Here is a 288,358-nt window from a genome sequence, read left to right as displayed (position 1 = left end):
TAAAGTAATTTGACAAGTCAGAATGGCGATACTGTCTTCTGGTTTCACAAATCATGTAAAACTACACACATACATATCACCTCATTAAGAAATCATGCATATCTTTAGAACGGGTGAAAACAACAACAAAACGTGGTACCCACTATACCAATCAATTTCCCACTCTCAACGCATACTTACTATTTGTAAGCCATAGCAATATCGGCAAAGTACTTCCGCCTTTGTCTATACACTTTGTCTTTAAAACCCTGAAAAGTATACAGATGAAAACTTTGTAACCTGTATGACGCATTTAAATGCATGTCATTAGTGGCACGGTTCATGTATTCTGGACGTTGTTTTGAAGTCATGTCATTAGTGGCACGGTTCATGTATTCTGGACGTTGTTTTGAAGTCATGTCATTAGTGGCACGGTTCATGTATTCTGGACGTTGTTTTGAAGTCATGCCATTAGTGGCACGGTTCATGTATTCTGGACGTTGTTTTGAAGTCATGCCATTAGTGGCACGGTTCATGTATTCTGGACGTTGTTTTGAAGTCATGTCATTAGTGGCACGGTTCATGTATTCTGGACGTTGTTTTGAAGTCATGTCATTAGTGGCACGGTTCATGTATTCTGGACGTTGTTTTGAAGTCATGTCATTAGTGGCACGGTTCATGTATTCTGGACGTTGTTTTGAAGTCATGTCATTAGTGGCACGGTTCATGTATTCTGGACGTTGTTTTGAAGTCATGTCATTAGTGGCACGGTTCATATATTCTGGACGTTGTTTTGAAGTCATGCCATTAGTGGCACGGTTCATGTATTCTGGACGTTGTTTTGAAGTCATGCCATTAGTGGCACGGTTCATGTATTCTGGACGTTGTTTTGAAGTCATGTCATTAGTGGCACGGTTCATGTATTCTGGACGTTGTTTTGAAGTCATGCCATTAGTGGCACGGTTCATGTATTCTGGACGTTGTTTTGAAGTCATGTCATTAGTGGCACGGTTCATGTATTCTGGACGTTGTTTTGAAGTCATGTCATTAGTGGCACGGTTCATGTATTCTGGACGTTGTTTTGAAGTCATGTCATTAGTGGCACGGTTCATGTATTCTGGACGTTGTTTTGAAGTCATGTCATTAGTGGCACGGTTCATGTATTCTGGACGTTGTTTTGAAGTCATGTCATTAGTGGCACGGTTCATGTATTCTGGACGTTGTTTTGAAGTCATGTCATTAGTGGCACGGTTCATGTATTCTGGACGTTGTTTTGAAGTCATGTCATTAGTGGCACGGTTCATGTATTCTGGACGTTGTTTTGAAGTCATGCCATTAGTGGCACGGTTCATGTATTCTGGACGTTGTTTTGAAGTCATGCCATTAGTGGCACGGTTCATGTATTCTGGACGTTGTTTTGAAGTCATGTCATTAGTGGCACGGTTCATGTATTCTGGACGTTGTTTTGAAGTCATGTCATTAGTGGCACGGTTCATGTATTCTGGACGTTGTTTTGAAGTCATGCCATTAGTGGCACGGTTCATGTATTCTGGACGTTGTTTTGAAGTCATGTCATTAGTGGCACGGTTCATGTATTCTGGACGTTGTTTTGAAGTCATGCCATTAGTGGCACGGTTCATGTATTCTGGACGTTGTTTTGAAGTCATGCCATTAGTGGCACGGTTCATGTATTCTGGACGTTGTTTTGAAGTCATGCCATTAGTGGCACGGTTCATGTATTCTGGACGTTGTTTTGAAGTCATGTCATTAGTGGCACGGTTCATGTATTCTGGACGTTGTTTTGAAGTCATGTCATTAGTGGCACGGTTCATGTATTCTGGACGTTGTTTTGAAGTCATGTCATTAGTGGCACGGTTCATGTATTCTGGACGTTCTGTTGAAGTCATATACTATTTGAAAATTACAAACTGTTTGAATTGTTCGTCTAATGCACCTCCTCGTCTAGATTTTGACAAGTTTTGATATTCCTCTGCCGTCCTAAGGTTTTAACACTTTACACCATTAACATCACCAATACTTATAAGTTACAGAACAGTTGTATGATGCAATCCAATTATTTGGTTTTACATTACGTAAGATTCTGAATTAATGATGAAGAGAGCTATTGACTTGTGTGTCTTTGTGTAAACCATGGGTTATCAGAGCTCTGTCACAGTTAAACGGGTTCAAGACTATCATAGCAGGTAGCATCATTATTACAGATATATATAGCATGGCCATTTGATTTAAAGTTTACTTACCGGGTGGTCAGCATCCAATTCAATACCGTACATGAGGACACGATTGGCTGAATGGTCTAGATCAGAAATCTTCCTGGGAAACCATGGTGCATCAAGGAGTAGGTCTTCCGCTAAAAAACCAAAACATCTTGTTCTTAATAGTAGCATACCATATATCGTCGATCATAAATAGAGGCTTTTGTGTTCATCTCCAACTATAATTGTGTACGTATAATGGCCTACATATTTATTGTGAGACATGACGGGATGCTTTTTCATTTATTTTTCAGAATTCATATATCCAATTATTGATACAAAATATTCATTTGCTGTGGGTTTTTTTAAACACAACCAATCCTTGGCTAACAATGATAGATGTCAAGTTAACAAGCGATAAACACACTTCACCTTCGTCTGACCTGTCTAGATGTCAAGTTAACAAGCGATAAACACACTTCACCTTCGTCTGACCTGTCTAGATGTCAAGTTAACAAGCGATAAACACACTTCACCTTCGTCTGACCTGTCTAGATGTCAAGTTAACAAGCGATAAACACACTTCACCTTCGTCTGACCTGTCTAAATGTCAAGTTAACAAGCGATAAACCTTTGTCTGACCTGTTTAGATGTCAAGTTAACAAGCGATAAACACACTTCACCTTCGTCTGACCTGTCTAGATGTCAAGTTAACAAGCGATAAACACACTTCACCTTCGTCTGACCTGTCTAGATGTCAAGTTAACAAGCGATAAACACACTTCACCTTCGTCTGACCTGTCTAAATGTCAAGTTAACAAGCGATAAACCTTTGTCTGACCTGTTTAGATGTCAAGTTAACAAGCGATAAACACACTTCACCTTCGTCTGACCTGTCTAGATGTCAAAGTAACGAAATACTTCACTATTGAATGTCGAGGGATATGTGTCATGATAACATATTTCATCAATTGCTTAAGACTGCAGGTGCTGTGGTAACTGAACACGTTTCCTCAGTGGCTGACGAGGTTAGGTGTCATTGTAACTAAACACACTTTACCATTGGCTGACGAAGTTAGGTGTCATTGTAACTAAACACATTTTACCATTGGCTGACGAAGTTAGGTGTCATTGTAACAAAACACATTTTACCATTGGCTATTGAGAGTAGGTGTCATGGTAACTACAAAAAAATCACCAATTGCTCAAGAGAGAAGGCGTCATGGTAACTACACATATTTCACCATTGGCTGTCGAGGATACGCGTTATGGTAACTACACATATTTCACCAATGACTCACGAGAGAAGGCGTCATGGTAACAAAATAATCTTTACCCTACGATTGATGAAGACAGATATCATAGTAAATAAATACACCCCATCTTTGACTGACAAGGGTGAAAAATGATAATTCAAGTATTGAATTCATGCCTGGTGAGGGCAAGTGACACATTAACTTCACCAAAACAAAAAGTACAAGTTACAAATCTATGAATTATAAATCGACGAATCAAGAGAAACGCTGCCAGCGAAATAACGATTTACATGGCGATCACAGAAGTACAAGGAGGAAGAGACGTGAAGTAAGCTGGGGGCACCGCCATATAAACATCCTGGTCAGTCATGTAAGTGATGTCGCGTTCTGAAACTAGCTGAAATCGCTGGGCTTAAACACGATATTCGAACATATGAGACTACATATTTCACAAGGAAATGCCATAGCCTTTAGTGACGACCTTTACACTTCTCTTTAGTCAAACAACCTTCACCTTTCGAAACCCGTGTTGTAAATTTTTCTGTCAACTTTCGTCATCTTTTACGGAAATTGTGATATTGGCAACAAGTGCTTGGGTATCAAATATTTAGTAAGCAGAATTGTTCTTATCTAGTAACGAAAACATCACAACAGAAAATTGTGAAAAACCACGATTATCATGCATCTCATTGGAATGTAGGTAAGTCTGTTATATCAACGATTTTTAATTTTCGTAAGAATATAGGAACTGTATTGTCAACATATTTCTTTTTTGTAAAGACAAAATATTTTTTCACATATCTAAAAGTAATGCATTTTATCTAAATGATCTCATTGGGATGAAGGTAGGTTCTGTGGAAACTGAACACGCTCATTCTCAACCGATTAGAGAAGATGTCTTGGCAATGCTACATTCCGCTAGAAATAGCTATGGGTAGAAATCATGATAACTCCTCTAATGAATTGGTATAAGAGTGAATCTTACCTGAAGGGGGTAGTCGTAAAGACGGTGCAGGAGAAGGGGGTACAGGCAAGTCGTTGTAGCTGATACTGGCAACCTCTTGTTTTAGACGTTTGATTAATTCCTCCAGACGAATGTTATCTGTTTCCAAATCCACATAAATGTCAAACTCGGAATCACTGCGCTTTGATTTCCGCGATTCTATATGTACAACGTTGATATGGTTTTCCTGGAACATTTTATATCAAGTTATTAAAATACATTCAGAAACATCATAGTCTCACATAGGAACTCTTCGTGTGTGCCTATTCTCCTTTTTATTGACGGGAATGTTACAGGTTTTCTCGGTTTGGTTTTAAACTGACGAGAAAATCAAATTAAATTATATGTAAGGCAAAAATTCATGCTGAAGAGATAGTTGTAATACATTGCACATTGTACAATGAAAACAAGTACAAGAATGAAATCATGTTCATCATGAAGTGTGAGATAAAATATGTGTTTTAAAAATTACATCACTACAGTTTCAATAAAAAGAAAATAAAAACAATCTGTGAGATCCTACACCCACACACTATTACTATGGCAGTAAAGTCTTCATGAAAGTTCACCTCATTAAGACCCCCCCAACTTTTAAAACAAATTTTTTATCCTTCATTCTATAAAAAAAAACTCTATATATCGTTTGCTTCAATATTAAGGCCATCTCGCAATAAGGCCATCTTCCATTTATCCCACATCGCAATAAGGCCACCTATCATTTATACCACACAAAAATAAGGCAATCTCTCATTTTATACCACATCGCAATAAGGCCATCTCTCATTTATACCACTTCGCAATAAGGCAATTTCTCATTCATACCACCTCGCATTAATGCTTTTTCTCATTAATACCACCTCGCAATAAGGCCATCTCTCATTGATACGACCTCGCAATAAGACCAGATCATTTGTACATAGAATGTCGCTTCATTTAAAATACCACTAACCAGACACAAAGTTACCTGGCGCTTATCCATCATCTACAACTTCCGTCCGTCGGTTCAGTTAGCTATATCTTGGTATCAAATGGCTACTCAGAAAATGTCAACAAAATCATGATCCAAACTCAATCAAAGACCTCCGAAAAAGCACAGTGAGAATAAGACCAGGTGCTTCGGCCGAATAAGCGTCTTCTAATTCTGGGTAATTCCATCCAAGAACGTTTTACAAAGTTCACAAATAGGAACAAGATTATCAACAGCAAACATTCCGACAAACATGTACTAACGAGCTTCGAACATGTCTACAAGCCAGCTCACCTGGAATATTCGCAGTGCCTTGATCAGGCATCCCACCTGGTTTTGGAGGGTGAACACAATAGATGTGGTCTTGCCTAAACCGGACGGGCTATATATGCCGTCGATCTTCTTCAAGTTTTCCTGATGACAAAATGATAAAAAATAATATTATAATTAATAATGAGGATAACATATTGTGGTAAAATACACTGACATAATATCTTACACGACAAATTAAAATGGAGGGAACACTGCAGACTTTATTTCACTAATTAGCATTAAGGGAGATATTGAACTACAGAACCTGTCAAGTTGTGACAGGTCTGCTGGTTTGACGAAGTGAACCATCGACCTAGATGTAAGGTTAGGTTTAGATTTATACCTTGGGTGAATGAAACAAAACCACTATAAATACTTTCTAGGTGTGAATCACAGAGGAGATGGAGTGGCTCACGGGTTCAATATCTTAATAGAAGAAGGTGATTACATTAATAAACAGATATAAAAGTGCGCCTGGATTAATACAACAACAATAGGTACAAAGGTATATCACATATGATATATTGAAACGGGCAGATATACTACAGAAGGTGCTGACATTTATTGGACGAAGTAAATACTTACATACCTATATGTAACACCTAATCAAGTGGCGTGTATAGCTTGTAGAGACAGTACAATAATACATTGAATTCATTATGTAACGATCGTTCGACGCACAGTGATTGCTGGTAGGTCGCCATAGTAACAATTAACCACCAATTTATTGACTACGATGACACTATAAATTCATTTCAGTTGAAATGGTTATTATGCATTCTCCATGTCCCGTGTTGGTTATTTTCATCATCTATTAATATATGTTCCTTTGTTGAATGAATATCAATAAAAACACGATAGAAAGAGCGATGAAACAGTATGTAGATAAACTACCTATAATCAGACCGCAACAATCAATGTGACTGATGATGTTGAGGGTATTTACAGAAACTGAGCTTGTAAGATCGTAGCCAACCAGGAACGTAAAGAAAGAAACATTGATTGTGAAATATAATTACATGTGCTAAATACATGTATCATTAGAAATATTTTAATAATATGATCACGTATGTGGCAGCAATAACTGTCAGTATAGAAAAAGACACAAAGACACAATAACTGTTAGTATAGAAAAAAACATAAAGACACAATAACTGCCAGTATAGAAAAAGACACAAACACACAATAACTGTTAGTATAGAAAAAGACACAAAGACACAATAACTGTTAGTATAGAAAAAAAACATAAAGACACAATAACTGCCAGTATAGAAAAAGACACAAAGACACAATAACTGTTAGTATAGAAAAAGACACAAAGACACAATAACTGTTAGTATAGAAAAAGACACAGACACAATAACTGTTAGTATAGAAAAAGACACAGACACAATAACTGCCAGTATAGAAAAAGACACAGACACAATAACTGTCAGTATAGAAAAAGACACAAAGACACAATAACTGTTAGTATAGAAAAAGACACAGACACAATAACTGTCAGTATAGAAAAAGACACAAAGACACAATAACTGTTAGTATAGAAAAAGACACAAAGACACAATAACTGTTAGTATAGAAAAAGACACAGACACAATAACTGTCAGTATAGAAAAAGACACAGACACAATAACTGTCAGTATAGAAAAAGACACAAAGACACAATAACTGCCAGTATAGAAAAAGACACAAACACACAATAACTGCCAGTATAGAAAAAAACATAAAGACACAATAACTGCCAGTATAGAAAAAGACACAAACACACAATAACTGTTAGTATAGAAAAAGACACAAAGACACAATAACTGCCAGTATAGAAAAAGACACAAAGACACAATAACTGTTAGTATAGAAAAAGACACAAAGACACAATAACTGTTAGTATAGAAAAAAAAAACATAAAGACACAATAACTGCCAGTATAGAAAAAGACACAAACACACAATAACTGCCAGTATAGAAAAAACATAAAGACACAATAACTGCCAGTATAGAAAAAGACACAAAGACACAATAACTGTCAGTACAGAAAAAGACACAAAGACACAATAACTGTCAGTATAGAATAAGACACAAAGACACAATAACTGCAAGTATAGAAAAAGACACAAAGACACAATAACTGTCAGTACAGAAAAAGACACAATTTTGTAATAAACCTTCGTGTATAAAACGATCTACCTGTAAGGATGTTAGTTGTGTGAAATATGGCAGGTTACCTTTACTTTAGACATATACGAGTGTATTGTAAAACATTGGTTTTAATTACTTAAAATAACTATGAACGGTGTTTACCACATTAGTGGAGTCCATGGAATATATGAGTTGTGGTAATGGATAATCCTATCACGTTAATTAGTTACCGGTTACCTGACAGGTACACCGCATCTAATTAGCCTATTATCCTACTCTCATCAACCTTTACAGACTTGTATATCTTTTATACAATATTTAAGATAGCAGGAAGTAGACACAGCTGGTGGGTTTTAGGTCCTGCACCGACCCGTCTAGATTTTAACTTTCCTTTCGATGGCTTTAGATTTTCCTCAGTCGCCTCCTAGGCTTCAAAATTTATGCCATTAACGCCACTGTATCTAACTCTAAGATTGTACAAAAGAAGAGCTCTTTTTCATGATTTAGATATGAGATACAGTAGAACCAAGCAATGAATTAGACTACATCATACAGCTGTTTCGTCCTCTTAGGACTCACCAGTGATGCTACATCATACAGCTGTTTCGTCCTCTTAGGACTCGTCAGTGATGTCACATCATACAGCGGTTTCGTCCTTCTAGGACTCGTCAGTGATGCTACATCATACAGCGTTTTCGTCCTTCTAGGACTCGTCAGTGATGCTACATCATACAGCTGTTTCGTCCTTTTAGGACTCGTCGGTGATGCTAAATTTTTATGCCTAGGAGGCAACTAAGGAAAATCCAAAGAGATCGAAAGAAAAGTCACAATCTAGACGGGGAGGTACAGCAGCCCCATAATTAGGTAAATTTCGTTATTTTCGTACATCAGATAATTTTTAGAATCGTGTCAAGTACATGTGTATTTTCTGAATCTTGCCACTATCATATAATCAAAAGGTGTTATTCACTTGTGTGTCTTTTGTACAATCTTCGTAATGGTTTGGATCAGTTAAATCCAACTAAATTATAATGAAAATATCGCAACGTGTTACAGGATTATGATTTTTTGCATATGATTTACAAGTAGAGGCGGGAGGCGATGATAACGGAACGATACAGCGGACATAGCACGGACGTCAAACTTACCTAACACCATAGGCCGTTATCATTCGTAACAATCGGAATTTCTAACAGAAATCTTATACAGCACACAACACTACTGTTGTGTATAAATGTACATTATTTGCAAAATGGTTGATCATCTGTTACAATGTGGAGGTATAACAAAAAGAAAAAAAAACAAAAACAAAAACAAAACAAAATTTAAATAGATAAATAAAACAAACATATCTATAACGTTGGTTAACATAGACTTCGATCAATTATAATAATGATCTTGTGATTAAATTCATGACTATTGCGTTAAAACAACCGTGAACATTATAATCCTCCTTGCTGTGTGTTTTCTATATATTTTTTTTAAATATCTTAACTCAACTTGAACGAAAAAAAATGTTTCAGCGAATGATGGGACCGTCATATTTTGCTACAATATTTCCCGTTTTTTTAATCTGAGTAACAGACGTCGTGGCTGGTCTGTATGAAGTTTCACTCTTTATGGTCTCTGGTTATGTATAACAGAATGTGCTGATTTCGACCTACACTTTAAATCTCATCCTATCTTACATATTTTAAATTTTGATAAAGTACAATGGGATTTATTCTTCGACGTGACTATCGAACTATTATTCCACACTTCGTCACCTACTATCAATGAGGAGAATTTAAAGGGAACGACATAAGTATATAACAGTTTGGTATCTTCTCTTTGTATTGTGTAACTGTACAATTATTCACATGAGTGTTTTTAATACGTTAAGTAAATGTGATGTCGCTATTTGTTTTCAACCCTTTCCAGCGATTATTGAACTTTTACAGCTATCACTGCACAACATTAAAACTTATTACAGTGGCTCCTTACAACATGAGAGTTTTGACAATTTAGTTTCTTAAAACTCAGTCACACGAGTACTGTCATATAATCATTTTCTGTTAACGTTACGTTCTCCATGCTCTTACAGCTTATAAATATGAGCAATTTACAGAGACTAAATAGAGTCTTTATTAAGTATAAAAGGTACGTGTCGTGACAGCTGAAATTCACATATTTCCTAACACACCTCTTTTCATTGGAAAATACGAAACCAGTCCAAATTCTCCATACCACACATTGTGCCTTGATAGGCTTCATTGAATGCAAAAGTTGCTCTAAAAACAAAATTGGTTATACAATGATAGCTTTGGTGAAACTGTAAGATCACTTTACCTCTAACTCGGCTATCTCGTTGACTGATGGCGCTGATATGCTTTTACATCTCCGTTTCTGTCGAAACTGTTCCGCTTTACAAACATCACGTTTTTCTGTCTTGGTATTGGATATTTCTGAAGTTCGACGTTCTGTCTCTAATCGTCGATCCATGTCTGTCCGACGGTCCATTTCAGTCCGTCCACAGATGGCTGTCGTCCGTAACGCGGCCTTGTAGGCTTCCACACAGTTACCCAGTTTGACGAGTAAGTAGTACAATACAACGATACAATGCTGAGAAAGGACAGAGTTGGATGTTAAGGCTAATACAGGCTCCTAACTACAGGTCTGTCCAATGAAAGTGATCCTCGAAAACAGACAAAAATACCTTGTCTTTGGATCTGTAAATAAAAAAAAACATGTTCTTAAATTTATATTTTACTGGTTAGGAAGAAAGAAATTAACAAGACAACATATTTTGCAAAATGGTACGGAATGAAATTCAATTTTGGCAGCAGATATTTGCTAAAAGAAAAACAAGATCTAACACAAGATCTGAGTCCTTATAGCACAACCATTAGAAGATTTGAGCGTGACGTTTAGATGACTACACGGTCACCTTAATCAGTTTTGAAATACTCTATACTCTTATTCACAGAATGGTGAAATTCTAATATGACTTTTTTGTTTTAAACGATTTCGAAATATAAAAATGCAACATATAAAAAGTCTTGTATACTTACATGAATGAAATCTCACAGCGTGAACTATTGGTCTGTTCTGGTAGCTGTCCGTATCTGACGAAGTCCCTCTAACGCTTCATCGACAGGGTGCTGCTGCTCATTTGTATTTAGAGCAGTGCTCAGTGTCGTTGGTTGGTGAACGAGGAGGCGTGTTTATATTGACTCGCATGGTGCAGGTGTATGACGTGTGTTTCACGAGTGGTGGACGTAAGCAATAGAACGTAGATATTTTTTATTGTTGACAAGGTTTTGTTTGTCTGCGGGAATGAGTTTTAAATAAGTCCAATGGGATTGCAGCCAGAGGTTGATTTTGTACAATGTCATGTTTGTAGTAGATATCAAGTTTGGTGCTGTAAACATGTCTTTAACACCAAGATTTTGGTCTAATTATCAATATTTCCCCTTTGTTTTTACCCGTTATTATGTTTACCTTTATCCAAACAATCTTAAATAACTGTCATGAAGTCCAGTTACTGTTTTCCTCAAACATTTATTTATGTTGACTGTTGATTCAGAGTGACACTCGAGCTCTCGCCGCGTGTCAATGTTTTGTAGTCAGAATACCGACACAAGACCATAACATTGATTTAAAAATATTTTTATTGTCATCAAACAACCGGGATTAGGCACAAGTTATAACAATTTAGTGATGCCTTCTTCCGAAAACAGTACATTAATCAACATATTTACAATATAATAAACTTAAAGTTTGGTAATAAAAAAAAATTATATCAAAACAGAGGAGATACGAAAAATGGAAAAGAATAGAATAGAGAAAGACAAACAGAGCCTGGGAAGAAGCAAAGATGAGAATGTGATTATGAACAACGTATAAGCATATCTTTATCTGCCATTGACCTTAAAACCGATTTGTGTTTTTAATAAAAGTTTGAACTGACCGAAAGATGTTTCCGTTTTGTTCATCAGGCAGGGTTTGAGAACTGTTAAGAAGAATATTAATTGTGACATTACAGTAACAAGATACATCATTGAATAAGACTTCACGTTGTCTTAAGTACAACCTACATTCAAAATAGTAATGCATTACATTTTACATTAACAAAGTTTATATGTTATTGTTTGTGTTTATTACAAGCTTTCTCTCTTTCTTATGTTTTAGGACCTGAATTTGTGAAAAAGATTGATTTTTTCAACATCCCAAAGTGATAATTTTTAACAATGACATTGAGTTAACCTACAATTTGTAATTCAAATTCTTTGTAATTATTTTCGTGGCTCAATAGCAACCAAGAAATCACGATTGTTTATACACAACCAACATTTCTTGTTATGTAGTATATGAATGAGTTGTATAAGTCTCATACCACAAAATGAAGTAAATCTTGCATCAACCACTAGGTTTCTATTAAAGACTCACTAAATGCTGTTTTACAACACGAGACTCACAGTCTTCTCAATACTTTGATTATGGATGGAATTAACAAGGATTTGATATACCGGATCTTACACCAGTTCAATTATATATGTCACGAGTCACTGGGGTCGATGTATCAAATTAGAGATTGATAAAATCAGTATAACATTGCTATGAATGATACTAACAATCATATAACTAATAAAAATGAAAAGCGAAAATTATCAAATTAATTTCCCTATCGAACATGTTTCGATGCGCTTGTTCCTTTTTTCACTGCCAAGCGACAATCATGTGACGTCATCAAGACGTGACTCATTTATGACGTCACAAAGCGTCATAATAAATCACACAGGTAGCATATGACGTCATTACACAGTCATTATACGATATTTATAACATGAACGTATGACATGACATGACAAGCCATTTATATGATAAAGATTTATATACATTAATTTTCAATACTAATTTCGTTTTCAAATAAAACAATAAAAATAAAACTGATGTACATGTGTATACCTATATTAATATAAATTCTGTTGTCATACACAGCACGTGTATCTAGACTGGTATCACTTATATACATGTGTATATCTATATTAATATAAATTCTGTTGTCATACACAGCACCTGTATCTAGGCTGGTATCACAGACAGTATCCTTGTCTGGAGGCTGTCTCAATGGATTCCAGCAGCAAAGACAGTATCATTGTCTGGTGGCTGTCGCAATGGTTTCCAGCAGCAAAGACAGTATCATTGTCTGGAGGCTGTAACCATGGTTGTCAGTAGCAAAGACAGTTTCCTTGTCTGGATGCTGTAACCATGGTTTCCAGCATCTCAGATTGTATCAATGTCTGGAGGCTGTCGCAATGGTTTTCTGCTGATAAGACAGTATCCTTGTCTGGAGACTGTCACAATGGTTTTCTGCTGATAAGACAGTATCCTTGTCTGGAGACTGTCACAATGGTTTTCTGCTGATAAGACAGTATCATTGTCTGGAGGCTGTCACAATGGTTTTCTGCTGATAAGACAGTATCCTTGTCTGGAGACTGTCACAATGGTTTTCTGCTGATAAGACAGTATCATTGTCTGGAGGCTGTCACAATGGTTTTCTGCTGATAAGACAGTATCATTGTCTGGAGGCTGTCACAATGGTTTTCTGCTGATAAGACAGTATCCTTGTCTGGAGACTGTCACAATGGTTTTCTGCTGATAAGACAGTATCATTGTCTGGAGGCTGTCACAATGGTTTTCTGCTGATAAGACAGTATCCTTGTCTGGAGACTGTCACAATGGTTTTCTGCTGATAAGACAGCATCTTTGTCTGGAGGCTTTAACCATGGTTTTCTGCTGATAAGACAGTATCCTTGTCTGGAGACTGTCACAATGGTTTTCTGCTGATAAGACAGTATCCTTGTCTGGAGACTGTCACAATGGTTTTCTGCTGATAAGACAGTATCTTTGTCTGGAGACTGTCACAATGGTTTTCTGCTGATAAGACAGTATCATTGTCTGGAGGCTGTCACAATTATTTTCTGCTGATAAGACAGTATCCTTGTCTGCAGACTGTCACAATTGTTTCCAGCAGCAAAGACAGTACCTTTGTCTGGATGCTGTAACCATGGTTTTCTGCTGATAAGACAGTATCTTTGTCTGGAGACTGTCACAATGGTTTTCTGCTGATAAGACAGTATCATTGTCTGGAGGCTGTCACAATTATTTTCTGCTGATAAGACAGTATCCTTGTCTGCGGACTGTCACAATGGTTTCCAGCAGCAAAGACAGTACCTTTGTCTGGATGCTGTAACCATGGTTTCCAGCATCTCAGATTGTATCAATGTCTGGAGGCTGTCACAATGGTTTTCTGCTGATAAGACAGTATCCTTGTCTGGAGACTGTCACAATGGTTTTCTGCTGATAAGACAGTATCTTTGTCTGGAGGCTTTAACCATGGTTTTCTGCTGATTAGACAGTATCCTTGTCTGGAGACTGTCACCATGGTGTTCTGCTGATAAGATATTTTACTTTGTTTATTTTTGTTGATAAAGATCTATTTGTTTGGATATATGTTAAAATGTAGAACTTGCTTAACCTTGAAGCATGCAATCAATTGGTCTTTTCATCACGAGGCAATATTTGGGTTGGCTAACCTCGTTCTCAAATGCAAACGTGCATATTATAAAACCATTATTTACATAATCTAACGATCACTTCGATTGGATGTGGTTGTGTTAACATTATATAGTTCATCTACTGGTAGCATACTCTAACTTTCCAATTGGCTCATTTCTAAGAGTTAGTGTCTTAGAGACACGATGAATTAAATTTTCGGTAATACAGGTTTAATTTTCGAAAAAGGTGAATGCAGATGTGATCTGTGAATTTCGTAAAAACACACGTGTACAATGGCATCATTAATGACCTACCAAATTGTAATTCCTTTAAATTGAATTTTGAAAATTACTATGTTTTTTTTTTACAAATACTATCAGACTATATGGCTATAGATCTTTGACTTAATTTGGTAAAATATCAACATCGCTCATTTAATGAATGTCAGCTTGGCTTACCATCAGAATATGCCCGTTTGAGCTGAATCAAATATTGCCTCGTGACGAAAAGGTCAATATTGATTGGCTGCTTCAGGGTTAAGTACTAAATCCCCGTCATTTCTTTATTCTTAAACGGTTTCCAAATATGAATAGAAAATGACCTATGCAAAAATGTCAGATATGGTTTCCATGGTGACGTTATGGTTGGGATGGACCTGTGACGTGCGTCGTGCCTGGCAGTCAGCGGAGGATTATAAACCGCGATAAAGAATCACGTGATCGGGGAAATGACTTTCGCTTTGCCTTGCTGTTGTCAAAGACAAATGGATGTTGCTCATTGCCAGTTTTGTGTTAATGAGCAGACCGCGTTTAGCGTCATGTACCTATACAGATACTAATTTTCAACATGTGATTTATAGTGAGAAAATCAAGGGAATTTGGATTTTTGTAAAAAGCTCCTTCATCGAAAACACTTTATAATTTGAGTAATGTTACGCTCAAAAATCAGAATTTTCTGCCAAGAATACCTTTAACGATAACATGAACTTCAACATCGCATAATTAATTGTTTTGCCTTTGACTACCTATTGCTCCCGAAACTCTGCGATGTTCATTTTTCTCGACGGGAAGTAAAAAGCTCTTTCATTTATAATTTCTTTCTTTCAAAAAACTCATTTAGGTCAGATCGATTAGGATAATAGAAAAAATCCGATCGGTCGAAATTCAACATTTAGATAGAGATACAATTGTGGACCTACAGTTTTTTGAGAGTGTGGTACATAGAGTCCTAAGAACTGAAGTGAGGAATCAGGGTTGATGACAGTAACCTATCGTTATCCGTCCCAGCCAATAAGGGTGATTCATGTTGGTCGATAGCTTGTGTCGCAGGTTTTGCTTATATACATTAAGTTCATGGTTTAGTTAATATGTTATCAGACGTGAGAAGGGTTACCTACTGAAATGAAGCTAAGTACTCTTGGCCTTGCTCACATTATCTTATATTCAACAAACCGTTAAAAAAAAGACAATAGGTCTGTTGACGGAAAATCTATATTGGATCGACCTTACCTGTCAAAAATAAGTTCTAGAACGATGGCGCAAAAAGAAAATAACACAAGATCAAAATCCACACGTCACAATTAACAACTCATTAATGATTGGTTGATAAACAACTCGTTAATGACTGGTTGATAAACAACTCGTTAATGATTGGTTGATTAACAACTCGTTAATGATTGGTGGATTAACAACTCGTTAATGATTGGTTGATGAACAACTCATTAATGATTGGTTGATTAACAAATCGTTAATGATTGGTTGATTAACAACTCATTAAATGTTGCTTGATTAACAGCTTATTAATGATTGGTTGATTAATAACTCATTAATGATTGGTGGATTAACAAATCATTAATTATTGGTGGATTTGTAGCACAGTCGGAATTTAGGGGTTTATTTTCTTCAATAACCAGCTGAACGAGACGATGTTATTCCATATTTATTCATCATACACTCATAGCTTTCGAAATCCCTAAAACAAAACAAATGACATATTATGTTACTTGGTAAAACTCGTATTAGAACGCACCCTAAAGCAAACACACTTACGAACAACACACAGTAACATTCACACTCACGTTACTGACAATACATATTTTCACTGTAGTACAAATCAAAGTACTGAAAGTACTGAGAGGCTAAACGTATTGAAAAATGTTCACAAATAACCGCAAAGCTATATTACTTTCCCCATACTCCTACACTTTGGAATGCAAAAATTACTGAAATAAGAGGACCAGAGGCTATTTTTCTTAATTTTAAGCGATTTTATATCTTCTTTAATTCTTATTTCAAATTTGACGACAATAATGTGAACAAATCAAAATAGGTAAAAAAAGAAACAACAAAATACACACAACCATATATATATCGCCAACAAGCCAAATGATAAATAGCTCTATGATAAAGCTAAATAAAACCTTTGAAATACCCAAGATGTTGCAATTACTATCCTATCAATATGAGGATTTAGACAAATCGAAAGGACTTAATACTTACTTCTTTATTTTAAAGTAATAGTCCTTACTTATTATAATTATATTTGTAGTTGAGGAAAGTAGACAAGTGTACACAGCATTTCAGATAGATAAAAGTGTAAGAAATTACATTAAATGTATTTATATGCCTATCTTCCTTGAAGTATCATGGTTAGACTTTTCTTCCATTAATTATATCTATAAAGACATAATTCTATGAGATTAAACCAGACTTCCATATGTATATAAAATTTACAACATTGTCACTATAGCTACTACTATTTTTGATCTCCAATGTCACCATGACACGCAAAATGAATAAATATGTTATGGAAATTTTTCGTTCTAGTTAATTAATAATTATAAACATGAATATTTTGGGTATTTTTATACGCGCTTTGTTTGAAGGAATATTGTCATTTCAAGGAACTTTGATACACATTAACAAACCTTGAGAAATCAGCATCAAATAAAACTAAAAGACAAAAAATATAAGTTATAACAAAGTCAACATCATGATCAGTACAGTATTAAAAATACATCATTCATAAATCATGAGCACCAAATGTACCTTGCCTTGCCTATCTTCAAAAACTTGAAAAGGGGCATGGCGATGGGTATGAAAAACCTGAAAAAGTGTCTTATCGGCGGGTGTGCGAGTGGGACGAACAGTCCAATTTTGTGACATCTAATGAGGTAAAGTGATGTTAAATATTAAGACGATCTTGCCACAACGACACGGATTAAAGCAAAATTGATGTTCTGTTTGTAAGTTTTGTTTGTTTATAAGTGCAGTTAGTTGATAATTCAAACCAAACCCCCAGACTAGCTTCTTACCATGGCGCCAACTCGCACGTACAGTATTCTGTACGCTTACGTCATGTCGAGAAGGATTCATAAGCCCCGCCATACAGTAAACACACTGTAAATCAAGTCATGCAGTTACAATAAACTTTGAAGATACATTTTTTGCTTACTTACGGTAAATATGGTTGTTTTCTAGGAATATTCACAGCAGGCGATAAGAATCACGTCAGCTCGATCTTCTTCAGCAGCAGAGGTCGGGAATGTCCGTGAGCAAATTCCGTAAAGTATATTGTTCAAAATTTATCAATAGTTCAACCACACTGTGCTTCTTTTTTGAAATATATAGTAATCGTATTGTTATTTAAAAATAAACTAATTGTGGATGCTTTTAAAATAGCGATTTGAAAAATCGCGGCATTATTTACGCAGAAAATTGCCGCTAGAGGGCTCTAACTCTTTTCGATATTTCAGCCAATGAGAGGGCCAGGATCGGTAAATTTTGTCTGAAAGGTCATCGCAATAGGCTATACGTACTACGTACCGAGTACGTTTAGCCTAAAAACTGAACAATAACTCTAAATAGTAGATTACATATCGTACTCTTAAAAAAGATATTGCTCTCATCCTGATCGATCAGGTGAAAATATAGATTAATCTGAAATAATTGAATTGCTACTTTGAAATAGATAAAGAAATGATCTTTATGAATAATTTTTATAGATAAAAACAATTTGCAATATAAATGGAAGACTTACCCCGTATATGACATGACGGACATCACGGATGGGTGACGATGTATGATATAAAGTGTTTAAAACAGGACCTAGAAAAGAGGGAATTGATGACGATGTATGTGATAAATTCATGCTAAAGACTAGTCATTACCAAAATGTTTGTATTTATATTATACCAGTAATTGGGGAGAAACTATGTATTAATCAATTCAATTTGTTTTCTTTTCTAGTTACTATAACGTCAGAGACTGGATCTACTGGAGTAGGTATTGCTACATATTTAGTCAAACGTTTGAAAAAGCTCTTATATGGTTTCGGACTGAAGGATGAAACCCATCAATGATATTACCACCATTGCAGTGACACGTGTATGCTTTTTATCAACTTTATTACAATGTAATTTAAATATTATTAATATCTAGGGACTCTTCGCTATTTTATGCAACCTGTCCTGAGTTTTTAAAGTTCAGAGGTCACTCACGGCTTGTCATTTGACCATATATACTTCTTCATTAGGAATATTCTCAATAGCAAAATTTCAGAAAACGTCATTAAAACAGTCACATGCTATGTTAAAGGGATATTCCGCCCTAGCTGCAAAATTCCTGGCAGTTCTGAACCTTTTAACTCATTCTAATGACTTTTAAAACTATTGTCGGTATCAAAACATCTCTCCCTTGGTAAGTTTGGACAGGTGAAATTGGTGGGAATAGTCCAGGCCAATATCAATTTTACCGTCTAGTACAGACATCTGTATCTGGACAGTAAACAACACAAAACAAAAAACCAAAAACTGGTTGATTGGGGTGTACGATTTCCATAGGAACATAAGTAGATATTTTTTGTTCAAATTTCTTTAAAAGCATGTCATGAAATTCAAACTTGTGCGGAATATCTAATTAGTAGTAGAAATGTAGGTATCGATAAGGTTATTTATCGTAATCTGCTCCCTTATAAAGCTAGATCATACGCTTATTCATGGGTTTGAAATAACAATGGATATTAACACAAGCAGTACAACCATTTAGTTATTGTGTCGTAATCAGGACTGTGTGGTGATTGTCGGAAGATCTGAAGAACAAAAATATGATTACATTTGCTTTATATAACCTGAATTTTATCAGGAGAGTGAACTTAACAATTATGTATATCTGTGTATTTGGATATTCAACATATTTTATGTGCACGTACCAAGGGTTCCGAAATCCGTTAATAAAGAAATTGATGTTGGATTGAATATCTCGTCTGCCCACAGGACCTAACTAGGGGAGTACAATAGCTGATATTAATTGACTTTCAAAGGAACCATATACTTTTTTGTACCAAATCATTCGTTTGTATTCTATCAGAAACATTCTAATTTAAATGTAAGACAAATTAAAGAAAAAAATGCCATCTTGTCTTTTCAAGAACAGGAACGTTCCTCTCTGTTTCTGTTTGTCTGATCTCGATTCATTTGTATCGGACGCGTGGTAATGCATATTCACCAGGGACTGTAAAACATTGGGCCTATATCGTCAGAGGAATATGGGGTCAGCAGCCATTACTGTCATTCTCCGGTCTCGTTTATAACTACATTGTCAATCACAGAACTTACTACATCTGGTCAACTCGGGGTTTATATCAGATCTCGGTTGGCGGATTAATGACATTAATACTACATTGAACTTGGCAATTGGCATGCTGAATAAATATTGATAGTGTTAGCAACTCACTACAGGAGATCACGTGCAGCTGAGCACGACAGGGGTGTGTAACACCTAAAGCAATGTTATTCAATGGTACCGCTGATAGTGACAGATCTCTTGCGAACAGTCTCAATGGTACTGATGATAGCGACAGATTCCTTCCAAAGAGTCTCAATGGTACCGCTGATAGTGACGGATCCCTTGCGAACAGTCTTAATGGTACCGATGATAGTGACAGATCTCTTCCGAACAGTCTCAATGGTACCGATGATAGTGACAGATCTCTTGCGAACAGTCTCAATGGTACTGATGATAGCGACAGATTACTTCCAAAGAGTCTCAATGGTACCGCTGATAGTGACGGATCCCTTGCGAACAGTCTTAATGGTACCGATGATAGTGACAGATCTCTTCCGAACAGTCTCAATGGTACCGCTGATAGTGACGGATCCCTTGCGAACAGTCTCAATGGTACTGATGATAGCGACAGATTCCTTCCAAAGAGTCTCAATGGTACCGCTGATAGTGACGGATCCCTTGCGAACAGTCTTAATGGTACCGATGATAGTGACAGATCTCTTCCGAACAGTCTCAATGGTACCGATGATAGTGACAGATCTCTTGCGAACAGTCTCAATGGTATTGATGATAGCGACAGATTCCTTCCAAAGAGTCTCAATGGTACCGCTGATAGTGACGGATCCCTTGCGAACAGTCTTAATGGTACCGATGATAAGTGACAGATCTCTTCCGAACAGTCTCAATGGTACCGATGATAGTGACAGATCCCTTGCGAACAGTCTTAATGGTACCGATGATAGTGACAGATCTCTTCCGAACAGTCTCAATGGTACCGATGATAGTGACAGATCTCTTGCGAACAGTCTCAATGGTACTGATGATAGCGACAGATTCCTTCCAAAGAGTCTCAATGGTACCGCTGATAGTGACGGATCCCTTGCGAACAGTCTTAATGGTACCGGTGATAGTGACAGATCTCTTCCGAACAGTCTCAATGGTACCGATGATAGTGACAGATCTCTTGCGAACAGTCTCAATGGTACTGATGATAGCGACAGATTCCTTCCAAAGAGTCTCAATGGTACCGCTGATAGTGACGGATCCCTTGCGAACAGTCTTAATGGTACCGATGATAAGTGACAGATCTCTTCCGAACAGTCTCAATGGTACCGATGATAGTGACAGATCTCTTGCGAACAGTCTCAATGGTACTGATGATAGCGACAGATTACTTCCAAAGAGTCTCAATGGTACCGCTGATAGTGACGGATCCCTTGCGAACAGTCTTAATGGTACCGATGATAGTGACAGATCTCTTCCGAACAGTCTCAATGGTACCGCTGATAGTGACAGGGTATCCCTTGCGAACAGTCTCCGATGATAGTGACAGATCTCTTCCGACAGTCTCAATGGTACCGCTGATAGTGACGACAGATAATGGTACCGCTGATAGTGATCCCTTGCGAACAGTCTTAATGGTACCGATGATAAGTGACAGATCTCTTCCGAACAGTCTCAATGGTACCGATGATAGTGACAGATCCCTTGCGAACAGTCTTAATGGTACCGATAATAGTGACAGATCTCTTCCGAACAGTCTCAATGGTACCGCTGATAGTGACGGATCCCTTGCGAACAGTCTTAATGGTACCGATGATAGTGACAGATCTCTTCCGAACAGTCTCAATGGTACCGATGATAGTGACAGATCTCTTGCGAACAGTCTCAATGGTACTGATGATAGCGACAGATTCCTTCCAAAGAGTCTTAATGGTACCGATGATAGGGACAGATCTCCAGACATCGCTTCGAAAATACAATAACAATTCAGGACGATCAATCCTCTCATTCTGATTGGCTGATATTTATATGAGTCATGGGCTGTTCCTTTCCACGATGGCGATTTTTAGGATTTTCGAGGAAAAATGCAAATGTCTGTATTCCAATATTTCTACAATATAGGCAAACATGGATTTTTACAATATTGTACAACATGACTGGGGTGTTTATTTGACGATTTCCGCTTCAGGCAGACGCTTGACGTGTCCGTTATTTTTAATATCACGTCACTGAGACTTAGGCAAGTTATCTGAAACGATATTTTCACGAGTTAGTTTCTATTGAAATTAAACTAATCTGTTTTCAACTGTTTATCATTCGTCGTTTATAAAATCAGAGAAATACACCGTGTTACACTTCTATGTCTTATCTGTAATGAGTTCCACTAACATCAGCGTTTTCCATACAAATGTGATATAGATGTTACTTATCAGCGATTTTGATCGAGATCGAACTTTTTTTACCAAGTCAGTAGAAACGCTTTCTTTTTCGACCTTCCCAAATGATGAACTGACCATCGTGGACATCGGATACTTGTGGTTTTATTACGATATATTTACCATTATTTGGCATTTCCACTATATGACATTACGAAACTCAGTTGTGCGTTATCAAATGATATCAGCCAACTGGCGTATGAATTTTAACTGTAATGTCAACAAATTTAGGTTACCTCCCCTTGTACAGTTACATTGCGAGATTTGACAGTTGTCCATAATTTTAACAGATGTTTTTTTCCCATTTAATAAATCATTCATGATATTAAAATAGAAATGTAACATGAAATTTATTCATAAATTTAAATTGTAAAACGCCACCTAGCTTCGAATTATTCCATCGTCTGCTCGCGATCACTGTCGCCCTCTGACACGGTGCAGCCTAAATGTGATACTGTAGCACTTCATTAAAACAGCCAAGTGAATGTGAACACAAATAATGTTATGGCAACACCAGGTTTTTTCATCAGTTCTTCGTTTGAACACTGTGTATTCAACTTTCACAGCTCGTAAACCGTAAACACGTGGAGGCTTGGGACTCTCCGTTATACAGCTAGTACTAGCGGTATGCACACAACCGCGGTTTCTCAAAATATTTTGTAAAATTATCTCTTGCAGAAGAAACTTAACTTAAATATTGTATTATGCATTATAGTGTTGTTGATGTGTATTAAAATGTTTTATTTGCACAGATTTTTTTCGACGTGTAGGCTATTATTCAATGTACTATTTTTTACGCGGAAGTATACGATAAGTCTGTTTATAGGTCTCGTAGACTATAAAGGCGGGAAATTTTGAATTTTAAAAAATAGTGAATATGGAAAAAGAGGAAAAAGGAAAATGGGAATATGGATGGATATCCTAAATGGCAAAAAGCGTCTAGAATACAGCTTAGTCTTTATTCAGAGGAAACCGACCGATTGTTACAGATAAACTCCCAAGAGTCTTCTGCATCACGTTGTAGCTCGGCACTCATAGACGGCTATCTTGAAGGTGTTGTAAGTGTTATGAAGATGGCATCTGCGGTGAACATTCCTGTTGGATCATTTAAAACATATTTGAACCCATACTGGAAGAAATGTCAATTCAACGATCACCATTGCAATGCGTCAAGCAAGGCGGTAATGGAAAGCCGAGGGGAAACCGCGGGCAGAATCTGATGCAACAACATACAAACTATACAAAGAGGGAAGAAGAGAGAATTTCGTAAACAAAAACGTTTCGCAAAAAAGAAATGGAAAAAGGAAAGAGAGGATGAAATTCTGAAGTCCGCAGACATGGACATTCAGGATTTCTATAAGACAGTTAGAAAACAACGTGGTAAGACGCCAAATGACAAACCTCTCATTTACAAGGAGAATGTGGCAACAGATGACCTGGATAAGTGCGCATTATGGGCCCAATACTACGGTGATCTCTTATCTCCAGATCCGGATGACGTGTTTGATGAAAACTTTAAACCTGCAGTTGATGAAATAATCCTACAATATCTTACATCGTCTCATTCCCAAAATACTATTGAAAATGAAATATCGGTAAAGGAACTACAGTTACAGCTAGCAAAATTAAAAATGGGTAAATCCCCAGGGCCTGACGGTATATGCAATGAACATATAAAATATGGCAGGAAAGAGATCGTCAAATCCTTATGCGTTCTCTTCAATCTCATATTGTCTTCAGAATATGTACCAGAATCGTTTAAGGAAGGAATTGTGATACCAGTATTCAAAGGAGGGAATGAAAATCCTTCGGACCCATCAAGCTTTAGAGGAATCACGCTGACGTCATCAATTAGCAAACTATTCGAAAAAGTTCTGTTGGAAAGGATGGAGCAATGGATTATACAGTCAAAAATTAATTTTCCAAATTCATTACAGTTCGGATTCAGAAAAGAAATGGGCTCGATTCCTGCAATTTTCACGCTAAAAGAAACTATATCATTCTTTACTGAAAGGAAATCCCCACTCTATATCGTTTTCCTAGATAACGAAAAGGCATTCGACAGGATATGGCTGAATGGATTATTTCATAAATTGTATGAACTTGGTATTAGAGGAAAATTATGGAAAGTTATTTTTAGTTCATATATGAACACAAAAGTACGTATTCGTCTAAAAGGTGAACTTAGCGACTGCGTAGAAGTGACGCGTGGGGTCGGTCAAGGAAAAGTTCTCAGCGCGTTTATGTTCAAATTATCTATTGCTGGATTAATGACTAACTTGTGTGAGACAAAATGTGGAATTAATTTCATAGACAGACATATTCCTGGTCTTTTGTTGGCTGACGATACATGTTTGATATCATCAACTAAATCCGGCCTACAGACCCTTCTAGAAACTACAAGAGCATATGCCTACAAATGGCAATTAAAATATAATGCCGCGAAAAGTGCTGTAGTCGTGTTTAACAACGGGAACCAACAAGGTAACACAGAATTCGACATTGGGGAAAGTAAAATCAAAATGAAAGAAAGTGTTATCTACGCAGGACCTGTTATATCTAATGTGAATCCTCAAAATAAATGCATTGAAAGGGCTTGCTGAAAACTACAAAAATCTTTCCACTCGCTGCGGGATATCGGTCCTCGGTTCGGGGAAATTCACCCGATAGCGTCTACGGTTATTTGGAAACGCGTTATTTTGCCCACTGGTGTGTACGCTTGTGAGATGTGGGGTGAGACCTGAGTGAGAAATGTAGATAAAATAGAGGTTGTACAAAGAAAATGTTGTCGCATCCTGCAAGGTTTAGATAAAAACTCGCCGTCTGATAGCACAATTGAAACTCTTGGAATTGACAGAATGATTCACTATATAGATAGACACCGGTTACTGGTTTTTGGAAGACTGTCTAACTGATACCTCGAAAATACATAAACAGTTGCTTAACTTTAACATAGCAATATTTCTCATGTTTGGATTGACAGAATGTACAGAAATATTCCGGTCATTTGTTACGACACTTTATAAATACGGTCTGGAAGAATGTCTATACAGTTTTATCAAATATGGATGTTTTCCAAGCAAACTCTCGTGGAAATACACAGTGAGAAATGTTATTTTGAATGTATCTGAACGAGACTGGAAAGAACTTGTAATAAGGCGGGCAGACCTAAATCGTTTTCGAAATATACATGCAAGGATCGTGTTACCGGCTCGCTTGGCTGTGGTATGGATTACTAATTACTAAGATTTCTCCAACACGTGCTTTTATTTTTTTCTATCTACGGTATTTATAATATTCGGAATGCTATAATTTAATCGGCCGCTGCCTGCATTACCAGCAATTTTGCCTGTTTAAGGGAGATCACTCATACTGCACCTTAAATCCTTAAATCATTGGTACAATGCTAACAATGAAGTTGACTGTAGAAATACATACATGAAAATAAATAGAGCTTTAAGAATACAATACAAAATGTAGCCTACACATAAATCAAAGTTTCAAATTTATGTCGGCGGCGATCAAAAAGTGTAATAACAATATCAATAGATGTCAAGGTCAAAATCTAATGATAATTTGTTAATTCGTGAACAGAGCCATTGTTTAATTTATGTGGCGCGATTGTTATGTTTATAGTTACTGGTCGGACCAGTATAACATAACAATCGCGCCACATAAACTCTGGTCGCTGAGCTTAGAGGAACCAGAGACGTCTCTGGAGGAACCTAACATGACTCAATAGTTTGGATTTCTAGTTAAGCTTGGATCACTATCAATTTCCAGTTGTGTGTGTGACTCATGTAAAAAGATGTCAGTGACATTGTGAATCATTTAATAATAGACTGCCTGGTGTGTTTTGACGTTTTGACTACAAACGTTCATGGTAATCTTACCTCCGGTTCATCAAAGCGTTAATATTCTAAATGACGATGAGAGACTTTCAGAATTTCTACTTGGAGGAGAAACTATGGGACTAACTGTAAGTTCAGAACACTGGAAACTAATCATGGTCGATAAAAGGATAAAAACTTAAAGGTCAACTGATGTAAATATGAAACATAACATTTATCAAAAATATTCATTACTATATGTTTATATAACATTTTCCCCCGGTGTCGGGTCATTTCGCCCAGATTACCGTTTCGCTCTGGGTCGTTTCGCACAGGTTCATTCGCCCAGGTAATGGGGGTGAGTTGGTTCGCCCATGACATGCAGGGTCGGTTCTCCCAGGTAAGTTTTACAAGTTTACATGTGTTAGTGTGATCAACTACTTTACATTGAATGATTGATGATGTGGACAGTGCAATAATTGGTTAATTACGATAACTGGATTGCAGGTGACACTCCTGCCAGGATCGTGTGTATAGAAATTTCGAAATCTGTGTACACATCGCGGCATTCGTTTGATTTGACACTTTGAGCAGTGCAGAATGAATCCTTCCTGGCTGCATTGTTTTAACAACGAAATGGGAGCAACTATATATATTTTTTTTGCTGATCTTCACTTGTTGGAGGAAATAAAGATATTCAATTCAATTCAATTCAATTCAATTCATGCTAAATATTCAGATATTGTATGAAAATTAACTTACATTGTACAAGACCAGAAGAAAAAAGACAGATAGGCGGACAGTTGAGTACACATACAAAAGTATAATAGAAGGACAATCATTATTTGAATGATAACATCATGTTATGTAGCATGTCTGTGACTTAATTGAAGAGGTAGTATCTGTTTCGGTATTTTTTTTATTTGTTGTGTTTGGCTTGTGGTAATCCAGTAAACCCAGCCTGGATCTAATTAATGTATTAAATGTGTTTTTCATGTGAATCAAACTTATCTTGCGGCTTTAGAAATAAAGATTACAAACCTGCCAGTGTTGCAGGTAATAATGCTCAGTTTGTATTGTTTTATCGTGCCGAGTTTTGATGTATAGATGTTTATACATGTATATGTGTATGATGATATTGTTTGGACATGCAGAAATTGGATTGACAAACCATCTATTAAGGGTTTTAGCATTGATTTGAAATACTAAGAAAATATAGTTGACACGAATTCTACTTTCACTTTCGATATGCAACAAAATGTGAAAATGGAACGTTCATCATATTCGTATAGATATGTACTTCATAAAGAATTGGTCCACTACATATAAGACATTTCTATAAACTCCGCATAACCGAGAACATGCAGTTAAGGACATATGAAAATATTTAGCGTGTAGTATCAACTATCGTAACGAACCGGCCGCTATTTTATATTGGAGCTATTCGTTTCGAACGTCTTGCAGAAACGAAAGTTGTAGACTCCATAAACTTGTATTTCTGTCATACTGGAAACAGAATATATAAGAATCCAGTAGGAAAAAAATTGTCTTTATGATTCGTTTATCGATTTTACATCTTCATACGATATTAAATACCAGAACCCTGACCCGACATCACAACGTAAGGAGTCGAACGCACCGAACCTAGTTTACAAATTAAAAATATAAAGTTCAAGGCGAGGATAGGAAAATATTCCAAGAATTAGAGTTGGATTTTACTAATATAATTAGAGTGTTTTATTCATAAAACATTGTTACTTACGTGGAATGTTGATAATTTTTACATGATTAGTCGTGCAGTATATATTAGTGTCCAGCATATGCTAGCGACGATGACAACTAGCAGAAAGCGAAAGTAGAACACTCTCATTTCTCAACTTTCCGAAAAATGTCTTCTAATTTTGACGAAGTATTGGGTCTGCTGCTATGAAATGGCTCTCTTTGGGACATCTACAAATCGAAGGTTTGTAAGATTGAACCTATACGTTTGTTACAGATTGGGCTAACTCCAAAGTCTTTGTGACTTAGACATCGTGTGGTGTACTACAGGTAGTGCCATATAGTTGAGTGTAGACTTATCATTACACCCTAGTTCACTTCTTGTGAACGATGAGGTGACTTAAAGTTCACACGAAAAATACTACAGGTAAACTAGAAGTGCACTGAGGTCCACACAGGTAGAGTGAAAAATCTCCAATAAATAGGGCTTACTCCAATTTCGCCTTAGCTGTCAATTTCACGGTAAAAAATTATTCCCATTTCGCCTTAGTGCCAAAACCAGATAGGAAGAAGTCAGCTAAGGTGAAAAGGGACCTTGTATATACAACTTAAGGAAGTCAAGTAATTAATTTAATAATGTTTATTTAGCTATATACGAGTATTCTTCTTGCAATGTCATCAATACAAACATAATAAACATTACAGATATATAATATATATTGATACAGACAAGTATACATTTCATGCAACAAAATGTCACAACACTGTATAACTAGTCACTGAGTTTCAGAATGTAGGATGCTGCGTCTCCAAACTGGATGAAGTCTTTGGTCCACTTCATTAGATCAGCCTTTAGGTTTGCTAGACGTTCTTCTACTTCTCTGTACTTAATCTGTGAGTTTCAGGCAGTCTTCTCTCTGTGGGGCATCATCTAGGTCATGTAGCCAGTAATCTTCAACTTGGTGAAGTGGAAGAAGTGGCAAAGCTACTGCACGGCGGACAAGTTTCTGGACTTGGGGAAGGTTCTTGTAGTCAGTCTGAAATCCATATTCTTGCGTCTTTTTCCAGATAGCTTTTGTGTAGTGGAATAGGTATCCTTTGAGTTCTGCTGCTGGAAATGTCTGAGTGACGGCATTATGGGAAGGACATTCCAAATCAAGGCTAACTGTGCTTGGTGAGAAGTTCAGGTTGTGTCGAACAGCAATGTTTTTCAGAAGCGTGAATAATCTGTTGTAGGTGTTAGTATCTCTCTTTGGCAGTAATGAATACACAGGCAGAAACATAACAGTACCAACAAAAGCATGGATGGTGAAGATACTGTCAAACATCTGTGGGGCTGTATAAAAGGTTCCATCGCAGTAGACGGTCTCAGCAGAGCATAGATGTACTAGGTTCTCGTCAGTAGTGAATATCAGTATTTTGTCTACACGTAGCATAACTCCTGCCATGTTGATTGTGAAACTGATACTTTAGCATACTGTTAAAGGTCTTTTATATATAACATGTAAGCTGAGATGAGGAGTTATTCCAAGCTGTTCAGTCTGTAAAAGTCTACTATGAATATTTTTGTATACATATATCCCCAAGAAAAACTATCTAAAAATATAACTAAAAATATAAGTTGCTTATAAACATACATTTCTTAGAAAAACTAGGGTTTTAGAATAAGATTTGTTCCTTCTTTGAATTATAAAAGAAATAAGAAATAAATTCAATATATATTTAGATATATTTAATTGATTTAGTATCAAAATGTACAAGTTCCAATACAAAATGTAGTTATTTTCATTTCTTCATATATATTTTATATATTATATACCAGGTATATCTTAAATCTATGTGGCCTTTGGTCAATTATAATTAAGATTTAACTGTAGAATGAATTATTGTAAAAACAACATGTAATTGGTTTGTTTATCTTTCCACACTTTTCTTAAATTCCCACTTTGCCTTAGCCCTATTCTCATTTCGCCTTAGCACATTTCCACCTGTTTTATACCAATATATGTAACTAAGGCGAAATGGGAACACACCATAAATAGTAGGTAGAGCCCGTCGCCTCATTGTGTACAGCCCAGAGACTATACAACCCAAGGCTACCTGTGATTTTACCAGTACAACTGTAGAGACATTTTGTGCCTCATGTAACAGCACTACCTGTTTAGCAGCATATCATTACATATATTGAATAAATATATATTAAAAAAATTCATAATTATCCAATGGACCATAAAACTCTTAAATTCTAAATATCTTTTTTCAAAACATACTTCTTATAAGTAAGAGTGAATGTTTTATATAATCCTTTTACAAATAAATAAAAATATTACATTTGATTTCACAAAATAAGACTTAGATATACCTGTGAGGTGTTGTTCTGCAATCTTGTATCAGTATTTACAATTAATATTTTCTTGACAGTGGCAAAACAGACAATTATCTGAAATTTAGATTGGTATATAAGTTATCTAACATTTAAAAAAGAAAATTTACATTAATGCTAAATAACTATTTCTTTTAAACTGTGTATTCTTACATTTGTCACACTCTCTCCACACAATTCAATGTTCAACTAGTAAATATTATTGCTTTATTTCTTTGGCGCTGGGACCCAGATTAATTGGCTTATTACTTCCTTTACCTGGATTTATCTCTCATGAAATTACATGTTGTTTCACTAATTAAAGTCTGTTCTACCGAATGTATTTCATATTCTGGTTGTTATCAATCCATCAATTAAACCTATTGAAATATATCAATTTTTTTGACTGAATAAGGTCATTATCAATTTTATCCATAGCAGAACTTCTGTCATAACATGTATAACACATTTCATTTCTTTTGTTCATTTTGGAGGCAATAAAGAGAATAATGATAATTAAATATAGAGGTCAGTGTCAGTATGCGTAGCTGTAACGTTATATAGGAATTATATTCCAGATGTATTGAAATAAATGTGTCAGTATGCGTAGCTGTAACGTTATATAGGAATTATATTCCAGATGTATTGAAATAAATGAATTTTATCAAAATGATCAAACTTGGAAAATTATCCAATTTGAATACTAAGACAAAGCAGCGATTTCTAGATATAAACTTTTGACCATAACACAAATAATATATCTAAAGAAGTAGATAATTCTTTCAATTCATTAATTTCCTAGCAATGTTGTCTGCAATTTGTATAATTTCTCCAAATAGTATGGCTTTCATTCATCACAGATCTTTTGTTCCTATTAAGTCTATGTTTTTGCAACTATTAATTATAATTGCAAAATTGTAGCTTTTCAATTTCTTTTCATTTTGAGTTATGAAATGTATATGAATTAATATTAGAATAAAAAGGGCATCGACACAACTGTTAGATAAGTATACAGGAAAGGACTTTAGACATCACACAGGTAAAATCACAGGTAGCCTTAGGCTTATCCATACTAGGGGAGATACCTCCATCATCTTCTAGTGCACAAAAAGTTTACCTGTAGTCTAAACCTCATCTATACCTAAAGTTAATCATGTGTACTAAGTGTAAAGATCAGTCTACACTCAATAGGGATATGTAATGATATAGGGGTGTGTGTTTATTTAGGGAGGTGTACTGATATAGGGGTGTGTGTTTATATAGGGAGGTGTAATGATATAGGGGTGTGTGTTTATATAGGGAGGTGTAATGATATAGGGGTGTGTGTTTATATAGGGAGGTGTAATGATATAGGGGTGTGTGTTTATATAGGGAGGTGTAGTCGTATTGGTTTGTGTTGATATAGGGAGGTATAATGATACAGGGGTGTGTGTTTATATAGGGATATGTAATGATATAGGGGTGTGTGTTTATATAGGGAGGTGTAATGATATAGGGGTGTGTGTTTATATAGGGAGGTGTACTGATATAGGGGTGTGTGTTTATATAGGGAGGTGTAATGATATAGGGGTGTGTGTTTATATAGGGAGGTGTAATGATATAGGTGTGTGTTTATATAGGGAGCTGTAATGATATAGGTGTGTGTTTATATAGGGAGGAGTAAAGATAAAGAGTTGTGTGTTTATATAGGGAGGTGAAATGATATAGGTGTGTGTGTTTATAAAGGGAGGTGTATTGATATAGGTGTGTGTTTACATAGGGAGGGGTAAAGATATATAGATGTGTGTTTATATGGGGAGGTGTAATGATATAGGTGTGTGTTTATATAGGGAGGTGTAATTATATAGGTGTGTGTTTATATAGGGAGGTGAAATGATATAGGTGTGTGTGTGTTTATATAGGGAGGAGTAAAGATAAATAGTTGTGTGTTTATATAGGGAGGTGAAATGATATAGGTGTGTGTGTTGATATAGGGAGGTGTAGTGATATAGGTGTGTGTTTATATAGGGAGGTGTAATGATATAGGTGTGTGTTTATATAGGGAGGTGTAATGATATAGGTTTGTGTTTATATAGGGAGGTGTAATGATATAGGGGTGTGTTTATATAGGGAGCTGTAATGATATAGGTGTGTGTTTATATAGGGAGGTGTAATGATATAGGTGTGTGTTTATATAGGGAGGTGTAATGATATAGGTGTGTGTTTATATAGGGAGGTGTAATGATATAGGTGTGTGTGTTTATATAGGGAGGTGTAATGATATAGGGGTGTGTTTACATAGGGAGGGGTAAAGATATATAGATGTATTATATAGGGAGGTGTAGTGATATAGGTGTGTGTTTATATAGGGAGGTGTAGTGATATAGGTGTGTGTTGATATAGGGAGGTGTAATGATATAGGTGTGTGTTTATATAGGGAGGTGTAGTGTTGATATAGGGAGGTGTAATGATACAGGGGTGTGTTTATATAGGGAGCTGTAATGATATAGGTGTGTGTTTATATAGGGAGGTGTAATGATATAGGTGTGTGTTTATATAGGGAGGTGTAATGATATAGGGGTGTGTGTTTATATAGGGAGGTGTAATGATATAGGTGTGTGTTTATATAGGGAGGTGTAATGATATAGGTGTGTGTTTATATAGGGAGGTGTAATGATATAGGTGTGTGTTTATATAGGGAGGTGTAATGATATAGGTGTGTGTTTGTATAGGGAGGTGTAGTGATACAGGTGCGTGTTGATATAGGGAGGTGTTATGATAAAGGGCTGTGTGTTTATATGGGGAGGTGTAATGATATAGGTGCGTGTTTATATAGGGAGGTGTAATTATATAGGTGTGTGTTTATATAGGGAAGTGTAATGATTTAGGGGTGTGTGTTTATATAGGAAGGTGTAATGATATAGGTGTGTGTTTATATAGGGAGGTGTAATGATATAGAGTTGTAATGATATAGGTGTGTGTTTATATAGGGAGGTGTAATGATATAGAGGTGTGTATAGGTGTGTGTTTATATAGGGAGGTGTAATGATATAGAGGTGTGTGTTTATATAGGGAGGTGTAATGATATGGGTGTGTGTTTATATAGGGAGGTGTAATTATATAGGTGTGTGTTTATATAGGGAGGTGAAATGATATAGGTGTGTGTGTTTATATAGGGAGGTGTAATGATATAGTGGTGTGTTTATATAGGGGTGTGTTTATATAGGGAGGTGTAATGATATAGGTGTGTTTGGTTATTAGCCCTTTGGACCAGGTGAGCTTATGCCATAGCGTTGCATCCATTTTGCGTTTGTCCGTCTGTCTGTCATCCATCCGTCCTGTGTCCGTCAACTTTTCATTTAAACAACTTCTTCTGAAATACCGAAAACGGTAGAGTTATCGTATTTGGCTGGGACATTCCTTTAATGAAACCCAAGAAAGTTTGCAAAAAGAAATGACCTTGACCCATATTCAAGGTCACAGAGGCAGATGTGTTAAAACTTTAAACGATTTCTACCCATATACTGGAAGGCCTAGAATCATTATATATGGCTTGAAGGTTCCTTTGATGAAGCCCAAGAAAGTTTGACCCATATTCAAGGTCACAGATGTCAAATGTGTGAAAACCTTTAAACAACTTTTTGTGATTAACCAAATATCTAGGATAGTGATATTATGCCAAATTAGGTTCTCAATGATGCCCGATTATAGAAAAAGAAATAACCTTGATCCATACTCAAGATCACAATGATCAAATGCGTTGAACCTTTGAACAACTTCTGCTTAACCAAATGGCCTAAAATCATAATATTTGCCCAAAAGGTTCCCTTTATGGTGCCCACATAGTGTGTGAAAAAATAGCTTGACCCATAAAAATATCTAAGGTCACTGGGGTTAGATTGCGTAAAATCATTAACAACTTCTGATTGACCAGGCTATCATATTTGGCCAGTAAAAGTTTCACAAAGGCTTATATACAAATATGTAGAACCTTCCAATGACTTATTAAAGGAATATATTTGGCTGAGAATTTTCTTGGCATAATTTGGAATAAATTATAAAGACCTTTCACAGTGATGCCACACTGTTCCAAAAAAATAGATTAGGCCAAGCCTCCTGGAGGTCTGAGAGGCTTGAGCTAAGTAATGTGAAAAACTACATGTTAGCCATTTACTTATGTTCTATTCACAGCATTGAAATACAGAAAAAATGACCGGAAAGACAATTACAAGAGTTTAATTTTGATTTAAAATTCTTCATAATCATAGCATAAATAAATAAGAAATTCTAAGTTGATCCCATTTGCTATGCAGTGTTTATAGGCCTACAGTAAACTGTTATTAGTATATCTCCAGTAACCGGGGCTTAACTTACCATGGTGACATTACAAATGATGTGCATGAAACATTTTATTATTGGTTTTGAGTTAGGATTATGGTTTATAATTACAAGTACCTTAATTTTTCCAGTCTTTATATTTAATTGTTGCTATATATTGTTGACTTGTGCAAGTCTCAAATATGTTGTATCTGTGTTTGTAAACAATGATCTAAAGGGCAAGTAAGTTTCTGCTGCCCAGGGTGATCTGTCTAGCTATAACTAAGAGTTTTTCTGCTATATTGTTTGACCATCTTCTTTCCTTGATTTAAAAGAAAGCTATCAATTATATTTAACTGGAAACATTGCACAGATGAGGAGGCTGACTACTAAGGGACAGAACCCATATGGAGTAATTTGTTATATTGCTTTAGGCATCTACTTTGGAACATATGCACAGATATAGTAACGTTGGTCATAAAGATCCAGATGAGCGATACAGGCCCTCTGGGCCTCTTGTATAGGGAGGGTTTAATGAAAAATGGTTGTGTTCTTTTATAGGTGACCTGAAGGTATACAACTAATAAAAAAGGATGGCAATGGTTGAGGGTGAAGGCTCTATAGGGAGGACAACTGACGTCCAGCCCTGGGACATTATCAGACATGACCTCATTGGAGAGTTTGACTCCAGTCCTGATGTCTTCAATAGTGTCCTTCAGTATTCACAAAGCTATCTCGCTGGTGGAAATCAGCCTCAAAATGGAAGAGAATACTTTGAAAGGCTTGAGAACAATATGCTTCCAACAGATATGTTAGATTTTCTGATTGTGGTGATGGAACAGCTACAGTTACATGTAGACCTTGGGACAGTGTCAGTGCCTGGAGTCCTTCGGCAATTCAAAGAAAATCTGCAGGTGTACAGGAAAGCTGAGATGGAGGATGAACAAAGTGATAGAAACTTTGTTGGCAGAAAGAAGTACATCGATGAAATTAGAAATTTGTTTGAGGGGGACAATAGAATCTTCAAAGGTAGGAAGACAGAATTAAGTGTACAACATAGGGGAAAACCTTTGTTCTTATTGAGTTTAAATCCTGGTGACTGTTGTTGTTCACTGTTACCCAGCATTGATCACTTTGACTATCTCAAGGGATGACACCAAGATCACCATTTCAACAAACTTATTTTGTGACTAAAATAGAAATTCTTATAACAAAATCAGTAGAGGATTAGATATGATGTTTCAATGATTACATGGTCACTGTCATCAGACAAATGTGTGGAGCATACAAGCCCTGACACACATCTATGACCAAGTGGCAGAGTATAGCCGATTTAACTACAGTTCATTGTTACCATCATGTGTATTTTTTGGTCTATAATCTGTTTACTATCTCAACACAGGATTTTCAACCTTAGTGTTCATAGGATCATAGTACAACCAAAAAAGTTGGTCGATTCTCTGCCATCTCCTACACTACACACATCAGTGCTAGTACTCTCCACACTGATCATTCATCTGATGTAGGTGAATGTGTAGTCATTAAAACATCACACTCTAATCATCTACTGGTTGTGTTATAAAGTGAAGGTGACTGTGTGGTCATTGAAGCGTCACACTCTAATCTTCTACTGGTTGTGTTACAAGATAAAGGTGACTGTGTGGTCATTAAAACATCACACTCTAATCATCTACTGGTTGTGTTATAAAGTGAAGGTGACTGTGTGGTCATTGAAGCATCACACTCTAATCTTCTACTGGTTATAAAAAACTGCTATTCTATTAATATTACTTAACTGAAGAAAAGTTCCAAAATGTTTTTGTGACACAGTGACACTGATTGTTATGGAGACAGGAGCTGGTGCAGTATCAACTTTTGTTCTTCAAATGCCATGTGATTGATATGTTAATCCTAAATCAGCTTTCCTGTATATCCATTGACTAAGAATAATGAGCAACAGCGTTTCTACAGAAGGATATCCATTTAATGTCACAATGGCAAAAACGATTTCTTCTTAATGACATAGATTTCAATGGTCAAGATGCATAGTTAGGGAGTTATCACTTTTAAAGTCACAAATGTGTCAAATCATTGAAACAATTTCTTTTGAAAATCGAGAAGCACATTAAGATGGATCTTTTTAAATATTATATGTAGCTTCCTCTAGGCCTCTTATTGCTCCATTTTGATTTTTGACTGCATTAGAAGAACAAACTCTAGAATTAGATAATTTTAGATTGTTGCCACAATTGCTGAAGTGGAATTTTCAAACTTCATATAATTTAGAAGATGAACAGATGAAAGAGAATAAAAGGAAGGTTAGACAGTGGTGGAAGCTGGGATCCTTCTTGGATCTCTTGTGTGATTTATTGTTAAACTACTTTGATTTATAGGTGTTTGTATCTGTGGTATGGGAGGACTAGGGAAGACAACCCTGGCAAGTCACATCTGTAGACTCTTAAAACCTCGATGGAAAATCATCACTGTGGATCTGAGGTAATGTTTTTACCAGTGTGTAACAGAGATTATTATTTATTTTAATGCCTCTGCTAGGAATCGAACCAGGGACCCCTAACTTACTAGTCTAATGCTCAACTGATTGAGCTAAAGAGAAGTTCTCTCTAGCCGAGTGGTATGTCGCAGCTAGTATTGATCAGGGCTTCATGTAAAATGTATCAATATTATTTTTAAGAGGATGGTACTTATATTTGTATTTATATATCTGTGATCTGATTGGCTGAAATATATTACAATATAACAGGGAAGTGACCTTGTTAAAAGATCTACTGAGGGAGATTTTTATAAAACTCGGCTGTCCAGGATTCATTCAAGAATCTGAAGAAGATATTCTAGACCAGATAATCCAGTTTCTCTTGGAGAAGGACAGAATAAAACAAAGTAAGTAAACTTGAAAGATATTAGTGTAGGAAATCAACTTTGTCTATTCTTATGTAGACACATATCAGATATACTTAGTGATGACTGAGGCACTTGATCTTATAGCTGGTCACAGAAAGGAAAACTGAGGTATATTTATTCTACATCAATTGTCAATATTTCAATACAACATGACTAACATCTTTCTACCTAGCTGTGTTTAAACATTATTATTGCAATTTATTATAGATGTTCTATTTCCCCTGCTTTACATACATTCTGTAAAGACACATTGAATCTGCTTGTTTTCCTATTTGGCTGGATCCATGGTAGGTGAAAACTGTTGATAAACAAATGGAAACCTTTGAATGGTTGTCATCAGAACCTCACAGGGAAGTATTCTATCTCATTGTATGGTATACTGGTGATGTTATATACGTAACTAACTCTGGAGTCTGATGATAAAACATTACAACAAATCTTTATAAACAGTAATATCTCTAAATACCAAAGTGAAGTGTATTTATACTTTAACCTGCAGTATCTGTTACCACCTGTGCTGGGTTTACAAGACTCACATGTTGACTGTATGTCAGGATATTGTTATACAGTTGATTTTCTTAAGTTTGGGAGCATAGCTTGGAAGAGTAAGTCACACCAAGATGCCATCCATTGTCAAATGGTGGACCACACTTCAAAATGATCCAACTATTACAAACACCTTCATAGATATAATATTTCATCAGTTTTTCATGATGTTAATCTAGAGACATGATGCCGGTCTGTACCTTGATATTAATAAATCCATGATTCCTCTATAAAAGTCAGTATCCCCATGCCCACTTATATCATATCCCAGTCTCTCAATGCAGTCACACAGCACTTTGACTTTTAGGATTGCCTGGCATGAAGGGCATGAGAATTGTATCTGCTGTCTCATGATTCTTAAAAGGCAATTAGATTTCAGAAAGATCTTTTTTCTTCTTTCTAAATGTCTTCTTTGACACTGCCTCATTTTTGTCTTTATTTGAGTGTTTGCCTCTGTGAGGAAAGTTTTAGGTTCTGACCCCGAGATGAGACATATATAACAGAGTTTTTTTAATGGTTGTATTTACTAATCCTACAAACACATGTACTCACTTCATATTAGTTGGAAAAGTTTTAATCAGTGACTTTGTCTGTTGATAGGTCATTCAGTATGATAGCACTGTAAAATCAACATCAATGGTTCTACACTATCACAGGCTCCCACAAACACATGTACTCACCTCATGTTAGTGGGATCCTTGGTTTTAATATGTCCTACATCATATTCATACTGTAACATTTCTTAGATTTAATGGATTCTAGTTCTCTTCATTTTTGAGAATAAAATCATTGAAAATAAATATCTAGAAAATGATCTCTGATAAAGAAAACCAGGGTCCCTCACAAATTCTATGAAAAGTGTGTCATTACTTTTAGTTTTTGTGGAAAATATTTACCTAAAGAGATACATTTTACTATATACGATAAGATCAGCCCACAGTTCCTGGAGACTGGTCCACATGAATCATTATAAACAAACAGTGGAGATATATTAAGGAATGTGATAAAGACAAATGCACTCTATCTATATTGATAAAGATTGAGTCAGACGAGTGAGACCTCCTCCTCCATCCCCCAAAAGACTTTGTTCTTAGGCCTTACTACATTTCCATGGACAAAATGATTTTCACAATCAGATTTGCTTCCAATACATACTTGACTGCAATTTTTGATAATAGATAAATGTAGAGAGTTGTAGTTGTGTTTGGAGCTTACTTAGAGGAAGCTTATGCATTGCCTAGTTTGCTTTAATTCAATCAAAGTGACATGTTTGAATCACTCTTTTTGCTTTTGAATTCTAACGTTATAGAAAATAAAGGTGTCATCCCCTTCATGCAAAAAAGGGGCCCAAGAAAAAAACGATTTTAACAAAATCAGAATTGATGGGAGTACTTATGTACCTCTTACTCCTTATTTCCTGTTTTTAGGCTTTCATTCACACCATTGACAGAATATCTGGAGTTTGATTTCTTAAGGAAAAAAAAAAGAGATTGTATGTTGTTACTTTTCAGCCTGATCAAATCTTCAACCTCAGTAAACATTTTGTAACATGATTGCAAAACTGTTTTTCATCTACAGAACATATCATTTATGAGTTTCTTATACTTTTAAGTAATGTTCAGAATTTGAATTCATCAGATTTGTCAGATCACCATCTGCTGATTCTGTGGTTTTTCCATCCATTTATCGATTGTCAGATGACATGTAAGGGCCATGGTCCTCTTGTTGTATAATAACTTGCAAAGAGAAAATGTTGGAAGTAAGATATTTTAAGAGACGTTGTTAAGATAAGAAATTTGTTTGAATACGGTCAGTGTGATTATCATCAAGTGGTACTGCTTCAAGAAACCTTTTGGCACAATGTGTTTATAAATCAGATCAGCCACATGTGGCATATTTGTCAAAAACTACACAAGATGTGCGAGTTATATCATCAGATATTTGTCAAAAACTACACAAGATGTGCAAGTTATATCATCAGATATTTGTCAAAAACTACACAAGATGTGCGAGTTATATCATCAGATATTTGTCAAGTATTATCTGTATAGCACTGCAAAGTTTAAGCAAATAAGCGATTGTTTAACACAGAGATTTAAAGAGAAGGAAAAACATTGTTTACCAGTTTTAACAGGTGCAGTTTATAAGCATATATCTTTTATTAGGGAGCATTCTAATGCTGGACAATATTGAGGATATCATTAATAATGAGGGCACAGACAGGTTCAAGGAGGGATTTCTATCCAAGTTTGGTGAACTCCTGCAGGAAGATGACGATTACAAAGTAAGAAGGAGTTTACTATGACAACTTTCTCTTCTTTCTCCCAATGGGGGATTCTTCTTATGAAACACTGTTAAAAATCTTACCCAGGTATTCCATAAACAAGTTTTAGAGAAGGTGTTCATAATAATTAGGGACATGTGTGACATATGGTAACAATCTTTTAGGATTGAATGTTAGCTCTAGTTGGTTCAACTTGGTGATTTTTTATGCTTTTGATTAAAAGTTGGCCATATCAAATTACTTGAGTTTATCAAAGACAGAAATTTTCTGCTATTGTAACAACAAGCCCTGTTTAGAAAAGCTACATCTACTCAGCTTTTGCTATTGTGAAAAATCAAATCCTCTTCGTAGCCCCTACACAACTCAATTTTTGCTGTTGTAAAACAACCCTGTTTAAAACTTCTAAAATACCCCAATTTTTCTATTGTAACAACAAACCCTGGTCATAGCCCTTTGCTGCTGTTTTTTTTATCATACTATACTATTTGTTGATAATGTACTTTCCAGATGCGTTTGCTGTTGACATCCCGTGTGAAGCTGTCAAAGCTGGTCAAGGGAAGGACTGGCAATAGGTCCTTACCATCGCGACAGGACAGTGGTATTGGTGTGATATTGGAAAAAGAATTGTCTCCCATGGAACCAAGTGATGCTCATGAACTCTTTAGAAGATCTATTTGTGGGGTAATCTTTTATTCTAATTTCCATGAGTTTGACATCATGTGAGGTGAATGAAAAAGTTCTTTTTTATTAAACAACCATTTTCTTATGCTCCATGAAGGGAGAACATATAGTCGCCACTTTGTCAGTCCATTTGTCAGTCCAGTTGTCCGTCCATTTGTCCGTCCATCTGTTTGTCCATCTGTCATAATTTTGTCTGGAACATGACACAAAATCTATAAGAGGTATCAACATAAAACTTCATAGGTAGATAGATCACAACAAGGAGAAGTGCAATGCACTAGAACCATCACTCTCTTTTGTATAATTTAGGAGTTATTGCCCTTTGCTACTTTCCATACTTAAATTTTGTCTGGAGCATGACACTAAACTATAAGAGGTATCAACATATAACTTCCTAGCAGATAGATCTCAACAAGGAGAAGTGCAGTGCACAAGAACCATCACTCTCTTACCGTTATTTTTTATATTTCAATTTTGTCATAATTGAGGAACCATCTTTGACGGCCCATTTTTCTCCATGACAACACATGTGGATAACAAAGAAGTCAAACTAGGATTACCATATAACGATGACTTAATCAAGAAATATTATTGGAAATAATGACATGATTTTTGCAAACCTCTGTGTCATATTATTTCATCTATTCATTTTATACGATAACAATGCACAATCATATCTTAGCATGTTGATATATTTCTAAAGTAAAGATATCTTGAGCAAATTTCATCTGGCATACAGGGCATCTAATCTCACCATTGTCACATCAAGATATGTCACAATTTAATGTATTTTAATAGTCTATATAGCAAGTTAGCTGATATTGTATACTAAACACCATCACACTATTATTTTATGGATCAACTTGACAAGACCTAAAAGATTTTGTCTCATTTTAGCTGCAAAGTTGGTAAAGGTTACTTGTTCTACTGTTTAGCATGTTATTGTTCATGTAGCAATTTTACTGCCTATTTGACCTCTGTCACAGAGTGAAGTGAATTCACACCTGCAAGTAACAGGTGTAGATAACTAAAACCTGCAAGTAACAGATGTAGGTGATTAACACCTGCCAGTTAAAAGTGAAGGTAAATCACACCTGCCACTTACAGGTGAAGGTAATTAACACCTACCAGTTAAAAGTGAAGGTAAGTCACACCTGCTAGTTAAAAGTGAAGGTAAATCACACCTGCCAGTTAAAAGTGAAGGTAAATCACACCTGCCAGTTACAGGTGAAGGTAATTCACCACTGCCAGTTACAGGTGAAGGTAATTCACAACTGCCAGTTACAGGTGAAGGTAATTAACACCTGCCAGTTAAAAGTGAAGGTAAATCACACCTGCCAGTTACAGGTGAAGGTAATTAACACCTGCCAGTTAAAAGTGAAGGTAATTCACACCTGCCAGTTAAAAGTGAAGGTAAATCACACCTGCCAGTTACAGGTGAAGGTAATTCACATCTGCCAATTAAAAGTGAAGGTAAATCACACCTGCCAGTTACAGATGTAGGTAATTAACACCTGCTCGTTAAAAGTGAAGGTAAATCACACCTGCCAGTTACAGGTGAAGGTAAATCACACCTGCCAATTACAGGTGAATGTAATGCACAACTGCCAGTTACAGGTGAAGGTAAATCACAACTGCCAGTTACAGGTGAAGGTAATTAACACCTGCCCATTATGGGTGAATGTAATGCACAACTGCCCAGGTGAAGGTAATTAACACCTGCCCATTATGGGTGAAGTAAATCACAACTGCAGTTACAGGTGAAGGTAATTAACACCTGCCCATTATGGGTGAAGTAAATCACAACTGCCAGTTACAGGTGAAGGTAATTAACACCTGCCCATTATGGGTGAAGTAAATCACAACTGCAGTTACAGGTGAAGGTAATTAACACCTGCCCATTATGGGTGAAGTAAATCACAACTGTCAGTTACAGGTGAAGGTAATGCACACCTGCGTGTTACAGGAGAAGTATAATTACCTGCTTCTTTTGTTTGATCACATGTGGCAATTATTCATCCTAGCCTAGCTTTTCTAGACCTTGTAGTTGTAAGGTCATCATACCATAGGTCATGGTGACCTATTATATTCATTCTACATCCATTGTCTTGTGGCATGCTTTAAGGTTTTTTTTTACTGAACAAGATAACTTCACAGTTATGGTCAATTGTATTACTTCGGAGCTACCGAAAATGATGACTTGAGAAAATATTGATCAATTGCAATTAAACTTGGTGTGCAGCCTTATGTTAAGTCTCAGATGAATTGGACATTGGCACTTATTTGATCTTTATTAAAAGACTTATGATCCTTTGCTCTTTTACTGATATTGAACCTTTATAATACGATAATTTTGGGGAATATGAACACATTTTGATGACATTTGGTATGTCGCCTTACATCAATAAAAAGTAGGTAAAATCTGGGATGAGTTTGACAAAGGGTCTGGTTCCAAGGTTATTTGATTAGCGGTGGCCCTTGCAGTTTTATAACTATTGAACCTTGTAAAGATGAGTTTTGAGTTACTATGAATATGGACTATGAAGTATGATTTAGTATGCAGCCTTATATTATTAAGATCTAAGACAAGTTCAACAATGCGACCGATTTGATGTTACTTACAGAGTTATGGCTTTTTGTAATCTTGTGAACACAATAATGTAAGTTAACACTTTCAGGTTTTGATAGATTTTGTATGCAGCTTAAATCAATATCATCTTTGACGAGTTCCACTACATGTTCAATTGAGGTCATTCAGGTGACCGTTCAGGCCCATTGGTCTTTTGTTCTGAAGATCTCTAACTTCTCAAAGTATCTGGATCCTGTGACAAATTAAATTAGTCATGGTAATTCATTTGACCTTGCTACTGATAAATATAATTCACTAGACCTTAGAATAAGTTGTACGATCAAACAAGAAAAAAACATTTTGTGTCATTTCGACTAAAAAGTAATTGGTCCGTTTATGGCTTGAAGCCAAGAATGAAACAAGGGTCAGCCCTATTTCTACTCAGCAACATTTGCTTTGGGATCAAATATTTTGTTTTATAGCTCTGGATTTGTGTAAACTTCTGCATAGCACAATTACATTCGTTGTTTTTAAAGCTAGTATGGTACCACAAAAATGCTTATGCCTCTACAGTGCATGTCCGCTCTGTAAGTTTTTTTATTGAAGTTTTATATGTTGCAGAAAAAAGTAGAAAGCTCAAAGATAGAGAAGATATTGAAGCTTTGTGGATATAGCCCTTTGGCCATAACTACATTATGTGGTTCAATTCGCTATGGTCTCCTCAACCCATATACCATCATTGAAAACCTGAAACCAGAATCACGGTTCGGGTCTATAGAAGAGACTGCTGCTGTCACCCAGTGCCTAGAAAAGACTTTTGATTTACTTGGAGACAAAGAAAAACAGTATCTGGTTCGACTGTCCATATTTCACACTGCTTCATTTGACCTAGAAGCAGCTGCAACTGTCCTTGGTGAAACCAGTTTGCGGGGCGAACAAACATCACTGAAATTATTTAACCTGCGATCTCGACATCTTCTAGAGTCAACTGAAGCTTCTTATTCTGATCATCCTGGGAGAGTGGAGACCAGATTTTCTCTTCATCCTCTTGTATTTCATCTCTTAAAGAGTAAAGCACAGTCTCAACCTTTCCTTCAAGCCATGAAGATTGCTAAATATAAGTTTGTACAACATTTTCGAAGGGTCGTTTGTAAGATTGCAGAGGAAATGGAGATAAACTGTTTGCAAGGTCAAAGGAAATTAGGAATTGACCGTGTCCATGTATCGAATTTCTATGAGATCTTGGCAGGACCAGATGCTTCTGAAACAACGGACAACTTCCAAACTATAGTGGAGAGTAGAAGAATTTCTGAAATATCCGATGAACTTCTTTATGATGATACAAGATGGGGCCTTGTGAAAAACTTTATCGCTAAAACAAAGGGTAAGGAGACGAGCCAGCTAGAATATATCTTCTGGAGAGTCTACCAGGCCACTATGGTGATGGACATGGATAGAAATCAGGAAGCAAAAACCATATTGGAAGATGCTGACGTTTTACTGCACAAAGTAAGAGGAGAGGAATTTGCAATGGCTGCTGTCATTGGCAGTTTCTTCTATGCTAAAGGCAGGCTTTTCCTCCGAGAATATCAATGTGAAGAATCAATTGAATGCCTTAAACAGGCATCGCATATGTTTAGAATCAGAGGTATGAAGAAAGACTATCAAGCATACCTGGCTAAGATTTTCAATGCTTTGGGTGTGGCTCACCTTAGGCAAAGTGAGGCAAATTTAGAGAAGGCTCGTGAATACCATCAGAGAGCATTAAAATTAATCACAAAATGTTCCCAAAAATGGTTCAATGTTGAAGTTCCTGGGTATATACAAAACTTGGGAACATGTCTGTTCAAAGAAGGCCAAGTTCTTTCTAAATCTGGAAAAACAGAGGAAGCAAAATCAAAATACCAAGAAGCCATTCAGTACTATGATAATGGAATAAAACTCAGCTTTCAGATGAACCTTCACAAACAGGACGGACATGCTCAGATTCTTCATAATAGAGGGGAAGCACATGCTGCACTGGAAAATTTTGAGAAAGCAGAAAAGGATGTTGAAGATGCGATGATGTTGAGGCGGAAATTAATGAGTCCACCGCATTTACAACTCACATTGGTTACCTTCAAGATGGCCAAAGTTCGGTACCAGAAGGCCGTCTGCTTATTCCATCGGAATAATAGGGGTAAATACTGCTGGTCGCATAAAAAAGAAAGATGATCTTATCTAGTTTGGTTTATGACTTAATCGAAAGTATGATATGTAATTCGTGAAATGAACATAAAATTGATCTAAAAGTCTCTTCTAAAGACACGTGGCTTATTAATGTTAATAACAGTTGTGACTATCCTTTCTAGTGACAGCAATCAACACGATGTTTGAGGCAAAGACACGATGTGATGAGGTCGTTGACTTCATTACTTGGGGAGGTCTACCAATCACTCACAGATTGTACCCAGAAGTCAAAGAACTTATCTTCAAAGTTCTGGTATCGCTTCAGGAGTGGAAGCAGCTGCAGAAACTTCTGAAAAAAATTCAGGTTTGTATTTTAACGAAAAGTTCTATCTAGTTTCAACGTTGTAAGCTCAAAGTATAGAGTGACTTTTGTCTCCTTTGAAAAGAGTTGCAGATAAAATCCTGAACGATAATACCAGACAGTAAACAACTGGGCGATATTGGCAGACAGGAACTAGAAAATGTTGCAGACGATAGATGCTTGCAGCTTGAAACTGAATAATGAAAATCATAAATGTTTGTATGCCGGTATTTGCATACTTTATAAATCAAATTCTTGTGTCTTGTAGAAATTTGAAGATGGAGTTTACCAGAAAGATATTGATAGAAGGCGGAGCATAAAAACAACGACAAAGCCTCGCTTAACACAGAATGAGCTGTATGCTTTGATAAACTCAAGGGGAGCCACTCTTATGCCAGCTAATGCGGGGTCAGATGATTCTGACATCGAGTTGCCGGAATCCTCTTCTTCCTCAGACGATGACAGTGATGAATACAATCCACTTAAACAACAGAAGCAGTATATGTTGGTTAAGGATAAAATCCCATCTGATTTGTTTGATGAAAAACAACGAGTCGTTGATTTCACCAGTATCTTGGATGGGTCCTATTTTAAAAATACGCAACCAATGGAAAATATGCCTGATTCAGGAATGTCTGTTGATGTTCCCGATGTGGATCTCTCCACGAGGATGGAAGTAGATGAAGAAGATGACACTGAAGACGTTGAATCGTCATTATCAAACAAAAATGTGTGCTATGAAGATTTGGTCACTCATGAACATCAAACTGAGCCCAACGAAGAGAATATGGAGAGAAAAACACACAATCCTCCAATTCGGCGACAATCAAGTTCTCAAGAAATGGATGTATTTGGTAAACTGGAACTATTACCACGTCAAAGCATCGAGATGCCAGAAGATATGAAGATTTTACAAGACAATTTGCTTCACAATGGAGCAGAGAGGCGCAGGGCTTGGCAAGGATCGAGTATGGAGTCAGCGTCACTAGAATACAGCATGGACAAGGAAGGAATTATCTCTGCCACCGAACAACTACAAAAAGTGGAATTGAGTGTGAAAAAGAGAAATTTGCTGAAAATGGGTGAAGCGGAAACCATTTTGGAAGAAGGTAACGTCCTTTGATTGGAAAAAGAACAATTATATTTATTTTTTGTTGGCGTATTTTTCAATCCTTACCGTAACTGATCTTTCGGGATCAAATCAGGTTATGAGCAGACAATACAAGTATATGTTTTCATATTACTTTTTTGATTTCAGAAATCAAATAGATTGTACGAAAGACACAAGAGAACAGCAACTTCTAATACATATTTATAGAGCTAGATAAGTAGAGCCAAAGACAAATAACTTCGTCATACAGCTATTTCATCTTTCTAGGACTTGTCAGTGATAGATCTGTTGTTCCTCCACGCAGTTACTCTAATTTGTTCCACTATTCAGCAACTTTTACTTATTTTGTCCCTTTTATCTGGTATAGGTCAATGGTACCGTTTTTTGTACAACCAATGCTTTTAAAGCTCATGTACACCTACCACTCTACCTAATTGTTCAAACCAGCGATTCAATATGTCTGATAATCTATTAGGGTATTTCCTGAACTAATTTAACACGTACTTCTGTTATCCTCTGCTTTTCAAGAAAAAAGGGAGCTCTCAGTCAAGGTGTCCGTCTGTCTGTGATAACTTCGCCATTATGATTTCGATACGGTTTAAATGTGTATTACTATGAGGTCTGATGACATATCTTATAAGGTTTCTGGTTTCTGATCGGCCATTTGATATTCGTTGATAACTTCGTTTGCTATAAATAGATTTCAATCAATTTTTGTTTACAGGCATATCTCACTATCTTTCAATTTTAGTTCGACTACCAATGTCATTCGCTGTCCTTTCGCATAATTTATCGGGATCTTCACTGATAATTGGTTTCTTTGCTAAGTGTCAGTAGATTTCAAGAGAATTCAGTTTACATGTGCATTTTTTTTCATCCTTTAGCCAGACTTTCGAATAATTCATTGAGAGAATGGTATATATTTCCAACAAATTTGCATGTGGGTTTTCCTATGGATGTGATATTCAATTTTGATATTCTTTTGTCCTTATGGAAATCATGCGCATTAAACTTGAAACACAAAAAACCGCCTTACCATATTTAATCCACGAAAATTCTGTAAGGATTTATAGAGCAGACATGACCAGTGACTTTATATATACATAAGCAGTATTTCGGTGAAGGAAGAGAGAAGTGATGAGGTTTTGTTTGTCCTGCAAAACTCGCAGAAAATTCAGACTATCAATTCAATACTTTCATTTGTATGGAACTATGAAGAAAAAAATAGAAATTGAACCTGTTGATTATGTAACCATTGTATTTGTGGATGATGCCAAACTATACTTCAAACATCCACAGTAAAAGATGATCTACATCAAAATATCAGTGGAATGGACTTAATGCCTGTTATTGTTAAATTAACATACATATAGAATTGTGCTATCTTGTTCAGTCTTTATTAGAATGAAGTAAAGAATTAATTGCCGTGTGGTTAACTGTCTCTCACTAATTCGTTGCTAGTGAGTTCCACTCACTCCTCTGTACTGATAATTGTGGCGACGAGTTTTGATCTTATTGATTGTTGATGTTGATACAAATGGCCAATCAACTTTGTATTTATATTACTAATTTGCTACTAACTCTTGATGCTTATTTAATTGTCACATCTAATTGTTACTTCTGATTCTATTTTTTTTTTGTTTAATGAAGATTCTGATACGGAAGATAATGTCCCTGTGGTTGAAAATACAAAAGAGATCGAGCAGACAAGGGAGCGAAGGAGAAGGAAGGCAAGAATCTCACGCCAGACTAGTGTTTCAGACGACACTCCAGTTTTGCATGCAAAACGCCAATTCCAAGAAGGAAACTAGAATGCAACAACTTATTGTATGAATTAAAATATCTGCTGTATCGACATAAATGGGGATCCTACAACACAGCTTGAGACATTTGTTCGAGTGCCAGTGCGAGTACGTCAGACTTTTTTCTCGAACATTAGGTGAGTCTATTGAATAGTGATATATGTTATTCTTGCATGTCAAGACGGCAATGGATCACCTCATTGCAAGAAGAGGAATAAAAAAACGAGTATAGATTTATTTTCATTTCATTAATTGCTTGAGCTGAAAACGAAGATAGAAGAAATGTAACAAGGGAAATGAAAGTACATGTGAACAGGGATTCAAATCTCGCCATGGAAAACGGCGAGTGCTCACAAATTAAAAGCAGTTTTTGCTTTAAATCTGAGTCTATCAACAGCTTACAATTTCTGCTCGCTTTTCTTTATAAATCCACAAAAAAAAAAAAAAAAAAAAACAAAAACAAAAAACAAAAACAAAAATAAATAAAAAAAAAATTGTTATGTTTTAGATGTTTTACAACTTTGCTAGCACTGTGATATGACGAAAATAAATACAGCCTTAGATCCATGACCTGTTTATACATCTTGAAAAAAACGCTCTCAAACAGGAGAACGTCATCTTCAGACTCGTAATCGAAATGAATTAATGTTCGTATTTAAAACACTATTAATATGAAAGTTAAGTCTTTTTCCATAACTACGGGTCTTGTGAGAGTCACACCTCTTTTTTCGACGACGCGTTTCTGCAGATCGGGGTTAAGGAACACTCCATTATTATAAATAAAGCTAACATTAAAACGTGTAATTATTAAAAGTTGATAACATTACATTGACAATGTCTAAGTCTCGAAATAATCATAAATATTTTATAAATTGCAGAACATTTAAATTTTAGGCCTGAAGTATGCATGTTACCTGTGAATGTAGACACTGTTTATATATAATATATGTATTTCCTGTACAATTTTCACGCTAATGTCACCAGGAAAAATGTAACCCTCTTTAGGAATTGATTTAAAAACCAATAAAATATGTTGGAATGTGAAGTGATTTTGCCTTTAAAATTTAACTGATACGTGTAAAGTGATGTATAAAGGTATAAGTATGGACCGACATTAGACAGAATTGTCTGTGTTATTCAATGTTGAAGTATTCAATACGTTTAGAAATTCTGCCACTGTATTGCAACATGATTTAATGTCTTTTCAGTATTATGTGTTTCTGCAATGATTTTTTATATTAATTATGTCACCTGATCTGATAATCAATTAATCATGCCCATGTATCGATGAAATATTTATATTGATAATCATAGAACCTATAATTATATAACCAAGCGTTTGACAATGGTCAACATTTCGACAACCTTTCACTTAGATCTTGAATCTCAGTATCTACGTCTTACAATTGCACGTACAAGTCTTTATTCGTAATGTATGGAAACTTAATACAGCATGTCAATCGTCGAAATAACGATTAAATGACATGTGATAATTCCTGCTTGTTTTAGTATAATTTTCACAAGAAAATCAAACTCGCTTAATTAAGTCAGGCCCTGTTGATGGTAGATAGTGTTAGCACTTGCTTCTCCAAGCAATAAACTGATCACAGTGAACAATATCTACGAATACCAGAATTATCTTCAAATACAGGAACGCTTAATTTTAGTAATGTGTTAAGCCTGTTTCGAATTGGTCAGTTGACTATAGTGTCTCTTCGGTGTAGATATGTTAATGATTTATATATAATTCAATCTACTGTCAATAAGCAGTTATCAAATTTATCTAAAAACAGACACGCTGTTTCCAAAAATCATTTGTCTTTTCTTGTTCATTATATATAAAACTGTATTTGAAAGAATGATCAAATATTGAATTAAGGTGACATATTTTATAATTACTATTGTCAATATACAATGTAGTATGAATCGTGCAACATCTTCTTATCCAGTAGCTGGAAATGACGAACCGTAAAACATTAATCGATGCACAAGGTTTAAAAGTGCCTTTCATTGTGTAGGGACCAAATTGTGTTATTAATTTTTTTTAAACAATTTTTTTATTTCTTAAATAAAAGTTTGTTAAAGCAGCTGGTGTTAATTTATTATGTTGTTGGTTTTCTGCCCCTATCGAAACTAAATATGTAAAATATCATGATTGATTATAAAACTTTTTAAATAATGTGAATGGATCAGGGTATTGGAAAATGGGTGGAATGGAGAAGATCTTCGACGCAGTTGAATAAAAATGGATTCAAAGGTATTTAGAGAAATTTGGTTTTGGTGGCAATATGATTTGATGGATCGGAATGGCATACATCAATTCTTGATAGTCAAATATTAGCAAATGGTTTCTTTCAAAGTTGTTTTAGATGAGCCGCTCAGTAAAACAAGGCTGACCACTCGCAGGTTGATCTATTTCATACAAACGGAGCCCTTAGCCTGTGTCATACTTAAAAATAAAACCGTATCTGGTATAAGTGTTTCATGTTTAAACAGTGGAAACATTGTAGCTTAAGTAAGCATGTTTGCAGATGACTTCCAATTATTTGTAGTTACAGAAAAGAAATCTTTTAAACTTATCAACTCTAAGCAAATGTTATAATATGCTGGAACAAAACTTAATTATCAGAAAACCAAGGTAATGTACATAGTTCAATGATCACAAAGGGTAAAATGGATAGAAAACATTAAGGATAACTCATGGGCATAACACTGACCATGACTTACTTTAGGAAGTAAAAGTACTTGAGATGTTGCTAGGGAAACCTTACTCTGTAAGGTAAAATAACAATAATTAAATCCTTTATATTATCGAAAATTGCATACGAGATGACTCAGGCATAGATAACTTTTAAGTACAGTTAATAAACAAACTTTTGGAAAGGAAAATAAAGGTTAATAATGTTTCCAAACATGTTACAGAGATATATCAAAGGATTGAACATTACAGATATTGATCAGCAGGCAAGGAAGTATATAGCACATATAAAATGATTAACACGGAGTTACAAATCTGTAATGCCTTTGGCAGATATTGGCTACAGAAATGTGATATCAACATTTTTTTAATTGGTTTCATTCTTATTACAAAATCTCTTGACATATCTCAAATACCAAAATCATATAAATCGCAATTACATATAAAGCATTATTAAAAAGTCGTTTATGTGATTCATTGTTGCAAGGGGATATTAACAACAAATATTTTTTCGAAAATGATGAAATAGTCTTCAAAAGAAATCCTTTAAGAATTGGACTAAAACTGTTATGACTGCGTTAATGGATATACAGAATGAACCAAACAAACAATTTTTATCACCACTTATATTACAACAAAAATTAAAGATAAAAAAAGATTGGATATCCCGAGAATTAAATAAGTAATATCTTTGAACTGAGGAACAAGTCTAAGGACTAACGATCTTGCACAAATTGAAAATTATTATGTAATAAAAAAACAAACAAAAAATGATCTAACATAAGATGAAAATTATCATGTAATGAAAACATAAAAAAATAAAATAGAATAAAGAATGAGAACATACCAATACGGTAATATAATCATAATTCAAACAAAAATGCATTAGGCTAAAATATGAACAAAAGAAAATTATCACGAATGCTTCTGAAAAAGTACAATGAGAAGAAGACCTGGTGTTTTGGAAGAGTAAATCTCCTGCTTCATCGACGACACCCGCCATGTAAACCTTGGTCAATCCAAGTAAGTAATGTCACGTTCTCAAATGAGAACAAGGTATATAACAACGGAACCAACTTGCAAATTAATGAGCATCAAATACGTCCAGCTTGATTCTCAAATTCTAAATATCAATATAGAACAAAAAAAAAACAAACAAAAAAAACCACAAAAACAAAATAAAAAAAACCTAGTTCACAACAAAACTGGCAATAATTATATGAATATGATTTTTGAATTAGAAAACCATAGGGAAAACATTAAAAACATCTGTTGGAAACAGAAAATGTAAAGAATTCCATTGGCAATGTTTACATAACAACTACTAAATATTAACTAAATAAATGACAATGGGACTGTTGTAAGGTCTGTAAGGATAACCTGGAAGTTTACGACATTTATGTTACAGATGAGTTTTTGCCATTAATTTTAAATCAGTCATTAAATTATTATGCTAAGTTGTCATTCTAATAGTTCTTTAAATTAAAATTGAAAATAAAGTTGATACTAAACAATGTATAGTCAAAAATGTCAATCAGTCTTAAAAATATATATTTTGATACTAAAACAATTAAACAAGTTTTCCTATGCATAGGATTCATTAAAAACATTGAAGACTCTTAAAAATGGTATACTACGATATTTTCTTACAGCTTTTTAAAATTATATCTACTGGTTAGTTTTGCATTAGAACAGTTAGTGATTGCTGAGCATCATGTTTATTTCTTCATGTTCAAGTCAGGTGTGAAATTGAAGAGCATGATTTTCAAATGACTTTTTATTAATTTATGAATAAAAAAGGAAATAGTGTGAATCAGAATTAACATCCAAAAACATTGACATAATTTGACAAAACTAAGTTTAAAATGAACAATTCTATATCAAAATTCAAATGCAAGAAAGAAAACAGCCTGCATGGCAGTAATTGCGAAAAAAGTAAGAAATTATGTTTGAGAGTTGGATTTAAGTAACTGTAATATCATAAAGCTGAGGGAAGATACCAGAAGTCCTCAACTCTGGCCTTCCTCCTTGGTTTAAATGTGGTGAAGAAATTAAGATAGGAAACAAATTAAAACAGTTCACAATGTTTCATTGATAATGCAGAAACATTTGATTAGTTGGTTACAGAGATATCACAACATGTTGTCATGCATTAGGTGCCTTCATTTGCCCCGGCGTATCATTTCTTCTTTTCTCGTCACCCTGTTTGTACCTCCGTTTTCCCCGACTCATCATTTCATACTCTTCCTGTTGTGGGAGTGATGGTAAAAGTTCGCTTCCTTGTCATCTCTTTGTTTGGTGTAAACTCCACATCGTCTCTTTTAGTAACTGTAACAAAATAGCGATAACAGAACAATAATAAGGTAACAACATAACAACAAGTGTAGACACGACCTTTAAGAAAATGCAAGAGTACAACTTCTCCTAACGACTTGCTTTGCTGGATGCATCTGTACTCCTTAATGTCAAGGTATAAGAAAATTCGGCAAATGACAGTATATCACCGACTGTAAAATTATATTGTTAAAATAAACTTTTCCTTTGATCTAGGTCAAACAGTAGGCTAGAGCGACCTTATTTAACACATGCCAATAGAGCCCGGACACATTAACGGAAGGACGGGCGGACAAAACGTGCAACTATACTCTTACTCCCGCCTCTGTTCCCGGAGGAGAAATGAAAAAGCATTTACATCACCATTTCGACTTAGTCAATCTTTTTATAGAGCTTTGGCTTTAAATGATGATTAACAAAAGTAAAAGTAGAAGTCTCTTTGTTTAAATTACTGAGGCAAGATCTTTTGAAAATAGTTCTGTACTCTCAAGCCCAGTTTTTGGTATAGAACGACAACTAAATTTCTTATTTCTGATTAAAACTGGAGGTCATATTCCTCCAGAATGAAATCCTTGTTGTTATTCAGACAACGTTGCAGTTTAATTGAAAACAAGACACGTTACCAATTTTGCAAGAAATAAATATTTGTATTGTTATAATTGAGACAACGTTGCAGTTTTAATATGCAGAAGAAATGTTACCCCTTTCGCAAAATTTTAATGTTGTAATTAAGATAAAGTTGCGTTTTAAATGTTCAGAAATCTTCACATTTTCCTCAAGAATTAAAGCGGCGTTCTGCAGATCATCATTGCTGTTGTTGAATTTGGCATGATTTTCTCTGAAAGAACAAATACTGGAAAGCTGGACGACTCTAAGTTCTGGTCTCTTTGGGAATCCGTAAAAAGCTACATTCGTGTTTCTACTTTTTGTATGGATTAGTGACTTCTACTCGAGCAGAACGCAGTTAGCTCCCTCTGTTGAACTAGATAAATTCACGCGTCTTCCTAGTTCATCTGTGTCGCCACTGTCCCCGTCATCATAATAATCGATGATATCCCTACGCGGGTTGACTTCTGAAATGTTGAAATTGTCGATTAGCGATGAGATCAAGTCCCCGATCTAAATATCCTCATTATATTTAACGTCCTCCTTCTTGATATCCTCATCATATTTAACGTCCTCCTTCTCGTTTTCCTCATCATATTTAACAGTCTTTTAAGGTGCGTGAAAGAATGGACACTTTTTCAGTCAATATAGCGGGCATATCGATGATATCCCTATGCGGGTTGACTTCTGAAATGTTGAAATTGTCGATTAGCGATGAGATCAAACCCCGATCTAAATATCCTCATCATATTTAACGTCCTCCTTCTTGATATCCTCATCATATTTAACAGTCTTTTAAGGTGCGTGAAAGAATGGACACTTTTTCAGTCAATATAGCGGGCATCTCCAACATAAATGACACTAGTTAAGGCTACAGCCCTCTCTCGCTCACTCATGTCATAAGGGGAATCATTTGTGTTCTATGTGTTTACTTTGGGATCGTTGTGATCATTACATGGATTCGATCCACTCTGAGAGTCTAAATCACAGTCTGCCTCATCCACTGCTTCCTTCCGTGTTCTACGGTATCTCAGGTTTCGCGTAAAGTGAGACTTTCCAATACTATGGAAAATCCATATTCGTTAATCGAAGTTCCCTGCTTCTAATCTCTGGAACAAATATGCGGAATTAAGAATAAAATTTATAAGTTTTTAAAATATGAAGATTTTTGATGTTGCTTTAATGGTAAATACATTTTTGTATGGCGAATAGTCAATAAGTATGAAAGACAGCTCGATGATTTCAAATGCCCATCAGTTGAAGTGCATTCATGTCATCTCCATATCTACTTTACCGAAGGCGGTATTTTAAACCTAGTAATACAGCATTAGGTGGCCATAGTTTTAATATATATAGACGGTAAGTAATATTGCACACCGTACACATTTCCACATACGAATGAAACAAAATATTTAAGACTTTTTCCCGTTTACATTGAACTTGATATTTTGCCAAATTGATTGGGATGATAGCGTGAAGAGTGTATAGTAGTTTGAAGGTGAGTTTCTTGACCTTTGGATAGTTAAAATCTGTCTTTGGTAAACCTCCACTAACGGTCAAATCAGCTATCTTTTCACACAACATTTTGCTCATTAACATTCATGCTAGCGCATGATCTGAAAAGGCAAGGTTTATGGGTTTACCAAGTATATCAACACGAAATTATCAAAATATACAATACAAGTGAGTCTTTGAATAAAGTAAATAAAATGTCTACATCTAAAACCTCATTAAGGACATTGAAAAATAATTTCAGCCATTAACAAGTTTGACAGAAAGAAAAACCTGCAAAAAAGTAATTGTCGATATCAAAAAGCTAATGATTTATTTCATGAAGGATGTAGCATAAGTGGGGTGCTTTCTTAGTTTCAAGAGTTCTTCTGGAGTTACAAATACCAGTATAAATGAAACATTTTGACATAATCAGGGTTGTACAACGAAAGGGAAAACTAAACATTTACCTCGATTTACGGAAATGTATTATTCTGATGTGTTAAAAAGGCTTAGATTGCTAATACTTGCCTTCAGACAAATCGTAGAGGTTGAGTGGTAAGGGGTATGATGGAAGTAATTAGAATAATGAGCAATACCTGCGATAACGTTGCATCGGATTTTCTTAAAATTCTGGAAAGACATGGTCCACAGACAGGGAACAAGAAAAAAGTGCGAAAAAGCTAAAAGCTATTTCCGCAGCATTGTAAACTAGATATCAGGAAAAACTTTTTTGTCTGAGAAAAAAAATATCGAACAGTCTTCCAGAACAAGTAATCTCGGCACCAATAGTATATTATTTAAAAAAAATAGATCAGATACGCATCGGTAATATCAGGAATCGATAAAATTATAAGCCCGAAATTACATAGGAATTGGAAATTGAAAATTGAATTGTAATTACTGTGTATATGTCCTTGACTGGTTATAAACTTTTCAAGTATCATGCAAACCTTCAGTTGATTGAAACTCAAAGCCGAAGTCAAATTGAAATGGTTATCGTTTAGATTAGTTTTAAAAACATAATTCTGAAAAAAATAGATTTAGGAGAAGATTAAACTGAAATTACTGTTATTTAGATCTTCACACACATTTTCAAAAGTAGTTCGAAAGCAGTAAATATTCAGAAAAAAATATTAGTGAGGATATCAGCTTAATCCTAATGATAGTAATAGAATCTTCCCCTACCCTGAGAGTGTGATAGAGAAATCTCCAACGCGAGGGGTAATTGTTTTGTTGTCTAACCCGAGGCTCTACAAGAAAATCATCCCGAGGATTGGAAATTTCTCTGTCACATCCTCTGAGGGTAGGGGTTGATTATTTTTCTCCCACCCCATTATTTCCGCCACTACGTATAAAAAAAAATCCCACGGTAGTGTCTGAATGGCGCATCAATATCACCATTCACGTTTCATGACGTCCATGTTTGCATGTAAATCATTAGGCAACATAATATAGGTCGTAAAAAAAATCAATGATATTTGTTAATTATTCATTTACAATATAGTATTTCTGATATTTTATATCAATAGATCGATCAACATATCCTATATATACCACATTCATATATAAACAGTCGTTTTTCTCCCTGTCACTTCAAAGCGTACGTTATAGGTCGTGATCAGTGTAGCCGACCGCGACCAGTGCACATGGCGGGGAATTTCGAGTCTTTCATCGCCAGGTAGATGCGTGACATATTGTTGAAGTTTGGTCGGAAGAATTATTCGTCACTATCGCTGTTGTAAATAACGCGAGGTCGTCGACGTGTCAAATTTATTTCAGGAGCCTGTGGCACGGTGGTGATGGGAAACGTGTGGTTGTGGATTTGAATGTTAAAGTTTCCTCCACTAATTGTGGATCCATAGAATATGGACCGTGTAACATAAGTTGGATCAGAACACATGGATATGCTGTTGTGTTGTTGTGTTTGGGAATTATTATTCTTTTGCGAAGAGGTTAGTGTTTTGAAATCTCTCAGCCATTTTGATTTTTGAGCAGACGATCGCAGGAGTTGTCTCCCTTTTTTTACAAAAGAAAAATAGTCCCTCGAGCGAGGTCACCGAGTGCAGTCATGTGGGATAGATTTATCCTACATGGTTGTTCCACATGGGACATGTCTATCCTACATGGGCAGAGATGGGAGAAAAAACGATCTTCATTTAACGAATCATTCATTTACAAACAATGTTTGAGTAAATTTTAAAAGTTAAACATGATAAGGATTGTACGAAGGACACATAAGTATAATTGAAGTTCTAATAATACAACCAGTGGAACAGAGTGTGACGTTTCGATGACTACAAAGTCACCTTCATCAGGCAAACGACTAGAATGGAGCGTGCAAGCACTGACGTACTCTGTGATCGAAAGAAACGGCAAAACCTTGTTTTTTTTTCGAAAAAGTTATCCGTTACATTTTAGCACAGAAAACGAGAACAGTGCAAACAGTTTCAGTATTTGATTTTGGATTTAACAGAATATTGCTAAATCTCTGCCCAGCTTAAACAATCAAATCGATACGAAGTAATGTATTTTATAGAAACAGGAAGGTAAGAAGATGTATATGTAAGAATGAAGTGAGAAAACGTACAATTTAAGACGCGTTTCTACAAAACTTTAAAGTAAAATTTTGAAACTTAATTCTTAAATAAACAGCATGTCCAGACCTCTAATTTTCGATTAATCTTAAAAAAGGAGAAAAAACTTAATACCTTTGTCCCCTTTGTGATAAAGGAAAACACTTTCCTGGTACAGCACTGTGGTCATTTTGAATATTCCTATAGTGATATGTCGGTTTGGAGGTGATAAAATCTTTTCCCGCAATATCATATTTCGTCCTCTTCAGCCTTTGACCAATGTTCCATTTCGCCGTAAGCCTCTTCTCTGTTCTAAAGAATTTGTACATGAATGAACATATTATCCATTTTCATAATTTTATCAAGCTTAATTCCAACGTCATACCTCTTAATTGCTTCTTCGTATTTTGATTTAGCTTCGTTTTCTTTTCCGTTCTTGCGGAAAGCCTCCCCTTCTTTAAAGAAACATGTTCCAATGTTTTGCAAATATTCTGGAGTTTCAACATTGTTGTATGTGCCATTTTTACATTCTCCAATTTTGACCAATGCCTGTTCTTGGTAATGTCTCGCCAAACTTTAGTCTGATTTCTTCTGTCTGAATTTTGATTCATCGATAACGTTATAAACCATTGACAAAAGAATGCTGTGATCTGCCTCCACCATTTTTGATTTGCCAGCAGCACGCTCAAGGTTGTATATAGCTTCATAACAAAGATATTCCTTACGGAAGTATTGCCCCATCTGGAAGTAAAAGCCAGCGCCCACTGCTGCCATCTCCATATCATCGCCATTTGTCCTCATTGTGTCAAATAATTTTTCTACAACGTCAGTTTTCCTTTTGGCTTCTTGATTTCTATCCAAGTCCAACAAAACCGCAATCACACATACCTGCCAAAAGGCTTTGACCGCTGGCTTATTAGGAACTTCTGTATGGGATTCCACTTTGTATCGTCATATAACAGTAGGTCTCCAATTTCATCAATTCTCCTACTCTCCATTATATTAGTAGCCATGTTTCTGCAAGTCATCAATTGTCATAATTTCATAAAAGTGCTTTACATGTTTCCTGGCACGCCCTATTATTCCATGTCCTTCTCTACACTCTTTATCCATTTCTTTAGCAACATCACATATGACCTTTCTGAAGTGTTGAACAAATCTTTCTTTTGCAATGGCATTTTCTTTTTGAAACGTGTTTGATCTTGCTTTGGCCTTTAAAAGGTAGAAAACTAGCGGATGGAGAGAAAATCTCGCCAGTGGCTCATCGCCTGAAATTTCAATAAAGTTACTTAATTTAAGGGCCACCAGTTTCTGTTGAATGTCATTCCTTGACGTCATCTCCAAGACAGCTGCAGCAGCACCAATATTAAACGATGCCGAATGGAACACAGAGAGTCTTATCAAATTCTGCCTTGCGTTTTGATTTAGTATTTGAAATGATTTTTCCAGACACTTTGTAATATTTGGCGTTCTGGATGTATACCAAAGCCAGAAGTTTGGCTGCAGTTCTTGAATAATTGATTTAGGGGTTAAAGATTCATTACGTATGACACTACATAGTATAGTAATGGCCAATGGACTGCACACACAGAGTTTCACAATCTTTCCCACTTGTTTTATGTCAATATGTTTCTGCAAGAAATAGAAAACACAAGGACGATACATGTAAGAACAAGATAGGCTTGATAAACATAATTCCCACCACGGGGTGTCATTTCTGAAGGATAAGTAAACATGTGGGCCACGACATGCAAATTGAAAATATGTCTTCATGACATTGAAGGTGTCAAGGTTTTTAAGTTCCGTAACTGTGGAAAAAAATGACGAATCAAACTCTTTCGAGTTCTTGCGGGGATATATTGATTTACCAAATTTGGTTCCAATCTGAGTTATTTATACCAAATTTAGTTCAAAACAAAAAAAATGTAGCTATTGAATAAAAACAAAGAAAGCATCTGTTTTAAGGATCTTAAATTCTCTAAACTCTGTTACCTGTTGACGGATTTTGACCATTGTTAACATATTTGAGATCTCACTAATATAAAGCAATGAAATCAATTTGGTTCAAATATGACACTAAGGCTTAAAGTTATTAAACAGAAACAAAGAAATGGATTTTAAAGCTCCGTAACTCTGGCAAATATATATGGATTAGGAATAATATCTACGTCATCTGAGATCTTATTGATATAAAGAATTACAGGACGATTGGCTCAAGTCTGATGAAGAAATCTGAAATCATTCGACGCGACAACCCTTAAACAGATTGACAGATAGACTGACTAAATATAATAAGCCCTTCGAATTTGGAAGCATAAAAATATGCAAAAGACGGTTGGTTTATATGAATGGATAAAAAATCACCCTTTGAAATAATATAATTTTGTATCACCATTTTCCAGATTTCCCCGTATCAAATTAATGTGTTGAACTAATAGGAATAGATTTTAACATTTTCCCACCTCCCGCGTGCATTTCTTGAAGAGTTCCACCGCTTCACTGTTCTCAGATGGTGGTATTTCTTTTTCCAGCATCTAACCATATGCTATATGGTGTCATTTTATTATTCTCTAAAATCTCTCTGGTAAAAATGGATGACGGGTCAACAAAAGGCGGGACGTCAGTAAAAGCCGAATCTATAAGGAACAGATTTGATCGAAATGGTCTACAGACAGCTTTAATGTTTCTTGAGGATCGTTATGTATATATATTGTATCTTGAGAAGTACTAGATGGATCGTTATTAATATTTCTTATGTAGATACCTTACTTTGTAGTTATATATTGTTCATTTGGGACAGATTAGAATATTAAAATGGCCGACAGACAACCATATATTATCATAACAGTTGCATTTTGTTGTCACTGTATCTTTAGAGACATTTGGTCGATGTATCTGAAATTTTATATGGAAACGTTCTCTAGCTTGTAGTTATGAAAATCAGACTGAGAGATGGAAAAGAAGACAAAAAAGGAGAAACAAAATGCCAATAATGTATGACTGAATAATGAATAGTAAGTAAAGAATAAGATTTCTGTTATCTTCAGTGATTTATTGAACAGTTGCTAAAACACGAGAAGAAAAATTACCAACATATCAACATGGACATAATTCAAACTTCAATTCAATAAAACATTTAGTCGGAGCCCCCTGAAAAAGTACAGGAAGAATAAGACTCAAAGTTCCTGAAGAATAAGCGTTTTCTGCTACAATGACGAAACCCGCCATGTAAATCTTGGTCAATCTAAGTAAGTCATATCGGGTTTTCAAGACAAGGCATACAACAATGGAGCAAACAGGAAAACACGTACAGCTTCAAATCTCACAAAGAAATAGAACAATGAGTTCACCATGACAACCATTAAACATCGCCATAATATCCATCGCTTTTGACACCCTATCAACTTTTTGCACGCAAATCATGATAATGGGAACAGACCATCGAGTATCGTATTAAATGCGACATGTAAACATTATATGATGGAGATGCATGATTGTTGGTATCAATAAATTATCCACAAATTAAAAAAGACAATAGGGATATTGAAATCATCACGCTTATATTACAGCTTGAATGAAGATGAGCGACTGATGTAAAAGACCCTATAGTGTCCTTAATTACCAATTCTGGTGCGTATATATGATGTAGGTGGTCACGAAATATCTTGTTATTAAAAGACATAAGGTCATCTGTCAACAACATACATGAAAGTGAAATTAAACGAGTTTGAAAGTCAGCCATCAAAAGGTCGCAATTAGTTCCCATGGGTATGCCATTTTGTCTCTTGGGAGAGCCATCAGACTCGATGAAGATGTTGTCCACCAGAGACTCGATCCGTTTTTTTTTATTTCGTCCTGCGTATATTACTTCTTTGATTCGGACGTATTTTGCCCTAAATACGCTTCAGTATAATTCACAACCAAATATTTGTCCGGCCGTTAACCGTTCAGGGAAAAGAAAGCTACGAATATCAGATAAGAGTAGAATATATTTGTCATGTTTAATTGTAAGCACAATGGTGCGTTCATTTCATTCTATATTTAACAAAGATGTTTGATTTTGAGTATAACAACAATATTGTTAAATTGAACAATCATAACGTTACCCGAGCACAAAAAGCTGCTCGATAGGGGGAAAAGGGTGATTTTGACGGCAAATCTTGTCGGTGTGTATATCTGTCTGTGTGTGTGTAAGTTCACTGTATTTATATTTGTGTAAGAAATGTGTTATTTAAATGACTACAGATGCAAGCTTGGACTATTCCATGATAGTGTTGTGCACAAATCTATGTAGCTGAGGTACAGTATGGGGAAATCAAGTGTCACGCCTGAACAGTCGCCAGGTAAACCTATTTTTACCTGTATACTACTGGGGATTACCTTGGCTATTGTGTGTTGTGAATGCTCCTGAGGTACCCCACTGTCCACCTGTAGTGATATGTTTTTACCTATACAAACTTATGTACAATGCTTCCCTGATGATCTGTTTACTGGAAATACTCTTGCACATATTTACAATGGCAATTCCCAGAACTTCTTTGATCACACATTGCCCGCTGGTCTCCGATTTTTTTCGTGGAATATAAGGAACATGTACAATAAAATGCCTGAACTTTCTTATCATGTAACAAGCAACAACTTTGGTGTTGTTTGTCTTCAAGAGACTTGGTTAAATTCTCAAATTAGTGATGAAGAAATATCCATTAAAGGTCTAACACTGGAACGTTCCGACAGGTCTGATGGTCAGCGCCATGGTGGTGTTGCTACCTAAGTAAAGTCTGCCATCCCATTTGTTAGGAGACATGACATTGAAACTCCTGACATGGAAACTGTCTGTCTCGAGATGAAGTTCATAAACTCCAAACCACTACTTATAGCAAATATTTATAGGCCACCAGCATCTCCTGTTTCATGGATGGAGAACTTTTAGTTGTTTCTTGATAAATTATTTGACTTAAATCTTGAAGTAATAATCGTGGGGGATTTCAACATTGACCTTGTAAAGACCAATCAAATGACTGATATCACCTCCGGCCACTATTTATCTCCGATGGTAAAAGATCCTACTAGGGTCTTTGAATCAGAAACCTTACTTGATCATGTGTATACATCGTCACCAGAGTTCATTAGAGCCACACATGTAATACAAAATGGGCTAAGTGACCATTACCCCATTTGTTTCGTCCGCAAATGGAGTTTTGGTTCCAAATTCTCCCATACAGATAACCGTTACCGATCATTCAAGGGTTTCGACGAGGAGACTTTTCTCTCTGACATCGCATCAGCCCCATGGACGGTCATTGAAATGTTTGACGATGTAGACGATGCTCTCTATGCGTGGACTAAATTATTTACTGACATTCTTACCAACATGCACCTTATCGCACGCGTCGAGTTAAGAAACCTGCCTAACCTGAATGGATGACTGATGAAATAATCCAACGCGACTGTTTAAAGGCCGCTCGTGACATGGTAAACTACCGTGTTCAACGTAACAAGGTTACATCTATGATTCAGGAGGCAAAATCCACACAATATCAATCTGTCATCGAAAGTAACCTAGACAATCCTAGTAAACTATGGAAATTTGTTAAGGATCTTGCTCCAATAAAGAATAGTTCAACACCAGGCATGGTCCTAAACGGAAATTGTGAAACATTTGACAGATGTGAAATAGCTGAAACTTTTAACCATTATTTCTCTACTATTGCTAGTAAATTAAGAGAATCCCTTTCTAAAGTTTCGTCAAGTTTGTGAAAGAAAAACTTGATAACGACTGCATATCTTCTATCCAACTAATTACTGATAAATTTGTTCAAAACTTTCTGAAAGGTCTTGACAAGCATAAGTCCGTTGGTCAAAGTAATCAAAGTATAATATGCTCATGTTTCTAGGCCTCTTACATATATTTGTAACCTGAGTATAAAGTCTGGTAAGTTCCCTAGTAATTGGAAACTTGCAAAAATTTTACCAATTCATAAAAGTGGGTATAAATCAGATGTGTCAAATTTTAACCCATATCTGTCTTAAATGCATTATCTAAGATTCTTGAGAGGCATGTACACACTTAATTTTACAAATAACTATGTGCAAATAACCTGTTGGTGTCCTCTCAATCTGGTTTTAGAAAAGATCACTCCTGTGAAATTGCCTTATTGAAAATTATTAACTCATGGACACAGGACGCTGATCAAGGTAATATAAATGGTGTTGTATTTTTAGACTTTAGAAAAACGTTTGACTGCGTTGATCATCATGTTTTAATCCAAAAGTTTAAGCTCTACCAGTGCAATGAGTTATCGGTGAGCTGGTTTAAATCCTATCTCACCAATAGACTACAAAAAGTAAGTATTTCAGGTGAATTGTCCCAAAGCATGACTATTACTCAGGGATCTATATTGGGACCTGTTTTATTTTTAACTTTTATAAATGATCTTCCCTTAGAAAAACAGTGTAAAACTACGTCCGTGAAGTTGATTCCCTATTCCCTATTCCTTATTCCATTACTTATTCGACGGTGCAGTTGATTACTTATTCCTTATTTAATTACCTATTCGAAATTTTCATTCCGAATTCAATACCTATTATTTATTCATTTAAAAATTATGAAATAACACAATGAATGTTTCTAAATAATTATTAAACGTGCTCATTCTATTATTCCTCTTTTCTATTACAGTATACATATTCAGTACACTTTTCTTAATCCATTTCCTCATTTCTTATTCGATATTCCCATTACTTATAAACAATAAAAAATAGTTTTAAATGAATGAATAAACGTTTTAATTGCATTTTCCACCTGAACAACATATGTAAAGTGCTCATTACTTATTCCAATCCTTCATTAATTATTCGATTTTCTCATTACTTATTCGATTTATTATCATTTATAAATAATGCAGATAGTTTTAAATGAAGAATTAGACGATTTCATTCTATTTTCGACCTGTTTATCGGAGATACTGTACTCATTATGTATTAGAATCTGATATTTCTTTAGAATCTATTGTCAAAATGAACGGTGAAATACGTATCAATTATCATATCCATAACTTATTCATACTTTCATTTCTTATTCTGAAACTGGTATTACTGAATTGAATTCTCACTTTTCTTACTCTTTACCCTTTGTCCACTTTTCTGTCCATACTTGGTTAAAACAAATCATTGGGTATTTCTATTACTTATATGAGTTTTATATGTCGAAACCAATGTTCACTTCCTGCTCGAATCCTTTACAATGAATAATTTTCTTATTTTCTTTTATTTTAATATATCAGTTTGCTGTATCTTGTACGTTTATTTTGACTGTAGTCCAAAGTTTATTTACCGACTGGCATTACTGACAATATAAATGAAAACGTTAATCAATTATTAGTACTCCTAATAATCCTATTAGTCCATGTTTCTATCATTTCGCAGCCATTTAGCTACAAAAAACATGATGGAAGATTAAATGGAAACTTTAGAAATTCTCGTCAGGTCATGTGAATACGGTCCATATCGTGTTTATGTAATGTAAAAATTGAATAATTAATGAAGAAATCGAATAAGTAATGAGGAAATCGAATAAGTAATGAAGGTTTCGAATAAGTAATCAGCATTCTACATGTGTTGTATAGGTCGAAGAAAGGAATTAAAACATTTATGCATTCATTTAAAATGATCTTTATTGTCTATAAGTAATGAGGGGAGGAATAACGAAAAGGAACTGAATACATAATAGAAAGGAGGAAAAATAGAATGGGCACGTTTGATAATTATTCTGAAGCATTGAATTAGGAATGAAAGTGTCGAATTGGTAATTGAATAAGGAATAAGGAATAAGTAATCAACTGCTACGTCGAATAAGTAAAGGAATAGAGAATAGGGAATCAACTTCACGGAGGTTGTAAAACTGATATGTACGCTGATGACACAACTCTATCAGCTTCTGATTCTTCTATTTTAAATGTCCAAAATAAATTACGATGTGACCTAAATGCAGTCGAAAATTGGTGTACTGAAAATAGAATGATTATTAATGCTGACAAAACAAAATGTATGGTTATAACCACAAAGCAGAAACATAGTAGAAAATATTATGTCTTGGATCTGTCTTTAAACAATACAGAGCTTGCCCAGGTACAGTCTGCTAAACTGCTGGGTGTAAAAATTGATAAGTGTTTATGCTGGGAAGATCATGTCAACTATGTATTAGGAAAAATTAATAAAGGTTTGTGTCTCTTGAGAAGAATTAAGAAATACCTTCCAAGGAACGCTGGAATCAAATATTTTAATGCATGCGTTTTTCTCCACTTCCTGTATTGTTCAACAGTCTGGAGTGGATGTTCAAAAATCTGTCGCAAAAGCTTTTTTTGTGTTTTAAACTGGTTGCCTTTAGCTGATTTTTATCGTTACAGGACAGGTTCAATGGTATACAAATGTGTCCATCACCTTGTTCCAGAATATTTATGTAGTTTGTTTAACCTGAAGTCTGATATCCAAACCAGATGTACAAGATCAAGCCATAGCAATATTATACATATTCCTAAATATCTTACCAAGTTTTATGGCAATAATTTTGTAGTTGCAGGAAGCCAACTCTGGAACAATTTGCTGAATGAGATAAGGACGACAACACGTTTTGCCTCTTTTAAACGTTCCCTCAGCAATCACGTCAAGGAGCATGGATGATCAGATTTCATAATAAAATTCTCTAAAGAACTGTTTTAAGTCTATTCAATATTTTAGCAGATTATTATCCTATTGTCTTACCTATAAAGCTTTTAACCCGAAATTAACTGTTTATCCTCCAGCGTATTTCTTGTCAACATTGTAAACACACATTTTTATATTATTGGTATTTTCTTATGTCATTTTACTTTTTCTTTGATGCACTATTATATATATGTACAAAGCTGGAGCTGTTTAAATTGATTTAATATTATGTATAATATTTATGCATAACGTGATATTCCAATCCAAATTATTATCTGTAATATCTTGCTTTCTTACTACAGGTTTACTATGTATATACAATATGTAACTTTTAACTAACACATATATACTGTATTTTACCAGGGCTAGCTCTGAAACTATGTATCACTACATACTTTCAATATCATTTTCTGGCTGTACTCTATAACTGGATTTGGATATGTGTATCAATACGTGTTATTAACAACTGTGTATAGATAAGATAAAAAGAATCGTTAGTCACACGGATAAGTTATAAATGACTAGCGACACAGCTATGTTATTATCGTGTTTAAAACTGATCTGTACTTTATGGTTATGTAATACTCCAGACACCTTGGGAGACAAAACTCACACAATGAATCCGGTAGTTACAGTTTTCATACCTGTAATTACAAAGTTGAAAGCAATCGAAATACCCAAAAAGCCACAGGTTTATTTATAATTGTTTGAAACTTTTTGCACGTGACATGGTTCAGTATTAGTCATACCATACTTTAAAGTAGGTACCCGAACACTGTATTCTTGTTACATAATGTACAATTACTGTCTGATGTCACTTCAGTAATTATAGTCTTTATAATAGCCGTATGCTTTGATCAAACCTTATTTGGAAGTATTCCAACCTAACACAGTGACTTCGGAACTGTGTACTATACGTATGTATTATTGAACTATTTACAACACATCACAGTGTTTGATTTCCTCTTGCAAATTATTACCACAAAATATCATAAGCGACACCACTATCTTACTCGAGGTTTAAGAACTGGTCTGAAAGTCATACTAAGTATTTTAATACTTAGTGCTGAGATAACGAAACGATAAGATATTACAGAACCGGAACAAGACCGTGGTATTCAATTAACACTGGTCATGTCAGTCTTTGTATATTGTAGAGCACTGTTAAAGAAAAACCTTGATTTGTGAAATAATTGGTTTTCTCTCACAAATGGAGCCGTGATGAGCAATATCCTATGTAAATGTAGATATAGCGTGCGGGTTTGTTACAGTAACATTTAACAAATATTGGGATACATTAAACAGGATAAAATGGGCCATTTTGCTGCATTCGATCAGATTTAATGTTTAAAACAAGAACTAGGAAGAAATAACAAGTGATGAATATCCATACTATAGTCTTAAAAAAGTGTCAGAAATACTCTGTGTAGAAAACCTAGCTGTTTATAGTTGTATAACTTCTAGGGGAGTCATGTCATTATTCCTTACTTATCATTGCTTACACACACGTACCCGTCATGATTTGTATAAGTTAGGAGAAAAAGTTCGCCGTCCCTTTCTAATAAAAGTTGCGAATGCCATACACCCCTTGGCTGAAAGTTGACCCGTAGACAAAAAAAATAAATAGAGAACAGATATAATTCTTCGAACTAGGCCATGGCAAACTGACGCAACCTGCGCTTGAAAACTGTTTTGTTACGATACGATCAATAACCACAAGAATTTGGTCACAGCACAGTTTATTTAGGTACTTATGTCAGTTTTAAAATTTAGACATCGAGTGAATGATCTAGCATGTACACCTCTTCATATCATCAAGGTTAAAGAAAAATGGTGTCTTTATTACATTTAATGTTGTTTTTTTTCCCATATTTCTCGAAATCTGTTACTTTTCCTTAAAACACAATAAGTGGTTACATTACGCAAAATTATCAAACTGTCGAGGTCTAGATCCTACATTTACTAGCTACAACACATGATTGGCCCAAAGTTGGTTGGCCTAGCACTGTAAAATTTAACAAAAAACTGGACAATTACCTTTCAACTGTAAAAGTGTGGATGAAATCGGAATAGGAAAAGAGTGTTTTAATTGCCTCGCATAGATAAAGTAAATTACTAACAAGAGGACCATATGGAAGATAAGCCGTTGGCTAAATATGTAATCCTCCGAAAATAAAGTTTATTATTATTATTATTATTATTATCATTATTATTACAACTATTTTTGTGTAATGTACTTCACTATGTATATATATTTTTGTGTAAAAGTGTCATTACGTGTATGCGTCAGTACGCATTTTGGTGTAATAAGTATCTGAATGTATATTGATATACAGCTATAATTGTAGTATTCAGTGTTACTATATTTAACTGTGTGACGTCTATGTAGTCTGTGTATCGACGTAAACAACAGCAGTGTGAGCTATTACCGTATGTTATTATGACTATAAAGTGTTTTTTTTCTAGTATATTAGTATGGCGGTTTTTATATTGTTTCTATTAATTATTCCACTTACAATATCCCATAAACAGGATTCTTACAATCGATCAACTTTACATACCTACACCTTTAACGTTGATCTCGTTATATGGTATAAGTAACCAGAGCACATGTTTGTCACAGTGTGTATCGAATGCGCCTTTTTGAATTTAAACTAGGACAATAAACACAGCTACGCGCGTATCATTGTTAAAATCAATGGATGGAACGAACAAACATTACCGTACCGCTGATTCAAACCAACCATTATGTCCGTTTACATAGTAAGTATGTCATTTACTTACAAGTGGAAACATTATTTACCAACTAAGGTATTATTACTTGTAAACATCAAGCTCAATTTATCTAGTGGGAAATAACGGAGCCATGCACATTAGATATATTCCTAAGACAGGACGAAAAATCAACACACTGAACAGATTATGTCAAGCCTCAGTCCACCAGTTCGACAAATGTCTCGTGTTATTATATACAAATAATCAAGGATATAAACACCACTGTGGTATACCGATACATAAACAACACTGTGATATACCGATACATAAACACCACTATGATATACCGATACCTAAACATTAATGTGATATACCGATACCTAAACATTAATGTGGTATACCAATACATAGACATCACTGTTATATACCTACACATAAACATTACTGTGATATACCAATACATAGACATTACTGTGATATACCGATACATAAACATTACTGTGATATACCGATACATAAACATTACTGTGATATACCGATACATAAACATTACTGTGATATACCGATACATAAACAACACTGTGATATACCGATACCTAAACATTAATGTGGTATACCAATACATAGACATTACTGTTATATACCTACACATAAACATTACTGTGATATACCAATACATAGACATTACTGTTATATACCTACACATAAACATTACTGTGATATACCAATACATAGACATTACTGTGATATACCGATACATAAACATTACTGTGATATACCGATACATAGACATTACTGTTATATACCTACACATAAACATTACTGTGATATACCGATACATAAACACCACTGTGGTATACCGATACATAAACAACACTGTGATATACCGATACATAAACACCACTATGATATACCGATACCTAAACATTAATGTGATATACCGATACCTAAACATTAATGTGGTATACCAATACATAGACATTACTGTTATATACCTACACATAAACATTACTGTGATATACCAATACATAGACATTACTGTTATATACCTACACATAAACATTACTGTGATATACCACACATACATTACTGATATACATACATACACCACTGTGGTATATACATAAACAACACTGTGACACATAAACATTACTGTGATATACCGATACATATACACACACATTACTGTGATATACCGTATACCCACTGTGGTATACATACAACACTGTGATATACCGATACATAAACACCACTATGATATACCGATACCTAAACATTAATGTGATATACCGATACCTAAACATTAATGTGGTATACCAATACATAGACATTACTGTTATATACCTACACATAAACATTACTGTGATATACCGATACATAAACATTAATGTGGTATACCAATACATAGACATTACTGTTATATACCTACACATAAACATTACTGTGATATACCGATACATAAACATTACTGTGATATACCGATACATAAACATTACTGTGATATACCGATAATGTTACCGTTTTCACTTGGATTATGCAGTTCTTGCACTATCGAGAAGGTACAATCTTGTCGACTTCAGGATCAGTAGCTACACTCATAGTATATATCTGGTGTTTAAAAGTATTTGTGGTAGATGTTTTTCATGTTTGCGTTCCCGTTTCGGACAGTATAGAAGGAAATGTTCTCTATTTTATAGTTCGTGACAGAACAAACAGGTAGGGGACCCAGTCTGAAACTTCATCTATTGGCTTGTAATGTATAGGTGCTTGTCGGAGCTGTAGCCTGAATAATTGCTGAAGAAGTCTCTCTAGGAGACCCAATAGCCGTAGTCAAAACGGGAAGGCCTTGATGTCGGAGGTTGATTTGCAGGTAAACATGTATCAGTGATAGTTTCGAGCGACGCTCTCGAGGCATGTCATATAGACATTATTGTAATTTACTAACACCTGGGAAATTATTTGGTATGTAGGCTGTACTTACCTGGGAAATCACCTGTTATGTAGGCTGTACTTACCTGAAAATCACCTGGTATGTAGGCTGTACTTACCTGAAAACCCCCTGGTATGTAGTCTGTATTTACCTGGTAAATCACTGGTACGTAAACGGTGTTTTCCTGGGAAATCAACCGGTATGTAAACGGTACTTACCTGGGAAATCAACCGGTATGTAAACGGTACTTACCTGGGAAATCACCTGGTATGTAGGCGGTACTTACCTGGGAAATCAACTGGTATGTAGACGGTACATACCTGAGAAATCACCTGGTATGTAGAATATATTTACCTGGGAAATCATCTGGTATGTAAACGGTACTTCTCCGGGTAATCACCTGGCATGTAGACGGTACTTACCTGGGAAATCACCTGGTATGAAGAAGTACTTACCTGGAAAATCACCTGGTATGTAGACGGTACATACCTGGAAAATCACCTGTGTATGTAGACGGTACTTACCTGGTAAATCATTTGGTATGTAGGCTGTACATACCTGGGAAATCATCTGGTATGTAGACTGTACTTATCTGGGAAAGCACCTGGTATGTAGACTGTTCTTACCTGGGAAATCACCTGGTATGATTATGGTACTTACCTGGGGAATCAAATGGTATGATTATGGTACTTACCTGGGGAATCAACTGGTATGTAGAATGTACTTATCTGGGAAAGCACCTGGTATGTAGACTGTATTTACCTAGGAAATCACCTGGTATGTAGACTGTATATATATATATACAATATTGTTACCTACAATTCATGATAAAAATAGTAGTCAGAAATATATAAGGTAACTACGTTTAACATATACAGTCGAGGGTGTTAAAAGAAAAACCGCGATCTTTTTGAGGACACCCTTTGAAATGTAATCTTTTTCAGCCCAAGTTCAAATGCTGGACAAGTCGCTTATCGTCCGTAGTCTATCGTCGGTCTGTAAACAATTTTTTTCATCGCTTAACGTTTAAAGAACAAGTAAAGACCTTAAAATGTGTCAATCAGATCGGATATCATTTTTACCGAATGCAGATTAAACCCCCTTTGCATAAAAGCTGAAATGATCAGAACTCTATGAAAGTGTCTAGTCCTACACTTACCGAGGATATTATAAACATGCAAACTACGTAAACAGGAGAAATGTCATATTCATTCAGGCCAATGTGATCACAGAACCTTGGAAGGTGAGGTTTGATTAGTAGATTAAAGTAGAGATAATGGGACTGCAATGATAAGTATGAGTGATATACATATATGAAACCTGGTAAGTAATATTAACGGTTATGGTCTAATATCCGTACTGGATCCTAACAAACAATTGTTCTTTGGATGCGTGTTACTGGAGTAGATATATGATGGCTGAAGTAATATCGACAGTACGGACAAGCGAATTGTCATATTTTCACATAGAACATCAAAATAAATAGAAAGTTATAAACCACCTCCCAAACGTGATATTTCATATGCCATGATTGATAAGGCACTTCTGACCGAGGTCCAGGACTCTGGGATACAAACTGACCCAGCTGTTGTATCTGGCGGTCTTGGTGAGCCTGTGTCCCAGGTGAGGGTGGCTGTGCAACGGCTAAACCTTGACCATGAAATGAAGGAAAGGTAAGAGGACACTGTCAGCGATGAAGAAGATTCTGAATGGGACGATGCCTTTTAAACATTGTGTTATTCATGGTCATTTAATTAAGCCATGTTAGCACCGACAGGCTTCTTTGTTTACAATTTTTTCCAGGAGCCCTCACCCCACCTCCTGAGTCCCCTGGAGGGGGCCAGTGCCCCCTCCTCAAACCATCCCCGCCTCGCCGCGTTACGGCTCAGTCGGCTGGCTTCGCCAGACTCCTACTCCATTTTACAGCCTATTATTAAAATATTTATAGAAAACCCTGGATACATAAACATCACTGTTATATAACGATACACATACACATCTGTGTGTTACCGTTATTGTTGAAGTGCGTGTCTTTTTTTTGGATTTCGTCAAATGATTGGTGGATTTTTGTATATCCTGTCTCATTTGTGTCTTGACCTTGCAATCCAACGCCCTGGATATTGAAGTTCTATCAATTTTTTAAAGTGTTATTCCTACATACTGGGATGTAAGCAGATAAATATGTAAGTGCAGCTCATTTTTTCAATTTTTTGTGTCGGTCGTCATAATTTAGCTGAAACTTAAAACTGGATTTGTACCCCAGTTTAGAAATGGGTAATGCACATTAACGCATGAAAATTAATTGATGCACACGTCAACGCTGCGCACATCACGGAAAGATTAAATGCGCAGTCATACAAATTGTATGTTAGAAGAGGAAGTTACATTAAATCAACATATCCCCTACTTGGACTCATAATAGTAACTGACATTTGTTATAGTACACTGAAGTGGTTAGCTTCAATTTGGAGACCATCAAACTTGATCTTTGCAGATGAAGGTAATATTCCAGAAATAGGCTGATTCTTTCGATTTTGCTCGTGTCGTTTTCACTTGGATTATACAATTCTTGCACTATCGGGAAGGTACAATCTTGTCGACTTCAGGATCAGTAGCTACACTCATAGTATATATCTGGTGTTTAAAAGTATTTGTGGTAGATGTTTTTCATGTTTGCGTTCCCGTTTCGGACAGTATAGAAGGAAATGTTCTCTATTTTATAGTTCGTGACAGAACAAACAGGTAGGGGACCCAGTCTGAAACTTCATCTATTGGCTTGTAATGTATAGGTGCTTGTCGGAGCTGTAGCCTGAATAATTGCTGAAGAAGTCTCTCTAGGAGACCCAATAGCCGTAGTCAAAACGGGAAGGCCTTGATGTCGGAGGTTGATTTGCAGGTAAACATGTATCAGTGATAGTTTCGAGCGACGCTCTCGAGGCATGTCATATAGACATTATTGTAATTTACTAACACCTGGGAAATTATTTGGTATGTAGGCTGTACTTACCTGGGAAATCACCTGTTATGTAGGCTGTACTTACCTGAAAATCACCTGGTATGTAGGCTGTACTTACCTGAAAACCCCCTGGTATGTAGTCTGTATTTACCTGGTAAATCACTGGTACGTAAACGGTGTTTTCCTGGGAAATCAACCGGTATGTAAACGGTACTTACCTGGGAAATCAACCGGTATGTAAACGGTACTTACCTGGGAAATCACCTGGTATGTAGGCGGTACTTACCTGGGAAATCAACTGGTATGTAGACGGTACATACCTGAGAAATCACCTGGTATGTAGAATATATTTACCTGGGAAATCATGTGGTATGTAGAATATATTTACCTGGGAAATCATCTGGTATGTAAACGGTACTTCTCCGGGTAATCACCTGGCATGTAGACGGTACTTACCTGGGAAATCACCTGGTATGAAGAAGTACTTACCTGGAAAATCACCTGGTATGTAGACGGTACATACCTGGAAAATCACCTGTGTATGTAGACGGTACTTACCTGGTAAATCATTTGGTATGTAGGCTGTACATACCTGGGAAATCATCTGGTATGTAGACTGTACTTATCTGGGAAAGCACCTGGTATGTAGACTGTTCTTACCTGGGAAATCACCTGGTATGATTATGGTACTTACCTGGGGAATCAAATGGTATGATTATGGTACTTACCTGGGGAATCAACTGGTATGTAGAATGTACTTATCTGGGAAAGCACCTGGTATGTAGACTGTATTTACCTAGGAAATCACCTGGTATGTAGACTGTATATATATATATACAATATTGTTACCTACAATTCATGATAAAAATAGTAGTCAGAAATATATAAGGTAACTACGTTTAACATATACAGTCGAGGGTGTTAAAAGAAAAACCGCGATCTTTTTGAGGACACCCTTTGAAATGTAATCTTTTTCAGCCCAAGTTCAAATGCTGGACAAGTCGCTTATCGTCCGTAGTCTATCGTCGGTCTGTAAACAATTTTTTCATCGCTTAACGTTTAAAGAACAAGTAAAGACCTTAAAATGTGTCAATCAGATCGGATATCATTTTTACCGAATGCAGATTAAACCCCCTTTGCATAAAAGCTGAAATGATCAGAACTCTATGAAAGTGTCTAGTCCTACACTTACCGAGGATATTATAAACATGCAAACTACGTAAACAGGAGAAATGTCATATTCATTCAGGCCAATGTGATCACAGAACCTTGGAAGGTGAGGTTTGATTAGTAGATTAAAGTAGAGATAATGGGACTGCAATGATAAGTATGAGTGATATACATATATGAAACCTGGTAAGTAATATTAACGGTTATGGTCTAATATCCGTACTGGATCCTAACAAACAATTGTTCTTTGGATGCGTGTTACTGGAGTAGATATATGATGGCTGAAGTAATATCGACAGTACGGGCAAGCGAATTGTCATATTTTCACATAGAACATCAAAATAAATAGAAAGTTATAAACCACCTCCCAAACGTGATATTTCATATGCCATGATTGATAAGGCACTTCTGACCGAGGTCCAGGACTCTGGGATACAAACTGACCCAGCTGTTGTATCTGGCGGTCTTGGTGAGCCTGTGTCCCAGGTGAGGGTGGCTGTGCAACGGCTAAACCTTGACCATGAAATGAAGGAAAGGTAAGAGGACACTGTCAGCGATGAAGAAGATTCTGAATGGGACGATGCCTTTTAAACATTGTGTTATTCATGGTCATTTAATTAAGCCATGTTAGCACCGACAGGCTTCTTTGTTTACAATTTTTTCCAGGAGCCCTCACCCCACCTCCTGAGTCCCCCTGGAGGGGGCCAGTGCCCCCTCCTCAAACCATCCCCGCCTCGCCGCGTTACGGCTCAGTCGGCTGGCTTCGCCAGACTCCTACTCCATTTTACAGCCTATTATTAAAATATTTATAGAAAACCCTGGATACATAAACATCACTGTTATATAACGATACACATACACATCTGTGTGTTACCGTTATTGTTGAAGTGCGTGTCTTTTTTTTTGGATTTCGTCAAATGATTGGTGGATTTTTGTATATCCTGTCTCATTTGTGTCTTGACCTTGCAATCCAACGCCCTGGATATTGAAGTTCTATCAATTTTTTAAAGTGTTATTCCTACATACTGGGATGTAAGCAGATAAATATGTAAGTGCAGCTCATTTTTTCAATTTTTTGTGTCGGTCGTCATAATTTAGCTGAAACTTAAAACTGGATTTGTACCCCAGTTTAGAAATGGGTAATGCACATTAACGCATGAAAATTAATTGATGCACACGTCAACGCTGCGCACATCACGGAAAGATTAAATGCGCAGTCATACAAATTGTATGCTAGAAGAGGAAGTTACATTAAATCAACATATCCCCTACTTGGACTCATAATAGTAACTGACATTTGTTATAGTACACTGAAGTGGTTAGCTTCAATTTGGAGACCATCAAACTTGATCTTTGCAGATGAAGGTAATATTCCAGAAATAGGCTGATTCTTTCGATTTTGCTCGTGTCGTTTTCACTTGGATTATACAATTCTTGCACTATCGGGAAGGTACAATCTTGTCGACTTCAGGATCAGTAGCTACACTCATAGTATATATCTGGTGTTTAAAAGTATTTGTGGTAGATGTTTTTCATGTTTGCGTTCCCGTTTCGGACAGTATAGAAGGAAATGTTCTCTATTTTATAGTTCGTGACAGAACAAACAGGTAGGGGACCCAGTCTGAAACTTCATCTATTGGCTTGTAATGTATAGGTGCTTGTCGGAGCTGTAGCCTGAATAATTGCTGAAGAAGTCTCTCTAGGAGACCCAATAGCCGTAGTCAAAACGGGAAGGCCTTGATGTCGGAGGTTGATTTGCAGGTAAACATGTATCAGTGATAGTTTCGAGCGACGCTCTCGAGGCATGTCATATAGACATTATTGTAATTTACTAACACCTGGGAAATTATTTGGTATGTAGGCTGTACTTACCTGGGAAATCACCTGTTATGTAGGCTGTACTTACCTGAAAATCACCTGGTATGTAGGCTGTACTTACCTGAAAACCCCCTGGTATGTAGTCTGTATTTACCTGGTAAATCACTGGTACGTAAACGGTGTTTTCCTGGGAAATCAACCGGTATGTAAACGGTACTTACCTGGGAAATCAACCGGTATGTAAACGGTACTTACCTGGGAAATCACCTGGTATGTAGGCGGTACTTACCTGGGAAATCAACTGGTATGTAGACGGTACATACCTGAGAAATCACCTGGTATGTAGAATATATTTACCTGGGAAATCATGTGGTATGTAGAATATATTTACCTGGGAAATCATCTGGTATGTAAACGGTACTTCTCCGGGTAATCACCTGGCATGTAGACGGTACTTACCTGGGAAATCACCTGGTATGAAGAAGTACTTACCTGGAAAATCACCTGGTATGTAGACGGTACATACCTGGAAAATCACCTGTGTATGTAGACGGTACTTACCTGGTAAATCATTTGGTATGTAGGCTGTACATACCTGGGAAATCATCTGGTATGTAGACTGTACTTATCTGGGAAAGCACCTGGTATGTAGACTGTTCTTACCTGGGAAATCACCTGGTATGATTATGGTACTTACCTGGGGAATCAAATGGTATGATTATGGTACTTACCTGGGGAATCAACTGGTATGTAGAATGTACTTATCTGGGAAAGCACCTGGTATGTAGACTGTATTTACCTAGGAAATCACCTGGTATGTAGACTGTATATATATATATACAATATTGTTACCTACAATTCATGATAAAAATAGTAGTCAGAAATATATAAGGTAACTACGTTTAACATATACAGTCGAGGGTGTTAAAAGAAAAACCGCGATCTTTTTGAGGACACCCTTTGAAATGTAATCTTTTTCAGCCCAAGTTCAAATGCTGGACAAGTCGCTTATCGTCCGTAGTCTATCGTCGGTCTGTAAACAATTTTTTCATCGCTTAACGTTTAAAGAACAAGTAAAGACCTTAAAATGTGTCAATCAGATCGGATATCATTTTTACCGAATGCAGATTAAACCCCCTTTGCATAAAAGCTGAAATGATCAGAACTCTATGAAAGTGTCTAGTCCTACACTTACCGAGGATATTATAAACATGCAAACTACGTAAACAGGAGAAATGTCATATTCATTCAGGCCAATGTGATCACAGAACCTTGGAAGGTGAGGTTTGATTAGTAGATTAAAGTAGAGATAATGGGACTGCAATGATAAGTATGAGTGATATACATATATGAAACCTGGTAAGTAATATTAACGGTTATGGTCTAATATCCGTACTGGATCCTAACAAACAATTGTTCTTTGGATGCGTGTTACTGGAGTAGATATATGATGGCTGAAGTAATATCGACAGTACGGGCAAGCGAATTGTCATATTTTCACATAGAACATCAAAATAAATAGAAAGTTATAAACCACCTCCCAAACGTGATATTTCATATGCCATGATTGATAAGGCACTTCTGACCGAGGTCCAGGACTCTGGGATACAAACTGACCCAGCTGTTGTATCTGGCGGTCTTGGTGAGCCTGTGTCCCAGGTGAGGGTGGCTGTGCAACGGCTAAACCTTGACCATGAAATGAAGGAAAGGTAAGAGGACACTGTCAGCGATGAAGAAGATTCTGAATGGGACGATGCCTTTTAAACATTGTGTTATTCATGGTCATTTAATTAAGCCATGTTAGCACCGACAGGCTTCTTTGTTTACAATTTTTTCCAGGAGCCCTCACCCCACCTCCTGAGTCCCCCTGGAGGGGGCCAGTGCCCCCTCCTCAAACCATCCCCGCCTCGCCGCGTTACGGCTCAGTCGGCTGGCTTCGCCAGACTCCTACTCCATTTTACAGCCTATTATTAAAATATTTATAGAAAACCCTGGATACATAAACATCACTGTTATATAACGATACACATACACATCTGTGTGTTACCGTTATTGTTGAAGTGCGTGTCTTTTTTTTTGGATTTCGTCAAATGATTGGTGGATTTTTGTATATCCTGTCTCATTTGTGTCTTGACCTTGCAATCCAACGCCCTGGATATTGAAGTTCTATCAATTTTTTAAAGTGTTATTCCTACATACTGGGATGTAAGCAGATAAATATGTAAGTGCAGCTCATTTTTTCAATTTTTTGTGTCGGTCGTCATAATTTAGCTGAAACTTAAAACTGGATTTGTACCCCAGTTTAGAAATGGGTAATGCACATTAACGCATGAAAATTAATTGATGCACACGTCAACGCTGCGCACATCACGGAAAGATTAAATGCGCAGTCATACAAATTGTATGCTAGAAGAGGAAGTTACATTAAATCAACATATCCCCTACTTGGACTCATAATAGTAACTGACATTTGTTATAGTACACTGAAGTGGTTAGCTTCAATTTGGAGACCATCAAACTTGATCTTTGCAGATGAAGGTAATATTCCAGAAATAGGCTGATTCTTTCGATTTTGCTCGTGTCGTTTTCACTTGGATTATACAATTCTTGCACTATCGGGAAGGTACAATCTTGTCGACTTCAGGATCAGTAGCTACACTCATAGTATATATCTGGTGTTTAAAAGTATTTGTGGTAGATGTTTTTCATGTTTGCGTTCCCGTTTCGGACAGTATAGAAGGAAATGTTCTCTATTTTATAGTTCGTGACAGAACAAACAGGTAGGGGACCCAGTCTGAAACTTCATCTATTGGCTTGTAATGTATAGGTGCTTGTCGGAGCTGTAGCCTGAATAATTGCTGAAGAAGTCTCTCTAGGAGACCCAATAGCCGTAGTCAAAACGGGAAGGCCTTGATGTCGGAGGTTGATTTGCAGGTAAACATGTATCAGTGATAGTTTCGAGCGACGCTCTCGAGGCATGTCATATAGACATTATTGTAATTTACTAACACCTGGGAAATTATTTGGTATGTAGGCTGTACTTACCTGGGAAATCACCTGTTATGTAGGCTGTACTTACCTGAAAATCACCTGGTATGTAGGCTGTACTTACCTGAAAACCCCCTGGTATGTAGTCTGTATTTACCTGGTAAATCACTGGTACGTAAACGGTGTTTTCCTGGGAAATCAACCGGTATGTAAACGGTACTTACCTGGGAAATCAACCGGTATGTAAACGGTACTTACCTGGGAAATCACCTGGTATGTAGGCGGTACTTACCTGGGAAATCAACTGGTATGTAGACGGTACATACCTGAGAAATCACCTGGTATGTAGAATATATTTACCTGGGAAATCATGTGGTATGTAGAATATATTTACCTGGGAAATCATCTGGTATGTAAACGGTACTTCTCCGGGTAATCACCTGGCATGTAGACGGTACTTACCTGGGAAATCACCTGGTATGAAGAAGTACTTACCTGGAAAATCACCTGGTATGTAGACGGTACATACCTGGAAAATCACCTGTGTATGTAGACGGTACTTACCTGGTAAATCATTTGGTATGTAGGCTGTACATACCTGGGAAATCATCTGGTATGTAGACTGTACTTATCTGGGAAAGCACCTGGTATGTAGACTGTTCTTACCTGGGAAATCACCTGGTATGATTATGGTACTTACCTGGGGAATCAAATGGTATGATTATGGTACTTACCTGGGGAATCAACTGGTATGTAGAATGTACTTATCTGGGAAAGCACCTGGTATGTAGACTGTATTTACCTAGGAAATCACCTGGTATGTAGACTGTATATATATATATACAATATTGTTACCTACAATTCATGATAAAAATAGTAGTCAGAAATATATAAGGTAACTACGTTTAACATATACAGTCGAGGGTGTTAAAAGAAAAACCGCGATCTTTTTGAGGACACCCTTTGAAATGTAATCTTTTTCAGCCCAAGTTCAAATGCTGGACAAGTCGCTTATCGTCCGTAGTCTATCGTCGGTCTGTAAACAATTTTTTCATCGCTTAACGTTTAAAGAACAAGTAAAGACCTTAAAATGTGTCAATCAGATCGGATATCATTTTTACCGAATGCAGATTAAACCCCCTTTGCATAAAAGCTGAAATGATCAGAACTCTATGAAAGTGTCTAGTCCTACACTTACCGAGGATATTATAAACATGCAAACTACGTAAACAGGAGAAATGTCATATTCATTCAGGCCAATGTGATCACAGAACCTTGGAAGGTGAGGTTTGATTAGTAGATTAAAGTAGAGATAATGGGACTGCAATGATAAGTATGAGTGATATACATATATGAAACCTGGTAAGTAATATTAACGGTTATGGTCTAATATCCGTACTGGATCCTAACAAACAATTGTTCTTTGGATGCGTGTTACTGGAGTAGATATATGATGGCTGAAGTAATATCGACAGTACGGGCAAGCGAATTGTCATATTTTCACATAGAACATCAAAATAAATAGAAAGTTATAAACCACCTCCCAAACGTGATATTTCATATGCCATGATTGATAAGGCACTTCTGACCGAGGTCCAGGACTCTGGGATACAAACTGACCCAGCTGTTGTATCTGGCGGTCTTGGTGAGCCTGTGTCCCAGGTGAGGGTGGCTGTGCAACGGCTAAACCTTGACCATGAAATGAAGGAAAGGTAAGAGGACACTGTCAGCGATGAAGAAGATTCTGAATGGGACGATGCCTTTTAAACATTGTGTTATTCATGGTCATTTAATTAAGCCATGTTAGCACCGACAGGCTTCTTTGTTTACAATTTTTTCCAGGAGCCCTCACCCCACCTCCTGAGTCCCCTGGAGGGGGCCAGTGCCCCCTCCTCAAACCATCCCCGCCTCGCCGCGTTACGGCTCAGTCGGCTGGCTTCGCCAGACTCCTACTCCATTTTACAGCCTATTATTAAAATATTTATAGAAAACCCTGGATACATAAACATCACTGTTATATAACGATACACATACACATCTGTGTGTTACCGTTATTGTTGAAGTGCGTGTCTTTTTTTTTGGATTTCGTCAAATGATTGGTGGATTTTTGTATATCCTGTCTCATTTGTGTCTTGACCTTGCAATCCAACGCCCTGGATATTGAAGTTCTATCAATTTTTTAAAGTGTTATTCCTACATACTGGGATGTAAGCAGATAAATATGTAAGTGCAGCTCATTTTTTCAATTTTTTGTGTCGGTCGTCATAATTTAGCTGAAACTTAAAACTGGATTTGTACCCCAGTTTAGAAATGGGTAATGCACATTAACGCATGAAAATTAATTGATGCACACGTCAACGCTGCGCACATCACGGAAAGATTAAATGCGCAGTCATACAAATTGTATGCTAGAAGAGGAAGTTACATTAAATCAACATATCCCCTACTTGGACTCATAATAGTAACTGACATTTGTTATAGTACACTGAAGTGGTTAGCTTCAATTTGGAGACCATCAAACTTGATCTTTGCAGATGAAGGTAATATTCCAGAAATAGGCTGATTCTTTCGATTTTGCTCGTGTCGTTTTCACTTGGATTATACAATTCTTGCACTATCGGGAAGGTACAATCTTGTCGACTTCAGGATCAGTAGCTACACTCATAGTATATATCTGGTGTTTAAAAGTATTTGTGGTAGATGTTTTTCATGTTTGCGTTCCCGTTTCGGACAGTATAGAAGGAAATGTTCTCTATTTTATAGTTCGTGACAGAACAAACAGGTAGGGGACCCAGTCTGAAACTTCATCTATTGGCTTGTAATGTATAGGTGCTTGTCGGAGCTGTAGCCTGAATAATTGCTGAAGAAGTCTCTCTAGGAGACCCAATAGCCGTAGTCAAAACGGGAAGGCCTTGATGTCGGAGGTTGATTTGCAGGTAAACATGTATCAGTGATAGTTTCGAGCGACGCTCTCGAGGCATGTCATATAGACATTATTGTAATTTACTAACACCTGGGAAATTACCTGGTATGTAGGCTGTACTTACCTGAAAATCACCTGGTATGTGGGCTGTACTTACCTGAAAATCACCTGGTATGTAGTCTGTATTTACCTGGTAAATCACTGGTACGTAAACGGTGCTTTCCTGGGAAATCAACCGGTATGTAAACGGTACTTACCTGGGAAATCACCTGGTATGTAGGCGGTACTTACCTGGGAAATCAACTGGTATGTAGACGGTACATACCTGAGAAATCACCTGGTATGTAGAATATATTTACCTGGGAAATCATGTGGTATGTAGAATATATTTACCTGGGAAATCATCTGGTATGTAAACGGTACTTCTCCGGGTAATCACCTGGCATGTAGACGGTACTTACCTGGGAAATCACCTGGTATGAAGAAGTACTTACCTGGAAAATCACCTGGTATGTAGACGGTACATACCTGGAAAATCACCTGTGTATGTAGACGGTACTTACCTGGTAAATCATTTGGTATGTAGGCTGTACATACCTGGGAAATCATCTGGTATGTAGACTGTACTTATCTGGGAAAGCACCTGGTATGTAGACTGTTCTTACCTGGGAAATCACCTGGTATGATTATGGTACTTACCTGGGGAATCAAATGGTATGATTATGGTACTTACCTGGGGAATCAACTGGTATGTAGAATGTACTTATCTGGGAAAGCACCTGGTATGTAGACTGTATTTACCTAGGAAATCACCTGGTATGTAGACTGTATATATATATATACAATATTGTTACCTACAATTCATGATAAAAATAGTAGTCAGAAATATATAAGGTAACTACGTTTAACATATACAGTCGAGGGTGTTAAAAGAAAAACCGCGATCTTTTTGAGGACACCCTTTGATATGTAATCTTTTTCAGCCCAAGTTCAAATGCTGGACAGTCGCCTTACGTCCGTAGTCTATCGTCGGTCTGTAAACAATTTTTTCATCGCTTAACGTTTAAAGAACAAGTAAAGACCATAAAATGTGTCAATAAGATCGGATATCATTTTTACCGAATGCAGATTAAACCCCCTTTGCATAAAAGCTGAAATGATCAGAACTCTATGAAAGTGTCTAGTCCTACACTTACCGAGGATATTATAAACATGTAAACTACGTAAACAGGAGAAATGTCATATTCATTCAGGCCAATGTGATCACAGAACCTTGGAAGGTGAGGTTTGATTAGTAGATTAAAGTAGAGATAATGGGACTGCAATGATAAGTATGAGTGATATACATATATGAAACCTGGTAAGTAATATTAACGGTTATGGTCTAATATCCGTACTGGATCCTAACAAACAATTGTTCTTTGGATGCGTGTTACTGGAATAGATATATGATGGCTGAAGTAATATCGACAGTACGGACAAGCGAATTGTCAAGTTTTCACATAGAACATCAAAATAAATAGAAAGTTATAAACCACCTCCCAAACGTGATATTTCATATGCCATGATTGATAAGGCACTTCTGACCGAGGTCCAGGACTCTGGGATACAAACTGACCCAGCTGTTGTATCTGGCGGTCTTGGTGAGCCTGTGTCCCAGGTGAGGGTGGCTGTGCAACGGCTAAACCTTGACCATGAAATGAAGGAAAGGTAAGAGGACACTGTCAGCGATGAAGAAGATTCTGAATGGGACGATGCCTTTTAAACATTGTGTTATTCATGGTCATTTAATTAAGCCATGTTAGCACCGACAGGCTTCTTTGTTTACAATTTTTTCCAGGAGCCCTTACCCCACCTCCTGAGTCCCCCTGGAGGGGGCCAGTGCCCCCTCCTCAAACCATCCCCGCCTCGCCGCGTTACGGCTCAGTCGGCTGGCTTCGCCAGACTCCTACTCCATTTTACAGCCTATTATTAAAATATTTATAGAAAACCCTGGATACATAAACATCACTGTTATATAACGATACACATACACATCTGTGTGTTACCGTTATTGTTGAAGTGCGTGTCTTTTTTTTTGGATTTCGTCAAATGATTGGTGGATTTTTGTATATCCTGTCTCATTTGTGTCTTGACCTTGCAATCCAACGCCCTGGATATTGAAGTTCTATCAATTTTTTAAAGTGTTATTCCTACATACTGGGATGTAAGCAGATAAATATGTAAGTGCAGCTCATTTTTTCAATTTTTTGTGTCGGTCGTCATAATTTAGCTGAAACTTAAAACTGGATTTGTACCCCAGTTTAGAAATGGGTAATGCACATTAACGCATGAAAATTAATTGATGCACACGTCAACGCTGCGCACATCACGGAAAGATTAAATGCGCAGTCATACAAATTGTATGTTAGAAGAGGAAGTTACATTAAATCAACATATCCCCTACTTGGACTCATAATAGTAACTGACATTTGTTATAGTACACTGAAGTGGTTAGCTTCAATTTGGAGACCATCAAACTTGATCTTTGCAGATGAAGGTAATATTCCAGAAATAGGCTGATTCTTTCGATTTTGCTCGTGTCGTTTTCACTTGGATTATACAATTCTTGCACTATCGGGAAGGTACAATCTTGTCGACTTCAGGATCAGTAGCTACACTCATAGTATATATCTGGTGTTTAAAAGTATTTGTGGTAGATGTTTTTCATGTTTGCGTTCCCGTTTCGGACAGTATAGAAGGAAATGTTCTCTATTTTATAGTTCGTGACAGAACAAACAGGTAGGGGACCCAGTCTGAAACTTCATCTATTGGCTTGTAATGTATAGGTGCTTGTCGGAGCTGTAGCCTGAATAATTGCTGAAGAAGTCTCTCTAGGAGACCCAATAGCCGTAGTCAAAACGGGAAGGCCTTGATGTCGGAGGTTGATTTGCAGGTAAACATGTATCAGTGATAGTTTCGAGCAACGCTCTCGAGGCATGTCATATAGACATTATTGTAATTTACTAACACCTGGGAAATTATTTGGTATGTAGGCTGTACTTACCTGGGAAATCACCTGTTATGTAGGCTGTACTTACCTGAAAATCACCTGTGTATGTAGACGGTACTTACCTGGTAAATCATTTGGTATGTAGGCTGTACATACCTGGGAAATCATCTGGTATGTAGACTGTACTTATCTGGGAAAGCACCTGGTATGTAGACTGTTCTTACCTGGGAAATCACCTGGTATGATTATGGTACTTACCTAGGGAATCAAATGGTATGATTATGGTACTTACCTGGGGAATCAACTGGTATGTAGAATGTACTTATCTGGGAAAGCACCTGGTATGTAGACTGTATTTACCTAGGAAATCACCTGATATGTAGACTGTATATATATATACAATATTGTTACCTACAATTCATGATAAAAATAGTAGTCAGAAATATATAAGGTAACTACGTTTAACATATACAGTCGAGGGTGTTAAAAGAAAAACCGCGATCTTTTTGAGAACATCCTTTGATATGTAATCTTTTTCAGCCCAAGTTCAAATGCTGGACAGTCGCCTTACGTCCGTAGTCTATCGTCGGTCTGTAAACAATTTTTTTCATCGCTTAACGTTTAAAGAACAAGTAAAGACCATAAAATGTGTCAATAAGATCGGATATCATTTTTACCGAATGCAGATTAAACCCCCTTTGCATAAAAACTGAATGATCAGAATTCTACGAAAGCGTCTAGTCCTACACTTACCGAGGATGTTATAAACATGTAAACTACGTAAAAAGGAGAAATGTCATATTCATTCAGGCCAATGTGATCACAGAACCTTGGAAGGTGAGGTTTGATTAGTAGATTAAAGTAGAGATAATGGGACTGCAATGATAAGTATGAGTGATATACATATATGAAACCTGGTAAGTAATATTAACGGTTATGGTCTAATATCCGTACTGGATCCTAACAAACAATTGTTCTTTGGATGCGTGTTACTGGAATAGATATATGATGGCTGAAGTAATATCGACAGTACGGACAAGCGAATTGTCAAGTTTTCACATAGAACATCAAATAAATAGAAAGTTATAAACCACCTCCCAAACGTGATATTTCATATGCCATGATTGATAAGGAACTTCTGACCGAGGTCCAGGACTCCGGGATACAAACTGACCCAGCTGTTGTATCTGGCAGTCTTGGTGAGCCTGTGTCCCAGGTGAGGGTGGCTGTGCAACGGCTAAACCTTGACCATGAAATGAAGGAAAGGTAAGAGGACACTGTCAGCGATGAAGAAGATTCTGAATGGGACGATGCCTTTTAGCCACCCACTTTTATTTCTTGTTTCTAACAACAATTAAACATTGTGTTATTCATGGTCATTTAATTAAGCCATGTTAGCACCGACAGGCTTCTTTGTTTACAAATTTTTCCAGGAGCCCTCACCCCACCTCCTGAGTCCCCCTGGAGGGGGCCACTGCCATTGTCATATTTTCACATAGAACATCAAATAAATACAAAGTTATAAACTAAAATCGAAAAAAGTGGTGTAAATTTTGGTGTCTCGATAATCCTTTCGGCCGATGGACGCCGAAGGCCCGTGATAAGGGACAAAATCTCATTGTATATATCAGAGCTGTCATTACCTGCCTGTTTTTTTATTTTCTTGGTAGATGGATATTCCATAGTTCTTGGTCCAGATATAGACGTTTGTCAAAATATATGAATCCACCTCTGGGGCAAAGAGAAATACCTACAGAGCCGAGCTGAATCTGACCACAATGGCTTACACAAAAGATGACCGTATTGCGTTTGGAGATCAAACTAGGTTAGATCCCTTTGATGTGATTGTAAATGATCTCATCTCAGATTTGGATGGCGATGACTTGACATTTGACGAGATTATCAATCTGTCGAGGACTTCACTCGGCGGGTTGTCCAAAAACAATATACAAAATGCGACCCATTATTTCCAAATTCTGAAGAATAATTTCGGAGAAGAAGACATGCTTGATTTTCTGATCAATGTGACAGATTTTCAAAACTGGCATCGTGACCTAGGCCGTAACAGAGTAGCGGATATGTTAAAAAAGTACAAAACGAAGTTTGTGGAACACAAACGAAGATGTATGCAGATGGACATATTTGATGTAAACTTCGTTGGACGGGAAAATCAAATCAAGGATTTCATCGAAAGCACCGTTCCTGGTAAGAAGAGTTCTTCCGGTTGGAGTACTATAACTAATTATTATATCTAGTGTATAATGTTAAATTAGTATTCAAAGGTAGAATGATATCTTTAATAAGTAATCAAAGTTATAGCATAATGTTTAGTAATTATAGTTAATTTGATATGCTTAATTAGTGACCTCCTGCATCGATACCCCCACCTCAAAATTGAAACACGTTTTAAAAGTTTCAGTGCTAATATTTTGTCTGGCTGGTTGCATCATTAGAGATTAATTGGAAAAGTGATAATTGATATCTGGCTAATTCCGTAAACGTACGTATTTAACGCTCTTTTCATGATCAACATTTTAATCACATACATAAATGATTTAAATTGAAGGGCCATACACTTTTTACTGTTCAGACCAGAGTGTAAAGCGTTCATTTGAGTATCACTTATTTATAATTAGAAAGTTTTTCAGTGACGTAGAAATCATAACTTTTTTAAAAACTCATACGTAATGTTTTATTTGATCTTATTTACAGCTGTGAGCATTTCGGGCGCCGGAGGCATAGGAAAGACTGCTATTGGCAATGAAATTTGTCGTAGACTATGGTCTTCTAAAAAGCACTGGCAGGTTATCAAAATTGATCTAAGGTAAACTAACCCATTGTTTAATAGATTATATTTTGATCAAAATAAATTCTGATGTGGTATGAAATCTCACGTCAGAAAAATAACTTAATTAAGACATTACGGCATTGTTGAGACAATCTGTGATTGAATCGAGAATATCTTACACAAACAATTTTAAATGAATGCAAACATATAACATTTATATAGAAACTTATTAAAGCCTTCTATGTATTCCCAACTTTATCACCATTTTCTTGCATTTTATTACAGAGAGAAAGATTCTATGGGGGATTTGTTGAAGGACATTGTCTTGGAGCTCCAATTGAAAGACGACGGCATGTCATCCGATGACCTATTAAACAGTCTTAAGGATACCAAGGACAGCAAGATGCAAGCCAACATTTTAGACCACCTTAGTAAAATCACTCGCAGTAAGTATTATCAGATGTGTCAAAGTGTTTACCTATATTTATAACGATATGAATAATATAAATAATCATATTTCAAAACATGGCAGAAAAATTCTTTGTCAGAAGATGTTCGTGTCATTTTTTTGTTTATTTTGTTTTAATTATAAAACACCACAATATATTTATCAGGTTTAATTTTTGCTAATGAAATATAGGAATCTATCAATTTCATTTAAGATATAAGATATCGTATATGATAACACTTTTCTAGCAATGATATCACCTTTTTTAGTTTTGGCCAATCAGAGCGATGTTTTTGGTCACTGCATTGAAGTTGGTATGTTTTGCTGTTCTGTCGCAAACGAGGCAAAGGTTAACTAAGCTGGTTTTCTAACAAATATTTTTCATGTGCCTATTTGGTTATCTCTAATTTGGTGTATAAAGCAGATCTGTAAGCGATTACCAAAGAAAAAAAGCACGAGATGTTGAAATACCACGTAAATTCAAAATTTCGTTGTCAAGCGTTACGTGCAACTATCTGACGTCAAAGAACATTTCAATATTTCCCCAACTCTTTTAAACAAATCATTTGTTATTTAGATTTATTTTAATTTGTTCACACTATTATATCCTCCTTAAATCTAATAAAATATTTTTTGGTTTTCTATTCGGGATCATATATACGTTACTTCGGTTTGCTGTAACCTGCATGCTACATTTTAATTAATTCAATAGTCACATGATTCAGAATGCACACATATACTAGACATTGTTATTAAGTTATTATCAGATACATGAAAATTGCGAAATTTCTGGAATCATGGGGCTAGTGCACCTCCCCGTCAAGAGTTTGAATGTTCTTTCGATCACTTTGGAGTTTCCTCAATCGTCTTTAAAATGGATGTCCTTAATATTACTGGCGAGTCCTAGAAGAACGAAACAAAGGTATAGTGCAGTTCAATATTAATGATAATAGTGAAATCGATCAAGACGATAAGTGAAATGGGTGTTCAGATATCGTTAATCATTATACCTATTTAACACCATTGTTATCTCTACAGGAACAATTGTCATGCTGGATAATGTGGACGATATCATTCACAAAAATGAAAATCAGTTTCTACAATTCGTCCAAAAGATATTGGAGAAGTTACGAGATACTTGTAAGGTAAGATTATTTGACATTTCCTTTTACCATCAGAATGATGTAAATGTTAATACTTTGTGAACCCTTTTGTCCTTAAACATGTACCGCACAGCTATGTAAGTATTAAGATTCAAGCGTATTACATTTACAGACCTGTGTAATATGTTATTGATAAGCTAATGAAATATATGGATACTCATTTGATGCAATTCACTGTCGGTGTTTGTACACCGAATTTGGCGTTTTATAAATGGCTTATAATGGTCATTTCAATATAATGGACAAATACAATAACATGAGGTTAACAACTGTAATGTACAGAGTGTTCAGAATACCAATGGAACGCCTTACACGTATTGCACATTTCTAATCTTCATTATGATCTTTTATGATTTTACAGTATTTCTAAACATGTGTTCATTTCTTTTGTTAGTATGGTGAATGTTAATTAAGATACATATCAATTCTTCTTCATACATAGATAAAATTTATACTAAAAGTGACAAGAAAAAGGACATACTTCAGAGCACGAACTATGCGTAGAGCCGTTTCATCATAAGTTGATTGTATGTGCTAGTAGATTTGAACTTGTGTTATCAAAGTTTTGTTCAAACATATTTGTATAATAACATACGCATACTATTCTCATGATAACACGGGTTTATCTCCCACTTCTATTCACCCTCTTTCTGGTGTTAGATACTGCACATGTTGTCTAGATGGAAAGCAAATCACTGTATCTTTGTCCTGATTGATTCAGTGCCTTATTACCTTTAATTATGTACCAAAATATTTTTCTAATTATAAAAAGTAAATTTAATGTATGTTCATTAAAAACTCGTGATTATACAATCACTATACAGAAATTATTCACACTCACATACCGCTACACTTTCAACCATGATGCGGGTAAATTGTCCGTCTTCCAAATTATGTATACATTCAGTACTTTCGGTTTTAAAAAGAGGGTACCATTTACACACGTGAGAGCAGCAATTTGCAGATAAGCCATCTTTAGCTTGGTATTTTGTTTGATACATGAATATGTTGATTACTGACACTGTTTATAAAAACGCAAATATCTTTAGCTGTAGTTCTCGATGTTTGACGTAACCTTCATGCCACGTTTAAATTCACTCGAATAGTGACACGGTTCAGAGCAAAACATGTACTTGACTATATTCTAAATTTATCTGATGTATCAAAATTACGAAATTTTTCTAATTATGGGGCTGCTGCACATTCCCGTCTAGATTTTTACTTTTCTTTTGATCACTTTTGATTTTCCTTAATCGTCTTCTAGGCTTCAAATTTATGCTCTTAACATCACTGAAGAGTCCTAGAAAGACGAAACAGCTGTATGATGCAGTTTAATTCAGTGTTTGGCTCTGCTGTGTCTCACTCTAGATTATGGAAAGGTGTTTTTCACTTGTGTGTTTTTGTACAACCTAAGATAAAAAACAACAATAACAAAAAACAAGGAGACGAAGAAAATACCAACATGTCAACATAAACATAGAAGATAAAAAAAGTAGAGTAAGTCCAGGTGTTCCGGGAAAGTAAGCGTCATGTATACAAATCATTCAACAACAGAACCAAAAGGCAAATTTACGAGTATCAAACACGTCCAACTTCATATCGATCGCACATAGAAATATTTCTCAATTAAATCACTACTAATTAGTACCTTATATCCTTCATTTTGCACTTGTGTTTATATTCCATATACCAGGACCTCTATCTATCTTTCTAATTTAAGATATACAGCTTGAGATCTGTTGAAAACTACACTTTTGACCATGTTAATTGTATCATTACTTACTCAGAATTAATCAATTCTGCTGGCTTTTTGTTACGTCGCCACGTATACTGTACTTTCGTGATGATTTCTCTGAAAATCTCCGACAAGTAAAAACCTACTTTATTGGATATTATTTGCTTTTGTTTGTTGTAAAAAAAGTTTCCAGTTTGCTCGCAATTTATCGCATACACATTCACGATAAAAAAGAGTATATCATTAATGTCACCGTGAAATAAAATGCAACTTCCTTTTCCATCAATGATTTCCTTCTGTAAATCACATTGATGAGTGTGTTCCTGATTATTGTTACACCTCTGCTGTTGTTTTCTCAGAAACTACCATTCAAACACTTGTTTCGAAGACCTCGGTGACATTAGTATTGGTACTTTTTCTTCGATAAGATATTGCCTTGTTTGTGAATTCTTGTTAAGACACCTGTGTTTGTCGTTCATTTGTCATGTATTTTTTTTATTTTCATGAAGTCTTCGTAAGGTGTTGGTAGATACCGTTCGTCTTACTGGGGTGGAAGTAGTATATCAGGAGTTCATTACGGTCGCAATGTTTTATTGATGAATGGCATATCTTGGTCTTTGCGTCTGGTCAAAATGCAACGAGCATGTCGCTAACCAGCTATTTTGTCGACAGGTTGTCCTTGAGTACGCTTTTCGTCATGTTGTCGTTAGGTTCATAATATGTTGAATAATTTGTCGTCCTGTCCTGGTACGACTGTGTTTACCTCGTCAACGTTGACTGCGTCTCTCGTGTTAGCGCACTTGCTTGTATTATCAGGTTTGAGAATGGAGTGTAGACTTGTTAAATGAACTTACTGTCCGTTTGTTCGTGTTCAGTATCCCCACAGACCCAACACTTCCAATCTTTTGGACATTCCAAGAATGTGTGACCTTCTTGTACGCATTTTGAATTTCTTATCGGATATGTCTTTGTTTTGTGACACAATTTATCCCTTATAAAATACCATTGTTCATTTTCCCATTTGAAACTTTCGGAGGATAGGGGTTTTGAGTGAAATGACTTCAATTATACCAAAGCGATCCCCCTGGTCACAGTTCACTAATTTGCCTCTAAAGCGTAAGGCGCATTACATAGCCAGTTGTATCAGCACCTTGCTGTTCAAAGGTTTGGTTTTAATTCTTACCTCTGTGGTGTTCTATGTCAAGCCTATTCGGATGGGTTTTTAAAATGTCCAATGTGAAGTCAGGAAGGGGAATTCCATGCGGTATTGTGGATCTGTCCGTCTTTCTCAAAAGAAAGACACTTCTCAGAAAAACACCATAGGGATTCCGCCATATTTGATCCTAACTGTCGGTTCATTTCTAAAGTTTTGTTAAAATTCTTCATGTTACAACAAAGTTACCTGTCACTTATTTGGTTTTTTTCCTGAATTGTTTTCTGTCCTTGGGTTGATTTCATTAAAGCATTTCATTTTTAAACCCTAAATATCCACCTTTATTTACAGTTTTTTGGTACTGTTGAAAATCCGCCTGAGATGATTTTTAACGTTTGCGCTAGGTTCCTCGAATGATCGTGGTATTTTTGGGAACATGTCTAGTTTTGCTATCAAACATGTATCATTACCGGGAGCAGGTATTGTGTTTCTCACTGTCTAATGTCATTTCAGGGAAGTGCTTTGGTGTTGCTCACAACCCTATGTCATTTCTATTCACGATTCTGGGCCATTTTCGTGCCAACATATAGTGTTATTGACAACCCTCCTTAAGTAATAGCTCTGGCTTGTTTCATAGTTCGTTGGTGTTGATAATATAAGGATGAGTGGGATCATAGTCCACTGGTGTTATTCTTTTGACAGGTCCGTATCATCGTTACAAACCGTGTAAACCTGCGTGACATCTTCGAAAGAACAATGCCTCACATGAGGGATTTAATACGTAATTTGGAAGTTGGACCGTTAGACAGGCATCCCGCAAAGGAGCTAATCAGAAAGTGTACTCCCAAGGTATAAAGACAATTTGGGCACGATGAATGACTTCATCAGCAAGATATTTCACTGCCCTTATAGCTTGAACGTTCGTTTCTTTATATAATCAAATATGTTATTAGATATTCCAAAATGGTTATCAAAACATTGTGAGAAATTGAAGAAAAAGTCTAGAAAGCTTGAAAATGTAATAAATATTCAACACAATTTTAACGTATTAAATTTATTCATAAACTTGATTTGATGTTTGGTAGCTGTCTGTGTAGAGCACAATCGCATAAAAATATACTCAACCAAAAAAGAAACGCACAATTAAAATATATGAAGGGACAAGTCTACTATTTACAATATTGCAGAAGAAAAGTCTGTGTGACGTCGCTCGTGTCGTCAGTAGTTACTCAAAGTGGGATATCCGCAAAAAACAAAATGACAATTAAGTACCAGGTGTGGAGACACGATTCTCTACACGGAGTCTCTTATGTATTGAATTCATGAGAACATTAATTCGCCTCAAGGGAATTTTGTTCCATTCTTGTGTTAATGCTGCGATCAACTGGACGTTTCCTACTACGCCTGTCCAGATCACCCCACAGATGCTCGATGGGAGACATGTCGGGGTTATTTTGGGGCAATTCTAGAGGCTGAACGTAGTTGCCATGAGTAAAGTACGTCAGAATCTGGCAATATGCAACACTTGCCATTACAGAAGCCCCACCGAATACATCGCGTTCAACCACGCATGCGTCGGCAACACGCTCAACGCGTCTGCGATATGCTTTTTTTTCTTCCGTCTGACCGATACAGACAGTATCTAGACTCGTCAGTGAACATCACACGCCTCCACCGACGCATCCAAACCCTATTCGGGTCATATCTGCGCATTCAGTCAAGACGCACTTGCCGCCTCCGTGGAGTCAGAGGTGACCTGACATAAGGTCAGCACGCAATGATTATATCGGCACTCAAGCGGTTCCTGGAAGTTTGAGCACTAATAAGTATGCCATGAGTACCTTAGGTACGCGACACAGTCTCTATAGCAGTTCTGAATCTGTTGTGCAAATGCGGCAATCGAATCGTCCTCTCTTGTCGTGCGGTCGTTACACGCGGAAGACCACTCCTGTGACGATGGGAAACTAACCCAGTAGCATGGAAAAGTGTATAGACGGTTAATTGTACACGGGGTATTGCCAAACTACCGTGCGACAGCAGTTTGGCTATGACCATCCATCAACATCGCAGTTGTGCTACCCTTCTGAATTTGCGTTAAGCATAGCATTTCGGTCAATGGAGAAATCAAAATGCCAACGTGGCTGAACTTAGAGTATCCGTTGAAATTATTCGTTTGAAAAACCAATTAGGCTTGGTTTGATCACGCCGCGTGATTTGGACTTAGGTAGCTCATTAAATCAGACAATGACATCGTCATGCTTGGATGATTCAAGGGTAGAATGATGAGAAGGGTGATAATTCTTGATGTAATATCTGACCAAATATTTCAGTATTTCCTTCCAGCTAAGGTGAACTGCAGGGGGACTTTGAGCGTTTCTTTTTTGTTGAGCATATTAAGTAACAAATAAAAGATGTTATCCAGTAAATAAGTGTTGCCTTTAACACCAATTTGATACTTATTCTGATTTGAATTAATTTGCATGTAAAGGTAAGGACTGAAATGTGCTCAGTTTAGTACGGTTGACAGTAAAATGCACTTAATTCATGTCTCTTCAGGACTTAGTCTCAGAAGCAGAATGCGACAGTCTTGTTACACTGACTGATGGCATTCCTCTAGCTTTACGAACAATATGTAGTATTCTGAGAAGCTGCTGTAGACAGGTGAAACCAGTTGAAATTATTAATCATCTGAGAAAAAATAGAGTAATCAACATGGACAGAATGGAGAAATGCCTCCAGGAGAGTTATGATAGACTTGACGAAAACATGAAGAACATTCTGATGCAGCTTACTTTGTTCAAGACCTCATCCTTTGACATTGATGCAGCCGATGCCGTTCTGAAGGAAGACAATGCTCCATATTCACCAGTTCTTAATACAAAGATGAATCTATTCCACTTGAAAAGCCGTCATCTCATTGAAATCCACGATATGACTGTTCAGACAGAGGGAAACTTGGAGCGGAACACAACACAAGAAAGACCTCCAGGTTTGGGAGACAGTGACAGAAACATCCTGTACTCTCTTCATCCTCGAATGTTTGAATTTCTAATTCAACGTAAAAGTGAGTTTTCAAATGTCATGGAGCCCGCCAGAATAAGGTTTGTGGAGTACATGGAAAATATCATTGGAATTATAGGAAAGGAACAAGAAAATTCTTACTACAGTGTTGGATCTTACATGAGAGAGTATAACGTACATGTCCAGAGCTATTTTGATATGATACAGGAAATTACAGATGATTATGACACTGGCCGGTCAAACATCCAAGCGTCAAACAGAATATTGGCGATAGGAAGACGTACCCTTACACAAAACAGACAGCTGCGATGGCTTGAGTGGGTAACACACAAAGCGGAGCAAAATAACGAAATCGATAAATTGTTCTTTTTCCGTGGCTACATGATACAGTTGCTGACTGAAATGGATGATACTACACGCATATCTGACATTATACATGTTACCGAAGAAAAACTTGATGAGGCCAACAGCAGATCCGACACCGCCATAAAAGTAGCTCTAGGAAACTACTACTACAGGAAAGCTATTTACTTCAGAAAAATTGAAAGACGACATGATATCTTAAAAAGCTTGGACAGAGCAAAGAAGTATTTAGAGGACAAAGAACTCCAACAGGTAATGGAGAGGAATGAAAATCTAAATATGATTCTTGCCAATGTCTTTAATGACCTTGGTTGTTATTTCTATCTCTACGACAATGACAAATGCAGAAAGTATCATGAAGAGGCAATAGAAAGGGCATCTCTATGGAGACGTTTTACTGAAGAAGAGCATCCAGATGTAGATCGGTTCAGGAACAACCGCGCTGTTTGTTTGTTAAAAGAAATATTGGATAATACTTCAAAAGATTCATCACGTGATCAGTACATTAACGAGACTCTGGAACATTTCGACAGGGCAATAGCAGAGGGAAGAAGGCGTGGCACAGATAACACAGACGATCATGCTGAAGCTTTGAGAAACAGATCAATCTTGTACCTTCAATTAAAAAGGTATGAGGAAGCAAAAGCTGATGCAAAAAAAAGTCTTGAAGTACGAGAAAAGATTCTGAAGGAGCCCCATGTGTATTTGACATTAAGTTATAGCCTTATTGCCCGTATCCTGTTTAACTGGGGAGACCAGAGGATCCGTGACGATAAAATAGGTTCGTATTCATGTTACACTTAATCAATGGTTTGTTTCGTGTCCATAGTTAGGTTATGTGACCATTTGGTTTTGTCGGCTTAACACGTTGTCTACTTCTTCAAACTCGCTGGAATTGACCAGAGAAATTCAGAGTGTTGCTGATACTGGTCAAAATGGGGAGCACTGGATTAAGGCATCAATTTTCTAATTCCGAAATCCTTACATAACGGGGTCGAATATCTGATGGTAAAAAGATAGAAACCTTATACAGAAGTGGAAAATTTTTATTGTCCGGTGGCCAGAGCTCGCCATGCAATAATATGACAAAATCTCAGGGTGACTTATTGCGATCCCGGCGACGTGCGTCGTAAACTTTTAATATTTCGGACTTCTTCTGGAAAACGCCGGAACCGATTTCAATGAAATTTAACAAAAATCATCCATGGCTAAAGGCTTCCCAAACTCTAATTGGTATGGTCCCCAAACCCAAGGAGCCTGAGGGGCGGGGCAAAAAATGGGTAGGAATGATTGAAACAGGGGTTAAATTTAATATATTTTATATAGGAAAATTATATTTTTGAACATTTTGAATTTGTTTATTTTCTATTGGAAATATTTTAGACTAAGTAGGAATTATAAGTGTAAGATGGCAATTTAAAATGCTTATAGTGACCCCGGCTGACTGGCGGGGTCAAAAACGGGTCAATTTGACTGAATTCTTTTAAATCTTCTTCTCAATACCCAGAGAAAAATATAACCAAATACTCTTCATGCATGGACGTGTCTTACGGTGCGTTACCAAAATAGTAAATTTCATAATCCTAGGGTCTCTAATTTCCACTTGGGGAGGGGATAGAATTTACAATATTTTATGTAGGAAAATTTTATTTTTGAGCATTTTTTTTATTTTCTTTCAGAAATAGTTCAAATTTGGTTAGAATTATAAGAAAAACTGACAGTTTGATGAGAAGCATATATTGACCTCGGTTGACCCCAGGGGCTGATGGGCGGAGCCAAAAATCGGTCAAATTGAATGTAGTTCAAGTTATCGTACTTTTTATCCCCCGCCCGACGAATATGGAGGGGGTATTCAAATGGGTCCCTTTCGTCCATCCGACCGTCCGTCCGGATACTGCTTTCTGCATGATATCTTTTGAGGGACTGTTTTTATGGAACTGGGTTGTTACGCTTGTTACCTTTATCCATTGATTATCGGCAAATTCTGCACATATTTAATGAGACTGCTGTGACCTGATTGGCTCATTTTCGACCGGCATCGTGCATCGTGGGCTGTGCACCGTGCGTCCGTAAACAATTTTTGAATTTTTCTCAAAAACCTCTGATCAGTTTCAGTGAAATTTTTCAGAAACCTTCTCAGGCCTAATATGAGCGAAAATGTGAATTATACATTCCCAACCCCACAGTGGCCCGAGGACGGGGCTTATCTGATAAGACCATCAAGTCCACTAGGACTCTTGTTATCTATGTACGCCCATAGTTATTACTGTTGTGAAAGTAAAATATTGGTTTCTATGCATGAGTGAAGATCATGGCAGTTTCTTTGGTTCTAATGTATCTCGTTCTAAATCTGTATTAAAAAGTGTTATTCACTTGTGTGTCTTTTATAAGTCTTCCAGATCACATGCGGTAGACAATGCAGATTGATATTGATGCTCTTTTGAAGTGATCAGATACATGAAAACAATAAGAGAGGTTGCCTATATCAGTGACTTTGTGCAAAGTTAAAGTTCACTATCAAAGATGATATGGAACAAATGTTTGAATTGTTCTACATCATCTCTGAAAGTGAACGTAATGTTAAATTAGTGATGGATCACAGACCAATGATCATATATCACAAAGTCTTAACTTTTTTATAAAATATTTGTGTCTTAAACAGCTGAAGGTTATAGCCTCCTTCAACAATCTGTCACTTACTATGACAAAACAATGGAAAAGATGATGGAAGGAGGGATGCCCACAGATCATGATGAATATCCTGACATCAAGAGATTCCACCTACTAGCTGTCAAAAGAACAGACGCAAACAGGAAATCCCGGTTACAACAGGAGTATTCGGTAAGAAGAAGACATATAACATCCAAGGCGTCACGGGAACATCTGGATAGTCGACACCATCCTGTAGTTGTATGTCGTAGACACATCAAGAGAGTCGACTCAATCCTATAGTTGTAGGTCATAGACACATCAGGAGAGTCGACACCATCCTGTAATTGTAGGTCATAGACACATCAAGAGAGTTCGACACCTTCCTGTAGTTGTAGGTCATAGACACATCAGGAGAGTCGACACCATCCTATAGTTGTATGTCATAGACACATCAAGAGAGTCGACTCAATCCTACAGTTGTAGGTCATAGACATCAAGAGAGTCGACACCATCCTGTAGTTGTATGTCATAGACACCTCAAGAGAGTCGACACCATCCTATAGTTGTAGGTCATAGACATCAGGAGAGTCGACACCATCCTATAGTTGTAGGTCATAGACATCAGGAGAGTCGACACCATCCTATAGTTGTAAGTCATAGACATCAGGAGAGTCGACACCATCCTATAGTTGTAGGTCATAGACATCAGGAGAGTCGACACCATCCTATAGTTGTAAGTCATAGACATCAGGAGAGTCGACACCATCCTACAGTTGTAGATCATAGACACATCAAGAAAGTCGACACCTTTCTATAGTTGTAGGCCATAGACACATCAGGAGAGTCGACACCATCCTATAGTTGTAGGTCATAGACACATCAGGAGAGTCGACACCTTCCTGTAGTTGTAGGTCAGACACTTTAGGAGGGTCAACACCATCATAAAGTTGTAGGTCATATACACATCAGGAGAGATGACACCATCCTATAGTTGTAGGTCATACACATCAGAAGAGTCGACACCATCATACAGTTGTAGGTCGTAGACACATCAAGAGAGCTTACACCATCCTATAGTTGTAGGTCATAGACACATCAAGAGAGCTTACACCATCCTATAGTTGTAGGTCATACACATCAGCAGAGTCGACACCATCCTATATTTGTAGGTCATAGACACATCAAGAGAGCTTACACCATCCTATAGTTGTAGGTCATAGACATCAGGAGAGTCGACACCATCCTATAGTTGTAGGTCATAGACACATCAGCAGAGTCGACACCATCCTATAGTTGTAGGTCATAGACACATCAGCAGAGTCGACACCATCCTATAGTTGTAGGTCATAGACATCAGGAGAGTCGACACCATCCTGTAGTTGTAGGTCATAGACACATCAAGAGAGTCGACACCATCCTATAGTTGTAGGTCATACACATCAGAAGAGTCGACACCATCATACAGTTGTAGGTCATAGACACATCAAGAGAGTCGACACCATCCTATAGTTGTAGGTCATAGACATCAGGAGAGTCGACACCATCATATATTTGTAGGTCATAGACACATCAGGAGAGTCGACACCATCCTATAGTTGTAGGTCAGAGACATCAGGAGAGTCGACACCATCCTATAGTTGTAGGTCATAAACACATCAGGAGAGTCGACACCTTTCTATAGTTGTAGGTCATAGACACATCAGGAAGGTTGACTTATGTTTTTTTTCATTTTCATGTTGCGGGACTGAAACGAAACTCGTTAAATGATTAGAAAGAAAAATAAAGAACAAATGAATAAATACATTTACATGATAGGAATTCACAGACTTAATTAGAATTTTATATATTTCATTCACATATGGCACGATCTTACGAAAATGCATGTTTATGTTCTACATTTACAGAGATTTGAATGTATACCATCGACTATTGTATCCAACTGTAGCGTGAGTTCTGAAGATTCTGATAGTTTGCTTGATAGTGCAGAGGAGAGTTACAGCAGTGACGATCTGACAAATGAAAAAGAGACGGACAGTTCTCAGTACTCTTCTGATTCCAAAAAGAATAAGGAGTTACAAGTAGATGTAAGGAAGACTATTGATGACACCCAGCACTTCCCAACTCCAGTTTACCGAAATAAAGAAAGATATGAACGCCAGGAGTCCGGATACGTCAGTGGAGCAAGTGTACGCTCTCGACGTTTGTCCAGACAAGAATCATTTGAGATTCTTGAACGACCTAGACTAACATCAAATACTTCAGGGTCTTCAGAAGATGTCTTTTCAAGGAAACCAAGTTCACTGGAAATGTCAATGGAAGAAATAATGGCCAGTACAAGCAAGCGTAAGTTCATAAGGAATGGTCGGATTCTAGACATCTGTCCATACTGACAAGTCAGTGTTGTTTTATATCTAGACATCTGTCCATACCGACAAGTCAGTGTTGTTTTATATCTATACATTTGTCCATACTGATGAGTTTGTGTTGTTATATATCTATATATCTGTCCATACCGACAAGTCAGTGTTGTTTTATATCTAGACATCTGTCCATACTGACAAGTCAGTGTTGTTTTATATCTAGACATCTGTCCATACCGACAAGTCAGTGTTGTTTTATATCTAGACATCTGTCCATACTGATGAGTTTGTGTTGTTTTATATCTAGACATCTGTCCATACTGACAAGTCAGTGTTGTTTTATATCTAGACATCTGTCCATACTGACAAGTCAGTGTTGTTTTATATCTATATATCTGTCCATACTGACAAGTCAGTGTTGTTTTATATCAATAGACTAGACATCTGTCCATACTGACAAGTCAGTGTTGTTTTATATCTATAAATCTGTCCATACTGACAAGTCAGTGTTGTTTTATATCTAGACATCTGTCCATACTGACAAGTCAGTGTTGTTTTATATCTATATATCTGTCCATACTGACAAGTCAGTGTTGTTTTATATCTATATATCTGTCCATACTGACAAGTCTGTGTTGTTTTATATCTATATATCTGTCCATACTGACAAGTCTGTGTTGTTTTATATCTATATATCTGTCCATACTGACAAGTCAGTGTTGTTTTATATCTATATATCTGTCCATACTGACAAGTCAGTGTTGTTTTATATCTAGACATCTGTCCATACTGACAAGTCAGTGTTGTTTTATATCTATATATCTGTCCATACTGACAAGTCAGTGTTGTTTTATATCTATACATCTGTCCATACTGACAAGTCAGTGTTGTTTTATATCTAGACATCTGTCCATACTGACAAGTCAGTGTTGTTTTATATCTATATATCTGTCCATACCGACAAGTCAGTGTTGTTTTATATCTAGACATCTGTCCATACTGACAAGTCAGTGTAGTTTTATATCTAGATATCTGTCCATACTGACAAGTCAGTGTTGTTTTATATCTAGACATCTGTCCATACTGACAAGTCAGTGTTGTTTTATATCTAGACATCTGTCCATACTGACAAGTCAGTGTTGTTTTATATCTAGACATCTGTCCATACTGTGTTGTTTTATATCTAGACATCTGTCCATACTGACAAGTCAGTGTTGTTTTATATCTAGACATCTGTCCATACTGACAAGTCAGTGTTGTTTTATATCTATATATCTGTCCATACTGACAAGTCAGTGTTGTTTTATATCTATATATCTGTCCATACTGACAAGTCTGTGTTGTTTTATATCTATATATCTGTCCATACTGACAAGTCAGTGTTGTTTTATATCTATATATCTGTCCATACTGACAAGTCAGTGTTGTTTTATATCTATATATCTGTCCATACTGACAGGTCAGTGTTGTTTTATATCTATATATCAGTCCATACTGACAAGTCAGTGTTGTTTTATATCTATATATCTGTCCATACTGACAAGTCTGTGTTGTTTTATATCTAGACATCTGTCCATACTGACAAGTCAGTGTTGTTTTATATCTATCTGTCCATATACTGACAAGTCAGTGTTGTTTTATATCTAGACATCTGTCCATACTGACAAGTCAGTGTTGTTTTATATCTATATATCTGTCCATACTGACAAGTCAGTGTTGTTTTATATCTATATATCTGTCCATACTGACAAGTCAGTGTTGTTTTATATCTATATATCTGTCCATACTGACAAGTCAGTGTTGTTTTATATCTAGACATCTGTCCATACTGACAAGTCAGTGTTTTTTTTTATATCTAGACATCTGTCCATACTGACAAGTCAGTGTTGTTTTATATCTAGACATCTGTCCATACTGACAAGTCAGTGTTGTTTTATATCTAGACATCTGTCCATACTGACAAGTCAGTGTTGTTTTATATCTAGACATCTGTCCATACTGACAAGTCAGTGTTGTTTTATATCTAGACATCTGTCCATACTGACAAGTCAGTGTTGTTTTATATCTATACATCTGTCCATACTGACAAGTCAGTGTTGTTTTATATCTATATATCTGTCCATACTGATGAGTTTGTGTTGTTTTATATCTAGACATCTGTCCATACTGATGAGTCAGTGTTGTTTTATATCTAGACATCTGTCCATACTGACAAGTCAGTGTTGTTTTATATCTAGACATCTGTCCATACTGAAAAGTCTGTGTTGTTTTATATCTAGACATCTGTCCATACTGACAAGTCAGTGTTGTTTTATATCTATATATCATCTGTCCATACTGACAAGTTCTAGACATCTGTCCATACTGACAAGTCAGTGTTGTTTTATATCTAGACATCTGTCCATACTGACAAGTCAGTGTTGTTTTATATCTAGACATCTGTCCATACTGACAAGTCTGTGTTGTTTTATATCTAGACATCTGTCCATACTGACAAGTCAGTGTTGTTTTATATCTAGACATATGTCCATATATCTAGACATATGTCCATACTGACACGTCTGTGTTGTTTTATATCTAGACATCTATCCATACTGACAATTCAGTGTTGTTTTATATCTAGACATCTGTCCATACCGACAAGTCAGTGTTGTTTTATATCTAGACATCTGTCCATACTGACAAGTCAGTGTTGTTTTATATCTAGACATCTGTCCATACTGATCAGTCAGTGTTTTTTTTTATATCTAGACATCTGTCCATACTGACAAGTCAGTGTTGTTTTATATCTATATATCTGTCCATACTGACAAGTCAGTGTTGTTTTATATCTAGACATCTGTCCATACTGACAAGTCAGTGTTGTTTTATATCTAGACATCTGTCCATACTGACAAGTCAGTGTTGTTTTATATCTAGACATCTGTCCATACTGACAAGTCAGTGTTGTTTTATATCTATATATCTGTCCATACTGATCAGTCAGTGTGTTTTATATCTAGACATCTGTCCATACTGATAAGTCAGTGTTGTTTTATATCTAGACATCTGTCCATACTGACAAGTCAGTGTTGTTTTATATCTAGACATCTGTCCATACTGACAAGTCAGTGTTGTTTTATATCTAGACATCTGTCCATACTGACAAGTCAGTGTTTTTTTATATCTAGACTGTCCATACTGACAAGTCAGTGTTTTTGTTTTATATCTAGACATCTGTCCATACTGACAAGTCAGTGTTGTTTTATATCTAGTTTTATATCTAGACATCTGTCCATACGACAAGTCAGTGTTGTTTTATATCTAGACATCTGTCCATACTGACAAGTCAATATCTAGACATCTGTCCATACTGTCAGTGTTGTTTTATATCTAGACATCTGTCCATACTGACAAGTCAGTGTTGTTTTATATCTAGACATCTGTCCATACTGACAAGTCAGTGTTGTTTTATATCTAGACATCTGTCCATACTGACAAGTCAGTGTTGTTTTATATCTAGACATCTGTCCATACTGACAAGTCAGTGTTGTTTTATATCTAGACATCTGTCCATACTGACAAGTCAGTGTTGTTTTATATCTAGACATCTGTCCATACTGACAAGTCAGTGTTGTTTTATATCTAGACATCTGTCCATACTGACAAGTCAGTGTTGTTTTATATCTATATATCTGTCCATACTGATGAGTCTGTGTTGTTTTATATCTAGACATCTGTCCATACTGACAAGTCAGTGTTGTTTTATATCTAGACATCTGTCCATACTGACAAGTCAGTGTTGTTTTATATCTAGACATCTGTCCATACTGACAAGTCAGTGTTGTTTTATATCTAGACATCTGTCCACACTGACAAGTCAGTGTTGTTTTATATCTATATATCTGTCCATACTGACAAGTCAGTGTTGTTTTATATCTAGACATCTGTCCGTACTGACAAGTCAGTGTTGTTTTATATCTAGACATCTGTCCATACTGACAAGTCAGTGTTGTTTTATATCTATACATTTGTCCATACTGTGTTGTTTTATATCTAGACATCTGTCCATACTGACAAGTCAGTGTTGTTTTATATCTAGACATCTGTCCATACTGACAAGTCAGTGTTGTTTTATATCTAGACATCTGTCCATACTGACAAGTCTGTGTTGTTTTATATCAAGACATCTGTCCATACTGACAAGTCAGTGTTGTTTTATATCTAAACATCTGTCCATACTGACAAGTCAGTGTTTTTTTTTATATCTAGACATCTGTCCATACTGACAAGTCAGTGTTGTTTTATATCTAGACATCTGACCATAATGACAGGTCAGTGTTGTTTTATATCTAGACATCTGTCCATACTGACAAGTCAGTGTTGTTTTATATCTAGACATCTGTCCATACTGACAAGTCAGTGTTGTTTTATATCTAGACATCTGTCCATACTGACAAGTCAGTGTTGTTTTATATCTAGACATCTGTCCATACTGACAAGTCAGTGTTGTTTTATATCTAGACATCTGTCCATACTGACAAGTCAGTGTTGTTTTATATCTAGACATCTGTCCATACCGACAAGTCAGTGTTGTTTTATATCTAGACATCTGTCCATACATGTCCTATACTGACAAGTCAGTGTTGTTTTATATCTAGACATCTGTCCATACTGACAAGTCAGTGTTGTTTTATATCTAGTCTGTCCATACTGACAAGTCAGTGTTGTTTTATATCTAGACATCTGTCCATACTGACAAGTCAGTGTTGTTTTATATCTAGACATCTGTCCATACTGACAAGTCAGTGTTGTTTTATATCTAGACATCTGTCCATACTGACAAGTCAGTGTTGTTTTATATCTAGTGTGTTTTATATCTAGACATCTGTCCATACTGACAAGTCAGTGTTGTTTTATATCTAGACATCTGTCCATACAGACAAGTCAGTGTTGTTTTATATCTAGACATCTGTCCATACTGACAAGTCAGTGTTGTTTTATATCTAGACATCTGTCCATACTGACAAGTCAGTGTTGTTTTATATATCTACAAGTCAGTGTTGTTTTATATCTAGACATCTGTCCATACAAGTCAGTGTGATATCTATATATCTGTCCATACTGACAAGTCAGTGTTGTTTTATATCTAGACATATGTCTACACTGACACGTGTTGTTTTATATCTAGACATCTGTCCATACTGACAAGTCAGTGTTGTTTTATATCTATACATCTGTCCATACTGACAAGTCTGTGTTGTTTTATATCTAGACATCTGTCCATACTGACAAGTCAGTGTTGTTTTATATCTAGACATCTGTCCATACTGACAAGTCAGTGTTGTTTTATATCTAGACATCTGTCCATACTGACAAGTCAGTGTTGTTTTATATCTAGACATCTGTCCATACTGACAAGTCAGTGTTGTTTTATATCTAGACATCTGTCCATACTGACAAGTCAGTGTTGTTTTATATCTAGACATCTGTCCATACTGACAAGTCAGTGTTGTTTTATATCTAGACATCTGTCCATACTGACAAGTCAGTGTTGTTTTATATCTAGACATCTGTCCATACTGACAAGTCAGTGTTGTTTTATATCTAGACATCTGTCCATACTGACAAGTCTGTGTTGTTTTGTGTTGTTTTATATCTAGACATCTGTCCATACTGACAAGTCAGTGTTGTTTTATATCTAGACATCTGTCCATACCGACAAGTCAGTGTTGTTTTATATCTAGACATCTGTCCATACCGACAAGTCAGTGTTGTTTTATATCTAGACATCTGTCCATACTGACAAGTCAGTGTTGTTTTATATCTAGACATCTGTCCATACTGACAAGTCAGTGTTGTTTTATATCTAGACATCTGTCCATACTGACAAGTCAGTGTTGTTTTATATCTAGACATCTGTCCATACTGACAAGTCAGTGTTGTTTTATATCTAGACATCTGTCCATACTGACAAGTCAGTGTTGTTTTATATCTAGACATCTGTCCATACTGATGAGTCTGAGTTGTTTTACAAACATCGGGAATGAAGACTAATCAATTATGGATGCTGATAGAGATTTCAGTAGGAACCGTGGATATATCTTGATTGCAATATTTAAATACCTATATCTACAGAAAAGTTTACCTTATACTAATCTGGTAGGCTCTATCCAGAAATTATGTAATACACATATCTTAAGTCAAAGGCAGAACCTACTCTTTATCTAGAAGATTCAGGGCTTATGAAAAGTATGTCATACTAATGAGTGCTGTGAGAAACCAAAGTGAGGGAGAGTCCAGTGGTTTTACTACTTTCACATTTAAACAGTAACTGTCTTTGGTCTAGTTATGAGTTCCTTTATCAATGACGTCACATGTCTTTCTTAGTAACAGGTTACAAAGTAACATGATGGACCGAATCACTGTATTGATAATAATATTTGTCTTCCAATCATGCATGTGATCTTTCCACACGGTAACAATAATAATCTGATGTTAAAAATAAGATAGTAAAAAGCTTAGCACACAACAATGTTTCTGTTGACAGGAAGAAGCCGTATTCACCAGGTCGATAAACACCAGGGGAAGCGGTTAAGCAGAGATAGCAGTGATAGGGGGACCCTTCACGTTACAGGGCGGAAAAAAGACAACACACCTGAAGATCACAGCAGAGAAGGTGACTCAGAACCAGTGGTCAAGGTTAGAAAGAAGGACAGGTGTCAGCGTGAAACTGATGTTTGTAATTCTGATAGCGACAGTTAAAATAAGTAAGCTTCTCAACTCATTTTGTCTCAAGGATCATATTAGGTGTTGGGGATATGATGTTTCTGACAAACTCTTTGTCATTAAAGTAATCATTTTCATTTTGAAAATTGTTTCTTTCAGATACACTTCTTTAAGTGGATATTGGTTAATGAACAGCCATCAATGTATTGAGTGATACCATCTTTTGAGTTGTATTGTGTGAGGCTATCTCTAGAATTATATCAAATGATTCCATCCCTAGAATTATATTTCAAGATATCATTCCTTGAATAATACTTAGTGATACCACCTCAGAATGATATGTATTGCCACATTCCTTAGAGTAATTTGTGAAGTGATATCATTCCTAGAGTTATGTTTGGTGAAACCATCCATAGAATAATATTTAATCATAACACTTTTAGCATTATTTGGAGTGTACTACTCCCTACCATTACATTTTGCAGTATCATCCCTAGATTTATGTTAAATGATATCATCTGTCGAACTACACTTAGTGACATGATACCTAGAATCACATTTTGTGACATGATCCGTAGAATAACATTTAGTGACGTTATCTCTAGAATTATATTTAGTGACATGATCCCTACAATCATATTTAGTGACATGATCCCTATAATTATATTTAGTGACATGATCCCTTGAATAACATTTAGTGACATGATACCTAGAATTACATTTAGTGACATGATCCGTAGAATAACATTTAGTGACATGATCTCTAGAATTATGTTTAGTGACATGATCCCTACAACTATATTTAGTGACATGATCCCTAGAATAACATTTAGTGTCATGATACCTAGAATTACATTTAGTGACATGATCCCTAGAATTATATTTAGTGACAAGATCTCTGAAATTGCATTTTGTTACATGATCTCTAGAATTCTGTTAAGTGATCTCATTAATAAAATTATATCTAGATATATCATTCCAAGAAGTGTTAACTGAAGGGTAGCATCATTGATATAAAAACCAGAAATAATGTTTATTTTTATATAATAATGATGATTACGTTTGACATATAGTTTGGCGATATTGATTTTCTATAATATCGTTAATTTTAACAGATCCATATATCGTGTTTAACAAATGATAACATCTGTTTTTCTAGCACAATAAGATAATCACTATCGGGACACATGGCTTATTGGATAATTAAAACATTAACATGAATCGTTATCAATATACCCAAGTTTAAATCGGGAACTTCTGTTAATAGAAGTTGAGAGCAAGTCTTGCTTTAAAAATATAGCGATTCAAGCTGGATTACAAATGTCAAGAGACTGTTTATCAATGCGTCAAAGCATATTGTTCGTATTCTTGGGTGTCCACTGTAAACTTGAAGGTATACACTCTACACCAGTATATGTACACTTTACAGCAGTATATGTACACTCTACACCAGTATATGTACACTCTACACCAGTATATGTACGCTCTACACCAGTATTTGTACACTCTACACCAGTATATGTACACTTTACACCATATATGTACATTCTACACCAGTATATGTACACTCTACACCAGTATATGTACACTTTACACCAGTATATGTACACTCTACACCAGTATATGTACACTCTACAGCAGTATATGTACACTTCACAGCAGTATATGTACACTCTACAGCAGTATGTGTACACTCTACACCAGTATATGTACGCTCTACACCAGTATATGTACACTTTACAGCAGTATATGTACACTCTACACCAGTATATGTACACTCTACACCAGTATATGAACGCTCTACACCAGTATTTGTACACTCTACACCAGTATATGTACACTTTACAGCAGTATATGTACACTCTACACCAGTATATATACACTCTACACCAGTATATGTACACTCTACACCAGTATATGTACACTTTACAGCAGTATATGTACACTCTACAGCAGTATATGTACACTTCACAGCAGTATATGTACACTCTACACCAGTATATGCACACTCTACACCAGTATATGTACACTTTACAGCAGTATATGTACACTCTACACCAGTATATGTACACTTTACAGCAGTATATGTACACTTTACAGCAGTATATGTACACTCTACACCAGTATATGAACGCTCTACACCAGTATATGTACACTTTACAGCAGTATATGTACACTTCACAGCAGTATATGTACACTTTACACCAGTATATGTTCACTCTACACCAGTATATGTACACTTTACAGCAGTATATGTACACTCTACAGCAGTATAAGTACACTTCACAGCAGTATATGTACACTCTACACCAGTATATGTACACTCTACACCAGTATATGTACACTTTACAGCTGTATCTGTACACTTTACAGCAGTATGTATATACTTTACACCAGTATAAACAGTATGTGTACACTCTACACCAGTGTAAACAGTATGTGTACTCTTACCAGCAGAGGTACGTTAAGTATTCTCTCTGAGACTTTGCCATGACTTTTAACAAATTTCCCGTGAGTGGAATATGTTTCATACACACGTGAAAGTTGTTTCTTTTATTTTTCGTTTTCGGTCATCTATTCTCCGTATCATTTTTTTGTGTGTTTTGCTTTTGTTAATTGCTTCTTGATATAGTAATTGAAAAAAAAAGATATTCTGAAAAGTTATACCCCTATTTTGCAGACTTAAAGTTGACGCAAAACGGTCCTTTCAGTCTTGTTTTACTACATTGCTAAATTAGTTTTACTGTTTTATCACATTGCTAAATTAGTTTTACTGTTTTATCACATTGCTAAGTTAGTTTTACTGTTTTATCACACTGCTGAATGAGTGTTACTGTTTTATCACACTGCTGAATGAGTGTTACTGTTTTGTTACACTGCTGAATGAGTGTTACTGTTTTGTTACACTGCTGAATGAGTGTTACTGTTTTATCACACTGCTGAATGAGTGTTACTGTTTTGTTACACTGCTGAATTAGTGTTACTGTTTTATCACACTGCTGAATGAGTGTTACTGTTTTGTTACACTGCTGAATGAGTGTTACTGTTTTATTACACTGCTGAATGAGTTTTACTGTTTTATTACACTGCTGAATGAGTGTTACTGTTTTATTACACTGCTGAATGAGTGTTACTGTTTTGTTACACTGCTGAATGAGTGTTACCGTTTTATTACATTGCTGAATGAGTGTTACTGTTTTATTACATTGCTGAATGAGTGTTACTGTTTTATTACACTGCTGAATGAGTGTTACTGTTTTATTACACTGCTAAATGAGTTTTACTGTTTTATTACATTGCTGAATGAGTGTTACTGTTTTATTACATTGCTGAATGAGTGTTACTGTTTTATTACACTGCTGAATGAGTGTTACTGTTTTATTACACTGCTAAATGAGTTTTACTGTTTTATTACACTGCTGAATGAGTGTTACTGTTTTATTACATTGCTGAATGAGTGTTACTGTTTTATTACACTGCTAAATGAGTGTTACTGTTTTATTACACTGCTGAATGAGTGTTACTGTTTTATTACACTGCTAAATGAGTGTTACTGTTTTATCACACTGCTGAATGAGTGTTACTGTTTTATTACATTGCTGAATGAGTGTTACTGTTTTATTACATTGCTGCTGAATTAGCTAAATGAGTTTTACTGTTTTATTACACTGCTAAATGAGTTTTACTGTTTTATTACACTGCTAAATGAGCTTTACTGTTTTATTACACTGCTGAATGAGTGTTACTGTTTTATTACACTGCTGAATGAGTGTTACTGTTTTATTACACTGCTGAATGAGTGTTACTGTTTTATTACACTGCTAAATGAGTGTTACTGTTTTATTACACTGCTGAATGAGTTTTACTGTTTTATTACACTGCTAAATGAGTGTTACTGTTTTATTACACTGCTAAATGAGTTTTACTGTTTTATTACACTGCTGAATGAGTTTTACTGTTTTATCACACTGCTGAATGAGTGTTACTGTTTTATTACACTGCTAAATGAGTGTTACTGTTTTATTGCACTGCTAAACGAGTGTTACTGTTTTATTACATTGCTGAATGAGTGTTACTGTTTTATTACACTGCTGAATGAGTTTTACTGTTTTATTACACTGCTGAATGAGTGTTACTGTTTTATTACACTGCTAAATGAGTGTTACTGTTTTATTGCACTGCTAAATGAGTGTTACTGTTTTATTACATTGCTGAATGAGTGTATGAAAATTGACCTACAATTGGTGTGTGTTAAAATCTCTGATATATTTCTCCTGAAATGATGACATGGTTTTACATATAATTACGTTTCAATTAAGTAACCTCTGAGTATTTGAACGAATACAGTCTCCTTCGCATGCTGGGATGAAGGGCTACCAAGTTTGTTCAAATTAATAACCTTGACTGACTTTCGAGGTTACAGGGGTAAAATGTTTTAGTATTTGTATTCATTTCCAGTTGGAATCACAAAGCAGGTTCGATGTTTTGAAAACTTGTTGGATTTTTCAAATTTCTGCAATGTTCTTTAAATCTACACTTGTTACAAACAACATTCTGCAGACATACATTTATTTGCTAGATATTGGATAAGGCAGTTTTGTTAAGTTTGTGCTTGTCATTCGTACAAAACAAAAAATCATCTCAGTTGACCGTTAAGGATGCATCCTATGATTAGTAAACTGTAAGAATGGTTCCATCCTACTGTTTACCAACTCATTGATCTGTAACACTATAATTGCAGTCCTTTGTTTTCTTTAATACATAGTAACGGTGTCCCTTTTTGATCGACTTGTTTTTTGTTTTGTTTTTGAATAACAAGAAATTTATTTGTTATGTCCACCGTATATACCTACCTGAATTGAAAACAAGATAACACAAGGTTTGACATTGTCCTCTGATTCCCGCTGTTACAAGACACGCACAATCCTATACATATGTTACTATGACAATGTCAGTCATTAAGTCCATTCTACTGGTAATTCTATGTAGATCCTCTTTTACTGTTCTTTCAGTAGTGTTTTTTGTTTGTAAATAAAATTATAACATCAATAACATTCGTTATATCATTTGTCATGAGATAAATAGGAGGATGACCTATCAAACCGGAAAATTTTGCCAAGGATTGATGCGATTCCTTGACAGACAATAAAGACATCTAAAATGAACCCTCCTCCAGTAGCAAAATGCTTAAGTATATTTTTTCTAAATCTTCAATGAATACACTTATTATCAGTTAGCCTGCAATAATAATAATAAAGTATTTACATATTAACCAGTCTTTTTTAAATATTTATTACTGTAGTCACGATACAACAACTGATCTGAGTACTTCTTGGCTGAATTAGATTATCTGACCACACGTGGACATAGGTTACATGTATTTAAATTACATACTGTTTTGAGTTATCTCCCTTTAAACACTTTTATTTGTATTGAATACTATTAAAGAACTAATAGTATTTTCAGTTTGATAAAAATCAAAGTTACCAGAACATACTACTAATCACATCAAATTAAAATATACATTGTTACTTCAAGTATGTTACAAAATGCTTCTTGATTATTGAATAAATGATGATGTAAGTAACCGCGTGAATAATTGCAAAAAGTGTGGGAATTTTCACACTAGTTAAAAGAAATGCCGGTGAGATAGACATTCATATTACAGCACGTTATGCCTATTTTTTACCTATTAACTTGTATCAATAACAAAACAGCTAATTGAACAACCATGTGATCGTCGAAGCCTCGTGTTGCTATCCCAATGTGGCCGATAGCTAATTAAGTTTCTCAACATGAGAATAAGGTTTAAACTATTTTTGAAATTACTGTTATTTTGGATTTAAAGACCGACCTGTAAAATAAGAATACATGGTCTGAATTATCTCAAGTTCATTCCATATGTGAACTTTTCCTTACCGCGGAACTTACAAAGTTGAAAATATGAAACTTTACGCATGGCTGAAATCGGAGGATCTAAACCTGATTCAATGGAATACTTCATCCAGCTTCTCAAGACGGAAATTCGAATCCTCTAAAGGACTTTGATTAGAAGACAAACTTATTTACTGTGAGATGACATGGACTGATGGGTAGATAACGGGACGTCTGCAAAAAACAGCTTTGTTACGTCATAATGAAATTACATGTAGCTTGTCCAAAGTTCGACGTCATAAATACATCAACGTCACTAGAGAGCAGCACTTAGCGACAGTTAACTACCAAAGCTATAGGGACGTCGAATACTACGAGCGCTGACAACAATGTTCATTAACGTGGAATACGGAGGTAGGTTTACGTAACATTCTATTGGTAATATACATGCAGAAACTGCTAATCAAGTCCGATAGTTGTGTAAGTCATACATAGTATAGGGGTCTATACAAATTTATATGATTGAAGTTGAAACGTCGCATCACCACATATGAGCGGTACAAATTGTACTTCATATATATATATATAATTTTCTTACAATTTTGGCTAAGTTTAAGATAATGCATTGACTCGTGGAAAGCACATGGATTTGACACGAATTCCTAACCCGCGGACCATATATATATATTGTCAAATATTCAAGGCAATCTACCCCTTTATCAAGACAAAAAAAAAAAAAAAAAACACATAAATTACGTCGCATAAAACAGATACAAAGTTATAAACTGAAGTCGAAAACGGTAGTGTAAATTTAGGTGTCTCGATCCACATTTGGAACTTTCCAATCAACACCATTACTATATATGATGCATTGTGTTAATTTTTTGATATTTAGGACATATATATCTAAACATAGAGTCACTATAATAAATACACACACACATATTACATATATATATATATATATATATATATATATATATATATATATAAAGTCCGCGGGTTAGGAATTCGTGTCAAGTCCATGTGCTTTCCACGAGTCAATGCGTTATCTTAAACTTAGCCAAAATTTAAGAACATTATATATATATATGTGTGTATGCTATATATTATGTACTGAGATGGAACTCATCCGATGTTTCTTCTGTTTAAGACGGCAAAACCTTGTTGGTGAACCCCGACTGTAATGCTGTGGTGTTACAGGATTATGTAAGGAGGGCGTGTGGTATCCGCCCAAAAGGCAAGTCAGATTTTACAATGCAGCATTTCAGACTCTGGTTTATCCACCTTGAGATTGAAAAGTCTTATTCATATGTTTTATGCCTTGTTACTGTAAACTTAAAGCCAACGGACCGGACTTTACTGCAAACGATATTTATAGTTTTTATACAAGATTTCTCAATTGACTTTCATGAAAAAATGATTGTTTAATTACGAAAATGATAACGATGTATCAAATATCAACATTGATAATTCTTTTCTGTCCAAAAGGTATCTTCTGCTTTTTGAACTTCACTCTTTAATGATATTTACCGCATGGTTGTTGTGTTACAGTGGTCGTAGACTTGAGTGATGAACATGCCAGTCTAGTGGAACTGTTCAACAAACCCCCACACGAGAATATGTTCGACTACTTCATGCCACGAAGTACATTTGTGTTGGTACAAATTGATAGTGAGTTTCACTGCTTTTTAACTCGTCAATCGACTTATTTGTTTAGGAGATAGGAATGATAAATAATGTAAATGTCTAATTAACAGTCATTTCGTATTAAAAATACTAGTAACTGTAATAGAACCGGATAAGATTGAATCCAAAAAGATACTTTTAATTTCCACATAGTACCGGCATTCCGAGTCCTTATGATTCCTACCAAGTATTGTGCAATGTCCTGATGTAGAAGTCTCTATTAATCAGATGCTTAAGTGAGAATTTGATCTGTTGGCGATGAATGTTTGACACAATTAATGGACCTTTACACTAAGAAGTTTGAGAAATTAATGGACACTTACATAAAGACGTTTGACACAATTAATGGACACTTAACTAAGAAATTTGACACAATTAATAGACACTTACACAAAGGCGTTTGACACAATTAATGGACACTTAACTAAGACGTTGGCACAATTAATGGACACTTAACTAATAAATCTGACACAATTAATGGACACTTACACTAAAACGTTTGACACAATTAATTGACACACTAAGACGTTTGACACAATTAAAGGCTACTTACACAAAGACGTTTGACACAATTAATGGACACTTAACTAAGACGTTGGCACAATTAATGGACATTAACTAAGAAATTTGACACAATGGACACTTACACAAAGACGTTTGACACAATTAATGGACACTTAACTAAGACGTTTGACACAATTAATGGACATTAACTAAGAAATTTGACACAATTAATGGACACTTTCACTAAGACATTTGACACAATTAATGGACACTTACACAAAGACGTTTGACACAATTAATGGACACTTAACTAAGACGTTTGACACAATTAATGGACACTTAACTAAGAAATTTGACACAATTAATGGACACTTAACTAAGAAATTTGACACAATTAATGGACACTTACACTAAGACGTTTGACATAATTAATGGACACTTTCACTAAGACGTTTGACACAATTAATGGACACTTAACTAAGAAATTTGACACAATTATTGGACATTTACACCAAGACGTTTGACATAATTAATGGACACTTTCACTAAGACGTTTGACACAATTAATTGACACGCTAAGACGTTTGACACAATTAATGGACACTTACCTAAGACGTTTGACACAATTAATGGACACTTAACTAAGAAATTTGACACAATTAATGGACACTTAACTAAGAAATTTGACACAATTAATGGACACTTACACTAAGACGTTTGACATAATTAATGGACACTTTCACTAAGACGTTTGACACAATTAATGGACACTTAACTAAGAAATTTGACACAATTATTGGACATTTACACCAAGACGTTTGACATAATTAATGGACACTTTCACTAAGACGTTTGACACAATTAATGGACACTTACACTAAGACGTTTGACACAAGTAATGGACACTTACACTAAGACGTTTGAGGTCACTCGAGGATTTCACTCAGATTCGTTCGTATACTTACTATAACCAATTTGAAAATGTTTTTCTAGAAGGCGCTGATGGCAGCATCTCAAAGGTAACTCCTCTACTGACAGACTGGGAGAAGAAATATCCTTTTATGGAGAGTAAGTTTGATCGAAATATATGTGATATTACGAAATATATCTCGGCCATAAGTTTAAGGCTTATCCATATCTTTGATTTGGCTTATTATTTTCGCTGTATTCAAGAAACATATTCAATAACAACTCAACAGGATGGACGACTGTTTTAAACAGCTAACAAAGCTATATACAATCGACGGGAAAAGAAAGTTACCGAACCGGAAGTGCTGTATCATGTTAAAAAGACATACCCAAAGTCTAGAAAAAGGTCCAACTTTAAATGTATCTTACTAACAGATACATGATCAAATCACAACGTTACTTTGTAAAGCAGATTAACTGACCAGCAAGTTCTGTTGGGTTTGAAAAAGTCAATACCGGTTATAGCCACCATGCTCCCGGTACAATTCTATTGTCCGTCACCTCATACCATTGACCAGACGCAGGAACTTGCTCTGAAGAAACCTCCGCCATCCTGAACCAATACAGCCCGTAATTCTCCGATTGTATAGCATTTTGGATCCCATGCATTGATTTTATTGCCCGAGATAGTCCCACACATGCTCATTTGGATTCATGTCTGGTGACATTGCAGGCCATAGAAGCGTCCCTATCACTTTTTGTTGAAGATAGCCTTGCACTCGGCGAGCTTTGTGTGGTTTGAAATTGTCATCCATTAGGGCAGGCCGACCTGCCAATAGATGGACATCAAAATGCGGAATGACTTAAGGTCTAAGGTCTAAGGATCTGATCACCAAGAAAATGCAAACCAAGCTTAGAGTTTAGAGACAAGTTTCCTCAAACAGTAACATCGCCAGCGCCAAATGATGTGCCTAGAATGTGACTGTGATGGTGTGCCTTATTTCTTAGTCTCCAAACACGTCTGTCAGACTAAGTAAAAAGTGGTTTCCATCTAATCAGTGAACTTTTCGCTAAGACCTTATACTCCATGTCCGGTGATCACGTGTCCATTGCAGTCTTGTTTTGCTTTCTTGTGACTGTCAGCAGAGGACTGGTCGCCTGTTGTTAACGCATTGACGTTCCACTATCTAAGTCTGTTAGCAGTAGTAACTTTGGTTCACCTTGTCTGTCTACACAGAGAAGTCTATTTCTCTATCTTTAGTCTTTCAAGGTCTGTCAGACCTGTCAACATGCCTGATTTTGTTCATATCAAGAAATACCAAATGGGCATTAAAATTTACAGCTACCTGCCCGTACGTTATACATCCTTGAACCATTCCAGAAGCTTGTCATCTTTCAGCTATTGTCAGATTTAGACGTGTCGTCTTTCAGCTATTGTAAGATTTAGACTGTCATCTTTCAGCTATTGTCAGATTTAGACTGTCATCTTTCAGCTATTGTCAGGTTAAGACTGTCATCTTTCAGCTATTGTCAGGTTTAGACTGTCATCTTTCAGCTATTGTCAGGTTAAGACTGTCATCTTTCAGCTATTGTCAGATTTAGACTGTCATCTTTCAGCTATTGTCAGGTTTAGACGTGTCGTCTTTCAGCTATTGTCAGATTTAGACTGTCATCTTTCAGCTATTGTCAGATTTAGACTGTCATCTTTCAGCTATTGTCAGATTTAGACGTGTCGTCTTTCAGCTATTGTCAGATTTAGACGTGTCGTCTTTCAGCTATTGTCAGGTTTAGACGTGTCGTCTTTCAGCTATTGTCAGGTTTAGACGTGTCATCTTTCAGCTATTGTCAGGTTAAGACTGTCATCTTTCAGCTATTGTCAGATTTAGACTGTCATCTTTCAGCTATTGTCAGATTTAGACTGTCATCTTTCAGCTATTGTCAGATTTAGACTGTCATCTTTCAGCTATTGTCAGGTTAAGACTGTCATCTTTCAGCTATTGTCAGGTTTAGAAGTGTCGTCTTTCAGCTATTGTCAGATTTAGACTGTCATCTTTCAGCTATTGTCAGGTTAAGACTGTCATCTTTCAGCTATTGTCAGATTTAGACTGTCATCTTTCAGCTGTTGTCAGATTTAGACTGTCATCTTTCAGCTATTGTCAGGTTTAGACGTGTCGTCTTTCAGCTATTGTCAGGTTTAGACTGTCATCTTTCAGCTATTGTCAGGTTTAGACGTGTCATCTTTCAGCTATTGTCAGATTTAGACTGTCATCTTTCAGCTGTTGTCAGATTTAGACTGTCATCTTTCAGCTATTGTCAGGTTAAGACTGTCATCTTTCAGCTATTGTCAGATTTAGACTGTCATCTTTCAGCTATTGTCAGATTTAGACTGTCATCTTTCAGCTATTGTCAGGTTAAGACTGTCATCTTTCAGCTATTGTCAGGTTTAGACGTGTCGTCTTTCAGCTATTGTCAGGTTTAGACGTGTCGTCTTTCAGCTATTGTCAGGTTAAGACTGTCATCTTTCAGCTATTGTCAGGTTTAGACGTGTCATCTTTCAGCTGTTGTCAGTTTTTAGAAGTGCCATCTTTCAGCTATTGTCAGGTTTAGACTGTCATCTTTCAGCTGTTGTCAGTTTTTAGAAGTGTCATCTTTCAGCTGCTGTCAGTTTTTAGAAGTGCCATCTTTCAGCTATTGTCAGGTTTAGACTGTCATCTTTCAGCTGTTGTCAGTTTTTAGAAGTGTCATCTTTCAGCTATTGTCAGTTTTTAGAAGTGCCATCTTTCAGCTATTGTCAGGTTTAGACTGTCATCTTTCAGCTGTTGTCAGTTTTTAGAAGTGTCATCTTTCAGCTATTGTCAGTTTTTAGAAGTGCCATCTTTAAATACAGTATGAGCATGGTTATGATTTAAAACAAGAGAAAATGGTGCCTGAGTAAGAGTACGGGATATCTCTGTTTAACCCTGGTTGTCCTCATGTTGGATTATCGTATGTAACATATGGCACCAAACACAAAGGACACTGCAAGGAGTACGACAAGGTTTATATGTTTGTAAAAATCCGTTTTGATACTGAAATTCATGGTCTTCAACTTATGACGAAGTGTATATATGGGGAGAAAACGGCACAATGTTGTGGTATACAAATATATATTTATCTAACATGCATGTTGTTCATGTATGTAGTGTCACTTCTGGTAAATTTGCTGACTTGAAGAGCTTCTTATGTTCAAAAGAATGATACTGACCGATCTTTAAAGTTTTTAGTTTGATCCAGTCTCGAAAGAACTCATTTGTTCGTGACGTTTGGCTTGTTGAGATATTGGCCAGAAGCATGTAAGGGTATTGGATAAAACATCTGTTGAAATGAATTTCCTTCCGTGACTTGAATAATTAAGGGAACCAATTGTATCAAATTATGATTTTTGGACTTAAGCACACTTTAATATCATTTTGCAGTTTTCAACCAAATTATATGATGCCTTGGTACCTTGTATTTGTGTCCTAATTTAAGATGCATATATTTTATACTATTTAGGAAAGCTGAGACAGCGCGACAAAAAAGCCAAACAGATTATCGCTCAAGAGAAGGATAACAAGGGAGGCCGGGGCAGTAAGCTGTGTGTTAAAAGTGATTCTCCCACATGTACGTATATGAAATTATACCGAGGTCAGGAAATCGGCTAGTGTCCTAAAACACTATAAATATCTGTTCTTCCATTTCTGGTTGTCCAGGTGAAAGTTTCAGATATCAAACAAATGAAAGCAGGTATAAAGAACTCTGGTAAATTATGATGGCTGTCGCTGTCCCATTACAAAAGTGCTTAACTTAACAGACCAATATAAATGAAGTAAGAAAGCGTCCCATCAATCTATAGATACTACACCTGACCTAAACAAAATGACCACGTTTTTGACATCCAGCAATATGACCAGTTCTAAATCTGAGCTTAACTGAAAGACTACCTTCAATAGAATCATTACTAATATACTTCGAAAACAAAGGATATTTGGTATATCTATAGACCGTTCATCGCATTCCAAACATGTTTTATGGTATTAACATGTTGGTAACTATGAAGTAATTAACATCACTGGTATTGAGGGTCATGTGCTTTATTTCTTGTCGGCTACGACTACATTCAGAATTTTTTTGTTTAAATGGTTTCAAACAAGATTGTGATTGTATCAGTGATGTTCTTTTTCTACTTTTAATGGATAATTTAGAAGGAATTGTGTTCTTTACTGTATTACATTATCTGAAAGCTTATTCTGATCTCTGTGAACCATTCATGCTGACGTATGTAAATGTGATAACGATGGAATCCTTAACTGTCTGGATAGACGTTTTGGAATATATATATATGTAAACGACTACACACTCTCCATTTGTAACCCATTGAAACCAAAGCAAGACGTTTTTCAGTCATTCTGAATAAATTCTCCTCTTTTACAACAGGCAGATGTATGATTACATTATTTTTAAATGTGTATTTTTGTTTAATTGCAATCACAGCCCAAACTCCAAGCAAACATAATCTCAGAAACGGAAAGAACTCCGCTAAGGGAGACAACCGTACCCTTAATGTAACACATGATGATACTCCACCTCCAAAGAAAACCAGTAGCAAAGGCAAGAAAAAGCAGCTACACTAAGGAGTTTTACAAAGAGCCTGTCTTCAATGTGGCAAATAATCGAAGATTATATACACCAATCAAACCAGCAAATGTTAGAATCTGACATTAAAATAACCTACTGGGCATTGTGATATAGTTTTTCCTTGTTTTTGTTATTTTTCAATTTGTTGACACTAAACAAATTCAAATTTGACTTCACTGGTTTTTGTTCAAGGTCAAACTGCAAACCTGGATTTTGATGTTTCAAACCTTTTAATAGCTCAATGGCAGACTTACTCTCGTGACCTCCAGTATTTTATTAGTATTAACTGATTCTATATTAACACACAAAGAAAGAGGAGATTTGTGACTCTTTATTCACATTTACACAATATATAATGTAGGTCATTATATATGTAATATGTACAAGAGATGTTCTTATTCTATCACCATACATTACAGGGGGACATTTGGCACAACAATAACTTACTGATGTGCTCGGCCAAAAGTAAATATTTACAAAGGTAACCTCCCTTTACAATATCAAAATATAATAATGTAATATATATTGTAATGAACCTTATGTAAAAAGTGTAAATATAATATCAATTATATTAAACTCATTCATTATCTAGAATCGTGCTACAATAAGAAGTATATCAAGGCACTATCATGTCCTCTGAAGCTCTGCCTATTACATATTTTGTATTATCTGTTTTACTTAACTTAAGGAATCCTTTTTCTAAACAATGGGGATTTTTGAATGATCTAGTGAAAATTGTTTCATCCCCAGTGGTAGGTCCAGGAAGGCTTCAGAGGGCACATGGCAACATGGATTGGTTACATTTTCTCCCTGACAAATAAAATCCTCTCCCATAAGAAAACTACAATGTATAAAGGTTACTTCTCCCTGACTCAGAATACTACACAGCATAACCATTCTTTTAAACAACAAAAGAACCTTGCGGGGTTACAATATATGCCTGTCCCATGACAAAGAAATATTCACAATTTAATGACATGGTTGTAAATCCTTCAAAGTTTAAAAAAGATAAAATGAAAACTAGAGAGATCTCCTGACATTATTTAGACCATGAAGAATGAAGGAATTACCATTAAATCAAACTGCCAGTCAGGAAAACACAGCTTCATGCCATGGGGATTAAGCCTATCAAGCTTGATAGAAATTGATTGAGAACTAAGACAGGAGACCTCTGGACAAAATTATTATCAGGAAAATAACAATGGGCAGTAACTCCTGAAAATACAATCCAATCATACTGCTGTTTGGGGAAACTCAGTTTCATGTCAAGATGATTGAGTCTACCAAGTTTGAAAGAGATCAGTTGAAAACTATGGGAAGAGATCTCTGGACAGAGAAAAGTTTATGAAAGACAGACAGTGTGACACCTTAATACGTCCTATCAGACAGTGTGACACCTTAATACGTCCTATCAGACAGTGTGACACCTTAATACGTCCTATCAGACAGTGTGACACCTTAATACGTCCTATCAGACAGTGTGACACCTTAATACGTCCTATCAGACAATGTGACACCTTAATACGTCCTATCAGGCAGTGTGACACCTTAATACGTCCTATCAGACAGTGTGACACCTTAATACGTCCTATCAGACAGTGTGACACCTTATTACGTCCTATCAGACAGTGTGACACCTTAATACATCCTATCAAGAAAACTTCTTTCCTCTTACTATTGATTTCATTTTCAACATATCTATTTTTCTGTATTTGTAATAATTAATACTGAAACCCTTGAAAAAAACCTTTACAGCAGGTTCAGTTAATCAATCCTCCATGTCAGATGTAGAGTGAATCGTTTAACAAACAGACGCTGATTACTGAGATAAAATACCAGTTTCCACATTTGTGATGATCAACAGGCTGGATAACTAGTCAATATTACCATTTTTCTCAGAGTTTGCTGATACCGTCAATTCCATCACTTCACCTAGGTCTAGTAAAACATCACAACCTTTACAGATACATAATGTTAGAGCTTGGATGCTTTCTTCTTCTTTAGTTTTTTCTTTGAGCTATCGAAGGCCTTCTTCTGGTCGTTAAGGTTGTCCAAGGGCGAGGGCCATCCCAGGAAATATCTCCTTCCCGCAACAGAGGAATCTTCTGAAGACATGTCTACAGAAAGGAAACCAATGGAACAATTCTTCAGTTCAAACTTCAGACAGACATTTACTGTTGATAACATTAAAAAGCCTAGGCTTAAACAATGTACCTGGAATCACAGAACAAAATTAAAAATAGAACAATTATACTGGGACATACAAACATGAATAATGCTTAAAGAAACATACTTCATATGACTGAAGAGGAAAATGGATAAAATTCATGGCTGTGAGACCAGAGGAGGATTGTACATGGAACCAATAATAAGAATAATTAGCCAACATGACTGTACCTGTTGAGTTCCATTTGCAGAAGAATTCTCTCCATACTGCCAACATCTCTCCCTTCTCATGACCAGCAATGTTGAACATCACCTCATTCAAATTTATCAAAGTATGATTCAAATCAGGTCTAACACAAGAATCAGAGTCTATATAAATCTTGTCACCAGTGATGTTGTACAGTGCATTATAAATCTGTAGGAGACATCTCACCAATTCCTTCTGATCTGTTTCCCTTAAATGTTTGACCAGAGATCCTTTGTAAAAATGTAGGTGTATCCAAGTCACAATGCTATCCATTGTCTCATAACTCATATATGGAAGACTAGTTATAAAGAAGGAAATCACTGCCATGGCAACAGTACATGTGACCTGAACAACATCACTACCTGGATCATCAAGAAGATCTGGATTCCAGTGTAACAACAAGTCTACACTTAACAAACTAATCTTTTTATCTGTTTCACTTTCTTCTAATTGTCTGTCAGTCTTTTCTGATGTCACTTCTTTTTCAATAATGACTTTTGCATCCTTTTTGTGTTTCCCATCTTGTCTTGCTGTCCCCATGCTTCTGTTCTTTACATTCAAGAGTTTAAAGGCATGTGTACAGGTTGTTTCAATGTCTTTGTTGTTGATGACTCTTGCCGAGTTGACTAGGATGTGACAGACATCGTGTGTAGTGAGAGGTGTAACTCTAACATGTCCCTTGTCTTGTAGGTGCACCACTGTTTCCTTCAGGTGATTCAGCACTGACACAAGGGTCTCCAAGCATTTTTGGTATACTTCATCGTCTGTTTCTTCCCTAGAAAAAGTCAATGTTTTATGTCAGACTATGAAATCTGTGGTTTGGTGGCACAGTGGTAATGCACTTGCCTTTCACCTTGCCATCCGGGGGTTCCATTCCCGGAATGGACATGGAAAGGTAAAGGGTCACCTGTCCGACCATGTGGGTTTTCCCAGGGTAATCCAGCTTCCTCCCACAATATGACCTATCATGTGCTTACATCCAGGCCAACAAGAGTGATAAGTATAATTTGAAATAACTTGATTTGTAATTATTGTAAAATAAATAAAGTTTATGTTTATGAAATCTCTTATAAAATTGGTCATGATTCAATACAATAAAAGAGACTTTCTAACAGGGGAATTTGTAAGTCTTTTTTTTCTGACATTTTTTTATGTTTTAGAGCCATAATAGAACAATTTCTTATACTCTGAATTAACTGCAAAACAGTATAAGGCAAGAATACACTAACATTTTTGTTTTTCTTTTATAATTACTTACATTATATATCTACACTTACCCAAAGCACTTCACTAGGGACAGGAGACATGTCAACACCTCCCTGGATATGGCCAGTGGCAAACATTTGGTGACTTGTCCTTCCTTGTTAATTTCATAGTTGTTTCCCCTGATAGATCGGTGGCGTACCATAGAAAACCACAAGCCATAGAGTATATCACACACCATGACCAGTTTGCTACCACCAATATTTCTGTGAAAGTAATAAAATGCTGAATAATCCTAGTGCAGAAGTATACAAGGCCTGTTAAGTGTGAATTATTAAAGAATTGTGAGGATGGATGGAGTGTATGAGGATGGATGGAGTGTGTGAGGATGGGCGGAGTGTGCGAGGATGGGCGGAGTGTGTGAGGATGGGCAGAGTGTATGAGGATGGGCAGAGTGTGTGAGGATGGGCTGAGTGTGTGAGGATGGGTAGAGGATAGGTGGAGTGTATGAAAATGGGTGGAGTGTGTGAGGTTGGGTGAAGTGTGTTTCGTATTTTAGTTTAGATGATAATCCCTATTTCGGCAGAAAAAAAGGAAAGAAAAAAAAACCATCCAGATTCTAAAGGACTGAATGAGATATAGGTATTTCATCAACATTTAATTCTCATTTTTTGAAAGAATTCCATATTTCATATCTTTAAGAATTATTTTTTTTGATTCATTTGGAGTTATAAGGGTGATGTTTATATTAAAGTAAATAGGATACCTGCTAATCATGCCAGACAGCCAACTCAACATTCCGTGCTGCTTCACAAGGTAAAAGGTCACCGTCCTTTGGAGAGAGGCTGACTTCAGAATGTCCAATACTTGTAACTGCTCAATAAAAATGTTTCAAATTACCATAGTTGATCTCCTTATGTTACTGCATATGACAAGATTAATTAAGAGTAGGTTTTTAGAAAGTAAAGGTGTTGAGAAGACCTTACCTGAGTCGAGGCATCGCTGATACCAGAGTCATGAAAACTTAACAGAAGCTTGAAGACATAGCGAGACTCAAACAGCTTGTAGTCCAGAGTCTCCCTCAAACCATCTCTACATAAATCCAAAATCCAAGATCTTTCTACATTAAACTGTGAAAACAAAAATACAAATTTATTTACTTCACAGCTATTCTGCCATATTGTGTTATGTTGTACATAGGAAAGGAATTCTAATTTACTCCAATACAGAGATCCCAGGTTAAGCCCTGGTGGTATTGACAAAATATAGAAATGAAAGTCCTTTAAAAAATGACTGAATTCAATGTTCAGAAATGATCTGATAATGACATAATTTTTTATCATTATTTACATCTGTTCTTCGTAAATCACTGGCAATGTTCTTTTACCTCAAAGGCTGAGCTGTTGAACAGTTTATAGAACTCTGGCACTGTGGTGATGTCCATGGCAGGTTTCAAGAGCAGGAAGTAGTTCATCACCTTGTACATGTGGTCGTCTGTAGTAAACATTGGAAATCATCATTTCTCAACTCCTTTCATATAGAACTGCTCACCTGTAAACATCTCACCTTGCATAAATTCAAGATTTAGAATATAAACTTTGAAGTTGAAAAAACTTGACCTGTCAAATTTGCCCTTCGACTGTCATCAATCACATGATCTTTTAACTCCCAGCTTTTATTTCTAACTCTTTAGTTCATAAAGTAGAGAACATTTAAAAAGGCCATTTAGAAACTTCTGAACTTTGACCTACCATGCAGGAACATGAGTGGCACCATCCTTGCCAGAAACACTGTTATGATACAGGCTAGTTTGGTGTTTGGGCGTGTCACACTGTCTCTCAGTAGGCTAACCAGATACAACACTTGCTGTTGTTCTGGGAAACGTGCACCCTCCAGATGGTGAAGGTATCGTGCTAGTACATGGTAGGCAACACCTCTGACACCATTGTCATGGCAACTCAAAGCAGCAATGGTGTATCCTAGACATAAAGTCTCTGCAAACTTCCGGCAGTCCACAAAGGATTCTATGATGAACAAAATAAAGGCACTTTATCATTTATTCTACCGTCTCAATTGACTTCATATGAAGCACAACAGATATCTTTTTAAAGGAAACATCACTGTGAAATGATATGAAATAACTGTGACCTTACCTGGAGACAATAGATTACTGAACAATGGCAGAATAAAGCAGGGGTCATAGAGGTCATCAGTGACTCCATACACAGACAAATCCTGTATCAAGCCCGGCTAGTCAACATAAACAATACACAAAACTTCACAAACAGTAGACAGAAGTAAGAAATTACCAAAAACAACAATTTACAAAGTCTCTGACTGAAATCAATATTTTAACCAAGAAAAATGGAATGTATACACAGGTAAGGACGTGTTATCATCAACACTGTTATAGATTGAGACTATGAAACATAATAACAAGCATAAAAAAATGTATGGCAATTCAGATTTTGTCTTTCTTAAATGAGACAGATATATTTACAAGAAAATCATTAGATGGACATGTCGCTGGTTTCTACTTTGATGTCACATTGAATCATCAAAGTCAGAATGCCAAAGCACTACTATAATTTAGTTATAGACAAGGATTAATCAGTTCATACCTGGAGTTTCCTCAGCAATGGAAATTTTAAAATGGACCTCTCTAGCCGGCCACGGTCAATGTACTCTAACACCTGATCTGTGGATGGCTGTTTCCATAGCGATGACCCCATGGACTTCCTAATAGTGTGCTGCTCAGTTGCCTTTGGTCCCCACAGGTAAGGCCTAATGAAATTATTGTGGTGACAGTGAGCAGTGAAAAAAAAAGAGAGAGAAACTACACCATCTCTGTTCATATTCTGAATGCAGTCATAAACCAGATAAGATTTTTTTTCTAAATTGTAAAAGCAGTGAGACTTTTTGTAAACACAACCTGGTTTGTAAGACATGATTGTTATGATGCATTCAAGTATGAATGTTTGATAACTTTGCAGAAGTCAAATGTGACCTTTCACCTTTTAACCTTTACCAATGACCATCTTAATATGATTGGTGAAAAACTTGAAGTTGGTATATTACTGAGTAAATATAGACCAAATCTGCAGACTGGTTCTCAAGATATGTCATTGATTCTGAATGGGACAGGACTCAACAGGACAGGGCAGGATGCATAGGGACAGACAAACATGGGATCCATCTAAACTTTATGGTTATAGGGCAGTGCTTTTCAATTCCAGGGTCACATAAATTGGTAAAACCCCAGGCCCTGCTAAGGGGTTTAATACATTCTGGTGACCCCAAGGATAGATCATTCCTATAACTTTGGACATGAACAATGAAATGGAGTTCTGATTTGTTATGAGCCAAAAATTTAAATACATATTTGTTTTCATTACGCATCTTTTCAAAATCAAACCATCACTTAACAAACACATTGATGTATTTGAATTTTTCTGAAGTATTTCTGAAAAAAGTATCATAACTACATCTTAATTCATATTAATGCAAGGCTGTATTACCCCACCAGACATTTTATACATAGCCAGTAAACATGAATGTATAGCCCTGAACAGTGCAATATCACACACTGAGGTGATCAAATGTATACAAGTGACTGTATCATGGTTTTTATGTGTATTAACACTCCTTCATATACACATATATGTCAGTACAATACTTACTTGTACTCTTTCATAGAGACCTCATAGTTCTCATACAGATGGAGAAGTCTCAACAACTTCTGGTCTGAAAACCAAAGACACTTATTTATATAACTGTTGACACACATCATCTGTATTGACACACATCACATGTATCAACATAGTATTAAATATAAACAGACAATGACACGTGATAAAGTAGTGACACATGTCGTAAGTATTGACACATGTAATTGAGTAGTGACACATGTCATAATTATTGACACATGCTATAAAGTAGTGTTATTTTTGACACATGCTATAAAGTAGTGACACATGTAATTAAGTAGTGACACATGTCGTAAGTATTGACACATGTAATTGAGTAGTGACACATGTCATAATTATTGACACATGCTATAAAGTAGTGACACATGTAATTAAGTAGTGACACATGTCGTAATTATTGACACATGTAATAAACTAGTGACACATGCCGTAAGTAGTGACACACGTAATAAAGTATTGACACATACAATAAAGTAGTGATACATGTCGTAAATATTGACCCACGTAATAAAGTAGTGACACAAGTTGTATGTATTGACACATGTAATTAAGTAGTGACACATGTCGTTATTTTTGACACATGCTATAAAGTAGTGACACATGTAATTAAGTAGTGACACATGTCGTTATTATTGACACATGTAATAAAGTAATGACACATGTTGTAATTATTGACACATATAATAAAGTAGTGACACATGCCATAAGTATTGACACATGCCATAAGTAGTGACACACATAATAAAGTAGTGACACATACATTTAAGTAGTGACACATGTTGTAATTATTGACACACATAATAAACTAGTGACACATGCCGTAAGTAGTGACACACGTAATAAAGTATTGACACATACAATAAAGTAGTGATACATGTCGTAAGTATTGATCCACGTAATAAAGTAGTGACACAAGTTGTAAGTATTTACACATTTCATTAAGTAGTGACACATGTCGTTATTTTTGACACATGCTATAAAGTAGTGACACATGTAATTAAGTAGTGACACATGTCGTTATTATTGACACATGTAATAAAGTAATGACACATGTTGTAATTATTGACACATACAATAAAGTAGTGACACATGCCATAAGTATTGACACACATAATAAGGTAGTGACACATGCCGTAAGTAGTGACACACATAATAAAGTAGTGACACATACAATAAAGTAGTGACACATGTTGTAATTATTGACACATGTAATAAAGTAGTGACACATGCCGTAAGTAGTGACACACATAATAAAGTAGTGACACACGTCAAAAATATTGACACATACAATAAAGTAGTGACACATGTCATAAGTATTGACCCACATAATAAAGAAGTGACACAAGTTGTAAGTATTGACACATATAATAAAGTAGTGACACATGTCATAAGTATTGACACACAAATCAATCAACAGATTTGGTCCTGTAGCAAAAGCATCATCTATATTGACAATATCATCATCTATATTGACAACATCATCATCATATGTATTGACTACATCATCATATTTACGGACAACCTCATTATAAGTACATACCTGTTTGTGACAGAGTTGCACTGTAAGCACCAAGGTATATGCCTATGTGGCTGGAGGTACAGCAGTTCGGGCAGATTTCAACCAGCATCAACAACAGATCCACCAAACACTCTACAACATTCCGATTCAAACCTTATAATTGTTGGTTATTTTATGGAACTCATATAAAATTACTGACAGTGTTTTGTTGTATTTTACTAAACATCTATCAAACATTAAAAAACATCCACTGTAAAATCAAAATGATTCCTGGAAATATCTAATATTGTAAGGTTTTCCTGTGTCTTCACTCTTATGATTAATTTTAACAAAATATCAATAATAAAAAAAAACAAAAAAGACAAAAAGGAACTAATGCATGCCAGTTGTCATCATACTGTCTGAATACAACTCAGGTAAATATATTGTACCAAATCATTGTCCAACTCTGTCTGTTTACCTTTGACCTCTGATCCTTCCTCGTTCAGTATGATGGACAAAAACATGGAATGACTGAGCACCATATCAAAGACCATGTTAGGAGTAAGATCAAGAGTCATTCCATTTGAGTACACAGTCTTCATCAGAGTGTTGAGGATCTTATGAGTACTGGCACAGGCGTACTGTGATCGTAAACAAGCTTTCACAAAGGAGGAGAAGTCTTTACGGAGTTCAGAGGGCTTCACTTGTTCAATCACATCCTGTGTAAAATCACAAATAAGTTTAAATTCATTAGTCTAGATACCTTGTGGCTACTCACTTTTATTTCTGAACATGACCTGTGGTAGAAAACTTCAGTTTCCTTTTAAATAATAAAGCACTTCTCTATCCATAGACAGCTGTGTGCCAACATGACCAGATGTCTTACATTAGGGTTGAGACAAGCTACACACACACTACAAAAAAGGTAAAATATGATTTCTGTATGTACTTTTCTATCTGTTCTGTTGTTAACATTGAAAAGTTCTATATTTTACTGTTACTTTTGAAATCTAAACAATGAAATGCATTTATCGACACTAGATGGAAAATATAAGTGAACTCTATTCTCGTCAACATATTATCATGATGAATCATGGTACTAGTCATTCCTTAAGCAATGCCAGGGTAAATCATGGTGTGGAGCAACCTTTCCTAGCCTCTAATGTGCCCCCTTTCAGAGAGCAGCTACTAGTAGGCGAACTTTAATTCTCAAAAATTATTTGGCGCCTTTGAAGGAAACTATCAGTCCAATATCATGCCTCTAGGCATTTCAGTATTTTAGGTTGTTTTAAGGTTTTGACATATTTGAGCCCCGGGACCAAGGTAGGTCAACATCATCTTTGACCGTTTTGACCTTGAAAGTAGGTCAAAGACCTTTTTTATTTTTTTTTTTTCAAACATTGTCAGACTCCATCAAAGAAAGCTACAAACCAAACATCACAACTTTGTCTTTTGGTTCTTCAGAAAAAGTTGTTCAAAGGAAAGTTGATGAAACCAAATGTCAAATGCTGCACCATAACATAAGCTCAGAAACAGAAATGATTAACCCTCAGGATGGAATTCCTGAATTCCAACCTTGAATGGTCCCATCCTGAGAACTGAGATTCATTTCTTCAGATAAATTCAGTTTCTACATGAACTCTTACCTGAGTGGTTTTAGAAAGAAAATGGAGAAGGTATTCAACGAGGTCTCCATCCAGTCTCTCCTTTTTCTGTAGACAATACATTAAACATCGTCGACACACGTTGTACACTTGTGGTTCAGAAATGACAGGCTCTGAGCTGTCCCCTAGTGGAGCAGAGGAGAGGTAGATAAGCACCTGGATGTGATCCTTTTGGACTACCTTTTTGGTCTTTATAGCACTGGTAATGTTCTGACAAACATTTTTCTGTTTTTCCTTGTCTAAAAAACAAAGCAGAATCTAATGACTTGACTTATATATGATGTATCCCTAATAATCAGTACATCTCCTTGTTTTAACATCAGAATGGCCACTCTCTGCTTCTGTGATGAATACCTATAACCTGTTAATCTTAAGTGTAAATACAAAATTCTGAATCCAATTATAACTAAATCAAAAACAATCAACAGCATCTGACTGCATCTTAAAGGACTTTTGTTTAACCTAAAGACTATTACCATTCCCCTAATACTGACACTGGGGTTACTGGTTCTGTTTATTACTACATTTTTCAAATTATCTCAGAAGTCCCCCATCCAAAAAGTCTCCAAGTCAAAAGCTGTAGTTTTCTTTTCTAAAGCAAATATTCCTTAATTCATTGAACTTATTGCAGACTTACCAATAACTTGGAGCTTACACAGCAAGATAAGCATTTTACACACATGTCCTGTAAACTCTGGGTGGAGGTTAGATGTAGCCATCAAGTCTCCAAGGCAATCATTATAGTCTTTAGAGATTTTGTGGACAGCTTCCCCACCTTCAGCTGGAAAACAATTTAATAAACAAAAGATCATTTTAACCTCTTAGAACTGGGTTGTTTTTGAACATATGTCTGTCAAATTACGATTTACATTAGTGACACACACAAGACGAGAAATAATAAAACCATAATAATGTTTTGTAATTCTTGATAGCATATCTGTCAGTACTCAATAACCCAATCTGGACACTCTGTCAGTTGTCAATAACCCAATCTGGACACTCTGTCTCATTCATACATTCAATATTACTCACTTTTTCTGTTCAGAACACACTGTAGGTACAAGTTCAGTAAAGGAATGCTCCCAAACATCTGTTCCCCGTCAATATTTGTTTCCATAATCCAGTCCTCTAGAAAGGACCTAGCTACTGAATTATGTTTAACCACTATCATGGCAATCCCTTGTTTCACACTAGAGGAGCTATTCAGCAGGCGCCACATGGTTGACTTAGTAATTGCAACAGAGAAATGAGGAAATATTTGCAGAAGATTTTGACAATTAATGTCAAGAACTGTTGAGTCTATGTTGCACATCATGTCTAATAACACTTTAAAATCACTGATATGTAGAAGTGCGAGGCTGTGGTGGTGAGTGGTCAGATTATTACACATTTCCTCTAGCAGATTCATGAGGAAATTTCCCAAGGGTGACAACTCTGATGACAAGCCAATCAGCAAAGATTTTGGTAGATAGAGGACTGTGTGTAGGAGTGAAAATTGTGTCTCTTTCTCTAAGAATTTGGTAAATAATCCTAAATTATTCTGGATCAATCCAACCAATTCTTGGTAGGTGGAACTTGGTTCCTTTCCCTTTTTGATGGAGTCCATGAAATTTGTAATTTTCTCAACATATCTTTTGAGAACTAGTGCCAAATCACTGAGATCCTGTTCTGCAATGGACAAGAAGAGCTTGCTCAAGTGAGATGTGACAAGATGTCGAAGACAACTGGCTGTCAGAGCCGGGTAAGCAGGATCCACTAGCTTATCAGCTGGATTATACAGAAACCATTGGAGCAGCACCGGGTGGGTAAAAACTGTTCGTAGCACTTCAATCAGAGGCTCTGTCCTTGAGTTCTGACCAAGGTCAGACAGAAGATTGAAATCATTTTCAGTCAAGTGATCATCACATTCTTTTGAAACTGTGGCTTGTCTTGTTGTACTTGAGTGTATTAATGCAATGAGGGTTTCTAAAAGTACTTTTAAAGCATCACTGGATTTTGTGCCCATCTGAAAAAAATTATCATTAGTTGTATCAGAGGAAAAAAGATGGAAAAATTTGTCATCTTATAATAGTTTCTTCATATTTGAGTTATATTTTCTCTTCGACAATGAGTACTGTTATGTGTGTGCTAATACATTCAATGTTTAACAATTTAAGAATTGACCGTAACAACAATCGATAATTTCTAGAATTCTTAACAGATTAATCAGCATACCTTGCTGCAAGTTTTCTCAAGAGTAACAAAATACAGCAGCAGTTGCTTGGCAACAAGAAGCATGACTTCCACATCCAAGTCATCCAGACTCTTTGATAATTCTGCGACCTTGACCTCTTCTGTTGTAGCACACAACCTAATGAAGCCATGCATCATTGTTCTACTGGATAACATCTGTACACCTTCACTAGGTATTTTTGTCTTCTTGAGCTACAATAAACCATAATTCTTGTGAGGTTGTGATCTCAGTGATCTGCAGTCGCACCATTTATATCAGTCATAGTAAAAAGGTTCAACCTAGCAATATTTCTAAATCTGATCCTATACAATGTTTACCTACAGCTATCATTCCAAACACCCACTTACACCTCTGTCAACAGCTAAATGCCAAGAATATTGACTGTGTCTTGAAAGCATAATTTTGATGAAACTAAAACATATCACTATAAGACAAACTACAATACAAAACAGATATTTATCTGTGTGTAATACAGGATGGCATCTACCTCATAAAACTAAACCACAAATTTTAGTGCAATATGGATTCAAGATGAAAAGGAGAGACAATTGTATTGAACTTTCTCCAAAATAATGTCTTCTCCAATAGTAATCATAAAAAGACAAAAATTGTATGGTTTGCAGAAAGATATCAACTAACATGTAACCATTGTGGACTAATTTTGAGTGTGACAGTGGTGTGATTGTGTGAGGAATGACGTTTATTTGTAAGGATACATCAATTATAGCAGGTATGAAAAATGTAATTAATCAGGGTCTTTCATAATCGAAATGCAGGACTTCAAGGAATATAGCTATATTTACTAACTACCTGAAGTACTAAAGCTAATTATCCATGACCTCTGTAAGAAACAATGAATTTTGTTCTAAACATTCCTTTCTGATCATTTAGATACCTTTTGTGATGGTAACCATGACAATATGTAACTGGTGACTCCACTGTCCAGCTGGTCTCCATGACAAGCATTCAGCATACACACCAAAGGGAGAGGTTGTATTTGGGAGTGGAAAAGATCCAGGACAATACCAGACACAAAGTTTGTTACACCTATTAATTAGATACAGACACAAAGTTTGTTACACCTATTAATTAGATATAGACACAAAGTTTGTTACACCTATTAATTAGATATAGACACAAAGTTTGTTACACCTATTAATTAGATATAGACACAAAGTTTGTTACACCTATTAATTAGATATAGACACAAAGTTTGTTACACCTATTAATTAGATATAGACACAAAGTTTGTTACACCTATTAATTAGATATAAACAGGTAAATAAATTAAACTTAAATTAACTCAAATTTTATCATCCATCATCAGAGCTAGGATAGTTTTGAAAACTGTTATAAGTATTGTTAAGTTTGAAGTATAGATTGGTCATAGATTCCCCACTGGGCTATTATACAACTGTAGGTGGCAATATCATCTCAGAAGGTTACAAATTTTTTAAGTATTAGTGACTTGTACGGATGTATATGTCTTTTGTCCTCATCACATCACCAATTATACTCACTCAGTGCCCAATCCTTTGTCCTCACATCACTAGATATACTCACTTAGTGGCCAATCTTTTGTCCTCATCACATCACCAATTATACCCACTCAGTGCCCAATCCTTTGTCCTACTCACATCACTAGATATACTCGCTTAGTGCCAATCTTTTGTCCTCATCACATCACCAATTATACTCACTTAGTGGCCAATCATTTGTCCTACTCACATCACCAGTTATACTCACTCAGTGCCCAATCCTTTGTCCTACTCACATCACCAGATATACTCACTTAGTGGCCAATCTTTTGTCCTCATCACATCACCAATTATACTCACTCAGTGGCCAAGCATTTGTCCTACTCACATCACTAGATATACTCGCTTAGTGCCAATCTTTTGTCCTCATCACATCACCAGTTATACTCACTCAGTGCCCAATCCTTTGTCCTACTCACATCACTAGATATACTCGCTTAGTGGCCAATCTTTTGTCCTCATCACATCACTAATTATACTCACTCAGTGCCCAATCCTTTGTCCTACTCACATCACTAGATATACTCACTTAGTGGCCAATCTTTTGTCCTCATCACATCACCAATCATACTCACTCAGTGGCCAAGCATTTGTCCTACTCACATCACCAATTATACTCACTTAGTGGCTAATCGTTTTTCCTCGTCACATCACCAATTATACTCACTCAATGCCCAATCCTTTGTCCTACTCACATCACTAGATATACTCACTTAGTGCCAATCTTTTGTCCTCATCACATCACCAATTATACTCACTTAGTGGCCAATCTTTTGTCCTTATCACATCACCAATTATACTCACTCAGTGGCCAAGCATTTGTCCTACTCACATCACCAATTATACTCACTTAGTGGCCAATCATTTGTCCTACTCACATCACTAGATATACTCGCTTAGTGCCAATCTTTTGTCCTCATCACATCACCAGTTATACTCACTCAGTGGCCGAGCATTTGTCCTACTCACATCACCAATTATACTCACTTAGTGGCCAATCTTTTGTCCTACTCACATCACCAATTATACTCACTTAGTGGCTAATCATTTTTCCTCGTCACATCACCAATTATACTCACTCAGTGCCCAATCTTTTGTCCTTGTCAGATGCTCCAGAGCAATCACCATCATTGGGCTGTAGGGAAACCTGCAAAGAAAGGAAAAATAAAAAGTAATTTACCGCACATTAGATATGTGAGCTTATAAATTTACATAACGTATGTAGAAAGGACAAAAAGATTCCTTCATTACAAAGTATCACAATATACAAGCTTGATTCCTTTATTACAAAGTATCACAATATACAAGCTTGATTCCTTTATTACAAAAGTGTCACAATATACAAGCTTGATTCCTTTCTATTACAAAGTATCACAATATACAAGCTTGATTCCTTTATTACAAAAGTATCACAATATACAAGCTTTATTCCTTTATTACAAAAGTATCACAATATACATGCTTGATTCATTTATTACAAAAGTATCACAATATACAAGCTTGATTCCTTTATTACAAAAGTATCACAATATACAAGCTTGATTCCTTTATTACAAAGTATCACAATATACAAGCTTGATTCCTTTATTACAAAAGTGTCACAATATACAAGCTTGATTCCTTTCTATTACAAAGTATCACAATATACAAGCTTGATTCCTTTATTACAAAAGTGTCACAATATACAAGCTTGATTCCTTTCTATTACAAAGTATCACAATATACAAGCTTGATTCCTTTATTACAAAAGTATCACAATATACAAGCTTGATTCCTTTATTACAAAAGTATCACAATATACAAGCTTGATTCCTTTATTAAAATAGTATCACAATATACAAGCTTGATTCCTTTATTACAAAGTATCACAATATACAAGCTTGATTCCTTTATTACAAAAGTGTCACAATATACAAGCTTGATTCCTTTCTATTACAAAGTAACACAATATACAAGCTTGATTCCTTTATTACAAAAGTATCACAATATACAAGCTTGATTCCTTTATTACAAAAGTATCACAATATACAAGCTTGATTCCTTTATTACAAAAGTGTCACAATATACAAGCTTGATTCCTTTCTATTACAAAGTGTCACAATATACAAGCTTGATTCCTTTCTATTACAAAGTATCACAATATACAAGCTTGATTCCTTTCTATTACAAAGTATCACAATATACATGCTTGATTCATTTCTATTAAAATGTATAACATGTTAACTTTGACTGTACTCAGAACAGCTAACAATGAAAGTCCCTACTTCTAAGCATAAAAATATCAACATTTAACAAATTTCTCTAAACAGTACCTTCAACTGATAACCATGAAGCCGGAATCCATTTGGATGTAGTCATAACTGATCTTTTTGGACAATGCTAGATCAAAATCCCTTAAGAAACAAGGAGATTCCTTTTCTTCAGATGAGGGGTTAGAAATTTTAAATATTGCAATTCAAAATGGTCACTAACAGCCATCTTGAAAATCTAATGAAGTTAAAATTATGACATGCACAAGTGCTTGGACTATTCATTACAATGATATCATTAACTTGAGACAAGATGAGATGGTGTGGTACAAGACAAGGACCAGATTGACACGATTACCTAACCCAGAAAATGGTGGAGGTATATTCTTAATTTCATTGACAAATGGAATTTGACTACCTAAAGGCATCCTCATTGACATCTGCTGTAGTAACAGAATCAGTGGTATCCTCTGGCTCCATATCCTCATCCATGTCCAGTATTCCTTAAAAAAGTAGTTAGGTTCTCTTAACATGAACTTAGTACACAATGCATTAATTGTATTACATTATTCCCAGGTGAATGGTTGTTAATCATGTTCTCAAAATGTGGATATACTAGGGGATGGAAAAAATGTGAAAACTACTTTCTATATACAACATCAGGTTATAATCAATGAATCAAAATACCACTGAGAAAATACAAATTCATGTCATTATAATAAAGACTACCAAGCTTGAAAAACATGAATGGAGTACTGACTGAGGAAGATGACCTCCAGGTAAGATTTGACAAGGTCAAAATATGGAAGAAAAGGTATATTGGCCATAATGATATTTACCATCAATAATGCTGTCATGAGTTCCAACACTAATATTGTCTAAGTTACTTCCCCCTGTTGTCTCCATGGTGATGGCCTCTGATACGAAGTCACTGACCTTGTCAACATAGGGATAGGGGTTCTTGATGAAGGTAGTAAAAACATGAGCCAATAGTTTGATAACTTCGACCTTGTCTTCATTAGTAGTGAGGTTCTTCATGGACACACTGAACTGTCTGATCCATAACTGTAGCTCTCCCTGGTGGTACTCAAATAAACCGGTGCTAAACAGCAACTGTTAGAAAGGAAAACATATTGTAATAAAAAATATATACACAAAATATGGCTGTAAAATACTATGATTTTTACAGTGTTTGTTATACCTGATCTCCTACACAGTATTTGTTTAGAGAGTCTGCCTTTCTACCTAGCTAAAATCTTATAACACCACTACCCTGTAAGGGGAAGGCTGTCAGAAAAAGAAATCCTACGAGAGAAGTGATAGCGTACATCCTTTCCTACACAAAAAAGCTTGGTACTATACCTCAACACAGAGAAATTTAAGGACATAATATGAAACTATTGACAGAAAAGAGGGTATTTTCTTAACCCATGCTTTACCTGTGCAATGTGTCTGTAAACAATATCTTTACTTGGGAGTTAATTAAGGCCACTTGCATCGACAAGAGTCTGTAAATATTTACCTGGGAGATGTATGTATTAATATGTGAATTAAAGTCCCTGGTAATGACATGGGTCTGTATGTATTTACCTGTGAATTAAGGTCCCTGGTAGTGACATGAGTCTGTAAATATTTACCTGTGATATAAGGTCCCTGGTAGAGACACAGGTCTGTAAATAATTACCTGGGAGATGTATGTATTTACCTGTTATCTAAGGTCCCTGGTAGAGACACAGGTCTGTAAATATTTACCTGGGAGATGTATGTATTTACCTGTTATCTAAGGTTCCTTGTAGAGACACAGGTCTGTAAATAATTACCCGGGAGATGTATGTATTTACCTGTTATCTAAGGTCCCTTGTAGAGACACAGGTCTGTAAATAATTACCTGGGAGATGTATGTATTTACCTGTGAATTAAGGTCCCTGGTAGTGACATGGGTCTGTAAATATTTACCTGGGATATAAGGTCCCTGGTAGTGACATGGGTCTGTAAATATTTACCTGGGATATAAGGTCCCTTGTTGTGAGTGTCAAATCATTCTGGCAGATAGAACTGACCTCCATCATTATCTCTAATAATATGTGCATCAGGGAGCGACCATCTTGACTCTAGAAATATGCATAAATTTTTTTTCAAACGAAAATCAACCATCTTAAATTAGTTAACTTAAAATTCTACATTATCACAATAACAAATTTATTGATATACAAGTTTCTCGAGTGATCATTAAGCACAATAACATTTTTTTTCTAGAGAGTCAATAAGAATAGCCATATTGAATGATTAGTGACCAAATATAAATTATATATATCATACGGAACCAAATTTAAGATCCATTTCATCACAGCAGTGACTATTCAGGGAAATATTGTAGAAACATTTCCACCTCAAACTTCAAGTCATAGATACGGTCTCTATTGTTATGCCATAATGCAAACAGTGTGTGTGATGTCATTCATTACCTAAATCTTATGTCAGAACAGGGTAGTACACATCACACTTCACTCTTTCAAGTTGTTTTGAAAATGACAGCATACAATGGGACCTGAACTACTATGTGATGAAGGATTACTGGTTTACATTAAATTTGATTTTACTGACAGAACAATAATACCCTCGTAATCATAAATATTTCTAATCTTCTCTAACCTCCATATATACTGACAATGCTGTCAACACAAGTTAAAACCTAAAATGTGTCATACATACATCTTTACCCCAGGGCAGCTTGCGTGCATCTGTCCTAGATAAAAGTTTGAGAAGGTATAACTGAGGAAGCATGTGATCAAATGTTTTGGAATCTGATTGGTCAATCGTTTCAGCTGATTTTTCTGATTGGTCATGGTGATCATTAGCTTCTGTTGATTGGTCACTTTTAGTATCATTCTTTTCTGACTGGTTGCCATTGTCATCTGTATCCATCTTTAGCTCATCATTTTTCACGGCAGTTTTCTGGGACAATTTTTTGACACCACCCAGGAGCTTATAGATAATAACAGGGTCATCCACAAGCACAGAGGGCACAAGGTCTTGATATAGGCACAGTGTCTGTTGTATCTTGATCATGTGTTGAAGAGGGGTCACAAAGGTCACATCTGCAGAAAGATCACATTTCATTTTAACAATTATTATGATTTATTTCTAAAAGGATCAAATTAGCTACCAAGTCAACATTTTATCTAATGATGTCACAAATGATAAAAAAATTCTTCCATCATGTAAACAAGTGGCCAAATGGACTTTAACTACACCTGAATTTTGACAAAAACTCCCACAACAACTGTTAATTGACAACACTATGAAAGACGTCACTTTGATTTCAACAAATAACTATTGACGACCTATAGAACTTTTACCTGTGATTTTGCTTTCATCGTTATCAAGCTCCTGTGTCTTGACCTCGGAACCAAGTGTTGTCGCATGGTCCCAACACACCAACAGAGATTTAATCTCAGGGACAGCCTACAATGTATAGACAAGTGCACTGGTGTATTTTGATAAAGAATCCTATACTATGCTTGTGAATTTTTAATAATTCACTTTTTCAGACCCTAAGATTAATTGATAAAGTCATAAAACCATGTGAGGGTCAATAATAAAGAAGAGTATTTAATTAAAACTATACCATTTATTATCATATATATTTCAGGAGTATGACAGAATATTTTTTTCACAAGTGCAAAGCACTTTTCAGTATAATGTCACCTGCTGGATTGTCATGGTAACATGTCCAGATTACAGGCTGTCAACCAAATCTTCTTTAAAATATAGGAGGAATATAGGAACATTTTTTCAACAAATATTGGAGCTTTTTGCTAGTTTTGAGGCAAGACATATAAGTTTTTCAAACGAAAATTGTTTCATTCAAAGGCATATATGCTAACAATTTTTACCTTCACTTACTGTTTCTATAATAATCAATGATTGAAAACTACGTTAAAGTAACCATTCACTTCAACAGCATCACAATCCAGGCAGAGAGCTGCTGTATAGCTCATCATCATCATCATCATCATCATCATCATCTGAATGGGCACCTAAAAGGCCAATATCCTGTTGCACTGCCTTGCAAGGTGCCCATACAGGTGATAAAGAGATGCACTGAATCATTTTCTGGTGGCTGGTGATGCTGTTAAAGACTTAGGAATTCTCTAACTTGTAAAAGAAGCCAATAGCAGTATCAAAGAAATATTTACAATCTTTACATTTATCAGCAACAAATTTCCTGAAAATTATAGTAATATTTTTCATAAACTAGGAAAATATAGGAAATATGGGATTTCTTTCAAAATACAGGTTTTTGAACCAAAATATAGGAAAATAAAGGAATATAGGAATCGGTTGACAGTCAGAGATTATGACAGTGTGATGACATCCTAAAGTGGTTATGTTTGCCTCAAACGTCTGTAAATAATGCATTCACATAAAAAAAAAACCCAAGTAAAGTCTTGTATAGACCTTGACCACATTGTGATTGATCTTAAACATCCGAGAATGACCTTAAGCCAATGAGACTGACCTTGATGACCTTTTCTCTGTAGTCCTGTTTTATGTCATCCCTCTCTGTGTGTGAGTACCAATGCCCTAGATTCTCCTCCGTCACACATGCTAGTGCAGTCATCGCTCTTTTCAGCATCATATTAATGAAGTCCAGAACCGTGTCACGAGGCACTATATGTCTGTGCTAAAACAATTAAATGATGTCTTTGTTTTACTATCCTATTTTCACTTCTACCTATCAAATTCTTTCTGAGTTTGCCATCTCTGGTGTCAGATTTGTGATTTACATCACGACTACATCAAATGATCTTTGATAACAAAATCGGGGCTTTTGACTTTAGCACATACACAATATGTATTCATATCAATATGAAACTGACCTTAGAGCTAGAGAGTGATGTATTTTTCTTGCCATGAAAAGATGAGTGTCAGTGACCTAATGAGTGATGTGTGACACTGACCTTCAGATTGATGTGACCCCGACACTGAATGATGTGAGTGACCCTAACCCTGAGTGATTTTAGTGGCACAAACTCTGAGTGATGTATGTTACCCTGACACTGAATGATGTGAGTGACCCTAACTCTGAGTGATTTTAGTGGCACAAACTCGGAGTGATGTATGTGACCCCGACACTGAATGATGTGAGTGACCCTAACCCTGAGTGATTTTAGTGGCACAAACTCTGAGTGATGTATGTGACCCTGACACTGAATGATGTGAGTGACCTAACCCTGAGTGATTTTAGTGACCAAGACTCTGAGTGATGTATGTGACCCTGACCTTGAATGATTTGAGTGACCCTAACCCTGAGTGATTTTAGTGACCAAGACTCTGAGCGATGTATGTGACCCTGACCTTGTATGATTTTAGTGACCAAGACTCTGAGTGATGTATGTGACCCTGACCTTGAGAGCCTGCAGTACAGTGTATAACATCTCCTGTGGAGGTAAGGTGTCCACCATCAACATATCCACAAATTTATGGGCATTCACTCTTTCCTTGATCTTGAACACAGCTGGTAGGTCTGACTGTTTTTCAAAAATCTGAAGAAGCAAATATTTAATATTACCTTGTCTGCTATATTGACTTTTTCTGCAGTGAAATAAAAATCAACCTAAATTTTGTAATCATTTTTCTGATAATGAATTTCATAAAAAATACATTCCCATTTCAGCTATCACTATGGTAATGATTAATCTTGTGTTAGATTAAGCTTTGATACAGAACTGTCTGATCATGACCTTGCAGAGAAACGCCATTGAAGCCCGCCACTTAGGAGAAGGTCGTGGTGACAGGATGTTTAACATGGAGGGCAGGAAATGACACAGCTGGTCTGGGCATGCCCGAAGTGTCTTTATAACCAATTCCTGGATCAGTGGTGATTCTGTTACTTTGGTCAGTGATGTCAAGAAACTGGTCAAAATGTGGTTTTGATTTCTGGGGAAAAAAAATCAAAGTTTAGAAGTGTATTACTACTGTTTTTCATGCCCTTGACTTTAGTTTCCAATATTTTTTCTGTGAACAAACATCTTGATTTTCCCCTCGAGGATTTTACAGAATCTTTGTAATACAATGTAACCTAGTGTTCTATTCATGTTGCTTACACAAACACTTTCACAGTGAAACCAATAAGAAAAGCGAAAGTACTTTATGAAATATTACTTTCTACACTAGTCTGATACTCAAATCCCACTCAGAGTTAGAATTCAATTTTAGATGTTCAAATCCTATATTAGTAAGGTATTGGTAGTGTTTCCAGAGTAACACCTGTCCAGCTCTAATTTCCTTGATACTGAAGTTACAGAATATTTCTTACTGTCCAGTAGTGCCCAGTGATTTGTCGTAGAAGTTGATTCCATATCTGTGAGAGGAACACAACTCTACCAAGAGCTGGTGTGTAGCCTCTGACACGGTTTTCTGGTCCTCAGTTTGATTGGCATCACCCACCTGTGAGATAAGTTTCCTTTAGCTTTGTAAACAGAATGCACTCTTTATTGATGTGTGATAATATAAATGCCAACATTTCATTGAACCGCAAAAAAATGCTATGCCTGGAAAAAGCTATACATATTACATAACTGCTAAAGGTTATTACCATCAAGTTAGTGGAGAAAATGTTTAAATCTATTCATATACTTCTCCCACCCCATACAAGAATATCCACTCTTTTAACTGTATGGCAATGCTTTGTTATATCTCAAATAAAAAATACCAACTACACTACACCTTAAATTTTTGTTGTTACCTGGAAATTGAAATTGACTGAAAGTCATGTTAAGATTTGAGACTTCAACCTCCGATGCCTTCATGTTGGGGAATCATTCTACTGGTATATTAAATGTTTATATATCATAATTTAATACCATGTAAAGGGTATGATATATTTTCATTAAAACTTAAATTTCTAAACTATCGCTGCAATTTAAGGATTTCATATGATCACATAAAGACAAACTAATCTTATAATAATGAAACTTTTATGCGAAGTTTCTCAGAATGGTGAAGATTTTTACTAACCTCTATCTGATCCTCTGCTGGCCGGTTCTGCCAGGTGCTAGGACCAGTCCAGTGGTACATCTGACCCAAAAGTCTCATGTTGGACTCGGTAAACAGTCGCACCTTTAATGTCTTACTAACTGCAGGATTCTGGACAACCTGAATATAAGAACAGTGACTGTATATTGACAAAACCTAAACAAGCTAATACAATGTGATATGGGGAACCTGGCATATCTTAAATCTTCTTTTAACACTGAACATATATATAAAGCTTGTTGTTAACATCACTAGTATGTGAGATTGGGTTTATGTGTATCATTTCAATCTCAGAAAATCTCAACTTAGGTATGTCAAAAATAACAAAAAAATACTGTCATGTGAACAGAATCATATTTCAAACACAGAATGAGTATGTCAACATACATATTAGTCCAATGTATCTGCCACACAGAATGAGTATGTCAACGTACATGTTAGTCCAATGTATCTAAGACACAGAATGAGTGTGTCAACATTCATATTAGTCCAATGTATCTACAACACAGAATGAGTATGTCAACATACATGTTAGTACAATGTATCTACCACACAGAATGAGAATGTCAAAATACATATTAGTCCAATGTATCTGCCACACAGAATGGGTATGTCAACATACATATTAGTCCAATGTATCTGCCACACAGAATGAGAATGTCAAAATACATATTAGTCCATTGTATCTGCCACACAGAATGAGTGTGCCAACATACATATTAGTCCAATGTATCTGCCACACAGAATGAGAATGTCAACATACATATTAGTCCAATGTATCTGCCACACAGAATGGGTATGTCAACATACATATTAGTCCAATGCATAAGCCACATTTTAATGGTATGTTTATATATAAATTTGGAAATATCTCTAGCAGATGATATCAAATCCAACATCCTTTAGTTTCAGTTTACATTATCTTTACCTTGTGAAGTAATGTAGACATTACCATCTGTATGTTACCCACACTATCAGATTGGAGCCCAGGTATCAAGCTACCAAGGAAACCTGAAATCAAACATGAAGCTTGTCTAAATGATATGAAAATTTATCATTTATTACAATTTTACCCTAGGTTCATGCAGCATGTGGAACGTATAAATGGACAAAAATTATGTTGAAAACATACTTTTTATCAGCAAAGCTTATAAGATCAAAGTAAACCTGCAAACCCTGTTACACTACGGAGCACACAGGTACACAACTATATCAGGTTTATGGGTACTAAGTTTCCATCAAAACTTTGTATAAAATGAAAATGTAGCGCAACACAATTACTTATTACAGGAAGATAGGAGCGTGCCGTTCTTCCAATACACCTTCCTTCAAAAATGGTAAAAGGATCCAGGGTCTTAACAAATGTGGACTAGACAAAATCCTTTTGATCAATATGTAAATAATTATTGCTAACAAATTTCTATTGATGGTTATGATGACATTTTTCTCATTTCCCAATTTTGAAACACATCTAAATCCTACCTCTTTGTTCCATTAGTTGTTTGACAACATCATCACTCCCAGTGATCAGAAAAGACATCATAAAGTGAATCAAGCATGTACGTACATCTTTAGGATCCTGGAACACAACAGGGTACAACCATGACTGAGTATTTCAATAACTTGGCCAAAGAGCTATACAAAACAAGAATACTGCAGGGCAGAACAATATAAGCCTGTCCCATGTAAAAGAGAGATACTATTATGCATTGAAATATGACAATCAGTTAACAGTTTAATCAAAATGCTCTTGAGAAAGCACAATGTCATGTCAGTAAAATTAAGTCTACCAAGCTTAAAAGAAAGTAGCTGAAAAATGAGAGAATAAAGGGCAATGATTTTCAAAAACTTGTTAAGTCAAAATGCCACCTTATAAAGAGGTCTCAAGAGAAAATAAAGATGATCGAAAAAAAGGGCAGTAACTCTTTTTAAAACATCAAATCAAAATGCTGTTCAGAGAGGCACAACTTCATGTCTGTCTGTAACGTTTGAAACATTATGTGTAAAAACTGTGGGAGGAGATCTCAGGAAAAGCACAAGTTTACAAATGGACAAACAGATGGACAAAAAGATGGACAGACAGATGGATAGACAGATGGACAACATCAGAACATAATACAACCCCTAAAAATTTTTCATGATCATATAAAAATTTGATCAATTTTATTTCAATCACCAACAGTTCAATAATTCGCCCAATGAACACAGATGATAATTTTTTTTCACTCAACATTCTTTACCAAAAGGATTACACATGAATTTTTTTTGCATTATCCTACCTTTTTGTCTCTGCGATTCAATAATGGTGGTAGGACTGGATTGTTGAAATCAAACTGAGCAAGAACCATCCGGGCTGACCGGTCTCCCAACATCACCATAGCTGTCAGAAGCTTGAGGGTAACCTTGATGTGACCAGACTTGTTAGTCACCAGCAGGGTAAAGTATACTGTAGCCATTTGTGAAGATAACAGTCTTTGAACGATGTTCTGGCCAACCATGGTAAACTTCTCAAGGTCATCTGCAATCCTTAGTAATATAGCCTCCAACACACCGAAAATAGCTGCCAACTGGTCAAATGACAAACTTAGGATGAATATGCATTTGAATTAATGAAGTTTGACTATAGTAATAAAACAGTTATATCATTATTTAATCACAATCTTCTTCTCATAACTGATTTTTTTTTCCTTTTCGTTGAAAGTCTACTGTATGACTCACTTTTACCTGTACATGTCTACTGTATGACTCACTTTTACCAGTTCATGTCTACTGTATGACACATTTTTACCTGTACATGTCTACTGTATGACTCACTTTTACCTGTATATGTCTACTGTATGACTCAATCTTACCTGTACATGTCTACTGTATGACTCACTTTTACCTGTACATGTCTACGATATGACTCACTTTTACCTGTACATGTCTACTGTATGACACATTTTTACCTGTACATGTCTACTGTATGACTCACTTTTACCTGTACATGTCTACTGTATGACTCACTTTTACCTGTACATGTCTACTGTATGACTCACTTTTACCTGTACATGTCTACTGTATGACTCACTTTTACCTGTACATGTCTACTGTATGACTAACTTTACCTGTATATGTCTACGATATGACTCACTTTTACCTGTACATGTCTACTGTATGACACATTTTTACCTGTACATGTCTACTGTATGACTCACTTTTACCTGTACATGTCTACTGTATGACTCACTTTAACCTGTACATGTCTACTGTATGACTCAATCTTACCTGTACATGTCTACTGTATGACTCACTTTTACCTGTACATGTCTACTGTATGACTAACTTTACCTGTATATGACTATGATATGACTCACTTTTACCTGTACATGTCTACTGTATGACACATTTTTACCTGTACATGTCTACTGTATGACTCACTTTTACCTGTACATGTCTACTGTATGACTCACTTTTACCTGTACATGTCTACTGTATGACTCAATCTTACCTGTACATGTCTACTGTATGACTCACTTTTACCTGTACATGTCTACTGTATGACTAACTTTACCTGTACATGTCTACTGTATGAATTACTTTTACCTGTACATGTCTACTGTATGACTAACTTTACCTGTATATGTCTACGATATGACTCACTTTTACCTGTACATATCTACTGTATGACTTACTTTACCTGTACATATCTACTGTATGACTCACTTTTACCTGTACATATCTACTGTATGACTCACTTTTACCTGTACATGTCTACTGTATGAATTACTTCTACATTTTTTTTCTATGAATGTTTATCGCATATGGATTTACAGAAAGTATAGACATTACTAAAGTAAATAGTATGTTTAGGGGCAGATCACCCTACCAGCACCTTACTAACATCTAACCACTAACCCAAAGTCCGCGGAATGATGGCCCGAATAAAAAAATATCCAACTCTCGTGACAAAGATCCCTCTGTGGTTTTTCAAAAAAGAGCAGGCATGATAACACCAGCCCAGAGGTCAGGGTTAAGTTAGCAATAAGGATTATTTATTAAGTAATTCTGACTGCCTCCCAATATACTACCAACATACAGAAATTTACTCAGTGTAGGATCCCCTTCCTCTTCCACTCTGTCCTTAACCAGTCCTCTGGCTGTGACATGCTCAGTTTAGGCTAGGTCTACAATTCTCCCATCATTCTTTTACTAAGAAAGTCTACTGTATGATTCACTTAACATTATATTAGGATTTTGTAATGTCTATGTCAGCAAGGACTCATTAACCAGCATGAATAAATAAATATATAAGAAATGAACATACTTAAGATGGAGTGATGTATTTTCATCATAAAGACTGAGATTACCTCTCCTGGTTTTCTTTTCCCTGCTTCAAGTACTTTAAATATTTCACTGCATTCTGCTGAAGATCGACAGTATCCAGCAATGATATCATATCCATGCTCCTCTGACCACTGACGTGCAGTCTCAGAAAATTGTTCAAAAGCTGAAATAAGATACAAAAACTTTTAATACTGATAAGACCAGAATCCAGATAGGATGTGAGCTATGACTTGTTTAAATGTTACTTTCTTTATATTTACATCTAAAATGCCATTAAATGGCTACCCCTGATTTACATAGTTTAACTTGTGTGCTTCCTTAAATACTTTATTGAAAATCTTTTTTTTTAAATTGTTGTAATCAGACAAGCACATGATTCAATGCCTGATACAATACAGGCTATCTGAAGTGGACTATTGTAACAATCAAACATCATATTAACTCACAGTTCCAAACTATGTCCAGTGTTTAAATGTTGATTATAAGCAAAATATTAGATATGGGTAATTTTATCACAGTAAACATGTGATCAAAAAACTTAACAATCAGTATTTGAATTATCACAAAATTTACTGAAATACACCAATACATTTGTCATTTTCTCCCTATACTAGACAACATTCATGACTTCCCAACAGCAATGAAATTGAAAGTTTTTTCCCTCTGAGTTTTTGGGGAAAAAGCCTTTTATCTCATTTTTGGAAGAAAATTTGTTAGTTGGGATGAAAATTGAAAGAGTAAAGGACAAATTTAGGAAATTGGCCATATCATGAAATAAATCAAAATGGATATTGATGTTCTGATGGTAAAGCATACCAAGTATTACAGAGAAAAGTTGAAATTTGAGAGAATAATTCGGGACAATACTGTAATGCTGAAAGAAGAAGCGAAAACTTGAAAAAATATTAAATCTCATTACAGGTTTCTCAATATTACAGAGGAAAACATGCCCATTTATCATACTTATAATGCCTACAAAGTTTAATAGAAAATAGTTGTAAACTGAGGAAGATAGTGCCAAAAAAATTCTTAATGCTGAAAAAGAGAAAGGGCAATAACTCTTTAAAAAACCTATTTCATGATGTAGCCAGAGAGCCAACAAAGTTTCAAGACGCAATCTGAATCTTATCTGTAAACCAATTTGAGATTTCTTATTATGACAAAAAGCTGTTCAGACATACAAAACTTTGCACCCTGGGGAGTTTGAAAGTGATTGGTTGTCATCGAACAGAAAACGACATACTATATATGTTCCATTACAATCGTTGACAATGTATAAAAATGTCAGCAGTCATGATGTGTGTGAGAACGAACTTGGACATATTTAAGTCTGTTATTCGTGTGAATGCATGACCATAAATAGCCTTTTTCTTAGACACGGTAACATTGAAGAATTTCTTCGATCTCACATTGCACAAACATATCAACCGATTAATACTGTAATAAAACTGCAAGTGCCAAAACTGTTTGTCACTACAATATTCAAACTTCTGGTCGGAACAAGTGACATTAGAATTTTCAGGCCTGCGAATCTGCTAGTACCGGTAGTTTTTTTTAAGTTGATGCAAAATAAATCGGCCGACTGCAGAACCGAACCTGAAAAAGCTGTCGATGGATCTCTCAGAAGGTATTTAAATGTGATCTCTGTAAAATCTTCTGTCCTTTTCTTTTTATTTGGTGACTCAGCATCTTGTTTTTCTTCCGCAGACTTCTTCTTTTTCCTCTTTAACGGTGTATTATTATCCTCCGTCATGTTTACTGAAACCCATGTGCTCTTCTCCAAGTCGGAAGTCCTCGTATTTTTACATTACCCAATGCAACATGCACTCAAGTAAAGGATCGATTCAAAGGTGTTCCGATATCCAAATAATACACAAATACCGATGACGTTTTACAATGAGCTCATTTTCCATTAAACATCACAAGGGAAGTAGTCATTTCTCAATCACAACTCTTGCAGACAGATCTTAAACACAAACACAGGGAAACTTAATCTGAGGAAAACAGAAACGAAAGATGTCGATGGACAGTATCCTTTAAACTATTAATGAAAACATTCTGATGCTTAAAAATGGGTGAGATGTTGATTCTCAAGATCTGTTTGCTTGATGGAAGCAGAAAATGTAAACATTGGAAGTCACGATTTCCTGATTACACATGGAATTGTTTATTGGAAATATTAGGATTCTTAAACATTGTACCATTTAGGGGATTTCTACTGAAGTGCCATTCAAGGTAGTGAATATGGCCCATGTCATAAACCCTCATGTTGTAAAATAAATAAGTGATGTTGATTGTGATATTTACTATAAAGTACTGTTAGCTCTGAACTTAAATATAGATATACAGATACAAAATTTGTTTTCAGCAAAGCGAGTGCTTTAATTTTAGTTTGTTCATGTATATATGATTAAACTGAATCCAGATTCATGTTACAAAATTGTGACGGGGTTTATCACTCTTACCAGGTTCGGGATAGAATTAACTGTATAGATGCATAGACATGTCCTATATGTATCATAGACTTAAATGTGTATGTCTATAATTATAAGTTTGTGGTCCTGTGTTATCTGTATACGTTATACATATCCTCCATCAAAAAGATTGTTAGATGCTATAAGATGTCATCATTATGATTATTAGCATGTTATAGGTTTTTTAACAATATTCAACAAAAATCTGCATATTGGAATTGTCATAGACGTATGTAACACGTTATATATGTCTCTGGAATTATGAATTTATTCTAAGTTTATATGTTTATCATCATAAAAGTATATCATACCTTTCCAATAAGATATATATAGCTGTATATTAAGCGTCCTTAATCTTAATTGTGTATAGTTTTTTATATATATGACTGTGTTTTTATGTATATTGATATATATACCTATTGCATGCTTTGACTGATATACCTTAACAGTCTAGAACATCTCTTTAATCTCAAATTTGCTGCAAAGGACTTGGAACGCAATGCAAAACGAAGTGAAAAGTCAGAAAAAGAAGAAAAAACCAAATTAAAAAAGGTAACGTTGCTCATATACCTTTTAATGAGCTTGTAAGTAAGTATAACTCAGAAATTTATGCATTGATTACCAGTAATTATAAGGTAAGTATTTTACAAATAATTAGTTACATATGTATGTAATTATAAGGTAAGTATTGACTAGTGTACCACATATAACTTGAAACAATTATATGTTTAAGATATTACCAATATAAAATATTACATCGTATAGCACTTATTGTAATGCACTTATTCTATTACACATATCTTATATTATACAAGCATAGAATGACATTGACAATAGGAAATGAGTTGTAAAAACAAACTTGTAATTCTTGTTGATTCTCCTTAACCTTAGGTCTGGTCTAGGTATACTTCAATCTTACTAGAATCTTCACCTTTTGCCTTGTCAAGAGAAACTTGGAACTGACTAGAATATTAACTGTAGGCCTAGTCAAGGGAAACTAAGAAATTTGGAATCATGATCTTGGGCTTGGTCAAGGTAAACTTAGAGCTTACAAGAATCTTAACTTTAGGCTCGGTCAAGAGAAGCCTAGAACTTACTGGTTACTGACATCTTAAAGTATAATTAAGAAAAACTATAACTGATCAGTATGATAGAATTTGATCTAAACCGTTTTTACTGTAACATGTAAAGGACAAATGTTACTGATGTGCCAAATGGCGATTATGTATTTAAAATAGAGGTACTTAACACAATCTGTATAAACACAATTATATGTACCATTTCATCTCTACAGCAATGATGTAAGGCTGTAGCAGCATTTGATTACTTATTACTATCATAAACACAGTTCTGATCCTCCAAGGTAATTGTTGTGTGAGGTATTGCTAGTAAATTTTCTGGCAGTTCAGTTGTTTTATAATGACTGCCCTATGAAGTGAATGATGGGATTTATAATGGATATTAGATAAAACAATTTGCAACCAAATTTTACATAATCTCAATTATACACAAGGAATCACAAACTTAACCTTGTTATTTCATTTTGCTGATAAGCCTAGTCATCGGAGCATAATTCATACATGTTTCTAATTCTTTAGGATATATCTGTATGCATTACTTTTCTATAACTGACATAATCTTTGACCTATACCTAAGCTTTTGTATAACACACTTAGCACACAGATCTAAACCTTAACACACTGCAGGACAACTCTTCAATTTGAAATATAGTGCTAGGTCACTGCTGCGTTTTGCTAACAAATGTGATAAGGAAGAAAGATCAGAAAAAAGAAAATTGAAAAAGGTGAGTTTATTGTAACACAGAAATATTGGAATTGTCAATCATATGTACAGGTGATGATGATATTCTGTAACATTATACTGGTAAAATGAAATTATAATTGTAAATGTACATCTTTAAGTTCAATTTTTTGTTTTAAAAACTGTACATATATGTAAAGAAATAAGATGTACAACTTGTTTTAAATACAAGTCTAGTCAAGCAGGGCCTCCATATTCATGTGCATTAATAAGAAGGCTAATTTAGATCACTGGTGAAGATCATATTGGTACAACTAGTGCCATCTTGCACATGGTTTCTCTTTTCTTCCAGTTACCTTAATGAAATTTAGAACACAATATGATTTAGAAAATGCCTTCAGACAGTGTGTCATGTACCACCAAAGGGGTAGGACACTGCTGGAAGTCAACATTTGGCAAGAAATAGTTTGTCTAGTTCTTAACACTGTCATTGTTACAATCAGACACTTTAATGAAACCTCATATTGCTTTTGATATTAGTGCTCTCTGATAATCTTACAGCCTTGGTCTATGTCAGATCAGTGTAGAATTTATACGAAATTTGATCATAATTTCTAAATTAAATCTCATTTTGATGTTATTAGAGTCTCAGGTTGTGTATTCAGATTCTTTCTAAAAAATAAGAATTTACTTGTTACAGGCTATCCAGAAAGGTAACCTGGAGGGAGCCAGAATACATGCAGAGAATTCAATCCGCCAGAAAAACCAGGCCCTTAATTACAGACGTATGAGTGCAAGGATCGATGCTGTAGCAGCTCGAGTTCAAACTGCTGTCACCATGAAACAGGTACATAATATCTTACTCATTCATCATTTATAGAGTTTGCTTGGTAACTTCAGTCAAGGTTACCTCAGATTTATGTTATTTTCTGACATGTTCACTAAGTCTTAAACATATTTATTTCGGCACAGTTCATTTTAAATTTTAAACAAATAAGTTCTATGTTGAATTTTTGCCTTTACAATAATTGCTCTATTGACAAGGTACAGAAATTGGAAATTCTCAAAGCCATTTTTGTGCGATATCCTTAACATGAAAAACACTAAAATAATATTACTTCTACAGCATGTACCTTTACAATATTGAACTGTATTGTTACAGACCAACAACCAACTTTATATATAGTGAATTTCATAAAATGTCACTGGGATTTCTGTAAATATTGCTTCTTTAAAGAATACAGATCTATTTTGTTAGAAATATATGAAGGTGAATTGATAAATTAGATTTCTAGATATGAATAAAATATGTAAATGTCTATGATCGGCAGGTCACAGGTTCCATGGCAGGTGTGGTCAAGTCAATGGAATCAGCAATGAAGAGTATGAATCTGGAGAAGGTAAATTTATTTTTGTTATAATGAAACTTCACCTGGAGAATGATGAGATATATTGATGTATTTTGAAGTGTTCATCTATGATGCTTTTCAGAATTCAAAAATCTAATCTTTATCAAATTTAGTATGTACATATGTAGTGTTCCTTGGGCCTGTAAATACTACTCCAGACTATATATCATATTGATCGTGTTAGAAAGCAGTTAATTATTGGTGTCAAGTTGTAGTTAAGCAGGGTGTGAAGGGCACCTCTTCATTTTATGATACTGTACATAACTTGATATCTTCCGACAAGTGTTGTGTTATCCATCAGATTTTGAAATGAATGTGATTCCTCCTTTTTACAGATCTCCCAGTTGATGGATAGATTTGAACAGCAGTTTGAGAATCTAGATGTGCAGTCACAGGTAATGGAGGATACAATGAATGCTTCGTCCACCCTCAACACACCACAGACACAGGTGGAAGGCCTTATGCAGGAAGTTGCTGATGAGGCTGGGTATGTCAATCAGTAAAACCTTCAATATTTGTTTTTGATGAACTATAATTTCACATATTTTTGTTCAGTTATCTGTCAACTTTGTCTATGGAAGACCATCAACAGATTTCAATGATGTATTATGAAAACAGGATGTTTGTTGATGTACTAGAGATACACAATGAACATATGTATATATGAAATGGATTATCTATTGTAGTTTACTTGTTGTGTATACAATTGCACAAGCTGTCCTACTCGATTGTATGAAGTGATGTACCACTTCTATACTTGTGGTAATTCCTTTGGTGTTCATTTTGCTAACTTATGAGACTTTAGAATCAATTCTCTTTTGATCATAGATACATTGTATGTGTCCTGTGTTACAGATTGGAATTAAACATGGATCTACCATCAGCACAGTCCACTTTACCATCAGGGGTCGCATCATCAACTGCTAGTAGTGAACAGGTAGGTTTCTGTATTAAGTGGTGACAGCATCAGCTGTTAGTATTGGACAGGTAAGTTTTTGTGTTAAGTGGTGACAGCATCAGCTGTTAGTATTGGACAGGTAAGTTTCTGGGTTAAGTGGTAGCATCATCAACTATTTTGTGAACAAGCATGAAGTTTAATAGAATTCAAGTGGCTCTTTGGCCTGATCTTGTTCAGGAATAAGTTGGTTAGGGGTAGTTGACTTTTTAGATGTGATTTTAAAAAAAATTTTAGTTAATTAAAATTTTCATCTGATGAGTAGTCTGTGTATTAGTCATTGGTTTTCTGTAACTTCTTAAGAAAATATAAGTAGTGATCCAGGAATCTGACATTTTAATTGCAGGAAAGTTTAGTATGTTACATTTTATTCAGTTCTCTTTTTGATAGTGATTAGTATTCTGGAGAGTGATGTAGATGTTAAGTGCAATTTATGGAGTGATTTTAAATATATTCAACAATTTGCATTTTTACAAATTATACTTTATCTGTAAAACCTGTTAGTATATTGACATCTACAAAGAAATGTTCTAACTGCTTATGGAAATTCTTTGTAAAATACACAGCTAAAGTAATTGTTTTCTTTTTCTTCAGGATGAGTTAACGCAGAGACTTGCAAAGTTACGGAATTGATCAATCATCTAGCTCATTGTGATGCAGAAACTTCACTTCTTTAACGTATGCCTTGGAATAGAAAAAAGTTTAAACTGTAAGAGAATAACTTCACCTTGATCAGATGAGAAAGATGATTGCTACCCTACTGTTGCTGTGAAACATTAAAACATTTTGTACCATGTAGAAAAGGCAGGACATAATTGTCTAAACTCTAGTACAGATGTATAAACAGAAGGGATTGTGATGCTCAGAGTTGAGAGGAAGTAGTTGAGACAACTCTGATAGGAACTTTTACTATAAACTAGCACTCAGCTTTTAATTAAACCTTTCGCTTTGTGTTAATCATGTTATAAGGATATTGTACTGGACAGGTATAAACATTTGTGATAGCTATTAAGACATGTAACCATAACATAAGTCATGTAAACATAGTTCATGATTGTTAGTAAATAAGGAAAGAGTGGTGTTATGCCACAGATCTGTGGTGACTTCAGTTAGAGTTAGGTGTTGTGTGAAGGATAAACCCACCTTTGTTTATGGCTATAGAAAGAGAGACATTTTACTTTTCCATATTTCATTAAAATCTGCAATAGGAATAAGACAATTGTTAAATATCACCACTGTTGTTCATTGATGTTCTTCACACACTTAGAATCTAACAATGTACAATGGTCAAAGGGAGGTAATCATGTGGTGACGTTACAAGGCCTCTGATACTGATATTTCTGTTATCTTTTATCGATATTTATATACATATACACATTGATATGAATTAACATATTCTACTGTGACATTATTAGTCATTGAGTGTATTTTGCAGTCACATTTCTATCTTGGTATAAATTTTAAATAATTATAGGAATTTGAATAATCAAATTTTAATTACAATTACATTTAAGTGCAGTAGGTTCTATCTAATTATAATGTGACACATATTCTATACACTGAAGAACAAATAAAATATCCATGTTATCAAGGCTTTTGTTTGACTTTTAACAATTTCAGAAGTTGAATAACATCTCGCCATAAAGACACCTGCCAAATAAATTAATCGTCTGTTGAAAGTCCTTACATTTATTTCATGTATGAAACTTATAGATTGATTTGTGTAAATAGTATGTATTGATCAAAAATAGAACCAATGTACTAAATGATGAATTGATGATCCTCAATAAGAAATGACATATTATTAAGCCACTAAAGTTTCTAATTTTATTACAAGCTTCCTTTGAATGTGACATGAAAAAAGAGTCAGGAATGTAATGATTAATGAGGTGGTGATTTGACAATAGTATGCTTTTTAGATGTGTGAAAAGGATGACACTAAATGTCACGCAATTCTCCTTATTTTATTACTTAGCTTGAAGAAAATATGGAAATCAAAAGTACAAGAATTCCCAAGTTGTTTTCATAAATACTGATGAAGTTTGACAAATTGAAGGGAGACAACTTTCAGGATATTGTAGTTTTGCAAGTAGGACTAGAAAATAATCATTTCTTTCAACTTGTTTAATGTTATAAGTGTTTTATGATCATACATACAATTGTGTATGTAGGGAATTATGTATTATAAATTATTGAATTGAAATTGTTGAATAAACCTTCATACTAAGTTATTATGTTGTTGAAATCTTTATACATTGCATTAATGTTACAGAAATGTAATACCATTAACTTTGACTGAAGATATTGATTATTGGAAGTTTTCTAGGTATTTTCATTCATTTTTTTCATTACATGAAAATATGCTTGTAAAGAATGCATCTGCAGAATAGGGCCATAAGGGCTTATGGCATAGCATACATTGTGTGTCCCTTAACTTTTTTCTACAAATCCCCACTAATCATAAAGAGGACAGCTGATTTTGACCAAATTGTCAGCAGAGGAAACAGTTTTGTAACTGAGAGGTAAGGCTCCATAGAAATTGATTTTATATCCTTTTCCTTGTGTTAGAACGAAGGTATTTTTACCAAATTTGGTTAGGTGCATTGTTAGAAGGAGAACCAGATTTGTATAGATGGGAGGTTTACCAGCCCCAGGTCTGATAAGTGGGCAAAATAAAGGATTAATCAATTCCTTTAAAATTGCTTCCTCATTTTTGAAAATGACAGAAATTTCATCCAACTTGGTTTAAAGCATCTTGGGATGAAGAGATTTCAATTTTGTGTTATAATATTTACAGGAAAAACTGCAAAATTAGTTTTGATTCTACTTTGTAATTTTCAATAGAAATATACAGAATCAGATGGATTAAGGAGATAAAGAAATACATGAAGTACATTGAATAATCAGTAAAGTAAATGATTACCTCAAATATGGTATTTAAATGTATTAATAACATGATTTTAACTTGCTTGTCACATGGGGGCTGCAGAAGCTCAGAGCATTATCCTATCTAACCTCAAGTGAGGATCTGAGAGGCATGGTTTGACACTTCATACTCACAGTCATATGCGCTCCCTTAGGAAGCTCAGAAATGGACAGTCTGTGCACGATGAAGTAGTTGTGCTCAAATCGTTTTTACCTCAGTTTCTCTGTATGGCATGTGATGGGTTTCCCACATGTTGTTCAGTGGTTAATCCACCTTAACTACATAGAGACCCTGTCTCAAAAGGATCCTGGGTATTCATGGGACGATAAACTAGACGAACTAATCACATGGGGCATAGTGCCAGTGATATAACTTATGGCATTTGAACAAGTCCATTTTGCCAGCATGTGACTATAAAGATGGGGTATTATAAATCCTATTTTCAATTAAAGTCACTGAGGTAAGATATGTTAAAAGGAGCCGAAGGATTGTTTTGAAGTCTTCTCATATTTATGGCCTTGAACATTTTTATTTAATTCAGTGGCATTTGCTCACCGACTTGTTTTCGTCAGTGATGTCCTCAGATGTAACAGGAATGTGAAGCCACCTGTTCATCAATCCAAACCATTATAGTGACATCACGTACCTATTTGAAACAGCTTTATCATGTACCAATTTACTAGGTTTAATTAACTTAAGTTAGTAATTAAACTGCCTTGCTGTTGTGACGAATTCTGATTTTTATAAATGATTAATAGTTTTCTCATCACTAATTCAAATATCATCAGTGCTATAACTTTGAGTTACCTTAAACAGTATTTTTATTTAATAATTCAACAATGTATAATACATACCAACATGTACACTTAAAGATGTCACTAGCATTTATAGACTGTTTGTTATCTATTGTAAACGTGGAATGAGGAACTCCAGCGTCTTTTGAATCATTTCTAAAATTAGAAAGGTGATGCCCAACACGCATGCGCTTTTGTGAATATTGCTGGAGTTCTGGACTGACAGGAGGAAGTACTTGACACAATTCACAGGTATGACTTCGTTTAAATTTGTTATTAGAATGCTTTGACAACAATATCTAGAATATTTTTGGAACAGATAAAGCCTTGACATGCGTTTAAGTCAAATTTAAATTTACGATTGCTGTTTAAGTTAGGGTTAATCGTGCGCACATTTTGCCGACAAGGTGTTGTGATCACGCGGTGTTTGTTTACACTATCTTGGCTGGATTTTATACGGTGTATAACTCATACTGGCGACAGTCTTATAGTCAAACATTGTAATATGTGAGTATATGGTATTCTCAATCAGGTACTGTGTCAAAATCATCATCATCTTTTGTGGGATAGCGATTTAGTGATTAGGAAATGGAATTTATGAATAAAAATCTTTAGCATGATTAAATCAACATGGGCGATAACCTCAGTGTAATGCAATGGATAGGTTTTATGTAACAGGGTGTACTCAATGTGCTCAATGCACTAAGCTATTTATGTTTACGTACATAATATCTGTCCTGTGCTCGTGTCATAACTAGTACGAAGTTTGTATGAAGAGTGTATGTTGCACGGGTATTTACGTACTCACGCCACCCTGCACACATACCAAAGCCCTGTTCACGTCCACTACCAGTCACTTTCCATCTGACTGCTGGACGATCATAATCAAGACTCTTAGAGACAGCTGTGCCACGTACCTCATGGGTCTCTGGTTTTCTTAATTATTGATTAAATGGAAGTACCAAACTTTTGAGTCGTCTCATCACTAAAGAGCTGAGGGGTTACATTTATACACAGGTTCCCGAGAAACATAAATTGTCAAAGGTAGGGAGTATCAGACTACAGCATGGATCTTTTACCTGAGGTTGTAGTTGTATTGAAAGACGACTGTGACCCCACAATGAAGAGAGAAAAAAGTACTGAAAAGCGATTGTAAATAAAAAAAATACCCAAAGGGAAAGCAGGAAATATATTGTAATCCAGGTAAAATACTAGCCACAATATACTACTCGGCTGGAGAGAACTTCTCTTCAGCTTGATTGGTTAGACGTCAGACTAGTGAGCCAGGGTTCTCGGGTTCGATTCCTAGAGGAGGCATTGAGATGAGTTACAATATAATACAACTTTTTTATAAACACAAGTGCCTGTAAAGATAACAAAACATACATAATGAAACCTATTCCTAAGTATTTATAATAATATCTGTCATGTACTGTACTAACAAATATAATGGAAGTGTTCACAAAAGCAGGTTGTTGGGAAAAGTACTCCTTTTATTCATCAACTTTAACAGCAGGTTTTATAGCATTATGAAGATTCAGGAAGCTGTTGCTAAGATCGGTCATTCTATGTGAGTAAACACTGTGGTGATATATATTGAACATCTGACATCAGTTCATGCTTTATCTTTCAGATTTACCCTATCAACAATACAAAGAGAAACATTCGATGTTTGGTTAAACATTAGATGCAGTTAGTGTACACCTAAGCATTTGTCACTGAGACTTTAATGTACTGACGAGGAGGCCCTCAGTGAGACAAATATCACCATGACAACAGTATTTCGTGGTTGTCATGTTGTCCTTGATCTGACAACTAGTGTCAGTTTCAAAAAGAAACAGGAAATCCGAAAGAAGATAACAGAAAATGATGGTGTTGTTTCCTACATTGTCACAAAGAAGGTAGGGATCTTTCAAGCAGAAAAAGAACAACTTACTTAAATTGTTGAATTCTGTCAGTATTCAATTGTTTATAGTCTGTGTAGATTTATCACTTATTAACAGCTTTTTCATTATTCATGACTAAGTACATGATAGATTATTTAGAAACTAGATTTATTAAATCATATCATCTTATTTTTTAGTAAAACATAGATGACTGATTTGTAAATGATAACGGAATGTCATCATAGATTAATGTGTTCAGGTTGGCATCTCAGCATATAAAGGTTTACTTGTAGTCCAAATTAAAATGAACTTTTTTCATGATATCTTCATTGACATCAAGATGTTATCAACATAAATATGCTAATTAGGAGTAAAAATAAGTTTCAGATTTAAACTGAATTATGAAATTTATTTATTGTTTCTAGAGTACTCATGTTGTATGCAATGATCCTGCCAAAACAGACTTTAGCTACAAGTGTAAGATGGCCCAGAAGTACGGCATTCCTGTTGTATCCATCTCTTTCCTGTATGACTGTGTGGATAAAGGGAGACTACTCAGTTCTGATGATTACTTAATGGTTGGCAAATCAACGTCTCAGAAACTTGGCTCTGGTAAAATTGCAGGTGAGGTTGATGAAACATGTTGTTTACCTAGGGGTGTCTGCTACAACTAATGATTCACTGTTGTAGATGTATTTCATACAGCATAGAAGCCATGGCATGGAATACTTAAACAAGTACACAAAAATACACTATTAAGATCAATTTATTTCCTAATTTATCAGAAAATAAGCATGGTAATAAGCCCAGGCATACATATTACTGTTCATTGAAATCATAAACAAATACAGTTTCCTTGTTCTGTAATAATTGTATTAATAAATGCATTGATCAGATCTCAAATTTTTGTGGAAGTAAATATGTACACTTAAGCCAATGATAAATTATTTGTAATAGCTACAAAGTACCAGATACTTGGTAAGAGGAGGAAGTCATACTTCTATCCAGCGGGAGTGAAGGCATGGCCGCTACAGGAAAAACACACTCCAATTTTCAACCACACCAAATATCAGGTGGCAAAGTATGCAGTATTACAGGTGAGAATGTTAGCACAAGAGATCCCTGTTGACTTTTATCACTGGTTGTAGAATCAGCTTGGATATAGGAGTCTGTTATTTATCAAATTCCTTGCTGTATCGTTCTTCCATTAAAGATAGCAAAAAAATAATTTTGTTGGTCATGCATGATAATTTATGGACTCAATGAAAATTGTTGGTACAATGAAGCAAGATCCAAACTCAAATTCTGTAGGAAAACTCAATCTTTTTCTTTAATTATTTTGTATGGTTTGTATTGCAGAAATATGTGAAGAGTGCAGGACGAACATTTTTCTGTGTGCTTGAAGTTCATGTTACAGAAGAATGTGATCTTCTGCCTCGACAAATTCACAGATTCAGGGTGTCCAAACACCATGGAAACCTTAAAAATATACAGGTACATTTTTATGTATATATTTTTCATATTGGAAAGTTGAAGTTAATGTTTTTGATAAAATAAATGTCCTGTATGCCAAGTTTTTTTTTATGATGTTGATATAAAAAGGATATTGTTCATTAAACTTCATAACTTTCTCCATAGGAAGGAAAACCTGAAAAAATGGAGTGTTATTATGTTGAGACTTCGGAGGAAGCCACAAAGATGTACAGTTTCCTGTACAAACAGGAGACAGACCACCCAAACCTAATGGAGGTCTCCCATGATGCACCACCAAGGGGAGTAGGCACCTTGAATTTTCAAAAGGTCAGCTAATATTTGAACTAAAAAAAATTAAACCAGTAAGTGTTTGGATCTCTATTTTACATCCTCCTTGGTACTCCAGGGATCACTGTTGCTCTCTGAACCCCTGAAACATCTTATTGAAAAACCGAAGGTTCCCCATGTACTGTACCATGTGGATAAGACAAGAATACAGATTTTATACTGTACATAAAATGAATCTCAAGGTCACATTAACGTATGTTGTACTGGCTTAGAAGTTTGATGTCGCTCCTTTGTAAGATTCAAAGGAGCGTATCAGTTTGTGATTTGTCAGTTTTTTTCCTCATGAAACTTTCTCTAGACCAATCAAATTACCTCATGTATGCTTTCAATTTTGCCGTAAAATACTCCAGGAGTGCAGAAAGTGGTAGTGATTTTATTTCTTGCATTATCGAGGATGTCTATTCTATGTTTAAAATTGAAACTTTAACTTACATCAGCTTTGCGTAAGGACTTCTGTTATCAAAGTAAAATTCATATCACAGAATGTGAATGTTCACATGAAGTTTTCCTGAACAGGTGATGGTCTCATTTGGACTGGAGAAAGCAGAGTTATCCACCCCTGTCTGTGAATTGGTGGAGGGAATATGGAAGGAAGCATATTCAGACCTGTCGGACACCTTGACCTCACCGAGCTCTGTCAAACTAGAACAGGTCAATGTTATCCAAGCACAACATCAAGATGATAACGTATTGTGGTATATAGCTGAAAAATAACATAAAAAGGCGAACATGCTGTAACTTCTCTGTTCCATGAAAAGATGTATTATATCCTGAAAGTATTCACAAATTGTGATTTAGATAACTTACTGCAGTTCTTCAGATTACACTAGTCTTAACGTCAATCTCTCAGTCGATTTTACCTTCTTCAAGCTGATATGGCAATCAATGTTTTTTAGTGAAATGAGTCAATAACAAGTTGAGGTAAGAAACCATGAGTGTTTGTTGTGGTCCTTACATTGAACTTATTACCATGGGGAATACTTTGTATGGTTGTTTTAGATTGAGAAGGCTGAAGCATTGTTAATGAAGCTGAGAGGTCAACCAGAGGACAAGCAATCTGTCCTTGATGATTATTACTCTGCCCTTCCACACAATACCAAGGTGTCTGTCAGCAGTGTAAACAACTCCTGGTTGTCTTGCGAGCAAGATATTTGTCAGGTATGTATAATTATTTCACTGATGCTGAGCAGATTAAATCATATGAAGTATGACATCATCTCACTTTAAGGTTATTGCATTGTTTGAGGTTTACAGCAGTCATGTGTAGGCTGTTCCTGAAAAGAAGGTGAATGATACAGACTCTTTTAGCCCTCTTTGGGTTTCTGCAAATCCAAGAGAAGAAAATTTTGGCAATAAATAATTTCCTATTAACCAGGTTTTTCTGTAAATGTTTGGTAGGTGATGAAGGACATGCTGACAGTCAGTGAAGCCACTGGCTGGTCACTGCGAGGATCAACTGAGTCCAAGTACAGGGCTCTTAGGTGCCAGATAGATCACAGAGGCCCTGATCATCACGTATACAAGACAGTGAAGGCCCTCATCAACAAGTCTATGGAGGGGTAAGTATGCCTCTGTCTATAGTACTACCTTTAGCAAATAGATTCAGAATCACTTAGCTTTAATCTTTATTTTACTTTTAGCAAATAGATTCAGGATCAGCTTTACTCTTTATTTTACTTTAAGCAAATAGACTCAGGATCAGTTTTGCTCTTTATTTTACTTTTAGCAAATAGATTCAGGATCAGTTTTGCTCTTTATTTTACTTTTAGCAAATAGATTCAGGATCAGCTTTGCTCTTTATCTTACTTTTAGCAAATAGACTCAGGATCAGCTTTGCTCTTTATTTTACTTTTAGCTAATAGATTCAGGATCAGCTTTACTCTTTATTTTACTTCTAGCAAATAGATTCAGGATCAGTTTTGCTCTTTATTTTACTTTTAGTTAATAGATTCAGGATCAGCTTTGGTCGTTATTTTACTTTTAGCAAATAGATTCAGGATCAGCTTTGCTCTATATTTTACTTTTAGCAAATAGATTCAGGGTCAGCTTTACTCTTTATTTTACTTCTAGCAAATAGATTCAGGATCAGCTTTGCTCTTTATTTTACTTTTAGCAAATAGACTCAGGATCAGCTTTGGTCGTTATTTTACTTTTAGCAAATAGATTCAGGATCAGCTTTGCTCTATATTTTACTTTTAGCAAATAAATTCAGGGTCAGCTTTGCTCTTTATTTTACTTTTAGCAAATAGATTCAGGATCAGCTTTGCTCTTTATTTTACTTTTAGCAAATAGATTCAGGTTCAATTTTACTCTTTATTTTACTTTTAGCTAATAGATTCAGGATCAGCGTTACTCTTTATTTTACTTTTAGCAAATAGATTCAGGATCAGTTTTACTCTTTATTTTACTTTTAGCAAATAGATTCAGGATCAGTTTTACTCTTTATTTTACTTTTAGCTAATAGATTCAGGATCAGTTTTACTCTTTATTTTACTTTTAGCTAATAGATTCAGGATCAGCTTTGCTCTTTATTTTACTTTTAGCAAATAGATTCAGGATCAGTTTTACTCTTTATTTTACTTTTAGCTAATAGATTCAGGATCAGCTTTGCTCTTTATTTTACTTTTAGCAAATAGATTCAGGATCAGTTTTACTCTTTATTTTACTTTTAGCTAATAGATTCAGGATCAGCTTTGCTCTTTATTTTACTTTTAGCAAATAGATTCAGGATCAGTTTTGCTCTTTATTTTACTTTTAGCTAATAGATTCAGGATCAGCTTTGCTCTTTATTTTACTTTTAGCAAATAGATTCAGGATCAGTTTTACTCTTTATTTTACTTTTAGCAAATAGATTCAGGATCAGTTTTACTCTTTATTTTACTTTTAGCAAATAGACTCAGGATCAGCTTTGCTCTTTATTTTACTTTTAGCAAATAGATTCAGGATCAGTTTTACTCTTTATTTTACTACTAATTACATTTTGGAAACACATAAAATTGGTGTAAGCAACTCTTTACAAACAAAAGTTGTTGAAATCAATGATTGCAGAAGCAGTTACATTTACTGGTGACAAGTTTATAGCGTTAAATGTAAACTTGCTTCTAAGTAGAAGTGGTCTATGACAATAAAAGTGAAGCTGTGAACATTGTAGACTGGTTGTGATCTGTTTTAATGGGCTCGTTATTCAAAGTATGGGTTATTTTAGGTGAAGTAATCTGAATTTTTTATGATACATATAGAAAGAACATGTTGTGATCTGAACATGCTCCTACCACTTGTTGGTTGTAAACAAAGTAATCAAACTTTTCTATTTTCTGTACATTAGGAACACCAGACTGAACATAATTAACGTGTTTGAGGTACAAAGACAGATGGAAGAGGATAACTTTACCAAGGAACTATTTGGTCAGAATCTCCTGTTTCATGCTTCAAAACCAAACAACTTTGTTGGGATTTTGTCTAGGTAAGCTCATCACCAAAGTGTTTAAACTTTACTGGTTGGGATTTTGTCTAGGTAAGCTCATCACCTAAGTGTTTATACTTTACTGGTTGGGATTTTGTCTAGGTAAGCTCATCACCAAAGTGTTTATACTTTACTGGTTGGGATTTTGTCTAGGTAAGCTCATCACCAAAGTGTTTAAACTTTACTGGTTGGGATTTTGTCTAGGTAAGCTCATCACCAAAGTGTTTATACTTTACTGGTTGGGATTTTGTCTAGGTAAGCTCATCACCTAAGTGTTTATACTTTACTGGTTGGGATTTTGTCTAGGTAAGCTCATCACCAAAGTGTTTATACTTTACTGGTTGGGATTTTGTCTAGGTAAGCTCATCACCAAAGTGTTTAAACTTTACTGGTTGGGATTTTGTCTAGGTAAGCTCATCACCAAAGTGTTTATACTTTACTGGTTGGGATTTTGTCTAGGTAAGCTCATCACCTAAGTGTTTATACTTTACTGGTTGGGATTTTGTCTAGGTAAGCTCATCACCAAAGTGTTTATACTTTACTGGTTGGGATTTTGTCTAGGTAAGCTCATCACCAAAGTGTTTAAACTTTACTGGTTGGGATTTTGTCTAGGTAAGCTCATCACCAAAGTGTTTATACTTAACTGGTTGGGATTTTGTCTAGGTAAGCTCATCACCTAAGTGTTTATACTTTACTGGTTGGGATTTTGTCTAGGTAAGCTCATCACCAAAGTGTTTATACTTTACTGGTTGGGATTTTGTCTAGGTAAGCTCATCACCAAAGTGTTTATACTTTACTGGTTGGGATTTTGTCTAGGTAAGCTCATCACCAAAGTGTTTATACTTTACTGTAGTTAATGATATACTCTGGGAACAAGCCTAATGTATGGAACATCTGCACTGGACTTAACACATAACTTGGACCCCCTGTTACAGTACATGACAGTCGTAGACAATCCAACATCAGACTTCCTTTTGGTAACAGATGGAGATATTCTCTATTAATGTCTGTATTTGTTTGGTGGTATTTAAGACAACATGAGGAAATGTTTTGAAAACTGATAAAGTTTTATTTTGTTCCCACTCAAATCTGGACAAGTGAATGAAGGGGGTGGACTCTGTGTCCTGAAAGTTTAATTTGTATCAGTATGATTATATTGGGTTCCCAAGGGGTCTTCTGATGCCAAAGGTTGTTGTGGATGACTTTGGAGGGAAGAGGACAGATGCCGGAATGTTAGGAGCCGGAATCTATTTTGCAAGTGCTGCAAGGTAAGAAAATAAAGATACATATTTACCAGGCTTCTAATGCTTGTAACTATAAGTTATGTTATTGTGTCTAGTTTACATTTCTTTTTGTAATGATGTGAGAATAGGAGAAAAATTTAATTTGATTTTGAGAGTTTCAGGTTTGAATACATACTGGTATACATGTTTAAATGTTTTCTTTCAATATTTGTGAGCACAAAGAACCAAAATCTGTATGTTTGATAATGTAATGGAGAACTGTGTATAGTAAATGTGGTTGAAAGTTTTCACACTATAACCAGGAGATAATTATGTAATACATTTCACACTATAACAAGGAGATAATGACTTATCTCACACTATAACAAGGAGATAATTACTTATCTCACACTATAACAAGGAGATAATGACTTATCTCACACTATAACAAGGAGATAATGACTTATCTCACACTATAACAAGGAGATAATTACTTATCTCACACTATAACAAGGAGATAATTACTTATCTCACACTATAACAACGAGATAATTACTTATCTCACACTATAACCAGGAGATAATTACTTATCTCACACTATAACAACGAGATAATTACTTATCTCACACTATAACAACGAGATAATTACTTATCTCACACTATAACCAGGAGATAATTACTTATCTCACACTATAACAAGGAGATAATTACTTATCTCACACTATAACAATGAGATAATTACTTATCTCACACTATAACCAGGAGATAATTACTTATCTCACACTATAACAAGGAGATAATTACTTATCTCACACTATAACAAGGAGATAATTACTTATCTCACACTATAACAAGGGGATAATTACTTATCTCACACTATAACAAGGAGATAATTACTTATCTCACACTATAACAATGAGATACTTACTTAGCTCACACTATAACCAGGAGATAATTACTTATCTCACACTATAACAATGAGATAATTACTTATCTCACACTATAACAACGAGATAATTACTTATCTCACACTATAACAACGAGATAATTACTTATCTCACACTATAACCAGGAGATAATTACTTATCTCACACTATAACAATGAGATAATTACTTATCTCACACTATAACCAGGAGATAATTACTTATCTCACACTATAACCAGGAGATAATTACTTATCTCACACTATAACCAGGAGATAATTACTTATCTCACACTATAACAATGAGATAATTACTTATCTCACACTATAACAACGAGATAATTACTTATCTCACACTATAACAACGAGATAATTACTTATCTCACACTTTGTTGATGCACCTTTTCACCAGCAGTCAGTTATTGTATTGTTTTTCCAGCACCAGTGTGAAGTACTCACAGGTCAGTAAGAGTCGGGGCACAAGGATGATGCTGGTTAATAAGGTTGCTCTAGGCAAGTGTATGGACCTATACACACATGACAAGACCCTTGAGCATGCCCCAGATGGGTACTCTAGTGTCCATGGTGTGGCCAGCACATCCAACAAAGCATCTGACTTTACGGTAAGATATTGTTAAGATTTTACAATTACGATTTAAATTTTGTCAAAATATAGTGCCGGGAGGGAGATTCTTTTGCTCCTCTGGTGATTATGTGCCATAAGGAATGATTCCAAAGTTATCTTCACGCTGGTAAAAAGTATGTCTCCTGTCCAGTCATATATTCCTTTTTCCTGTAATTTCTGTCAAAATATTGAAGGCAGTAAATATCTAAGTGAGAAAGGTGAGTGAGGACATTATTAGCAGGGAAAGGGAATTTGTATTTATGTTTTAGGAGGATGAGTATGTAGTATACTCTCAGAATCAACAGAAGATGTGCTACCTGGTGGAGTTCACCATCGGCAGTGAGACCCCTATACCTATGGAAATTGTACCCACAGACAACAGTGTTGATACTTATACTGACTCAACAACAAAAATGGACAAAATCAGTATGTATTAAATTTAAATAAAATCAGTTTGGAAACTGTAATTTGTTAAAAGATATATAATTGATTTATAGCTTTCTGATGTTTGACAATAATTTGGAGAATATGTTATAGATTTGAAGAATAAGAAGAATGTTTCTTTAGCATGATAAGTGCTCCTTTTAGTGTATTTTTGTGTATTTTGGTGTTAATTGTTTTCTGATAGTCAGGAAAATTGCCTGGTGTTGCAAAGTTTTCCTTTATAATCACTAGTAATTTGTATAATGACTGAGTCTTTAAAATATTACAGCTATTTCAATAAACCAAAAAATATTTGGATGGAATGAACATTCTTTAAGTTTGTGAATTTCTGTGATCATGACATAAAATCCTTGTTTCAGATTTAGCAGATGTGAAAGATGTCTTAGATCCCATGACAAAGGTGAAATCAGGACTGGTGGCTGATGGGAAAGACATTAATCCTGTTGAACTAACCAGTGTAAATGTGTTTGGCAAACTGAAGGACTTGGTGGCTGAGGTATTTTGATGTGAATGATATTATGTTTGACTAATTGTTTGTCAAATTCTTCCCTGTAGTTGTTTTGTTAATAGAATGAATATCAATCGCATACTTAAAGGACAGGTTACTACAGTATTTATTGTACAATTATTTTGTAAAAAATTTGTTTTATTTTCATAGTTTTTTGGCAAGCAAGATGTGTTCCAAAAAATCTTGTATGAAATGAGAATACATTTGATCACACAGGTGATTGAAGTTTTCACAGTTGTTAATACAGAAGGAGGAAAATCCAACAAAGACAGCCATTTTGTTGTTCCATTTTCTGTTCATGACATTACATCATCATCCATGATATAACATCACGATTCAATTCTGAATGAAACAGCCAATGAAAAATGCTCTAGGGTAAATTACACTAGTGACATTGAAGTAAAAATATTACATGGATGAATGCATGGAACAACAGCCAGATTATCTGATAAAGTAAAATATTGCTGTGTTTTCTACAAGTAGTGACATGACTTTTTTGATTGCTTCATAATATTTACAAGATTTTCCATTTTTGTGAAATAATTAATAATGGTACTAGTGTATTATTAATAAACAAAGTTAGTATAATTGTTACAGTAGGTAATTGTGACCTTGACATAGTGTAATTGTAACAGTAGGTAATTGTGACCTTGACATAGTGTAATTGCAACAGTAGATAATTGTGACCTTGACATAGTGCAATTGTAACAGTAGATAATTGTGACCTTGACATAGTGTAATTGTAACAGTAGGTAATTGTGACCTTGACATAGTGTAATTGTAACAGTAGGTAATTGTGACCTTGACATAGTGTAATTGTTACAGTAGGTAATTGTGACCTTGACATAGTGTAATTGTTATAGTAGATAATTGTGACCTTGACATAGTGTAATTGTTACAGCAGGTAATTGTGACCTTGACATAGTGTAATTGTTACAGTAGATAATTGTGACCTTGACATAGTGTAATTGTTACAGTAGGTAATTGTGGCCTTGATATAGTGTAATTGTTACAGTAGGTAATTGTGGCCTTGACATAGTGTAATTGTTACAGTAGGTAATTGTGACCTTGACATAGTGTAATTGTTACAGTAGATAATTGTGACCTTGACATAGTGTAATTGTTACAGTAGATAATTGTGGCCTTGATATAGTGTAATTGTTACAGTAGGTAATTGTGGCCTTGACATAGTGTAATTGTTACAGTAGGTAATTGTGGCCTTGACATAGTGTAATTGTAACAGTAGGTAATTGTGACCTTGACATAGTGTAATTGTAACAGTAGATAATTGTGACCTTGACGAGTTTGACAAAGTTTTGACTAATTTAAACTGTTGAACCTTGACATATCAGGTGAGGATTAGTTATGTCAAAACATTTATGTGACACATTATGTTCAAAACTGCAAAATAAGGTTAATTTGAGCTGATACATCCTGTCTCCTCATTTATATGGAGATTGGTGTAGTTATAACTTTAAACAGTGAGTTGTGACCTTAACCTTGTCAGGTGAAGGTTTTACAACATTACCATAACAACAGTGAGGAAATGTTGGAGGGCAAGTATGTCTTTCCCCTTGATGAGATGGCTGCAGTGTGTGGATTTGAAGCATACATCAATGACAAGCATGTGGTCGGGGAGGTGAAAGAAAAAGAGACGGCTCACCAAGAGTACAAAAAGGCTATCAGTGAGGGCCATGGGGCCTACCTGATGGATCAGGATGAAGAATCACCGGTATGTCAAACAGCTTGTTAGAATTACTATTTCAAAACAAACTTTTGTGAAAGAGTTTTAAGTATTGATTCAATGAAAGGAAAACCGAAATTCAATTTGAATTCTGATCTGAATCTATAAGGTGTTCAATCCAAATTATGTACCAGTTACAAAGGCATTAATGACTTACACAGATAAAATCTATAAAGTGTTCAATCTAAATTATGTATCAGTTACAAGGGCATTAATGACTTTAACGGATAAAATCTACAAGCAGAAGGAACCAGATAACAGAAAGTGTCAAACAGTATTATACACAAGGCGGACTCCTATGTTTTTTCCTGATGTTAGTTTTTACACCATTGTTTAATCATGAATTAATGAAAAATTAACGACAGATACGTTCAGCACTTCATTGTCCAAACACTAAATCTTACAAAGTTACCGATCACAGTCCTTTAGTAAACAAGCTTAAAATTAGTTTCTTTTGGAATTGTTGGGATCAGATTTCGTCAAAAAGTTTATACTGGTTTGACAGTTTCGTTTTTATTGTTCCTGAAGATGCACGCAACCAAGCTAAATGTTTTCATGTTTTGTGTTAACATGCTACTTTTTTAATGTACAGGTAAGTCACTTCTACAAGATGGTGACACTAATTAAGAAGCCAAACTTTAATTGGATAATTAAACTGGTAACTAATCGCCAGTGACCAAGTTTTGTGTGTACGATGGACCACAGATATGCTGTAATTAGCCATGTGTTACACATATGTGACTTTCTACTTTGTGTATGTATTTGTCGATTTGGTCAGAAGACAAACCATTGTTTTGACAAAAATCAATTTCAAGACAATAAATGAGTTTTCCCTTGCTTTCCAATGGAAGGGACTGAAAAATTGCTTTGACTCAACCGAAATTTCGACTCAATGAAATTCGAGTCATCCAAACTGAAATTACAAAGATATGATAGGAAAAAGTTCATGACTTGAAAATTATTTAAACTCTAACAGAATTTGGATTTGGATTTTTGAGACAAGTTTCAACAGTATAAGGTACATGTTCATCTTCAGCAAATCTTGAAGCTGAGGTTCTGATGATTTGACAGTTTTCATTTTCTTAACAGGATGTGTTTACAGTCAGTGTGGGAAATGTTCCGGCCAATGCAGATGTTGTTATCAAGATAACCTATGTCACAGAATTACAGGTTGAAGATGATCTTGTCAGTTTCCGTCTTCCAGGTACCTTAGCACCATGGAAAAAGAGCTCTCAGGACAGCAATGTAAGAATATAATCACCACCAGTCTATCATAAAGATTGACAGGAAGTGACAGATACACAGCCTCTTCATACTATCACAGACATTGACAGGAAGTAACAGATACACAGCCTCTTCATACCATCACAGACATTGACAGGAAGTGACAGATACACAGCCTCTTCATACTATCACAGACATTGACAGGAAGTGACAGATACACAGCCTCTTCATACTATCACAGACATTGACAGGAAGTCACAGATACACAGCCTCTTCATACTATCACAGACATTGACAGGAAGTCACAGATACACAGCCTCTTCATACTATCACAGACATTGACAGGAAGTGACAGATACACAGCCTCTTCATACTATCACAGACATTGACAGGAAGTGACAGATACACAGCCTCTTCATACTATCACAGACATTGACAGGAAGTGACAGATACACAGCCTCTTCATACTATCACAGACATTGACAGGAAGTGACAGATACACAGCCTCAACATACTATCACAGACATTGACAGGAAGTGACAGATACACAGCCTCTTCATACTATCACAGACATTGACAGGAAGTGACAGATACACAGCCTCAATAGACTATCACAGACATTGACAGGAAGTGACAGATACACAGCCTCTTCATACTATCACAGACATTGACAGGAAGTGACAGATACAAACCCTCAACATACTATCACAAACATTAACAGGACGTGACAGATACACAGCCTCAATAGACTATCACAGACATTGACAGGAAGTGACAGATACACAGCCTCTTCATACTATCACAGACATTGACAGGAAGTGACAGATACAAACCCTCAACATACTATCACAAACATTAACAGGAAGTGACAGATATACAGCCTCAATAGACTATCACAGACATTGACAGGGAGTGACAGATACACAGCCTCTTCATACTATCACAGACATTGACAGGGAGTGACAGATACACAGCCTCTTCATACTATCACAGACATTGACAGGGAGTGACAGATACACAGCCTCTTCACACTATCACAGACATTGACAGGAAGTCACAGATACACAGCCACCACAGACTATCACAAACATTGAAAGGAAGTCACAGTTTCACAGCCTTAACAGACTATCACAAACATTGACAGGAAGTCACAGATACACAGCCTCAATAGACTATCACATACATTGACAGGGAGTGACAGATACACAGCCTCAACAGACTATCACAGATATTGACAGGAAGTCACAGTTACACAGCCTCAACAGACTATCACAAACATTGACAGGAAGTCACAGTTACACAGCCTCAACAGACTATCACAAACATTGACAGGAAGTCACAGATACACAGCCACCACAGACTATCACAAACATTGACAGGAAGTCACAGTTACACAGCCTCAACAGACTATCACAAACATTGACAGGAAGTCACAGATACACAGCCTCCACAGACTATCACAAACATTGACAGGAAGTCACAGTTACACAGCCTCAACAGACTATCACAAACATTGACAGGAAGCCACAGATACACAGCTTCAACAGACCATCACAAACATTGACAGGAAGTCACAGATACACAGCCTTAACAGACTTTCACAGACATTGACAGGAAGTCACAGATGCACAGCCTCAACAGACTATCACAAACGTTGACAGGAAGTCACAGATACACAGCCTCAACAGACTATCACAAACATTGACAGGAAGTCACAGATACACAGCCTCCACAGACCATCACAGACATTGACAGGAAGTCACAGATACACAGCCTCCACAGACCATCACAAACATTGACAGGAAGCCACAGATACACAGCTTCAACAGTCCATCACAAACATTGACAGGAAGTCACAGATACACAGCCTCAATAGACTATCACATACATTGACAGGGAGTGACAGATACACAGCCTCAACAGACTATCACAGATATTGACAGGAAGTCACAGTTACACAGCCTCAACAGACTATCACAAACATTGACAGGAAGTCACAGTTACACAGCCTCAACAGACTATCACAAACATTGACAGGAAGTCACAGATACACAGCCACCACAGACTATCACAAACATTGACAGGAAGTCACAGTTACACAGCCTCAACAGACTATCACAAACATTGACAGGAAGTCACAGATACACAGCCTCCACAGACTATCACAAACATTGACAGGAAGTCACAGTCCTCACAGACTATACACAGCCTCACACAGACTATCACAAACATTGACAGGAAGTCACAGATGCACAGCCTCAACAGACTATACACACAGCCTCAACAGACTATCACAAACATTGACAGGAAGTCACAGATACACAGCCTCCACAGACCATATCACAAACATTGACAGGAAGTCACAGATACACAGCCTCAATAGACAGACTATCACAAACATTGACAGGAAGTCACAGCCTCAACAGACTATCACAAACATTGACAGGAAGTCACAGTTACACAGCAGACAGGAAGTCACAGATACACAGCCACCACAGACTATCACAAACATTGACAGGAAGTCACAGTTACACAGCCTCAACAGACTATCACAAACATTGACAGGAAGTCACAGATACACAGCCTCCACAGACTATCACAAACATTGACAGGAAGTCACAGTTACACAGCCTCAACAGACTATCACAAACATTGACAGGAAGCCACAGATACACAGCTTCAACAGACCATCACAAACATTGACAGGAAGTCACAGATACACAGCCTTAACAGACTTTCACAGACATTGACAGGAAGTCACAGATGCACAGCCTCAACAGACTATCACAAACGTTGATAGGAAGTCACAGATACACAGCCTCCACAGACTATCACAAACATTGACAGGAAGTCACAGTTACACAGCCTCAACAGACTATCACAAACATTGACAGGAAGTCACAGATACACAGCCTCAACAGACTATCACAAACATTGACAGGAAGTCACAGATACACAGCCTCCACAGACCATCACAGACATTGACAGGAAGTCACAGATACACAGCCTCCACAGACCATCACAAACATTGACAGGAAGCCACAGATACACAGCTTCAACAGTCCATCACAAACATTGACAGGAAGTCACAGATACACAGCCTTAACAGATTTTCACAGACATTGACAGGAAGTCACAGATGCACAGCCTCAACAGACTATCACAAACGTTGATAGGAAGTCACAGATACACAGCCTCCACAGACCATGACAAACATTAACTGAAAATCACAAATATTTTTTTACACTAAGACTGAGATCAAAATTGCAAGCATTAAGATGAATTTTTATGTAACAAAACTTCAAATTTAATCAAGTTTTGTAATGTTTAGATTTTTCCCCACCATCATCTGATGGTGGGCTTTTAAAACTGCCTGATGTCCATTTTTTATGACCATCCATAAATAATTTCAATTATCACTTTCTCCTGAGAATTAGAGGATGGATCTTTTCTCAAAGTTCATTTGTAGGTTTCCCTCAGTCCCTAATTGAGCCCCTTTGATTTTGGGACTGATCAGAAAAACACCATGGTCAACAGTTGACTTGTCTAGAATTTTGACATTGAAAAATTAGTATCACTATACAGTGCTTGATGGATCTTTCTCCAATTTCATATGTAGGTGCCCTTTGGTCCTTAGTTGTGCATTTTGATTTTGTATTTTGGGATAGATAAAAAATCTAATTGGCTGACAGGTGGCCATCTTTGATTTTGACAATATAACTTTGTTATTTCTTGAGTAGGACTGGATCTTTCTCAAATTTCAGAATTATGTAGATTTCTCTTGGAACCTAGTTGTGCCTTTTGGTTGTGAAACTGATTAGAAAAACAATAATGGCTAGCAACCATCATTGATTTGATAGTTAAAGGTTATCACTATTTCTTCAAAAGAATTTTTAAATTTCCTTCAGTTTAGAGCAAAAACAGGGATAAAAGAAGTGAAAAAATATTCCCAACTTTTGAAGAACAAATAGAGGTAAACTGGTGCCAACATCCCGTTTGGATCCCTGGTGTATATTTCTGACTGTTGATAAAACTGGTTTTGTTTCCTTCCCCAAGGACATTGAATGCTGTGTAGAGGTGGCAGTGGACATGCCCTTCGACATAAGAAGTGTCCATAGCCCAACCCATGAAATTATGATTGCGGTATGTATTTCATAGTTTGATTCTCAAATCACTTAAGTAAGTCACAGACAGAAATAATTATACCACTCACTTTAGTAAGGGAAGGGTGTGTATAAAGTAAGCAATTTGTCCAATTGTCCATGGTAAACTGTGCACAATATATCTCATGACCCCTTACAATTTTACTTTATGTTCAAACTATATCTTAACCCCACCAGGGTTTACCTTGGAGCTTTCAGTGATCTTTGGTCATGGTTAAAGGTCAAAGTTCACCCTTGACTACTTCTGATGTAAAAAGTTTGTGTACAAGATGCCTCATGAACCCCACCAAGATCTATACCCGACTAGAATTTGGTTGTCATCAATCAAAGTGGAAGGTCAAAAGTCATTCTTGTGTACAAGCTGTGCATGTTACTTTATATTCACACCAGACCTGTCAGGGTGTGCACCTGGTTAGATTTCAGTGCCCACATAGATTAAGGTCAGAAGAAAATCACATTTAGATTTTCGGTTGAGAAATGTTGACTAAATATATTATTGTTTCTTTTTACCACTTAATTAATGTGGAACATTTAACAACTGTTCAAAATGGAGGAAAACTATATTTAACAATAATTTTGCAGGGCTAATGTTTCCCAGATGTCCAAGCTTAGGCAAGTTCACATATATCAAATATCAGGCATGTCTCTACATTGTTACCAACATAGGCATGGTAACATAAATTTTGGGACATTTGGATTAAGTGTGAAAACATTTGCTGGGTAATTAAATTTACACTATCTTTAATGACTATTTATATATAGAATTATAAACCCCTGCATATTACCTTACGTTTCTGTTAGCATAATCCTGCACTCAAATCCATTAAACAGATCACTCTAGTGAACATATTAAAGAGGTATTATGCAGTCATGTTGTAATTTGTATTTATTTTACAAAGTAAACAAGCATTATATGATACGTAGTATTTTAAACAATTTTTTAATGCTGAAATGTATATCTGTTTTACAAACTAAGTAAGCATTCGGCAACTCCATGGCACTGAGACATTTATTATTGAGTTAGCAACCTCTTTTTTCAATTTTCAAATTGATTTTAATCACTTTTACATCAAAGTTATATTAAAAATAAATATCAACTCATTTACTTGATTTGTAATTTTGTAATAAAAAAGGACATTTTTAGTTTATTTTTTTCGAACTGTCAATAACACACCATTTTGAAAGCTTTGTGATAAAGTGAGTAAGTAAGGGCACTGAATGTATAATACAAAAAGGCAACTACTTACGGCAGAAATGTTCAATGTGTTACATCTATAAATATCAAATTGGGTGTTGATTTTATTTTGTAGAGCATTGATGATAAAGGTCAAGTGAAGAAGATAAAGAATGGCAAGGTAACATTTTCTTCATCACAGTTATGTCTGTTGAGTGAGCCTTACGCTGCGACATAGATAATATGTTAACATCGTATAGCTTCATCATCACAGTTATGTCTGTTGAGTGAGCCTTACATTGCGACATAGATAATATGTTAACATCGTATAGCTTCATCATCACAGTTATGTCTGTTGAGTGAGCCTTACACTGCGACATAGATGTTAACATCGTATAGTAGCTTCATCATCACAGTTATGTCTGTTGAGTGAGCCTTACACTGCGACATAGATGTTAACATCGTATAGCTTCATCATCACAGTTATGTCTGTTGAGTGAGCCTTACACTGCGACATAGATAATATGTTAACATCGTATAGCTTCATCATCACAGTTATGTCTGTTGAGTGAGCCTTACACTGCGACATAGATAATATGTTAACATCGTATAGCTTCATCATCACAGTTATGTCTGTTGAGTGAGCCTTACACTGCGACATAGATAATATGTTAACATCGTATAGCTTCATCATCACAGTTATGTCTGTTGAGTGAGCCTTACACTGCGACATAGATAATATGTTAACATCGTATAGCTTCATCATCACAGTTATGTCTGTTGAGTGAGCCTTACACTGCGACATAGATCATATGTTAACATCGTATAGCTTCATCATCACAGTTATGTCTGTTGAGTGAGCCTTACACTGCGACATAGATGTTAACATCGTATAGCTTCATCATCACAGTTATGTCTGTTGAGTGAGCCTTACACTGCGACATAGATAATATGTTAACATCGTATAGCTTCATCATCACAGTTATGTCTGTTGAGTGAGCCTTACACTGCGACATAGATGTTAACATCGTATAGCTTCATCATCACAGTATTTATTTAGGGGTAATTATTTTACATTGCAAATGTAGCACACTATTTTTGTAAACTTTAGTTGTCGGTTTTACATTGGAATATTGTTATGTATAAGTGCCTATCATTATAGCACATCTGTTGTTTGTCCTTTTGTGGCTCAAAATGTTCTTTGTCTCTCTCTGTCTTAAATCAGGCAGTCCTCAATGTGTCTGTGTGTACTGTAGTGTCTTGTAGTCTCTTCAGTCTGTATTTCTAGTGAGAGGTTAGCCTATCTTCAGTCTGTCTATCTGTCCTTGGGTGACTCAAGCTGCCCTAAGTTTGTCAGTTCTGTGGTGGGTCAAACTGTCCTCAGTCTGTCTGTTTTGTGATAGATCAAATTGTCCCCAGGAAGACTATTTGTCCAGTGATGGATAGAACTGTTCTAACTTTGCCTGTTTTGTGGTGAGTCAATCTGTCCTCGGTTTGTTTATCTGTCCTTTTTGCACCAAGGACCCTATTGGACCTCTTGAATTAGTTGATCATAATTTATATTTTAAATGCTGTCGTTTCCAAATTTTTGTCACTAATCTGTATATGATGAGAAAGCAAAGCAGGTCAATGTTACAGTCAGATGTACCTTGGTTATATTGTAGCCTGAACAATCTACAGTCCTTGTGGTGATGGAACCAAATCTAAATATTGGTGATGGCTTTCAACTTCTTTTGGAGTTAGCAGAGGCTCATGTCCCTCGTATGTGGGTAGAACAGAGTGAAGATGATCCAACAAAGCAGGTGAGAGATCAGTATGGGAATCTTAATACAACTTCTTCCTCAAGAAGTTTTTAATTCATTTTAATTTGTAAGAAGTTCACATGAAATTTGGTAGGAGAGAAGCAGCAGTCAAGCTTGGTTTTCAACTGTTTTATCCTAGGCCTGTATGTTGACATTGTACTGTTTTATCCTAGGCCTGTATGTTGACATTGTACTGTTTATCCTTGCCCTATATGTTGACATTGTACTGTTTTATCCTAGGCCTGTACGTTGACATTGTTCTGTTTATACTAGGCCTGTGTGTTGACATTGTACTGTTTATCCTTGCCCTATATGTTGACATTGTACTGTTTTATCCTAGGCCTGTATGTTGACATTGAACTGTTTATACTAGGCTTGTGTGTTGACATTGTACTGTTTTATCCTAGACCTGTATGTTGACATTGTACTGTTTTATCCTAGGCCTGTATGTTGACATTCTACTGTTTTATCCTAGGCCTGTATGTTGACATTCTAATGTTTTATCCTAGACCTGTACGTTGGCATCGTAATGTTCACTCTAGACCTGTATGTTGACATGTTGACATTTTATTATTCACCCTAGACCTGTATGTTTAGATTCTAATGTTCACCCAAGACCTATATATTGACATTCTACTGTTTATACTAGACCTGTATGTTGACATTGTACTGTTTATATTAGGCCTGTATGTTGACATTTTACTGTTTATCCTAGCCCTGTATGTTGACATTTTACTGTTTATACTAGGCCTGTATGTTTAGATTCTAATGTTCACTCTAGCCCTATATGTTGACATTTTACTGTTTAAACTAGGCCTGTACGTTGACATTGTACTGTTTATATTAGGCCTGTATGTTGACATTTTACTGTTTATCCTAGCCCTGTATGTTGACATTTTACTGTTTATACTAGGCCTGTATGTTGACATTCTAATGTTCACTCTAGCCCTATATGTTGACATTGAACTGTTTATACTAGGCCTGTGTGTTGACATTGTACTGTTTATCCTTGCCCTATATGTTGACATTCTACTGTTTTATCCTAGGCCTGTATGTTGACGTTTTACCCCGAGTTTGAGGCCTGTGAGGACAATGAGTCAGAGGTCATCCTCATGCTTGACTTGTCCAACTCCATGACAGACAAGGGTTTGAATGAGGCCAAGAAGATTCTGCTTCTTATCCTCCACTTCCTGCCTAAAACCTGGAAATTCAATGTTGTCATTTTTGGGACAGGTAAGTACATTGGTTAAACTTCAGATTGTAGCTTTCACATATAAATTTTTAGAAGCTTTGTTATCTCTGAAGTGAAACTGAAGTGTAATGGTTTCCTTGAATTGGGACATTGAATGGTTGCTGGAGAATTTAGTTGTGTTCATATAGGGATGTTTTTGTGTGTCTGCTGGATTTACATAGCATTTTTTAAATTATGACTTGTCTGTTGTCTTCATCAGCTTTCCGTGAACTTTTCCCTTCAAGCCAACCGAAGAACAAGTCCAGTGTCTCTACAGCTGAAGTTCTAATACAGGTCAGTAACATGAGGTACCTCCACCATATCATAAGTGGTTGTTGTCCATTTGTAAACCACTCTCATCATCACTATTACTTTGAAACAGCTACAGGGATCTTCTTGGAATTTATTAGAAATAATTGTTATTTAGCGGTAATTAATGATGATAAGGGATATTACAGGAATTTATTAGAAATAATTGTTATTTAGCGGTAATTAATGATGATAAGGGATATTACAGGAATTTATTAGAAATAATTGTTATTTAGCGGTAATTAATGATGATAAGGGATATTACAGGAATTTATTAGAAATAATTGTTATTTAGCGGTAATTAATGATGATAAGGGATATTACAGGAATTTATTAGAAATAATTGTTATTTAGCGGTAATTAATGATGATAAGGGATATTACAGGAATTTATTAGAAATAATTGTTATTTAGCGGTAATTAATGATGATAAGGGATATTACAGGAATTTATTAGAAATAATTGTTATTTAGCGGTAATTAATGATGATAAGGGATATTACAGAGCCATTGATAAGGAAAATGTTTCACTCTTTGCTGATCCAATCAGCATCACTCAACAGTGTAATTGACTATTTAATGTTGAAAGTCACCTTTATCATTACAGTCTGTAGATGCAAACATGGGAAATACAGATTTGTACCGACCTTTACATTCATTCTACCTGCTCAAACCAGAGAGTGCATTACGGAATATTTTCCTTGTGTCTGATGGGCATATTAACAATCAGGACATCACCATGGACACTGTACACAAGAATTCCCAGCACACGCGAGTGTTTACCTTTGGTGTTAGGTATGTAATCTTCTTAACTCCCATATTTTGTACTTACCAATTTAAATTTGCAAATTTTCTTGAAATAATTTTAAGTAGACCTCTTTAAGAAGATTAATCAAAATATTGATACAATGATTATTTCCTCCCACCTTGTGTAACATCACTGTCCTTGTTTATTCTTTTATTAATCTATATATATTTGTAAGGTCATCTAACCCTAAGGGTCATGATCAGGCTTCGTCAATTGTCATTCACCGTGCATAAACTTCTGACATTTTAACTTCTTCTGAAGTTCCAACAGAGGAATTGAGCTCAAACTTGCATGAAATGATCCTGAGATGGTCCTGACAAAGGATTGTTATTTTTTGGGTCTCTCTGAAATCCAAGATGGCCACCATGACTGCCATCTTGAAAATCATACTTTTAGAAAGATTTCATTCAAAATAGAAAAAATATCCCTTCTCCCTGCTGTTAAAGACCATTAACGACTGTGGGCTTCATTCTTTTCTATTTATTACAGCAGTATGATGAACCGTCACGTGCTTGGAGCACTGGCTCGTGTTGGAGCTGGAGTATTCGAAGGATTTGATAGTAAAGCAAAGTCAAAGTGGGAAGAAAAGGTAAAACACATTATTAACGAGATACTTTTATAAGATAGGTAATCTGAATACATTAAAACAAGTTGTTTTGTTATGGTTTCATGATTTGGATATGTAACAGAGGTCATTATTTGTTTTAAAGCCTCTGGTAATGATCAACTCCAGATGCTCTGGTTTACTTGTCATGCCCCAGTCAAACCAAAAATCTCTCCAGCTTACCAGTATACTGTGGCTAGTATTTTACCAGGGTTACTTACTCTCCCTTTAGGAAAGAACTTGTCCTTGAGTGTCTAGTGGTTAAAGCAATGCAAAGTATCATTCCCAAGTCTCTATACAAGTGTTAAACTTGTAATCAAGATCATAATTGATTTCAATGCCTCCTTTACAATTCGAACTCGTGACCTTTGGCTTACTAGTCTTTTGCTGAACCAATCTAACTAAGAAGATGTATCAAGCCCAGCGGTACAAACGACTTGATGATATTTGTTTCTTGGTCATATTAGCATGTTTAATTGTAGAGAGTGTTAACAGTTGTATGGAGGGGGGATGATCTCCCAGTTTTCAAATGAATGTTCTCGGATTTTCCAAGGTGAAGTCCCAGATTGCTAAAGCAGGTCAACCTGGACTGACATCAGTGGCTGTCTCCTGGCAACAGGAATATGGTGCTCCGCCTCCAAAACAGGCACCCAATCAAATTACAGCTGTATTTAGTGGATCAAGGATAGTAGTTTATGGATTTGTTCAGAACTGTGCCAGCGTAAGTGCTTCTATATGTCCTTCATGTCAAATCTTCATATTAACTTCATTTTACAACTATTGCAAAAACACTTGTAGCTAAAAATATGAATCACTGTTGTTAGCCTGGAGTAAGTGTGGGGTCTTAATGAGGGAGGAAACCAGAGTATTGAGGAAAACCCAGGTATTGTTGGGTTGGTGTATATGACCATTTCAATTTGCAGGAACATAAAAAACCTTAGTGATGGGAATTTATGGGAAATGTTATGTCAGTCCTGTAATAGCCATGTACTATCTTTTGATGGCTAATGTATCATATTTATTGATTGTATTGAAATTTCAATCTAAGCATGTTTATGTGAAGCTCTCTTAATTCAAAGAATGAAGTGGAAGTTTTCATAGGCTGGTGTCAGATTGTTTTGTGGCATTATAGTTAAAAGCTATACTAGTAGTTAAACTTAACTTTCTTCACATCAAAGTGATCCATGAGGGAATAGAACTCATCTGACTGGAATTTCTCAGGAAATCACTGCCATGTGATCTGTGATACATTCTGACAATTTTCCATGTATGTAAGTTTGATTGTGCCAACTTTATGTATAATTTTGCTAGATTGATATTTAGGCACAATATTTCAAATCTCTTGACTTACTTTTATACTCATGGGCTTATGATGGCAAAATACAGGTCTGCTCTTTGTGACTTGAGGAAATGACTATATAACAACGCTGTATTACTTCACAGGCAACCCTGACCGCTGAAATAGGTGACCAAGAAATATCGGCTGTAGTGACCAAATCTGACCGCTATGTATCTAAAGGAAAGGTAAAACTCACATAATCAAATTGTTTGTTACTTTGGATATTTGTCCAAATTAATATCGTTGGATCTCATGTAAATTGATTTCAGAAAGTGGTCCTTTTACCAATATGATCACCAATACATCTCAAGGTGTTGAATCTCCTCTATCCCTCACTTTATTTATGTTACGACAGATTTTGCACCAGCTGGCAGCCAAAGCTATCATCCGTGACTGGGAGGATGGACTCTTGTCATCAGACGGTCTCAATCAACAGGTGAGATTTGTATTTTAAGAACATCATCTTTGGTCAAATATGAGAAAAGCTGGACATTGTTTGTATTTCAAGGTCAAATTTTAAGGATTGTACTTCAAGGTCAAACTTTAAAATAAAACTTCAGGTTTTTTGTAAATGTAGTGGTGTTGCATCATTTCTGATGTGTTTTTGTGCAGTCACCTTTATCCTTTCACCTTGACAGAGGATGAAGATGGACATGAAGGATTACATTATCAGACTGAGCAAGGAGTTCTCCATCGTCACTCAGCTGACAAGCTTCATAGCTGTTGAGAAGCGTGACAAGGTTTGATTGAGGGAAAGAACAAATAATTTAATTGAAACTCTGAATTGGACATATGTTATGTTAACTGTATTGTTACAAAAATTCATTTCTTTTTTTTAACTTTGCTGCCAGGTATTGAGGGAGAAATTGGTTAACATTTGATTTAAAATTTTGCGCACAGAAAAACTTTTCTAGTTTGTCATATATTTGACTATCATATGTTGAATCTCACACATTTGACTTTGAGGGTCAGATATCACATTTTTGGTCTGTACTGTCAATCATATTAGTCCAATGATAAAATAAAATGTCTGTATGCTTGTCTGATTAGTTTGTTCTGTATACATATAAAATTTATGATGACCAGTGTTTCTTTCAGGATGAAGAGGTGACCTCACCAGATATTGATGACCTGCTAATGTTGGAACATACTGAAATTTGTACATATCTTGGCCCTCATGTTGTTCTAGATGAATTGTGGGAAGTTATCGCACCAGATGTAAGAATTTTAGTTCACCTGAGACAGAGTTTTATGCTGACCAATTACAATCATTGCTTTGTATCTGGCATTCTGCATCTTAAAATCCTCCAAACTGTTTTCAGTGAAATTTTGCGGAAGCCTGCCCTGGCCAATGATGAAAAAATTTAGTGAATTATATGGTCACCTGTTAGCAGGGGCCTGAGGGGTGGGTCCAAAAGGGGTCCAATTGACTCAAATTTCAAAAATCTTTCTCTTCTCATGGTAGAATCAAATGCTCTTCCTGTATGGATAGGTCTTAGGGTAACCAAAATTGGTAACCTTGGTACCCCCTCCCCAGGGTCTCACATTTTCCCCTATGGAGGAGTAAAGCTTGCTACAGTTTGTATATGTAAAGTGCATTTTTGAGCTTAATTTGTTTCATTTCCATTGGAAATATTTCAAACTTGGTTAAAATTATTTTCAAAGGATGACAGCTTGATGATATGCACATATTGATCCTGGCTAACCTCCAGGGGCTGATGGATGGGGCTAAATTTACTAAAATTTCAAAAATCATCTTCTCAACACCTAGATACGCTCTTCATGGATGGAAAGGTTTTAAGGTGGCTTTACCAAAATTATGAATTTCTTAACCCCAGGGTCTCACATTCCTCCTTTGGGAAGGGAAGAAGTTTACTATTTTGTTTTTTTTTTAGGAAAATTGTATTTTTATTATTATTTATTTTCCACTGGAAATAACTTAATAAGAATTTTTAGTAAAGGATTACAGTTTTGACTGTATGCATATATTGACCCTCAAGAACTTGAATCTTATCAATTAAGACTTACTATCATTAATATCTCAATATCTTTTTCATCACACTTAAAAGCTACTTACCCTTTAACCTTTATATTCAGTATTGCTTACATCATGTGGCAGTCAAGGCTTCAGGCCTGAGGTTGAATTTAATTTAGATTTTAGGACTGTTCTTCTTGGCTTTTATAAAAGGTCATGTATGTGCTAAATTAAATTTCATCAAAGTAGTACCAAAATCCAGCAATGAAACATGATGATACTAAATCTAAGGCATCTTAAACAATTAGAACTGGTTTTTGATGCTGTCCTATATTCATCAGGAGATCACTAACAACTAGACATTTTACAGTAAATTGTCACCTATTCAGAATTGTTTCCATCGAGTCAGTAAAAATGTCCTGTCACTACGTCACTCTTGTTTGTTAATAGGAGGAGTCTTCTAATGCTGATTCAGCCGAGTATTCTCCTGACAATGTGAGTCTTTACCATCATAATATCTATAATGGTGTGAGTCTTTACCATCGTAATATCTATAATGGTGTGAGTCTTTACCATCGTAATATCTATAATGGTGTGAGTCTTTACCATCGTAATATCTATAATGGTGTGAGTCTTTACCATCGTAATATCTATAATGGTGTGAGTCTTTACCATCGTAATATCTATAATGGTGTGAGTCTTTACCATCGTAATATCTATAATGTTGTGAGTCTTTACCATCGTAATATCTATAATGGTGTGAGTGAGTCTTTACCATCGTAATATCTATAATGGTGTGAGTCTTTACCATCATAATATCTATAATGGTGTGAGTCTTTACCATCGTAATATCTATAATGGTGTGAGTCTTTACCATCGTAATATCTATAATGGTGTGAGTCTTTACCATCGTAATATCTATAATGGTGTGAGTCTTTACCATCGTAATATCTATAATGGTGTGAGTCTTTACCATCATAATATCTCTGATTTCCTGTTTGCCTAACTACCTCACAACATGATGATAATTTCAGTAACTATACATTTGAATTTCCACCCTTACTTATTGAAGGCTAATATTATGCACAAGTTAAGGCCTGTGTACAAGATAACTACGATATTGTTAATCAGTGAGACCTTTATATGGTTATATTTTGGTCAATAGTCAATGTATTTTAGGTAACATCTAACCCGTTGTTGAAATCAAAAGGATTGTGGATAGGGTGTATATCTTAATGAACCTTGTTGATTTTTAAAAAAAATTTAATTATTACATGTTTTTGTTTTTTTTTTCCTTTTGTTTTTTTTTAATTTTATATTCTAATAACAGCCAGTTCTTTACACATAACATAATTATCTTTATTTGATTTGTTAGGAAATATTGGAAAAGAAACTGTTCTATCCTGTAAGTTTTTTCTTTAGTAGTTAAAAGGAATTTAACTGGGTGTATCTCTTGATTCACCATGTGTGAGATATGATACTGTTAGCAAATGTTTTGAAGTTAAGTGTAAGAGAGAAGTTTAAATATTGGTTCACCATGTGTGAGATATGATACTGTCAGCAAATGTTTTGAAGTTAAGTGTAAGAGAGAAGTTTAACTTTTGGTTCACCATGTGTGAGATATGATACTGTCAGCAAATGTTTTGAAGTTAAGTGTAAGAGAGAAATTTAACTTTTGGTTCACCATGTGTGGGATATGATACTGTCAGCAAATGTTTTGAAGTTAAGTGGAAGAGAGAATTTTAACTTTTGGTTCACCATGTGTGAGATATGATACTGTCAGCAAATGTTTTGAAGTTAAGTGGAAGAGAGAAGTTTAACTTTTGGTTCACCATGTGTGAGATATGATACTGTCAGCAAATGTTTTGAAGTTAAGTGTAAGAGAGAAGTTTAACTTTTGGTTCACCATGTGTGAGATATGATACTGTCAGCAAATGTTTTGAAGTTAAGTGGAAGAGAGTAGTTTAACTTTTGGTTCACCATGTGTGAGATATGATACTGTCAGCAAATGTTTTGAAGTTAAGTGTAAGAGAGAAGTTTAAATATTGGTTCACCATGTGTGAGATATGATACTGTCAGCAAATGTTTTGAAGTTAAGTGTAAGAGAGAAGTTTAACTTTTGGTTCACCATGTGTGGGATATGATACTGTCAGCATTTGTTTTGAAGTTAAGTGTAAGAGAGAAGTTTAACTTTTGGTTCACCATGTGTGAGATATGATACTGTCAGCAAATGTTTTGAAGTTAAGTGTAAGAGAGAAGTTTAACTTTTGGTTCACCATGTGTGAGATATGATACTGTCAGCATTTGTTTTGAAGTTAAGTGTAAGAGAGAAGTTTAAATATTGGTTCACCATGTGTGAGATATGATACTGTCAGCAAATGTTTTGAAGTTAAGTGTAAGAGAGAAGTTTAACTTTTGGTTCACCATGTGTGGGATATGATACTGTCAGCATTTGTTTTGAAGTTAAGTGTAAGAGAGAAGTTTAACTTTTGGTTCACCATGTGTGAGATATGATACTGTCAGCATTTGTTTTGAAGTTAAGTGTAAGAGAGAAGTTTAACTTTTGGTTCACCATGTGTGAGATATGATACTGTCAGCAAATGTTTTGAAGTTAAGTTGAAGAGAGTAGTTTAACTTTTGGTTCACCATGTGTGAGATATGATACTGTCAGCAAATGTTTTGAAGTTAAGTGTAAGAGAGAAGTTTAAATATTGGTTCACCATGTGTGAGATATGATACTGTCAGCAAATGTTTTGAAGTTAAGTGTAAGAGAGAAGTTTAAATATTGGTTCACCATGTGTGGGATATGATACTGTCAGCATTTGTTTTGAAGTTAAGTGTAAGAGAGAAGTTTAACTTTTGGTTCACCATGTGTGGGATATGATACTGTCAGTGTTTCTTAAGTAGTTAGAAGAGGGAATTATAACGTTGAGTTCTTCCCATATCCCTTATGACTGTGTCTTTTTTTATGATTAACTTTTGAGAAGTGTTTAATGCACCGGGATCTCTGCTATAGTAACTACTTTGATCTAATTAGATAATTGTGAGAGAATTAACTTAAACACCAAATGAAAATATCAAATTTTCATGAAACCTGGTTGGTACCCTTGTTAAATTAATCCCTTGACCAAGTTTGATAAACAGCAAATTCTGCACATAGATAATGAGGCTACTGTGACCTGATCAAGATAATGAGGCTACTGTGACATGATTGAAATAATGAGGCTACTGTGACCTGATTGAGATAATGAGGCTGATGTGACCTGATTGAGATAATGAGGCTGATGTGACCTGATTGAGATAATGAGGCTACTGTGACCTGATTGAGATAATGAGGCTGATGTGACCTGATTGAGATAATGAGGCTGCTGTGACCTGATTGAGTGTTTTCTTTAATTTCTCTCCACACGATATTTTTAGAAGGACTGGTAGAATTTTGAAGAAACTTGGTTGGTTCACTTGTTACCTTAATCCCTCTCCCAATTTTGACTAACGGTGAATTCTGCTCATATTTAATGAGGCTGCTGTGACTTGGTTGATTTCTTTAATCACTCTATGGGAAATCTTTCTGCACCTTATCTTAAGAAGAAATGATAAGAATTTTTAGGAAACTTGCTTTACAGACTTATTACATTAATTCCTTCTTCAGGTTTGAGTATCTGCAAACTCTATGCATACTTGATGAGACTGCTGTGACCTGATTGGCTGATATTTTGTGACACTCTAACTGAATGCTTTCCACGTGTTATCTTTTGTAGGAACAAATGAATTATGAGGAGGCTTGGTTGGTAGACTTGTTACCTTAATCTCTTGTTAAAGTGTGATTATTGGCAAATTCTGTGCATATTTAATGAGGCTGGTGTAACCTGATTGGCTGATATTTTTTCCAGTTTTCCATGTTGATCTTGACTATGGATACACAAGCTCATCAACGTACTAATTTGCCAGAGTAATGATGCACTAAAATTTGATCACACAAATTTAGTATATTTACATAAAATACCCTAATATCCCAACTGTTGATCACTGCTAGTGTTTATCATATTAGAAAACAACACTTTCAAACAGGTTAATAGATTGAGAAATTAAGATGAAGGATTTTTTTCATTGACAGTCAATTTTATCACCTGGAAATTCATACTGGTCCCATAATTCAAAGATGAGGAAAACCACATTTCTTAAGACTTTTGACAAGGGTTATGCTGATAAGGGAATGATTTCTTAACAATATCTGACAAAAACTTCTGCTTGATACAGCTCTGATTAATATCAAATTCTAATCAAGTCTTCAGAATTGGATAGAGAAGGGAAGGAGGAATTGGCCTTGGAAATGAGTTGTGAAGTAGAAGACCAGTATGAGGTGTTAGATTGTTTACAGTTAGAGCAGTACAAGTAAGTACTACAGCATCAGATGTTAGATTGTTTACAGTCAGAGCAGTATAAGTAAGTACTACAGCATCAGATGTTAGATTGTTTACAGTCAGAGCAGTACTACAGCATCAGATGTTAGATTGTTTACAGTCAGAGCAGTACTACAGCATCAGATGTTAGATTGTTTACAGTCAGAGCAGTACTACAGCATCAGATGTTAGATTGTTTACAGTCAGAGCAGTACTACAGCATCAGATGTTAGATTGTGTACAGTCAGAGCAGTACTACAGCATCAGATGTTAGATTGTTTACAGTCAGAGCAGTACTACAGCATCAGATGTTAGATTGTGTACAGTCAGAGCAGTATAAGTAAGTACTACAGCATCAGATGTTAGATTGTTTACAGTCAGAGCAGTATAAGTAAGTACTACAGCATCAGATGTTAGATTGTGTACAGTCAGAGCAGTATAAGTAAGTACTACAGCATCAGATGTTAGATTGTGTACAGAGCAGTACTACAGCATCAGATGTTAGATTGTGTACAGTCAGAGCAGTATAAGTAAGTACTACAGCATCAGATGTTAGATTGTGTACAGTCAGAGCAGTATAAGTAAGTACTACAGCATCAGATGTTAGATTGTGTACAGTCAGAGCAGTACTACAGCATCAGATGTTAGATTGTTTACAGTCAGAGCAGTATAAGTAAGTACTACAGCATCAGATGTTAGATTGTGTACAGTCAGAGCAGTACTACAGCATCAGATGTTAGATTGTGTACAGTCAGAGCAGTATAAGTAAGTACTACAGCATCAGATGTTAGATTGTGTACAGTCATTGTGTACAGTCAGAGCAGTATAAGTAAGTACTACAGCATCAGATGTTAGATTGTGTACAGTCAGAGCAGTATAAGCATCAGATGTTAGATTGTGTACAGTCAGAGCAGCTATCAGATGTTAGATTGTTTACAGTCAGAGCAGTATAAGTAAGTACTACAGCATCAGATGTTAGATTGTGTACAGTCAGAGCAGTATAAGTAAGTACTACAGCATCAGATGTTAGATTGTGTACAGTCAGAGCAGTACTACAGCATCAGATGTTAGATTGTGTACAGTCAGAGCAGTACAGCATCAGATGTTAGATTGTGTACAGTCAGAGCAGTATAAGTAAGTACTACAGCATCAGATGTTAGATTGTGTACAGTCAGAGCAGTATAAGTAGATGTTAGATTGTGTACAGTACTACAGCATCAGATGTTAGATTGTGTACAGTCAGAGCAGTATAAGTAAGTACTACAGCATCAGATGTTAGATTGTGTACAGTCAGAGCAGTACTACAGCATCAGATGTTAGATTGTGTACAGTCAGAGCAGTATAAGTAAGTACTACAGTCAGATGTTAGATTGTGTACAGTCAGAGCAGTACAGCATCAGATGTTAGATTGTGTACAGTCAGAGCAGTACTACAGCATCAGATGTTAGATTGTTTACAGTCAGAGCAGTACTACAGCATCAGATGTTAGATTGTGTACAGTCAGAGCAGTACTACAGCATCAGATGTTAGATTGTGTACAGTCAGAGCAGTACTACAGCATCAGATGTTAGATTGTGTACAGTCAGAGCAGTATAAGTAAGTACTACAGCATCAGATGTTAGATTGTTAGATTACAGTCAGAGCAGTATAAGTAAGTACTACAGCATCAGATGTTAGATTGTGTACAGTCAGAGCAGTATAAGTAAGCTACAGCATCAGATGTTAGATTGTGTACAGTCAGAGCAGTATATAGTAAGTACAGCATCAGATGTTAAATTCTACATGTTGTAAGTAGGCATCAGAGCAGTATTGTTTACAGTCAGTAAGTACTACAGCATCAGATGTTAGATTGTGTACAGTCAGAGCAGTATAAGTAAGTACTACAGCATCAGATGTTAGATTGTGTACAGTCAGAGCAGTATATGTTAGATGTTAGATTGTGTACAGTCAGAGCAGTTTAAGTACTACAGCATCAGAGTTAGTCAGAGCAGTACAGTCAGAGCAGTTATAAGTTGTACTACAGCATCAGATGTTAGATATTGTTCAGATGTTAGTCTACCATAAGAGTTATATGTTGTCTACCATAACCTGGAGTTAATGTTGTACTACAGTTGTCTACCATAACCTGGAGTTATATGTTGTCTACCATAACCTGAGTTATATGTTGTCTACATAGTCTGGAGTATATGTTGTCTACCATAACCTGGAGTTATATGTTGTCTACCATAACCTTGAGTTATATGTTGTCTGCAATAACCTGGAGCTATATGTTGTCTACCATAACCTGGAGTTATATGTTGTCTATCATAGCCTGAAGTTATATGTTGTCTACCATAATCTGGAGTTATATGTTGTCTACCATAACCTGGAGCTATATGTTGTCTGCAATAACCTGGAGCTATATGTTGTCTACCATAATCTGGAGTTATATGTTGTCTACTATAACCTCAGAGTTATATGTTGTCTACAGTCTGGAGTTATATGATGTGTACTCCAATGTTTGTTATAAAACAATTGTTGAATAATTTGTTGTATAGATGTTAAAATGGATTGTCAATCCTGAAATAATTTCTAAATGGTCATCATTCTTGATTTGAAGGGCTCCTGTGGTACAGTTTTCCAAAGATAGAATATTACCAATACCTTCTAAGGTGAGTATATCCAATAAAAGCTTGAATCTTATCAACTAGATATGTGATTTGGTACAGTGACCTGATTGAGATATGTGTGACCTGATTGAGATAATGAGGCTACTGTGACCTGATTGAGATAATGTGTACTGTGACCTGATTGAGATAATGAGGCTGCTGTGACCTGTATTGAGATAATGAGGCTACTTGTGACCTGATTGAGATAATGACTGTGACCTGATTGAGATAATGAGGCTGCTGTGACCTGATTGAGATAATGAGGCTGCTGTGACCTGATTGAGATAATGAGGCTGCTGTGAACTGATTGAGATAATGAGGCTACTGTGATGATTGAGATAATGTGTGACCTGATTGAGATAATGAGGCTGCTGTGACCTGATTGAGTGTTTTCTTTAATTTCTCTCCACTCGATATTTTTAGAAGGACTGGTAGAATTTTGAAGAAACTTGGTTGGTTCACTTGTTACCTTAATCCCTCTCCCAATTTTGACATACGGTGAATTCTGCTCATATTTAATGAGGCTGCTGTGACTTGGTTGATTTCTTTAATCACTCTATGGGAAATCTTTCTGCACCTTATCTTAAGAAGAAATGATAAGAATTTTTAGGAAACTTGCTTTATAGACTTATTACATTAATTCCTTCTTCAGGTTTGAGTATCTGCAAACTCTATGCATACTTGATGAGACTGCTGTGACCTGATTGGCTGATATTTTGTGACACTCTAACTGAATGCTTTCCACATGTTATCTTTTGTAGGAACAAATGAATTATGAGGAGGCTTGGTTGGTAGACTTGTTACCTTAATCTCTTGTTAAAGTGTGATTATTGGCAAATTCTGTGCATATTTAATGAGGCTGGTGTGACCTGATTAGCTGATATTTTTTCCAGTTTTCCATGTTGATCTTGACTATGGATACACAAGCTCATCAACGTACTAATTTGCCAGAGTAATGATGCACTAAAATTTGATCACACAAATTTAGTATATTTACATAAAATACCCTAATATCCCAACTGTTGATCACTGCTAGTGTTTATCATATTAGAAAACAACACTTTCAAACAGGTTAATAGATTGAGAAATTAAGATGAAGGATTTTTTTCATTGACAGTCAATTTTATCACCTGGAAATTCATACTGGTCCCATAATTCAAAGATGAGGAAAACCACATTTCTTAAGACTTTTGACAAGGGTTATGCTGATAAGGGAATGATTTCTTAACAATATCTGACAAAAACTTCTGCTTGATACAGCTCTGATTAATATCAAATTCTAATCAAGTCTTCAGAATTGGATAGAGAAGGGACAGGAGGAATTGGCCTTGGAAATGAGTTGTGAAGTAGAAGACCAGTATGAGGTGTTAGATTGTTTACAGTTAGAGCAGTACAAGTAAGTACTACAGCATCAGATGTTAGATTGTTTACAGTCAGAGCAGTATAAGTAAGTACTACAGCATCAGATGTTAGATTGTGTACAGTCAGAGCAGTACTACAGCATCAGATGTTAGATTGTTTACAGTCAGAGCAGTATAAGTAAGTACTACAGCATCAGATGTTAGATTGTTTACAGTCAGAGCAGTACTACAGCATCAGATGTTAGATTGTGTACAGTCAGAGCAGTATAAGTAAGTCTACAGCATCAGATGTTAGATTGTGTACAGTCAGAGCAGTATAAGTAAGTACTACAGCATCAGATGTTAGATTGTGTACAGTCAGAGCAGTACTACAGCATCAGATGTTAGATTGTGTACAGTCAGAGCAGTACTACAGCATCAGATGTTAGATTGTTTACAGTCAGAGCAGTACTCTGTTGTTAGATTGTGTACAGTCAGAGCAGTACTACAGCATCAGATGTTAGATTGTGTACAGTCAGAGCAGTATAATTTGTAGATGTTAGATTGTGTACAGTCAGAGCAGTATAAGTAAGTACATCAGATGTTAGATTGTGTACAGTCAGAGCAGTATAAGTAAGTACTACAGCATCAGATGTTAGATTATTTACAGTCAGAGCAGTACTACAGCATCAGATGTTAGATTGTGTACAGTCAGAGCAGTACTAGAGCAGTACTACAGCATCAGATGTTAGATTGTGTACAGTCAGAGCAGTACTACAGCATCAGATGTTAGATTGTGTACAGTCAGAGCAGTACTACAGCATCAGATGTTAGATTGTTTACAGTCAGAGCAGTACTACAGCATCAGATGTTAGATTGTTTACAGTCAGAGCAGTACTACAGCATCAGATGTTAGATTGTGTACAGTCAGAGCAGTATAAGTAAGTACTACAGCATCAGATGTTAGATTGTTTACAGTCAGAGCAGTAATACAGCATCAGATGTTAGATTGTGTACAGTCAGAGCAGTATAAGTAAGTACTACAGCATCAGATGTTAGATTGTGTACAGTCAGAGCAGTATTACAGCATCAGATGTTAGATTGTTTACAGTCAGAGCAGTACTACAGCATCAGATGTTAGATTGTGTACAGTCAGAGCAGTATAAGTAAGTACTACAGCATCAGATGTTAGATTGTGTACAGTCAGAGCAGTATATGTAAGTACTAGAGCTTCAGATGTTAGATTGTGTACAGTCAGAGCAGTACTACAGCATCAGATGTTAGATTGTGTACAGTCAGAGCAGTATAAGTAAGTACTACAGCATCAGATGTTAGATTGTGTACAGTCAGAGCAGTATAAGTAAGTACTACAGCATCAGATGTTAGATTGTGTACAGTCAGAGCAGTACTACAGCATCAGATGTTAGATTGTTTACAGTCAGAGCAGTACTACAGCATCAGATGTTAGATTGTGTACAGTCAGAGCAGTATAAGTAAGTACTACAGCATCAGATGTTAGATTGTGTACAGTCAGAGCAGTATAAGTAAGTACTACAGCATCAGATGTTAGATTGTGTACAGTCAGAACAGTATAAGTAAGTACTACAGCATCAGATGTTAGATTGTGTACATCTGTACAGTCAGAGCAGTATAAGTAAGTACTACAGCATCAGATGTTAGATTGTTTACAGTCAGAGCAGTATAAGTAAGTACTACAGCATCAGATGTTAGATTGTTTACAGTCAGAGCAGTATAAGTAAGTACTACAGCATCAGATGTTAGATTGTGTACAGTCAGAGCAGTATAAGTAAGTACTACAGCATCAGATGTTAGATTGTTTACAGTCAGAGCAGTATAAGTAAGTACTACAGCATCAGATGTTAGATTGTTTACAGTCAGAGCAGTACTACAGCATCAGATGTTAGATTGTTTACAGTCAGAGCAGTATAAGTAAGTACTACAGCATCAGATGTTAGATTGTTTACAGTCAGAGCAGTATAAGTAAGTACTACAGCATCAGATGTTAGATTGTTACATAATTTAATGTTTAATCAAGCAAATTAGCACTATTTGATGTTACAAATGTGATATATATTACTCTGAAAATATTTTGCAAACTTCTCATGTTTATAAATTAGGCATATCCTAGACAAATTTGCTCTTATTTTTTTTCAGAAGACCAGGGGGTATTAATTTGACTGACCAAATACATGGTCTGTAAAATTATGTTGAATCACCACCTTTCAAAGTGAAACACCTTAGTCTCAACCTAGAGTTATATGTTGTCTACCATAACCTGGAGTTATATGTTGTCTACCATAACCTGGAGTTATATGTTGTCTACCATAACCTGGAGTTATATGTTGTCTACCATAACCTGGAGTTATATGTTGTCTACCATAACCTGGAGTTATATGTTGTCTACCATAACCTTGAGTTATATGTTATCTACCATAGCCTGGAGTTCAATGTTGTCTACCATAACCTGGAGTTCAATGTTGTCTACCATAACCTGGAGTTATATGTTGTCTACCATAACCTGGAGTTATATGTTATCTACCATAGCCTGGAGTTATATGTTGTCTACCATAACCTGGAGTTATATGTTGTCTACCATAACCTGGAGTTATATGTTGTCTTATCTTAGTCTGGAGTTCAATGATGTCTACCATAACCTGGAGATATGTGGAGGTATATGTTGTCTACCATAACATTGAGTTATATGTTGTCTACCATAGTCTGGAGTTCAATGATGTCTACCATAACCTGGAGCTATATGTTGTCTACCATAACCTTGAGTTATATGTTGTCTACCGTAACCTGGAGTTATATGTTGTCTTCCATAACCTGGAGTTATATGTTGTCTACCATAACCTGGAGGTATATGTTGTCTACCATAGCCTGGAGTTCATTGATGTCTACCATAGCCTGAAGTTATATGTTGTCTACCATAACCTGGAGTTATATGTTGTCTATCATAGTCTGGAGCTATATGTTGTCTACCATAACCTGGAGTTATATGTTTTCTACCATAACCTTGAGTTATATGTTGTCTGCAATAACCTGGAGCTATATGTTGTCTACCATAACCTGGAGTTATATGTTGTCTACCATAACCTGGAGTTATATGTTGTCTATCATAGTCTGGAGGTATATGTTGTCTTTCATAGCCTGAAGTTATGTGTTGTCTACCATAACCTGGAGTTATATGTTGTCTATCATAGTCTGGAGATATATGTTGTCTACCATAACCTGGAGTTATATGTTGTCTACCATAACCTTGAGTTATATGTTGTCTGCAATAACCTGGAGCTATATGTTGTCTACCATAACCTGGAGTTATATGTTGTCTACCATAACCTGGAGTTATATGTTGTCTACTATAGCCTGAAGTTATATGTTGTCTACCATAATCTGGAGTTATATGTTGTCTACCATAACCTGGAGCTATATGTTGTCTGCAATAACCTGGAGCTATATGTTGTCTACCATAATCTGGAGTTATATGTTGTCTACCATAACCTTGAGTTATATGTTGTCTACAATAGTCTGGAGTTATATGATGTGTACTCCAATGTTTGTTATAAAACAATTGTTGAATAATTTGTTGTATAGATGTTAAAATGGATTGTCAATCCTGAAATAATTTCTAAATGGTCATCATTCTTGATTTGAAGGGCTCCTGTGGTACAGTTTTCCAAAGATAGAATATTACCAATACCTTCTAAGGTGAGTATATCCAATAAAAGCTTGAATCTTATCAACTAGATATGTGATTTGGTACTGTGACCTGATTGAGATAATGAGGCTACTGTGACCTGATTGAGATAATGAGGCTGCTGTGACCTGATTGAGATAATGAGGCTACTGTGACCTGATTGAAAAATGAGGCTGCTGTGACCTGATTGAGATAATGAGGCTGCTGTGACCTGATTGAGATAATGAGGCTACTGTGACCTGATTGAGATAATGAGGCTGCTGTGACCTGATTGAGATAATGAGGCTGCTGTGACCTGATTGAGATAATGAGGCTGCTGTGACCTGATTGAGATAATGAGGCTGCTGTGAACTGATTGAGATAATGAGGCTACTGTGACCTGATTGAGATAATGAGACTGCTGTGACCTGATTGAGATAATGAGGCTGCTGTGACCTGATTGAGTGTTTTCTTTAATTTCTCTCCACACGATATTTTTAGAAGGACTGGTAGAATTTTGAAGAAACTTGGTTGGTTCACTTGTTACCTTAATCCCTCTCCCAATTTTGACTAACGGTGAATTCTGCTCATATTTAATGAGGCTGCTGTGACTTGGTTGATTTCTTTAATCACTCTATGGGAAATCTTTCTGCACCTTATCTTAAGAAGAAATGATAAGAATTTTTAGGAAACTTGCTTTATAGACTTATTACATTAATTCCTTCTTCAGGTTTGAGTATCTGCAAACTCTATGCATACTTGATGAGACTGCTGTGACCTGATTGGCTGATATTTTGTGACACTCTAACTGAATGCTTTCCACATGTTATCTTTTGTAGGAACAAATGAATTATGAGGAGGCTTGGTTGGTAGACTTGTTACCTTAATCTCTTGTTAAAGTGTGATTATTGGCAAATTCTGTGCATATTTAATGAGGCTGGTGTGACCTGATTAGCTGATATTTTTTCCAGTTTTCCATGTTGATCTTGACTATGGATACACAAGCTCATCAACGTACTAATTTGCCAGAGTAATGATGCACTAAAATTTGATCACACAAATTTAGTATATTTACATAAAATACCCTAATATCCCAACTGTTGATCACTGCTAGTGTTTATCATATTAGAAAACAACACTTTCAAACAGGTTAATAGATTGAGAAATTAAGATGAAGGATTTTTTTCATTGACAGTCAATTTTATCACCTGGAAATTCATACTGGTCCCATAATTCAAAGATGAGGAAAACCACATTTCTTAAGACTTTTGACAAGGGTTATGCTGATAAGGGAATGATTTCTTAACAATATCTGACAAAAACTTCTGCTTGATACAGCTCTGATTAATATCAAATTCTAATCAAGTCTTCAGAATTGGATAGAGAAGTGGAGGAGGAATTGGCCTTGGAAATGAGTTGTGAAGTAGAAGACCAGTATGAGGTGTTAGATTGTTTACAGTTAGAGCAGTACAAGTAAGTACTACAGCATCAGATGTTAGATTGTTTACAGTCAGAGCAGTATAAGTAAGTACTACAGCATCAGATGTTAGATTGTTTACAGTCAGAGCAGTACTACAGCATCAGATGTTAGATTGTGTACAGTCAGAGCAGTACTACAGCATCAGATGTTAGATTGTGTACAGTCAGAGCAGTATTACAGCATCAGATGTTAGATTGTTTACAGTCAGAGCAGTACTACAGCATCAGATGTTAGATTGTGTACAGTCAGAGCAGTATAAGTAAGTACTACAGCATCAGATGTTAGATTGTTTACAGTCAGAGCAGTACTACAGCATCAGATATTAGATTGTGTACAGTCAGAGCAGTATAAGTAAGTACTACAGCATCAGATGTTAGATTGTTTACAGTCAGAGCAGTACTACAGCATCAGATGTTAGATTGTGTACAGTCAGAGCAGTATAAGTAAGTACTACAGCATCAGATGTTAGATTGTGTACAGTCAGAGCAGTATAAGTAAGTACTACAGCATCAGATGTTAGATTGTTTACAGTCAGAGCAGTACTACAGCATCAGATGTTAGATTGTGTACAGTCAGAGCAGTATAAGTAAGTACTACAGCATCAGATGTTAGATTGTTTACAGTCAGAGCAGTACTACAGCATCAGATGTTAGATTGTGTACAGTCAGAGCAGTATAAGTAAGTACTACAGCATCAGATGTTAGATTGTTTACAGTCAGAGCAGTACTACAGCATCAGATGTTAGATTGTGTACAGTCAGAGCAGTATAAGTAAGTACTACAGCATCAGATGTTAGATTGTGTACAGTCAGAGCAGTATAAGTAAGTACTACAGCATCAGATGTTAGATTGTGTACAGTCAGAGCAGTATAAGTAAGTACTACAGCATCAGATGTTAGATTGTGTACAGTCAGAGCAGTACTACAGCATCAGATGTTAGATTGTTTACAGTCAGAGCAGTATAAGTAAGTACTACAGCATCAGATGTTAGATTGTGTACAGTCAGAGCAGTATAAGTAAGTACTACAGCATCAGATGTTAGATTGTTTACAGTCAGAGCAGTATAAGTAAGTACTACAGCATCAGATGTTAGATTGTGTACAGTCAGAGCAGTACTACAGCATCAGATGTTAGATTGTGTACAGTCAGAGCAGTATAAGTAAGTACTACAGCATCAGATGTTAGATACAGCAGTAGTAAGTACTACAGCATAGATGTTAGTTGTGTACAGATTGTTACTACAGTCAGAGCAGTATAAGTAAGTACTACAGCATCAGATGTTAGATTGTGTACAGTCAGAGCAGTATAAGTAAGTACTACAGCATCAGATGTTAGATTGTGTACAGTCAGAGCAGTATAAGTAAGTACTACAGCATCAGATGTTAGATTGTGTACAGTCAGAGCAGTATAAGTAAGTACTACAGCATCAGATGTTAGATTGTGTACAGTCAGAGCAGTATAAGTAAGTACTACAGCATCAGATGTTAGATTGTGTACAGTCAGAGCAGTATAAGTAAGTACTACAGCATCAGATGTTAGATTGTGTACAGTCAGAGCAGTATAAGTAAGTACTACAGCATCAGATGTTAGATTGTGTACAGTCAGAGCAGTACTACAGCATCAGATGTTAGATTGTGTACAGTCAGAGCAGTATAAGTAAGTACTACAGCATCAGATGTTAGATTGTGTACAGTCAGAGCAGTACTACAGCATCAGATGTTAGATTGTGTACAGTCAGAGCAGTACTACAGCATCAGATGTTAGATTGTGTACAGTCAGAGCAGTATAAGTAAGTACTACAGCATCAGATGTTAGATTGTGTACAGTCAGAGCAGTACTACAGCATCAGATGTTAGATTGTGTACAGTCAGAGCAGTACTACAGCATCAGATGTTAGATTGTGTACAGTCAGAGCAGTACTACAGCATCAGATGTTAGATTGTGTACAGTCAGAGCAGTACTACAGCATCAGATGTTAGATTGTGTACAGTCAGAGCAGTATAAGTAAGTACTACAGCATCAGATGTTAGATTGTTTACAGTCAGAGCAGTATAAGTAAGTACTACAGCATCAGATGTTAGATTGTGTACAGTCAGAGCAGTATAAGTAAGTACTACAGCATCAGATGTTAGATTGTGTACAGTCAGAGCAGTATAAGTAAGTACTACAGCATCAGATGTTAGATTGTGTACAGTCAGAGCAGTATAAGTAAGTACTACAGCATCAGATGTTAGATTGTGTACAGTCAGAGCAGTATAAGTAAGTACTACAGCATCAGATGTTAGATTGTGTACAGTCAGAGCAGTATAATCAGTGTTAGATTGTGTCAGTCAGATCAGATGTTAGATTGTGTACAGTCAGAGCAGTATAAGTAAGTACTACAGCATCAGATGTTGTTAGATTGTGTACAGTCAGAGCAGTATAAGTAAGTACTACAGCATCAGATGTTAGATTGTGTACAGTCAGAGCAGTATAAGTAAGTACTACAGCATCAGATGTTAGATTGTGTACAGTCAGAGCAGTACTACAGCATCAGATGTTAGATTGTGTACAGTCAGAGCAGTACTACAGCACAGTCAGAGCAGTATAAGTAAGTACATCAGATGTTAGATTGTGTACAGTCAGAGCAGTATAAGTAAGTACTACAGCATCAGATGTTAGATTGTGTACAGTCAGAGCAGTACTACAGCATCAGATGTTAGATTGTGTACAGTCAGAGCAGTATAAGTAAGTACTACAGCATCAGATGTTAGATTGTGTACAGTCAGAGCAGTATAAGTAAGTACTACAGCATCAGATGTTAGATTGTGTACAGTCAGAGCAGTATAAGTAAGTACTACAGCATCAGATGTTAGATTGTGTACAGTCAGAGCAGTACTACAGCATCAGATGTAAGATTGTGTACAGTCAGAGCAGTATAAGTAAGTACTACAGCATCAGATGTTAGATTGTTACATCATTTAATGTTTAATCAAGTAAATTAGCACTATTTGATGTTACAAATGTGATATATATTACTCTGAAAATATTTTGCAAACTTCTCATGTTTATAAATTAGGCATATCCTGGACAAATTTGCTCTTATTTTTTTTCAGAAGACCAGGGGGTATTAATTTGACTGACCAAATACATGGTCTGTAAAATTATGTTGAATCACCACCTTTCAAAGTGAAACACCTTAGTCTCAACTTAGAGTTATATGTTGTCTACCATAACCTGGAGTTATATGTTGTCTACCATAACCTGGAGTTATATGTTGTCTACCATAACCTGGAGTTATATGTTGTCTACCATAACCTGGAGTTATATGTTATCTACCATAGCCTGGAGTTAAATGTTATCTAACATAGCCTGGAGTTCAATGTTGTCTACCATAACCTGGAGTTATATGTTGTCTACCATAACCTGGAGTTATATGTTATTTACCATAGCCTGGAGTTATATGTTGTCTACCATAACCTGGAGTTATATGTTGTCTATCTTAGTCTGGAGTTCAATGATGTCTACCATAACCTGGAGATATGTGGAGGTATATGTTGTCTACCATAACATTGAGTTATATGTTGTTTACCATAACCTGAAGTTTTATGTTGTCTATCATATCCTTAAGTTATATGTTGTCTATCATAACCTGGAGTTCAATCATGTCTACCATAGCCTGAAGTGATATGTTGTCTGCCATAACCTGGAGCTATATGTTGTCTACCATAATCTGGAGTTATATGTTGTCTACCATAACCTGGAGCTATATGTTGTCTGCAATAACCTGGAGCTATATGTTGTCTACCATAATCTGGAGTTATATGTTGTCTACCATAACCTTGAGTTATATGTTGTCTACCATAGTCTGGAGTTATATGATGTGTACTCCAATGTTTGTTATAAAACAATTGTTGAATAATTTGTTGTATAGATGTTAAAATGGATTGTCAATCCTGAAATAATTTCTAAATGGTCATCATTCTTGATTTGAAGGGCTCCTGTGGTACAGTTTTCCAAAGATAGAATATTACCAATACCTTCTAAGGTGAGTATATCCAATAAAAGCTTGAATCTTATCAACTAGATATGTGATTTGGTATTATTACATTTTTAGCAGTGAAATATAGGGATATCTCAAACTGATGAAAGTGATATTTTTCACTATATAACCTTTTTATATTTTTCACTAGTGAAAAATATCACTTTGAGGATTGAATAATCAGAGAGCCCAATACAAATCTACTCCAATTCTAGGCACTGGGAACACAACCTTCAACTCCACCGTAAATTTCCATTTTCTTGGCAGTCAGCAGACGATGCAAGCCAATTACTCTATGTTATCAGTGGTCAAACCCATCCCGGTTCTGAGAGTCTTGACAGTGAACCAAGGCATTTAAAAGAATCTTATCTTTGTCATTGATAGTGACAGCGACTAGGAGGGCGCCATACTTTACGTTTAAACCATTTTATTGTGTATAAGTGACATCAATAAATTACAAAATCCATGTCCAAACACAAATAAACATTCATTATGATTTATTCATGAGTCTGTATATTTTTACTGATTTTTCATAAAATGGACTGTTTTTTGCCGCACACAACATCGTTGTATAATGAGTGAGTTGTATCTGGAAAAAGCATGGTCAACTTACCCATTTTATAGTTATCGTAAGTTTGCCATTTTTTTGGTTTATTTTTGCAATGAAAATGTAATAAACAGAATATTTGATAGTGTCTTCAGAAATAACAAATATATTTCACTCGTGTGGCTAATATTTTGGTATCTTTCACAAGTGTGTAGCAATATATAAAGTAAAATTTGTTATTACTGAAGACACTATTAAATATCCTATATTTATTTTGTAATCCCACACCCCTACTAAATAAGAGGGGGTGGAGGGAGATATAGACACTTTGTGTGTATAATCTCTGTTATCATAGTGTCTCCACACCCTACTTAATAGAGGGGGTGGAGAGTGATATAGACACTTTGTATGTATAACCTCTGTTATCATAGTGTCCCCACACCCCTACTTAATAGATGGGGTGGAGAGAGATATAGACACTTTGTGTGTATAATCTGTTATAGTGTCCCCACACCCCTACTTACTAGATGGGGTGGAGAGATATAGACACTTTGTGTGTATAATCTCTGTTATAGTGTCCCCACACACCTACTTGATAGAGGGGGTGGAGAGAGATATAGACACTTTGTGTGTATAATCTCTGTTATCATAGTGTCCCCACACCCCTACTTGATAGAGGGGGTGGAGAGAGATATAGACACTTTGTGTGTATAATCTCTGTTATCATAGTGTCCCCACACCCCTACTTGATAGAGGGGGTGGAGAGAGATGTAGACACTTTGTGTGTATAATCTCTATTATCATAGTGTCCCCACACCCCTACTTGATAGAGGGGGTGGAGAGAGATATAGACACTTTGTGTGTATAATCTCTGTTATCATAGTGTCCCCACACCCCTACTTGATAGAGGGGGTGGAGAGAGATGTAGACACTTTGTGTGTATAATCTCTATTATCATAGTGTCCCCACACCCCTACTTGATAGAGGGGGTGGAGAGAGATATAGACACCTTGTGTGTATAATCTCTGTTATCATAGTGTCTCCACACCCCTACTTAATAGAGGGGGTGGAGGGAAATATAGACAGTTTGTGTGTATAATCTCTGTTATCATAGTGTCCCCACACACCTACTTGATAGAGGGGGTGGAGAGAGATATAGACACTTTGTGTGTATAATCTGTTATAGTGTCCCCACACCCCTACTTAATAGAGGGGGTGTCACTTTGTGTGTATAATCTGTTATAGTGTCACACCCCTACTTGATAGAGGGGGTGGAGAGAGATATAGACAGTTTGTGTGTATAATCTCTATTATCATAGTGTCCCCACACCCCTACTTAATAGAGGGGGTGGAGAGAGATGTAGACACTTTGTGTGTATAATCTGTTATAGTGTCCCCACACCCCTACTTGATAGAGGGGGTGGAGAGAGATATAGACAGTTTGTGTGTATAATCTCTATTATCATAGTGTCCCCACACCCCTACTTGATAGAGGGGGTGGAGAGAGATATAGACAGTTTGTGTGTATAATCTCTGTTATCATAGTGTCCCCACACCCCTACTTGATAGAGGGGGTGGAGAGAGATATAGACACTTTGTGTGTATAACCTCTGTTATTATAGTGTCCCCACACCCCTACTTGATAGAGGGGGTGGAGGGAGATATAGACACTTTGTGTCTATAATCTCTGTTATCATAGTGTCCCCACACCCCTACTTGATAGAGGGGGTGGAGAGAGATATAGACACTTTGTGTGTATAATCTGTTATAGTGTCCCCACACCCCTACTTAATAGAGGGGGTGGAGAGAGATGTAGACACTTTGTGTGTATAATCTCTGTTATCATAGTGTCCCCACACCCCTACTTGATAGAGGGGGTGGAGGGAGATATAGAATGCTTGAATTAATTTCAACCAAATTTGGCCTGAAACATCATTGAATGTAGGAATTGTTTTGATAAATTCATGATTTGATTCATCCCCAAAGGACTTTTGGGCAGGGCTCCAAAAGGGGAAGTTAAGCGATGTTTTGCTTCAAAATACTACGCTTTCTTAATGCTTGGATGTGTTTCCACCAAATTTTGTTTCAAACATCATGGTGAGTGGGGAATGATTTCTTAAATTCAAAAAGTTGGATCAACCCCTAGTTAATAGGAATGACCTTTATCTGCTTGAAAGGTCATAGGAATCAAATATATTGAAATGCTTAAGCAACTTCATCTCAATAACCAAAAGGCTCAGGATAATGATATTAGTCCTGTAGCATGTTAGGATGGAGAGCTACCAACTTTGTTAATATGAATGACATTGACCCACTTTCAATGTCACAGATTTCAAATATGTTAAAATGTTTAAATGACTGCTCAATAACCAAAAGGCCCAGGGAGCTGATATAGGGCCATCTTTCATGGTCACAGGGGTAAAATATAATAAAATGCTTAAGCAACTTCTTTTCAATAACCGAAAGGCCAAGGGTCTTGATACTTGGCCTGTAGCTTGCTTTTTCAACAAGTAATACATCTGGAATAGTGGCAATTATGTAGTGCATGTATAAAAAAATATAATTTCAAGTTTGCAGAAAGTGTCTTTCATATCCAACCAATGTCTTCTATGTAAGCTGTATTTAGAGTAGCTGAGTAATTTATTTTAGACCTTTTTTGCCTCTTTCATATATAGGTCTTTATAGTTGGATGACTGTAAAGGCCCATGGGCCTCTTGTTAAATCTGTTATCATAAGATCATAAGATCTAGTTCATAACTAGGGTATATGTTTACCTACTTTGAAATCTATTATTGATCTTGTGTTACAGGTTTTAATGAACTCAGGGAAGACTTCGGAGTCGGAATCGGATCAAGACACGTACTTTGACAGTACAATTAAATATCAGCAAAGGTATGGGTACTTAATGTTAAAATACATTCATACTGAAGTTACAAGTAATGCGTATTGTGTATTTATTGGTTTTAGTTATTCTAGTTTGAAGGATGAGCATAATACAGAACAATATAATAGCCTGTGTTGTCTACTGAACAGTATAGGCATGTAACACTGAGATCAAAAGTTCCTCCCAAAGGTTTTATTGAGGTCAAATGTCAAACTAAGTCTGTGAAAGTAGATACTTGATTCTGGAGTCACATGGTTGTATGACTATATCAAAGTCATTTTAATTCAAAGGTCAAAGTTATGCTTAACCCTTGTATTGCTGAAAGAAAATGAACCAGATTATGTGCTATATACAACAAACACAAGAGTTTAAATGAGTGGTCAAACAGGATAATTTATCATGTTTAATGCTGAGCTTTATTTTGATTCAGAAATGAGGATGTCATAGCAAAGAAAACAATGTCTAAAATGGTAAGTTCACATCCATGTATCAGCAGGAACACTGTATAGCAGGGTAAGTTCACATCAATGTATCAGCAGGAACACTGTATAGCAGGGTAAGTTCACATCCATGTATCAGCAGGAACACTGTATAGCAGGGTAAGTTCACATCCATGTATCAGCAGGAACACTGTATAGCAGGGTAAGTTCACATCCATGTATCAGCAGGAACACTGTATAGCAGGGTAAGTTCACATCCATGTATCAGCAGGAACACTGTATAGCAGGGTAAGTTCACATCCATGTATCAGCAGGAACACTGTATAGCAGGGTAAGTTCACATCAATGTATCAGCAGGAACACTGTATAGCAGGGTAAGTTCACATCAATGTATCAGCAGGAACACTGTATAGCAGGGTAAGTTCACATCCATGTATCAGCAGGAACACTGTATAGCAGGGTAAGTTCACATCCATGTATCAGCAGGAACACTGTATAGCAGGGTAAGTTCACATCAATGTATCAGCAGGAACACTGTATAGCAGGGTAAGTTCACATCAATGTATCAGCAGGAACACTGTATAGCAGGGTAAGTTCACATCCATGTATCAGCAGGAACACTGTATAGCAGGGTAAGTTCACATCAATGTATCAGCAGGAACACTGTATAGCAGGGTAAGTTCACATCCATGTATCAGCAGGAACACTGTATAGCAGGGTAAGTTCACATCAATGTATCAGCAGGAACACTGTATAGCAGGGTAAGTTCACATCCATGTATCAGCAGGAACACTGTATAGCAGGGTAAGTTCACATCAATGTATCAGCAGGAACACTGTATAGCAGGGTAAGTTCACATCAATGTATCAGCAGGAACACTGTATAGCAGGGTAAGTTCACATCAATGTATCAGCAGGAACACTGTATAGCAGGGTAAGTTCACATCAATGTATCAGCAGGAACACTGTATAGCAGGGTAAGTTCACATCAATGTATCAGCAGGAACACTGTATAGCAGGGTAAGTTCACATCCATGTATCAGCAGGAACACTGTATAGCAGGGTAAGTTCACATCCATGTATCAGCAGGAACACTGTATAGCAGGGTAAGTTCACATCCATGTATCAGCAGGAACACTGTATAGCAGGGTAAGTTCACATCCATGTATCAGCAGGAACACTGTATAGCAGGGTAAGTTCACATCCATGTATCAGCAGGAACACTGTATAGCAGGGTAAGTCACATCCATGTATCAGCAGGAACACTGTATAGCAGGGTAAGTTCACATCCATGTATCAGCAGGAACACTGTATAGCAGGGTAAGTTCACATCCATGTATCAGCAGGAACACTGTATAGCAGGGTAAGTTCACATCCATGTATCAGCAGGAACACTGTATAGCAGGGTAAGTTCACATCAATGTATCAGCAGGAACACTGTATAGCAGGGTAAGTTCACATCAATGTATCAGCAGGAACACTGTATAGCAGGGTAAGTTCACATCAGTATCAGCAGGAACACTGTATAGCAGGGTAAGTTCACATCAATGTATCAGCAGGAACACTGTATAGCAGGGTAAGTTCACATCCATGTATCAGCAGGAACACTGTATAGCAGGGTAAGTTCACATCCATGTATCAGCAGGAACACTGTATAGCAGGGTAAGTTCACATCAATGTATCAGCAGGAACACTGTATAGCAGGGTAAGTTCACATCAATGTATCAGCAGGAACACTGTATAGCAGGGTAAGTTCACATCCATGTATCAGCAGGAACACTGTATAGCAGGGTAAGTTCACATCCATGTATCAGCAGGAACACTGTATAGCAGGGTAAGTTCACATCCATGTATCAGCAGGAACACTGTATAGCAGGGTAAGTTCACATCAATGTATCAGCAGGAACACTGTATAGCAGGGTAAGTTCACATCAATGTATCAGCAGGAACACTGTATAGCAGGGTAAGTTCACATCAATGTATCAGCAGGAACACTGTATAGCAGGGTAAGTTCACATCAATGTATCAGCAGGAACACTGTATAGCAGGGTAAGTTCACATCAATGTATCAGCAGGAACACTGTATAGCAGGGTAAGTTCACATCCATGTATCAGCAGGAACACTGTATAGCAGGGTAAGTTCACATCAATGTATCAGCAGGAACACTGTATAGCAGGGTAATTCACAGATATAACCAGGATGTATCAGCAGGAATCACATCAATGTATCAGCAGGAACACTGTATAGCAGGGTAAGTTCACATCAATGTATAAAAATGATGGACTAATGATACAGATTCGAAATCTCTCTTATATGTGTCATTCATTTCCTCTCTTCCATACTTTTTCTTAATGAGGGTAAAATGATAGGTGCTGTAACTAATCTTGGTATAATGTAAATTGAATAATTACTCTCTAGGATTATGTTTATCTGTCACAGATATAACCAGGAGTGTATTATTACCCCTAGGGATCTAGTATCTATCTGTCACAGATATAACCAGGAGTGTATTATTACCCCTAGGGATCTAGTATCTATCTGTTACAGATATAACCAGGAGTGTATTATTACCCCTAGGGATCTAGTATGTTAATCTGTTACAGATATAACCAGGAGTGTATTATTACCCCTAGGGATCTAGTATGTTAATCTGTTACAGATATAACCAGGAGTGTATTATTACCCCTAGGGATCTAGTATGTTAATCTGTTTACAGATATAACCAGGAGTGTATTATTACCCCTAGGGATCTAGTATGTTAATCTGTTTACAGATATAACCAGGAGTGTATTATTACCCCTAGGGATCTAGTATGTTAATCTGTTTACAGATATAACCAGGAGTGTATTATTACCCCTAGGGATCTAGTATGTTAATCTGTTTACAGATATAACCAGGAGTGTATTATTACCCCTAGGGATCTAGTATGTTAATCTGTTTACAGATATAACCAGGAGTGTATTATTACCCCTAGGGATCTAGTATCTATCTGTTACAGATATAACCAGGAGTGTATTATTACCCCTAGGGATCTAGTATGTTAATCTGTTACAGATATAACCAGGAGTGTTTATTACAGATCTGTTTACAGATATAACCAGGAGTGTATTATTACCCCTAGGGATCTATTATGTTAATCTGTTTACAGATATAACCAGGAGTGTATTATTACCCCTAGGGATCTAGTATGTTAATCTGTTTACAGATATAACCAGGAGTGTATTATTACCCCTAGGGATCTAGTATGTTAATCTGTTACAGATATAACCAGGAGTGTATTATTACCCCTAGGGATCTAGTATGTTAATCTGTTTACAGATATAACCAGGAGTGTATTATTACCCCTAGGGATCTAGTATGTTAATCTGTTTACAGATATAACCAGGAGTGTATTATTACCCCTAGGGATCTAGTATGTTAATCTGTTTACAGATATAACCAGGAGTGTATTATTACCCCTAGGGATCTAGTATGTTAATCTGTTTACAGATATAACCAGGAGTGTATTATTACCCCTAGGGATCTAGTATGTTAATCTGTTACAGATATAACCAGGAGTGTATTATTACCCCTAGGGATCTAGTATGTTAATCTGTTTACAGATATAACCAGGAGTGTATTATTACCCCTAGGGATCTAGTATGTTAATCTGTTACAGATATAACCAGGAGTGTATTATTACCCCTAGGGATCTAGTATGTTAATCTGTTTACAGATATAACCAGGAGTGTATTATTACCCCTAGGGATCTAGTATGTTAATCTGTTTACAGATATAACCAGGAGTGTATTATTACCCCTAGGGATCTAGTATGTTAATCTGTTTACAGATATAACCAGGAGTGTATTATTACCCCTAGGGATCTAGTATGTTAATCTGTTACAGATATAACCAGGAGTGTATTATTACCCCTAGGGATCTAGTATGTTATATATAACAGGAGTGTATTATTACCCCTAGGGATCTAGTATGTTAATCTGTTACAGATATAACCAGGAGTGTATTATTACCCCTAGGGATCTATTATGTTAATCTGTTTACAGATATAACCAGGAGTGTATTATTACCCCTAGGGATCTAGTATCCTATTGTTCCAGATATAACCAGGAGTGTATTATTACCCCTAGGGATCTAGTATGTTAATCTGTTTACAGATATAACCAGGAGTGTATTATTACCCCTAGGGATCTAGTATGTTAATCTGTTTACAGATATAACCAGGAGTGTATTATTACCCCTAGGGATCTAGTATGTTAATCTGTTACAGATATAACCAGGAGTGTATTATTACCCCTAGGGATCTAGTATGTTAATCTGTTTACAGATATAACCAGGAGTGTATTATTACCCCTAGGGATCTAGTATGTTAATCTGTTACAGATATAACCAGGAGTGTATTATTACCCCTAGGGATCTAGTATGTTAATCTGTTTACAGATATAACCAGGAGTGTATTATTACCCCTAGGGATCTAGTATCCTATTGTTACAGATATAACCAGGAGTGTATTATTACCCCTAGGGATCTAGTATGTTAATCTGTTACAGATATAATCTGGAGTGTATTATTACCCCTAGGGATCTAGTATGTTAATCTGTTTACAGATATAACCTGGAGTGTATTATTACCCCTAGGGATCTAGTATGTTAATCTGTTACAGATATAACCAGGAGTGTATTATTACCCCTAGGGATCTAGTATGTTAATCTGTTTACAGATATAACCAGGAGTGTATTATTACCCCTAGGGATCTAGTATGTTAATCTGTTTACAGATATAACCAGGAGTGTATTATTACCCCTAGGGATCTAGTATCCTACTGTTCCAGATATAACCAGGAGTGTATTATTACCCCTAGGGATCTAGTATGTTAATCTGTTACAGATATAACCAGGAGTGTATTATTACCCCTAGGGATCTAGTATGTTAATCTGTTTACAGATATAACCAGGAGTGTATTATTACCCCTAGGGATCTAGTATGTTAATCTGTTTACAGATATAACCAGGAGTGTATTATTACCCCTAGGGATCTAGTATCTATGTTAATCTGTTTACAGATATAACCAGGAGTGTATTATTACCCCTAGGGATCTAGTATGTTAATCTGTTACAGATATAACCAGGAGTGTATTATTACCCCTAGGGATCTAGTATGTTAATCTGTTACAGATATAACCAGGAGTGTATTATTACCCCTAGGGATCTAGTATCTATCTGTTACAGATATAACCAGGAGTGTATTATTACCCCTAGGGATCTAGTATGTTAATCTGTTTACAGATATAACCAGGAGTGTATTATTACCCCTAGGGATCTAGTATGTTAATCTGTTTACAGATATAACCAGGAGTGTATTATTACCCCTAGGGATCTAGTATGTTAATCTGTTTACAGATATAACCAGGAGTGTATTATTACCCCTAGGGATCTAGTATGTTAATCTGTTTACAGATATAACCAGGAGTGTATTATTACCCCTAGGGATCTAGTATGTTAATCTGTTACAGATATAACCAGGAGTGTATTATTACCCCTAGGGATCTAGTATCTATCTGTTACAGATATAACCAGGAGTGTATTATTACCCCTAGGGATCTAGTATCTATCTGTTACAGATATAACCAGGAGTGTATTATTACCCCTAGGGATCTATATGTTAATCTGTTTACAGATATAACCAGGAGTGTATTATTACCCCTCTAGGGATCTGTTTACTAGTATAACCAGTAATATTTAATCTGTTTACAGATATAACCAGGAGTGTATTATTACCCCTAGGGATCTAGTATGTTAATCTGTTACAGATATAACCAGGAGTGTATTATTACCCCTAGGGATCTAGTATGTTAATCTGTTTACAGATATAACCAGGAGTGTATTATTACCCCTAGGGATCTAGTATCTATCTGTTACAGATATAACCAGGAGTGTATTATTACCCCTAGGGATCTAGTATGTTAATCTGTTTACAGATATAACCAGGAGTGTATTATTACCCCTAGGGATCTAGTATGTTAATCTGTTACAGATATAACCAGGAGTGTATTATTACCCCTAGGGATCTAGTATGTTAATCTGTTACAGATATAACCAGGAGTGTATTATTACCCCTAGGGATCTAGTATGTTAATCTGTTTACAGATATAACCAGGAGTGTATTATTACCCCTAGGGATCTAGTTGTACACAGTTAACCAGGAGTGTTATTGTCTAGTATGTTCTGTTTAGATATAACCAGGAGTGTTATTATTACTGGTTACAGATATAACCAGGAGTGTATTATTACCCCTAGGGATCTAGTATGTTAATCTGTTTACAGATATAACCTGGAGTGTATTATTACCCCTAGGGATCTAGTATGTTAATCTGTTACAGATATAACCAGGAGTGTATTATTACCCCTAGGGATCTAGTATGTTAATGATATAACCAGTATGTTAATCTGTTTACAGATATAACCACAGCATTATTACCCCTAGGGATCCTAGTATTAATCTGTGTTACAAAATAACAGGATGTACCAGTTATACAGCTTGTTAATCTGTATTAACTAGTGTATTATTACCAAAGATATAATTTGGATTACTGTCTAGGGATCTAGCATTATGTTAATCTGTTACAGCATATGGATGTGAAACAGGTGTATAGTTAATCTGTATCAGTATATAACCATTGTCAGATACATGTGGTCTTAAAGGAATGACTCAAATAACCAAAATATGTTAGTAAATATAGTTTCAGATTAGCCACTTGTGAAACCTTATCAAAGTGCAGCCAAAGTATTATAGACTTTTTGGAAGAGATTTCAGTGAAGACAGTGCAATGTTCTATAGGAACACAGTTATAGCAACAGCATAAGTCAAAACACCTCCTCATCGTACAAAATTACAGGAATAATTGTTATTGCTTTTAGTATTTCTAATATTAAAAAATTCTGCTGAAGAAGCCTAGATAGATACAATTATGGCAACAATCTGTATCTAGATATATACTTGATCAGATACAGCATTGGAACAGTTGAACTAGATCAGATCAGATACAGCATTGGAAAAGTCAAACTAGATCAGATCAAATACAGCATTGGGACAGTGAAACTAGATCAGATCAGATACAGCATTGGACAGTGTGTTAAACTAGATCAGATGACAGACATTGGAAAAATGATATTCAGAGTTCATTGGAACAGTCAAACTAGATCAGATACAGTTAATGTGTTTGGTTGAAGAAGTCAAAACTAGATCAGATCAGATACAGCATTGGGACAGTCAAACTAGATCAGATACAACGGTGGAACAGTGAATATAGATCAGAACAGATACAGCATTGGAACAGTCAAACTAGATCAGATACAGCATTGGAACAGTCAAACTAGATCAGATACAATGTTGGATCAGATACAGCATTGGAAAAGTCAAACTAGATCAGATCAGATACAGCATTGGAAAAGTCAAACTAGATCAGATCAAATACAGCATTGGGACAGTGAAACTAGATCAGATTAGATACAGCATTGGGACAATCAAACTAGATCAGATACAACGTTGGAACAGTGAAACTAGATCAGATCAGATACAGTATTGGAACAGTCAAACTAGATCAGATACAGCATTGGAACAGTGAAACTAGATCAGATCAGATACAGCATTGGAACAGTGAAACTAGATCAGATCAGATACAGCATTGGAACACTCAAACTAGATCAGATACAGCATTGGAACAGTGAAACTAGATCAGATCAGATACAGCATTGGAACAGTCAAACTAGATCAGATCAGATACAGTATTGGAACAGTCAAACTAGATCAGATACAGCATTGGAACAGTGAAACTAGATCAGATCAGATACAGCATTGGAACAGTCAAACTAGATCAGATACAGCATTGGGACAGTCAAACTAGATCAGATCAGATACAACATTGGAACAGTCAAACTAGATCAGATACAGCATTGGAACAGTCAAACTAGATCAGATCAGATACAGCATTGGAACAGTCAAACTAGATCAGATCAGATACAGCATTGGAACAGTCAAACTAGATCAGATACAGCATTGGAACAGTCAAACTAGATCAGATACAGCATTGGAACAGTCAAACTAGATCAGATCAGATACAGCATTGGAACAGTTCACTAGATCAGATACAGCATTGGAACAGTCAAACTAGATCAGAACAGATACAGCATTGGAACAGTCAAACTAGATCAGATCAGATACAGCATTGAAATAGTCAAACTAGATGAGATCAGATACAGCTTTGAAACAGTGAAACTAGATCAGATCAGATCAGATACAGCATTGGAACAGTCAAATTAGATCAGATCAGATACAGCATTGGAAAAGTCAAACTAGATCAGATCAGATACAGTATTGGGACAGTGAAACTAGATCAGATCAGATACAGCATTGGGACAGTCAAACTAGATCAGAACAGATACAGCATTGGAACAGTCAAACTAGATCAGATCAGATACAGCATTGAAATAGTTGGAACAGTCAAACTAGATCAGATCAGATACAGCATTGAAATAGTGAAACTAGATCAGATCAGATACAGTATTGGAACAGTCAAACTAGATCAGATCAGATACAGCATTGGAAAAGTCAAACTAGATCAGATCAGATACAGCATTGGAAAAGTCAAACTAGATCAGATCAGATACAGTATTGGGACAGTGAAACTAGATCAGATCAGATACAGCTTTGGAACAGTCAAACTACATTAAATCTGATACAACATTGGTACAGTCAAACTAGATCAGATCAGATACAGCATTGGAACAGTTAAACTAGATCAGATCAGATACAGCATTGGAACAGTCAAACTAGATCAGATACAGCATTGGAACAGCATTGGAACAGTCAAACTAGATCAGATACAGCATTGGAACAGTAAAACTAGATCAGAACAGATACAGCATTGGAACAGTCAAACTAGATCAGATCAGATACAGCATTGGAACAGTCAAACTAGATCAGATCAGATACAGCTTTGGAACAGTGAAACTAGATCAGATACAGCATTGGAACAGTCAAACTAGATCAGATACAGTATTGGAACAGTCAAACTAGATCAGATACAACATTGGAACAGTCAAACTAGATCAGATACAGCATTGGAACAGTCAAACTACATCAGATCAGATACAATGTTGGAACAGTCAAACTAGATCAGATCAGATACAGCATTGGAACAAACTAGATCAGATCAAATACAGCATTGGAACAGTCAAACTAGATCAGAACAGATACAGCATTGGAACAGTGAATCTAAATAAGATCAGATACAGTATTGGAACAGTCAAACTAAATCAGATCAGATACAGCATTGGAAAAGTCAAACTAGATCAGATACACTAGATCAGATCAGATACAGATCAGATCAGATACAGCATTGGAACAGTCAAACTAGATCAGATACAGCATTGGGACAGTCAAACTAGATCAGATCAGATACAACATTGGAACAGTTAAACTAGATCAGATACAGCATTGGGACAGTCAAACTAGATCAGATCAGATACAACATTGGAACAGTTAAACTAGATCAGATCAGATACAGCATTGGGACAGTCAAACTAGATCAGATACAGCATTGGGACAGTGAAACTAGATCAGATTGGGAACAGTCAAACTAGATCAGATCAGATACAGCATTGGAACAGTCAAACTAGATCAGATACAGCATTGGAGTCAAACTAGATCAGATCAGATACAGCATTGGGACAATCAAACTAGATCAGATACAGCATTGGAACAGTCAAACTAGATCAAATCTGATACAACATTGGTACAGTCAAACTAGATCAGATACAGCATTGGAACAGTCAAACTAGATCAGAACAGATACAGCATTGGAACAGTCAAACTAGATCAGATCAGATACAGCATTGGAACAGTCAAACTAGATCAGATACAGCATTGGAACACTCAAACTAGATCAGAACAGATACAGCATTGGAACAGTCAAACTAGATCAAATCTGATACAACATTGGTACAGTCAAACTAGATCAGATCAGATACAGCATAGATCAGAACAGATGCAGCATTGGAACAGTCAAACTAGATACAGATACAGCATACATTGGAACAGTCAAACAGATACAGCATTGGAACAGTCAAACTAGAACAGATACAGCATTGGGACAGTCAAACTAGATCTGATACAACATTGGAACAGTCAAACTAGATCAGAACAGATACAGCATTGGAACAGTCAAACTAGATCAAATCTGATACAACATTGGTACAGTCAAACTAGATCAGATACAACATTGGAACAGTCAAACTAGATCTGATACAACATTGGAACAGTCAAACTAGATCAGATACAACGTTTGAACAGTCAAACTAGATCAGATCAGATACAGCATTGGAACAGTCAAACTAGATCAGATCAGATACAGCATTGGAACAGTCAAACTAGATCAGATCAGATACAGCATTTGGACAGTCAAACTAGATCAGATCAGATACAGCAATGGGACAGTCAAACTAGATCAGATACAATGTTGGAACAGTCAAACTAGATCAGATCAGATACAGCATTGGAACAAACTAGATCAGATCAAATACAGCATTGGAACAGTCAAACTAGATCAGAACAGATACAATCAGATTTGGAACAGTCAAACTAGATCAGATCAGATACAGCATTGGAACAGTCAAACTAGATCAGATCAGATACAGCATTGGAACAGTCAAACTAGATCAGATACAGCATTGGAACAGTCAAACTAGATCAGATCAGATACAGCATTGGAACAGTCAAACTAGATCAGATACAGCATTGGAACAGTCAAACTAGATCAGATCAGATACAGCATTGGAACAGTCAAACTAGATCAGATCAGATACAGCATTGGAACAGTCAAACTAGATCAGATCAGATACAGCATTGGAACAGTCAAACTAGATCAGATCAGATACAGCATTGGGACAGTCAAACTAGATCAGATACAACGTTGGAACAGTCAAACTAGATCAGAACAGATACAGCATTGGGACAGTCAAACTAGATCAGATACAACATTGGAACAGTCAAACTAGATCAGAACAGATACAGCATTGGAACAGTGAATCTAAATAAGATCAGATACAGTATTGGAACAGTCAAACTAAATCAGATCAGATACAGCATTGGAAAAGTCAAACTAGATCAGATCAGATACAGCATTGGAAAAGTCAAACTAGATCAGATCAGATACAGCATTGGAACAGTCAAACTACATTAAATCTGATACAACATTGGTACAGTCAAACTAGATCAGATCAGATACAGCATTGGAACAGTAAAACTAGATCAGAACAGATACAGCATTGGAACAGTCAAACTAGATCAGATCAGATACAGCATTGAAATAGTGAAACTAGATCAGATCAGATACAGTATTGGAACAGTCAAACTAGATCAGATACAACATTGGAACAGTCAAACTAGATCAGATACAGCATTGGAACAGTCAAACTAGATCAGATCAGATACAGCATTGGAACAGTCAAACTAGATCAGATCAGATACAGCATTGGAACAGTGAAACTAGATCAGATCAGATACAGCATTGGAACAGTGAAACTAGATCAGATACAGCATTGGAACAGTGAAACTAGATCAGATCAGATACAGCATTGGAACAGTCAAATTAGATCAGATCAGATACAGCATTGGGACAGTCAAACTAGATCAGATCAGATACAGCATTGGGACAGTCAAACTAGATCAGATCAGATACAGCATTGGAACAGTCAAACTAGATCAGATCAGATACAGCATTGGGACAGCATTGGGACAGTCAAACTAGATCAGATCAGATACAGCATTGGAACAGTCAAACTAGATCAGACCAGATACAGCATTTGGAAATGAAAACTCCTGTATGTATTTTTAGAAATATATTGTTGTTTCTCTATTGCAGGTATTTATCTGCAACACCAATTTCCCCACCTCCAAAGTCTGCCAAGGATTTTACATCCGGACCACCAATTTCCCCCCGTCAAAAGTCTGCCATGGCTTTTACACCCACAGCACCACCTCCCCCACCTCCGAAGTCTGCCATGGCTTTTACATCAGCAGCACCACCTCCCCCACCTCCAAAGTCTGCCGTGGCTTTTACATCCGCAACACCACCTCCCCCACCTCCAAAGTCTGCCATGGCTTTTACACCTGCAACACCAATTCCCCCACCTCCAAAATCTGCCAAGACTTTTACATCCGGACCACCCATTCCCCCCCATCGAAAGTCTGCCATGGCTTTTACACCTGCAACACCAATTCCCCCACCTCCAAAGTCTGCGTTAGCTTTTACACCCGCAGCACCACCTCCCCCACCTCCAAAGACTGCCATGGCATTTACACCCGGAACACCACCTCCCCCACCTCCGAAGTCTGCCGTAGCTTTTACATCCGCAACATCACCTCCCCCACCTCCCCCACCTCCCCCACCTCCAAAGTCTGCCATGGCTTTTACACCTGCAACACCAATTCCCCCACCTCCAAAGTCTGCCGTGGCTTTTACATCCGCAACACCACCTCCCCCACCTCCCCCCCATCGAAAGTCTGCCATGGCTTTTACACCTGCAACACAATGTACCCAACGTGCTCGAAAGTCTAGGTTGGCTTTTACACCCGCAGCACCACCTCCCCCTTCTCCACAGCATGGGAGATCTTCAAGACAGACTTCCATATGTAATAGATTCTCAGGAGCTGATGAATGCTTATTGGACAGAGTCTCCTCTCCGGTGACTGAAGGATTATCGCATTGTTTTGGCCAATCTCAGCAATCTGCAAGGCCTTTATCATCAGCCAATAGAGGTGGAAAGTCTACAGAAGACCTGATATCTCTAAGTGTATTGGTATGTAAAACAATGTTTATATTTATTCTTCTTTGTACACATGTCTGTACACTTGACATGTAAATGTAAGGAAAATCTTCCAGTATACTGACCTCAGTTTACAGTTTTAACTGACACAGAGAAAAAGTCATATTAACACATTTTTAGCCCACCATCTAATAGATGGTGGGTTAATTAAAATCACCCTGCGTCCGTGGTCCGTCGTCCGTCCGTCTAGGCGTCCGGTCCGTCCGTCCGTAAACAATTCTTGTTACCGCTATTTCTGGAAAAGTACTGGATGGATCTTTCTCAAATTTCATATGCAGGTTCCCCTTGGTCCCTAGTTGTGCATTGTACCTTTTTTGAACTGATTCCCATTGAAGATGGCAGACAGGTGGCCATCTTGGATTTTGGAAGTAAAAGTTTGTTACCGCTATTTCTGGAAAAGTACTGGATGGATCTTTCTCAAATTTCATATGCAGTTTCCCCTTTGTCCCTAGTTGTGCATTGTACCTTTTTTGGACTGATTCGAATTCAAGATGGCCGACAGGTGGCCATCTTGGATTTTGGAAGTATAAGTTTGTTACTGCTATTTCTTGGAAAGTACTGGATGGATCTTTCTCAAATTTCATATGCAGGTTCCCTTTGGTTCCAAGTTGTGCATTATACCTTTTTGGACTGATCCGAAATCAATATGGCTGACAGGCAGCCATCTTGAATTTTGAGAGTAAAATCTTGTTACTGCTATATCTGAGGAAGTCCTGGATGGATCCTTCTGATATTTTATAGATATTGGTTTCCCTTTGTCCCTAGTTGTGCATTGTACCTTTTTTGGACCGATTTGAAATCAAGGTGGCCCACAGACAGCCATCTTGGATGTCGACAGTAATACAGCACAAGCATATTGTCCATTATCCACCTGTAACTGACTGCTATCTAATAATACTTTAGGATCTTTTTCAAATGATATTTGCTAATAGGTGCTTAATAAAAATATCTTGTGCCATCATTGAGTACATTCAGTGAAGACCAGTTCATGAACATTTACAACACCTGTAACAAACAAACAAAAAAAAAAAACAAATCTTCAAGAACTGAAAACAGATCCTCAAATGGTGGGCGCCAAGATCCCTCTGGGATCTCTTGTTAGCTTCTTATCATCAATTGGACAGCTGTTCAAAGAGTCCTTCATCTGGGGTCTGTGGTTCATTTGCTTGTCTTTAAACCATCCTATTTCTTGAGAAACAATGAATGGATTTTTCTGATATTTCATAGATGAACTACCCTGAATCTTTCATTGGGCAGGGCAAATTTGGGAACTAATGCAAATAAATTGCCAACATGCATCAGTCTTGAATTTTGACAGTTTTTGTGTGTTATTGTCGGATTTTACTAAGATTTTACATTAAGATTCCCTGGGGTCCTAATGTTGTAAACAATTTCAATGTTACTACAGATCTGAAAAAGTTTATTATCGCTATTTCTTGAGAATACCTTGTTTGATAGAGGCCTCTCATATACATACTGGTTATGCATCATTAATTGAAAGACTGATTGAATAACAAAATGACTTAAGGTTGCCATGTTGGATTTGACAAATTTCAATTTCATACATAGGCTACCATTGGTCCCTGGTTGTGTATGATCAATTTTAGATTAGATTGGGAAAACAAAATAACTGACTAAAGGGCAAATTAGAGGAAAGAAGGGCAAAAGAGACTTTTAATATAAACCCAATTGATAAAAGATAATATAATGGGTGCCAAGATCCTTATCTTATGTTACAATTTAATTTCTGCATTCAAAGAGGATATCATAATAAATAGTTCCTTTGTTTAAGTTTATAAATTTCAGATTTTGGAATCAGAAAGTATTTCATTTGAAGAAAAACACCCAGTATTGGCACCGTAAGAAAATACTCATTGCTGGTACTATATATTGTTGTTGGTACTGTAAGTAAACACCCATTGTTGGTACTATAAGTAAACACCCATTGTTGGTACTGTAAGAAAACACCCATTGTTGGTACTGTAAGAAAACACTCATTGTTGTTACTGTAAGTAAACACCCATTGTTGGTACTGTAAGTAAACACCCATTGTTGGTACTGTAAGAAAACACCCATTGTTGGTACTGTACGAAAACACTCATTGTTGGTACTGTAAGAAAACACCCATTGCTGGTACTGTAAGAAAACACCTGTTGCTGGTACTGTAAGAAAACGCTCATTGCTGGTACTTTAAGAAAACACCCATTGTTGGTACTGTAAGAAAACGCTCATTGCTGGCACTGTAAGAAAACACTCATTGTTGGTACTGTAAGAAAACACCCATTGTTGGTACTGTAAGAAAACACCCATTGTTGGTACTGTAAGAAAACGCCCATTGTTGCTTCGATAAGAAAACACCCATTGCTGGTACTGTAAGAAAACGCCCATTGTTGCTTCGATAAGAAAACACCCATTGCTGGTACTGTAAGTAAACACTCATTGTTGGTACTGTAAGAAAACACCCATTGCTGGTACTGTATGAAAACACCCGTTGCTGGTACTTTAAGAAAACACCCATTGCTGGTACTTTAAGAAAACACCCATTGCTGGTACTGTAAGAAAACACTCATTGTTGGTACTGTAAGAAAACACTCATTGTTGGTACTGTAAGAAAACACTCATTGTTGGTACTGTAAGAAAACACCCATTGTTGGTACTGTAAGAAAACACCCATTGTAGCTTCGATAAGAAAACACCAATTGCTGGTACTGTAAGAAAACACCCATTGCTGGCACTGTAAGAAAACACCCATTGCTGGTACTGTAAGAAAACACCCATTGCTGGTACTGTAAGAAAACACTCATTGTTGGTACTGTTAGAGACACCCATTGTTGGTACACCCATTGTTGGTACTGTAAGAAAACACCCATTGTTGGTACTGTAAGAAAACACCCATTGTTGCTGCAATAAGAAAACACCCATTGCTGGTACTGTAAGAAAACACCCATTGCTGGTACTGTAAGAAAACACCCGTTGCTGGTACTGTAAGAAAACACCCATTGTAGCTTCGATAAGAAAACACCCATTGTTGGTACTGTAAGAAAACACCCATTGCTGGTACTGTAAGAGAACACCCGTTGCTGGTACTGTAAGAAAACACCCATTGCTGGTACTGTAAGAAAACACTCATTGTTGGTACTGTAAGAAAACACTCATTGTTGGTACTGTAAGAAAACACCCATTGCTGGTACTGTAAGAAAACACTCATTGTTGGTACTGTAAGAAAACACTCATTGTTGGTACTGTAAGAAAACACCCATTGCTGGTACTGTAAGAAAACACTCATTGTTGGTACTGTAAGAAAACACTCATTGTTGGTACTGTAAGAAAACACCCATTGTTGGTACTGTAAGAAAACGCCCATTGTTGCTTCGATAAGAAAACACCCATTGCTGGTTCTGTATGAAAAAAACCCATTGCTGGTACTGTAAATAAACACCCATTGTTGGTACTGTAAGAAAACACCCATTGTTGGTACTGTAAGAAAACACTCATTGTTGGTACTGTAAGTAAACACCCATTGTTGGTACTGTAAGTAAACACTGATTGTTGGTACTGTAAGTAAACACCCATTGTTGGTACTGTAAGAAAACACTCATTGTTGGTACTGTAAGTAAACACCCATTGTTGGTACTGTAAGAAAACACTCATTGTTGGTACTGTAAGTAAACACCCATTGTTGGTACTGTAAATAAACACCCATTGTTGGTACTGTAAGAAAACACCCATTGTTGGTACTGTAAGAAAACACCCATTGTTGGTACTGTACGAAAACACTGATTGTTTGTACTGTAAGAAAACACCCATTGCTGGTACTGTAAGAAAACACCGTTGCTGGTACTTTAAGAAAACACCCATTGCTGGTACTGTAAGAAAACACCCATTGCTGGTACTGTAAGAAAACACCCATTGCTGGTACTGTAAGAAAACACTCATTGTTAGTACTGTAAGAAAACACCCATTGTTGCTTCGATAAGAAAACACCCATTGCTGGTACTGTAAGACAACACCCATTGTTGGTACTGTAAGAAAACACCCATTGTTGCTTCGATAAGAAAACACCCATTGCTGGTACTGTAAGAAAACACCCATTGCTGGTACTGTAAGAAAACACCCATTGTTGCTTCGATAAGAAAACACCCATTGCTGGTACTGTAAGACAACACCCATTGTTGGTACTGTAAGAAAACACCCATTGTTGCTTCGATAAGAAAACACCCATTGCTGGTACTGTAAGAAAACACCCATTGCTGGTACTGTAAGAAAACACCCATTGCTGGTATTGTAAGAAAACACCCATTGCTTGTTCTGTATGACTGTAAGAAAACTCCCATTGTTGCTTCGATAAGAAAACACCCATTGCTGGTCTATAAGAAAACAGCATTTTATGTACTAAAAGAAAGAAATACATTACCTGTGGTGTAATTGTAAAGGTATAATCACTATGGTTTATTTGACTAATACAGGATGAGAACAAGAAATTCAGAAAGAAAAAAATGTCTGCAGTGTTTAAAGATGAGTCAGTGGTGAGTAGTTACCCTATCTATCACATGCTCAGTTGAATGTTTACCTTGTTTATCAAAACACTTTTATTGATATGATAATCTAGATCCACCTGAGAAAGTCATCAGATGAACTAGATACAGAGATATATCAGCTCTAGACAGACATCAGATGAACTAGATACACAGATATATCGGCTGTAGACAGACATCAGATGAACTAGATACAGAGATATATCAGCTCTAGACAGACATCAGATGAACTAGATACAGAGATATATCGGCTGTAGACAGACATCAAATGAACTAGATACAGAGATATATCAGCTCTAGACAGACATCAGATGAACTAGATACAGAGATATATCAGCTATATCAGACAGACATCAGATGAACTAGATACAGAGATATATCAGCTGTAGACAGACATCAGATGAACTAGATACAGAGATATATCAGCTGTAGACAGACATCAGATGAACTAGATACAGAGATATATCAGCTGTAGACAGACATCAGATGAACTAGATACACAGATATATCAGCTGTAGACAGACATCAAATGAACTAGATACAGAGATATATCAGCTCTAGACAGACATCAGATGAACTAGATACAGAGATATATCAGCTCTAGACAGACATCAGATGAACTAGATACAGAGATATATCAGCTCTAGACAGACATCAGATGAACTAGATACAGAGATATATCAGCTGTAGACAGACATCAGATGAACTAGATACAGAGATATATCAGCTGTAGACAGACATCAAATGAACTAGATACAGAGATATATCAGCTGTAGACAGACATCAGATGAACTAGATACAGAGATATATCAGCTCTAGACAGACATCAGATGAACTAGATACAGAGATATATCAGCTGTAGACAGACATCAGATGAACTAGATACAGAGATATATCAGCTGTAGACAGACATCAGATGAACTAGATACAGAGATATATCAGCTCTAGACAGACATCAGATGAACTAGATACAGAGATATATCAGCTCTAGACAGACATCAGATGAACTAGATACAGAGATATATCAGCTGTAGACAGACATCAGATGAACTAGATACAGAGATATATCAGCTGTAGACAGACATCAGATGAACTAGATACAGAGATATATCAGCTCTAGACAGACATCAGATGAACTAGATACAGAGATATATCAGCTGTAAACAGACATCAGATGAACTAGATACAGAGATATATCAGCTCTAGACAGACATCAGATGAACTAGATACAGAGATATATCAGCTGTAGACAGACATCAGATGAACTAGATACAGAGATATATCAGCTGTAGACAGACATCAGATGAACTAGATACAGAGATATATCAGCTGTAGACAGACATCAAATGAACTAGATACAGAGATATATCAGCTCTAGACAGACATCAGATGAACTAGATACAGAGATATATCAGCTGTAGACAGACATCAGATGAACTAGATACAGAGATATATCGGCTGTAGACAGACATCAGATGAACTAGATACAGAGATATATCGGCTGTAGACAGACATCAGATGAACTAGATACAGAGATATATCAGCTGTAGACAGACATCAGATGAACTAGATACAGAGATATATCGGCTGTAGACAGACATCAGATGAACTAGATACAGAGATATATCGGCTGTAGACAGACATCAGATGAACTAGATACAGAGCTATATCAGCTCTAGACAGACATCAGATGAACTAGATACAGAGATATATCAGCTGTAGACAGACATCAGATGAACTAGATACAGAGATATATCAGCTGTAGACAGACATCAAATGAACTAGATACAGAGATATATCAGCTCTAGACAGACATCAGATGAACTAGATACAGAGATATATCAGCTGTAAACAGACATCAGATGAACTAGATACAGAGATATATCAGCTGTAGACAGACATCAGATGAACTAGATACAGAAGATATATCAGCTCTAGACAGACATCAGATGAACTAGATACAGAGATATATCGGCTGTAGACAGACATCAGATGAACTAGATACAGAGATATATCGGCTGTAGACAGACATCAGATGAACTAGATACAGAAGATATATCAGCTCTAGACAGACATCAGATGAACTAGATACAGAGATATATCGGCTGTAGACAGACATCAGATGAACTAGATACAGATATATCAGCTGTAGACAGACATCAGATGAACTAGATACAGAGATATATCAGCTGTAGACAGACATGAGATGAACTAGATACAGAGATATATCAGCTGTAGACAGACATCAGATGAACTAGATACAGAGATATATCAGCTGTAAACAGACATCAGATGAACTAGATACAGAGATATATCGGCTGTAGACAGACATTAGATGAACTAGATACAGAGCTATATCGGCTGTAGACAGACATCAGATGAACTAGATATAGAGATATATCAGCTGTAGACAGACATCAGATGAACTAGATACAGAGATATATCAGCTCTAGACAGACATCAGATGAACTAGATATAGAGATATGTCAGCTGTAAACAGACATCAGATGAACTAGATACAGAGATATATCAGCTCTAGACAGACATCAGATGAACTAGATATAGAGATATGTCAGCTGTAAACAGACATCAGATGAACTAGATACAGAGATATATCAGCTGTAGACAGACATCAGATGAACTAGATACAGAGATATATCAGCTGTAGACAGACATCAGATGAACTAGATACACAGATATATCGGCTATAGACAGACATCAGATGAACTAGATACAGAGATATATCTGCTATAGACAGACATCAGATGAACTAGATACAGAGATATATCGGCTGTAGACAGACATCAGATGAACTAGATACAGAGATATATCGGCTGTAGACAGACATCAGATGAACTAGATACAGAGATATATCGGCTGTAGACAGACATCAGATGAACTAGATACAGAGATATATCTGCTATAGACAGACATCAGATGAACTAGATACAGAGATATATCTGCTATAGACAGACATCAGATGAACTAGATACAGAGCTATATCTGCTATAGACAGACATCAGATGAACTAGATACAGAGCTATATCGGCTATAGACAGACATCAGATGAACTAGATACACAGATATATCGGCTATAGACAGACATCAGATGAACTAGATACAGAGATATATCTGCTATAGACAGACATCAGATGAACTAGATACAGAGATATATCGGCTGTAGACAGACATCAGATGAACTAGATACAGAGATATATCGGCTGTAGACAGACATCAGATGAACTAGATACAGAGATATATCAGCTGTAGACAGACATCAGATGAACTAGATACAGAGATATCAGCTCTAGACAAACATCAGATGAACTAGATACAGAGATATATCGGCTGTAGACAGACATCAGATGAACTAGATACACAGATATATCGGCTATAGACAGACATCAGATGAACTAGATACAGAGATATATCAGCTGTAAACAGACATCAGATGAACTAGATACAGAGATATATCGGCTGTAGACAGACATCAGATGAATTAGATATAGAGATATGTCAGCTGTAGACAGACATCAGATGAACTAGATACAGAGATATATCAGCTGTAGACAGACATCAGATGAACTAGATATAGAGATATGTCAGCTGTAAACAGACATCAGATGAACTAGATACAGAGATATATCGGCTGTAGACAGACACCAGATGAACAAGATACAGATATATCAGCTGTAGACAGACATCATTTTACCTAGATATATAGATATATCAGCTGTAGACAGACATCAGATGAACTAGATACAGAGCTATATCGGCTGTAGACAGACATCAGATGAACTAGATACAGATATATCAGCTGTAGACAGACATCATTTTACCTAGATATAGAGATATATCAGCTCTAGACAGACATCAGATGAACTAGATACAGAGATATATCGACTGGAGGACATCATGTTAACTAGATATACATGTTAAGAGATGTAATAGCTGTACAGACTTGAGATGAATTTATTCATTGCGAGTTTGGCTTTTGAATATAGAATAATGTTATAATTGTTATTAATGAAGATCACTCCCATGACATGTGGAGAAATTTCAAATCATTAAAACATATTTTCATTGCAATGAAAATAACACACAAAAAATTTCATCAAATTGGAACAGGGTACCCATTCTATTTTGTAAGATTGGCCAATTTAAAAGCCTGATAGAACATCACACAAAACAAGCGATAAATAAAATATTTAACAGTGTTTTCTATAATAACAAATAATGGAAATCTGACTGTAATTACAACATAGAAATCATAATAACCATATTATACATATACTGAAGGTGATTCTCAATCCATTATGTGTTTTGTTTCCATGAAGGATTTACCACGCAGACTTAGGACGGCTGTGGCTAGAGAAAGACCTGATTTAACAGATGTCCGTACTTTTTGTATGGAAGGTAAGTTTTACATCAATGTAATCATGTTAAAGTAAATATGTTTGATAAAGATTTAATCGTAGACTGATTTTCCAGACAATCTGATGTATTGAAACTTCATACCAAGGACAAGTAGATAAAGGATGGAGCATTAACACCAGGGATTCCCTAACTTTATAGTATTCCTTGACATGCTTCGGTTGGTTAGGTCTACCATCTTCAGAACAATTTTACATCGAGAAAAGGAGAGCTAAATTGTAAATTACGGTTCAACATATTAATTGTCAAATTTTCACAGAGTCAAAATGTCACACACACTGTAAACTAACACAGTTCTATCTCTCGGATATGGTGGAACATTTTAATTCGGCACCTGAATGGTCCCTTATCTGAGATATCTCACGGTCCCTTGTGTATGAGATATCTCATGGTCCCCTGTGTATGAGATATCTCACAGTCCCTTGTGTATGAGATATCTCACGGTCCCTTGTGTATGAGATATCTCACGGTCCCTTGTGTATGAGATGTCTCACAGTCCCTTGTGTATGAGATATCTCATGGTCCCCTGTGTATGAGAAATCTCATGGTCCCTTGTGTATGAGATGTCTCACAGTCCCTTGTGTATGAGATATCTCATGGTCCCCTGTGTATGAGATATCTCATGGTCCCTTGTGTATGAGATGTCTCACAGTCCCTTGTGTATGAGATATCTCATGGTCCCCTGTGTATGAGATATCTCATGGTCCCTTGTGTATGAGATATTACATGGTCCCTTATGTATGAGACATCTCACCATCCTTTGTGTATGAGATATCTCATGGTCCATTGTGTATGAGATATCTCATGGTCCCTTGTGTATGAGATATCTCATGGTCCCTTGTGTATGAGACATCTCACAGTCCCTTGTGTATGAGATATCTCATGGTCCCCTGTGTATGAGAAATCTCATGGTCCCTTGTGTATGAGATGTCTCACAGTCCCTTGTGTATGAGATATCTCATGGTCCCCTGTGTATGAGATATCTCATGGTCCCTTGTGTATGAGATGTCTCACAGTCCCTTGTGTATGAGATATCTCATGGTCCCCTGTGTATGAGATATCTCATGGTCCCTTGTGTATGAGATATTACATGGTCCCTTATGTATGAGACATCTCACCATCCTTTGTGTATGAGATATCTCATGGTCCATTGTGTATGAGATATCTCATGGTCCCTTGTGTATGAGATATCTCATGGTCCCTTGTGTATGAGACATCTCACCATCCTTTGTGTATGAGATATCTCATGGTCCATTGTGTATGAGATATCTCATGGTCCCCTGTGTATGAGATATCTCATGGTCCCTATGTATGAGATACTTATGGTCCCTTGTGTATGAGATATTTCATGGTCCCTTGTGTATGAGATATCTCATGGTCCCTTATGTATGAGATACTTATGGTCCCTTGTGTATGAGATATTTCATGGTCCCTTGTGTATGAGATACTTATGGTCCCTTGTGTATGAGATATCTCATGGTCCCTTATGTATGAGATATCTCATGGTCCCTTGTGTATGAGATATCTCACGGTCACATTGGGGTTTGCCTGATGGACGGGAAGTATAACCACAACATTCTGTGTATAATCATTCATCCATGTAATGTAGCATAAACAAGTGTTCATTAAGGTATCCCATATTAGTACACTATTCTCAATATTATATCAGAGCGCTTGAGATCTACATCATATTTAATGGTATTCAGTCAGAGTTGAAGGGTCAAATGTCACACTTGATCACTTGATCAGTATATTTAGTTTACATTAATCTAAGAATACGGTTGTTGTGGTGAGGGTTATAGAAGGTGTTTAAAATAGTAATTACACTGTTGAACAAGGATGTTGGGGTTACAGCTATATGAACTGCTGTTTACTTTGTTTTTTAATAATAATGATAATAATAATAATAATAGACTTTTTTTAAAGAGGATAATACATGTTTATCCAAAGGCTAATCTACCACATGGTCCTCAAGTTAGTTAAATATTACTTCGTTAGTAAAACATGATATCACAATCAGATACTAAAATACATACAAAATATCATAGTGAAAGACATTATAACATATCACAGTAAATATTAATTAAGGTTATCACAGATAGCACAAACACATATTTGTGCTAATTTGATTTGTCAATTAATGGCTTTAAGCCATAGATACATATATGCTAACATAGCAAAAAGTAAAAATTACCAGGATATACGCTAATATAGCATAGATTAAAGAAGGAAAATTTTGCATGAAAAAGAACAGTTAAGAATTTCAAAAGTAATGAACTAGTTGGTCTCTAAAAGAATTAAAATTTTGAATGTCTTTTAACAGACTGGATAGACTATTCCAGTCCTGAGCACCAGATATAAAAAATTGTTTTGAGTAAAATGTAGTTCTGTGCTTAGGAACAATAACATTATTTGCCACGGAGAACCTGATACATCTTCTGTGTTCATCATTAGCAAGTTTGATATTGTGGCTTAAGTAATCTGGCACCAATCCATGAATACATTTGTAAAACAAACATATTCTCTTGAATTTAAAATATTTTTCAGTTGGAATCCATTTTAAAACAGAAGACATATCAGAGGAAGGTGTATCATATGGCACATTAAGTATAACTCTTTCTGCCTGTTTCTGGGCTTTATATAATTTACCCATATGATTTGCATCACATCCAGACCATACAGTACAGCAATAAATAAAATGGGGAAAAATACATGAGTTGTAAAACTTCATTCTACCTTGAATGGGAAGATAGGAATGTATAAGCCTTTGATGAGACAATGAGCTTGTGTTTGTACATGCCTTTCCAGTATCTTAGATAAAATGGGTATGTACATGCCTTTCCAGTATCTTAGATAAAATGGGTATGTACATGCCTTTCCAGTATCTTAGATAAAATGGGTAAAACAGAGATTGGCCCATTATTATTATCATTAGGTTATTTATATCTGGAGTCTGAAGTGGAGTTAGATAATTGGCCCTAACAATTGGTGCCGAGTTGTAAAATACAGAAATCATTGGCATGGATGACATTGTCACAAGTTGGCAGTGAGGATATGTCTTTTTTTTTATCTGTGACATTCACTAATTATGATTGGGTAAACAACCTTTTGAGTATTTCTGTTGTTTTGTTTTTCCTTAGATGCTGGTTCAAAACAGACTTATGGGTATGGGTCCGCGGAGCGTAGTAGAGGTCTTCATGTAGATGATGATAGGTTTCAGAAACTTCGAAGACGAGCAGGCATTGAGACTGACATATTACAGGGTGAGTTTGATCAGGTTGTGAAACTGACATATAACAGGGTGAATTTGATCAGGGTGTGAAACTGACATATTACAGGGTGGGTTTGACAAGGATTGGAAACTGACATATCACAGGGTGAGTTTGATCAGGGTTTGAAACTGACATATTACAGGGTGAGTTTGATCAGGGTGTGAAACTGACATATTACAGGGTGAGTTTGATCAGGGTGTGAAACTGACATATTACAGGGTGAGTTTGATAAGGGTTTGAAACTGACCAATTACAATGTGAGTTTGACAAGGATTGGAAACTGACACATTACAGGGTGAGTTTGACAAAGATTGGAAACTGACATATTACAGGGTGAGTTTGATCAGGGTTTGAAAATGACCTATTACAGGGTGAGTTTGATCAGGGTTTGAAAATGACCAATTACAGGGTGAGTTTGATCAGGGTTTGAAAATGACCAATTACAGGGTGAGTTTGATCAGGGTTTGAAAATGACCAATTACAGGGTGAGTTTGATCAGGGTTTGAAAATGACCAATTACAGGGTGAGTTTGATCAGGGTTTGAAAATGACCTATTACAGGGTGAGTTTGATCAGGGTGTGAAACTGACATATTACAGGGTGGGTTTGACAAGGATTGGAAACTGACATATTACAGGGTGAGTTTGATCAGGGTGTGAAACTGACATATTACAGGGTGAGTTTGATAAGGGTTTGAAACTGACCAATTACAATGTGAGTTTGACAAGGATTGGAAACTGACACATTACAGGGTGAGTTTGACAAAGATTGGAAACTGACATATTACAGGGTGAGTTTGATCAGGGTTTGAAAATGACCTATTACAGGGTGAGTTTGATCAGGGTTTGAAACTGACATGTTACAGGGTGAGTTTGACAAGGATTGGACACTGACATGTTACAGGGTGTTTGACAAGGATTGGACACTGACATGTTACAGGGTGTTTGACAAGGATTGGACACTGACATGTTACAGGGTGAGTTTGACAAGGATTGGAAACTGACATGTTACAGGGTGTTTGACAAGGATTGGAAACTGACATGTTACAGGGTGAGTTTGACAAGGATTGGAAACTGACATATGAGAGGGTGAGTTTGATCAGGGTTTGAAACTGACCTATTACAGGGTGAGTTTGATCAGGGTTTGAAACTGACCTATTACAGGGTGAGTTTGATCAGGGTTTGAAACTGATATATTACAGGGTGAGTTTGATTAGGGTTTGAAACTGACCAATTACAGGGTGAGTTTGATCAGGGTTTGAAACTGACCTATTACAGGTTGAGTTTGATCAGGGTTTGAAACTGACCAATTACAGGGTGAGTTTGACAAGGATTGGAAACTGACATGTTACAGGGTGAGTTTGACAAGGATTGGACACTGACAAGTTACAGGTCGAGTTTGACAAGGATTGGACACTGACAAGTTACAGGTCGAGTTTGACAAGGATTGGAAACTGACATGTTACAGGGTGAGTTTGACAAGGATTGGAAACTGACATGTTACAGGTCGAGTTTGACAAGGATTGGAAACTGACATGTTACAGGGTGAGTTTGACAAGGATTGGAAACTGACATGTTACAGGGTGGAATTATGACACAAATATTCATTTCGAAAGTTGTGATGTGTGACCTTTGGCCCTGTAACATTGATCTATGACCAATCAGATGTGATTTTGTAAGAATGATGCCAATAAAAATGTTGTTTGTTCTTTTTCATAGATATTTCAGATGTTGGGACAATAATGCCAACAGTTGCTAAGGCAGCATTGAAAAACCTGAGTAAAAAAGACCTTGACACTCTTAAAGCACTTCAAAATAGAGTAAGTACATGCCCCTCAGAACACACCTGGTGTCCAGACAACTATGACACATACAGGAACGATTATGGAGTATTTTTTTTACACCCTTGTATATCCATGCCATATAAATGCAATTTGTTGATATGAATATGATTAGATGCTGTAATGGTATTTAGCCTACAACTGGCACTCCTTTTGTCAGAATACACCTGCCACTTATATTTGTGTTGCATTCGGCAGTGACGGAAAACAGCTTTATTTTAGCACATACCATAATTCAATAGAATTACTTTATGAATTTATTTTAAAATTACATTTGATGATATAAATAAGTGTTGAAATAAGCTATTTAACATGTTGTTATGAATACGTTTATTTACAAAAATTCATAAAAGTTTTGAACAACATTTCTATGTAGAGCAATTATTTTGGTGTACGCCATCAGACAAAATTCAGCGTAACATCAAGGACAGATAAACAAAGATAGAACAACAAAACTTCTTAAGTTTAGATTGTCTGATTTTCATTCAGTGTTTCAGGATAAATAGAATACATGATCATTGTCTTTAAATATAATCCACATTTTGGCTCAAGACTGAAAGACAAAAGTTGCTCGCCAGAGGCTTGCTACTCTTGTATTACTTCATCCTCGCTGAAACACAGCTGATATTTTAAGACACTGACCATGTATTCTCTATTTAGCTAGTGAATACTGAAAAGTAGTTGGCAGGTGGAAGAGGTTGAAGAACTGGGGAGGTTTGACTAGTTTGTAGTTGGGAAGGTTTGACTAGTTTGTAGTTGGGAAGGTTTGAGTAGTTTGTAGTTGGAAGTGGTTTGACTAGTTTGTAGTTGGAAGTGGTTTGAGTAGTTTGTAGTTGGAAGTGGTTTGAGTAGTTTGTAGTTGGAAGTGGTTTGACCAGTTTGTAGTTGGAAGAGGTTTGACTAGTTTGTAGTTGGGAAGGTTTGAGTAGTTTGTAGTTGGAAGTGGTTTGACTAGTTTGTAGTTGGGGAGGTTGGAGTAGTTTGTAGTTGGGGAGGTTGGAGTAGTTTGTAGTTGGGGAGGTTGGAGTAGTTTGTAGTTGGGGAGGTTTGAGTAGTTTGTAGTTGGAAGAGGTTGGAGTAGTTTGTAGTTGGGGAGGTTGGAGTAGTTTGTAGTTGGAAGTGGTTTGAGTAGTTTGTAGTTGGGAAGGTTTGAGTAGTTTGTAGTTGGGAAGGTTTGAGTAGTTTGTAGTTGGAAGTGGTTTGACTAGTTTGTAGTTGGAAGTGGTTTGAGTAGTTTGTAGTTGGAAGTGGTTTGACTAGTTTGTAGTTGGAAGTGGTTTGAGTAGTTTGTAGTTGGAAGTGGTTTGACTAGATTGTAGTTGGGAAGGTTTGAGTAGTTTGTAGTTGGGGAGGTTTGAGTAGTTTGTAGTTGGAAGAGGTTTGAGTAGTTTGTAGTTGGAGGAGGTTGGAGTAGTTTGTAGTTGGAAGAGGTTGGAGTAGATTCTAGCCTGAAAAGGCTGGAATGGTTTGTAGTTTGAAGAAATTGAAGTACTCTGTACCTGATAGAGGTTGAGTAGTTTGTAGTTATTAGAAGCTGACGTAGTTTGTAGTTGACGTAGTTTGTTGTTATTAGAAGCTGAAGTAGTTTGTTGTTATAAGAAGCTGACGTAGTTTGTAGTTGACGTAGTTTGTTGTTATTAGAAGCTGACGTAGTTTGTAGTTGACGTAGTTTGTTGTTATTAGAAGCTGACGTAGTTTGTAGTTGACGTAGTTTGTTGTTATTAGAAGCTGACGTAGTTTGTAGTTATTAGAAGCTGACGTAGTTTGTAGTTATTAGAAGCTGAAGAAATTTATAGCTAGTAAATATAGAAATAGTGTACAAGCACTTGACATTGTTGTAGTTGGTAGATGCTGGTAAGTTTCATTGGATACTGATCATTGTTGTGTGAAGAATCACAAAAATGAATTGGGCACATTGTGTGATAAAAAGAATATCTGATTGAGATCTAGGTATACTATTGTGGTAATGAGACAATTTTATTGCAAGTGATGATATTTCCAGAATAATTCGATGCCATTTATGTATGTAACAGATGTCATTATTGATTTCAATGCATCACATTGGGCCTCTGGTTTACTAGGCTCAATTGTCCTAGAGAAGTTTTCTGTAGCCTAGCAGCATACTACAGGTATGTGAAGTGTTACTCCACACGTAGGAAACATTTATCTTCTCCATGTCCAAAAACCTGAGATGTGGCTGAAATACCACTAATATTATAGAAGATACAGCCAGTGAAGTATTGTAACACAGATAAAAACAACTTGTTTGTATATCAGCTTGGAGGTTGGACCAGAAGCCAGGTGGAGAAAGAGCTCTTCATTGATTTGACGGCCTGTATGGAGACTCTGAACACTGCGGGACTCAAGTCATTAGGTGATTTACTCAATCAATGTTTGGAATTTAACAAAATGTGATTACACAAACAAATAATTTTTTTATGATATTGTTTTTTGGTGTTCTGTTCCTTGTTGGTTTAAGACAGATTCTTTGGATAGGATAGAGAGAAATAATGCAAACAATTAGTTTCTTTTATAACAAAGACATGTAGTAGGTTCTAGTTTAAGGCTCATGTCATAAATAAAACATTGTGAATAAGATTGAGGATTAAGTTTTTGGATCAGAATTCAATTAGCTAAATCAACGAATAGCTTATTGTTTCATTGTGTAAAATATTCATTTTACAGGAAACAAAGTTGCTATGGAAATAGAAAACGTTTTGGTAGCAGCTTTTGTCGTCATGTGGATGCTTAAGACACTGGTGCCAGAGCTGTTCCCCCTAAATACTGAGACAAGGGGATGGTCAGACAGTGTTGTCAACATAGCCAAAGGAGTGCTGGAGATCTATGACCATGATCAGTCTTTACTAGACAAGGCCATTTCATATTGTGATCAGATTGAGAGAGCACACCCTAGAGTCGCTTCAATCCTAGAACTGGGACCTAACTGGTTTGCAGTAGCACTGAAAATGTTGGGTTGTTAATTATCAAATACTGTTTTATTATCGATAGAAAAAACAGCTGCCTTTTGTCTGTTGTTTTGTTGTTGGTAGATGTCAGATTGTCATTGAGTCCACAAAGATCCCCATTTACAGTACCTTGGAATTCAGTATTTATATTCTGGACAACTGCAACCTTGAGCTTTGATCTATCTAGCCAATATCTGAAATCACAGATTTTACCAATGCATTTGTGATATCTATTGTTCTTCATAAGGATATCAAATTTTTATTTTCATAATATAATGAACTTGATCAAAACATTGGCAAAAATTACCAATGTCATTTACAAAGAGTTCATCAAAATGTCATGCCAGTGATATTATTTTTAAGATCTAATTTTTGTACATTATTTTTGGCATTTTATTAGGTCACCTGAGCCGTGCGTTGTTAACTTTTCACATATTCGACTTCTTCTCAAGAACTAGTCAATGGATTTTGACCAAACTTGGCACAAAGCATCCCCATGGGAAGCCGCTTCAAGTTTGCGAAGAAAAAGGGCATGGCCCCAATAGGGGCCCAGGAGGGGGGAAAAGGGGGTAAAATTAGGTAAATCTTTAAAAATCTTCTTCTCATGAACCAACGGTCAGATTTTCCTAAAATTCATAATGAATGATTCTTAGAGCAAGGTCTACAAAGTTTGTGAATTAGAAAAAAATTGGGTCAGAAACAGGCCCTCCAGGGGGCACTAAAAAGGAGTCAAAATTCAAAGTTGGTGGATTTGAACCAAATTTAGTATATAGAGTCCTCACGTGAAGAACATGTGACTTTGAGTTGAAAAAAAGTGTCTGAGGGGTTCTGGGGCCACATGGGTGGCAAAAAGGGGTCAATTAGATTTTTTTTTGAAAATGGGTTTTAATGGCATTGACCATGTTTTTGGGTTACAACCACACTAAGCACAAAGCATCTGTGTAATAAGACACATTTAGTTTGGGGAAAAAAGTAATGGCTGCAATAGGGGCCCCAGGTGGGGGTAAAAAAGGAGTAAAATTAGGTAAAGTAAGCTTCTTTAAGTTTACAATAGAAAAAGGTGTGGCCTCAATGGGGGCATATTTAATGGGCAGAAAGGGGTAGAATTTGTTAAATCTTAGCAAATCTTGTTGTCTTGAACCAAAAGTGTAACTTCATATAGATGATCTTAAGGGAAAGAACGGCAAAGTTTGTGAGAATAAAAATAACTGGTCCAAAATTAGCCCTTCTGATAGTTGTTACATATTAATCTTTAATAAAGACGTGTTGTGTGTTTATGACAACCATATAGGCGAGAAAAAAATGAGCTACATGTATAATATGGTTCAATAACTGTGGTAACACTACATTTCTCAGCCTTTATACATATATATTCCTGTCTCAGAAGTACCACAAGATTTTTTCACATTGTTTTATGGGAGTTTTTTTAGTTGGATGCCTTATTGTATTAGGCAAGGAAAAGATTGTGGATAGACTTGAAATTGATCTGATTTTTTGTATACTTTAGCTATACATGTATCTACTAAGATATATTTCAACTTGTAAATGAAAACATGATTTGCTTTATATAAATGTGCAACCCTTGCCTCTGTTTGGCTAAGACATTTTGGACTTCCTCTCAAGAACCACTGGGTGGATCATGTTCAGACTTGGTACAGATGTTTTACACACGGTCCTGCACAAGTGTTGTTACATTTTTGCAACATTTTAAAATCCCCAGATTATTGACATATATTCCTCTGGTGACCGTTAAGGCCCCTTGGGCCTATTGTTATTCTTTGTAGTGATGTTTTGTTATTTTTTATTATATCAATTTTCCCAATGTTTTAAGGTTTTAACTTTACAAAAGTAACTGATGTAAGCTTATAATTTCATGAAATTGAGAGATTTTTGCTTTTTGCTTTTAAGGTTTAAAATGTAGTTAAACATTATGATATGACATTGTAAAACAGACATAACGGTATTACCTTATAGTTAAACAAGATAGATATAAAATTGTAATACAGTTACAATTATAACTATATTACAATGTAGTTAAACAAAGTGATATAACATATTACAGTTATAACTATATTACAATGTAGTTAGTTAAACAAGTTATAACTATATTACAATGTAGATATAAACATTGTAATACAGTTACAGTTATAACTATATTACAATGTAGTTAAACAAAGTGATATAACATTGTAATACAGTTACAGTTATAACTATATTACAATGTAGTTAAACAAAGTGATATAACATTGTAATACAGTTACAGTTATAACTATATTACAATGTAGTTAAACAAAGTGATATAACATTGTAATACAGTTACAATTATAACTATATTATGATTGGTATATGATAAACTATATGACACATTTCTATATAACCAATACATATATATATAGCTTCACTGAAGTTTATGAAACACTTTCACAGTTACACAAAGTCCTAGAAGGTCAGATGATTGAACTAATAACCACGTTAAGGACTGTGTAGATTTTGTTTTCTTTACTTAGAATTTGTTACAGACCACTATGTTTACATGTCCCTCTGATTGAGGACCAACTTGAAATTAAATTTGTTTCACATGTGATAAAGCAGCCAAAATGATAATTTCTGAATTGTTCTTGGATGATATGACATGATGTTTTTGTGTAAGTTGTAACTATCCAATGGTTGTGTTGTAGAAGATTAATATATTATTTTACATGTGATGTACTTATGAGATTGTCATGTGAAAGAAGTCACAAGATTTGTGACTGATGTCATGTAAAGATTGTTGCTGTTGCCTTTTTCATTATTTATTCTAGCATGTTACTCAGTCTGTGATAAACCTGCATTTGATAATGGTTTAAGATATAATGTACATTATATATATTACACTGAATTACTACACATACATATGTACCTAGGATTATCAAGATTTTTTATCTTAATAGCGATTGATATTGTGCCAGAAGCAGTGTTTCACTTAGTTGTACAAAGAGTAGACAAGAAACGCATGTTATTTAGTTTGGTGACACATACCTGTACTGACCTGTAGATAGAGTGGAACTTTTCAGAAGAGCCTGGATCAGGCAGAAGAACAATTGATTACTATAAAGATATTAAATAATCACAATTTTTATCATTTGAGGTTCACAGGTGTTTAAGATTAGCTCTCTCCTCTGTATAGTGAGGATCATCTATAGTTGCTGTGTCTTTTATGTGCATAAATGTTTGCATTTTAGAATCCTTTCTTGTTTAATATTATCTGGAATGTTCCTGCAATGATCTTGACAAACTGCTGTTATTTTGGGATCAGTCCATAATCCCTGAGAAACACTTATTGTAATAAACTTCTTTCAAGTGTCATATTTTTCAATGTGTCCCTAAATCCATTATGTGTGCCATGATTGCCATCTTTAAAAACACTTTGAAAATTCTCCAGTCCCACTGCTGCTATTGAGTTGGAAGTTGGCCTGATGTTATGTAAATTAAAGGAATCCAACAAAGTTTTATCTTCATTGCCATGACAACAAAAAAAGCTATCTTGTAACATGATGCAACTCTGGTTTTCTTGGTCAGTCTGAAATCCACCATGTTGAAAACACATTTTAACCTGAAGCTCCACCACTGGGACTCAGCTCAATCCTGCCTGAAACACAAAGTGCCTATTTTTTTTAGGTCAGTCTGAAATCCATCATGTTGAAAAACACATCTTAAACTTCTTCTCCAGTACCATTAGCGTTATTGTGAGAATATTGTGAAACTGATAGGAAGAAGATGTTGTTGATTTGTTGTTCTGTTATTTATAATTCATCATTTAATCATTGTTTTCATTGCTTCCTCCAAATCATTTAAAGGTTAGATGAATTAGATTTAAAACCCACAGGTCACTTTTTCAATATATTAGAAAACTGAGATAAGAATTTAAAGTTGTATTTCACAGATGGATGTTTAAATTTGAATTTTCTCATATAGTATTGATAAAATAAAAATGCAATAAAAGTACTATATAATGATATCCTTTTTATCTTTTATCTTTTTTATCTTTATTTTTATAGATCAGATGTGCATTTCCATGTATGAATAAAAAAAGATCATAATAACATTTGTTCTTTTGCTGTACAATATCTAAATGAGATATCACTGAGTTTTCTACTCCATTCACTAAAATTGTACCATACACAATTCTAATCAAAGAAATGCCTTCTTCTCTTGTTATGAGAGTTCTCTTTTCAAAGAAGGGTGAACTGCAGTACAGATATATAACTGTCACATTATACTGAAACATATTTAATGTATACATTCATATCAAAGAAGACATGTGCAAAGAAAAAAAAAAAAAAAAGAAAAATGATCAAAGGTTTGGTTGAAGACATCTTTGTTGAGTTTGCTGGTTAAATATTCCAAAACACTATTGGTATATAGTTACCTATGTTAGATCTACCAACACACTATTGGTGTATAGTTACCTATGTTAGATCTTCAACACACTATTGGTATATAGTTACCTATGTTAGATCTACCAACACACTATTGGTATATAGTTACCTATGTTAGATCTACCAACACACTATTGGTATATAGTTACCTATGTTAGATCTTCAACACACTATTGGTATATAGTTACGTATGTTAGATCTACCAACACACTATTGGTATATAGTTACCTATGTTAGATCTTCAACACACTATTGGTATATAGTTACGTATGTTAGATCTACCAACACACTATTGGTATATAGTTACCTATGTTAGATCTACCAACACACTATTGGTATATAGTTACCTATGTTAGATCTTCAACACACTATTGGTATATGTTAGTACCAACACACTATTGGTATATAGTTACCTATGTTAGATCTACCAACACACTATTGGTATATAGTTACCTATGTTAGATCTACCAACACACTATTGGTATATAGTTACCTATGTTAGATCTTCCAACGCACTATTGGTATATAGTTACCTATGTTAGATCTTCCAACACACTATTGGTGTATAGTTACCTATGTTTGATCTACCAACACACTATTGGTATATAGTTACCTATGTTAGATCTACCAACACACTATTGGTATATAGTTACCTATGTTAGATCTACCAACACACTATTGGTATATAGTTACCTATGTTAGATCTTCCAACACACTATTGGTATATAGTTACCTATGTTAGATCTACCAACACACTATTGGTATATAGTTACACACTATTGGTATATAGTTACCTATGTTAGATCTTCCAACACAACTATTGGTATATAGTTACCTATGTTAGATCTACCAACACACTATTGGTATATAGTTACCTATGTTAGATCTATGTTAGATCTACAACACACTATTGGTATATAGTTACCTATGTTAGATCTTCAACAGACTATTGATCTTCCAACACACTATTGGTATATAGTTACCTATGTTAGATCTTCAACACACTATTGGTGTATAGTTACCTATGTTAGATCTTCAACACACTATTGGTATATAGTTACCTATGTTAGATCTACCAACACACTATTGGTATATAGTTACCTATGTTAGATCTTCAACACACTATTGGTATATAGTTACCTATGTTAGATCTACGAACACACTATTGGTATATAGTTATCTATGTTAGATCTACCAACACACTATTTGTATATAGTTACCTATGTTAGATCTACCAACACACTATTGGTATATAGTTACCTATGTTAGATCTTCAACACACTATTGGTATATAGTTACCTATGTTAGATCTTCAACACACTATTGGTATATAGTTACCTATGTTAGATCTTCCAACACACTATTGGTGTATAGTTACCTATGTTAGATCTTCAACACACTATTGGTATATAGTTACCTATGTTAGATCTACCAACACAACACACTTTTGGTATATAGTTACCTATGTTAAATCTACCAACACAACACACTATTGGTATATAGTTACCTATGTTAGATCTTCCAACACAACACACTATTGGTATATAGTTACCTATGTTAGATCTTCAACACACTATTGGTATATAGTTACCTATGTTAGATCTACCAACACACTATTGGTATATAGTTACCTATGTTAGATCTAACCAACACACTATTGGTATATAGTTACCTATGTTAGATCTTCCAACACACTATTGGTATATAGTTACCTATGTTAGATCTACCAACATATAGTTACCTATGTTAGATCTTCAACACACTATTGGTATATAGTTACCTATGTTAGATCTTCAACACACTATTGGTATATAGTTACCTATGTTAGATCTACCAACACACTATTGGTATATAGTTACCTATGTTAGATCTTCAACACACTATTGGTATATAGTTACCTATGTTAGATCTACCAACACACTATTGGTATATAGTTACCTATGTTAGATCTACCAACACACTATTGGTATATAGTTACCTATGTTAGATCTACCAACACACTATTGGTATATAGTTACCTATGTTAGATCTACCAACACACTATTGGTATATAGTTACCTATGTTAGATCTTCCAACACACTATTGGTGTATAGTTACCTATGTTTGATCTACCAACACACTATTGGTATATAGTTACCTATGTTAGATCTACCAACAGACTACTGGTATATATTTACCTATGTTAGATCTACCAACAGACTATTGGTATATAGTTACCTATGTTAGATCTACCAACACACTATTGGTATATAGTTACCTATGTTAGATCTACCAACAGACTACTGGTATATATTTACCTATGTTAGATCTACCAACAGACTATTGGTATATAGTTACCTATGTTAGATCTTCAACACACTATTGGTATATAGTTACCTATGTTAGATCTTCAACACACTATTGGTATATAGTTACCTATGTTAGATCTACCAACACACTATTGGTATATAGTTACCTATGTTAGATCTTCAACACACTATTGGTATATAGTTACCTATGTTAGATCTACCAACACACTATTGGTATATAGTTACCTATGTTAGATCTACCAACACACTATTTGTATATAGTTACCTATGTTAGATCTACCAACACACTATTGGTATATAGTTACCTATGTTAGATCTACCAACACACTATTGGTATATAGTTACCTATGTTAGATCTACCAACACACTATTGGTGTATAGTTACCTATGTAAGATCTTCAACACACTATTGATATATAGTTACCTATGTTAGATCTTCAACAGACTATTGGTATATAGTTACCTATGTTAGATCTACCAACACACTATTGGTATATAGTTACCTATGTTAGATCTACCAACACACTATTGGTATATAATTACCTATGTTAGATCTTCAACCGACTATTGGTATATAGTTACCTATGTTAGATCCCCCAATCATCTTGATGATGTCTCATTGAGTAGTAAGACATTTATTGACCATGTCTATCGAATAAACCCACCAGAATCGGAAATCAAGGACAAGACATACTTTTCTACATCACCCGCTAACCCCAAGTGTTTCTTACAACAAAAGCAACAGGTACATCTCTCCAGCCACCTATGCTGTTTACATGTTACAGCTGAAACCATTTTTAAGGTCTTGTTGATCATTCTCTTCAACTAAAAACTACCATAGAAATCTCTCTTCAATTAATCCTTTGTTAGGAATCTCTCTTCATTCAATTAATCCTTTGTCGGGAATCTCTCTTCATTCAATTAATCCTTTGTCAGGAATCTCTCTTCAACTAAAACTACGTTAGAAATCTCTCTTCAATTAAACCTTTGTTAGAAATCTCTCTTCATTCAATTAATCCTTTGTCAGGAATCTCTCTTCAACTAAAACTACGTTAGAAATCTCTTCAATTAAACCTTTGTTAGAAATATCTCTTCATTCAGTTAATCCTTTGTCAGGAATCTCTCTTCAACTAAAACTACGTTAGAAATCTCTTCAATTAAACCTTTGTTAGAAATCTCTCTTCATTCAGTTAATCCTTTGTCAGGAATCTCTCTTCAACTAAAACTACGTTAGAAATCTCTTCAATTAAACCTTTGTTAGAAATCTCTCTTCATTCAGTTAATCCTTTGTCAGGAATCTCTCTTCAACTAAAACTACGTTAGAAATCTCTTCAATTAAACCTTTGTTATAAATCTCTCTTCATTCAATTAATCCTTTGTCAGGAATCTTTCTTCAATTAATCCTTTATCAGGAATCTCTCTTCAACTAAAACTACGTTAGAAATCTCTCTTCAATTGATCCTTTGTCAGGAATCTCCCTTCATTCAATTGAACCTTTGGTAGAGAGCTCTCTCTTCAACTGAAACCCTGTAAGCGATCTATCATCAACTAAAATTTCGACAGGGATTGCTCTCTTCAACTAAAACCTCGTTAAGGATCATGGATACCGTGACCCGTGCCCTCCTCTTCTAACAAGGTCAATTATCGGTTTCAGTAGTACATAGACCACGGATACCGTGACCCGTGCCCTCCTCTTCTAACAAGGTCTATTGATCGGTTTCAGTAGTACATAGACCACGGATACCGTGACCCGTGCCCTCCTCTTCTTACAAGGTCTATTTATCGGTCTCAGTAGTACATAGACCATGGATACCGTGACCCGTGCCCTCCTCTTCTAACAAGGTCAATTATCGGTTTCAGTAGTACATAGACCACGGATACCGTGACCCGTGCCCTCCTCTTCTAACAAGGTCTATTGATCGGTTTCAGTAGTACATAGACCACGGATACCGTGACCCGTGCCCTCCTCTTCTTACAAGGTCTATTTATCGGTCTCAGTAGTACATAGACCATGGATACCGTGACCCGTGTCCTCCTCTTCTAACAAGGTCTATTTATCGGTCTCAGTAGTACACAGACCACGGATACAGTGACCCGTGCCCTCCTCTTCTAACATGATGTATTTACCGGTCTCAAAAGTACACAGACCACGGATACGGTGACCCGTGCCCTCCTCTTCTAACATGATGTATTTACCGGTCTCAAAAGTACACAGACCACGGATACGGTGACCCGTGCCCTCCTCTTCTAACATGATGTATTTACCGGTCTCAAAAGTACACAGACCACGGATACGGTGACCCGTGCCCTCCTCTTCTAACAAGATGTATTTATCGATCTCATAAGTACACAGACCACGGATACGGTGACCCGTGTCCCCCTCTTCTAACAAGATGTATTTATCGGTCTCAGTAGTACATAGACCACAGATACGGTGACCCGTGTCCCCCTCTTCTAACAAGGTCTATTTATCGGTCTCAGTAGTACATAGACCACGGATACCGTGACCCGTGTCCCCCTCTTCTAACAAGATGTATTTATCGGTCTCAGTAGTACATAGACCACGGATACCGTGACCCGTGTCCTCCTCTTCTAACAAGGTCTATTTATCGGTCTCAGTAGTACACAGACCACGGATACCGTGACCCGTGTCCCCCTCTTCTAACAAGGTCTATTTATCGGTCTCAGTAGTACATAGACCATGGATACCGTGACCCGTGTCCTCCTCTTCTAACAAGGTCTATTTATCGGTCTCAGTAGTACATAGACCATGGATACCGTGACCCGTGTCCCCCTCTTCTAACAAGGTCTATTTATCGGTCTCAGTAGTACATAGACCATGGATACCGTGACCCGTGTCCCCCTCTTCTAACAAGGTCTATTTATCGGTCTCAGTAGTACATAGACCATGGATACCGTGACCCGTGCCCTCCTCTTCTTACAAGGTCTATTTATCAGTCTGTAGTTAAACCCTCAGATTCATTAGAGACATTTGTATTCTTATATTTCATTTCAGTATAAAAACTTTTACATGTTGCTGAAGCTGAGTCAAATGGGATTCTTGTTACTAATGTAACGATAGTATCGGTGTTTGTCATAGACAGAGTTGATGTGGTAGGGAATTTAACCGTTAGTTAGTCAGAGGGGAGACATTTGTCAACATTGATATAAATATCTATTGTTTGGTTTACGTAAGTCACACACCATAGTTAAGAATCCTGTGTCTGAGCTAACACAGTATATTTAATGTCAAGCAATGTAACCGAGAACCAGTCTAAATCGTCTGATCTCAGACATTAACTAGAATCCTTATACTGCTATGCAACAGAGAAATCGAGGATAAAATCGCGGGGATAACGACAGGTCTGGAGAATTGCCGGAAGTTTTACAGACGTGCTTGTTTTGACCGCCGAGAAGAATGATTGTTTTACTACTTTTAGTTACAGCGACTGCAGCAGATGATGGGTAAGTTTATATATTGTAAATTGATAGGATGACTGGCCTGATAGATCTTTGTTTTATCAATAAGGGAAATATTTATTATCATATTCTAATATTGTACACGTGTATCAACGAACATATAGATTTAAAATACATTAGTACAGGAGATGTTGATAATAATAACTTCTTTATAGGTACTTATGTAGTTTGTTTGTAAGTACCTTGTGTTTCTATAATAACCTTTCATTAGCGGATGACAAGTGTTTAAAGTAATTATGCCCAATTCAGATAATATTCCTGTAGGCAAAATGACAAACATTTCATGTAATGGGCTTAATGACAACATGTCATTAATAGGCTTAAAGGCATCATGTCATGTTATAGGCTTAAAGACATCAAGTCATGTAATAGCCATACTGACAACATGTCATGTAATAGACTTAATGACAACGCGTCATGTAATAGGCTTAATAACAACGTGTCCATGTAATAGGCTTAATGACAACATGTCATGTAATAGGCATACTGACAACATGTCATGTAATAGACATACTGACAACATGTCATGTAATAGGCTTAATGACAACATGTCATGTAATAGCCTTAAAGACATCATGTCATGTAATAGCCATACTGACAACATGTCATGTAATAGACATAATGACAACGTGTCGTGTAATAGGCTTAATGACAACGTGTCATGTAATAGGCTTATAGACATCATGTCATGTAATAGACATAATGACAATATATCATGTAATAGGCTTAATGACAACGTGTCATGTAATAGGCTTAAAGACATCATGTCATGTAATAGCCATACTGACAACATATCATGTAATAGACATAATGACAACGCGTCATGTAATAGGTTTAATAACAACGTGTCATTTAATAGGCTTAAAGACATCATGTCATGTAATAGCCATACTGACAACATATCATGTAATAGGCTTAAAGACATCATGTCATGTAATAGCCATACTGACAACATATCATGTAATAGGCTTAATGACAACGTGTCATCTAATGGGCTTAATGACAACATGTCATTAATAGGCTTAAAGGCATCATGTCATGTAATAGGCTTAAAGACATCATGTCATGTAATAGACTTAATGACAACGCGTCATGTAATAGGCTTAATAACAACGTGTCCATGTAATAGGCTTAATGACAACATGTCATGTAATAGGCTTAATGACAACGCGTCATGTAATAGGCTTAATAACAACGTGTCATTTAATAGGCTTAAAGACATCATGTCATGTAATAGACTTAATGACAACGCGTCATGTAATATGCTTAATAACAACGTGTAATGTAATAGGCTTAATGACAACATGTCATGTAATAGGCTTAATGACAACGCGTCATGTAATAGGCTTAATAACAACGTGTCATTTAATAGGCTTAAAGACATCATGTCATGTAATAGACTTAATGACAACATGTCATATAATAGGCTTAATGACAACGTGTCATGTAATGGACAACAACGTGTCATGTAATAGGCTTAATGACAACGTGTCATGTAATAGGCATACTGACAACATGTCATGTAATAGGCTTAATGACAACTTGTCATGTAATAGGCATACTTACAACGTGTCATGTAATAGGCTTAATGACAACGTGTCATGTAATAGGCATACTGACAACGTGTCATGCAATTGGCATAATGACAACATATCATGTAATAGGCTTAAATGCATCATGTCATGTAATAGCCATACTGACAACATGTCATGTAATAGACATAATGACAACATGTCATTTAATAGGCTTAAAGACATCATGTCATGTAATAGACTAAATGACAACGTGTCATGTAATAGACAACAACGTTTCATGTAATAGGCTTAATGACAACGTGTGATGTAATAGGCTTAATGACAACATGTCATGTGATAGCCTTAAAGACATCATGTCATGTAATAGCCATACTGACAACATGTCATGTAATAGACATAATAACAACGTGTCCATGTAATAGGCTTAAAGGCATGTCATGTAATAGGCTTAATGACAATCGTGTCCATGTAATAGGCTTAATGACAACATGTCATGTAATAGGCTTAAAGACATCATGTCATGTAATAGCCATACTAACAACATATCATGTAATAGGCTTAATGACAACATGTTATGTAATAGGCATACTGACAACATGTCATGAACTAGGCTAAATGACAACGTGTCATGTAATAGGATTAATGACGTGTCATGTAATAGGCTTAATGACAACGTGTCATGTAATAGGCTTAATGACAACGTGTCCATGTAATAGGCATACTGACAACATATCATGTAATAGGCTTATTGACAAATGTCATATAATAGGCATACTGACATCATGTCATGTAATAGGCTTAATGACAACGCGTCATGTAATATGCTTAATAACAACGTGTAATGTAATAGGCTTAATGACAACATGTCATGTAATAGGCATACTGACAACATGTCATGTAATAGGCTTAAAGACATCATGTCATGTAATAGCCATACTGACAACATGTCATGAAATAGCCTTAATGACAACGTGTCATGTAATAGCCATACTGACAACATGTCATGTAATAAACATAATGACAACGTGTCATGTAATAGGCTTAATGACAACGTGTCATGTAATAGGCTTATTGACAACGTGTCCATGTAATAGGCATAATGACTACATATCAGGTAATACACAACAACGTTTCATGTACTAAACATAATGACAACATGTCATGTAATAGGCTTTATGACAACATATCATATAATTGGCTTAATGACAACGTGTCATGCAATAGCCATACTGACAACATGTCATGTAATAGGCTTAATGACAACGTGTCATGTAATAGGCTTAATGACAACGTGTCCATGTAATAGGCTTAAAGACATCATGTCCTGTAATAGGCTTAATGACAACGTGTCCTGTAATAGGCATACTGACAACGTGTCATAAAACAGGCATAATGATAACGTGTCATGAAATATGAATAATGACAACATTTCATGTAATAGGCTTAATGACAACATGTCATGTAATAGGCATACTGACAACATGTCATGTAATAGGCTTAAAGACATCATGTCATGTAATAGGCTTAATGACAACGTGTCCATGTAATAGGCATACTGACAACGTGTCATGTAATAGACATAATGACAACGTGTCATGTAATAGGCTTAATGACAACGTGTCCATGTAATAGGCATACTGACAACATATCATGTAATAGGCTTATTGACAAATGTCATATAATAGGCATACTGACAACATGTCATGCAATAGGCATAATGGCAACATGTCATGCAATAGGCATAATGGCAACATGTCATGTAATAGGCTTAATGACAACGTGTCATGTAATAGGCATACTGACAACATGTCCATGTAGTAGCCATACTGACAACATGTCGTGTAATAGGCTTAATGACAACATGTGTAATAGGCCTTCACTTTCCCCTACTGCCAATTTATTTAATTATGGGGTTGCTGCACCCGTCTAGATTTGAAAAAAATTCAATCACTTTAGATTTTCCTCAGTCGCCTCCTAGGCTTCAAAATTCAGGAAAATCACTGACGAGTCCTGGAAGGAGGAAACAGCAGTATGATGTAGAATCACTGACGAGTCCTGGAAGGAGGAAACAGCAGTATGACGTAGCATCACTGACGAGTCCTGGAAGGAGGAAACAGCAGTATGATGTAGCTTCACTGACGAGTCCTGGAAGGAGGAAACAGCAGTATGATGCAGTGGAATTCATTGTTATTCTTTACTCTATCTAATATTTGACCATTGAAAAATGGTAATTACTTGTGTGTCTTTCGTACAATCCTTGTATTTAAAGGTGTTATTCACTTGTGTGTCTTTTGTACAAACTTTGTATTAAAAGGTGTTATTCACTTGTGTGTCTTTTGTACAATCTTTGTATTCCTCCTATGAATAGAAAAGAGACGTAAGTTTTTCCATCAGAAACTGTTCTATTACGTGTGCTTTACAGTACAGCCTGTGTTAGGAAAGGAACACATTTATTTACTATTTCTATATTTCTTTACTCGTTTTTCCTTTAAATATAAGCCGTAGTAATAATGAATGAAGAGAAGAACCGAGATGTCTCCACAATCTACAATGTACTTGTACGTCATTTGCGGATTCATTTTCTTTTGTCTCCTTTCGATATATTTCACAACGTATTTCTCAAAGCCATCCCGAGAGCTGATAAAAGTACTCCAAAGAGCACGTTTCGACAGAATGCTTTTCAGTGTTTACTCTGGATACTCTAAAACTAAATTTTCAAGAACGAAAATTCAAACTATGTAAATAGAACAATTATAAACAAAATATCTGTTATGCCTGGATGTACTAAGTGAGAGTGAAAGTGTCAGAGAGAGAAATTGGCCAGAGACAGCGGATCGAAAGGAAAACAATGGAATCGTCTGATTTTCTTTACTTATATTTAGGGGTAATTCGAAAACAAATTTTTCACATTGTGAAGAATTACTAAAACGGAGCCCCATATTGAATGTGAGATGTACATAAACTGACCATGACAATGGTGGTTGTGTAATCGGAGTAGTCTTTCCCATTTTTGTTTGTTTGATAAGGTTTTACCCTGAACTAAGGTTTCCCATTTCGGACAGTTAGGCATCACGTACTTGTGATTTACAATGTTTCTCATTTCGCAGTATTTGACACCACGTAGTCATGCTTTATAAAAAAAATTTCCTATATCGGAGAGTTTGACATCACGTAGCCATGTTCTACAACAAGGTTTCCCATTTCAGGATGTTAGATATCACGTGGTCATGTTCTACAACAAGGTTTCCCATTTCAGGATGTTAGATATCACGTGGTCATGTTCTACAACAAAGTTTCCTATTTCAGAGGTTTTCCATTTCAGAATGTTAGACATCAAGTTGTCATGTTCTATAATAAGGTTTCCATTTCAGAATGTTAGACACCAAGTTGTCATGTTCTATAATAAGGTTTCCCATTTCAGAATGTTAGACATCAAGTTGTCATGTTCTATAATAAGGTTTCCCATTTCAGAATGTTAGACACCAAGTTGTCATGTTCTATAATAAGGTTTCCCATTTCAGAATGTTAGACATCAAGTTGTCATGTTCTATAATAAGGTTTCCCATTTCAGAATGTTAGACATCAAGTTGTCATGTTCTATAATAAGGTTTCCCATTTCAGAATGTTAGACATCAAGTTGTCATGTTCTATAATAAGGTTTCCCATTTCAGAATGTTAGACATCAAGTTGTCATGTTCTACAATAAGGTTTCCCATTTCAGAGTTTTCGACATCAGATACCCGAGTGTCGTCGTAGCGGCCCAGGATGACGGTAACGTTTCCTTACAGGTAACTTGAATGTCTGAAATTTCCCGAGAGAGATAACCAGAAACAACATGCTTGAACGTAATACCTTCCTTATAATCATTGCAGACTCCCAGAGGTGTTATTGGATAACTTTACGATCTACGATAACAGGACGCTTCTTAGTTGTATCTGTCAGCATCTAATATTTTGATATTCAATAAACAAGGTGTATTGTGCCTTATTAATACGTTACTGAACTCAAACCTGACGACCTACGATATTTTACGTTATATCGATATCATCGGATAGTACAATAAATCACGATGTTTATTCTACAAGGAAACATGTTTGCCTATTTATAGAAGCACATTGAAAACTCTGAAGCCAAATTGTTAATTGGATTGAATACTAGCAAGTATACTTCTGATAAAAAAGGGTAAAAGAAAGCTTATATCTAATTAAATAAAAACAAAAGATTCACGTGTGTGTACATTCTTTGTATAGATATAGACGTTAACTACATCCTCACTAGAGTCTTTCCTTTGTTAACAGGCTGGTTGATGTAAATCTATCCATTGTTGGCAGGCTGGTTGTTGTAAGTCTATCCTTTGTTGGCAGGCTGGTCATTGTAAGTCTATCCTTTGTTGGCAGGCTGGTCATTGTAAGTCTATCCTTTGTAGGCAGGCTGGTTGATGTACATCTATCCTGTGTTGGCAGGCTGGTCATTGTAAGTCTATCCTTTGCTGGCAGGCTGGTTGTTGTAAGTCTATCCTTTGTTGACAGGCTGGTTGTTGTAAATCTATCCTTTGTTGGCAGGTGGTTGTTGTAAGTCTATCCTTTGTTGGCAGGCTGGTTGTTGTAGGCTGGTTGTTGTAATCTATCCTTTGTTGGCAGGCTGGTTGTGGTAAATCTATTCTTTGTTGGCAGGCTGGTCATTGTAAGTCTATCCTTTGTTGGCAGGCTGGTTGTTGTAAATCTATCCTTTGTTGACAGGCTGGTTGATGTACATCTATCCTTTGTTGGCAGGCTGGTTGTTGTAAATCTATCCTTTGTTGGCAGGCTGGTTGTTGTAAGTCTATCCTTTGTTGGCAGGCTGGTTGTTGTAAGTCTATCCTTTGTTGGCAGGTGGTTGTTGTAAGTCTATCCTTTGTTGGCAGGCTGGTCATTGTAAGCCTATCCTTTGTTGGCAGGCTGGTTGTTGTAAATCTATCCTTTGTTGGCAGGCTGGTTGTTGTAAGTCTATCCTTTGTTGACAGGCTGCTTGTTGTAAGTCTATCCTTTGTTGGCAGGCTGGTCATTGTAAGTCTATCCTTTGTTGACAGGCTGGTTGATGTACATCTATCCTTTGTTGGCAGGCTGGTTGTTGTAAGTCTATCCTTTGTTGACAGGCTGGTTGTTGTAAGTCTATCCTTTGTTGGCAGGTGGTTGTTGTAAGTCTATCCTTTGTTGGCAGGCTGGTTGTTGTAAGTCTATCCTTTGTTGGCAGGTGGTTGTTGTAAGTCTATCCTTTGTTGGCAGGCTGGTCATTGTAAGCCTATCCTTTGTTGGCAGGCTGGTTGTTGTAAATCTATCCTTTGTTGGCAGGCTGGTTGTTGTAAGTCTATCCTTTGTTGACAGGCTGCTTGTTGTAAGTCTATCCTTTGTTGGCAGGCTGGTCATTGTAAGTCTATCCTTTGTTGACAGGCTGGTTGATGTACATCTATCCTTTGTTGGCAGGCTGGTTGTTGTAAGTCTATCCTTTGTTGACAGGCTGGTTGTTGTAAGTCTATCCTTTGTTGGCAGGTGGTTGTTGTAAGTCTATCCTTTGTTGGCAGGCTGGTCATTGTAAGCCTATCCTTTGTTGGCAGGCTGGTTGTTGTAAATCTATCCTTTGTTGGCAGGCTGGTTGTTGTAAGTCTATTCTTTGTTGACAGGCTGGTCATTGTAAGTCTATCCTTTGTTGGCAGGCTGGTCATTGTAAGTCTATCCTTTGTTGACAGGCTGGTTGATGTACATCTATCCTTTGTTGACAGGCTGGTTGATGTACATCTATCCTTTGTTGGCAGGCTGGTTGTTGTAAGTCTATCCTTTGTTGGCAGGCTGGTTGATGTAAATCTATCCTTTGTTGGCAGGCTGGTTGTTGTAAATCTATCCTTTGTTGGCAGGCTGGTTGTTGTAAATCTATCCTTTGTTGGCAGGCTGGTTGTTGTAAGTCTATCCTTTGTTGACAGGCTGCTTGTTGTAAGTCTATCCTTTGTTGGCAGGCTGGTCATTGTAAGTCTATCCTTTGTTGACAGGCTGGTTGATGTACATCTATCCTTTGTTGGCAGGCTGGTTGATGTACATCTATCCTTTGTTGGCAGGCTGGTTGTTGTAAGTCTATCCTTTGTTGGCAGGCTTGTTGTTGTAAGTCTATCCTTTGTTGACAGGCTGCTTGTTGTAAGTCTATCCTTTGTTGGCAGGCTGGTCATTGTAAGTCTATCCTTTGTTGACAGGCTGGTTGATGTACATCTATCCTTTGTTGGCAGGCTGGTTGATGTACATCTATCCTTTGTTGGCAGGCTGGTTGATGTACATCTATCCTTTGTTGGCAGGCTGGTTGTTGTAAGTCTATCCTTTGTTGGCAGGCTGGTTGTTGTAAGTCTATCCTTTGTTGACAGGCTGGTTGATGTACATCTATCCTTTGTTGGCAGGCTGGTTGTTGTAAGTCTATCCTTTGTTGGCAGGCTGGTTGTTGTAAATCTATCCTTTGTTGACAGGCTGGTTGATGTACATCTATCCTTTGTTGGCAGGCTGGTTGTTGTAAGTCTATCCTTTGTTGGCAGGCTGGTTGTTGTAAGTCTATCCTTTGTTGGCAGGTGGTTGTTGTAAGTCTATCCTTTGTTGGCAGGCTGGTCATTGTAAGCCTATCCTTTGTTGGCAGGCTGGTTGTTGTAAATCTATCCTTTGTTGGCAGGCTGGTTGTTGTAAGTCTATCCTTTGTTGACAGGCTGCTTGTTGTAAGTCTATCCTTTGTTGGCAGGCTGGTCATTGTAAGTCTATCCATTGTTGGCAGGCTTGTCGTTGTAAGTCTGTCCTTTGTTGGCAGGCTTGTCAGTGTAAGTCTATCCTTTGTTGGCAGGCTGGTCATTTTAAATCTATCCTTTGTTGGCAGGCTGGTCGTATGACCCAGGACTTGCACGTACTGCCCGGACCAAATGGAGGTTCTGTGTACTTGGAGGACGTAGACCTACGTCACATTATCCAGGTAATATTACTTTATCCATTCCCAGGTGATATATTGTACTCAGAGCTCATATATCTTCTCTGTATCATACTTGTGGTACGCGAGATCGATGGTCTCAACCATACCACACAACTGACCTGAGTCTAGTAACTTTGCGGAATATTCTCTATATCCAACAAGAAATGAAGTGAGTTAAGTGGTGGTGATTCCCAGTCTTCACATATTAAACTTCCTGTCCAGTTCTACCGGCAGTATTCAGTTGGAACTTGCCAGGATTGATCCTTAGATGTAACCACTGGTCTAATTTTAAGGGTCAGTCACCGTCTGAAAATTGTTTACTTCTTCTCCTGTTCCACTGATACTATTCAGCTGAAAATTGGTAGGAATAATGAGAGGGTGTTCAACATGGAAGCAATGGGAGGCATTTTGTAACATGTTTGCAAAATCTTTCATTTCTTCAACAACACATATTTTTTTTTAAAATCCTCAAGTTCCACAAGTGAGATTGATCTAAAAATTTTAGTGATTGATCCTGCCATAGTTCTGATAAAATTTACATATTTTTATTGGCGTTCCGAAATCAAAACACAAAACTGCTTCTTCATTTCCAATGGCATCATTAAGCAGTGAAGGGGGAAGGGGAGCTAAACTGGAACAGTGTTGGTATTTTTTATTAACTAAATAGTTAATATGATATTTGTTTTAATCCTTTAATCATTGTTCCCACTACCACTGTTACTGTTATTTATAGATCTTTATAGTCAGGTGACCGTTCACGCTGACTGGCCCATTGTTATGTATGCTGTTCTGTAATTCGACAATGACGATCTGCTTTGTATGTTTACTTGTACAGGACAATTATTCTAGATTTTGTTATGGTTAAACTGTAAAATTCACTTAATGGGAGGAACATCCTTTTTGATAGTAAACACACTGCTAAATTTGGATGAAACCGTCTATAGAAAAACTTTTTTTGTCCGTGTTTAAGTGGTTGTTTAAATGGATTTTTTTAAATGTTTAAGATTGCTACTAGTTTACCACCTGTTTGGTCTGCGCATGCTCATGTTGGATTCTTCGGCACCTTTAAAGGAGAAGAGAAGGTTGACTTGAAACTTGAAGCAGAGGTACTACTTATACAATACACTGAAAGTACACAAAAGTGAATGTGACGTTAGTACACTAGATACTACAGCTGGTCGGAATTCCTCGACTAGATTTTATTGCTAGATTTCTAAAAAATTTATGTCTTCTACTAAAATAACATCCGACTATCATGAATATGTGAAGCATTCAATGTAAACACAGATATATGTTTAGCGATCCCATACCGTGGTCGTAGAATTGTATTATTTTCAATGTAACCGTTAGAAGCAACTTACAAATACCACAAATATGAATTCGCTTTGAGGATCCAGAAGGCGGTACCATCACCTTCGCGCTTGTCGCCGGAGATCTTCCACCAGGTATCAAGCTGAACGGCACAACCGGTCACGTGGTGGGCGAGGTTCCTGATGAAACCAATAGCTACTCATTCACAATCCGTGCATTAGACTCGCATAATAAATACGCCGATGCTGTTTTCAGGATGGAAACATTAGGTATAATGTATCTTGTCTTTACTGTTATGACAATATATTGTGGTGGAAAATGATTATTTCTGTAAAATTATTTTGTTATCAGATAAAATAGAAATCTTCAATTTATGTGTTTGGTAATTTATACATGTATAATAATATGGTTAATTAAAGATGTGGTTACTACGTGCTGTTTTTTCAACGATAAGTAAATTGAATCTATATTTCAGAATTTGATCATTGTACGTCGAATCCTTGTCAAAACAACGGAGAGTGTACGGATACGAAGGCAGGGTTTACCTGTAACTGTACAATAACCTTCGGAGGCCAAAAGTGTGAATACGGTATGTAAAACAGCGTGAGTACTGGAGTCAAGATTTTTGTAGAAAAAGGGGGAGCGGATTTCCGAAACTTTGGATGGATGGGGTTGCTGGATGATTTGTCAATTAACTCTACATATAAAACACTTAGCGAGAAAGATCAGTTCCCACGAGACATCGCCTACATGTATTCACTTTGTCTTTTGTGATTTCATTCCAAGACCAAACTTTTCAATATCTTAAATTATATGTATATATCAAAACTTTAGGGAGGCAGACTTATAAAGGCATAGTCTGTAATAAACGTAATGTAGACTATTTTACCGAATATTCTGAAATTACCACTTTTGCGGAGATGTCAATTTGGGCTGCATCCTTTCATCCGAGGGTTTTTTTTTTTTTTTTTGTGAATGGTATGGTACATCTCTTTACGTTCATATTGTTCTACCTTTTATGTCTGGTTTGGTGTCTGATCATCCTGTTGTATGATACATTATACTGTATATCATTTAGCAAGAAATTTGTTCAGTGACATAGTGATACGTCACATCATTAAAACAATGAATTGGACATAGAAATCCTTTTTCTGTTTCAAACTCAGATTTTCAAACGAAGAAGAGTTCCTATGTTTGATAGAAATATCGTTTTCTCCCTCTTTTTCTAGCATGTACTAGTCGGGCTGTTGGTGTACAGCACCGGTACACCATACCCGACGCTCAGATGACTGCCTACCAAACCTACAGTACGCTTTTGCCATCCAATGGTAGATACGCCGCCAGCGGCTACGGATGGTGTGGAGAAGACTCCAACTCATGGCTCCAGATCGATTTAGGTAAGTAGAGAAAGAACATGGTACTGTATACACACAAAAAAGAACGTTTTTCTTATGTGGCTTGACCTAATTCTATCTGTGGATATGGTCTTGTGTGGAAACCCACACAATCGTGCTGGTGACTCCCTGTCGTACCCCGGACGGCTAAGTGAGAAGCGAATGTTTTACCACAGCGCGCCACCTGACGACGTTAACAGGTGTACTTAAAATTCTTCTGAAATATTCAGACAGTTCAATGGAAATTATGAAATTTATTGCATTAGGGAGCACCGACCTAGATTTTAATATTTCGATCAGTTTGTAGTTTTCTCCGTCGCCGCATAGGCTTCAAAATGTAGGCCCTTAGCATCACCGACGAATCCCAGAAGGACTTCGCAGCTATATGATTCCTATGATTCATTCTTTGGCATACTTTACCTGACTTATTATTTGTTTTAAAAGATACTATCACTTATGTGTCTCGTGTACGTTTCCCTTCTTCAAATAATCTGGTTGATAATATATCTTATTCCTACATAAGTCTACACCTACTTTAGATGACTGTCCAAAAACAGATTGGGAGGTGCACTTACCCGAAAATTCAATCAATTTCGTATTTTTTAATATTGAATTATTTCAATGACGTTTTCTGAACCGTTCCAGTATTCAAATAAGATTAATTAAAAAGTTACATGGAGGAAAAACTCAGTTCAATATTTTACAAACGTTGCATTGTTTTAAGGTTATTTCATCACAGTAAATTGAATTTTTCAATAGATGTATGATCTGATCCGCTGATTCCATTTGAAAACATGAATGTTTGTTTTCGCCTAAATTGGACACGCGTTTCCTCTTATCCAAAGTGGTTTATATTTCCATTGTATTTACTGTATTCGACTTTGCAATAATTGATATGTTATATCTGTATTTGATTATTAATATCAATACTAGACGTGTTTGTGTAGGAACTCTAGCAGCATTTCATAAAACCTTTCTGGACTTAGTTTCCCTGTGGATAATGCGAACGAAGTCTGATGATTAGTGCGAAACACTCAATTAAATATGTTTTTTTGTTAATAACATAAACTTGATATTTAAGTTCAAATTGCTTTTATCAAAGTTAAATTCAATGATTGACTCAGTTTAAAAAAAATGAAACAGATATATTGATTTGCAGCTAAACTATATCTTGAGGGTGAAAATCAAGACTCATACTTTTGACTACAGGTCAGAATTGGAGATGTCCTCGACTGTAAAATGCTATACCCTTGCACCTCGTAATTATATTGTAAAAGAGGATTACTATTGACGAACAGTATCTCCCATTGTCCGAGATGTTTATAACTCGCATATTTAATCACTGAAGATTGAAGACTGAGGAAAATCCAAAGTGATCGAAAGAAAAGTCAAAATCTAGATGTTGAAGTGCACCAGTCTCATATTTCCATAAATTCCATAATTTTCATATATGAGATCATTTAGGTCGATTTCAAGTAGTTGTGTACATTCTAAACTGGTCGAATGAATTAAAATGTGGCACGAAAGAATACACCTTTAAGTGTAAAAGAGAAATTATTTACGATTACCACGACAGGTAACCTGACTAGGATCTACAGAGTGATGACCCAAGGCTATTCTCGTTCCCAGTACACGACAGCCTACACCCTAGCCTGCAGCACTGACGGTAACATCTTCCAGAAAATCAACGGCACGAACGGAAATGATTATGTATGTATAGGGAAGATGTCTTTAACAATGGCACGTTTCGATACACGTTTTAGATTAAACACAGTAGTGTAGCCAAATAATGAATTAAACTACACCAAAATCTGGACTCTCAGCATCACTGACTAGAAGGACAAAACAGCTGTATGATGCAGTTAGTTTCTGTCTTTACTGTATCTAATCCTGAATTTGTATTGATGATTTGTATCTATAGGTACTATTGACTATGACTCATAGTGATACTTAAAGGATTTAAACTTAGGAGATTTAAGAAAATTAGAATCGGGTGAAATGGTTTTTTGATATAGATGCCGATGTGCACTATCTTGTATTTCGCTTTCAATCTGGAACATAGAGGCGATTTATAACTGCGTGCAAATCTCGTTACTTTTTTATCTTCTTATTTATCTAATGAAAGTTGTGGTTAAAAGAGATGAATTTAATGGTTCAGAGAGTACTGCAGCAATAATATGTGTCTGAACAAATTTCAATACAATAGGTTAGAGAGTAGCCTAACCATTACCTATATGTTTATGTACATCCTATCGTATAAAGATGATATTTACACAAAAAAGCTATGTATATAAATATCATGGTATGGGTTAGAGAGTAGCTACCGTTTGCCTCTCAAATCACCCCAATAATTTCAGCTTCATTTTGTAATTTTAAAAAATCGGAAAGTTGTCATGTTCTCTGTGTATGTCAGCAATCTTCTGATCTTCTAGAAATTCTTTGCTGAAATTAATGTCAACAAGCAGTTAAAACATTGTCACGATGTTACCTGTTATTAATGGTCGTGATCGCATAATTATATATAGCAGTATATGATAGTGAGCGACTTTTGGAACACCAAGTGTTATTTATCACATAATGAAATTTCTACTGAAGTTTTCCAAACGACTAGTTGTTTGTTAATGTTTAATTGGTACAGTATAGTGTAATTGGCATAGCCTATTCATACAACGATTAAAGAGCTGAATGATGAGAACCGTTTATTCAATGACTATGTATGTATATTTAATTACCTTTCAGACATTTCTTGCGAGATATTCATCAAGCCCGTACTTCCAAAATCTACCAACGCCCATAGTTGCTAGATTTATTCGTTTCCATCCCACCTCTTATTCAAGAAGACCTTGTTTAAAAGTGGAAGTCTACGGATGCCATGTGTACGGGTCTGAATGATCGTTTCTATATTAAAACAAAGGATGCTTCATTGAGTCTCGTTTTTAGTTGTTTATATAGCTCAGCAACTTGAACTTTAAAAGATAGATTTTTGTTGGATAAAATTTAGGAAAATGAATGCTTTGTGCTCCCGAATGATGTCGTTTGCTTCAAGAATCAAGACTAACATGTCAACATAACCATAAACCAATCTTAAATTCAATGAAACTAGGGCAAGCTATGAACAAAAGAAAGATATACTCGGAGATTCTGAAAAAGTACAAGAAAATAAGACAGGGTGTTCCGCAAGAGTAAAGGTCTTTTGCTTTATCGATGACACACGCCATGTAAATCTTGGTCAATCCAAACACGTCCAGCTTCATATCATACAAGGAAATAGAATATTTGTCATTGACATCACTATGACGACCGTAAAACTTTCCCATTATTTCCATCAATCTGCATCTTTTGAAACAATGTGTTGAGAGTTTGTCCGCCAGTAAAAACGTCTTGCTCGAACGTCTTGATAATGGGAACATGCCGAATCAACTGCGACATGTGTACACCATAGTTTAGATGCAGGAATGTTTCTATCCAGAAATGGAAATTTTACTCGAGGGAAATTGAAATCATTACGCTTATCATACAGTTTGATGTCAAACTGTCCATGTTGGTTCATTGTAGGTAAAGATCGAGATAAGAAAGCTATTGTAGAAGAGTCTGTTGTGTCCTCGATTTCCAATTCTGGTGGGTTGATACGATGGACGTGGTCAATAAATTTCTGATTCAAAGACAAGATGTCTTTGATATCTCTGAAAGTGAAACTGATCGACTTTGCAAAGTATTTGTTGCCTGTTTTGATAAGTTCCTCGATAAATTCAGCCTCGTATGAAATAAAAAATAAGTCAACCAACAGAGGGGAACAGTTAGTTTTCAAAGGTTTGCCAAAAGTCTGTTATACGGTCTTGCCTTCAAACTCAACTGATGTTGTCAACCAGATTTCGCCTTCTTACTTCTTCTTTGATTTCACGAAAAATAGTATAGTTCACAACCATATATTTGTACCACCGTCCACCTTTCTTGGAAAGCTATCGTAACAAGAGCTGAAGGTATTCTTTCTGTTTGGAATGGGGTATGGTAATGTACAGTGGAGATATCAAATGTTCTTATTAAAGAAATGCTTAGAGTTGTGCTGAAGATTGTCAAAAAGCTTCACAGGAACCATGTAACGTTTTATTGTGGGCTCGTTTAGCTGTTAAACCGAGCCTTTGTCAAAACTGAGAACTGCCATTCTAAATACAAAATGTACTATCAAATCTGGGTTTACACGGATTCCCGAGAAATATTAACAGTGGAGGTCCGTATCCTTATCATTAAAAGGCAATTTAAATTATTGCAATATTGTCGCACGTTAGACAGTATTTCTTCTTAGGAAAGATTGCATAACGTATAGATAGGCAATCCCTCATAATCAAGAAATCCTAGTTCTTTTGTACACACGAAATATAATAAAAAAAGTTCTTACATTTCAAGATGTTAATTCTGAATGATGAACCTAACGGGTTCAAATATTTAGGCCAATTCATGGAAGGCTCTCGTAGCTTAAAATTTTGGATGATTCTTAAATTAACAGTTACTATGTGTTCAGTCAATCAAGGCAATACCATGCTCTCTATATGGTAAACAGGTTAAAGATCACAATCATCGAAAAAAATACTTCTTATATCACATGGAAATATACATAATGACAAGATCTATAAATTGAAATTTGAGAAAAATAATTGAAGGACTTAATCAGGCCGATTGATATTGTCAATCAGGTAACAAGCACTCGAATTCAGTTTATTTCATTTGACCAAAGTATATTGTAATTGTGAGTATATGTCTTAGTCTGTCCAGAGTATTTTTTCTTACTCTGTTCATCTCTGGAGAACCATGAAAGGATCTGATTTAAAGATCATGAACCTGTTCTGTATGTGTTTTAAATGAGTATGGTACATTTCCAGCTACACTGACAATTGTAGCCATTTTGAATAATGGCTCTAAAGAGGTTACCGTTATTTCATTTCTAGGAATTTCTAAGATATCTCCCTGATAAAATACAGGGATGACGACAGACTTGATTATAGGTGTGCCTGCCAAATTTTAACTTCATTGTTTCCAGATGGCATCCACTGTCCACTTTTAAATTTGCTGGTACTCTTATCTTACATTTACGTCGGTGAACTACTGAAAAGAGCTTCACAATACAGAAACATAACAAACCTCTACAGAATCGATTCTGTGTACATTGTGAACTTGATGGATTATCTATGTTCGACACCAGCAGATATTTGGATTATAAAGGTTAAGTCTGTTTTAAAAAATTATTGTGTCATTTTCCCTATTTTTCTTATTGTTGTCACTTTTAGTATTTATAAAAAAATGTCTTACTCCCTGGTTGTGCATAATTGTTCTGACAGTGATTTTGAGAAGAGAAAAGGGACAAAGATCTAACAGATATCATGATGAAATTGATAATATGGAAATATAAAAGTATTCAAGATTTTATCTTCTGCACAAGCAGTCTTTGAAAACTGCATTTCTGTGAGTTTTCTAAAAACGTCTGTTTCCTTTAAAGACAGAGTCTAGACAACAGTTTTTTGAGTGGAGGAATATGAAACAAATTAGATGGAAAATGCGTCCCATCAATTTGCCAGAAGAATACACGGTTTCGTCGACTGGTCGAATAGTGAATTGTCGCTGTCAATGGCACATAAAGGAGACGGTTTCAAATCGCTGCTTACATCAATACCATTCAGAACATGAGAACTAATAAATATACGACAACAGGTCCCCATTTCCTCTGGCATTTGTTGTTGGATATATGACTGAACACAAGTGACTGAATGTTTTTATAGAAATTTATTAATAAAGGACTTTTCAGTAGCAGCCGTACACCTCCACTCTGAGTCCAGGCTTGCCTCCTGTGTGCCACAATCTTGGATAGAAGCGGACAAATCGGGCAACAACTGGCGTCATCAAGTCATGTTTAATTATGCTGTCGTAACTCGCACTCGCGGAAAAAATCTGCAATTTAAAATAGAATCTAATTTATTGTTTATCTGGATTATATATTTATGATTTCTAGTACAAAAAGTATGGATTTCTAAACCAGTTATTTCAGTATGTCGATCATAACATTATTGTAAGCCTCAATGATGATTATAACAAATTAGAAAAAAAAGAAAAATAATTTTAACGCAGTGAAGTTACTTCAAAGCTGAAGAAAGGAACAACTCACATTTCCGCTGGCACCAGTTGCGTTCGTGAAGATGTTGCCATCGCGACTGTAAGTGACTTGGTAGGTTAGTGTATAGTAAGATGACGACCTGTAGCTCTGTGTGGCTATGCCGAACACTCTGGTCACATTACCGAGGTCCACCTGAATTATACACGTCGTTTATCAGTATTCAATCTAGCGTCAAAGAAATTCAAAATTTGGTTTTCAATTTAAAACGGCTTGTAATGAAATAGCTTCGCGTGGAAATGTTATAACGGCTTGTAGTGAAATAGTTTCACGGGGAAATGTTATAATGGCTTGTAGCGAAATAATTTCCCGGAGAAATGTTATAACGGCTTGTAGTGAAATAATTTCGTGGGGGAAATGTTATAACGGCTTGTAGTGAAATAGTTTCGCGGGGAAATGTTATAACGGCTTGTAGTGAAATAGTTTCGTGGGGAAATGTTATAACGGCTTGTAGTGAAATAGTTTCGCGGGGAAATGTTATAACAGCTTGTAGTGAAATAGTTTCATTGGGAAATGTTATAACGGCTTGCAGTGAAATAGTTTCGCGGGGAAATGTTATAACGGCTTGTAGTGATATAGTTTCATTGGGAAATGTTATAACGGCTTGTAGTGAAATAGTTTCGCGGGGAAACGTTATAACGGCTTTTAGTGAAATAGTTTCATTGGGAAATGTTATAACGGCTTGTAGTGAAATAGTTTCGTGGAGAAATGTTATAACGGCTTGCAGTGAAATAGTTTCATTGGGAAATGTTATAACGGCTTGTAGTGAAATAGTTTCGTCGGGAAATGTTATAACGGCTTGTAGTGAAATAGTTTCATTGGGAAATGTTATAACGGCTTGTAGTGAAATAGTTTCCTGGGGGGGAAATGTTATAACGGCTTGCAGTGAAATAGTTTCATTGGGAAATGTTATAACGGCTTGTAGTGAAATAGTTTCATTGGGAAATGTTATAACGGCTTGTAGTGAAATAGTTTCCTTGGGGGAAATGTTATAACGGCTTGTAGTGAAATAGTTTCCTGGGGGGGGGGGAAATGTTATAACGGCTTGTAGTGAAATAGTTTCATTGGGAAATGTTATAACGGCTTGTAGTGAAATAGTTTCCTGGGGGGGAAATGTTATAACGGCTTGTAGTGAAATAGTTTCATTGGGAAATGTTATAACGGCTTGTAGTGAAATAGTTTCGCGGGGAAATGTTATAACGGCTGGTAGTGAAATGTTATAACGGCTTGTAGTGAAATAGTTTCATTGGGAAATGTTATAACGGCTTGCAGTGAAATAGTTTCGCTGGGAAACGTTATAACGGCTTGTAGTGAAATAGTTTCGTGGGGAAACGGCTTGTAGTGAAATAGTTTCACGGGGAAATGTTATAACGGCTTGTAGTGAAATAGTTTCGTTGGGAAATGTTATAACGGCTTGTAGTGAAATAGTTTCCTGGGGGGGGAAATGTTATAACGGCTTGTAGTGAAATAGTTTCGTCGGGAAATGTTATAACGGCTTGTAGTGAAATAGTTTCCTGGGGGGGGGGAAATGTTATAACGGCTTGTAGTGAAATAGTTTCATTGGGAAATGTTATAACGGCTTGCAGTGAAATAGTTTCGTCGGGAAATGTTATAACGGCTTGTAGTGAAATAGTTTCATTGGGAAATGTTATAACGGCTTGTAGTGAAATAGTTTCACGGGGAAATGTTATTACGGCTTGTAGTGAAATAGTTTCATTGGGAAATGTTATAACGGCTTGTAGTGAAATAGTTTCGTCGGGAAATGTTATAACGGCTTGTAGTGAAATAGTTTCACGGGGAAATGTTATTACGGCTTGTAGTGAAATAGTTTCGCGGGGAAATGTTATAACGGCTTGCAGTGAAATAGTTTCGTCGGGAAATGTTATAACGGCTTTTAGTGAAATAGTTTCACGGGGAAATGTTATAACGGCTTGTAGTGAAATAGTTTCGCGGGGAAATGTTATAATGGCTTGGGAAATGTTATAACGGCTTGTAGTGAAATAGTTTCGCGTTTCATTGGGAAATTTATAACGGCTTGTAGTGAAATAGGGAAATGTTATAACGGCTTGTAGTGAAATAGTTTCATTGGGAAATGTTATAACGGCTTGTAGTGAAATAGTTTCGTGGGGAAATGTTATAACGGCTTGTAGTGAAATAGTTTCATTGGGAAATGTTATAACGGCTTGCAGTGAAATAGTTTCGTCGGGAAATGTTATAACGGCTTGTAGTGAAATAATTTCCCGGGGAAATGTTATAACGGCTTGTAGTGAAATAATTTCCCGGGGAAACGTTATAACGGCTTGTAGTGAAATAGTTTCGTGGGGAAACGGCTTGTAGTGAAATAGTTTCGTGGGGAAATGTTATAACGGGTAGTGAAATGTTATAACGGCTTGTAGTGAAATAGTTTCGTTGTTATAACGGCTTGTAGTGAAATAGTTTCAAATGTTATAACGGGAAATGTTATAACGGCTTGTAGTGAAATAGTTTCGTCGGGGTTATAACGGCTTGTAGTGAAATAGTTTCATTGGGAAATGTTATAACGTTAGTGAAATAGTTTCATAACGGCTGGTAGTGAAATAGTTTCACGGGGAAATGTTATTACGGCTGGTAGTGAAATAGTTTCGTGGGGAAATGTTATAACGGCTTGTAGTGAAATAGTTTCATTGGGAAATGTTATAACGGCTTGTAGTGAAATAGTTTCACGGGGAAACGTTATAACGGCTTGTAGTGAAATATTTTCGCGGGGAAATGTTATAACGGCTTGTAGTGAAATAGTTTCGCTGGGAAAATTATAACGGCTTGTAGTGAAATAGTTTCGTGGGGAAACGGCTTGTAGTGAAATAGTTTCACGGGGAAATGTTATAACGGCTTGTAGTGAAATAGTTTCACGGGGAAATGTTATAACGGCTTGCAGTGAAATAGTTTCGTGGGGAAATGTTATAACGGCTTGTAGTGAAATAGTTTCGTATAACGGCTTGTAGTGAAATAGTTTCATGTTATAACGGCTTGTAGTGAAATAGTTTCACGGGGAAATGTTATAACGGCTTGTAGTGAAATAGTTTCATTGGGAAATGTTATAACGGCTTGTAGTGAAATAGTTTCGCGGGGAAATGTTATAACGGCTGGTAGTGAAATAGTTTCGTGGGGAAACGGCTTGTAGTGAAATAGTTTCACGGGGAAATGTTATAACGGCTTGTAGTGAAATAGTTTCGCGGGGAAATGTTATAACGGCTTGTAGTGAAATAGTTTCATTGGGAAATGTTATAACGGCTTGTAGTGAAATAGTTTCGTGGGGAAATGTTATAACGGCTTGTAGTGAAATAGTTTCGCGGGGAAATGTTATAACGGCTTGTAGTGAAATAGTTTCATTGGGAAATGTTATAACGGCTTGTAGTGAAATAGTTTCACGGGGAAATGTTATAACGGCTTGTAGTGAAATAGTTTCGGCTTGTAGTGAAATAGTTTCATTGGGAAATGTTATAACGGCTTGTAGTGAAATAGTTTCACGGGGAAATGTTATAACGGCTTGTAGTGAAATAGTTTCACGGGGAAATGTTATAACGGCTTGTAGTGAAATAATTTCCCGGGGAAATGTTATAACGGCTTGTAGTGAAATAGTTTCGTGGGGAAATGTTATAACGGCTTGTAGTGAAATAGTTTCGCGGGGAAATGTTATAACGGCTTGTAGTGAAATAGTTTCGTGGGGAAATGTTATAACGGCTTGTAGTGAAATAGTTTCACGGGGAAATGTTATAACGGCTTGTAGTGAAATAGTTTCGCGGGGAAATGTTATAACGGCTTGTAGTGAAATAGTTTCATTGGGAAATGTTATAACGGCTTGTAGTGAAATAGTTTCACGGCTTGTAGTGAAATAATTTCACGGGGAAATGTTATAACGGCTTGTAGTGAAATAGTTTCGCGGGGAAATGTTATAACGGCTTGTAGTGAAATAGTTTCATTGGGAAATGTTATAACGGCTTGTAGTGAAATAGTTTCGTGGGGAAATGTTATAACGGCTTGTAGTGAAATAGTTTCGCGGGGAAATATTAAAACGGCTTGTAGTAAAATAATTTCACGGGGAAACGGCTTGTAGTGAAATAGTTTCATTGGGAAATGTTATAACGGCTTGTAGTGAAATAGTTTCGCGGGGAAATGTTATAACGGCTGGTAGTGAAATAGTTTCACGGGGAAATGTTATAACGGCTTGTAGTGAAATAGTTTCGCGGGGAAATGTTATAACGGCTTGTAGTGAAATAGTTTCGTGGGGAAATGTTATAACGGCTTGTAGTGAAATAGTTTCACGGGGAAATATTAAAACGGCTTGTAGTAAAATAATTTCACGGGGAAACGGCTTGTAGTGAAATAGTTTCATTGGGAAATGTTATAACGGCTTGTAGTGAAATAGTTTCGCGGGGAAATGTTATAACGGCTGGTAGTGAAATAGTTTTACGGGGAAATGTTATAACGGCTTGTAGTGAAATAGTTTCGCGGGGAAATGTTATAACGGCTTGTAGTGAAATAGTTTCGTGGGGAAACGGCTTGTAGTGAAATAGTTTCGCGGGGAAATGTTATAACGGCTTGTAGTGAAATAGTTTCGCGGGGAAATGTTATAACGGCTTGTAGTGAAATAGTTTCGCGGGGAAATGTTATAACGGCTTGTAGTGAAATAGTTTCATTGGGAAATATTAAAACGGCTTGTAGTGAAATAGTTTCATTGGGAAATGTTATAACGGCTTGCAGTGAAATAGTTTCGTGGGGAAATGTTATAACGGCTTGTAGTGAAATAATTTCCCGGGGAAACGTTATAACGGCTTGTAGTGAAATATTTTCGTGGGGAAATGTTATAACGGCTTGTAGTGATATAGTTTCACGGGGAAATGTTATAACGGCTTGTAGTGAAATAGTTTCGTGGGGAAACGACTTGTAGTGAAATAGTTTCGCGGGGAAATGTTATAACGGCTTGTAGTGAAATAGTTTCGGGAAATGTTTGTATTTCTTACCGTTATTGAAAGTCACACGAGAAATTTAGTCCAACAGTTAGCAGAACTGTTAATTTATCATTATCTGGCGCTGTTACCTTCTTATAACTTGATCCCTATTATTATGTTTTCATTTATACGTCTTTACTACTTTATTTTCTATCCACTCGTATTTTCTTTCTAGTCGAGAAATGATATGTTATTTGTGTACTCTATAGTGAATTATTGTACCTAATCACAGCAATACGTACCTGTAAGTAAGACCCAGATCCATTCCCTATCCACCCTGAGTTCGAGTTGAGGCGACCATCGTGGGCGTTGTACGTGCTGTAAGTTAAGTGAGCCGAAATCTGGGCGTCGGGAATAAGTTTAACGTTCTGGTCCACACCAAAGGCGTTCATAGAGCATACTAAAAAATTAACGTATTTAATTTGATATTCAGCGGAAAAATCACCTGAAAAAACGAACTATCGAAAAATTAGTTTGAGACTGTGTAACTCACGTGTTTCACACCGATCTCCACCATAGGCCTGGGTACATTTACAGGAAAAGTCATTTAGGTTATCCGTGCATGTTCCACCATGTTCACACGGATTACTTTTACACTGGTCTTGTTCTGTAAGGTTAATGAAACAACAGCTGACGAGACAAATGATTTAAAACTTAATTGGCATAATTAATCGAATTTTTCACACGACTACAATACTATCAGTGTAAAGATACCTGCTAATTGATAACATAACTACCATACTATCAGTGTAAAGATACCTGCTAATTGATAACATAACTACCATACTATCAGTGTAAAGATACCTGCTAATTGATAACATAACTACCATACTATCAGTGTAAAGATACCTGCTAATTGATAACATAACTACAATACTATCAGTGTAAAGATACCTGCTAATTGATAACATAACTACAATACTATCAGTGTAAAGATACCTGCTAATTGATAACATAACTACAATACTATCAGTGTAAAGATACCTGCTAATTGATAACATAACTACCATACTATCAGTGTAAAGATACCTGCTAATTGATAACATAACTACCATACTATCAGTGTAAAGATACCTGCTAATTGATAACATAACTACCATACTATCAGTGTAAAGATACCTGCTAATTGATAACATAACTACAATACTATCAGTGTAAAGATACCTGCTAATTGATAACATAACTACCATACTATCAGTGTAAAGATACCTGCTAATTGATAACATAACTACCATACTATCAGTGTAAAGATACCTGCTAATTGATAACATAACTACCATACTATCAGTGTAAAGATACCTGCTAATTGATAACATAACTACAATACTATCCCTGCTAATTGATAACATAACTACAATACTATCAGTGTAAAGATACCTGCTAATTGATAACATAACTACCATACTATCAGTGTAAAGATACCTGCTAATTGATAACATAACTACCATACTATCAGTGTAAAGATACCTGCTAATTGATAACATAACTACCATACTATCAGTGTAAAGATACCTGCTAATTGATAACATAACTACAATACTATCCCTGCTAATTGATAACATAACTACAATACTATCAGTGTAAAGATACCTGCTAATTGATAACATAACTACCATACTATCAGTGTAAAGATACCTGCTAATTGATAACATAACTACAATACTATCCCTGCTAATTGATAACATAACTACCATACTATCAGTGTAAAGATACCTGCTAATTGATAACATAACTACCATACTATCAGTGTAAAGATACCTGCTAATTGATAACATAACTACCATACTATCAGTGTAAAGATACCTGCTAATTGATAACATAACTACCATACTATCAGTGTAAAGATACCTGCTAATTGATAACATAACTACCATACTATCAGTGTAAAGATACCTGCTAATTGATAACATAACTACAATACTATCAGTGTAAAGATACCTGCTAATTGATAACATAACTACCATACTATCAGTGTAAAGATACCTGCTAATTGATAACATAACTACCATACTATCAGTGTAAAGATACCTGCTAATTGATAACATAACTACCATACTATCAGTGTAAAGATACCTGCTAATTGATAACATAACTACCATACTATCAGTGTAAAGATACCTGCTAATTGATAACATAACTACCATACTATCAGTGTAAAGATACTTGCTAATTGATAATATAACTACCATTCTATTAGTGTAAAGATACTTGTTAATAGATCACCTGACTACCTTACTATCAGTGTAAAGATGCCAATAACTTGATTAAATATTAGGTACAGAGCGGAGCAGTGATTGATTGTAGGTTCCCGTTGTTTACATCATGACACCTAAACTTCATTGCGTCATATGCGTTTTGTGTTATGATGTATGCTACTCCTCAGTATTTTTTTCAAATGAAAAAGGTTCATTTTAAACGAAATGGGATACTCTATATATAGAGTCAGTTTATATGTTTCATTCAGGTATATCGTTTATTTCGTTTTCATTTTAAATTGAAATCTTCCTTTGTCACATGTCTCTGATGTGTTGGTATCAAGTTAACTGAAACAAACCTCGGATACTGATGCTGAAGGACCCGTCAGCATATTTCCCGTGAACGTCAGTGGCGCGAATTTCAAAGTGGTAGGTAGCATCCACATCGGGAGCACTTCCAGAGATCACTCCGGTGGCGTTATTCAGTGTAGTTCCGGGAGGAAGATGACCCGACACCAATTCATACACAATGCTTTGACCATCCGGGTCCTTCCACGGTTAAAAAAGTCACATTTTAAACATGTAAGTTTGTATTAATGTATCGTATGTCTGTTGAATAGATACAATTTCAACAGCTAGACATCGATATTCTTGTAACATTTTTGTACTGAATAACTTTCCAGAGGAGCTAAGCTTTCAACATATACTTTCAAACTTGTATAATTGTAGGTATCTCATTTACAAATTGACCATTATATTTCTACAAGATGTATTACAGCAGCGAACACTTTACGAATGAAAACATACCTTTGCCTCCACTGATACAGAGATGGAGTTACCGGAGCTGAACGTACCCAAAGACCCGTGAACTGACTGCTTTGTCCATATAGGAGGCAGGCTTTTCACTTTCTGTATATAGCATAAACATGGATGTGATATTTCTACTCCGTTCAATAATTTTATTGAATTAAATGTAAAGTTTATAAAAATGTTGAACATTTTATTAGAGAGTGTAGCTGAATATTTCAAAAACTGAAAAAATAAATGAAATATGTATTAACGCACTTGATTTCGAATTACACATCCAATATATCATACATTTTCTCAACTATCGAGCTAAGCTTTATATCACAGCATCGAACTTCCATACCACTCCCATGATAAAACCAATAATTTAATGATCAGATAAATTATATTGCCCCTATACAAGTATAAGATAAGGTTTTATAATCAACATGCCTGGATAAATTTTCTCAGGTCTCTGCCAGCTATGTAGACAGTTCCTCCAGCACCAGGCTTTAGAATGACATCGCCCCCTTTGCCAGCCTGAAAGTTTCACATCGATTTAAGATAAAAATGCAGATATGTATTGAATTATTGATAGCAATAACAGGAGAGAGATATTCGTCAAACATTTTGACAAGCAGAGCAGAGAAACACTTGCTACTGACCTCAAATCGAATTAATATTCAAATGTTAGAACAGCTTAGACAAACTCAAAATATATCCCTGGCATTTAATTATTTCTTTTTCACTTTGTTGATAATAGATAAACATTTTAATGTCGAACCAAATGAAAAAGGAACTGAATTTTGGAAAGGAAATGCAAACAACAAGACTTACCTCAAAGATCAAATCCCCGTTCGGTTCCGACGATATATTTACGTTTGGATAGTTTACTTGGAAAAAACTGTAAAATAAAGGTCACATTTTAACCAGACAACGCCATTCGAATATCAGGAACGATACATTGAATATTTTCTGAGATATTCTCTCACCTGGATGTGACAATTGTTGGCAATAAAATGAATACTGCATACAATGCCGCCATGATGGATTTCTTTCTTAAGTCACCGGAAACTGTTTCTTTAGACAGTTACCCAGGCAGGTTTTGGCGGAGGAGGCAATTGCTCGATTTCAGTGTTATCATAGCAACGCTAAGTGGTGACCTAAGTTTGAGAGAAGATTTGATCCATTTATCGTTCTATAGCAGGTTAATCCATGGGCGTCATTTACACCTGTATCGTGCTTCGGATTCTACGTAACCTAACAACGGACACACAGCAATGACGGACATAGATAAACAAGGGCCTCGCGTTGGAACTTCCTGGTTTTAGATGTCCGTTACACGTAGCGTGATTCCTTGTTTGTTCTGTGACTAGACATGTTTTTCTGTTTGCCTGGTGTTTCATCAGTTTCTGTTGTTTTTTTATCATATTGCTGATTAAACCAAATTAATGGCACTGTTGAATGAAAGGTAACGATTATAAATGCGTGTAAACAGATAACATAACCCCATTTTTTATCTACTAAAGGATATTCTATTTACTATTTGCTACCGATGCTTACAAAGTTTGCGCCCATATTTGTCAGACTTTGTCCAGTCACCCTTTGATATCGGTATGCCCTGTAAGTCAGCTTTGAATGTTTGAAATCCAGCTCTACCGTGATAAACTAATTGTTACTCCACTCGTTTCTATAAGTACCCTTTAATACAGATGCTATAGGACTTATTCTACAGACTGATACTGAGTAACCACACGTATTCCTTCCTTTGTAAAATTTGTGATGTGCCGTCATCGTTTACTCTAGCCTTATTTAATAAGAATCTAGCATTGTTGCTAGGTATATTTATTTTAACTTAACCGAGTATCAATCCATCTCTGTTGGTTTTGTAAATATCTAAAACTTTTACACTACTTGAACAAACCGGCTGATTATAGTATAAGTTTAACCTTTGATTAAAGAAAGAAGTAGAATTGTTTATTATACTCTTCTATGCGACATGACGGCACCATGAGTGATGAGGATGAGTTTAACTTGAGGAGAAATATAGAGGAAAAGGAACACTGTTATGATTTTGGGTCTTTATCTCGAGTTGTGATTACTTTTATAAAACATTTGAAGGAATCAGTGATAGTAAGCGCCAGCACTGAAACAAATGGGGGTAAATTCAGGTAAATCCTATTGAAGGTTACGGTGTTTACATTCCAGAGCCGACACATAACTGCTGGTGCCACCACTGCCTACACAACTATGCAGGTATAATGGTCATGTTCAGCTTCAGCTTGATCTGACGAACGATATGGCGGATATGACATTGAATCTAAGACTTACATACATATTTTCATGTATAATTACTTTAGCCATTGCCGGGACTCCGGGCGAGTAAGTATGTTTTTTTTTATCATTTTATACATCCGGATTCAGCTCACTGACGTGACATTGACATACAACTATGTAACACATTTTCTAGGCGGAAATGACGTCATAGGGAATGTCGATATAACATGATGGCAAGAAGACATCTTGACCTTCATGAGGAACAATGTAACGGTGATTTGAAATAACATACATCGTGCAAATTCGTTTTTATATCAAAATTTTAAAATATTGAATTATATCATTAACATGGTAAAATAACTTTGATTTGCTAAGTAACCGATATCGTTATTTCTTAATTATTTCACAGTATGCCTTTCCTCTTTTATAAACAATCTATCAGCATAGGCAAGTAACAAAATGGCTGCGGTATCGATCCCCCGGACACAATTTGACTTCCCATAGGTGTGTGACACGTGACGGAAGACACACCCGGAATGACATCATTTTGTTCCAAACCATATTTAGACAACTCATTTCCGTTTCCTGTTATGCAAATATAAGCATATCACACTCTAATGTAATATAAGATATTATTGAATTATATGTTATATTATATCAAAAATAGATGTACCTTAAACATTGTAAACGTGTTATGTCTAAATGATATCATTACAACGGCTGTGATTAGTGTGCTTCAGTTGGACTTTCCAAACGTAGCTATAGCAGCCCAGGATAATGGAACTCTTTTGGGACAGGTAAGGGAAATTCTGGATCAATGAAAGTGTCTATCACGATAAACGCTGAAAAGACAATGTGATGTACAAATAAATGGCCATGGATAGAAACATACGAATATCTACATTGATAAAATTTATCTTAGTTGATATAGCGAAGAGTATACCCTGATAAAATCACTTTATCAAATAAATTAGGATATTATCAGTTTTGTTTAAAGAAAGCATGACAATTCATATTGTAATATAAGTAATCTTACACCAATGGTTATCATTTAATTATTTTTTTAGTCTGGAGAGAATGGGGACATCCACATCCAGCCAGTGAAGAACGGATCAGGGACAGTTCTATTTGATGGCTATGATGTGTTGGAGATTATAGATGTAGGTATACCACTACTGAACTCGGTCTAGTAAAGCTGATAATTGTTATTCCGAATGCGTTAATGATGGCAGAATTCTAACATCAGAGCCTGACATTCTGAAAATATAGGATGGCGACTTGTGTACATTTATTTTATAATTTGATGACGATAATAGTGTATATACCGTGCTAGTCACGGCCATGTCACATATATCTCTGGCTGTACCGTGCTAGTCACGGCCATGTCACACATATATCTGTCTGTACCATGCTAGTCACGGCCATGTCACACATATCTCTGGCCTTACCGTGCTAGTCACGACCATGTCACACATATATCTGGCTGTACCGTGCTAGTCACGGCCATGTCACACATATCTCTGGCTGTACCGTGTTAGTCACGGCCATGTCACACATATATCTGGCTGTACCGTGCTAGTCACGGCCATGTCACACATATATCTGTCTGAACCGTGCTAGTCACGGCCATGTCACACATATCTCTGGCTGTACCGTAGTAGTCACGGTCATGTCACACATACATCTGGCTGTACCGTGCTAGTCACGGCCATGTCACACATATATCTGGCTGTACCGTGCTAGTCACGACCATGTCACACATATCTCTGTCTGTACCGTGCTAGTCACGACCATGTCACAAATATCTCTGGCTGTACCGTGCTAGTCACGGCCATGTCACACATATATCTGGCTGAACCGTGCTAGTCACGGCCATGTCACACATATCTCTGGCTGTACCGTGCTAGTCACGGCCATGTCACATATATCTGTCTGAACCGTGCTAGTCACGGCCATGTCACACATATCTCTGGCTGTACCGTGCTAGTCACGGCCTTGTCACACATATATCTGGCTGAACCGTGCTAGTCTCGGCCATGTCACACATATCTCTGGCTGTACCGTGCTAGTCACGGCCATGTCACATATCTCTGTCTGTACCGTGCTAGTCACGGCCGTGTCACACATATATCTGCCTGTACCGTGCTAGTCACGACCATGTCACATATATCTCTGGCTGTACCGTGCTAGTCACGGCCATGTCACACATATATCTGTCTGTACCGTGCTAGTCACGGCCATGTCACATATATCTGTCTGAACCGTGCTAGTCACGGCCATGTCACACATATCTCTGGCTGTACCGTGCTAGTCACGGCCATGTCACACATATCTCTGGCCTTACCGTGCTAGTCACGGCCATGTCACACATATCTCTGTTTATACTATATAGACATTACTTGTTTTATCTTCTGCAATATAATTAATATATTCTTCATTATATATATATTTGAACGGTTTTATAAGTAGATGTTTAAGGAGGTAACATTAATCACTTCATCACATCAATCCATCTTTAGTCAATTTAATTAAACTTGAAGTGTATATATATTCAAGGGCGAAAGTGTATGAAATAATGATAAACGGTACCAAATTAGATAGTTCACAAGGATTCATTGATGTCGTCATTAACTTATTAAAGTATCAAAGATGGGCAAATAGAAAGCTCATACGTCTGGTTCTTAATGTTCATCAGCTGTTTCCAGTGATCATCAACAATATGCCGCCCATTTGGCACTTCCACGGACATGTCGGGTACTCAGGGACGTTTGAGGGTGCCAGTAACATAATGATTCCCCTGGAAGTGTTGGTAACTAAACTGCAAGTCATTTAAATTTTCTAAATGAATATATATACGATAAAAAATGACAATAATAACACGTAAACGATATCAACATCAGCAATGTAAAGATTGATTTTTGGCAGTAGTCCTTACATCAAGCCATAGAAACAAGGGATATTTTTTCCAGAAATGAAAAAACGGCATTATCCCGACTCAAATCTATGTTGGGAAAGTGAAACCTTTTTGGTTACATACGTATATACTGTACACGAAAACTTTAAATGGGGATAATTGATATGTAAATTTGCTCACTTTTTGAGTTTGAGAACATCATTCCTGTCTTCACAGGACCCAGAGAGTCAGGATGTCAGGTTTGAACTTGTGGCCGGAAATTTCCCCACTGGTCTAAGTATAGCGAGCAATCCCTGGCGTATCCAAGGTATTCCTCCGGATGAAGACGCCATCTACACATTCACTATCCGCGCTATCGATGCCAGTGACCAGTACGCCGATGCAGTGTTCAAGATAGAAATATTAGGTATGGTTGTTAAGGTAAAAATATTAGGTATGGTAATCAAAGTAGAGACATTAGGTATGGTAATTAAGGTAGAAACGTTAGGTAGGGTTATTAAGGTAGAAAACGTTAGGTAGGGTTATTAAGGTAGAAACATGAGGTATGGTAATTGAGGTAGAAACATTAGGTATGGTAATTAAGGTAGAAACATTAGGTATGGTTGTTAAGGTAAAAACATTAGGTATGGTAATCAAAGTAGAGACATTAGGTATGGTAATTAAGGTAGAAACGTTAGGTAGGGTTATTAAGGTAGAAAACGTTAGGTAGGGTTATTAAGGTAGAAAACGTTAGGTAGGGTTATTAAGGTAGAAACATGAGGTATGGTAATTAAGGTAGAAACATTAGGTAGGTTTATTAAGGTAGAAACATTAGGTATGGTAATTAAGGTAGAAACATTAGGTATGGTAATTAAGGTAGAAACATTAGGTAGAGTTATTAAGGTAGAAACATTAGGTATGGTAATTAAGGTAGAAACATTAGGTAGGTTTATTAAGGTAGAAACATTAAGTATGGTTATTAAGGTAGAAACATGAGGTATGGATATTAAGGAAAAAACAATAGATAAGTTTATTAAGGTAGAAATATTAGGTGTGGATATTAAGGTAGAAACATTAGGTATGGTTATTAAGGTAGAAACATGAGGTATGGTAATTAAGGTAGAAACATTAGGTATGGTAATTAAGGTAGAAACATTAGGTATGGTAATTAAGGTAGAAACATTAGGTATGGTAATTAAGGTAGAAACATTAGGTATGGTAATTAAGGTAGAAACATGAGGTATGGTAATTAAGGTAGAAACAATAGGTATGGTAATTAAGGTAGAAACATTAGTTAGGGTTATTAAGGTAGAAACATTAGGTATGGTAATTAAGGTAGAAACATGAGGTATGGTAATTAAGGTAGAAACATTAGGTATGGTAATTAAGGTAGAAACATTAGTTAGGGTTAGTAAGGTAGAAACATTAGGTATGGTAATTAAGGTAGAAACATTAGTTAGGGTTATTAAGGTAGAAACATTAGGTAGGGTTAGTAAGGTAGAAACAATAGGTATGGTAATTAAGGTAGAAACATTAGTTAGGGTTATTAAGGTAGAAACATTAGGTAGGGTTAATAAGGTAGAAACATTAGGTATGGTAATTAAGGTAGAAACATTAGGTATGGTAATTAAGGTAGAAACAATAGGTATGGTTATTAAGGTAGAAACATTAAGTATGGTAATTAAGGTAGAAACATTAAGTATGGTTATTAAGGTAGAAACATGAGGTATGGATATCAAGGAAAAAACAATAGATAAGTTTATTAAGGTAGAAATATAAGGTATGGTTATTAAGGTAGAAACATTAGGTATGGTAATTAAGGTAGAAACATTAGGTAGGTTTATTAAGGTAGAAACATTAGGTATGGTAATTAAGGTAGAAACATTAAGTATGGTTATTAAGGTAGAAACATTAGGTATGGTAATTAAGGTAGAAACATTAAGTATGGTTATTAAGGTAGAAACATGAGGTATGGATATCAAGGAAAAAACAATAGATAAGTTTATTAAGGTAGAAATATAAGGTATGGTTATTAAGGTAGAAACATTAGGTATGGTTATTAAGGTAGAAACATTAGGTATGGTTATCAAGGAAAAAACAATAGATAAGTTTATTAAGGTAGAAATATAAGGTATGGTTATTAAGGTAGAAACATTAGGTATGGTAATTAAGGTAGAAACATTAGGTAGGTTTATTAAGGTAGAAACATTAGGTATGGTAATTAAGGTAGAAACATTAAGTATGGTTATTAAGGTAGAAACATTAGGTATGGTAATTAAGGTAGAAACATTAAGTATGGTTATTAAGGTAGAAACATGAGGTATGGATATCAAGGAAAAAACAATAGATAAGTTTATTAAGGTAGAAATATAAGGTATGGTTATTAAGGTAGAAACATTAGGTATGGTTATTAAGGTAGAAACATTAGGTATGGTTATCAAGATAGAGACAATATACCTGTAGATACTAACAATAGATATTAAGATGAAGCTATAAGGATTTAGAGGAGATCGATAGGTGTATACATTATTGATGCATTGGCTTTTAATCGGCGGGAGAATATTGAGTGGTTGTATTTACACAAAATGTATTTTTTGTCAGTTTTCTTGTCTATTCTGTTCCTGAAATAAATTATTTCGTTTAAAAAACTGAGAAAAAGTTTAGGTACACAAGCATTATTTCCTACCTTTGATACAGAATGAAAATAGCATTTTATCGGCTTATGTATAAATACGTTTAAACAACAACACCATTATTGTGAAATATGATTTGTTGACTTTTACTCAGAGGTCGATCAGTGTCTCCGAGAGATGTGTCACAACAATGGCCAGTGTAACAACACTAATACCCATCGTGGATTCTCGTGTTCTTGTCCATTGGAGTACGGCGGGCCGACTTGTGATGTCAGTGAGTATGTCCTGTCATTGCCTCCGTATCTATAAATAGTTCATTTTGTTGTGTTGACTTACTTTCCAGTTACAAGTATCTGATAATGAAACATAAGAACGATGCTCTACAGATATAACAGCTGATTTTAATTTTTGTTTTACCTAGCGTGTAATAAGACTGCTCTTGGAATAGCAAACTCTTCTGTAGTCCCAGACGCACAGCTGAGCGCTTACCTGTCTCGATATACCTCTCAGGCATCAGACGGGCGTTTGTCAGAATCTGGAAAGTATTGGTGTGGTGAAAACGCCAACTCCTGGTTACAAGTGGATCTAGGTAATGTTAATAATTTGCCAACATTTTACAACCGTCATGCTGTTAGATAGCGGATCGTGATTGAATTTCCGCGTTCCATATGGATTTATTAGATAAGTCTGAGAGGGTTTTAGAGGTTAGCTGAAGTGATCATTTTGTTTCAATTACTTAAAATCAAAATGGAAATCAAAGTTTTTTCATCAAATTCACGATTTACAGATTTCTATTGCTATAATTTTCATGATGACGTCATAATGCATTCATCGAATCAGTGGCATCATTTAAGTATCATCTTCTGACGTCACAACAGTTGATTTAATATAATTTCATATACAAAATCATTACCAAATCATTACTATATATATATTATGCACTCTATTATATATGTTAATGGTTTATTGAACAAACTTAAATTTGTCTATAATATTTGTAAAATATCCAATAAACTAGAATCAAACTGGAAAGTAGGGTATGGATTATTATTGCTTTTATCAGGTGGCTTAGCAAAGCTCTTTCGAATAGTAACATCTGGGGCAAATTCTACCTTCTTTGCGAAAACATATACATTATCCTACAGTACTGACGGAACCACCTTCAACTCTATCAACGATGTAAATAACACCACTGTGCACGTGAGTAGATAATATCGGAATGTTTGATGTTTGTTTCATTTTCCTAACATTTTCACACAGTGTACAATCAATAAGCTTCTTCATTGCATTTCAACATAACCTTTCCATTACTTTTCAATATAACCTTGGATTTATTCACGTACATTTAAATATTCTGTTGTTAAAACTAAATAAGCTTTCACTTGCATGTTCTCTCTTGTCAATATTTTGTCAAATATCTAGAAACAATGGTTTTCCCTGTAGCAAAGGCAGTAATGTCTCTTCTCTTAAATCTTCAACAACTAAAGGTCACATATTTGACCTTGATAATATCATTCATTCTCCAATAGCAACAACATTCCATCTTTTCCCACACAGCAATGTTCTAATCCTTAACAAATAAGACTCTAACTTTGAAAACGAAAGAAGGATTTATGTATTATCTCTGCATATAACACAGGTTTATCTCATATAAAGAACATTTATAAAATTACAGAGGGATAAAAGATATTAAATTGTGTAGTCGAAGTAGGTATAAGTAATTAATAATGAATACTAAAAGGCAGTACTGGAAAGTAACAGGACCTAAGGATTCTTCGATGAAACCCTGGATGGCATCTGAATACATCTATTCTATAAATAGTGCGGAAAAAGAAGTCGAACCAACTGGTGGATGGACAAGGGCGCTTACATCGAATCTGATATCATACAATGAGAACATTGAATGAAAGACAAGTCATTTAACAATGTTTTTCCTTAATTTTTAACATTGAAAATCTGAGTGGAGGAGGTTCTTACTAAATATGTATTGCTGCGTCGTATTCAATACAATACAAATATATTATCGTATTTGCCTCATTATAATCACAATTGATTTCTCGATACATGTTTAAGTTTATTCATTACAGACTTTTATGGGATCAATAAGTGCATTATACCAGACGTTGCCTGAACCGTTAGAAGCACGTTTTGTCAGGATCCACCCGACGACCTACGAAAGAAGTTACCATCCCTGCTTTCAGGTGGAAATGTATGGCTGCTGGCTTTAGGTCTCTGCTGTCTTAATCTGAGTTTTATGTGGAAAGGTGATGTGACATTATCACAAATATAAACAAATATACAAAAACTTTGAACAGTTTATTCTTTATCTCATACCAGCTTTTTTTTAAAAGGTTTTCTTCGATAACTTATTTAGCAGTACAGATATTTCACAAGTGGTTAAATATTTAATATTTTCATGGAATATTTCTTTTACCACACAAAGATCCGGCTTCACTCCTCCATCACAGCCATACGCGTTTTAATTATTTTTGCTAATGAGGACACTTATATTATGTAGGACATGATAAGCTATTATCACATCCACTAAATACCTGTGACGTTATGATAATGGGATTGAAGTCAGATAAATTTATTTATGCTGTTTGGTGATTATAGCACCAAAGGAATGGAGCCAGGAGTAACCAATATATAATGAATTATTCAGTCCTCTTTTTATGGAAAAAAGAGGTGAACACGAGATGCTGGGTACGCATTAGTAGAGACTTTAAGTCCACATCAGTTTATATATTTCCGTGTGAAGTAATTATTTTGGTGGGCGTCCTCTGACATAATTCAGATAAAAAAATACACTTGGCAATAAACAGATGAAGTTTTGATATGCCTAATTTCATTGAACGATGTAGGGAAAATAAGATATGATGTCAGTATAATGAGGTTTCAGCTCTATTTGATATCGGCTTGTATTTAAATATAAATATAGAGTATTAGATAAAAAAAAACCCCACAAAAATGGCGACAAGACAACAGAAAAGAAAGATTTACACGGAGACTCGTGATAAAGTACAAGGAGAATAGGACCAGAAGGGAAAGTATCTCCAACTTGATCTTCGACACCTGCCATATAAGTATTGGTCAATCCAAGTGAGTAATGTCACGTTCCCGAACGAGAACAATGCAAACAACAACGAAATCGTCACGAATACTAAAGAGCATCAAACACGTCCATTTTCGTATTGCCCAAGTAAACACAATGAATATTCACGAGATCATTATGACGTCAATAAACCTCATCAACCTGCATCTTTCGAAACCCTGTATTGTAAATATGTCTTTAAGTGGCCGACATCTTGAACGAAAATCGTAATTTTGGCCCTTGAATATCAAAATAGCAATATCTTAATATAATAGATGGGGATGCAAGCACGTTGCTATCCAGAAATGGAAAAAATAATAATATGGAAATGCAAAACAAATTGATTTCTCTGTAAGAAGGTACACAGCTTGTGTAGAAGAGGCTGTCATGTCGATGATTTTGAGTGCTTGTGCGAATATACATAGTAATAAATATCTTGTAACTGAAACACAACACATCATCAATAGGTGAAATTGAAGTCTCCGTTACTCGATATATTCTCCTATAAATTCAGTCCCATATGAAAGCAAAAGCAAGTGAGGGACACAGTCGTGTATATTGTCGACAAGGGATTCCGTCGGCTTTTATGACTTAGTCCTCCGAATATGATTAGGACTATTTTTACGAAAGACACTTAAGTATGATTCACAAACATATATTTGTACCACCGTTCACCTATGATTGATGTAAAAAAAAACTGTTTGTACAGAAAAAATATCTTTCGAACAGAGTTTTGTAAGAGATTGGTAGGAAGCTTTTTCGATTGTTATAAAATCAAGATATCATTATTCCACTTTTCCCGTAAACATTAACACTGTGAGACTGATTTAATAGTGCAAAAAATGGGGTTTGAGCTTTGGAAAAGATTTCGAGAGCAGCCTTACGTAATCGTAACAGAATCTTAACATGTCAGCAAAAGTTTAATTGTAATGCAAAAGTGATTGAGAAAAGGAGGTAAAAAAACGTAAACCTTGCACAATTGCGGTGCTAATAATGCCATGTATCCTGGGAGGATAATGCAAGTTCTTCTTAAACGAGGACATCATATACAACGGAGAAATATCACGTACTCAAAATCAAAGCCAGATCAATAAGATGATGAGCATCTGACACCTAGAAAATTATATAAAACAAGGAACGATTTTAAATGAGATCGTAAAAGATACAAACCTTTCATGTATTCGTCATTGATCAACATCCCTCACATCTTTTGTTTAATGGCAAGAAATCATGGATCAATTAATTCTCGTACAAAACAATACAAGTCAGCATAAAAGAATACGTTAAGGCCAAGATAAAGAAAACATTATACTGGCGTTTGAGATGTTTATGAAGCTCGGAATTCACAGTTTGAAAAAAAAAACAAATATTTTTAAAGAAACAAAATACACGTCAACATAATAATCATCCCGGAAACTCAAAGCCAACCAATCTAGGACAAAATATAAGCAATAATAAGAATTACAAGGACACTCCTGAAAAAGCACAAAATTTTGGTTAATCCCAGTAAGTAAAAAGATCTTGGCGAGAGAACCTTATTGATCATCAGTAGTCTTTCGGAGCTTTTCAAAATAAATATTCTGTGCAATCAACTTATGGCTTAGTGACCTGGACTGAAAAACTAAAATAAGGATCTCAGATAAAGGTTGGGTAGAGAAAGTAACCAATAAGGCAATAAAATATTGCATGGATTCCACACTTCTTTATTATGAAAGATTACCGGAAAGACTGTAATATTGAAGCACGATTAGCTAGCATTAAAAGGGATATGTAGAAGTCCTTGTCCTGTATGCCAGCGAGAAATTCTCACACAGTGAATATCAGCACATAGAAAGGTGGACAACTACATCATTCAGCAACACTTACTTTTTCATCTTATTGTAAAGACTTCTATATATGATAAAACCCAACATGTTTTAAATGTTCACGTGTTCTGTGGCATACTAAGACTACTTGTTGGTTCATAAAGTCAATTTCTACAAACTTGAAATCTATTCCATATACATGCTACTTCACAAATACCATGATACAGGACCTATGACTTGTTGAATCAATACTTGATCCCAGTATGCTAATTGAACAATATGAGCA

The 288,358-nt window shown here is 36.0% G+C and overlaps 12 protein-coding genes and 1 pseudogene across 12 annotated transcripts in view; 8 read left to right on the top strand and 5 right to left on the bottom strand.

Annotated features, from left to right (window-relative positions):
* The window catches only part of LOC132545787 (tryptophan 5-hydroxylase 1-like), a 31,149-nt gene extending 20,781 nt beyond the window's left edge, over window positions 1-10,368 (bottom strand). The window contains exons 1-5 of the mRNA XM_060209479.1: window positions 10,198-10,368; window positions 5,716-5,835; window positions 4,437-4,641; window positions 2,241-2,350; window positions 181-248 (exon numbers count right to left, since the gene is read on the bottom strand). Of these exons, the coding sequence (XP_060065462.1) occupies window positions 181-248; window positions 2,241-2,350; window positions 4,437-4,641; window positions 5,716-5,835; window positions 10,198-10,368 (674 nt within the window). The remainder of the gene's footprint in view (window positions 1-180; window positions 249-2,240; window positions 2,351-4,436; window positions 4,642-5,715; window positions 5,836-10,197) is intronic.
* Window positions 10,369-27,993: 17,625 nt separating this feature from the next.
* LOC132545747 (uncharacterized) lies at window positions 27,994-49,508 on the top strand. The gene is made up of 10 exons (XM_060209435.1): window positions 27,994-28,204; window positions 35,180-35,647; window positions 37,012-37,114; window positions 37,380-37,516; window positions 40,249-40,367; window positions 40,875-41,048; window positions 44,239-45,796; window positions 45,969-46,150; window positions 46,416-47,256; window positions 48,909-49,508. The coding sequence occupies exons 2-10, from the start codon at window positions 35,212-35,214 to the stop codon at window positions 49,067-49,069; spliced, it is 3,711 nt and encodes a 1,236-aa protein (XP_060065418.1). The 5' UTR covers window positions 27,994-28,204; window positions 35,180-35,211; the 3' UTR covers window positions 49,070-49,508.
* A 5,529-nt stretch (window positions 49,509-55,037) lies between these two features.
* LOC132545766 (uncharacterized) lies at window positions 55,038-63,983 on the bottom strand (annotated as a pseudogene).
* Window positions 63,984-88,738: 24,755 nt separating this feature from the next.
* On the top strand, window positions 88,739-109,387 carry LOC132545765 (uncharacterized). Its single transcript, XM_060209454.1, has 9 exons — window positions 88,739-89,183; window positions 89,673-89,784; window positions 90,034-90,194; window positions 91,235-91,341; window positions 94,950-95,096; window positions 96,804-98,412; window positions 100,294-100,472; window positions 102,188-102,626; window positions 109,173-109,387. Exons 1-9 carry the CDS (start codon window positions 88,739-88,741, stop codon window positions 109,385-109,387), a joined length of 3,414 nt encoding a protein of 1,137 aa, XP_060065437.1.
* A 6,227-nt stretch (window positions 109,388-115,614) lies between these two features.
* On the top strand, window positions 115,615-122,979 carry LOC132545733 (uncharacterized protein CXorf65 homolog). Its single transcript, XM_060209422.1, has 6 exons — window positions 115,615-115,639; window positions 116,379-116,465; window positions 116,780-116,899; window positions 118,412-118,486; window positions 121,862-121,969; window positions 122,840-122,979. Exons 1-6 carry the CDS (start codon window positions 115,615-115,617, stop codon window positions 122,977-122,979), a joined length of 555 nt encoding a protein of 184 aa, XP_060065405.1.
* A 320-nt stretch (window positions 122,980-123,299) lies between these two features.
* On the bottom strand, window positions 123,300-152,611 carry LOC132545742 (nucleolar pre-ribosomal-associated protein 1-like). The gene is made up of 33 exons (XM_060209432.1): window positions 152,455-152,611; window positions 150,882-151,021; window positions 148,812-149,099; window positions 148,015-148,111; window positions 147,461-147,543; window positions 146,515-146,652; window positions 145,814-145,944; window positions 145,239-145,434; window positions 144,903-145,040; window positions 144,014-144,178; window positions 142,851-142,956; window positions 142,204-142,589; window positions 141,495-141,602; window positions 140,331-140,604; window positions 139,910-139,994; window positions 138,322-138,389; window positions 136,600-136,751; window positions 135,686-135,895; window positions 134,504-135,476; window positions 134,109-134,252; window positions 133,454-133,710; window positions 132,286-132,526; window positions 131,847-131,957; window positions 130,280-130,343; window positions 129,221-129,383; window positions 128,753-128,849; window positions 128,351-128,623; window positions 127,987-128,093; window positions 127,586-127,729; window positions 127,366-127,472; window positions 126,674-126,865; window positions 125,381-126,171; window positions 123,300-125,100 (listed from the first exon to the last, which is right to left on the bottom strand). The coding sequence occupies exons 1-33, from the start codon at window positions 152,609-152,611 to the stop codon at window positions 124,958-124,960; spliced, it is 6,729 nt and encodes a 2,242-aa protein (XP_060065415.1). The 3' UTR covers window positions 123,300-124,957.
* Window positions 152,612-152,779: 168 nt separating this feature from the next.
* Window positions 152,780-159,688, top strand: LOC132545743 (charged multivesicular body protein 1B2-like). The gene is made up of 7 exons (XM_060209433.1): window positions 152,780-152,887; window positions 153,787-153,884; window positions 155,794-155,940; window positions 156,425-156,493; window positions 156,838-156,989; window positions 157,358-157,439; window positions 158,052-159,688. Exons 1-7 carry the CDS (start codon window positions 152,875-152,877, stop codon window positions 158,088-158,090), a joined length of 600 nt encoding a protein of 199 aa, XP_060065416.1. The 5' UTR covers window positions 152,780-152,874; the 3' UTR covers window positions 158,091-159,688.
* Window positions 159,689-162,946: 3,258 nt separating this feature from the next.
* Window positions 162,947-189,870, top strand: LOC132545764 (protein mono-ADP-ribosyltransferase PARP4-like). Its single transcript, XM_060209453.1, has 28 exons — window positions 162,947-163,078; window positions 163,489-163,687; window positions 164,021-164,160; window positions 164,423-164,557; window positions 164,702-164,863; window positions 165,401-165,535; window positions 165,884-166,042; window positions 166,283-166,443; window positions 168,219-168,347; window positions 169,517-169,615; window positions 170,933-171,116; window positions 171,388-171,544; window positions 171,922-172,058; window positions 173,578-173,802; window positions 174,904-175,059; window positions 179,095-179,178; window positions 182,040-182,177; window positions 183,224-183,410; window positions 183,629-183,702; window positions 184,323-184,510; window positions 185,013-185,112; window positions 185,681-185,848; window positions 186,571-186,651; window positions 186,822-186,911; window positions 187,114-187,206; window positions 187,565-187,684; window positions 188,892-188,936; window positions 189,817-189,870. The coding sequence occupies exons 1-28, from the start codon at window positions 162,947-162,949 to the stop codon at window positions 189,868-189,870; spliced, it is 3,732 nt and encodes a 1,243-aa protein (XP_060065436.1).
* A 6,953-nt stretch (window positions 189,871-196,823) lies between these two features.
* LOC132545763 (uncharacterized) lies at window positions 196,824-241,778 on the top strand. The gene is made up of 14 exons (XM_060209452.1): window positions 196,824-196,885; window positions 200,507-200,558; window positions 201,893-201,999; window positions 205,981-206,032; window positions 209,383-209,465; window positions 209,888-209,927; window positions 210,169-210,185; window positions 221,815-222,751; window positions 227,245-227,304; window positions 231,651-231,729; window positions 234,888-235,010; window positions 236,737-236,837; window positions 239,136-239,232; window positions 239,544-241,778. Exons 1-14 carry the CDS (start codon window positions 196,824-196,826, stop codon window positions 239,837-239,839), a joined length of 2,106 nt encoding a protein of 701 aa, XP_060065435.1. The 3' UTR covers window positions 239,840-241,778.
* Window positions 241,779-249,970: 8,192 nt separating this feature from the next.
* On the top strand, window positions 249,971-264,133 carry LOC132545762 (EGF-like repeat and discoidin I-like domain-containing protein 3). The gene is made up of 9 exons (XM_060209451.1): window positions 249,971-250,017; window positions 255,289-255,355; window positions 258,447-258,539; window positions 259,541-259,642; window positions 259,927-260,116; window positions 260,323-260,436; window positions 261,077-261,244; window positions 262,818-262,951; window positions 263,981-264,133. The coding sequence occupies exons 1-9, from the start codon at window positions 249,971-249,973 to the stop codon at window positions 264,131-264,133; spliced, it is 1,068 nt and encodes a 355-aa protein (XP_060065434.1).
* On the bottom strand, window positions 256,969-258,422 carry LOC132545732 (mucin-3B-like). The gene is made up of 2 exons (XM_060209421.1): window positions 257,868-258,422; window positions 256,969-257,775 (listed from the first exon to the last, which is right to left on the bottom strand). Exons 1-2 carry the CDS (start codon window positions 258,420-258,422, stop codon window positions 256,969-256,971), a joined length of 1,362 nt encoding a protein of 453 aa, XP_060065404.1.
* Window positions 264,134-267,034: 2,901 nt separating the features above from the next.
* On the bottom strand, window positions 267,035-276,415 carry LOC132545761 (EGF-like repeat and discoidin I-like domain-containing protein 3). Its single transcript, XM_060209450.1, has 9 exons — window positions 276,363-276,415; window positions 276,208-276,274; window positions 275,824-275,910; window positions 275,392-275,493; window positions 274,944-275,133; window positions 272,883-272,996; window positions 272,632-272,789; window positions 267,396-267,536; window positions 267,035-267,181 (listed from the first exon to the last, which is right to left on the bottom strand). Exons 1-9 carry the CDS (start codon window positions 276,413-276,415, stop codon window positions 267,035-267,037), a joined length of 1,059 nt encoding a protein of 352 aa, XP_060065433.1.
* A 1,263-nt stretch (window positions 276,416-277,678) lies between these two features.
* On the top strand, window positions 277,679-285,401 carry LOC132545738 (uncharacterized). Its single transcript, XM_060209428.1, has 9 exons — window positions 277,679-277,752; window positions 278,378-278,444; window positions 278,715-278,811; window positions 280,353-280,456; window positions 280,778-280,967; window positions 283,328-283,447; window positions 283,595-283,762; window positions 284,237-284,373; window positions 285,261-285,401. The coding sequence occupies exons 1-9, from the start codon at window positions 277,679-277,681 to the stop codon at window positions 285,399-285,401; spliced, it is 1,098 nt and encodes a 365-aa protein (XP_060065411.1).
* Window positions 285,402-288,358: the final 2,957 nt, after the last annotated feature.

Source organism: Ylistrum balloti, unplaced genomic scaffold, assembly GCF_031769215.1.
Source record: "Ylistrum balloti isolate Yb309-2 unplaced genomic scaffold, AGI_CSIRO_Ybal_v1 Utg369856, whole genome shotgun sequence".
Taxonomy (NCBI): Eukaryota; Metazoa; Mollusca; class Bivalvia; order Pectinida; family Pectinidae; genus Ylistrum; species Ylistrum balloti.
Note: the sequence above shows the minus strand (reverse complement) of the source record. Positions and strands in the feature narration are given on the sequence as shown.

Excerpts from the sequence above, each read along its gene's own strand:
- LOC132545747 (XM_060209435.1), top strand. The coding sequence starts at position 35,212 with ATGGCAATGGTTGAGGGTGAAGGCTCTATAGGGAGGACAACTGACGTC. Across the intron at positions 40,368-40,874 it reads AGGAAGATGACGATTACAAA|ATGCGTTTGCTGTTGACATC; the intron begins GTAAGAAGGAGT and ends TGTACTTTCCAG. Across the intron at positions 47,257-48,908 it reads GGAAACCATTTTGGAAGAAG|ATTCTGATACGGAAGATAAT; the intron begins GTAACGTCCTTT and ends TGTTTAATGAAG.
- LOC132545765 (XM_060209454.1), top strand. The coding sequence starts at position 88,739 with ATGGCTTACACAAAAGATGACCGTATTGCGTTTGGAGATCAAACTAGG. Across the intron at positions 89,785-90,033 it reads GTTATCAAAATTGATCTAAG|AGAGAAAGATTCTATGGGGG; the intron begins GTAAACTAACCC and ends ATTTTATTACAG. Across the intron at positions 98,413-100,293 it reads GATCCGTGACGATAAAATAG|CTGAAGGTTATAGCCTCCTT; the intron begins GTTCGTATTCAT and ends TGTCTTAAACAG.
- LOC132545733 (XM_060209422.1), top strand. The coding sequence starts at position 115,615 with ATGTTCATTAACGTGGAATACGGAG. Across the intron at positions 116,900-118,411 it reads TGTGTTGGTACAAATTGATA|AAGGCGCTGATGGCAGCATC; the intron begins GTGAGTTTCACT and ends ATGTTTTTCTAG. Across the intron at positions 121,970-122,839 it reads TAAAAGTGATTCTCCCACAT|CCCAAACTCCAAGCAAACAT; the intron begins GTACGTATATGA and ends TTGCAATCACAG.
- LOC132545742 (XM_060209432.1), bottom strand. The coding sequence starts at position 152,611 with ATGACGGAGGATAATAATACACCGTTAAAGAGGAAAAAGAAGAAGTCT. Across the intron at positions 135,477-135,685 it reads TTGAGAAAACTTGCAGCAAG|ATGGGCACAAAATCCAGTGA; the intron begins GTATGCTGATTA and ends AATTTTTTTCAG. Across the intron at positions 132,527-133,453 it reads TTCTTTCTAAAACCACTCAG|GATGTGATTGAACAAGTGAA; the intron begins GTAAGAGTTCAT and ends GATTTTACACAG.
- LOC132545743 (XM_060209433.1), top strand. Across the intron at positions 153,885-155,793 it reads AAAAAACCAAATTAAAAAAG|GCTATCCAGAAAGGTAACCT; the intron begins GTAACGTTGCTC and ends TACTTGTTACAG. Across the intron at positions 156,990-157,357 it reads GAAGTTGCTGATGAGGCTGG|ATTGGAATTAAACATGGATC; the intron begins GTATGTCAATCA and ends CCTGTGTTACAG.
- LOC132545764 (XM_060209453.1), top strand. The coding sequence starts at position 162,947 with ATGACAACAGTATTTCGTGGTTGTCATGTTGTCCTTGATCTGACAACT. Across the intron at positions 175,060-179,094 it reads AGAGCTCTCAGGACAGCAAT|GACATTGAATGCTGTGTAGA; the intron begins GTAAGAATATAA and ends TCCTTCCCCAAG. Across the intron at positions 188,937-189,816 it reads CCGAGTATTCTCCTGACAAT|GAAATATTGGAAAAGAAACT; the intron begins GTGAGTCTTTAC and ends TTGATTTGTTAG.
- LOC132545763 (XM_060209452.1), top strand. The coding sequence starts at position 196,824 with ATGAGTTGTGAAGTAGAAGACCAGTATGAGGTGTTAGATTGTTTACAG. Across the intron at positions 200,559-201,892 it reads TATTACCAATACCTTCTAAG|TCTTCAGAATTGGATAGAGA; the intron begins GTGAGTATATCC and ends ATTCTAATCAAG. Across the intron at positions 231,730-234,887 it reads CCGTACTTTTTGTATGGAAG|ATGCTGGTTCAAAACAGACT; the intron begins GTAAGTTTTACA and ends GTTTTTCCTTAG.
- LOC132545762 (XM_060209451.1), top strand. The coding sequence starts at position 249,971 with ATGATTGTTTTACTACTTTTAGTTACAGCGACTGCAGCAGATGATGG. Across the intron at positions 258,540-259,540 it reads ACCTACGTCACATTATCCAG|ATTGCTACTAGTTTACCACC; the intron begins GTAATATTACTT and ends TAAATGTTTAAG. Across the intron at positions 260,437-261,076 it reads AGGCCAAAAGTGTGAATACG|CATGTACTAGTCGGGCTGTT; the intron begins GTATGTAAAACA and ends CTCTTTTTCTAG.
- LOC132545732 (XM_060209421.1), bottom strand. The coding sequence starts at position 258,422 with ATGACCAGCCTGCCAACAAAGGATAGACTTACACTGACAAGCCTGCCA. Across the intron at positions 257,776-257,867 it reads CCTGCCAACAAAGGATAGAT|GATAGACTTACAATGACCAG; the intron begins GTACATCAACCA and ends CTGTCAACAAAG.
- LOC132545761 (XM_060209450.1), bottom strand. The coding sequence starts at position 276,415 with ATGGCGGCATTGTATGCAGTATTCATTTTATTGCCAACAATTGTCACA. Across the intron at positions 276,275-276,362 it reads CCAACAATTGTCACATCCAG|TTTTTTCCAAGTAAACTATC; the intron begins GTGAGAGAATAT and ends TTTATTTTACAG. Across the intron at positions 272,997-274,943 it reads CTTCAGCATCAGTATCCGAG|AACAAGACCAGTGTAAAAGT; the intron begins GTTTGTTTCAGT and ends TTAACCTTACAG.
- LOC132545738 (XM_060209428.1), top strand. The coding sequence starts at position 277,679 with ATGACATTGAATCTAAGACTTACATACATATTTTCATGTATAATTACT. Across the intron at positions 283,448-283,594 it reads CGGGCCGACTTGTGATGTCA|CGTGTAATAAGACTGCTCTT; the intron begins GTGAGTATGTCC and ends TGTTTTACCTAG. Across the intron at positions 283,763-284,236 it reads CTGGTTACAAGTGGATCTAG|GTGGCTTAGCAAAGCTCTTT; the intron begins GTAATGTTAATA and ends TGCTTTTATCAG.